Source organism: Anas acuta, chromosome 1 (assembly GCF_963932015.1).
Source record: "Anas acuta chromosome 1, bAnaAcu1.1, whole genome shotgun sequence".
NCBI classification, from domain to species: Eukaryota; Metazoa; Chordata; class Aves; order Anseriformes; family Anatidae; genus Anas; species Anas acuta.
Genome location: NC_088979.1, coordinates 172841063 through 173091081, shown reverse-complemented (window position 1 = coordinate 173091081; position 250019 = coordinate 172841063). Strand labels below are relative to the sequence as shown.

General features: G+C 39.2%; 3 protein-coding genes across 3 annotated transcripts; 1 reads left to right on the top strand and 2 right to left on the bottom strand.

Annotated features, from left to right (window-relative positions):
- Nucleotides 1-6483: 6483 nt before the first annotated feature.
- On the bottom strand, nucleotides 6484-153309 carry NELL2 (neural EGFL like 2). The gene is made up of 20 exons (XM_068669366.1): nucleotides 152827-153309; nucleotides 152605-152733; nucleotides 131016-131166; nucleotides 117057-117230; nucleotides 116867-116963; nucleotides 112441-112513; nucleotides 112184-112266; nucleotides 110998-111126; nucleotides 109614-109716; nucleotides 88367-88458; nucleotides 85392-85494; nucleotides 82735-82863; nucleotides 68808-68933; nucleotides 46019-46141; nucleotides 43802-43897; nucleotides 22448-22588; nucleotides 13573-13766; nucleotides 12463-12639; nucleotides 10119-10343; nucleotides 6484-7312 (listed from the first exon to the last, which is right to left on the bottom strand). The coding sequence occupies exons 1-20, from the start codon at nucleotides 152879-152881 to the stop codon at nucleotides 7262-7264; spliced, it is 2451 nt and encodes an 816-aa protein (XP_068525467.1). The 5' UTR covers nucleotides 152882-153309; the 3' UTR covers nucleotides 6484-7261.
- Nucleotides 153310-195671: 42362 nt separating this feature from the next.
- Nucleotides 195672-200424, top strand: LOC137849611 (prolactin-like). The gene is made up of 5 exons (XM_068669365.1): nucleotides 195672-195797; nucleotides 195890-196065; nucleotides 196144-196251; nucleotides 197565-197744; nucleotides 199447-200424. Exons 1-5 carry the CDS (start codon nucleotides 195767-195769, stop codon nucleotides 199639-199641), a joined length of 690 nt encoding a protein of 229 aa, XP_068525466.1. The 5' UTR covers nucleotides 195672-195766; the 3' UTR covers nucleotides 199642-200424.
- Nucleotides 200425-205738: 5314 nt separating this feature from the next.
- On the bottom strand, nucleotides 205739-227036 carry DBX2 (developing brain homeobox 2). The gene is made up of 4 exons (XM_068669364.1): nucleotides 226361-227036; nucleotides 214247-214342; nucleotides 209540-209727; nucleotides 205739-207264 (listed from the first exon to the last, which is right to left on the bottom strand). The coding sequence occupies exons 1-4, from the start codon at nucleotides 226695-226697 to the stop codon at nucleotides 206947-206949; spliced, it is 939 nt and encodes a 312-aa protein (XP_068525465.1). The 5' UTR covers nucleotides 226698-227036; the 3' UTR covers nucleotides 205739-206946.
- Between the last annotated feature and the right edge of the window lie 22983 nt (nucleotides 227037-250019).

The following is a 250019-nucleotide window of genomic DNA, read 5'->3' as shown; positions in this document are numbered from 1 at the left end:
GATCTTGCTCTCACTACACCTGGAGAAAAAAAAAATATTACCTAATTCACTTGAAGCCATTCTGTATATTTCTTTTTGTACATGAAAAGCATTTTGGTTACAGTGAAATCTATGCCTCTCTACATTACAATAAATGTCCCCGTGTCTAAGTTTTGATTCACACCCTGCAGGAAATGGCTGTAGTTGACCTTGTATTGATTGATTGCTCAGAAAACCAAGTTTATACTTGTAAACTGGATTAATGTAAAAATGCAGGAACACAAGAACACAATAAAACACAGAAATTATTTCAAATACTAAATCAAACAGAAGTTCAGCTTCACCTTTATGTGCACTGAGCCAAATTCAGCTCTCTGTAGGAAGAAAGGTCAGCTTCTGCTGGCCAGGTGCACATGAGGATGTATTTCATGTATGAACCATAAATTCTAACAGCTCAAAAAAGCCAAATGCAACAGCTGAGAAGCTTTATGTTCAAGTGGATATTACCCATAGGAAGCAATTCAAATACATAAAGCATACAAAAAAAATCATTTGAAAGATGCATGAATGATGTAAACTTGCTATATAAGAAATAAAAAGATCACTCAAATGGGCTGTATAAAAGTCTGAATATCTATAGCTTTGCTGGGAATTGATGAAGCATTTCACATTTTGGTGTAAGGTGATTGAGGGATTTAGACCTGAGAAGATGAAATTGGCCTTCTGGGCTGCAGATTTTAGAAGTTGCTTCCATTAGAAAAGTAAAAAGGAAAGAAACTTGATTTGCTATAATCCTTATTCAGGAGGAAAAAAGAAAAAAAAAAAAAAAAAAGATAATTAGGATTTCAGCAACAACTTTCTCGGTCTGGCTCAAGTCCCAAAGCAATAGGAAATACGGATGAGTCTGAATTGTCAAAAGTGGGGCTAAAGTAAGAATTTGACTCCAAATATGTCCCAACTCAGTGACATTAATCACACAGCTCCATACGAACACATAAAAATGCACAGTGGGAATATATAATTTTAATTTTGTAAAGGAATGGCTAATACTGTCTGAAACCTCTAAAGTAATGTGAGTGATCTCCAGCACAAGAATTGATGAATTCAATGCAAGAAAGCTTTAAAACATGACAAAATAAAATGATTGGTCCTGGAGCCATCAGTGCTGTGTTGAGACAGACCAGCACTGAAAATGATCTACCAGGTACCCATCCTTGTGCCCACAAAGAAGAGGAAGAAGCTGTCTATAATTTTCTGAGTAAAACAGAAAGCAGGGTGCAATGTAGTTACAGAACCCAGTGTGTTGCCCTTTCTCCACCCTGTTTCCAGCCAGAGGAAGCAAACTCCATAGCTCTGTGGTGAAAGAGTTAACTTGCAGTGACAAGCTGTGCTGTGCTGGAGGGCAGGAGCTGCGAGAGCACCAGGGATGGGTCCAGGTTCGACCTGTGGTTCTGCTGAGTTGTGCTGGTTTGGGTGGGATCACAGGCTCTGTGGGTGACAGCTCTCCTTCCTTTGAAGGTAGCATCAGATGAGCAGCCTCTCAAGTTTACCAGGGGAAGAAACTGAATTATTTCTTCCTCTCCTGCTGAGTTTTTCACAGGAGCATCGGGGACCATCAAAAATAATTGTTACCCAGAGGAAACTTAAAATGGCAAAACAGGCTAATTAAAAAAGGATCTTTTAAGCAGTAACTACATCACCCCCTCACATTGCCACTGGCAATGTCTGCAAGGCCAAATTTTCACACTGCCTCCATTAGCTGGGCTTTGATATCCATTCGTCGCCAGCCCAGCCACGCTAGGCAGAGGGAGAGGGGATGCTTGGTCTAAGACCATGAAGTTGTATCCATAAGTGTAGCCCAAAAAAAATCCTGTAGAGAAAAAGCTTTGCTCTCAGGTGTCCAAGGTAATTTCTACCTACCTGTATAGCCACAGAACACCAATGCTGGGGAATGACTACAGTTTGAGGTGTGTTTGTGAGCACATATGTGAGCCCATAGCCAGTGGGGATGAGGCAAGCAAAGGATTTTTGTATTGGAAATCAAATAAAGAGCTTGGTATCTTGATTCTTCCTTGGGGAAAGATAAATATTTTTTTTTTAAAAAAAGGGCAAAAAATCAGGCAATAAGAACTATTGTGTGAAGAAGGCAGACCTCAGCTTTCCTATTCCTTGGGCTGCATGTGTTGGAGTGATAGGGGCACTCCTGGAGGGGTCCCAATCCTATTCCTGCACTACTTTGGGTTGGAGTGCTGCTCCCCCGGCTGCTCCTCTGCCCTGGGGGCCAGTGCCTGCAGCCACCCTGGGGGCAGGAGGCACCCACTGCAGTGAAGCTCCAGGGCCAGTCCCAACCCTGGGAAAAAAATAAAAATAACTAACTAAATAAAAAACTGTAGGTGTTGTGATGGTCCTAAAAAAAATAATTTTTTGCATTTTTACTAATGTTTCTAAAAAAATAAACAGGAAAGGGCTGTGGCACACTGAGCCAGATGAAATATTCAAAAGCAGCATCAGCTGCAGAGCTTCTCATAAGAAATAAGGTAGCCATGCAAAAAGCTGTATCCTATCCTCCTTCTTGCTCAGATTGGTGGTCATTAAAAGCAGGGAGAGGACTGAGTTAGCATTGGTGGGATTGCTGGTTGTTTTTCTGTTTTATTCCTCACTCCCCCAAATGAAATTGCACTCCCTCCCTACCATGAAATTGCACTTGAGTCAGTATTTCATTTCTGCTGGTTTTTAGATGGATGTTCTAGCTGTGCTGATGTAGTTCTAGTTATTTTGGTTTTCAAATATGACTCAGTCCTTAAACAATTTTATTTTACAGTTCCAAGTGATGCTGCTGATACATAAATGACATCCTGGGAGCTACATTTGAAGTCTAAAATAGCAAAATGAGATTACTGATGAAAACAGATTTTACAGATGAAGCATAGTAATTGAGTTTGGCTCTTTTATGGATGAAACATTATGTGATCAATAGATTATTATGGTTTGTAGTAGTTAAAGTTTCATGTTATAGAAGTATTCCATGAACAGAATGGTAGAATAAAGGGTGCAAACCTCCTGTTATATTAAACAATGTCTGTTTGGCATCTTACAGACTGTGTAAGCTCTGGCAATAAGAAAATACTGGTTAATGCAGACCTAGAAGTGTAATTGCTTTTAAAATGTGATTTATATATATATATATATACACATACATATCTGTACATACTGTTTTGTTTTCCACCAGAGGAAAAAAAAAAAAAGTGAAATAGAGCCATGCTAGTGGTTTTTCACATGGCTGATGAACAGGACAGGAATTAAGCAACATGGTCTTTTTCCTTTCAGGCCCTCCTTTAAACTCTTCTTCTAAGTCAGAAATCCAGCTGTGCTCTTTTTCTTTCCTCCCAGGGCAGAGACTTGGCCATAGTGCCAAAACAACAAGAAGTATTAAATTTTTAATTAGAAACTAAAATAGCAACTGAAGAGCTAGCAGGGCCCGTGAGCACACAGAACATGGTGCTGGCTGCTGCTCTGGCTTGGGCAGAAGCAGCAGCTGTTGCAGGACCTCTCCAGTGCTCCAGAGCCTCTTCACCACAGGTTGTGCACTCAGGAGATGCCAGAGCTGTTCTGGTCTTCCTATTCGTATTCCTCTGAAACATTTTCTTAAACAGTAGGCAAAAGTTATCGGATGATTTTTAACTTAAATTATTAACTGGTTTGGGGACAAGTTAAACTGCATTTGCCTGTAAGTTAGTTTCAGCATTAAAAAATAACTAGCTGAGCCCTACTTTAAAGCTACTGCTATTTTTGGCTGAGAAACTGGGGGAGGACGCATGAGCCGTGATGCACAGAGACTTGTGCACTTTGGGGGAAGCCCACGAGTGCTGTCTGGACAGCACATCCTGCCCTGTGGCTGAGCACATCACCAGAGCGTGGACAGAAGTGACCCACTCAAGGTGAGAAGCACCATGCCCACAGAGAGGGCTGGGGCAGGAGCTGTCCCATATGTATCTGCAGCATTTGAAGAGCCCAGCATTTGAAACCAGCTGCTATTGCTGCTCTATCACAGTGGGAGCTGAGGTCTGGGCTCTGCAGCTCACAGCCTCGTGCTTATCTGAGGTGCCCAGGGTGAATCTGCTACACCCAACATGTTCTGTGGAAAGCCGATGCTGGCACTGAATGAGGGCAGCTTTACAGCACTCTCTGTGTAAATACCCACTTTTAGATGTCCTTGTAAAGAGTGCAGAAAATGTGCAGCACCACAGCCAGCTTCCTTTTCAGCAGTTTACAGCATCGCTGCTTTTTGTCAACTTGTTTCGCCACAGCATTGAATTCAGTATTGGAACTGAAGACATTTCAGCGTTTATATCTGTAGGTCTATTAACTTAGGGCAATTACTCTGCAGAGAGGTGACAATTCCTTTATGGAAGTTATTGAATTCTAGTACTGCAAACAGTGCATCCATAATGAAAGGCCACTAAGAGAGCACAATGCACCTGCTTTGCTCAAAAACATAGAAATATAATAATAATTATATTTTATGGACTATATTGTCTGACAGACAATTTAGGCCTGGAAATTAGACATCAATTTTTAATAATACTTAAATTTACTTTTCAAGAAAAATGAAAAACATGTACTACTAATTAGTGGCTTGATTGAACAGGGGGGAGATGGGGAAGGGGGGTTGAATGTGAATGAAAACGAAGGTCACTGAGATGTCTCATTGGACTTAGTTGACCTTTAGAAGAACTCCCAACTGATGAGTAACCTTGAACATTGATAAATTAGATAATATTCACTCAGCCCATTCCCATTTTTTTATTTAGCAGAGAATTCCAGCTTTGTTCAGCAGTATAACTTCAGCTCTTCACATACATGTGGCACTGACTGTCTCTCCAAGGATTCGATTCAAGGTTTAGCTATTATGTTATGTCTCAATTCTTGGCTTTTTAGCCTGTTTCTTTTTGTATTGTACCATGCTTCATGAACCTGCAATAGCAGAAAGATCCTACAACACTCAAGGCATAGCAGGTAACAAAAGGAAAGAGATTCTTGTTTTCCATCTACACACCTTTTTGTTTTGAATAAAAGCTAGGATTACTGTGCCTTCCAAGGAGTGAGAAAAAAAATTGAGAGATTTTTTCTTCTAGTTCTCATAGCTGCTACAGGTCTAAATTTGATTTCTGGGGATGCACTAAAGCAGAACAAGGGCAGGAGCACTCACCTCACATATAACTTACCTATTCACTGGTCCAAAATGGGGATTCTTACAGCTGTGCTGTAGATAACTGCCCTGCATATCTACAGCCTCTGACAGAGCCTCAGGATTTTGTGCTTGAAAAATATTCACTCGTTTTTGTATATTAAAAAAAGAAAAAAAAAAAAAAAAAGCTTGTTTTTATGTATTTCCCATACCTATCTTATACCTTTTCTTTAATGAAAGTGAAGTGCAATTTCTAAACAGTTATACCCTCTGTTATACCTCCTCTCAGAAATAGAGCATGCAGGCATGCAGCTGCCACTGAAATCAACTGGAGATGTGCCTCTGTGGCTGAGGGCAAAACATGACCTCTTAACAATTACTAGCAGGCAAGAAAACAGTGTAGAGAAAGCAGCCTCTTTTTCAAGGAGCTAACATTGTGCTCAAAAAGCATTGATTATAGCTTGCCAGGAATAGGACAAAACAGTAAATCCCTTGAGTACCTGTTATTTATGGACAGTGTGAAGAAAAAGGTTTATTTGGTCTGAAAAATCTTCATAGCTTTAATGGTCCAATGTAGACTATCAATCAAATTTTGCATTTTTTTTTCAAGTTTTTAGTTTCTTGTTTTTCTTTGTATTATTTGCACTCAGTGGCCTGGCATCTCTTGTATTCCCTGCTCCAGAAACATGAATTATTTGATACACACCAGGACAGATGGGAATACCTACAAGATATTTGCATTCCTTATATATTCAGCCTTTTCAACCCTTAATTTGTAAACACTGTTTTTTTCTTTATTTCTCTCCCAGAGTAACACAGCTTTGGTCATGCAGCCTCTTTTATTTATTGTCCCAACAGTACAGTAATGAAAATAGGGCTTGCGTATTGGAGTGATCCCTGTGAATTATGGCAGTTTACACTAACAACTGAAACAGCTGTGGAGCTTATGGAGAGACAAACCAGCTCAGAGCAGAGTGGGAATCTAGAGAACAGCCCCTTAAATGTGAACAGATGCAGGTCAGACAAATGGTCTGTACCCACTCTGGGTGGCAGCATCCCACTGGCACATGGGGCAGGAGGGCACATGAATTACTCTGTTCAATCCATTGCAATGGCTCGCATGTGTGAAGTTACGAACAAAGATAAGAAGTTATAAGGTTGTGCTGGGCAGAGACTCCCACACACAGAGGAACTAGAGAGGAGCTCCTCTCTATATGCATTGCCCAGCTGCCCAGGCATGCCGACAAAGGAGGAGGAATAACAACACACATGAAAAAATGACACCCCTGAAAAGGAAAAATGACACAAACAGAAACTTAAGGTAAGAGAAATATTTATTTAAATTTGCACAATAACGAGCTTATACTGAACAAATTCAATCAAGAAATAATAGTAAGTGCAGTAAAACAAGAAAATATTGATGACTTTTCCCATCAGAAAACATTAAGAAGCCATGCCTGTGCATCACGATTTTTGTTTTTAGGGTTTTTTGTGTTTGTTTTTTTTTTTGTATGTTTTTTTTGTTTGTTTTGTTTTTACAATAGCTTGTATCTTTTTTTTTTTTTTTTTCAGCGCATATACTGTACATATCACATCTTAGCTGCTATGTTCTTTATTCCTGAAGGCTTCATCCTTTTACATCTGCTATATTCTGCAGTGAGCAATCAAACACATTTGTGCAGAACCAATAACAATTAAGTAAAAATCTCTTCATCTGGTCAAGTGCTGGACTCTCAAAGCTTTGGAAGACCCTGTAAGAGCTCCTAGCTGTGTTAGGATCTTGACATCGTTATGTACAGCATTACAATGTGTCACTTTACACTAACCTAATATTCTGCATAATGATGTCAGACAGACAAATAGCCGGAACATTTGGGCCTGACCTCATACAAAGGTTTACACATCTGAGCTTGTCTTGAGTCTCACAAATTTCACTCTGATTCAGGTAACTGAATCACATTTCTGCACTTCAGATGGACAAAAACAATCCAATTTTAGTTTAAATTTTATACAATTTTTGGTCTAAAGATTATTTTTTTTTTTGAAGGAAAATTCTTTAACCAGAAACTGCTTTGTGAGAGATGGTTGTTGGTGTCACAGTTCCTGAAGGCACTGTGGATCCACTGAGCAACAGACATGGCCGTTCTAAAGGAAGGAAGAACAAAGAAAATTGAAACAATTAACATTTTTTTATAAGCTTGGTCAATTTAACAAACTCAACCATTTAAAAACTCACATCAGATTTTAAGACGTAGATCTGTAAAATACATGTGTACAAATTTTGATAGCATTCATGAAATTGTCATTGTGTCCTGTTGCCTAAGGGTATCGGCTATGATAATTCTTCTAATTGCTTGTTTTTCTGTGGTCTATATCCCATAGCTACAACAGTCAGACTGAAAGGAGCTGGGATCACTGGAATAGTCCTGTCATAAAGGTATAGGGCATTTGCCCAAATACACAAAGCTGTTGAACAAGACAGGGCACTTGGGAGTTTTATTTAGATTACACAGAAGAGACTCTGGGTTTTATTTAGCATTGAATGCTTCAAGTTAATTAATCCGAGGTGCAGCACCAGCAAATGTTAATGCATAAAGTTTTTCCTGATAGTCGAGACATTTTTCCAAAAATATTAGCAATTAAAGGAACAGATTACTTTTGGACATGATTAAATTATGAAGAAAATATTTTCTACATTTTGGCTACTTCTTTTCTTCAGACTGATTCTTATAAGGCAAATAAAATTTATATTATTTTTAGATTACTCCAAATACATTTAGTTGACTAAACTGCCAACACTAATTAAAGACCAAGGTCTGAATCATTCAAACATTTTCCTTCACTCCTTCTGTTACAGAAGGTTAGACAATCTTACTGTTCACCTTCTTTACTTGTGATTTGACATGGTTTTGTGGCTAAGTCAGCTTCAGCTGATGCCCGCTTTCTGAATTCTTAGAGGATTTATGTAAACCTATTTTGCTATAGCTTGGTTAGAGAGGCTTAGCCTCGAGCTTTGACCTTCCGTGTCATGCTCTGCAAGGAAAGAGTGGGGTGACACAGGGTGAATGCAAGAACTATACAAATTGGGCATAGCATTAACCTGATCTGCAGGAGCGGGCTGCTTGCACGCAGAACTACAATACAAAAATGCTGCCAATATGAACAGATAGTTTATTTCAAAAAGAAAACTGCTCTGGAAAGTGAATTGAATAAGATTTTGCTTGCTGAAGGTCGAAGTGCTACATCTTCATTGTCAAGCAGATTCTCACCTGAGCTGCTTTAAATCTATGGGTTTGGCAGAGTATCTGTTTAAGTCTTCTATATATTCATAATGCAGCAATAGATTTTATATATCTGCTTACACTGAGTAGAAATTACTTTGTGCTTAAGATTTGGTCTTTGTTGAGCCTCAAGAGAAAAGGGCAGATGGAAGCAGCACACTGCTGGCCATCAGCAGAATTGATCGCTTCCGCATTGCCATTGATTAGTGTTACAACAATGAGAAAGCATTTCCCATCACTGAATCTCAGCTGTGGTTTAGAGAAGAATTGCACAAAACAATTTGTTTTACAGATAGGAAAAATGAGGCACAGAAACCTCAGCAACCCGCCCAAGCCCAAATTAGCTGGACACAGGAATGTGATTCTTCATAGCCTCTCTTACTCCTTTTTTTATTATTATTATTTTTATTTTCTCCAAAAGTATCTCCTAGCATTGCAGTTGGTGTATGCTGCCAGCTGTGGACCCCACTAAAAATAGTTTGTGCACATAAGCCCGTTGCAACATCTTTTGAGCAGCGTCTGGGTTTCAAACCATTAGCCACTCTGTCGGATCAGTGTTTCCTCCTAACCACTGACCCGTTCTTACATTAAGACAAGTGCTCGTGGTTACTTGGCACGTAACTCTTCCGTAGTAAAAGAACTATGCCTTGACAACAGCAACTGTTGTTGCACACAGTATTATGTCAGAAAAGTGGTGGAAGAAGGTGTCGGTTGTCAGCTTCTGTTCAACAATCAGTTACTCCCCAACTTTCCCGGGAAGAGATGTTGAAGTTAGTTTATTTTTATGTGCACTTTTCTAAATAGTTAATGGTACCAAGTTCTAGAGTTTGGGAAGTCTCTTCCTTGGGAAAGACACGGGATAAAGACCAAAATGAACAGTGAATTTCAGTAAAAATTAAAGATATATGGATGAATCCTCCTGTCTCTTTCCGCTTGACTACTGTGGGATCACTCTGTCATTCTTCAATATAGGTACAATTCACCTTACAGGGCTTATTTTGAATGGAAAAACCTATTTTAACCTCCTTTTCTCTCACATCTTTAAAAAGAGATATAAGAATTCACATAAGCCCATAGCCATAAAATTTTTATCCTCAGACAATGTTTTTCTTTGACTACAAAAACTATAAAATGTTCTTTATGTCATGTTGATTCCACATTTAATTTTAAAGCAAAAAAAAAAAGCCACATAATGAGGTAACTAGTCCTATTATTCTCAAAGCAATTATTACTCTCAAAGAACAAATCAATCAGTTATGATAACTCTATAGTATCACACACAACACATTTCTTGTGTGAAGTCTAGCCTTACATACCTATTTGTTACTGTACATGTACGTATTTCCAAGATAGCATGGATCTATACCATAAGAACTGCAATCAAACTTGAACTGAGGTGTTATGATGGAAAAGCCAAGCCCCTTAACTTGTTCACAGCACACTGCAGCACAGGCTGTTGCCCTACATCTGACCTGCTAGCCTGTCAAACCATCATTCCAGCACATGCAAGAGTGAAGATACCAAAACTGAACACTTATACTGTAATCTCCACTGCTTTAAAACAAGTGTTGACATCACCTAGCCACTGACCAGGCTCAATGCATTAATATTTATTTGTCATGAAACAAGCTGAGTAAGAGACATCTCAGCTTAATCTTTAAGCTCTTTACCTTGCACTGGCAGAGTGTGCACTCTGTGCCATGCTTAATCCAAGAAGACCCAGTGAAGCGAACGACATTGGTTTCATCCAGGCAGGTTTTAGTGATGTCGTTGCGAATGGTGTCTGCCTGGCAGGGGTCAGCAACACAGCGTGGGCAGCACTCATTCTCAGGGAGGACACTGAATTCACAGTCCACTTCTGGGCATGGCAAGGGCCAACAGTCAACTTCACCTTGCTGTTCAAAAACATTACAAGAAGAGAAGATTGTTAGCTATTAGTTCTGTTTCACAGCCCATTTCTCTGACTCAGCATTATGTCTCTTACCCGGCTAATTGTTTCCATCTGTCCCTGCTCAGAAGTCAACACAGAGAACACTGGCATTCATTACCAGTGGGAGATGTAGCAAGTTGGTTGCTTTCTTCTGCTTGCTATTGAGAAAGTGCATTACATTTAATGTCTTTCAATATACTCTGCACCAAGCTGCTGCTGAAACTTCTCCGTGAACTTTGTGAAATACAGAATATGGATCTGTTCTTGTGAAGTCCTACTTCTGTGAATGGCAGAAGCCATAACAGGTCTACACTACAAAACTGCTTTGAAATCTCTGTTTCTCTAGTTCTTACTTCTACTCACATTGCTGGTTTGCTGTATAATCTCTCAACTGTTCAGCTCTGGGTGAACTAGAGTTTATCTTTTCCACAGTTACAAATGCATTAGCTTAGTTAAGGGTGTCAAGCAACCCAACTTAGCAAGAACATCACAGCATTTTCATTGAAAGGACCTCTAAACACTTACCATCTCTTTTGGATGTTATGATCAGATTACCTGGTTTCCAAACTTAACCACTCTTTCTGCATGTCACATGATGGGTTTGGTACAGTCACAGTATGAAAAGATCATAAGATAGACTATTGTTGGGCCAGAATGTTGGTAGGAGAAGTTACTGCATTCCTCTACACAAATCTAAAGATGCCTCATTATTCACTTCATTTCCTAGAAGTTGGGGCTAACTTCTATTCAGCTCAGGTCAAAGGCCAAAGTTGCAGATCTATCAGTCAAAGGGAACAGTTCACCGAAGTCACTAATGCACATTTGCTTTGGAACTGGTCTACCTCTGCTCCAGAGGGTGTGTATTTGTGTGTGTGTGAAGATAATGGCATGTGGCCCAAGGAATGAAGTGTAGTCACAAAAACTGTATCTAATGCTTTGAGAATTATGAGTTCAATACCAGAGCTGAAAAAAATCCCCAGCATTTTGCCATAGCTCCAATTTTACACCTCTTGTTGCAGAAATTATTGTGAAGTTACACTTTCACAAAATTCTTATCTGGGTCAATTTTCCTCTCTTTTTGAATCGCATGATGGTAACAATGAAAGCAATCTTAAAACCAGTTACTGATCTTGATATTTCAATTAGTTTTTTTGTAGCAATGGACAGTACAAGGAGTAGACAATATGTAGTCACCTAAAAAATCACCATGACAACAGAAAGAAAGCAGGCTTCAGTTATGGGAGTAGCATCTTGAATAAAGAATAGGCACCCATTGAGATCCTAAACTGTAGTTTGTTTTGCTTTGTTTTGTTTTTAAGACTTTTAATGAAACACCTGGGAATCTATTTCATTGGATTTTAGCAGTAGCAACATGGAAAGCAGTGTCTACAGAAATTGCTTTCTGGCTGTAATTCATGACACCCTGACAAGGGAAAGCTGCTAGATGGACTACACTTTACATTTGGAGATAACCTGTGATAAAAGCTAGTTGCTTTTATCTTGGGATTGCTTCTGTCATAGAAACTTCCTGAGCACCATTACGCAGCACAGGTTTCCTAAGACTCTGAAATACCCACCCAGGAAAAAGATAAAAAGCTTTAAAAGATTTTTGTTCAAACCTCATTTCACTATTTCGAAGAATGCATCAAGTCTTATTAAATTTTCTGTTACTGGAAATGTCTGAGTGAATAAACACATTTCAGTCTATCAACATATTTGAAATTATCAACTGTGATAATGAATACATATTTACATAAATACATATCCTTATGCAGCCTCATCGGTCCCTGAATGAGTGATCACGTGAGTGTTACTATGTAGGTGTCACATACAAATGACCTCCACTCTTTGCTAAAACAATTTTCGTGATTAAATAATTTCTATTATGTCTATTGTGTCCAAATGCATTTTTGACTGGGACTTGATAAGACTAACAAATATCCATGAAAACCAGATTTTGATTATACACATACTCCAGAGGGAACTAAATGGATGCTAATACATGAAAATGAACTATTCACAGATCAGAACATCTCATATCCTTTTTTTCCTCCTGTCTATTCTGCTGTAATCAGGAGCCTTACCAAACAGCGACACTGCTGACAGTTTTGTATCCAGGAGTCACCGCTGTTGTAGGAAAGCTCCCCACTCTGATGTAAACATTGGCTGCTGAGCCTTGGGTCACATTCAGGACAGCAAAATAGGTCTACAGTGGGATTTTCACAGTCACAGACCATTCGCCGGCACATCACATATCCATTCTGTTGTTGGAAGACAGACATAGAGTAATGGCAGAAATCTGCATGACTCCTACAGTTCTTGTACCAAAATTTGATTTGTTGGCATGATGCTAAGCCACTGCCAGCTTGTGATTTTTTCCATGATACCATAACTTTGTCAAAATACAATTCAAAGAGGCAGAAACTACAATACACACTTAGTAACCACCATAAACTGTTGTCTTTTATAAAACCTTCAGATTTACAGCAACTTTCAGACAGCTCTTACATAAGTTGATGAAACTCAATGGCGTCGTTACTAAGGGTCAAATTTTAACGGATTGCACTAAGTTTTATCATTCTCATATGGATGCTACTTGAGTCCTCTGCTAAACTTCCAGCTCTTTTTTGCAACTATTTGCATAAAGATTATGATAGCTGGTATGAAATTAAACTTGTGCCAATGCAACTTAAGCTTCTGAAACACTCAGGACTTTGTCAATAGTGTATTAGTTCTTCATCAGCAGCATTTAGCTTGGGATCAGGCTTCCCACAACAAACATTTGAGAAAGCTAAGCTGAATTACTTTGCAGAGACAGAATCTACCTCTGTTTATAGCCACCTGCTAGAGATACTGGCGTTAGTTACCAATACTAACACCAGTATCTGCCTAGGCAGTTTCTTTGTGTGAAAATGCCATTACTCCCACCCAGAAAACATAGGTGGCATCTCTGCTAGCCAAGTGGTACTCTTCCCTTTCTGCCAGGAGTATATAATAAACCTCATGTGGAAATTCTGCTTGTACAGGTTGGAAAGAGAAGCTCACCCCAAAACTCTACAAAATGCCATTTTTGTGTAGCACCACATACACAGATGAAAAGGCAGCCAAAAGAGGAATTTTACTTGAATCACAATGTTCTTTCCTTCATCCCTACCAAAATCTTTGCTGTAGCAGATAGTTTTATTTCTACTGACCTGGCATGAGCAGACAGAGCATCTGTCATTCTCCAGCACCCAAATCTGACCATTGTGTTTGATTTTGTCTTCATGGATACAGTCTCCTGTGCAGTTTTTGCCATGCGGACATCGACAGTCATACCCACCATCCAAGTTAAAGCAAATAGTGTCATTGGCACAGCTATGCCTTCCAGTTCCACATTCATCAATGTCTGCAAAAAACATGCCATGTAATACTTTTAGACCACATTCAATTAACAAAAATGTTCTTGTGGCAGCCAGTATAAATGATTCGTGGCCATTAAAGCCTTCAGCTGAAAATTAATTTGCTCTTCACCAGAACAGGGAAAAATAACTTACAAGTTCACAAAAATATTTTTCAAGTCACATCAGCTTTAGAAACATCATATTTGGAGTTTTCTTATACATCTTCCTGAAATAATACTATTGAGAAAGGTAGTTAGAATAAAGCAATCACAGGAAACATAAGAATAAAAATAATACGTGACTCCCTGAAGAGAAATAGTTTGTAGGAACCATTCAGAAGACATTTTCAATTAAACAAGTAAAGCTGCAGAAAGTTGTTTTCAAAACCTTTTGTTGGCTCTGTCTAGCACATTTGAGTTCACTTGCCAAAAAGTCAACGTGAAAGGTGTTGTCTGACCTGTAAGGTCATTTAAATAAGCATTGCATCATTTATTAGAGTGTACAAACTAGAATATTTAATTATTCAAGTTGCAGCAACATCTACAGCCTTTGTACCCAGCACAGAAAATAAAGAAAAAATTAGTGTCTTCAGTGAATAAAGGTAAATTAGTTAAAAATAATTATGTTGCAAAGAATTCAAGAGTACTTTTAGAGGCCTACTTCATCATTATACATATACACAATTATTTTGCAAAGGCAAACTGGCAGCACAAAGTGCTTTATACTTGAATATTCTTTATTTAGCTTTTTCAGCTGCTCATCTGGAGAAAAGTTATCTGAAAAAAAAGTTGGCTTTGAAAAGGAAAGAAGTAAGCAGCTAGATGTGATAAAATGTAGAAAAAAATACAAGATCAAAGACTAGATTTATGGCAATTGTAAATATCAATACAGTGGGTTCAAGTCTACATACAAGTCTGGCCCAAGCTCTTAGAGTTCATTAAAAAGTAGTATAGTGACATTTAACTGTCCAACAGATCACTACAAGATAAAATAAGCAATATGATCATATTCAGCACATATCTCTCAACATCAGCATAAAATCTTAATAAAACACTCAGCTTTGGATTCAAGAATGGAAATGAAACCTTCAATTCACCTTAAGCACATTCAGTTTAAAGCAAAATAACTCAATTATTTCAATTCCATGTGTGACTCCAGTCAAACAAAAGTAAACAAGTTGCTAACATGAATATGAATTGGTATGAAAAACAGCAGGGAAATTATTAGAATTCCATTGTATAAATAAGCAGCATTGTGGGTTTCCTTCAAGTATACTGTGTAATGGTGGGTCCATTTGAAAAAAATGTATTACAAAATTACTAGGGCTTCTGAGAAAGATGAGGAAAATCTCATTTGAGAAGAACTAAAAAGTAATGGATTGTTCTTCTCTGAAAGAATATCAGCAAGAAAAACATAACCAAAAAATAATGAATACTCCAGAGAAGACTTATTGAGAGTTTTTGTTGACCACACTTGCCTAATAGACAAGAAATGGGACAGAAGATGAAACAGGAAAACAACAAATTCAAGTCTCAGGAAATATTTTTTTCCATGCGATATATAAACAAACTATGACACTCGCTGCCACAGAATGTTGTTAAAAGGGAAAAAAGATGCATCAGATAATCCAGCATGGGCAAATCATCTCAGTTCTCCACATCTCCTACCTCACTGTCTGAAGCATCTGGAGCTGGTCATTGTTGCAACAGGGTAGAAGGCAACTGAGATCATGAACCTGGTCTGAGTGTGGCTCTTTGCATGGACACGAACAGTTGAAACATCACAGGCACCTCAGACAGGGAAACCCATCCCAACAGTAAGGATACGTAATCACTGGAACAGAGAGCTGTGCAGAGAGTGTGCAGGCTCCAGCCTTGAAGGTTTTTAGACAAGTGGCTAACAGGAATTGTCTGAGTAACACTGATCTGGGCAGAGCAGAGGGATGGAAGAACTGTACTCTCCTTCCTCTCTTTTCACTTAAATCCATACTGACAGTAATATGATCTGGGAATTGAAAATTAAGAACTCCACACACACAACCTAATTGGTTTTAAGTTATTCAATGAAGAGAACAAACACAGATCCTATCTAAATATAATGATTAGCAGCAGGATTCTCTTTACCATTGAAGCCATTTTTAATAAACAACTTCCAGACACTTGTGTTCATTTGTTTAAAACACTCTTCTGTACAAAGCTTTGTCACAGCAAGTGTCATAAATGAATAATATCACTTTCCAACAACCTGGTCACTTAACTGAAAGCAGACATATTTAATGAGATACTTGGGCAAAGTTCAGCTGTTATGTAAATAAAAAACATTTACTTTAAACGACAAACAGTAACCCTATAAACACTAAGTCTGCATTTGGCACTATAAGTGCAAGTGCCTTTCACAAACTGCCTATGAGGAAAGAGCTTCTGGGGTTTGTTTTTCAACATGTTAATGGTTAGTGCACTGTTACTGAAAATAATTGAGCTTTCGTCATTGACTCTGATATTAAGCAGAGCTTATCCAACATTGAGCACTTGCAAAAAATCCCAACCTTGTTTTTCGGTTGTTTGATTCATGAAAATAAATGTTCTGGATAAGGCAGTTTAAATATCCCAGGTCAAAGCAGAAGCTGTTTAGGTTTTGATTCTAACCTAATCATAAACATCAATGTGTTTACAACATGTCAAGAGAAACATAAACTTGCATGCATGAAATTCTCATCTGGATTATTTATCCACATCAAACTTCAGTCATTATCTGCAAAAGACTTGCATACAAAGCATCCACACTAAGCAAAACTTTGTTCAGTTTTTTTTCCAAATTCCACAGCCATATGGACAGGGTACATTGGCCCCTGCATCTTGTGTGTCTGAAAAGGGGTAAGGGGAGGACACAGGGTGTTTATTTGCCAGTATATCCAGCTACAGATTATGCTGTTATCTTTCCCATGTTATGTTTTTCTTTAAAAACAACAACAACAGCAACAAAGCATATCAATTCACTTCAGGCTATTTACAACACACTACTTAGGAATCCAGCAGCTTGTTTGCTACAACATTAAAACATTAAATCTCGAAAGACTTGGAGGTTTGCCTTAGAAAAGAAAACAAACTCCAATTATAGCTAGCTATCTTGTGCTCAGTTGAGGACCAGTTCTTATTTATCTAATTTGCAGCAGCTTTGATCTGGCACACTTTTAAGGATTTTCCTTTTCTCATTTTCCCTGAGTACAACTTAATATTGCAACGACAAAGGAGTACCATGGATGGAGCAGTAGTGACAAACATTAGAGAGCTAGGAGTTAATTGTATCACAAGTAATTTCATGCCTAAACAGGAGAAATACTGGACTAAAGCTAGACATAATGGTGGCAGTACCTGGAATGCCTAAACTACATTCATAGTATTTGAGAGACTGCAAAGGCAAAAAACTATATAAAAACAGGAATCTCAATTGCCCACCAGGTTGTGAGCCAAGATTGTATTTAACAGATTTCCTGACTGTTGCTTGGAACAGACAGTCAAAGACTCCCACAGAGAGAAAGCAACATTTGACTTGGCCATGAGCAGTGTGCAGCCTCTGATTCAAGATGTCACTGCTGAACAATTACTCCGTATTGATGACACATGGTGACTACAATGTATGCAAGTTCAACATGCTTAAAGTAATTTAAAAGGCTGCAAAAATTCTCTGTGGTAGTACTTAGTTTCAAAGGGGGTGTGTTATATTCAAATGATGATGAATTAAAGATGAATTAAATCTTTATAAAATGTTTTCAGATAGAAAGAAGATTGTTTTAAGACACTATATTATAGATTCAGAATAAACATTTACCATACTAATTAAGAGACTTCAAAGTGGGATACAGTTGATATAATGCACTACTTTCATTTGAAAACTTTTGATGAGCTCTTTTGCATAACACATGCTATTAAAGGAACTATCTGCCTTGGAATAAAAGGGGTCATCCACTCACAGATTTATAGTGGGTTAATTAGTAAGTAATAAAAAGCAACAATAAATGGTCAAGTTGTCATAATGGATTGATATACCAGTAAAGTTCCCTAGGAATGTGTGCCAGAACATGTGCTGTGTTGTACTTAAAAGTCATCTGGAGCACTAGATAAAGTATAAGATGAAAAAAGTTGTTGTTAAGCAAGTATTAAAAACAAAAATTTTCAGTGAAATATAGAAGTATTTAATGATACTGACTGAGTAAGCAATAATATGGCAGATGAAATTCAGTTGTAAGGCACATGGAAAAGTACGCATTCAAAAGTCAAACCCATTTTTTAGATCTATTATGGAAAGTGATCTTGGAGTTACTATGTCAGGGTCTAAAAGTGACAGCCCAATACTCTTTTGAACAAAAACAGCAAAAACGTTATTGATAACAACAGGTGAGAAGATTTGCAGTACACTCACAAGGAACATGAATTTGTGAAGGCACTATTAGAAGAAAAAAAAAAAAGTGTGTATATCCTTGCTAGATAGTGACAAAGGGCTAAGAGACGTGCTCTGATGCAACTGATGGAAAGCTATAACTTTCCCTCCTCTGATGAGTTATCTAGATTTACATGCATGACATTCACGTAAAGCCAAAAAAGGTCTCCCCCAGGCATGGCTTCCTAACAGAATCACTTGAATCAGTTAGTGTTGTTCATGTAAAGAAAAGATGAACACCTCAATTATTGATAAATATGTTGTTGAAAGATGGTTTGGGATGGTGGATAGTTTCTTTGCTCTGAAAAAACTGAAGATTCTCAATTACCTTAGCTTTGACAACCTTCTCAGCAGGGTAGCTGTACAAGGATACCTGGATACTTTTTGCTTAAGGCGAAACAGGAAGGAGTATATTTGATTTGGAGCCCAAGCTCTTCTGAGCAGAAAGTCTGGTTTCTGCTCTTGTCTATCCCAAATAAATCTATTAACTGATGTAACCATTCTTCAAAGAGCAAGTGAATTATGAATAATTTATTTGTGACTTCATGCAAGCCAGCTGTCAGAGTGCTTAGCAGATGTGGAAGATGAAGAGCCGAGACTTCAGATGCCAGTAAACCCAGATTCATAGAAATGTTGCTACCTGATACAGTAAACATGTTCAAGTCACTGTCTCATAAAATGTACAGTCTGTGCTTCTTTTTTATTAGCCCTCTAATAAAACATCAGAAACTCTGCCAATTTTGTACACTGCCCACACTTCAGAATATTTAAATACTAATGTGTCTCCAAGTCTGCCTTCTCTCCAGTGTTGTTTATGTTGCATTCCTAAATTCAAAAATGAAGCCTTAATGCCTATAGCTCTGTTTAAGATAGAAGGATAAAAAGTCAATTCATAGCTTTAATTGTTGACCTTCTGTGACCATAAAGATGAAAGGATTTCCATGGAGCTTTGTGAGTGCTAGTAAGATTATCTGCTGAAGATTAATGATTCTTTATTTCCTGCCTCCTTAAGTGCTATCAGTAACAAAGCTTCTGTTAAACATGACAAGCTCTGTAGAAATACCTGAGTGTGGACTCTAAACTGACAGTGGTTTTTCAACTATGAGAAAACTCATGTATTAATTAATACACTGGATGGACCGTGAGATGAATTCAGACATCCTGACAGTCAGCAATTCCTCTGCCTTCCAGATTCAGAGATTTAGGTACAGAATTGACCAGTTTGGACTTTGTTCATTGGTTAAGAACAGAGAGCATCCTTGTAGCCTCATTATTCTCGGTAGTGAGAAAAAATCACAGGGAGCCCTAGCCCTCTGTGTTGTCAGGCAGCCTGTGCTATCACATGGGGAAGGAAGTGATTCTACTTCTTGAAGCAGGACAGCAGTGGTACTAAAGAATGTTACAAGACATTTCAAAATTGTAAACTGTAAGTTCACATACAGGTAAACTCTTGCAACAAAAGAGATGCTTTTTGAATTGGCTGGGGCGTTCTGGATTGATGCTTTCCAACCTGTTCATTTGCACCTGTCTCGTTTAAAGAATCTGATACCTGTGGAGAGTGAAGATATTTTTCTCTTATATGCTGTATCAACAACAGCTGGTACCTGCCAGATACTCTTGGCAAGTCCAATGGGAGTTCATTAATTAGGTGAGCTACTCTTCTGACATGGGAGTATGCAAAATGTCCAAGAGCCAATGAGATATAACCTCCACTACTTCTCATACAAACCAATACAGCCTCTCTCTTCAACTGATCTTGAAAGCTTTTAGACATTGCATTGTAAATGTTAACTGGGCCTGAATGTTCTTATTTTAGGATTTTGCCTTCAGTGGTTTCAGTTTTTGAATGCAATGAAGCTTGAGGCTGTGATATCTACTATCTCAGCCAAGTTCTCGTCTATGAAATGGTTCTTGAGAGACAACTGCCAGAGCACCAATATGGCTGAGTAAAGAAACTATAAAGAAAAGCTGTTAGGGGATGAAGAGGAAGGTACCAGGTAATATACTATGCTGAATTCTCTATTTACATATATATATAAAATTCAAGACTTCACAAACCCATGCAATTCTCAAAGACTAAACAGCTGATCTTTCACTGCTTTTCTGGAAATAAGATGGTGAACAACATAATTCTATGTCCAAGGGAAAAGCAGCAAGTGCTACTGAGGTTGAAGCCCTACAGCTGCATTTTCTATCACTTCAGTGTTGTTACAGTAAGCACCTGAAAGGCCATCCACCAACAGCTCAGTCTAATCACCTCTAACACAGGGGATACTGAAGAAGTGACATAAGAAATGGTCAGACTGCCTTTAAACCCAGTAGGGGTAACTCTCACAGTGGAAAGATCTGACAAGGGAGAAACCAATTGCTTTTGCACTGCTGTACTCTACTGCTGAAAGTTCAACTTTCCAAACCGTTTTTCTGTTTGAGAGATAATGTCACAGTCTTCAATACTATAAAAAGTGATGCAGTGAGACTAATAAAATATCCAGTTTTCCTACCTATCTCCAAATATTCCAAAATTTGGAGCTGCAATTGATCAAACGGAAAGTGTTCCCACTGATTGTGACCAAAGTTATCAGCAATGAAGATATTTTCCTGGCATCTGTGAATTAATTCTAATTATGCTATACTCTGCATATGTTTAATATGTGCTGCTGAAACTTTGTAGAAAATGCCAAAGCATGCTAATAACTGATACTTTTGCATACATGTGGCAGTCTCCATATTTCTTTTTCCTTGTTTTTTCCTTTCCTTACAAATTGTTGCTTAATCATTCCATGTTTGCATACATCTTAACAGAGGTATTGTTAAAAGCATCATACCTTTAGTTTCATTTTACATCTCAGATTTCTTGACACAGCACTTGCCAAACCTGAAGGTTCAGCCCACAAGACAAATACTATATTGATGTTGAAGATAAAACCTGGGGTATTGAGAACATTTCCATAAATGCCTGGACAGGGTACCTGTGCCATGAGTGACAAAAGGTGACGTTGCAATCAGAAGCATCACAACTTTTCATTGCCATTGTCACAACTTCGTCAGAAGTCTTTGCACCTTCCTGTCCTAACACCTGGCCAGCTAACACTGACATTTAGTTAGTTCTTGACAAAGAAAGCTGAACTTATGAAAGCAGTGGCTGATTCAAATCACTGGATTCTCCTGAGAATACAGGCTTTCAGCTGTGGTGAAAATGTGTTGAAATAAAGTATTGATGATGGGGATACCGAAAAGGTCATTCTCACTCCTGGAGAACTGTCTGTGTGTCTGCCTTAGTGAAATTAATTCAATTCTTTCCCTTTGGGGCTAATGCAGCCCACCAATGTGAGTTTAAACAGTAAGACGGGAAAGCTTACACAGTGTGAGCACTGAATATTTAAGCATTTAGAGACAGCAGGGAGAAAAACTCCTAATTTTGCCATAAGTAGTCTATGGCAAAACAGGTAGGTTTGTTCTCTTACTTAAGATCAGCAGCTCTTAAAAGAGGAAGAACATTTTATACTAAGAGATATGCATTTGAAAATAACTGTGTACTCACTAACCTGCTGTTCTCTCTAGCATCATTCATTAACAAAAAAACCTTTCCCATCTACTTGTCACCCTCTCATTTCCTGCGCCCTGTGTTTTGCCCCATCCCCAAGTCCACTGAACTTCACAGTTTGTGAGGTTGTCCTTCAAATAACAACTTTCTAAAAGTAGTTGTTGGTCTGTGCACAGAGAAGGATCCCAGTATTAACCTGAATGTGGGTAAGAGTGTTAGGGCTGCAAAATCATTCTTTGCAACAGTAAATATTTTCATCACAGGTTATTTCAGTGTAAGAGGAATGAAGTGGAAAAACTGGGGTCTAGATTCAGGCTCATTTATACACATAAAGAACCTGACATATAAACAGATTACTGTGGAGTGACAGATTACAGTGCTTACTATCAGCCTGTGGGAAATCACTAATGCACAGAAGCAGATGCCAGGCCAGTGAGACTCTTTTAAGCACAGTGCCTGACTGCATATTATCTTAGCAAGTCATAGAAATAGCCATTAATGCTGCACATAGAAATTAGAAATATTCATACTTTATTTTCTTTTGCCTTTTGCTTACGATGCTTATTTAGACAATGATTTCTTCGGTCAAGGTTTAACTTTCATTGATAACAGTGCCCAAGACAATACTTGTCCACAACGGCTTGAGATACTAGACACCACTGTAATGCAAGCTATAACACTACCCCACCTTTCTTAGATACTGACCTTCACAGGATTCCCCACTTGGTGAAAACATCCCATTGTCGTGGTAGCCATCTCTACACTCACAGTGGTACCACCCAGGCAGGTTAATGCAGTTAGCTCGGCTGTCGCACTGAACAAAGCCATCTGAGCATTCGTCAATGTCTGGTTCAAAAGAACAAAAAAGGAAAGAAAATTCACACAGAAGAAATTAACACATCCATTTGATGGAAAAACAATCTCTCTTTTATTTCTGGGTTTCACAGAAGTGTTCTGATTATTGCCACTTGAATTTTTACTTATTTATTGTAAAATTTTAAATCATTTCCATAACAGTTTTTGGCTAACACTTTTGGCCTTGCTACCTGGAGTTCTGCTGATTTCAGTTTACTGTTTACATATTAGCAACTCAATTTTTCACAGTACATGCTAGGTAGTCTGTCTTCTGTGTAAGTTGCCCACAGCATGAAGGAAGGAATTGGATCCCACTTCAAATAAGATGTTAACCTTTTGGGTATAAGCTGCTTGATAAAACTTTTTTTTCTCTCTTTTATTTTATTTTATTTTATTTTATTTTATTTTATTTTATTTTATTTTATTTTATTTTATTTTATTTTATTTTATTTTATTTGTTTATTTTTATTTTCTGGTGCCATATCAAACATTAAATGTTTGCTGTGGTCCTTGGTAACACTGATATTAGGTCAGTAGGACTTCCCTGTCTCATGGAGTTCCTGCTGACTTACATCATCATGCTGCTGACTCTCAGCATAACTGACTGTAGTTCACTTCTCTCACAATCAAAAAGAGCAGCTGGGATTCCAAACCAAAGCTTAGATCCTGAAGATGAAATACAACGCTTTCTCCTTCTCCTGATAATTTCTTTGGGATGCCAATTTCTTTAAAGAAGCACTTCTACTAACTAAACATTACAGTAATGACCCGCAGTAGAATGAATTTCTGGACGCACTCACTAGATCCAGTATCCTCAAAGGCATGTCTTGCAGATACCTGAACTCACGGATTTAGTAAAGTAGAGAACTTTGCCACAGGTTCATTTCTAGTGCCTTCAGTTAAGCAGTAAGCCATATTAATGAGTAGGTTCCAGAACATGAGTTCTGTTAACAGGTAGGGAATTTCAGGGAGCATGTAGTCAGACAGGGATAAAAATGGGTTCTTTATTATCAGATTTATCACATTATCACTGTTTCATATAAAGGGTAGCATACCTAATGGAACAGCAGGTTGACTGAGATGTGCCCATGGAACAGGCACAGAGGGAGACAAAATACGCACACAAACTTCCTTCCGAAACAAAAAGCTTTGAATATTGAATAAACCCTCAATGTACTCGCCGTGCTGGCCGAGGTACAAATTTAGCCAGGAATCTGAGAACTGATAAAATGAATTGAATTAAGACTCAAACTCTCAGAAATACCTCAGCAGTTGATCTAGTATCCTCTGGGATGTGACTACAGAGGAGAGATGTGATGTGACCACTGAGCTATATGTAATGTATGTCAAAATACTGCCCACAGTCCTTCTCAGCTTTGTGTACCATAAATTAAGTCCTAAATCTCAATTGGTTTAAAACACAGAATTTTCAACTCCATGGTGACGGGCAGTATAATCATGTAAGTGCTCCTGCTGCAGGACTGGGAAATGCCAAACCTTTGCAACCTTCAGCTGCTCAGTGTGTCTCTCTCTAAATCAGTATAAACTCTGGTCTTTTTCTTGTGAGCAGCCAGGAGCCAGTGGGACTTCAGAAGTGCTTGAGAGATCAGAGGAAGATCGATGGAAATTATGTTGCTGTAGTGAAAAAAGGTTGGTTTGCAGTCTGTGCCTTCTCTACAGGTATTCACTCATGTACCCACAGATTGCTTAAGAAAAGTGAAAGGAAAAGAAAGGAGGACTGCAATCTAGAAGATCCCTTACCATTGGGGTGCATTCAGTCTGGGAGACAGCTTACCTGCCTGGACATAACCTATGTTATCATCCTATAGGTTTGGGATCATCTGCTCAGTACAAGAAAACTTGCTGGGGGTGGTCAGAGCCACAGGCCCAAGAGAATCGATGAAGCATGTGATTGCTTCTTAATGTTACTTAATATCACACATTAAGAAACCAGATAGCATATGTCTTCTTTTGGAAAATGGAATTTATTTCATTATGATGAGGTGGAGGAAAGAGTGTCCTATAGTTCATAGGAACAGATATTAATTAAAGAAAGCCTGTGTTCCTCTCTTCAGGACAATTTATTTGTGAATCTGTAACTTTTATAATTATGTGCACAGTATTGCAGGCACAGGCTGAATGCATTCTACTGAATTCACTTACTGATTATTCAGGAAAAACAAGTCTTGAATGTCACATCAGTATTGGTAAACTGACAACAAGAGTGTGTTTTTGTATTTATTTGCAAACTAGCTGACAAACCCATATCACAAGAAATAGTGCTTGAAATGAAAAGCTTTTACAAATGCCAATAAACAAAGAAATACACCCTTCTGGTTTGTTATGGCAGCATGCAAAGTTGAGTGGAGTTATGAAGGAGTGGCTACCATAAAAAGCATAGATGGAAGCACACTGTTGGTCTTTAAGAAATGTCGTATTCTTGACAGTTTGTTTGCCTGAAATCATTCCATTGGAACTATTGCTGCATGGACAGTGAAAAATTCATTATTCCTTACATGATTTTGCAGCAAAGAGAGTAAATAATAAATAAATAAATTCTCACACCAACTTTGTAGGCAAATGATATTATACAGCATGTGTTGGTGGGTTTCAGAACATAAATGTTCTTTATGCACAACATTTTTCATTAAATCTCTCAACTAATGTTCATTATTAATTCTATCAGACTTTCTCTGTAATAGGACAAAACTCTGTTAGAGTCACAATTCTGTTAAGAAATCACAGCAGAGACATATTTTGCGGAGCCAAAGCAATGATTTCATGGAAAATTTTCTTGACATTTGGATGAAAGGATTTCTATTTTCAAATGGGCATAGCATGGCTCAGGAAGTGCTGCAAAAGTCTCTACAACTGAAATGATCTTATTAGTATGGAAAAAGCAGCTAGAAATAATTTTTCTCTGTCCTATGGTGAAACGTTCTCCGATGAATCATCTTGCAGCTGCTCAGTCAGAGGTGTGAGCTGACAACAGGAAAAAAAAACTGATTGAAGTTTTGCTTGGCCAGTGGCTATGGTATATCAGTGGGCTATACGGAACATTAACAGCACTAATGAAGTTCTGTTTGATGCTGTACTAGAAAGGCATAGAAAATGAAATACTGTTCTATAGAAAGAAGTTACTGAAAGGACTTTATATTTTCACTTCTGAAAAAAAAAAGTACAAGGAGAGGAAGGATGTCATTTTTTCACTGCATCTGTAAGCAGACAGACAAAATAGACATCTTATTTTGAGTTTGTAAGTTCCCTTCTTCAACTAATTGTAAAACAGAGTGTCATTTGTGTCATGATCTAGAGCTAATGGTCTAATCCAAGCCCTGAATTTATGGAAGAACTCCCACTGACTATCACAGAGGCAGCATTTTCTCTATTTTTCTCTTTTCCTTTTCAAACAGGTTGCACAATTGCACATACCAAATCTGACACCCCACTCATGTGAGGCATCAGATTTGGAACAGGCAGTAACACTAAGACTGGTCGTTTCCACCAGAAACCTTCACCCTAGTCCAGAGAGCAGCTACATGGCAACACCCCATTCTGGCCATGTTCACACCTAAGGACACTTGCAAGGCAGCAGATTTGTGGTTCACCTCTTGAACTGTCTGGAGAACACACATGTATGAGACTGACTGAGCTCAGAAAACATCAGAAACACAGGGAATCTCTACCTGATGTAGTTCATGAATGTACTCACAGCAATACTGTACGTACCATACTGCCATAAAACAGGGTAACTGATTATTACACACTTATGTTGCACGTGATTTGGTTTTCAAATATTCAGTATCCTGTACGTTTTTCTGAAACTGAAATCAGTCAGCCTGGTTTTGTCAATATTTTGTCACCCAACTTTCAACAGGGGAAAAAAAACAGCTTTTTTTTTTTTTTTTTTTTTTTTTTTTCCCAAACTGAAGCCCCACTTTGAAAAACAGTGTCTGGCGTTTTGGAAGTAAGTACTGTGTACAGCTAGCTCTCCTTGACACGAAAAAAAATGCTCTTCCAAATCACCTCCTTTATACCTCATAATCACTCATTTCCTGAACTGTAGCAACAGTTTCAGCTATTACACCCTTGCTCTTGGGGAGACTAAGAAAACCCTGCTCCCTGAAGAGTAAAATAAGATCATTAGCAAATTATCCACTGGTACAGTAAGGAAAAAAAAAAAAAGAAGAAAAGCTAGCAGTCTGATGAATATTATTAGAGAATTTCTGTATAATAAAAGCTTTGAAGATAGAAAGTGGTATAAAATTGCCAATTTGAAAGATAGTAGTACTCTTTCATCCAGCAATAGGACCAAGCTCTCTAATGTGGTCAAGCTGCACTCAACAAAGAGCCATGTGTGATGAGAGGCGGGGTATGGCTATACCATTTTGCATTACTCACTTCAGGACTGAAATATTAATCACCAAATCCTCCTCTCAGAATAGTCATCATGCCACCATCAAACACAGAGTTAGAGACATAGAGCACAGTTTAGTCCAAAAATTTTTTATTTCATAAACTTCTTTATACAGGTCAATGCAAACCAAAGCCTCAGCAGCCTCTTCATGTCACGAAGGAAACACCACAGATTGGAAGCTGTGAATATGTATAAATTAATTATTTCCATCTTGGAAGTTTTTCTGGGACAGTATAGCACATGGCACTCAGCTAAGACAGCCAATTAATAGACTCACAATTACAGTAATCTGTCCCAGTGTTATTTTTTTTATTTTAACTAGATGTATTTATAAAGATAAATGAGCAGCCAGCAACTTTTGTAATATTCAGTCACTACTGGCTTAGGCTACCCTGAGATCTCATTTCAAATGCAACAGCCTTTCGAGCCTAATGCTAACCTCCAGAGCCACCCACATCCTATCCCCACAAAAAGTATAAATAAAATGCATACACTGAAAGAAAAATTATGTCAGAAACAGATCGCCAAATAAGTTGTTTAGGGTACTATTAAGCTGTTTAAAAAAAAAAAAAAGAAGTCTTCAATGTTTTTTTTTTGTTTGTTTGTTTTTGTTTTTCCTGAGTACATTTGGAACAGTCAGACTTTGATATGTCTTTGCATTTTTCAATGCATTTTCAAGGGTTTTATGTCTGACTCGAGTGTAAGAGACCATGTCCCAGCTATTCAGACTTATGCTCAGATAACAGTATGCCTGGTAACATTAGGATGTCTGGGATATCTGATTTTAGTAAATATGTATGCAGTGGGGAAAAGGCCTTACTGAGTAAGACAAAATAAAAGTTCACTGTACTGCATAATGTATCTGCTGTCAAAACTCAGTAGCTGTGAAAGGATTCATCACCTCTATGGCAAGTTTCAGAGTCCCATATTTAAGACGAGAAATGCTTGTGTTGGTTTTCATTTTATAGCAAGTTTCTAATATGGTAATACTTGAGAAGACCCTGTTGTTCAATCAGACATTTGATTTGAAATCTTAAAAACAAAAACAAAAAACAAAACAAAACAAAACAACAACAAAAAAAAAAACAGGTCCCAGTGGAGAAATATAAGAGCTTGAAACTAGTTCAATATACTGGAGCTATCTTGTTAAAATATCAGCTTTCGGGATTTCCATCCTGCTACATTCCCATACACTGCATGCAGTGCATGTATCTGTATATCAGACAGAAGATATTTTTTTTAAAGTGAGAATGAAGCCTAGACTGCTATAATAAGTAGTTGAAGAAGATACGAGTTATGTCGGAAAAGCAGTTATTTTAGAATGCCTATTAAATACATTCTGTAAAGTCTGATCAGATCCTTTCTTGAAATATTACTGATGGTTCCCAAAAGGAACTCTTTCCTTTATTAATGGATGTTCTAGAGCCTGATTTTGCTTACAAGCTCACTCTGATTTTTTCAACTTCCAGCAACTCTTTAAAGATATCATATTATAGTATGAATACTAGGACATGCTTTCCATTTTATGGGCTCTCACATCAAAGCTTCCACTAAACTATAGAATATTCTTGACTTTAACCATATTAGCATCCCAGCATTTTATTCAGTTATAGATTCAAATCATGAAGAGCCAGACTACTGTTGGCCTTACTGCTGGGGCATAGCAAAGAGTAGAGTCACCTACAATTTTATCTTAGAATAGCATAATTCCATGAGTAAAAGGTCTTGATATAGTATTAGAAATATCAGTTATCTCGGATAAAGCCTTCAAAGAACAGTGAAGACTACGGTCTTTCCTCTTCCTACTCCTCTGTATAATGATTTAGGCCAATGCAGGAAGAAATGCATTTTAAATGCCTTTGAAGTTGCTACTCTTCTTTATGTCTCTACTTCACCCAGACTCTTGCAGAAATTCTGTCTGAGTCACCTTAACACCATAATCTGCCTCAAAGGGCTGAAAACTAGAGTTGGAGTTATAATCGTCACATTAAAAATTGCTTCAACAGGTTGAGTCAATGCTGCATACATGTTCTTCCCTCTAAATTTCCAACTGTCATGTTGCATGAAAAAATAACTGTCGTTGAAACAGATTTTTTAATTTTTTTTTTAAATCCCATCAAGAGCATGATTGCATTTTTTAAAGTACCCTGTCCATGGAAAACTAATTTAGTTCCATTAATGAAAAGGAAGCAAAATGTGATTGAGGATGTAATACGGAATTATAGTTCATTAATTCTTCAAGTATGTAATTTTCCAGACTCCTGATCCCCCATTGATTTCTGCACACCCCCATAGGTCTTGCTAAATGCCAGCAAAAAGAAATTCAATTGTGTTGTTATTTCATGTGTGGCAGTGGCGGTGCTCCAAAATTAGATAGAAACATTATGAAAGGGAATTTTCCACTGACTGCTTCACCATGCAGCCCTGTTAACAATTCTTTGTTGTCAAGAATTGATCAATCACAGACCCCACAGATAACTGAAACTATGACAGTTCTTCATTATGTACCCAATATCATCTAAAGATGTGACATTTGTAACAATTGAAGATGATAATTCAGAACACCTAATTAGCCATGATGAACTAGGTGCATGCATGAATAGCAAAAAATATATATAAAAAAAAAAAGAGGAATATATTTTTCAATGAGATTCTGTGAAACAGGTTGAGCCAATCCCCAGTAGAAATTTAAACTAATTGAGAGGTACTGGTTTTCTTTTAGACACTGACAAAGGTGTGGTTTTGCTTTCACTTTGTCCATAATTCTCAGGACAGCACCTCATCTTTACCCTAATACACACTTCCATTTCCCTATTAGCCCTATATTGAAAAAGTAATTATTTTCTTCAAGATAGAAAAAGCACTTCTGTACCTTGAAATACACTGACAAAACCACTTTAGATGCATACTGGTGTTTGGAAGTGATGTAACTCCATCTGCCCATGTTAGGAACAGGACTAACACAGTAGTAATACTCCCTATCTCCCTAAGCATGTCAGTTACTGGACAACAGCAGTGGAGTCCTAAACAAAAATGCTAGCTCATTTCATCTGAAAAATAAAATTAAAAAAAAAAAAAAAAAAAAAGCCAGAAAGAAAAGGAAGAAGAAGAAGAAGAAGATTTATATTGTCCAGATGTTATCTCTTTTTCTAATGAGCAGGAAGGAAGGCTTTGCTTGCAGAATGCACTGATTGAAGATCTTGAGTTTTCTCAAGTGAGGAATAAACTCAGTCATAACTGCGAGTTGTAAGAAAGGCTTCTACATATTTGAACCATGGATTCTACCGGTATATTCTCAGCTATGTTTGGGTTCAACTTTGCAAAAAGCTGTTTCATTTCAGTTCTGGTACAAATTACAATAAATTTCCAATGATTCAGTTCAAAGGTTATTTCAGGAGAACAAACAAAAAAACTCACAAAACAACTCAGTTTTGGCTAGTGTCTCATCTGACACCCTGATCTGAGCTTAGTCTTCTATTTTAAGCCTCCTATCCTTTAAAAAAGTGCATAATTTAAAAACATTCTTACCTACATCTTCTTACCAGCAACTTGTCACCATGACTCTTGTATATATACATGTATATATCATCCATATAGCCCTGACCTGGAAGTGTTGAAGGACAGGTTGGATGGGGATTTGAGCAACCTGGTCTAGTGGGAGGTGGACCTGTCCACAACAAGGTTAGAACTGGGTGGTCCCTTCTAACCCAAACCATTCTGTGATTCTATGACTACAGATTTACAGTGCTGCTCTTAAAGTGTCAAATGATGTAGCAACTGCACACAACTGCTGAATCACAGAAGGAAAAAAAAAAAAAAAAGAGAGAGAGAGAGAAAAATAATTTTTTAAAAAAGCTATATTCTTTGCTTGGGCTATAAACATATCATTGGCATATATCTGCAGAGACTGCACACTCCCTCATGCTGACAGTAAGAGGAAGGGCTCCACAGGGATATAGTGCAATGATTGGCAGTGTTATAGATTTTAATTCCACTAATAGTTGAATGTCTCATAATTCATAAAAGAGAGACCCTACAGTGAGTTATGAAGGTCATCCTTATTTCTCTTGTATAACAGAAGGAAATTCTATTATAGTGCTGCCCAGCTGCACTATTCACATTCTATTTATAGCACACCGTCTTTTAAGAACCTAACTGAAATTTTAGTTTTCATGTTTTGTAAAGGAGATTCTTTCCCATAGCAAGTAATAGCTAAGTAGTGGATGCATTTCAATGTTTTTAATAAAGAACAAAATTTCCCATCTCCTCCAATCTCTTTTGTAGCACCCTCCTTTCCTGGTTTCTCTCTCTCTCTCTCTTTTTTTTTTTTTTTTTTTTTTAAGCTGCTACATATAGGATTGTAGTGTTTCAACAAGCTAAAGAAAATATAAAGATAACTACTAGCTGACTCTTCAGCAGAGAAGATGAAGATGTCTTTTGCTATTCAAAACTGACAAGGACTCTGAGGGAAGAAAGAAATAATACACACCCAAGAAAGCGTGTCAGGCAAGGAAAATGAAGGAAGAAAGAGACAGAAGGAAAGAGCAGTAAAGCACATTAAACTACAAAACAGAAAGGGTGAGGTAAGAAGGTTTCATGCCTAAATCCAGAATACTCACCAAACTCAATATTGGGTATTTTTGTTTAATTTCTGCCAAAGATGTACTCTGTGAATAAATCTAAGCAAAAATGTGAAGCAAAGCAAAACTTTCCAAGCTTCTACAGTCACCAGCCATTGTCTCACTGCTCATTTTTGAGCCGATTTTTCATATGTGAGAAAAATTCAGGTGATAACTGGGATTAGGGTGACCTCCCTTCCAGACACTGCAGCAAAGCAAAAAGCATTTCATTTGCAGAACCCTGGCTTTCCTGTTGGCTTGCTGCAGATCTCATTTGTTTATTCTCACAGACAACTTTTAAACCTTCTTCTGCAATTTAATGAGCTAGCAGTTTTAGAATATGTCCTCTTTGAAAGTCAAAAGAAAAGTATTTTCTCAGGTTTTATGAATTCGCTTCACTTCCCCTTCTGAAAAATACAATATAAAAAACACCATTTCTTCCATCAGATACTGACATATCTGAGCAGAGGAGCAGAAATAAAATCATCTATGTCTTCTCTGGATTTTTGCCACTGCCTTCTTTTACAAACCTTGTCACCTACTCATTTTTTCCCACATCTTAATTTCCACGTCTGTAAAACGAGGAGAAGGTGCTTATACCAGCACTCTAATTTTTTTTTTTTTTATTGTACATAAAGGACTCTGGGTGAAAAGTTTTAAGTAACAGTGCTGATTCTGTTATAATTCTTGCATGGTTTGGGGAACAGGAGCTACCAAAGAGGCCAACTTGTCCTGGGGGGAAGCAAGAGGAGGAGCACTGAGCTGTAGAGACAAAAGCTGCATCCCCTGCCCTTACTCCCTCACCTACTTTACTGAGTACCATAGACATATCATAGAAGTCACAAGAGCACTCACTGATAGTTATTTGTCTTGCAATTTTTTAAAACAGAGCTCACCATGTAGACCACAAGTGTTCTTGTTTGTGTGTGTGTGTGTGGTTTTTTTTTGTTTGTTTGCTTGATTTTGTTTTTGTTTGTTTTGTTTTGTAATAATGTAATATTCCCACGTACAGTTCTGCTGAACTCTAAGGATCTTTAATTTTTCTGCAAATTTGAAAGAGTGATTGAACACAGTGCTGGTGCCATAGCGGTTAGACTTCATATTACTATATATGTTCAGAAGAGATATTTAGAGAGGGAAGAGCAGGAAGCTATTTTTTACACCAGCACATTGAATTTCAGAATTTCTTAAATACAGCTCATCAGTACCATATATCCCTTGTTTGTAACCCATCTGCTAAGCTGCATATGTCTGTTTTTCTGTAGCCTGAATTAGCATTTGGAGCATTGTTAAAATAGAGCATTCCTTGCAGGAAGGCTCATTCTTCAGGGGTTAGCTGAACACCTCTCTACTACAGTTTCTGAGACTGCCAATCATGTTTCCTTTTTTTTTTTTTTTGTTTAGAACTTCCTTGTAACAATAAATTCGAAGACTTGGTATTTATTGGCACATGGTTAGCTGAATTTTGATGGAATTATTAATTATAATAATAATTCAACTGACGCTCATTAATCCTTTAACAGATTTTTATTGGTATTATGAAATATGAAGTATGATTTCTCTTCCTAGGGACAGTCCTTTCTGAATCTAGAGTTACTCTTAGGCTGTAAACATTACATGCCCAAGATTTATTAAGCTTTTTAAGAATAAAATCCTGCAAATCCATTAATTTTTTTCCCTGAGGGAGAAAAAAAAAAAAAAAAAGCATGCAGAGTCTCTTCAAGCAGAGTCTCAGCAGAAACTCTGTTCAAGCATTTCTTGTTCTCTCTGAAAAGGGATCTTTTTGAATTCTTTGGGGTCAGGGGCAAAAAAAGAGAAACTTTAGCTGGTTTACATTCTTTATATGCCTCATTAGAGAAATCTCTGACAAGTAAAAGGGGTCAGAGACTTGATGGTAACCCAGACAACCCACATTTATAACCTATTATCTATCAGATTGTTACTCATACTTTGCATAGTTTACAGTTTATTGACTTGCCAACTGACAAAGATTCCCCACAAATTTGGGGTCCTCCTCTTACAGGATGTAAGTGTCTGTGAACTTTCATCTTGTGCCTGGATGAATTTTACCCCCTTCCTTCAGCCTTCACCTCTTCATTTCAGTACTTTTGTTTTAGAGGGAGTGAGGGACATGCCCTTTGCCACCTACAAGCCCTGTGAGCAAAGCTGCTGCTGCATCATGCATTCCACAGGATGCTCTCTCTCCTGCTTCCACTGGACTTCAGTAAAAAGAAGGAGATGCCAAACAGAAGAGAGGTAGAGTTACGAAAGAGTTGATGTCTTTGCCTCTACTTAGTTCTGCCAGTGTTTGGTCTCCTCAGTCTGCTTATGTTTAGAAGAGCAACTGATGCCCAATTAAAAAAGCAGAGATTTCAGTATTTGCCTCTTTAGTGCTCAGTGTTTCTTAAGATGTAATATATCAAATGCTTTGCATGACTTTAAGTTAGGCAAAGTCAAAATATTTTTCATGAACACATCTAACTAGATTAGAAAACTGCATCGCACTTGAGATCCTTATGTGGGTATTACCTTTTTTTGAAATTATCTCTATCTCAAATTTTATTAAACCATGGTACATCCGCTGCTTCATAAAAGTACAAGCATCAGTAGCAACTTGTTTTATTTTTATGCATGTTGGACTGGACACCTATTCACCTAAAATACTAATTAGTTGTGGGGGAAGCAGATGATTTATGAATAATGCTATGAACATATTGTATGTTATAGTTCCTTCAGCTAGACTCTAACTTAATGGGATTCTTGCTAACCCAAGGCCTGACTTCAGAAATCTATTAAAGCATAAGCAATTCAACAACATGTTTCACAGCCCTTTTTTTCTTAGTCTTGATCAGAGCTACCATGGTTGAATGGTCTTGACCATCAATGGCACAGAATCAGTTTTGGATAAGCCCAAATGGACATTTCAGAATGATTCAGCACAACCTGCTATTGTTGTTATTTCATAGAAATAAACAAGAAAAACTGGCTCACATGCAAAGATGACAGACCAGACATGCAGTTCATTAAAAGCACATAACAGTGTATGTCAAGAGAACTACATCAATTCATATCAGTTGAATACCAGGCCTAGTTTTTATGAGATGAAAGTGTGAGAAAGGAGATCAGTTAGGAAAACAGTTATTTTTATCAGGTTAGCCTAGAAACTAAAAGAGATGAGGAGCAGGGCAAAAAAATAAGACAAAATAGTCATTCATTTTGAATTTCTGGAAGATGGTTTAAAAAGATAACTTTCTACACTTTTAATAAAATACTTTCAGATGATTACAGAAAGCTACAACTAAAGAAAACAAACCATTTCATCAGAAGAACTCTATGGGACTTTCAGTACCAGCTTTTCAGTAATACCCATATACTTTCAATCTGTCAGCACAGAACCACCTCCACCTCCCGCCCTGTCAGCTATCGAGGCCATAATTTGCTTTCTTTCTTTGTTTCACTAGAGGCATCATATGAACAAAGCTCATGACCAGAAGAGATGCTCTAAAGATGATAGGTCCTACCCTCGTGATGTTATGTTATCATGATGATATCACAGGGTGTAGGGAAAAAATATAGGAGCCAAAAGTTTCTTTGCATTCTCTGTTCCAGAACAGCCAAAGGATATTTTTCTAAGACTTTCTAGGAATTTCAGATTTGACAGAGAACACATTAGGCCTGTCTGTCTGGAACAGTTACCCTGTATTAGTGAGGATATTTCTCCCTGTTAATCACCAGACACAAGTAGGTCACTACATTATGCTCTAACCAATACATCAGAAAACTGTACTAACAAAACAATGCAAAAGGTTGGCAAGTAAGCAACATGGAGGTTCAAATTCATAGGATTACTGTTCTCACAAACTGAAAGCAAGACATTTGAAACTGAAGCAAGACAAAAGAAAAAAGACAATGAATCAATGTACTTTTCAAGTACTGGAAAGACAGGATCACCACCAAGGTTCTGGGTTAGATAGTTCACGGGGGCACAGCTCAGTATTTGAATCATTGCCCTTAGGCACTATTTGCCTACAGAAGTTCAGGAGGTGAAGTTTAATAGCTTTCACCCTGAGCAACAGAAAAATTACCTTAAGCTAACCATGCAACTTACTGTGGCGATTTTAGCCTACTCCCTGCTAGTGCTTGTTCAAATCTCAAAAGTCATCTCATATTTTGAAAATATTAAAAAAAAAAAAGCAACTACAAGAAAAGGAGATATATGATGACTGAAATACCAGTATGCCTTTTTAAGAAAATAACTCATAGTCATTTCTTGCTAACTTATCTTTGTGTTACCAAAGATTATATATGAAGATTCTTTTTATTCACATTGCATAATTGTAGTTCAGTGACAGGAATGCAAAATATGAAGGATATATCTCTAAATTCAGTATTAGGCTTCTGTATCAAGGTATTGGAAATTATCATAGTAACTTTTTTTTTTTTTTTAATGTCGAATTAGCTGTTATATTGAAAAAAAAGATACAGAAATTGATGATATAGGATACTTCCCATATCTGCTTCTCCTACAGTAAGTGAGCATTTAAAATGGAATAATACAGTGTAAGATTTAGCACCACTGAACACACTAGTTATACACATTACCTTGATAAACCAAGGATAGCTCAGAGAACATTATTCTTGCTTCTGTAATCAGTAACTCATATGCAAATAAACCATCTTTGAGAAGACCAAGACCGTGAGGCAGACCACTCATTACCCAGCCTGTGCAAGCTGGGTAATGACCTTATGTAACAAAGATGCAAGTTATAAAGGAAGATATTTCGGCATCCTCAGCAAAATCATTTCATTATTTTTAGCAGCTGGGTCCTGTCTCTTTCTGCTGAAATGGAGACTACAGAAAATATTAATTAAATGCAGGTGCATGCAGTAATTCAGAAGAGTTTTTACTTCAGAGTCAGCTCCTGCAAATAGAGAGTACAGTTAGATATTTGCTGTTGCAAGCCTAAGTTAAACCAATTAAAGAGGATACTGAGAATCCCATGTCTAAAGCTACATTTGAGCTATGGCTAGAAAGACCAAATTTCCCAACTCAATATGCCACATGCCCAAATTTCCATAGGGCAGGATGCCAGCAGATGTACCAAGAAAATGGGGAGTACAACAGATAACACAAGGATGAGAAATAGCAGTGACTGCCCAGGGCTAGGGAATGCACACTGCTAAGTCCAGCAATGTGGGGGACACAACTGCAGCATCCCTCCTCACTCACCTCCTCCTACAGCAAGGGGAGGGTCTGGGTTTTGTGGGGACCTGCCACTACCTCCTCAGCACAGCTGTGGTGCCAGTAGCAGCATGCAGCCCAGCATGCAAGCTGGATCTCAGCTGCTTGCAAGCCACAATTTGGATTCTTTGCATTTTGTCCTGGGTAATTTTTATTTTTATTTTTATTTTTTTTTGTTTGTTTTGGTTTGCATCAAAGGAACAATTTTAAATAGCTTATGAACTTTGAAAATGACTTAACTTGAAATGTTAGACTTGATTGACTCTAAAAGCCCTGACTTTCAGAAGATGATGAATTCACCATTCACTGCCCAGTGGGATCTGTTAAAATGTTTTACATCACAAATCAGGCTTAAGTGCTATTTGCTTTAAAAAAGTTTTATCCAGGTTCAGTAGATTAACTCAACATTTTCCTATTTCTGTGAGTCAAAGTCAGCACTTTAATGTTACTAAAGCACTGCCCACTGAAAGTATCCTCTAAGATATGGTCTTAAACCTGGCAGTCTTCCCAAAAAATGGAAGCCTGAATTCTCTGGCAAGCAAGCCAGGCAGGATGTGAAAACCAATGAACTGGGGAAGGCATCACCTCTTGCTATAGCTCTCACTCCGGACAGTCTACTTCTGCACTATCTTCATATTCACTCACCACTTTTATCTTGCTCCCCTCTTTTGCAAACCATCTGCTTTCTCTGGCTAGACTACAAACTGTTTAAAGGTACTCTTATTACTTTAGGTTTATGCAGAATCTTGCACACTTGCACTGTAAATTTGAGCCTTTTAACATTCTTGTTGTAAACTACAATCCTATGCTCAGTAATTTCCATTTTTATTTTAAAAATAAAACAGTGAAAAGCAGATTCCTTAGTTGTGAAAGTTTTGAGTACGATACTTCAGAGGTTACAGACAGTTTCTGTTAGACTAGGGCCAAGAATTTTTAAGAGTTGTGCCAAAAGTAATTCCAGTTCTTTTAGAATTGGTTCAATGCTCTGTGGGCTTCAAATGCCATTTGTGTCACAGTTTTAGCTTCAGAGCCTACCTGGCCACAAGCTTATTGTAGTTGGTTAGCTGAACACCAATAATGAAGGGCTTAAATGGAAACAATTATCTTAGGATGATGAAAGTACTTAAAAACTATTTTTTTTTTTTCAAAATTGGTAACGTTAACAAGTTTTGTGGTTACTTTGACAATGCCTTCTATTCCAATACTAGTAAAACTATTTTCCCAACAAGGGTACCAGAATTATAAGAATTTCTCAAGCTTTCTTTGAAACAGGAATAATAATAGTATTCAATAATCTGAAGCCTGCTATTATTATGGCCAGTGCACATGAACAAATTCATTTGGATTTGTTGAAAAGAGCAACAGTCACACATGCTAATTATTTAGCTTATACAGAAAGTGGCACAAAACTCTAGAGAGATCTGATCTGTAACAACTGTTTTGCCAAATCACTTGTCTGAGTCGTATTTTAGTATTTTGAACTACAAACGTTAAAGGTAAAGCCATGAATACTTTTGCTACATCAGTCTTTTTGTTTCTCCATGAAATATTAACAACACTTTTTGTATTTTTGTTTGAGCTTTCCATATAGGAAAAAAATACAAAGAGCCAAGTAATATATTTTTCCTTATATCCGGCTACCTCTGGTAAGAGACCTGATAAAAGACAGTGAGCTCATATATCTCATGCTGACCATTTTTTTCATAAATCCACTTCTATATTTAACTACACTGCCAGTAAAAATACCGGGCTAGTATCAGTAATAATATAGGGCTGAATAAATGTAGAGTCTGTAGGTTAAACTTTTTCTCAACAGATCCTTTCAAACACAACAGCTTTGTATGCCAGTTTATTTTCAGCAGTTTGCCATGGCATAATAGCAGGGGGATATCATAGAATCATTTAGGTTGGAAAAGACCTCTAAGATATGATTCCTTTGATAACCAAAGTTTCTTATCAGGAAATGAAAGTTACAGCCAATCATCCATAAAGAAGCCATATACTTCCAACCAACTTGTTACAAAAACTATATCAAAACACTACTATAGTAGTGAAACTCTGTTATTTGATCTCCTCCATAAATAAAAGCAGTCCAGGGGAATACTCAAAGTACAAAATGAGTGTGGGAACTCAAAAGAGAAGCTGACAAACAGCAAGAATGCAGTAATCTTAGACACATGGACTAGCATATATGCATATATAGTAGGAGAACAAACTCACTGTTAAAGTTCTATCATCAAATTAAAGGGGAGTTACCATAACATCAAGGCAACCTAACAAAGTTATCCTATAACTTTCTGAAATAAAGCAGTTTTCAAACACAGTTTAAGACAGCATTTAAAAATGTCTACTGAAGAATTCATAATTTTGCAATCAAACAAGACAGCGTTGTCAGGTGTTTTGAAGAAGTTTAACTGGCACAAATATTTTCAGATTCCCTTGGTGGTCTCAGCTGCAGAAGACAGTGCTCTACCAGGTTAACTACTGCTGTGCCTTGTACAACTTGAAAATCTTTTAACACATATACAAGCCAACAAATGCACTCCCAGAATTAATTATGCCTCAAACTACTTCCTTTGGGAAGAGAAATGGAATTTTTTTCCCAGGTCTCATTTTTATGTTCTATTACCAATTTAAAAAAAAAAAAAAAAGTGCTGGAGGTCAGTGTATCTGCACACAATTCTTACATCTGCTTCCTTGTCCTACTGATCCATTTCAACAGGGCATAGGCCACGATTAATCTAAAATGCTTGCAGGAAAAATTCTAAAGCCTTGCAGCAGCTGTGTTAACTGTAAGGCACTTCACAGTGAATACCTCATCTCACACAAATAATATCTAACAGTACTAGCTGATCCTCATTCTTATGTTACTGAGGGAGCAGTGGTTCCTACTAACACCTTAGAAGCACCCACTCAGAAGCAAAATATTCTCTGAAATGCAATGTCCATTACAGCACCTAGTTACAGAAAGCTTTGCTTCTCTTTGCCAAAGCTGCATTGTGTTTAGGAATCTGACATACCCTTTCCATGGCAGGTGACAGGTGAAAAGAATTACAGCTATGCCTCTAAAGACAAACAGGCTTCTGGTTACTAAACTGCAGAAACTGGGAAGGCCGCTTGGTGTCCTGGGCGAATGGGCTTGCCCTAAGACCACATTTCAATTTCAGGATAATTTTGTCAGAAGATTTCTGACCTCTCCCATCAGAAGCAGGCTGTCTGCTTCTTACTCACTGGTGCCCAGTCACTGCCCCTGCTTCTCTCCACTCTTTTGGAAGGCTCAGAGGAGCTGTGAGTCTCATCCCTCCAGGCCTGACTGAATTTCCATCTTGTACCTTTTAGCTTCCATGCCTACAGCTATAGCCAGTTCATCAGCTATTCACCCTAGCTGATTCAAAAGGGTCTGATCTCTTATTGCAAGCTATTCCCAACTGCAGCTTTGACAGACGAATGGTGAAATAGTGTAACTCCCCAGCCAACAGCAAGGGCACCAAGGGAGCAGGCCAGGTCTTTGATAAATGGTAGAGAGCCTCATTAAAGACTTAGGGGAATGCTCTAGATACCAGCAATCCCAGCCATTTCAGCTGTGGTTTCTCCCTGTTCTGGGTCAATGGCGTGTCCTACAACACACAAGTCTGGCCCCATAAGCAAGACCTGAGCAGGGGCAGCATCTTTCAGGCTTACAGCGACAATATATGTGCAGAGCTGGTGTTTGGAATGGACATGGAAAAGGGTGAGGCACTCAACCAAGACGAACAAGAGCCAGCAATGTGCCCTTGTGGAAAAGAAGACCAAAGGCCTCCTTGGCTGTATTAGGAAGAGCATTGCCAGCAGATCAAGGGGGTGATCCTTCCCCACTATTTCATGCTGTCAAGGTCATATCTGGAGAGCTGGGTCCAGTACTGAGCTCCCCGGCACAAAAGAGATATAGACATACTGTACAAAATCCTGTGAAGAGTCTTGAAGATTATTGAGGGAGCAGAGCATCTGTCATATGAAGAGAGGCTGATAGAACTAGTATGGTCAGCCTGGAGAAAAAACGTCTGAGGGGGATCTTATTGATACATCATGGTGCTGGGGTAGCCAGACATTTCTCAGTTATGTGCAGGGAAATGACTTGGGGAGGGTGGACATAAATTGTAATACAAGAAATCACATTTAAACATAACAAAAATTAAACTTTTATTTATTTGTCTGTTTGTTTATTGTGAGGGTGACTGAACACTGGAATTGGTTGCCCAGAGAGGCAACCCTGAAGATACTCATTATCCAACTGGACAAACCCAGGAGAAATTCACTCCATTTGACCCTGCTTTGAGCAAGTGGATTGGACATGGTCATCTCCAGAGACTCCTCCCAACCTCAACCTCACCACAGTTCTGAGAAATTAGTTAAACAGCTACTAATCAATCTTTTACAGAAGGGTGGAGTAAGAATTGGTGACTGTATTTTTTAGGTTATTGCTGCAGTGTGGATTTGATATCCTATTAATTGCTTCATGAGTTCAGCAGCTGATGATAATTTTTATAACACTACATGTTTTAGGTGAAAAATGCCAAGAATCTTCAATAAGCAGTTTTTAAATATGTGTGGCATAAACCAAAATAAGTAGTATGTGATTTAAAAATAGAGATGGCATCATTATATCAATCCTCCTCCCTACTTGTATGTGACTGCAACTAAAGATGTCTGCCTGAAAAAAAAAAATTATAACACTTTTGGAGATAAAGTGACTGTTCAAAAAGGGAAGCTTCCAGCATAAATTATTCGTAATGTGAATGTCTTGATCACTTCAAGCTTAACAAGAACTACCTTCATGAAACTCTGCCACATTCACTGGAAGTAGGCATGTGCTATCTGAAACTCAGGTTTTCCTTTATGGCTGCATGCTTCTAAGCACGCAGTCTCAGAATGAACAGGGTATCTCTTCCATTTGTCACACTGAAGGTATTTCAGACTATGTATGTTTCAAAGCCACGTGCAATTTGACTATAATCCCATTCCTGGACATTAATATCCAAATAAAGTGACCAAGCTTGTACCCTTTGGCTGACCACTTGCACGATTTATTTCAACAGTAAGAACAAATATGATGCCCGCTGGACCTCCACCAGGGGAGAGGGGCTTCTCTTTGTAAAACTGGACTACAAAACTGGTTTGGTGCTGCCAAACTGCCTCCATATCATAGCAACAGTATCACTAGCTCTCATATATCAGGTCAAAACTAGCATACTAATCGTATGTTAAATATTGAGATCAGGTGTTCAGAGCATACATGTATAGGACAATGCTTCTTGAGGCATTCTGCTATGCTGCCTGCCCTCCTGTAAGGTTGCTGTAGGGCAGGAAGGCCAGCAGTCTGGCTGCCCTTGAAGAGCAATCGAGCCTGACTGCGCTGAAGCTAACTCTAGGCCAGTATCTGAACTTTCTGATTTGGGAACAGACTGTACTTGGGCTCTCCTCTAAAGAAGGAATCAGAGACAGGACTTCCAGGCAACAATTCAGACAAGGAAGCTCACCCTTTGATAGTGGCTATTCATTTTGCCTATACAGACTAAAACAAAGATGTTTCTAGTCTACATATTTCAGATAGATATAAAAAAGCTGGAAAAGATGAATATGGGCCTTGAAATTATACATATTATGTTTAGTTGATATCAGCAGAATGCAGCAAGGAGCATGTGAGACAAATATTACTAAAACAAAGTAACTGTTTTAATACTTCAGCATTATCTTAGCACATAAACTGTTCCAAAGAAAACACAATGGTTACACTGAAGAGACCTTGACATCCTGCACTACACTATTTTCAGTCTGTGAAAGACTGAGAAATACCCGAAATCTTGCCATTTTGACATTTTTCTAGAAATAGATCAACAGTCAGAATACTGCTTTTCACACAGCACCCCTCTTGCGCTCTGTGGTAATATATGTCCAGCTACAGCAGAACGAAAACAATCTCATTTCTCACCTCTCAAATGGACCAGATAATACAGAATTCAGATCAGTCTGTGTTTTTCATTAAACTGGACATGTTTACAAGTCAGATGAAAGCAATACTTGCTCAAATGACCTCCTTTCCTCTGCTTGGAAGATTTATTGAAGGCAATATAGAATGGCAACAATAGTCAATCATAGGTGGCAGACTGCCCTTTTATTAGGCATACTGAAGCCAATTAATCTAAGCGAACTTTCTCTCTTTACCTCCTGAGGGCACGTACTGTTAGAATGCGTTTTAAAATTCTGCAGCAATAAATAAAGGTGCTGAAACTATTCATTTGAACTTTGAGAAATTATTTACAGGGACTCAAGATACTAAGTATTAACACTGTACTCTGCTGGGCAAAGTGCCTCCTGCTGTAATTTGACTAGATCCAAGATTTAAAAAATAAAGCTCTAAAACAAGGTTTTATTTGTACAGCCATCATCAGGGACAGCAAGAAGAGAAAGGAATGCCTCAAGAGGAGGTAAAAGCAGCAGGAAATCTGCCTTACAATGAGTAAAGAATGCTGAGTTAATCAAAGTCTTCACATAAAGTTGCAAGGGAAGGTGGGCTAGCAAAGGAGGGACACGTTTACAGCAGAGAAGTAATCAGTTATTGGGACTTAAATCAGAAATGTCAAATTATCTGCCATTTATAGGAGATACTAAAGATCATTTGAGGTGAAAAGCAAGTCTATAATATTCTTATTAATTATGAAACATCAAAACCCAAGACATCTTAATTCATGTTCTCATTTTTGCAGTCCATGTGTTTCTAATTAGAACTGCTGTAATGAGTTCACTTGGGAGGCATATAGGAAAAGTGAGTAACTTTTGAGCAGCAGCTTCCTCTTTTAGGGCACACAGTTAAAACTCCCCTTCATTCTTGGATTACCTCAAGCATCCTTCTTGCATTACCTTCACCATAAATTCAATAATAATCTTACCAGTTTCACAGCTGGGGCCAGTGAAGCCTTGTGGGCAGGCACACACATTGGAAGCAATACAGGCTCCTCCATTCCTGCACCCATCTTTGCAAAATGCTGAAATAATAAAAGCATAGAAATTAACAAAGCTACACTCAGTATCTATGCAGGTGTCCACAGGGCTCTGGCAGACAGACAAAATGCAGTCCCTGCAGCACCCAGCACAGAGGCTTCTTTCTCCTAAGGACAGAGGTCACTAAGGGATGTTTTATAGCCCCCCTGCCTCACTGGCCAGATGGGCTGACAAGCTACAGAAGGAGATTAGTGTAAATCATCTGAAGACAACAGCCCACATACATACTTCTTCCCATGCACTGGGAATCAGTGAAGGGCAGCATATTCCCTTGGAACAGACTTCGTAGGGCAGTGTTGTTCTTCTGTGCTTCCCAAGTAAATGCCTGAGCACAACAGGCACAAATGAGCACTAAATCAGCTGGCTACCCTCTTCCTTGATTCAGAGACTAGATTGAAACAATAAAAATAGCAATTTCTCTCAAGAGATTGTGAAGAACTCAAAAACATTTACCATTTACAGTTTGAAGTCAATCCCTGGATTTGTTTGTTGGCACACTGCAATCTGAGAAGCTGTGCTCGTGTATTTAGGCATTTCAGCTTTCTCCAGATTTAGTTATAAATATGTGCATGCATTAAAGAAACTCCTCTGCTCACAGAGAAATGCAACTAGTTCTGATGCAAACCACAGCAGCTGTTTAATTGCTGATTGTATCTGCAATACAGAATGAGCAATGCTCTGGTCACAAGAACCTACAGAGAACCGAGGTAAGAGGAGGTGGACGACAATTATCACTAAGCTCTCCAAACTGTGAAAATCTGGGCACACTGTGCTTGCCTTGCATCTGTGACCAGCCACGGGATGAGGTCTTAAACCTCATCTGAGAGTGGCCGTAGGTGTTATTAATTTGAGCTTTCCAGGTCTCAGTTCTGAGGCACCAGTCTGGTGGTGTGAGACCCCAGCATTGGGACATCTAAGCCTCCTGGTGCAAACAACCCAGAGCAGCAAGCACAGCACATGAAAAGCTGCCAAACCCCCAGAGACAAGAAGCACGTCCAGCTCCCTCTGAAGGACACAACCTAGCATCCAAGCTAGGGTTACAGAGAATGGGATACATAGGTTGTGAGCCTTCTCTTGAACCCTGCTTTTAATAGCAAAAAGGAGGGGAAGGATGCACTTCTACAGTGGGGCCAGGTAGCCCCTGAAATATTAGATCTGCATTCAGTGCCAAAATAGGGTTATGCATCTGGTCTTTGTCACCTTTTTGTAAACTGATAGACCTTCAACTGTGAGCTGCACAGGCTGAGCAGCAGCTGTGGGTTTGAACTTTCCCCAGCTAACTTGCTTTTCCAATTCCCCAGAGGAGGGAACACAGCATAAAAGGGGGCATTTGCTCTCTCTACCCATATGTTTCACTGGATGCAGGCATGAAGGTGTTTTACAAACTGCTCATTTATGTGAGGAATATTTAGAAGAGTCACACTGTGACTCAGGTGAAGGAAAAACTAGTGCTAAGATCATCAGTAGGCCTAGCAATCGGATGGTTGCTTAGTCATGATAAATCAGCAGCACAATTGCATCATTATCAATGTTAACCGAGGCCCCTTAGCGTCTGACACCTAAGACATCACACGGATTAGTGCAATTTCAAGGAACACTGGGTATGCTGTTGCTGCAGTTAGACCACCTCTCGTGTCTGGCCAGCTCCTCTACAACTGCACTACTTTTCTTGTTGGACATCCTGTGCTAGGAGTCTGAGGACTTCCAAGGATTTGGGTCCAAGTATCATCTCCTCTCATGTGAGATGCAACAGAAATAAAAGAAGCATTTCATCTCTGGAAAACCATTTTCCTAAAGCAGTAATATGACTTCTAATGTTTACCAGGGAGCGGGAGTGCTAGGAAACATAGCACCACCTCATCTGTGGCAAAGGTTTTGTGCAAACATGTCTACCACTTTTCTCATTTGAAATAAAAAGACACAGCAAACCAAATAATTTTCACTTCACCCAAGCAATATATCAAGTGTGAACATTGTAGGTCTCAATGCCCGGCCTACCATTTTGTCTGTCTTCTTCAAGGTATACAAACAGATATGCATTAATCATGACAAAGCACCTCACCCAGTTCAAGGAAAGCTGAACCCCCAGGATTTCAGCAGCTTACCTTTACACACGGTACCATTTCCTGTGTAACCCAGCTTGCAGACACAGTTGTGCCCACCCACAGTGTTGAAACAGAGAGCATTTTCATCGCAGTTGTGCTGGTTTGTTATACATTCGTCATGCTCTGAAAAGTGAAACAAGAATGGGACACTTTTGAAGCTTCACACCACAAAAAAAATGAAAGCTTTTTAGTAAGAGATTAACACAGTAGTAGTTAGTGATGACACAGCTATGTGCACATGTAACAATGGGATAAGCAGAGTACACAGTTTTAAGACATGCAACTGTGCAAGGGCTGTGTTGGAGCATAACTCCACTTTCATTAATGGGAAGCAATCATCAATACATTTTCCATGTGGGCTACAAGATTCTTGTAAATATTTGCCAAAGAGATGGCTAACATACTGCAAATCCATATGCTAGTTCTAATGTATAATTTATTCACACAGGCTTATCCTATGCAGGATTCATAGGGTTTCCTGCAGAAAGCTGACTAATGGTGTGTGTCACGTGCTCCAAGCTGCAAAAAATATGGTTAGCAGAAAGATGGACTTCAAAACGTAGCCTTTTTTTTTCTTTTGCTTCAGTGCATTCAAAGCTCTTTATTTTGGATGAGCTAACCTAGTAACCTAGGAACAAAGGTCTGACTGCTCCTTAGAGTAAGGAACTTTGGTCATGGTGTGCTCTGAGATAGAAATCCTCAGTCTGGTGACACTCTGGGAAAATATCCCTTTGGGGAATAAATTCAAAATATGGACAATACGATTTTGTGTAAACTTGAAATGTACCATTTAGCCTGAAACAAACAAGTGTTTGGCAAGCATTTCCACTGGTGAATGTTTTAATGTCTTAGTTTGTGATTTGTTTTAAATGGAAAATGCAATTTCAAAATGAGGTGCTCTAAAGTGTCATTTCCATATGTCACGTGAAATGCTCTAGTATATTCAAAATGCTTTTTTTTTTTTTTTTTTTTTTAATTAACAGCTTTCATCTAAGCATAAATAACTTCAGACCCCCTGAAATTTTCTGTTCAGGAAAACTGGCTGTTTGGGGAACATACAGGTACGTAACTTGAGTCAGCACACATGGGCCAACCTGCATGTGAGGTTTCCATAGCCATCATTCTGCACAGGCTTTAGAAAAAAATTTTAGTGCAGCTTATGGCAGTTCTGGATGTCTGACACAGGTCTTAAATCTGGAATTGGATGCTCTTTCTTCCCTAGTCTTGGCTGTTACACTGCTCTGAATCTTCCCCTTTATAAATAAAAGCTGAAGTCTGCACACACCCCACAGGGTTGTCAAGAAAATTAATTTGTTAACATTTGCAAATCACTATGGAAGAGTTCAACTTGCTATTTCAATACTGGCCATAAACCACAGGAGTATAAAACTGGCAGAATGGCACATCCCTAGCTTATAACTAGATATAAATTGTCTTGTAGCAATGGTGAGTACCTGTTGTTTAAAAGAGGGAAAAATCACCAAAATTAAAATATATTATTTTAAACACTGCACAGGTTTGTTATGGTATTTTTGTTGTTTTGTGGTAGTTGTTGTTTGTGGGTTTTGTTTGTTTTGTTATTGTTGTTCCATTTATTTCTTTCTTTGTTTTGTTTTATTAAACCAACCATTTCTCCCTCTTCTAGACAGGGTCTTGCACATCTCATACCGTTACCAACACTCTCATCAGCCCTCAGCATGGAGGCCCTGGCACTTACTAGGCCAAGTCCCTTACTGGATGCAGCCAAGCACAGGCTGCAGGCCTCTGCCCTGAAGCATGAGATTTAATTACTTTGCTCTCAGCATGAATATCTAAAACTGTTATTGTTCACCAAATGATCCGGCACCTCAAAATCCAGTTACAATATTTGACTCCAACCTCCCACCACACTAAAATCTCTCATGCTGGCTGAAGCAGTATGTATGCTAGATCAGGCCACAAAATAAAAGAAAGGGAAGTCATGACTATTCAAATGAGGTTAAAAGTGTTTTCCATACCATAATAATATTCTGGCTTTCTAAGTTTGTGTTAATATTATGATATTATTTAAATATAGTGTGCTATTTAATAACATGTATATGTATACAAATATATATCATTTTCTCATTTTTAAAGGTTTTATATACCATACAACAGGAAAATATGGAAATCTGAGAAACATTATGCACTCAGCAGGCCAAAATATCTTGCAAAGCCATTATCTTCATATCTCAGGAGGCAGGGTACATACAGCAATACATCACTGGTAAACTCAGCTCAAATCACTGCGTTTGGCAAATTAAATATCATGCTCAATGAGAAAGTGCTACCATCGACCCCATGCCTTGGGGATGCAGCAGCATCCCCAGCATGCACAACAGCTCTTTACTATGGGTAAGAGCTTATTAGAGAAAAGCAGCTGGAGGCAGACTGACACCCAGAGGAGCAGCTGTAAGGGCATACCCAAGTGCAGCTCTGAAAGCCCACAAGAGACCCAAAGGCAGGGGGAAGCTGTGGCTGCCTTGCCAAGTGAACTTTCTGTCGGTGTTCCAGTACAGATATGGATAACTCCATCTTGCAGTGCTGGGGGTTTAAAGACCATTTGCACAGATGTATGACCTTTGTAGGAAAAGGAATACTCATCCTTAAATGCACCTTCCAAACATTTACTCTCCAGGCTAAGAAAACCTACTGAGTCTTTTAAGATGGACTTGCTTAAAGCATACATTACCAATAAAATTAATGGTCCATTAGCTAAATAAGAAAGCTTGGATTCAAAGATAACATGCTTGGTTTCCTACTTTTGCTGTAAGAAACTCCAGTACTTCATATCCTCCTGTAAGAAAGCTTTTGTAGGATGTCTGCTGACATTTCGGGAAGAGGATCCAGTTCTCAGCCACAGAAATAGACGTGTGGTCTCTTTTGATACAGTTTGGGTTATGTGTTCAATCTTGAGGTCTATTTTTCTTTTAAACAAAATACTAGCATTTAACAACTAACAAAAAAAGCATGGTCCTGATAAATGATTTTTGGATTGAAGATTACATGTCACTAGTTAGGGGGAAAATGCCCCAGAGTAACAGGAAAATTTGTGATTCTATTAAAGGAACAGACAGTTTAAAATTATATGAATAACAAAAAAAAATCAGGAAAAAAGAATCTGGGTGTTCTACCTTCCACCTAGATGTTGGCTTGGGTTCGATAACACAGTTTAAACCATTTAAACATAGTATTTCATATTCCTTCCATACTTCTTCATACTTGCTTAATATACATGTATATTGAGTGGCACCTCAGAGAGCAATGAGGCTGCACTGCATGATTGTCTCTGATACGGACTGATGGTTAAAATACAGAGGAAAAATTCCTGCACATAGAGCTTCTTAAGACATTCACTCTTCTAATGTATGGCACACCATCCACAGCAGTTTTGACAAGACCATCAGAAACAGCTTTGGCCAGAATTCTCTATTAATAACAAGGTATGACTCTCCAGCTTTATTAAAAGTATAAATACTTGATTGTAATAAAAAGGGTGGTGCTCTGTTGATAATTCTTTATTAATTCAAGTCCATCACTTTTTTATATATATATATATATATATATATATTATTTTTTTTTTTACTGAAACAACATCCAGGAAGTTATCTTAAATAGAGAGGACATTGAGGAAACTGAGTTCAGAAATCTCAAATGCCAATCCATGAACTGTAGAAGATAGAACTGTGCATTACAAAGAAGCTAAAAAACAATTCCTAAAATAATCATTTGAAGAGAACTGTGAATATGGATTCTTCTACTTTTTGAATTTCAAAAATAAATAGAATCATTATTTGCATTATTTAGAAATGTCAGTATTTCCCAGGTATATTTCTTATGCTCTAAGAAGAAGCAGTGAGGCCATTTATTTCAAGCATCTTTGGAGATTATGTGAAACACATTTAACAAATGTCCCATACTTATTTCAGTGCACATCATAATGATGACGGGGACAGGACCGTATAACAGTATTACAGAGGAAAGGAAATAAAAATTACTTTTCCAGAGAGATTTAAATGATCAACACACCCAAATTTACATAAACGTTCAATAAAGACCAAAAGCACTAGTTTCAGTGATTATTTCTAAAGCTGTATTATCTAATATATCCAAAATCCATTTTGTACTGGCTAGAAATCTATGCTCAACGGTGCTAAAATTCATAACATTTCTGTTCTGAGAATCAACTTAAGTTTTAAATGCAGTATTTATATTGACTAAATTATGTCTAAAATGAGCTCTTTCTAGATACAAAATATTTTTCAGCTCCATCATTTGTTATGCTCCACAGTAATAATAACAACACTAAATGCACATGAAAGCTCCATTAAAAAAAACATAGAATGTTCATTATGACACAGACAATTAGAGTTGCAAAAAATATTTAACAATATAATTAATTCAATTATGTGCATTTGATTGTGCATCAAACACGTTACACACACACACACGTACATACATATATGTACAGAAAGTAAAGGTGATGTGTTTTATTTCACAATACTATGTGGTTTGCTGTACAAAAACTTTATAAGATTATTGAGGGCGAATAACAGCATTCTCAGGAGATAGTACAGACCCATTAGACCTTATTATGTACAACAGAGCAATGGCAACTGGGGGAGGGGGGGGTCCGTTTTACTAATTTTATTACCCGTGCAGAGATTTTTGCAGAACTCAGTAAAAGTTAACACACTGTCTATGAGTTGTGTCACCTATCTCCTCCTCCTCTCATTTTCCTAGTTCTGTGCAACATCAGCCTCTATTCTTCCTACCGTGTATTTCATTATTAAAAATAAACAGAAGATCTATATAGCATTTCACACTTGTGTACTGCAAGCCCCTACCAACTTCGCAATATTTATCTTGTGCATCCAAATTCTGCAAACATCTGAGAAAAAAAAATAAAGAACAAATAGAATCCAATCTGACAGCAAAAACGAATTTTGACTGAGCTGCATCACTTACTTATGGGTAAAGAATATTATGCTGTCAGTTTTCCCAAACCATTCATTACTAACATTGGAAAGTAAGAGATCACTTTTGAGGCACAGAAGTGCATAAAATTTCTGAATTCTTGAGCTCCAGTTACTTTTTGTCACCTGTCTTACTCCCATTGATTCAATATAAATCTATAGATAGAAGTGTGATGACCAGCTAACAATCTGATGTGGCAGTGACAGTGACAAGAGATAAGAGATGCTTGAATTATCAATACTTAACACATTTAAATGCCCACTTACAGTTTATCTTAATTACAAGCTTCTTTTCCTCATATAGTTCATGTACAAGACAAAAATTAGTATTAATTATATAGGCAGTTTGGAAGACTTATTCCATTAAGATCATTAGAGAAATGACAGATGGTTAATTTCTTTAAAGAGTTCGTGTTAGATAGTTTAAACTCTAATTAGCAGGGTTACTTGTCTCCGTATATGCACACTATTTTCAAGGAGCAAATGCTGTAAAATTATTGATGATTGTGCTACCATTTCTCTATATTTAAGTTACATTTTTGTATTGATACTACCCAATTCAAATATTCCCCAGTTCATTTTTCTACATGTACTCCCTAATTCAAATGCAAAGTGGAATCCATGCTTTAATCACTCCTGGTTGCCATCACAGTCTATACCCTTATTTAACACTGAAGTCATTAATCATTAATTAATGACCACCAGCAGCTGTACTGTGTTCAAAGCTGAAGCTGGGGATATGAAAATCCAGGTCGCCCTACAATAGTCTATTCATTGCTAATCTTGTTAATTGATTGATTTTCACCTTCATCCACTCCCATATTTCCATCCTGTTCTTGGTCCTCATTTTCTAATTCTCTCTTCAGAAAGAAAACAGCTCTTTTTATAAACCTATGTCAAGAACTTTCCTATTTTTTCCCCCTCAATTATGTTTATAATAAAAATAGATCTGGGATGTGCATGTTCTATTTTCAAGGTCTGTTTAGAGACAATCCTGCTTTCTGAAATGCTGTTTCTGTCTGTAATTACTTAGTCCATTGTTGTTCTTCAGGGAGAACAGCTGCCATCATCTCATCCAGATGTCTACTTCTCTCTTTTATATATTAGCTTATTCACTTATTCTCTATTTGGTGTTAAGATGATAAAAAGGGAAAGCAAGAAAACTATAACAAAAGCTTAGGAAGAAAGTCAAACTGAGGATACTGGCAAAATCCAGTGTTCCTTTTCTTATTCATTATAAGAAAGCTCTGGGACTGCATACTATTTATACAGTAAAGGGGAACCTACATTATTGGCCATTATTGGCAAAGGATTAAAAGTAGCTGCAAAACACTGGAAGAGAGGGTAAAAGCATGGACCCACACTCCTTGCTTCTCTCTGTGAGGTGAGGAGTGCTTTGGAGAAAGCTCTGAGTATGCTGTGCCTCTGAGGAGACTGGAGACAGGCAGGGATGGAACTGGCATTTTGGTGTTGCACACGTACAGCTTGAATTCTTTCAGTTTAAGCGAAGTCAGACCTTTCCTATTCCAGTTTAATAACCATAACTGTGGGACACCGATTTACCTAAAAACAGTTCTGCATCAAGGTCCCAAATACTGATGATTCTGGAGGCTTATCACAACTGAAAGGATTAGCCAAACTATACTGTGTTGCTGAATTTGTTTTGCACGCTCCTGTGACTGTGTGAATAATTTATTATATATTTAGCTACCATTATATTCTTTAAAAAAAAAATAGAGAAATACTGCATATTTACATGCAAATATAACTTCAAAAAATATGTGACATTCTAATCCTATTAAACATTAGTTGTTTTTTTTGAAAACATATTTTAAGACAAAATTCAATTTTACATATTATTTCACAACAGACTCATCTAGCAAAACTATTTCACACACCAAATCCTGCAAGAGGCATATATGTGTTTTTTTTTATTCTTCCACTTGGACTTTAAGACTTTCTTCTTTACAGAATATTATCAAATTGATCTTTGAATAAAATCTCTTCTTTAGATTTTGGTTATTCCTGTTCTGGGTATTCCTCCTAGACTGACAAAATGTTTTAACTCCAACAGCAATAAATGCTGTAACTCCAAACTCTGTAAGTCCAATAGTATTTTTTATGGCTTTAAGAGGGGTATACATTTCCTCCAGAATTTAACTTGAAAAGCCCAACACACAGCTTGAACATTGACCAGTCCTTCCTTCCTGTGATATCTGTTCATCACAAAATCAGTGCTAAAATCTCCTTGAACACAGGGAAGACAAAGATATTCTCAGTCCCAGCCACAGTAGGTAAGCTGATGGCTAAAATACATATTTTCAGGCAGGACTACCATTACTTTCTCCGTAGCTCTTGAACAAATTGTTTAAATCTTTTTAAAACCACTTATGTTTCTTCGACCTCAGAATGTGTATTATAATCATGATTTCCAGTTTCATGGAACAAGATATATTTTTGCAAAATACCCACATTCTCATGGAGGGTTCTATTGTACAATTAATCAGTATTACTTCACATGACATCTTATAATTTTTTACACTTTTCAACCAGTCAGGCAGAGGAAATATATTGAAGAATATTTAGTATGACAGCTAAAGTAAAGTAAGCTTTAATTTATTTCCAGTTTCCTCCATGTCTGCCATTTTCTGTATTCTTCCTTGAACAGAAAATGTTAAGGGAAGGATTTTCTAAAGCACTTAGCATAGGCCTGTTTCCCCTAAAGGAAAATCTGTAACTCCCACTGATTTCAATGGTAGGACTGTAATGCAAATGCAGAATAACTGAAAATCCCACTTTAAGAGATTTTAGTCTAGACATAAGGTCTGTGACCTTGTCAGAGACTTCTTTTTTTGCAAAAGATTCAAACTGATCTCTTAATATATTGTCTCTTATCATTGACATTTAAAAATAAGGTTTCTATGTTTAAAAGAGATTTCATCGTTTATTTTTTCTCTCTTTATTTATTTATTAGATGTGTTATTTGGTCCTAGGTAGTTTTTTGTTTGTTTGTTTGTTTTTGTTTTTAATTTCAACTTCTATTGTGCACTAAATCTCCCAGGTACTTATGATAAACCGATGCTTTCAAAATCTTCTATTATATTGTCAAAAGTGACAATGATAGCGAATTCTGCATCTACAGTAGTGCTCCCTATTTTATTGCTAGTAGAACAGCCAGACTGGACCTGTAAATATCCTACTCAGACAAGTGAAAAATATTTATTTTACTTCTCCTAATGACAACACTTTTAATTTACTGTTCCCTTACTAAAAGTAAGGAATGCTATACAAGTCTGCCACAAGCAACAGATACTTGTATTGGATACTTGGCCTCCATCCTATACATATTTCTGCTACACAAAGAAAGCAGGAAGTGGCTGGCTCTCAGACTGCTGCTGAAACTCATAACTTGCTACCTCTTCTCAGATTACTCTGGTTAACAATCCGTCTCTACAATCAGAGGGCTCCACAAAAACACCTCTGAACAAAACATTTTTTTTTCAGCATGGAGATGACGGAAGGATGGATATACCACAGGACAGAAGAAAGGTGTCTAAAACCAATCAAGCACTGTCCAAAGTTGGTCTGATAAACTAAAACTTTAGTAGGAACTCTCTGGAGACATCTACTCTTTTTGGGACATCACCATGACCAGAATTTGTCAACAGATTTTGCAGGGGGATCATAGGGAATTTACAGTTACAATATAGCTATTATTGTGGACAGTGCTTGTGAGGTGAAGAAAATGGAACACACTACAGTAGTGGATGAGTTGCTGCTGTTGCATTGCTCCTGATTTATTTATTTTTTTCCTCAGGAATCTCAAGCAACTTATCTAACCATAAATATAAGGGAAACAAAATGTTTTTGTTTTTGTTTTCCTGTCCTCTTATACAGCAGAGTGATTTCTTAATGCATGAGGTACTTCACCTTATTTCCCTGGAGGTACTGTGGCACAAGCACTCGGATGACTCACTGGATGTCAAGCAGGACAGTGCTATTTTTGATAAGGTAACTGTAGTGTTTGTGGCTCTCAATGGGGAGAGTAAACCTTCCTTCAGTGTTGTTCGCCTAATTGAGGAAAGGGTTCTCTACTTGAAAACAGGGACAAAAATGTGCTATAACAGTGGTATAGCAGAACGATACTGATGCTTTGCTCTCAGGTCAGCCTTGACACTGTCTCTAGTGATGCTCCTGATTTTCCCTAAGGCAGATCCTTCTTGGTAGTTTACAGAGACACACCAAAACAGTGTAACAAATGCATCATCACAACCACTGCACCTAAGTTGCTTTCCCTGGAAACAAATTGGTTGCTAGTGCCAACCAGCCTTACAGATCATTATTTCTGTATTTTTTATATATTTATAAATATTTGCATGGGCACATGTTAACAAAATTTATGTATCTGAAAAATTCTGCCATCAAATCTGCTATCATATTTAAGAACACCATTAATTGCTTTAATAAGCAGAAACAAGGTGACATCTTCATTGCTGTTTCGGTCTAAAGTATCCAAAATATGAATTAAAAATCAAACCACAGAGTTAAGGAAAAAAGCAAGCCTTGACATGACATTTAATTTTCCTAATACTACAGTCATCCTACCTCCTTTACATATTTCCCATTTGAACAAGTTAGAATTAAAGTTGAGATTCTGTGAACAACTTCAAACTAATGTGAAACCCACTCCCTGAAAGGTGCACTAAGCTAATAGTACACCTTGGCTACTCATAGCAGACTGGAATGTGCAGACAAAAATCAACCACATTCTCTACTTACTTCCCAAACATTAAAATAATGTATACAGAAGTTAAGTTGAATTTTACATTTCCACCTTCAAAGAACTAGGAACAAAGTACTCAACTGTTCTACACCCCAAACTTATGCAAAACACCAAAAAATATTTAAAAGGTATTATTCTTGATGGATGTCCTACCATTTCAGAAATCAGTCCTCTTCTGAAAAGAACTGACCATTTTATGCCCACTCTGAAAAGTGTGAAGTGTTCATTTTTTTTATTTTTTTTTAAATGCACCAACACTGAAAGATTCGATAGTTTTCCAAACCCCGAACATCAAAGTTAACACTGTGTGACAGCTGATATGTTCCAAAGTCATCATATTTAGTGGTCTGTAACAGGGTAAATGACACAATTACTTGCTGTAATTACCATTGCTGACAATATATTTTCCCTGATGATTGGTCTATGTGACTCAGAGCTGCTTATCTTTGTCAGTCCAGTCCAAATCTCCATTTCCATGTGACTTGGACATTAACTTAGCAGGTATTTACAAATTAGTTCCAATATCTGCCAAGACAGATATTTGGGATAGTATAAATTCATCATTTATTGCATGGTTAGGCAGTCCACCACTTTATAACATCATTTTACATTTGAAAATAAGCATGCATAATGAAATATTGTTTCCCATTTAAATCAAATGGTCATTTCTTTTATTAATATTTTGGAAGGGAAACATGCTGAAACAAGTAAACAAAACAAAGTAATAAAATGCCAATAAGTACATTGAGATTTTCACAAAACTCTCATTCCCAAAGCAAAGCATGATTTCAAATTAAAAATAAAATAAAATAAAATAAAATAAAATAAAATAAAATAAAATAAAATAAAATAAAATAAAATAAAATAAAATAAAATAAAATAAAATAAAATAAAATAAAATAAAATAAAATAAATAAAATAAAATAAAATAAAATAAAATAAAATAAAATAAGATACTTAATTCTCATTGCCTTCCCACCTTCCCATAATGATTTTAAGGAATACCTACAGAAGACGTTGGTGACTTTTTACTTAAAGCACTGTGAGTTACAGGCTTACCAAACTAGCTGACTGCAAGTGTTTCCCTGGAATACCATACACTTTTAAAATATAAAATAGATGCAATTCCCTTTTTTTGTTTGTTTGTTTTCCTAATCATATTATGATGATGTGTAAAAATAATGGCATATAAGGACAGTAGGAAACAGAAGCAGGCTTTTTGAGATGGTTTGGAAGCTTGTCAGAAAAAAAAAAAAAAATCTACTCCTACAAAAACTCCTACAAAATCTCCAGGTTGGACAGATTCCTATTTGATTCCTAAGCTTGTTGACAGAGCTCTCAGTTCTCAAGAGAAACATCAAGATTTTCAATATTTTTTTTTGCTGATTTGATGGGGGTGGCAACAATTTTTGCACATCCACCTGTATAAATCTTATAGGGCATTGACTTCAGGAAAGCTGGTTAACATTTCTGAAATAATTTCTGGTTTAAGTTTTCTAGTTTTCCAGTTCATACTTAAAGATGCCTCAAACCACTAGTATAATAATAATAATAATAATAATAATAATAATAATAATAATAATAATAATAATAATAATAATAAAGACATGATAAGAATAATTCTGTATATTGAGAATGCCCTCTGAAATAATATCAAGAACCTTTTAGAGATGCATTGTTTTAAAAACAGTGCCTCACAATATGGATCTACAAAAAAAAAGTAAAATTTCACCCAAGAACCTTAGTATTATGTTGTACAGGAGCACAGCATAAACAGCGATGCTCCCTTTTGTATTAGCATGGCTTTTCAAATTAATTGTAATGATTTGGCCAGTCTTCTTCAGGGCAGTGCCAGAGCAAAACCCTGAGGATGGGTCCCAATGTATTTTCTTAGTAAGTAGTATTTGTTCCTTCTTGTTGGCCTACTCTTTCTGACTGCTGCAGGGAGGTTCTGCCATTACCTCTTTGCTCATTTGGGTGGACTGGCAAACACAGAGCAAATTCTGGAACTGAAACAAGCTTAGACAGAAAAAGAAGAGCAGAAAAAACATCAATTTAGCTTTCATGGTACGCCTTCGTGCAGGAACAGCTATCGTCTGGCTGCAAATTTCTATGTGCAACAAAAGTAATATGCAGAACTAAAAATATAAGCCTTTCTTTGGGATTACACAGAAGAACACTGACACCAGATGAGTCAGTGAAGTGAATAAACCCAACATGTTTACTTTGTGCACCAAGACATTTCAGGGTTGATTTCAGCATAATTCTGATTGCAAAGAAGGACTAGCAAGTACACAGCTCGTGCTGTGGTTGAGAAGTTTGTACCACATAGGCTTCTACTCAAACACATAGCTGAAAGAACCAGAAAGGCTATTTCTAAATTCTTTTGGCTGTAGCAGTGAACTTCTAATTTGAAGAAGTTTGATGCAGCAAAGTAGATCTGTTCTCGTAAGTCAAAAATCATCAGTCTAAGAGACTGATAAAAGTGAGTATCATTGATAAAAAATTATCCCAGCGACAAACTTAAGCAGGGTTTGTAACAGATGATGACAAATACTAAGTCACAGTGACTTCCAGTGTTGACTGATAGTATAAAACATGAGTTAAGGAAATGGTTTGCCATTTAGCATAGAGCAGACTGATCTTTGAAAGATTACATGAAATAATATAGGACACATAAGTTGGAGTTGCTGACTACTGGACATGCCATTTAGCATGCAGTGAAAATTAAATTATAAAGAATTAAGTTTCCATGCTCACAGGTTATCTGAACTGAAATAATTCAGGGATTCCTTCCTCTCCACATAGGAAGTTTCCATATTCTATTAAAAGAAAAAAAACTTTCAGATACAATATTAAAAAATAAAAAATGTTATGTCTCCTTTTATAAGCCTTGACAGACAATTACCCCCCTGCCTTTTCTAACAACTGTGTTACCTTAAGGTCAGAAATACTTTTCAACAATGGAAAGCCAACAGACCAACACGTCCAGCAGTAGTCATATACTGCCAGATGTGTCTAATACCCTCAAAACATGGTGTAATTTGTATCATTGCCATAGTGTCTTTGATTTTTATTGTGAATTTATAGAAAAATGCTGACATCAATATAGCATGACCACATAACCTTAAATAATTCCAGTGTTCCTTTTTAAAAGCTGTCTTGCTTCATACAAGAGCTCCCAGCTCTCACTGACCTTGGCTAGAGTTCCTCTGAGAGCAGGCTAAGCTCTCCCAGCATGAGATGATCACCAGCTGGCTCAGACATGATAGATATGAGCTATCTAACTTCCTTGACTTATGGCTCACTCCATGAGACAGCAGCAGGTTCCCATCCCCTGAGACAAAAAGATCTTTGCAACTTCAAAGAAACTATCCTCAAGGTTACCTACCATGTTCCCTTATCTTTCACAGTCTGTGATCATCCATAGAAAGATGGATAATTTCTGTAAAAGAATTAATCATCCAATACTGAAAATCACACATTCATGTATTTGTCAAGTGAATACATTTGCTTTTAACAACCCACACTGTATTCTACCAAAGACCCTTTAAAATGTGTTGGGTTTTGATCAGCAAAGAAATCAATCCTGCTGTAATTGCACAGCCAGATTAACAGTTGTTATGAACTGGATTGGTAACCAAGGAGGAAATGGGACTCTTCTCTTTTTTTTTTAAAAAAAAAAATCTTCTTTTTTAAAAAAATAAATAAATAAAAGTCTGGTTCCAGATTAAAACAGCCTCTAAACTAAGTTGTCAATGATAACTTGATCCAATCCAAATAAAGCATAAGTGAGTTCCTTTGTATATGATACAGCAGATATATAAAAATTACTTGTGTTGTTATCTAAGTAATGCAGTAGCATAGCAACAAGCTCTGTCTGAATGATCATTCCTCTATTAGCTTTGTGAGTTATCTTACAGCTAGAAAGCGGATATTGTACAACACAGGAGAGAATTTATCCTGAAAGAGGATTGAGAGGTTGAGGATTGTAGGCTGACATGCTATAAAGCAGAATGTAAACTGTGCCAAGTAAAGGAAATCAGAATCAAATGGGTTTTGAGTTGGAACTGCCTTGTGCTTACAAGCTAGCTGCCAGGGCATTTATTACTAACAGCAACCATGACAGTATAGCTAGACACCATCACCACAGTGGGTTTTGGATTACACTGTTTGATAATGCATGTGTGTTCATGCTTCTTTTATTCATATAATTGGGAGATAGGTGTGTGTGTGGTGGGAAAATCACCGAAATTGGAGATAGAAGAGACAGATGGTTCATCTTGCCTACATCATTATAAATCCAGAGCTCCTAATCACATTTTCTCTGGTGGTTTGCTGACTAAAATATTTCCTTACTCAAGCCACTGAATGTCACTACATTGATGTTATAACAAGCCCCTGTCAGTATTATTGCTCTATCCCTTGCATCGTACTGTATAATTATTCTTAGCCTTGATTTAAGTAGAGTCAATGAGCTCGGCTGTAGTGCTGGAGAACTTGAGGAAAACTTGAAATATTGCTGTTCATATCAAAATGAGTCAAGAGAAAAAAAACAGGAAGAAATTACCTTTTAATTTCACAATGCCTTATATTACTAGATTTTCAAATAAAAATGTTGGTATGCTATATTACTAATCTGAGGTCACAGATTTTTTCTGAAGCTTCTTCGCAGCAGTGAGAGGTAAAGTGTATACAGCAGTGCTGAATAAAGTTGCATCTTGTAGGCGTATTTAGTCACTTATTAAAATGTGGCCTCATTTACCAATGTACTAAGCACTATCAGCTCTCATTATCTCTGCGATGACTTGTGGATGCTCTTGTGTGTCTGAAAAAGTAGGTCAATTTTATACTGTTAATTAACAAGAGATGAGTGTGCAGCTTTAAACACAGAAGCTGGATGACTTAATTCAAGTCTGGATTACATCAGTCTTATAGTTGCATTCATCCCTGGCAATTATACCAATCTTAGAAGAAGGGGTTGCAGGTGCTAAAACATAGCCCACATTCCTCATATGTAAACTAGATTTTATTTTTCATTGTAACTAAGGAGAAGCATTCCTTTCAGTCTCCCAGAACTGATTTGTGGTTACGGAAATGTACAGCAAGAATAAAAATAACTAGAAATACATGATATTGTAAAATACCCACGCTTCACAACTAATTGGAGTTTATCTCCTACCAACACATACTGTTACAAATCCATTTCCAGCCACACAACAGAATCCTTTGTGGACATTTTCATGAATATCTGGAAGAAAAGTTTTGGCAGTCCAACAAAACATTTTCTCAAGTATCCCTGCATTGCTCCTGCTGTATAATACAGGAAAAGGTGTGATTTCTCTCACAGTTGATGTCCCAAGCAATCGATGGAGGCAGATGCAAGTTTATGAGCTTCAGTTTCTAGATTCCAAGAGGAATCATTTATCTGAAGTGTGTCAGAGTACCAAGGTAAAAAATAAATAAATAAAAATAGCACGTGACTGTATTTGCTCCTCAGAAAAAGCTGTATTTTGCAAGAAGCAGAAACTGAGCAGACAGCCAAACCTCTACCAAGTTAGGAATCTGAATGATAATGTTTGACCTGAGTTATTTCAACAAAATCACAGGCCCTTGTTGGTTTTAACAGAGGGAGCATCTGCACTCAAGTGATAACGATGGATACCATTAGCATTGTAAAGACCCTATCTCCATTTTCTCATAAGCGTTTTCAGAAGACTTACATTGTAACATAACATTAATGCAAAAAAGAAAGCAAGACACAACCTTTGTACACTATACAAAAACAAACAAACAAACAAACAAACAAACAAACAAAAAAAAACAAAAAAACAGTCTTGTTTATTTCTTGCCTAAAAGGATATTGAAAACTGGGCATTTGCACATATAAAGCACATTTTGTATGAGAAGTACAAAACTAATACAGAGACTTCAAAAAAGAAGGGTAGAAGAGAAGCCTCTAAAGGTAACTCCCATTTCTGCTGAGGACTATAACGATCTTTAATATTTGTGTTCAAAAGCTGTGGAAGAAGTTTGGCAGTTCTGAAAGAAAACATCTCCCACCTGCTGGAGATCATCATTAGCTTGGCATCTCCTGACCCAGAGCATGGAGACAGGAGAATTCCTGAGATGTTTCTTGAAAAAACTCTTTGAGACACACATACACACGTTCAAAAACCCCACCATGTATCACTGCTTAGCAAAATACTAAACCAACAGGTATCTTTCCTAAGTGGTGACATCACCAGAGCTGCTGTGTAACCTGCAGAAAATCTCTCCCTCTCCAAAGCAGGCAGCGTCAATCTCTGGGAGCAGTAAGGACTATGTCTCCTTACCAACCTTACTAATGAAACACAACTGTGCATCAAAAACATTCCTAGTGACATAAAATATTAACTTCCCTACAACTTCAAAAGACTATCCACTGGCATTGACTGTAAGCCAGGCAAATACGCTGTTTTTTATAAGACACAGCTATCTACAAGAATGGATCCAAACAGGAGGGCTTAGGAGGGGCACAGGTTTTATTACTGCAAGCAAAGCAAATGTAAAATAAATCACAACGGTGTGGCCAGTCAGAAAGCTGGAGTGACAAAACAGTAATGGCTGCATGGGGAAAAGTAGCATGAAATAGGTGAGATAGTATTAGATGCATGAGCACTGAGCAGCCTAAATGTGACAGTCCCTTGTCTATGTATTATGACCTGGGGCCTTTGCTTCAAAGACATCTCACAGTATCATTAAAGAGCAGAGTACGTGGGTGAGATATAACAACTAATGTGATAAAATGATGCACAGTGGTACAGGCCCTTCCCTCCCACTTTCCCCTTCATTATGGACACCCCTCAAGTAATCATTTGTTAGTATTATCGTTACCAGGATTCCTACTTTTTGCACATCATTATGCAGCTAAATGTGTAGCTTTCTCCTTAAACTTTTCCCATATGTCAAGTCAATCTCCTCAGACCCTTAATTATTTTAATGCTGTTCTTGGAATTTCTTCCAATTTGTAACAGATTTGTGCTGCCAGTATTCCAAAGAATTAACATTTCAGGTGTCACTCAACTTGCTACCACCATGCTTCCTGGCAATTTATGCAATTATTAAATTTCATTTTACAGAGAGAGGCTACTGAAAAAAAAATGCTGCTGGATACATTGACAGCACTTTGTGAAAAAAAAAAAAAAAAAAAGTTAGAAAAAGCCCTGAGAGACATAAATGACTTAAGTAACTTAAGTATGCTGGGGAGGGGGGGGGGGGGCGGGAAGCTCAGCTAGCAAGGTCCAGCTGGATACAACCTAGTTAAAGTCCAGTAAGTCCAATACATGTCCATTGCCTCTAGTAGATCCTCTCTGTCATTTATCACCTTACCCAGACCGCACAAACAGAGATATTTATTGAGGATACAGTTTTACGATCTTCATGTCTCTGGCCTGAAATCCACAGGGAGCCCTAATACCTCCCTCACTGGTAGCTCTAAGCTCAAGGCACAGGACAGCCCTTGAGGTTTCTCTTGGAGAGCAGCCCCCAGCTGCACCCCTTCCACTGGAATCACTTCCCCACTTTCCAGCCAGCATGAAAAAGAGAGAGAAAAAAAGAGAGTAGGTGGCCCATGAAACTGCACAGAAATGAGGCTTTAAAAATTGTCTTGAGCTTGGAAAATTCCTTCTCTGGGCCATGGGATGCATCTTTCTCTACCTCAGTATGATCTAAGGAGGATGCTGCACTAAATCCCACAGAGTGTTCTTTCTTCTGCTCCATTTTGATGTGTTATTTAGGGGGAGTGGTCCCAAGACACTTTAGTTTCTTTAAGAAACTAAAGACTTCTGTTGGGACAAAATATGATTAATCATCCCCTGTGGACAGCATGTGAACTCCTCACTGTCAGAAACAAAGTGTGAAAAAAAAGAGAGCTTTCATCTCTGGTTTCCTAACTTCTCCCTATTCTATGCTACTATTCTAATAATAATAATATATTAAAAAAAAAATGCAGGAAAGGTTACATATTATGCTGCTCAGAGCTCTGCTACCAGGTGCAGATTACACTGCAATCTGAAACACTGCCGGTGGCAATAGCTGCATCCTTATTTCTAGAAGGAAAACTTTATTTTCTGCAGCCAAGAAAACAGCCTGTGCCTTTTCATAATCCCAGACAGAGTAAGGATGTAAGTATTACTATTCCAGAAAAATATGATGGTATTTAGATTTAATCATCTACAACAGTGATGGTGCCACATACTGCTACACATACAAAACTATCCCAGCAGAGAGTCATGCCATTTTCTGCCTGCCTTTCCCCAGTGCAACACCATAACACTTCAGGTCCTGTGAAGCAAAGTGGATGGGGAATGAGGCAATATGAAAGTAAAGAAAGCATGGTAGCTCGGGGCATATTTTTTATGCCTTTAATTTGCAGTTTGTGCACCCATTTGGCACATGGGTGCAGCTTAGGACTCATCTCCCCTTCTCATAGCTATGATTGATTTCTGACCATAAAATCAGTCATGAACAACAGATTTCTGTGTAAATATGGTTGTGACTAACACAATCTAACCCTGCAAAATTTGCTTCCAAGATGAATACAAATAACAAAATCTGAAATTGATGTCTTCATTACATCCTTTGTTGTGAAAATCAAAATGTAATTCAGATCTATTGTAAAACTTGCAATAAACATGCCATGAAGAAAGAGACTAGAGCTGCTTTGGAAATAACTATTTGCTGTCTAAATCAGTCTTTTGTGCAGAGAGTTCTGTCAGAGGTAGATACTGCAGATTTCTTTTCAAATGTCTCATGCAGGAGAAAAATCATTAAATGCCACTGATTTTATGTCTCTCTTCTATTTTGATCAATGACTGGCAAATTACATATGTGCATGTGTGTATCAGAATGAAACAATAAGGCACTATGTTAGTCTGCTAGCAAACTGCATGGGCACCATTCACATTATAAACTGCCTAATCAAGGTTCATCTATAATTTTTCAACATCTCCTTTCTGTGCTTCAGCTATCCTGTGCAAACAATGACATATTAATGCCAAGCTGCAGAACATTTTCTTCCTACTTAGTAATGTTCCCAAGGATGTGCTAGCATATCTTTTAGCCCAGCTTGAAGAAAGTCAGCTATTTCATACACAGCTACAGTTCCACAACTGGATTTGATTACACGGCATTACAAGGAACAGTGTGACTTGAAATATATTTCAAAAATTTAACATTTAGTAACACACAGAGCCAGATGTCATTTGTTTGCCCTATTCTTATTATTCCTGAACTGGATTAAAAATCTGCCTCTTCAGTTTCATCTTTTTTCAGTCAAGAAGTTAAACCCAGAATTTCCAACAAGGCAAACAGGTACTTGCAAAAAACTTCAAATTCCGTGGAAGACAAAAGATGTCTGAATGACTAAATTTAGTTGCATATTGGCAAAAGCCGAAGTGTATCAGACCCTCTGTACACGAGCACTGTTACATGTACATTTGAACAGAATTGCATACTGTTCAACCACACCAACTTCAGTCCTGGAGCATGGGCTCTTGGTAGTTTTTGTAGTATGCTTGCAGTGCCAAGGAGCCCCTAAGATTCTCAGGATTGCCTTTGCAAACAAGGGATGTCTGTGAGGCATCTACTTTATGGTTCTCTCAAGTAGCTGGCAACACACATCGTTATAACACCCTTCCACAGCAGTTGATAGTTGATGCTATCAAAGCTGAAGCTTTCAGCTATCTCAAGGAAAAAAGGAAGGAGCAATGCAGAAGTTATATCCTACAATACTCACCTTCTGCATTGATTACATAAACAGAGACTACCTGATGGCATGAAAATGAAGATATTTTACATATTAGTGTTTGAATTTGTTTCGAAATACCATTCCTTTACCACTTTTCTGTTTTGCCGGATGTAAACATCAGGTGTTTGTATAAACTATGGAATACATCAGTTATTTAGTGCAGCTTCTACAATAACCTGATTATTAGAGCAAAAAACAAATACGGAAAACCTAGGAAAATCTCTTAAGGATAGTGCACAGCCCTTTTTTTTTTTTTTCCAGGTTGCCTGGAACACAGGTTGAGATCCATAACATTGGTTCTCTAAACAAAACCTATTTGGAAAATGCTTTTCTTTCTCAAGTCCTAAATGTCATTTGTTTAGTTGGATGATATTATGGCTCCACTTAAATTATAAATGAAAACAAACAAACAAGTGGAAAAAAAAAAAAAAAGAGTAAAGTATAATGAGATTTTCTTTAAAATACCACAATATGTTGCAAGAGAAAACACTGGTTATGAAAAGTCAGTTATACCAAAACACGACTGCCCAGACCAAAGTTTTTGTCAAAGTTTTTTGACAGTAAAACACTACCATTATCACCATCAAATCCTTCCCATTATTATTTTGCACTGATTTATTAACATGCAGTGTCCTGTAAATGCACTCAGTGTTTTTGCTATAAGAGCTTTTGCTGGTTCTCATAACACAGTCAGTGTCTTCAGGAAAGACAATTTTAAGCAAACTGGTAATTTAAGACTTTTACAGACTTCATGTCAAAGCCACAGCAGCATACCTTCACTACTTTTGTTCACTTTACCTCAGATTTATATTTGGGAAAATGGGTGCATATGAAAGCCTCATAAATCAGGAGCTTTGATAGGTGGCAAAACCATTAAAGAGAAAAGAATATGCTGACAGGTGGAAAAACTATAGCGATCTCATGTGCAAATACATACACTTGCAATTTGCTTTAATACAGTGCTGTAATGTAAATGCTCTCAGTGTCACTCATATAGACTCAAACAAGTACAGAATGCCATTTACTGATCAAGCCAAATGACTTAAAAGTCTCCTGGTTTTCACTAACTTTTTTAAAACAATTGACCTTCCACTCTCTAGTCATTTGGTGGATATGCCATTCAAGTCTCATGACTCTACCTAATTCACTAAGTGGCTAACATCTCCACTGGAGGTGCTTGCCATAATTGTGGAACCAGAAGGAAATACATTTGTTTTGACATATAGACTTAATTATGTTAGGTTGCCATTAGTGGAAATTCTACCACTCAGCAGTCATTGCATCCTCATAGTTGCCACTCAGTATCCAAAATCTACTCTAATTTAACTCCAGGAAAACTCTAGTTTCTGCATCACAGTGAGTGGCATTGCTCAGACATACACAAAGTCACTGCACAACTTAAGCTTCATCCGGCTTAGAGAGCCTTAAGGCTTGAAATTTTACAAAACTATTTCACCCACTACTTCACTTCCTTTTGCATTAGCTTTTCCCTGTATGGTCAGGGAAAAGGTGAAAGAGAAATCATTCATCTTGTTATTCATGAGGGTGATTCCAGTAGAAATTGTTAATTACAAATGAGGAGCCAAACTCAACTTGGAATGGGAGATCTGTAATGGATTTCTAGCAAGTTTTACCAGTTGGATTGTCCAGAGCTTCTGGACTACACTGAATTTCATGACAGCCCATTTCAGCAAATAAGAGGAATGCAGCATGCGGAACATTGAGAAAGACCTTTACTGTATTTATAGGTACCAAATGCCCCGGTGAACTTCTTTAGGATGGTTCACCATTTGTAGAGTTCTATGAGAATGGCAAATTAGGGGTAAAAAAATATCATGGTGATTTGATTAAACTCAGTCCTATAATAATCTGAACATTCCCGTTCAACAGGTGGTGAAACAATTGTTTTACTCAACTGAGTGTGGAAAACATGAGGGAGTGACCAGAAACACACTGGCTGTTTCAGGAAAGACTTGCTGCAAGCATCCTATACCTTGATCACTCAAGAACGGGGCTTAATGAAGTAAAAATAATGCTTACCGGTGTATGTAAGAGCAATGCCAAGTACAGGTAGCACAGTATGCACAAAAATAACACATATATGATTTCAAATCTATGTCCCTGTGTGCTGTGCATGCTTGGGCAAACCAGTTACGCTAGATTATGAGGAAGCTGTTTCTGTACCAAAACATACTACTGATGCCAATCGTAACAAAACAGAAAGGACAGGATTAAATAAAATTAAAAATGAATTTCACACTGCTGGCTCCATCATTCTGAATAGTCTCATACACTTTTATAGATGATGTTGGTGTTAGTTACAAAGCATGAGCTCCAAGAAAGTTTTACTGAACAAATATAACCTTTTATAAAAAGAGATGATGCATTCCCCTGTGCACACAAAATAGCAGTACTGTTTTGTTCACATACATTTTTCTTCACTGAGAGAACGTGCCACATCTTTGAATCATATTTGCTTTATCTGCCTAGTAGGAAAAAAACATTCCTCCCAGGAACAATTACAGTCAGACTGGTTCTGATACAGAAGACTATTTTAAACGTTCCATTTTCATTCCATAACCCTAAAGTACCTTGAAATAAAAGGAGACTAGAACAACGGAAAGCCACTGTGAACCCAGCACTCCCACTGGAGATTCCAGTGCCAGCAGAAGAGGAAGGGAGGATGCAGAGGTAAGACAGATGGTGTGGTCCAGCAGCACAAAGCAGGCTGAGCCTTTGCTCTATGAACACACAGCATTCAACTGGGGAACCTCCCTAATGCCAGGGCATTTAAAACAAGTGAACACCCATATCTAATAACATATTTAACTCCATCAGAAGTTTGTAGAAATGTCATTAGACTCCAAGTGGAGTTGTACTGGTATGCCACATGGAAACCAAGAACCCCGTAGCACTGTTTTTGGTCTCTTGTTTTTCCCTTCAGCCTCCTCCCCTCACCTTTTCAGCATCCAAGCTCATGCAGACCTACGAGACAATCCATTCTGCTTTACAATTTCAGGCAAACAATGGAACTTATACAAGATCTGTAAAAATATTGTAGCTTTACTGCACTGCATCCTTCTAATTATTTCAGTGTTTATTCTGTTTAGGTTTCATGTAGACATTTTGTGAACCTAAAAAAGATTAACTTTAGAGGAATCATATCAGTGTTCCTCAGTGCTATTACCCTGTTATTTCCTTTCACAAATATACCTCTCTTACCTGTGCATGAATAATCATCAATGCGTATATATCCTGTTTTGCAGATGCACATAAAGGATCCTGGTGTATTTACGCACATGGTGTTCTCCCGACAGTAGTGCTGTCCTTCAGCACACTCATCAATATCTGTGAACAAGACAAAGAGGATGATGAGTCAAATTCAGACTTGTTCCTCAGAATACCTCCATACACCACTATCCACTTCTGGCAATACTGGATTAGACTAAACTGTTTCTTAAACAGCAATGCATTTTGGAAAGTTTTTGGCTTTCTCCTTTCAAACAACTGCTTGAAGTGTTCAAACAACAGGAGCAGCATGAGCTTTCTGTGAGCAGCTGTTAGTGGAGTTACAAAGAAGATTACAGTGGCTTAGATCTTTCCTAAATCCTTTTGAAGTGCCTATGCTGTTATTCCTACTATTTAAAGAACAACAACAACAAAATAACTGGGGGACCAAACAGCAGACCAACTGGCTCAGTATTGCAATATCATCCATCATTGTATCATTACAGTCACTGTAGTCACCGGTATATGAGCACACTACTGAATGCGTTCCATATGTCTTTGATCTAACAGGTGCTGTTCTCTGGGAAGAACCTGTAAAGAGCACAGCAAGTTCTGAAAAGACACTAGAGCTTATTAGAAATATATGTCATAACCACAAAGCAATAACTTTTTTGTATATTTTTATATATAAATATATACCTGTGTGTGTCTGTGCATATATACATTACATTTTTATATATAAATACATATGCGTGTGTGTCTGTGCATATATATATTCACAGATACACACACTGTATCTGAAAGGAACCTGAAAGAATCTGGTTTATATAAAGACCTGCTCTAAAAGAAAGAAAATTGCAACTTGATAAAATACTTGTTGGGGTGGAATACCTGCTGCAGTATTAAGTCACAGAGTAAACTCCAGACATAAATCACTGTAGGCATGGACTTTAAAAACTGATTGGTTTTGGTACTCACTTTGGTTGCAAAATTAGGCCTGTTTCTTGTAGCAGGCTATATTTAAATGGTAAGACCAAGGAAGCACCACAAATAACAAAACAACTTCTGCACACTGTTAATATGTGGTAAAGAAGAAAGGCTATATTAATTTGGAAGCGATTAGTAGCATGCTGTTCCCGTAATAGCAATGATAAAGAAAGCATTACTGAGACACTCTGTACGTGTAGTATATTGTCATGCAATGTGCCATTGAACCTTGCTAGAAAAGCATGTTACAAATCAAAAGGGTGGATTGTTGATTTTTTTTTTCCTGCTCATCAGTTTTGATTTTTCCCCTGTTTTCAATGATGTTTCCAGCTTTCTGAGTTGAAAATAAAATCTCCTGATGGAGAACAGTGCTGTGTTCCAGAGTTTGATGATAGTTCAAAACAATAGTTAGGATATATAAACTCAAATTGGGGTTGACTTCTTAAATGTCAACACTATTAACTCCTGTACTTTACTCCATTTTAGATCATATGCTTACCTCCCAATTCTTCCTCCTCTTTCCAGCTTTTTTAAATTAATAGGTACTTTCCTACTCACTGACTGCTTTTCCCTATACACTTCCACAGGAAATTTTCAGTACAAAACAATGTGATACATTGACTGCTAGTGATCCTGTAGTCATTTTCCAGTTTGATTTAGTTTTGGAAAAAAAATCTATTTTTCCCCAATTTGTTAGAACCCAGTTTTTCTGCCCAGTGCAACCGTCCCTAAGATACTGCTGGAGAAGCTGCGGGCAGTTTGTTAAAAAACACTAAGTTCTCAACTCTAAATGCTCAGTGGGGTGAGCACAACCTATTTTTCACAAATTCTGTTCCTGAGGGAAGTTCTAATAAACTTCATCTGTTTTCCTTCCCTTCCTTTCCCTGCAAGCTCTGCAGGCATGGAAAAAATCATATCTATATATACTGGTAATGTTTTGTAAAAGCACTTGTCATTTTCATATACATACGTAAATACAAAAAAAAAAAGTATATTTACAGTGAGCACATTGAGCATACTAAAGCAACACATTTTATTCAAATCATCAAAGAAAGCACAAAAAGAAAAAAGTGAGGCTATCCCAAGACTATCACAGAAGCGGCTGTTTTGCACAGAAAGTGGGAAATGGCACAAAACCTCTTGAAGTACAGATGTTTTGCAGAAACACAAACGTGGAGTTCACAAAACCAGTCAGCAGCTACAGCATATGTCTTGGCCGCCCCTACAAAAGATGCAACTTGTGTCTTTCCTATCCTAGTTCCCAACTCTATATTAAATTAATGGTGTTGATTTATGTTTAAGTAATAACATCAGTCTTCGAGTAATTAGAGGCCTTATGTTCTTGGAGTCAACAGACTGCCTATGAGCCAGCTTTGGCACCCTCAGAAAATTCTACTTAAAGATCCAAAGCCTCAAAAACATTAAATAGGATTTTCTATGAACTATATTAATGATTGCTTTGGCAGGTAAAAAGCCACAGGAGACCAAAAATGCTAATGGTTCTAACCTTCTAATTTGGAAGTGTTGTAAATGAAAGATTTCATTTTGCCAACATCACACATATTGAAGTTTTGCAAAATGTTTTATTTATAATTGCCTTTATTTCAAAACCTTGCTTGTTCAGTTGTTATAACAACAAAATGATCACGTTAACTTCAGATTGAAGTGTTTCATTCGAACGAACCTGATTTCTTTCTCAAACTGATTTTAAAAGCTCACCAGAAAGCAAAACTCTTTCCCACACAGCTCTCTAGAATGCCTATGCAGAATGCGAAGAAAATGAAGTGATTATTACTTCCACTATTACATTACTATTTTGCATTGGCACCAAAAGACCCTAAGTATTAACTCCATTGCTTCACATCAAGACACATAATTGATGAATGTTGCTTTTACAAACCGTTTGCAATGTTAGCACTAAATTACATTAAGATAATTGATAAAAAAGGGATAGTGTCAGACAAATCACTGGTTGCAAAGAAAGTGACCACACACATTAAAAAAAAAAAAAAAAAAAGGCAAAACAAAACAACAACAACAACAAAACATGTAATTCCATTCCCCCTTTTCCCCCTTTTGCCTACTATATGCAAGCTTTGTATACATTAGGTTAAGGTATACAGACCAAGAAAGACTGAACTGGGGCAGGGAAAAAGCTCAGCAGCTGTTCTCTTTTAAAACTACCAAAATAAAAGTCTTTTCATCCTGCTTAGTGGTTGAAACGCTGCTTTAGTCTTTTATTCACCTTTAGACTCAAATGCACTAATACAACAGTAAACCTGATGTATTTCCATATCTATGAAAGCCTACAACATTTATCTTAATTTTCCCTTGCCAAAAAGCCTTGTTAGCATATTAATGCACATTAATGTCTCACTGTTTAGTCAATAAGATCCTGAAGTCAGTCAGCTCAATAGGATGAATGCGCCACTCCACTGGTTCTAAACATCCAACGATAAAGACCTGTGTGCTTTAAGTCTGTGATGTGATACTGAGCCACCAGCTGGGATGTACTGACAACAATGTAGTCATGGAGATCATCAATCTGCTCGATTCCCAGTGGAGCAGATAAAAGAGGAATCTCTGGGAAAATTGGTTAGCGCAGAAGTATTTGGAATCTGCACTTCAATGATTTATTTATAGTTGCAAAAACATCAAAACTGAAGAAAGTGCCTTTCTTTAGCCCTCCAAGAGCTCTAACAAAATTTATACAAAAATATATAACCCAGGAAAAGTTTCCTCATCTCCCTCACTCTTGTGTCCGAATGAATTTGCTTCCCCATAATGAAATTCCCGGTTATGTTTTACAGTCCCGTTAATAAGAAGAGAACTTGACCTGTAACATATATATCATTGCTGACCAAAGCTAACAAACAAAGTCTCTCCTTAGGCCTCGCTATCCATCATTGCCCTTATCCACCACAAAAGCCTGCCAGAACAAATGAGGCTGGTGCTAAGTCAGTAAATCTGGGCTGGAAAGTAAAGAAAGAAAGCTGCTTCCAGAAGTGAGGATGCTTTATAGATAGCATCTTGCCTGCAGCCATTTTCTTTAAAACTCAATGGTTATCTGGCATAAATGATCTCCCCGTTCACACTTACAGAGACATATGGTTGACAGAGAGATGCTCTTGCAGGATTTTTGCAATGGATAATATTAAGTATATCTAGGAGGAGAGCAAACAGGAGTATTAAAAGTTGTATTTCTAAAAAAAAAAAAAAAAAAAAAAAAAAATAAACTTTCATAAGTGCATCAAAAATTACTCTGAACTCAAGAGCAGAGTAGATTCCACTTAGAATTAAGAAGAGGAAAAAAAAAAAAAAAAGACAATACTTTTTTGTTGTTGTTGTTAATGAAGGTTCCATTTTGACAGCCCATAAATACAAAGCTCCACATTCACCTGCAGAGCAGGGCAATGGCTTTCCACCTCTCCCACACAAATTCATCAGCAAACTTGCATGCCAACATGAAGGCTCCAATGTTAAGTGCGAGAGCATCATTTATGCACCCACCATCCCTGTGAGTCTCAGGCCTCAGAGCCTTCTGACCTCTCTCTCTCTCCCCGTTCCTTCCCTCCCCCCCCCCTTTTTTTTTATCACTACTGACCTAACTTTCAAAGAAATAGTCGAGCTGGGAAAAGTTATGACTTTCTTATCTGTTCCCTGATGTAGGAAAAGGGCTTCAGATCATTGCTCATTAAGGAAGGACAAAAGAGGAGAATGAACAGAGACCAATCACAGCAACTGCTACCAGGGAAAATAGGTGGATTCAAAATCAACACTATCTGTCTTGCAACCTTCTCATGACCACAAAGGACAAAATGTTCTGTCATTTTTCTTTCTCTTTGCCTTCCTTCCACTGACAGTGTTCTTTTCCCCACCTTCTATCTCTGGCATCAAGCTTTCCCTACTGTTTCCCCCCCTCACCCATCTTTGACCTGTCTGAGTAACTATAGTCCTGTCTCCAGGCTTTGCTCATGTCGTCTCTCACCTGATCTGCAGCCCATTTCTCACCAGCTTAAATGAGAAAGGATAGACTCTTCCTCTATAGGTTTAAAGCAAGCTCCCTCCAGCTCACCCACTTGTATTTGTTTTTTTCCTTTCACCACCAAATGTACTGACTCATCCTCAAATACTTCCAACTTGCTTAAGTTTCAAAATCCCCAGTCCCTTGCTCTAATAAAAATGTTCTTAGTAGAGTCTTTCCCACTTTCCCCAGCTGTACTTCCAAGCTCCTATTCTCTCCAGGCTCCCTTCACTCTCAGCTACAATCTGGTTCCTATATACTTTGAATTCTTTGCTTTTCACAATGCTATGCTCCCTATGCTGCTGTCCAAGAGGACAAAACACCTCAGGGCTCTGGCACAGCCTTTGCTCTACCTCCTTCCACAACTCTTCCTAGGCTCTCCATCAGCAGGCAAACCTTTGGTTTAACCACCACTGTTTCTCCAGCGAGTCAAACCAATTGCTGTGCTTTTGTTTCGCTTTGCTCTCCCAAATCTGGTGCAGCAGATTTTCCAACTGACGTATTCCACTTCAGTCAGATTGTGCATTTTCTCTCAATCTCCCACATTATTTATCCCAGCTTACTCACCACTATAGTTGTCATCACTCATACCTCTTGAAGATCATCTTTGACTCTTCTCCTCATAGACTTAGGCCTGTGCCTGACCACTTTTGGTACCAATAGACAACAGAAGACTAGCTCCAAGAGCAAAATTACTCAGTGCTCACGTGTGCTGTCTACCTCTGCTGGTTCTTTTTCCATTTGCCTGTTTGTTTTTCGTTATTTTTTTATTATTTTTTTTTTCCTCTAGAGTTGTTCTTCTCCCCCAAGCACTTTTTAGAAGCACTAAAACCTAAGGAATCACAATATAATTAATCTTGTGAATCAACTGCAAGAACATAACCCACGTATTGGGTTCAAACAGATTTAAAAAAAAAAAAAAAACACCTTCCACATATGGTGCTCCCAGCAAAGAGCCTGGGCTGCTGCTAACTTACTGTAGCAATGCATAGGGAGGGTAAGAGCTGAACATTAGAGGAAATGGGCAGCTACTTGTGTCTATTGATTTTTATTGAATTATTAATGGACTTTAAGAGAAATCGAGTGAGTTGGATTATAAGTGTTAGCACTGTTGTAATTGAACTAATAAGAGGTTGTTATAGCTTGACTAGACTGCTAAAACATCAATTAGGCTAAAAATAAATTCCAATTATTGGATCCTCATATAAGCTGTGTTCTTTTCTTGCCCACAATTAAATTGCTTACATAACACTTCCACACATTGTACCTATCTTGGTGTCACTCCCGTCACATTATTTTACATCTCCAATCTTTGCTTAAGTTCATGATTTCTCTGCCCATCTCCTGCAACCCGAGTGAGCTATTAGGACAGAAAACATGCTTAAAATAAAGGTAAAGTCACTCAAGGTCTAGATTGTTTGACAGAAGCTCTAGATAGCTTTGGAAGGACACAATAAACATTACATTTCAGAAATATCATTTTCAACAGTACATAGAGCTGTTTTTCTTTCAATTTGCCCTAGTTTTTGGAAGGGAAGACAGACTGTTGAGATAAAACTGTCCTTGTTAAACATGCAGTAGGAGATATTGTTCAAGAGCTACCGGTGCAAGTGAGACTCTTGGAAGAAAATGAAATCTTCATCTTAGCCTCATGAAAACATTGCTGGACTCCACAGACATTATGCAGTTTGAAAATATAAATCACAGGAAATTTTTGAAAACAAATACTGTCTGCCATCATGTAATGTTTTACTTGGCAAACTGCATCTTCTTACTATTTAATATCTTATAATTAATTCATATGGTAGTGTATACATGATAAAACAAGTAATTATATATAGCTCTCTGTCAGGCATGAAAGCATCCCAGGGGGCTCTCCTTAGGCACCAAATAACTAGTCTGATGTAGCTGCACACTGAGAATAAAAAAGATGTTGTATATGATTAATTAGTGAATTCCAAAAATTAGAACAACTTACTGAAACTACGGTTCGTGATCCATTCCCCCCTTCAGCAGTACATTGAGTTTGAAATAGGTTTTAAATTTGAATTGCAAAATAAACTTTGCTTTTTTTCTGAAATTATGACAGTATCTCATCATTTTCAACTGTGAATTTCAAGATTTTAACAATACTTGCCACAGTTAAGGTTTTTGTTTTCCTCTACTTAAAAATGAGAATAAGAAAGAAAAGTGATAAATTTTTTATACAGAAACTACAAATATATATCAGTTTATGCCACATGTGTATATTTTAAAACTCCTTGTCGGAAGATAGACGCAGGCATATAGGATACTATCTGTGGTAAGGGACCGTGTGGGTGGGTTAGACTGCATTTGGGATTTGGGTAGGATCTAAAGTACGTAACATATTCCCACAAGCTATTCAGTAAAATACTGCCTGTTCTACAGAAATAAGCGGAGATATCAAAACTCATCTCTCTCAAACGATGCCTCATAAGTTAGAGTATCATGGCACATATAATCACTGTGACTGTTATTGCTCTGCATGCTTTATGAAAGAATCTGTATTTTAAAATCACTTTGGTTTAATGCCTAGCATTTCTGTGCATTTGTTACAGCTCTTGGGGATCCAGCCTCCATGGATTCAAAGATATATTGCACATTTAGACTAAGGTTTGAAAAGTTAGGTAAGCAATGGCTCTGAGTACTCTTCAGCACAGAAGCAGCATCTAATTCTCTCAGTAGACACCTCCCAGCTACTAATGAAAGTTGGAGATAGAAGTAAACAAGAACAAGATTAAAGTTTTAGTTTCTTTTCTCTTTTGCTTAGATTGCAGATTTAAACATTTTATATTAAAACATTAACCTTAATTTCTCTTCTAAAGACAAAATGCAACATTTTCTTTTATTGCAGGTAGAAAAAGGTTGTCTGAAGTAAAAGAAAAGCCTGTCATTAGCAAGCACTGGTAGTGCAAAGAATTTAATAGAGTTTCCATGAGTCTCTCTTTATATGATTTGTTTCAGTTTGTTTGTTTGTTTAAGTCAATAACATTTCTATCAGACCTGGTTATGGGTAGAATTGGTCTGAATATCCTTCCCATATATAAGTAAATAAAATCAAATAACACTGAATCACATCCTGCAATCTGTAAATGTACAAACTCTACCATTGTTACAGGCAGTGATACTACTTGTACCCAAGTACCACACTTTTTGTACTGGTGTCAGGCATACTTCTGGTACATGTTAAGTTAGGAATATATTTTATTATCTTCCTGCATAAGAGCCATGGCATACAAGATGGACTCAGCCTACCCTAAGCCACACTGAAACATTAAAAGTGTCAGTGAATATTCTTCAGATATAGATTTCTCAGTATCATAATGGTAGAAATTAGACATTTTGTGCTTTTGCTAAGAAAAAGATATTAATAATTGATAATATATTAACTGTTTAATACTAGTATTTAATATTTAATGTGTAATATAATTAAGTTTAATTACTTTTTAATAGATATTTGAAAATAACATTCTGCTTCCCTGGAATGAAAGCTTTTCTATCTGCTTTATTAGTTTTCCAACACAACCCAAAATGACAAGGTAATAATTCAAACACAGACAGTTAATGCAGATAGGAATCTTTATTTCTTAACTATATGTGATACTATTGCTGCAGCTCACTTACAAAAAAGAATTTACATAAGAAGAGAGAAGCTCTGGAAGTCTTCTCACTTTAACAAAACTGACAGTACTGCACAGCTCCTAAGTAGGACTCTCACCTAAAGAACATTGTGCATCCTGTAGAGACAGCAAGACTAGCAAATAGCAGAGTATTAGTTAATCAAAAGATTTAAAATAATATATTTAAATACTCAGGGGTTTATCTCAATTTCAGATGTCTTTATCTGATTTACTTATATTCTTCTCAATATTACACTCTTTAAGGAGCAAATGTGTCATTGATTACTGCAGTTAGCCAATATGATACCAGGTATATTTTATTGTAATTTGATCATTACTTCTCATTTTTGTAAGATTTCTTCTCTTAACTGCAATCTGTAGAAATCAGACTCAATCTGAAAACTACCTTATTTTTGTAGTCTGGTTAGCCAGTAGATAAAAACAACAAAAAACAGTAATCTGCCTATTATGTACATGATGATGTGCAACAGTTTTGTTGTTACATTGTTTGTTTGTTTGTTTGAATGTATTTTTGGTGTTTCTTTGTGGTTTGTTTGTTTGTTTGTTTTTGAATAATATACTAGCATTTTTACACAAACATGTGGATAAATGTAAGCTTCCATTAGTAAATCTTTCCAAGCAGAGTGAGAACATACAACTCTAAACTAAGAGAAACCTGATGACGTCCAACCAAGTGTTGCTTCCAAACTACTTTGGACATCTACTCTAGAAGGAGAGGATTCATCCTCTAAGACTGTTTATTTCCTTCATCCGAGGATTATTCAAATCCAGACAGCTTATTCAAATGTGGATCTCTACACTGAATACCGTGTTCCCTAGAGGGAAAATCATCAGTGAAACTCATGTAATACTCAAATGTAAACAGTCACTCAGTCTTTGCTCTCATCTCAGCTGCTGCACTTGAAACTGGGACAAATATGGCAACAGAAGAGAAACTAGGAGAGTTATTGAGGGAAAGAGGTAAATCGGAAGAAAAATGGAAAATGGTTCACACAGTTATGTTTAATAATATTAAACGCTTCCAAATATTGTTAGGATAAGTTAGCTATGTTGCATACTGCACAACTAGAACAACTAAATTCCCAAATACCAGAAAATAAATGTTATGGCTCACACAACCGTATTGTGGATTTGGAATGTGTGGAGAGTTGACCCAGGTTAGCAATCAAGCATCTACCAGCCACTCATTCCCCCTCCTCCAGCAGGCTGGTGGAGAGAATCAGAAGAGCAAAACCAATAAAAAAATAAGTTTAATAAGTGAAAAGAAAAAAAAAATAAGGCGGGGGGAGGGGGGGGAGGGAGAAAGAAGTCATGCAAAGGCGATAACTTACCACTTCCTATGAGCAGACTGATACCCATTCAATCTCTAAGCAACAGCTACCTTAGAAAGGCTATTCCCCAGCTTTTATTGCCAAGCATGACATTATATGGATTTAAGGGATATCCCTTTGGTCAGTTGGGGTCAGCTGTCCTGGATGTGTTCCCTCCCACCCTTTTGCCCACCGCAGCCTACTCGCTGTGCAGGAAGTGAGATATAGAGAAGGCACTATTCAGCAACAGCCAAAACATTGGTGTGTTATCAACAGTGCTTTAGTAACAAATCTAAAACACAGCACCCTAAGAGCTGTAATGAAGAAAATTAACTCCATCCCAGCCAGACCCAAGACATGATGTAAAATGGCCTCTGCATCAGGCAAAATCCTCTGGATAAATAATGAAATAACCTGAGCAGATCATGCTCAGTCACAATGCTTACAAAAGACCACTGCATTCTCCTGTCTTCTTACTTGAGCCTACCAGCAGACTATTTGCATACCATCTTATTTCAGTAGATGCCTAGTCTTGCTGTCTGGGTGCATTTAACTCTTCTAGATGCATCAATGTATCCTGATAGCCAAAAGTCACAAACTTTATCCTTAAAAACTTCATCAGAAGTCCACCACCACAAATGTAATGGGCACTGAACACTCTTTGAAATATATCCTGGAGGGTGATTGTCAGTTTCAGAGGACTTCAGGTGTTGCAGTGGGAATAACTAATTATACGTCATCAGAACATCTGTTTTTGTAAAATGTTGATGTTCAGTAGGCTATATGCCAAGGATGCTATATTGAAAAGCACCTACATCTGAACACAGCATAATCCATAACCAACCTATCAGTAAAGTATCTCAAACTGCTTAATGACCTGAGGCAGAAAGTGGATTTCAGAATACTTGTAATAAGGCTTAGGGCAGGTAAATGAAGAAATCCCACCTCTTAAAATATTGCTTTTAACAGTCCTCCAAAGGAAAGTTAAATGTGACATAAATCTTAACAAATATTATTGTTATAAAACAGAAAGGTATCTACCATAACAGTATCTAGAGACATCACTTAGCTTTGGAAAAGCATCAGTTCTTTCTAGGACAGAAGCCAAACTTTTCCATCATTCAGATGAAATGTATGCAGTTTTTTAAGACCCATACTGAAACCAGCTTTGAATATTTTTATTTTTGTTATTCTACCTTACAGAGAAATTCTACCAATGGGAGCATTGTTATTTCTGTCTATTCTTTGAATTTTACAGTGCTCAGGAATAAATTACGATTGGTGAAGTTTCTAATGCAGAATAAATGACATCCGATTTTGCAGTATATTTTGCTTGTTAAGTGAGAACATAGAAACGGCTATCATACCCATAGGCTATAGCCGTTACAAAATGCCCTCTCTGAAAAGCTTTGTGTTAGCTTGACATTTCTTCACTTTGTATTGTTAGTAATTAAAGCCACAATAATGTCACTGTGAGGAATGGGTCTGTGCTGAGAAAGAGCTTGGGACCATTTGAGCCATTCAGGATGAGGGACAGGACTCTGAAAAGACTTGGAATTATATTATTGCTAATGTGCCCTTTGTTACTACATTGCTTAATATTAAGACAGAGCTTCCTTCCAGAAGAAAAAATTCAGTATTCAAAGAGGTATTTGGGCTGGAAAAAGGGATACAATAGTAAAAGCACATCTCTGAAAAAAAAAAAAAAAAAAAAAAAACACAGGTATTTCAGTCTCCTTTGTCCCCTGCCCCCCACTTCCACAAAACAAAATAAAAGGTTCATATCTGTGACCTTAGTTCCCCTCTGTCAGCATATGACCTCTACACCCAGTCCAAGAAGGCCAGTCAAGTCCAGTTCTCAACCCATGTGCAAAAGGTGCATAGTTCAAGCACAGGGCTTCAGCCATGGCACATAACAGGCAGCACAGCCATGCTGTTCTGACTGCAGATTGAGCTTCATCCTTGCCTACAAGAACTTCATCTGGCACGGACCCAGTCTCATGAGCTTTGCTCACATGGGTATATCTTCCCAATGGGACTTAACTATCTTCAGTGTGAGTGTTACTGGATCAGGTCCTAAATCATACACATTTTTAGGAGGTCATTTTCTGCATCCATACATATTAATACAGTGATTATTTTAATGTAAATAACATACCCCAACCTTCTATTCACTTTAGCAAGTTTTTTGAAAGTGCAGAGGTAGACTGATAATTTCCGCACAGAAACAATATCATTTGCCCATATGGAAGCACTCAAACCAAGAAATCTCAAAAAATCATCATTCCTAAAATCATCATGCCTAATTCAGGTATTGCACAGATTGGTAAATCCTCTTATAATATGGATGCACCAATCTCGCATATGATAAACTACCATGTCTTCATCTAAACATTTCACCAACAGTGATATCAAGAAGCTTCCTATTTTTAACTTATTACATGCCTGGCAAATTCTACTCATAGCAACAGACTCTAATTTGAGTGATATGGAGATCACTAAAAGCATAACTTGTTTTTCTGCTTTCCAGTCAGCAGAGTAAGAATACAGCTGCGGGGGGCGGGGGGGAGGAATCTTAAAGCACATGATTTCACTCTAATTCCACAGTTTCAGTGACCAGTGACTCCCTCAGAATGGTAGTGGCTGATGAAATCTCCTTGAAATTCAGTTCTGCAGCCTAAGCCTCTGCATAGTCTCCAAGGGCTGTGTGGCAAAAAGTGGCTGATGCTGCAAACCAAGCTATACAACTGGTCCTGATGTCAGATGTCTTCTGGGACAGGATGAGGGGCAAGGGATTTGTTTCTCTATGACTTAGTTCTAATTCTTTTAACAGATTTCCATCAAATGGCTTACCATAAACGTTAAGCAGAGATGTATGAGAAGCTGAATTAATCACACACTCCTTTCCTGAAAACAGACAGGAGTTCTCACATCTAAATTTACAGATGAGCAATACCACCAAGGCTAATGCAGCTACTAATTCAAGTGAGCTGCAGGCATTAACTTTTGCAGAGTTCAGCCAAAGAAACTGTCTTAAAATGCCTCAATCCATCCCACTTAATTGAACATCACCAGAGAGCAATCCAGGTATTAGGTGGGACTACAGAGGACCTTAGACTCTACTCACATATGCTTAATTTTCAATTCAGCCGGCTAAATCTCAACCAAACTGCTCATTAGTCAAAGACCGTGCTACTGGCAACACTTAAGCTTTATTGTAAGAATGACTTGATAGCAAACTGGTATTTTGTATGTGATACCAGTGTTTGGGGCTTGCAGAATCAGGGGTTTCACAAGAAAGAGCAATAGTTAGCGCAAAAGCAGATCATGCAGAGGACTATGACTTCTGCTGCAACAGTGAGGATGTTTTTTCTTTCACAGGATTACAAGAGAATTTAAAACTACAAATTTTAGAAGCATCACTTCTTATTAAGTAGTTTGTTGCTCCCTGATACCAAAAGAGTCACTCAAATTATAAATCATCACTCAGTATGACTAGCTAGTGTGTAATTAATACTAGTATCTAGTGTATTGTATTTACTTACTTCCTGGGTTGAGAGAATAGGAACAAACAGTGGTGAAAAGAGAAACTATCATACTGAAATGCCATTTAGATGGTTGACATTCAGGTTGGCTGAATATCTGGATATTATGAAAATAAAGGAAAACTTTCCTATGGAAGTATGTTTCTAATTCCAGACCTCAACCATAGCAACTTGCAACTTTTACACTGACCAGAATATAAAAATAATAAATAAATAAATAAATAAATAAATAAATAACACCTTAACTGGAGAGATAATTATTTTAGCTGATTAATATGCTGCATATCTAATTTATTCCATTTAATAGGCACATCACTTTGACTACTCATGAATTAATACATTCTTTCTGCAGTAAATAATACAGTGGAGCTAAGCATCTTCACAAGGTGTTACCTTCACAGTAGGCGTTGTCCTCTCGAAGGGCTCTGAAGCCATCTCGGCAGCTACAGACAGCTCTGTCATCCAGGTTTCGGCAGACAGAATGCTCCATGCAGTTGTGTCCTTCGGTACAAAAGTCGTGGCCTGTTCAGAAACAAATGTGACTGAGGGTTAAGAAGAATCCAGGGATTATAAAACACCCCTGTCAAAGACAGGCCTATCTTTTTTCATTTAGGTCAAAGAATACCTTTCTATTGTTCATGAGATTCTGAAAAATAAATTGTACCAAGCATGCAGCAGATGAAAGGAGTAGTAAAGGCCACGAGAACAGACTGTCTCTAGGTCTTCGATTCAATTGCAGGTTATGGCATTGATCTGAAGGCAGCTGGGTAGGGTGTAGGTGGCTTGCTTAAATCCCCTTACAGTCTCCTTGTCATTGTTAAGTACTTTTACAGAACATCTCTTAATTATGTGTATATATATATATATATATATATATTTATTTATTTATTTATTTATGGTCAGACATTTGTAAAAGAGCTCAGTAGCTTTGTAGCTTTGACATTCAGTAGTTCATTTACTAATGGCATTAGCCCAATCCGTGTTTTTTTTTTCAGCACTTTTTATTCCCAAGTGTATTTGCAATCTTTCCCCATTTAACTAGAAGTCTTTGATTACCATTGACTTGTTTTGCTTTTTTCTTTCCCTTATCTTTTCCTTTCAAGCTCTACTGACTGAACACTCTTCCCTGATTGCCTCTGTCTTTCTATTTCAGAGAAACTTATTTTTAAATTCTCACCTTTTAGCCTTTCTTATTTTCTTGTATTCCTATTTTTGCCTTTCCATTTTTCCTGAGTGTGACTGCTTTTGACTGTACCTTAATTATGAGTATCAATATGTGTATGTTCTCATGAAATCTAATGTTGCTGAACATCATTAACTCAGACTTTATTATATGGAATCTAATCTGGTTGTAGTAACTGACTTGAAGCATCCAGACTTCCATATCTATTAAGGTGTGAAGTTTGTCCTCTTCACTATTTTCTCAGCAATTTAATTTGCTCTGTAACTGAAACATCAGAGTTGGTCAAGCAGCAGTACTTCACTGGTCTTTTCCAATAATTATTTCTTGTTTCAAAATCCCCCATAGGAGAAGTGGACAACATAGCTCAGGCTCAGGGGACCAGGATTTCTGTAACAGCAACAACTCCAGAAAGCAAGCTGGAATTTTCCTGAAACACTGGCCTGTTACGATATATCAAACATGTATTTGTTAGCAGTAAGGATTATTCTTATCATCACTCCATCTGACTTCTGCTTCATATTTTGATGTAGAATTGCTTCTATGCCTAAATTATATGAGTAAGGCAGAAATGCAAATGGCAGAATCTGCCTGGAGGTCAGATCAAAGGTGTGTTTTGCACTTGGGCAGTTCACAAACAGCATGAATCAACAGAAACAAAGCAAAAAAGGACAACAGAAAGAAGAGCACATAAAGGCAGAAGGTTGTAGTACTTTGATCCAGTGATATGGTCATCATGATGCAAACATCACAGACCTACTATGATATCAGAGGCAGGTGACTTTCCTTCTGTCTTTCCTGCTATGGATAAAGAGATTTGACTAGTATATTATTATTTTACTAATTTTGTGCTTATTTTACATACATATTATAATTATATTATAATTTACCATAACTACCATAATGCTGTTATCTAACAGGACATGGAGAAGCAAAAAGCTCTACACTTTTACTAGCATTAGAGGCTCTTCAGTACTCATTGATGATGGCAAAAGACTGTGCATCAAGAGCAAGCTCTGGCCATGGTGATATATACTCTTTGCCCTTTTGTTGCCTTCCTCATTGAAGCCTGAGTTAATGACAAGGCAATAGTCTTATTTGGGGATTTCCTGGCCTGGATTGGTTTGTATCAGACTTTGGCATTACATAACTAAGAATGTAAATCTTATCAAGGATGTGGATGATGGTTTTTGTTTGTTTGGTTTTTGTTTGTTTGTTTTCCTTAAGATTCTTAACACTCATGTGTCAGCTGTATAATGCTGCTGAATGCATGCAGCAGCTTCCTGTTTAAAGAATAAAATATATAGCTCATAAGGGGCTATACTAGCATGCTTCAGGCAGGATTGAAAATGTTCAGAAAGCACTAATCTGACATATAGTAAAACTTTCTAGCTCTCCTTGGCACAGAAGCACAGAATTATTTTCTCTGCAACCCCAAACAGGTAAACAACGCATGCCAGCCTCAGAACAATTGCACAGCACACACTGTTCTCCAAAACAGACAACTCAAAGCACCTCAGAAAGATGCTGGGGAACACAGACATTTTTCCAATCTCATTTTGTTTTGACACTAGATGGGGTGAAGGATAGAAAGTCACTAATTACGCATATGGTTTCTTTGACTTTTCACCCACTTTTGGCTAGAATGAAACACAGAAGAGCCAGCAAACATCTTTCACAGGATTTAAAATATTAGACATTTTACAAATAATTTTCAGATGTCATGATGCAGATATTATCCATTTAGCTTCACAAAATCTGCTGTGATTATAATGTACAGGAATGCCCTATTCAGAAAGATCACAAAGTCATGTAATCTATAAGAATACAAAACTACACTGAGCTTATATATATCCTACTATTATCTTACCTTTACAGATTTTGCAGCAACTGTGAGACAAGGGGATCTGTTGAGATTCTGGGCAGTTTAAAGTCATACAACTGTCTTTTGGAATACGCTGCATTTTGTGGTCCTGTCAAATCGAGGCAATCAGTTAATATTGTGGGAGAATAAAGATAAATGATAACTTTAGTTGGATTTAGCATTATAATGTACAAACAAAAAATGCCTATGCCAAATTCCAGGTACCTTTGAAAACTATTTGAAAGGACAGCACAGCACAATAAAAGCATCAGGAACTACTCTATGTGAAAACCTTCCCAAGCAAGCAAAAATGAGGAACCAGACCTTAGCTGTCAAGCTACATGCCTCAAAAGTTCATCTTAAAACTATGCCTCAAAGAGTAACAATTATTTCTCAGAAATTGAGGCTGCAGATTCCAGAATCAAGGGTCCTCCTTGTGAATACTCTAAGGAAGGAAGAAAGAAGGAAATAGGTACTGATTCCCTATTAGGAACAAAGCACTTCCCAGTTAGATGTTTATCAGCATTTGGAAATGTCCAATGCCAAGATGGTATCTGAAACTCTTCAGGCATTAGTGCAGGTCACACACAGGCACTGTAGTATGACCACAGGGAAATGCCTACCTTGGCAATCAGGCTACCACAGAAATAGCACCTTCAGCCTCCCTCAGGCCCTAAATAATGTGTTCTGAAGTGCTCTGGTCTTCTCATGGCAAAGACAGAAATCATAGCAAACAACATGTTCCTTAGAGGCATCTGCCATAAGATCAGCAATCTGGTTAAAATATGAGCTCGCTGAACTCAGGACCCTATATTTCTACATGCAAGAAAACTGCCTAAAATCATGCATATGCTATTACATGTATTATTGTATGGTTTAGCATTTGATTTTAAATCATCGTTGAACAGAAAATACAAAGATGAAATCAAAATTGCCAATCAAATTTTACATTAAACATTCGTGGCACAGAACCTGAAAACACACTAAATCAAACCAGCTGCTGACGCATACTGTACACCAGAACAAACAGAAAACAACAATCCTTCAAAATGAAGAAAATAACCTTTGATAGAAATAATATCAGGGTAGTCTGGATTACATTTTATTCTTTTGCAGACTCTAACTTGGAAGAGAATGTTTCTTCCACTTGTTTTGCAATATTTAAACAGAAAAGAGCCTATCTATAGCAGATAGAACTGTCGTTTATAATGTTTAAAATTATGTGTTAACTTGAAAGAAGAAATTTTCTACGTTGCCTTGTTAACTTCAGCATAAGTCTTCAAGAATGAAATCTGTGCTAGTGCCATTCTTATCAAGTCTTTATTGAGTTGGGTTACTAATTATATCCCTTTATGGGAACTCTGGTGGTATTAGAATAGGGCCAACCTATGAATTCCTGGCTGACACACATTTTGCAATATGGGGATTTTCTGCTCTGAAAAATGGTTCACAAGCCTGCTCATCAGAACCAATATGTACTTCAGACCTTGAAAAAAAAGAAAATTTGAATCAAAGTTGCTGCATAACATTTCTACCAGGAAAAGCAGGCATCCCACTTGCAAACAAGTATCATCAACAAAATGCAGACTAGCATGGGCAACAGAGGCATTTTGTTCATAGAGCACCTGACAGCTGCAAGAAACACAAGGCAACATCATGTAAGTTTTGACGGCTGTGAGTTAATCACAGAATTCATGTCCCAGTTGCCATGTTGAAAATACAAGTACACAGGCCTGAAAACCATATGACTGATCCATCAGTTTTCAGAATTATTTTTGGCCATCTTCTCCTTTCCTTTTGCAATAGATTTCAAAGTACCTACTCAGGGAATTAAGTTCAAACAGATGAAAATCAATGGGAGAAAGACGAGGTTTACCAGTTGTACTTGGTAAAACACACTTTTTCACAACAGCATCTGAAATTTCCCGAAAACAATCCCATAGACAGCTCAGAGCCCCCTCCCTCCAGGAGGCAGGCAAGGCACAAGAGGCTCCAGAGTGCCAAAGGGGAAGACTTTAAGCAGGAACGAGAGCAGAGCACTGGCTCTGAAGCCAATGCAAACCTGCCATACATTTCTGACCTTTGTAGCTAAAAAGGATTTCATACCAGTTATTGAGTCTAGCAGTCTGGATTTCCTGCAGCCCCACAGAGTTTGTACAGTGTTAAGCATGGCTGTTAAATCCTCAAACCTGTGCTGCAGCTGCAGCTTCACAGAAGATATCCCCCATTCCTCTGCACTGGAAACACATGCTCAGTTTTCTCAGATCTGCACCACAGCATGTGGTTTCCTATCTGGAGGTATTTCCACGCCATCCCTGCACCCTGGCAGGCAAACTGGGGTCCACTGCAGCCATCTGGGTAACACTCAACCTGCAGCCATGCCCTGGGGCACATTTTGCCCTTAAAGTGCATTTGTGGCCTCAAGAGCATCTCTCTGTTCATGCAGCAGGATGAGACCAGCAGTATTGGGCACATTCTGCTTACAAATAAAACTACAACCCTTTCCAATTTCAAACACTAGAAAGACAACCAGACATCTGATGTGCCCCCCTCCTTTCTTTCTTTTTCATCATTTTTTCCACTAAAAATTATTCTGGAGTCCAAATTATGTTCCCATCATGTTTGTGCGTCACTTGTACCTGGGCTTACAAATATGAACAATAGCACTGCGCACATGTAAATAGAAACATAATGTAGCCTGGTGGGGTTTGTTACTGGTGATGCTGAGGATATGTAAGGAGGAAGGAATGCAGCTCAATTGATAAGCTGTGTAATCAAGGCTGCAGCTATGCAAAGCAAATATATTTGCAAAATATTATGCGGAACTCAGTAAGACAAAACAAACACAGGATGCCTTAGATGCCTTTTCTGTTGCCATTTCCTAGTGTAGACCTGTCTCTATTTCAACAGCTTCATTCAGTAGGACTTTGATATTTCTAACATGCAAGAATTTTTTTTTTTTCCATCAACAATATTCTTACCTTGCACTCAAACAGAACACAGTCCCCTGAGCTTGAATACACAGTTTCTCTTTGTCCTTCAAAGTAGGTTCTGCCTTCAAATATGCACACCGCTTCAGGAGAAAAAAAAAATACCACAATGATTTTCTAAGAAAGTATTAGTACTCTTCATAGAACTGACGCACTGTTTTACAGATAACTGCATTTTAAAACTTAAAAATTGAGTCAGCTGCAATAATATCCTAAACACACTTGCAGGAGTCTGGATATCACAGGGGAAAAAAATCAGAGGAGAAAAAGATGAAAGAACCACAAAAGTGTATAAATAGAAGGTGAAGGATGGTGAAGTTGATGATGGAGTACTGATAGCAGCTGAGAGGGCAGAAGAGATGCATCACAGGTCACGACAAGGAAGATGTGGCTGCCTGCCTTGGCAGGAAAGAAGCACAGAAACACAGCTGGGACCAGAAGCAATGCAGCTGAGGGAAGCCATGCTAAGCAGCCCTATTAAAAGCTCAGAGGTGAAAAGAATAGAGATGTGAGAGCAGCACGAGTGACGTTAACAGATAACCAATGTCTTGAAGAGGAATGTTGTACGAGAAAGGGCAATCACTGAAGCAACATATTTACTATTTGTTATCACAGCTTTTGGATGTTTCCCCACCCCACACAGGTCTTTCAAACTTACATATTTGTAACTTGATTATTCCAGCTATTTACCATTACTTCTACTCTATATTAGCATATATTAATTTTATTGCACAGGAATAGACCTTCAATGATTTTTTTTTTTTTTTTTTTGGTAGAAGTAGGATCAAACCTCCATAGGTCAAACCTACCCCCACCAGTTGTTTGCTACACCATGATCTGGCAACCTGCCACTCCTACACCCCAGCAATACTAAGAGTTCCAGTAGCGTGCTGACACAGCTCACATCACACTTCTCATCAAAGTTCCTATTTGGTGTTTAAGGGTTGTGTAAAATGCCCTCAAAGCAAACAACCTCCCTGTTTTTTAAAAAGGGTCTATTATTGCAATTACTTTATGCAAAGTGTAAAGGCTAAGTAATACAACTGCTAGGTACAGAAAATCCGATGTCTGTCTCTACTGCTTAAGGCACAGTCAAGGCTCATCAGGTAAGCATAGTCATGAAATAACAGGAGTAGGCTATTGCTTTAAAGTTCTGGGTTACCTGTTTGAAGCCTAATTTGCTAATTGTTCATTTGGAGATGTAAGTTAATTGTACTACAATTCACAGACTTTTTTCATTCACAGACTGATTTATCTATTTTGTTTAGATAAATCTATGCTGATTTATCTATTCTGTTTAACAAATTTGTAGACAATGTTAAAATCTCTGAAAGGACAAGAGTTTTTATTGCATAACCTACATTAATTACCATTACTGCTGTTAATTTCTACTTTATTTTATATTATTTTATTTTATTTTATTACTTGCAGCTCCGTGATTTTGCAAGTTTCTTATTACATTGTCAGCATTTAAAAAGCCAAGTCTTGGAACTGATACTGAAAAAGAAGTGATAGACATAGTGACAAAAAAAAAAAAAAAGTGTTTTTTTTCCTTCCAAATTTCAAAATATTAGTTTTAATATCTTGTATAAAATAAAGTATCTTGTGTGAAATAAGCCAACACAACCCTTTCAAGGATTAATATCACAGTAAGCTCAACACTCCAGATCTCATGAATGGCAGAGTTTGCAGTCAGACTTAGTAAGGGTCTTTAATAAAGGGCTAACCAAATGAGAAGGTTTGCACAGTATCCACAAAGAGAGGTCACAAAATGTTTAGAAAGCTCAATACAATGATACAATGCCTCTTTCCTCTGCTAAGAAGGAGAAGGAAAAAAAAAATAAATAACACTACTCAAGCTCCTCTAGAAGGAAGGAATACATGAAAAAAAAATAAAATCCACATAAATCTTTACAGGGGACTAGCAGATCTTGAATCCAGACAGGAGAAAGCAATCATCCAGTCATATATATATTGACCTCCTATATATTACAGGCCATGACACTAAGCTGAAATACTCATATATTAAGCCCTTTCCCTTGCCCCACACTTTTCAGGCTTTCAAGAACAACTACACATGACAAGAAAAAAAAAAAAAAGTATTGCAATGCCTGAGGACCAGACAATGGCAATGGACTGATAACTCATCCTTACACTTCCAACAGGCAGCCTATGCCTATTTGTAGTAAAGACAAAAGATATCAAGATCACAGCCATTCTGTCACGGAAGAAAACTCTCTCCTGAAGCCAGAATACTCATAGCATATTAATGAGACCACTGAGGCATATTTTTTTAATTTATTTATTTATTTTAAAAAAGGAAGTATCTATACTACCTCAAATCACAGTCCACTGAATCCCATCACTTTATTTTCTAAGTTTCTCTGAAGAACCAGAGGTTTGCCCTGTTGATAAAGTACATAGAAAAACTGCCTGAACACATCCAGCCTACTGCAACATCAGGAAGTCATTTCTTCATTCCACCATTAGCCCTCTGAAGCTTCAGAATGTTAAATTATCATAACATAGCACTACAGTATCACAAACACATGCTGAAAGTAAGAAAAGCAACTCTTTTCCATAAAGCCTTGAAAGAAACAAACAAACAAACAGAAAGATGATGAACAGAGACTCACAAATCCTAGGGCTGTGAGAAATTGCTCTGTCCAGACAGACTCTCTTGAGTCTCATACACAAGTGGAAGATTGTTTCTCAAAGGCTTGAAAGTCATTGCAGTGTGTATGTTAAAGACACATGTTTGTGTAGGTCTCAGAAAGTCCAAGCAATGTTAACATCCCCACATCCACTCCTTGATATGCCACCATAACTCCTGACCACCAAGCAGCTAGAAAATTATACCTGATTAATTGAATTTCCCTAGACAAGACTTCTAACTATTGGAATTTACTGTGGCTTTGTCAGCAAGGCTATAGATCCTCCAGGTATCAGCAATCTGCCTACACAAAGTGATCAAACTATGCTTAAGATGAGAAAAAAAAATAAACACGTGATAACTAAAGTGAAATTAAAATAATAAGAATAAACTGAATAATCTGAATACAAGCTTAACATGTCTTCTTATGGACTGCAATTTATTAAGACTACAGTCCAAAGGGACGTTTCTTCTTGAAGTCAACAAAATCAACTGTATTTCAATTATTTATTTCCTGATCATTTTCTGTAAAACCTGAAGGATTCCACCATCATTAGACAATTCCTGCCATTAAGAATCTGAAAGAACAAGGTCAGACCCAGAAGCTCTTAATCAGAGCACCAGCACTTATTTCTTCTCTTTTCACATGTGCTAATCTAGATCAAATAAGCTGACAAAAAACACATGGGCACTTCATCTACACCAGCACCAGCTCAATGTTTAACACAACAGATACCAGTGGTTTTAGTAATGGTCTAAGTTTGCCAGTGCACACTGTCTTGTCTTCTCCAGACCCCTCATAAATGGGGTCTGGAGAAAAAACCCTTCTCTTTTCTAGTCCTCTTTTCTACTGCTGGCCACAGAGGAGACATCCTAACAGATAGAAAAGAGCAGATTTTTGTCAAGCTACTTGAACATTTCTAGGAACTTTACATTCAGGTTGTCCACAGAGCACACTTGGAAAGATTTCTAGTAAAATAAAGGTACTAATCTTCTTATCCCCTGCTTTTCTGCTAAGATAGACCTACATTCAGAACACCTTTATTTTCCAGCCTCCTGCCAGCAATTGACACAGCCAGTACATATCCCATGATGCTGGCACTTCATGTCTTTATTTTCCTTCAGAAATAAAGATATTTCAACAACATGAACATCTGGACTAGAACAGTGTAATTGGAAAGTCCGGTGAAGATTTAATTTCTGCTTGGCTAGATGCTTCCCAAGATACTGTGATTAGTTTGTGATTGGTATCTCTCTGGGGAAACATAACATGTTTCATCTTCCTAATTCCTTTAGTCCAACAGATTGACTCATAGTCAAAAATTACCTGATGATTAGTTGTTCCACAACTTCATAGTTATTGCCTATGCAGGATTTCTCTACAGCTGGATCACATAAACCATTTCCTCCCACACTCAAACTTCCATATCCCCCTAAAACATACCTAAAACAGTGTATATTATTCAAAGCTTATTTTTCTAAGAAGGTGAAACAGGAAGTCTACAAAACCTGCTAGGAAGTTTGACTACTCTTGATCTACTGGTATTCATAGGGTGATCAAATATTAAAACAATAGGTATCAGCACAGGGTCTAAAAAATTATTAGGAAGGTCTGCTTATATATCCATGACTAATTTGTGCAGATGTAGTAGTAATAATACAACTATTCCCTGTAGTATCATTTAACAGATTGTGCTAACACAACATCTTCTTCATATTCATCCAGCAAAAGGAATCTTTCAGGACCCCAGTGGTTGTTGTGTTCGCTCTATGAATTACCAACGCTCTGTCAAGCCACCACTTTTCCTTCACCATCCTTTTTTCTTCCTATCGTCCTCCAAATGTGACTTTCCCTCTGCATTTATGTGTCCTTAAAAAGTCTACACAGAATCCACAACCCAGCTAATTGTCACCTTCTGTTGACTGATTTCACAGTATGTCATTTGTACATTTTCTCACTTATGTGTATATCACCTTTGATACCTAGATTGTTCATGCCTTCCTCTGAGGAATGCCTGTACACTTCCTTGTGCTTAGCTGATTTTGATTCAGACTTAACACCAAGTGAAAGCAGAAGGTTTGGAACACTGGTGAACTCCTCAAACTACTTTATTTTCTTGTATTCATAATCGGCTAACAAGTAGCAGATATAACTTGAAGTTCTGTGAAATGCATCAGTAGTTATGAATGTACACCTTAATTCTGGTAACAAATTCCATGTTTCTGCAACTTTGTCCACATACGTTGGTTTGTCAAACAAACAAACAAAACAATAGCAAAACAATAGCATTTCATTCATTGAATTTTCCAGCCTCCTCCTTGGAATCTCCCTGATTACATTCTCTAATGTTCAGAGATCAAGGCTGAGACATTGTTTTAGTATCATTAATCATATTTTGCAAACCTCTGTGTGGTATGCACATAGAGATAATGCTCACCTGCCACAAATTCTCTCTCTCAATTACCATGCCATTGTGAGGCATATTCTCACCCCTTTCTCATTTATTTTTGCAGGGATTCAGGTGTTACTTTTTTGTTTTGTTTTGTTTTGTTTATTTCCTGGATAGCACAAGTTTCTCTGTAACTGCAGTCAGTAATATGACTTCTTTCATTTCATGCCATCCCCCTCAACAATTCAAAGTGATTTCAGATTTCAAGCTGGAGAAAATTATTGCTAAATTTTTTAATCAATCATTGTTGAAAATATATATGAATATGCTTCAGCTTCCTCCTTAAAAATAAAATAAAATAAAATAATAAAATAAAATAAAATAAATAAAATAATTAATTTTGTAATGATAAAGAATCAATTACTATCCATATCTTGTTTATTGTTAGCCAGAAATGTTGGATGTCTCTATTGTACTGAGAACAAAAAGAAAAACAATAGAGAAGATGCTTTACTTACTACTAATACTGTAAGTGCATTAGGTACCATAAGCAACACTCTTCAGCTTCAGGCTGCAGGATCAAAATACTTGGAAATGTATGTTTTAATCACACATTCAGAGAGACCAGCTGCAGTGTCCTCATATTTACTGACCCTAGGTTTGCTTTCCTCTTTCCTCTAGTCAGCATCCACAATACTATTAGCATTTTAACAAATAATAATTAAGATAAAATTAGAAACTCTGTTCACATCTACAGGGGGGGGAAAAATTACTAATTTAGACTATTTTAGAGAATGTATCTATACACAGTGAATCTGGATGCTGTGTTTGATGTCAGCTTCTCTCTATGATGGCATTATTGCTACTGATACTTAAACTTGGTTAAATATGGCAGCCAAAATATTTATACTGACAGACATGCACAACTTTGGCTTTAGAGCAATGAACCATATTCTGTTTGTCAAACAGAACTGGAATATTTTGGATTCTAAACATAGGATTTTGAAAACTTGGACTTAACTAATGCAATCATAATGTCCATCGCTTTGCCAAATTAACTGTGTTGGCCACCCAGTACTCAAAACAACTTTCTCAGCAAAATGTCAAGCAATAAAATCAAATGCCAAGACAAAAGTGCTAGAGGGTGTCAAGAGACAAAAAGCAAATAAAGTTCCCATTAATTATATTATATGACTATTGTATTACAATTACATTAAAGGTTTATAAATAGCACAACAGTCTGCAAGACCGAAAGAATTCCTATGCAAACACTGCATGCCCACTTAATCCTCTTTAAAGTGGGATTAGACGTGTTTTGATGGACTCCTTTTGTCAGCTGTTCTTAAAAGCAGTTACATAGTTGTGTCTTAGTTAAAGGTTCAAGTAGATATTACATCAGGTCCTGACAGTGACTAATGACAGGGAAGTTTCTGCTTCAGTTCCACCTTCTCTCAGTGGGTATTGCTAGAGGCTAACTATAAAGGGTGCTTTTCTGAAGAACTGTGCTTGTAGGAAAATGGTGCAGTGCAGAAAAATAAGCAGACACCTACCTAAAACACCTTCTACTTCATCACATGTTTACTCTCACAAGTACAACCATCAGAAAGCCTCAAGTCACAGGGATCCATATGTAAGATAAAGTGTGGTGAATTGATCAGGACTGCGTTGAGAATTTCTGAAAGCAGTAAGGATCTGCTGAGGGCCTCCACATATTCTAGTCACTGTTACAAATCCATGAGAGGTAAATGGTTGCCACCATCAGCATTAATTTAACATTATAAAAAGCAGGTTGTATTCTCCATTTCTATGTTTTAAGTTCAGACCACCAATGAACATGAGGAAGGCAGCTACTCCTGCAACAGTACTTATATGGGGCAACTGTTATCTGGTTTCACAGAGAATTCAAATAGAGGGGAAGAGGGAGGAATTAAGCATGCTATTCATTGGGATACTACCCACATTTTTTCCCCAGATTTACCATGGAAAAGTAGAGTGTGCCAATGATATGTAATTCTTTAAGTATCTTTGCTGGGGTGATGGCCTTAAGGCCACAGATGATTGTTAGATACACAGTAAAAGGCAAGTTCCTCTGAAAGGCAAGACTTTCAGAGATTTTACAATTTGTTTCATCTAAAAGCACTTAAAAAAAATAAAAAATCCTACAAAAACAGCAAAACTACTCAGTTTGCCAAGAAATTGTAAATCTTGTGAAGTTTGGACCAGATGAACTCCAAAGGATCCTTCCAACCTAAACCATTCTGTAATTCTGGGAAAAGAACTTGAAAGTGACATTTCCATGCACTCAAGAAGCCATTGAAGTTACAAAAAACTTCTGCATCAAAAATGCAGTTACTTCCAAAGATTTTTTGTTTTTATTTTGGATCAAAATCTTGCCCCAACATTATTTAATCACCCACAGAATACACCCATATCTGAGTGACTACCAGGAACACTACAGATGCCCCCATTCCCAGCCAGACTCTCCTTTGCCCAGACAACTTCTTCAGACACATACAATTTTGCACTGTGAATTTGCTGCACATGCCTCTGTGGACAAGGCACAACATCCCATGACCTGACTTCATCTAGTTCCATTAGCTTTGCCTATTTTGCTATGTTTACTTTCCTCCTAAATCCAAGCACTTTCACTTCCACTCCAAATGGCAGCCCTTTGCTAAATTGGATATTACTGTAAGAGACAAGTAAGCCTTATTTGCACAATTGCACAGGCTAGTCTAATGTGTTTAGAAGTTCCCAGGAATGGATTAGTACACAGATGGAGTACCATATCTATAGCTGTTGTTAGATCTCAGTTCTTTCAGAGCACCTGTATAGAAGCAACTAGGTCCATGAAGGAACTGAGCAGAATTTCACACTCTCACCTCCTCCTTTACCTATTTTCATTCCTGCATAAGGAACCTGCCCATCCTCCCAGTCCTCTTCTAAGACCCATCATCCTTCCTCCCTCACTTGAGCTGAAATTACAGGATTAGTTGGCATAATCACAAACACCCCAGAGAACTCTACTTAATGTTCCTAAGCTAAGTCCTTAGCATTAGTTTGGCAAAAGGTTTTTTAAAAAGATAGCAAGGTAAACACATTTTTTGAAATCTTGATTAAATTTAGTTATGCAAATCACCTTCCAAATTTGTTATATACTCTCTCTCAACATTCATTATCAAATAGCATTTAATCAAAAACTAATCTAAAAAAATCAGGTGCTACCAATAGAGTTGGAAATCTTCAAAACATAATTTTAAATATAAACCTATGTACGCCTAATATCATGCCCCTGCTTCTGAAGGCTGCTAGGAGTTACTATTATCCATTGTGCATTCCCAAACAATAGGGTCAAAAGTCAGTGTCAACTGTCAAAAGTCAGTTCATGACTTGAAATATTTAAAAATGTAAAAGCAGCTGAGCAGATGCTCACAGATTCTGCTGTGTCATAGCTAATTTCTCCACAGTGCAGCTGTTGATGCTTTGACCCAGTTACTGGAAAACATTAAACTGGTGTTCACAGAAATTGATAATGTGACTATTCCTTTTTAGTATAGAAGTGCATCAATGAAAGCCTCAGAGTGGCTGATTTCACCAACAGAAAGGGGAAGGGGGAAAGGAAAAAAAACGGATGTATATTAACACTCCTGTTGCCTCTGGCAGACCTTTCCAGACATCAGACTCAAAATTTGCATGCTCGTGCAATCACCTATTTTTGTCTATATGGGGCAACAGAGCATGTCAGCTTCTAAGAGAGCTGTTATACTTCCATCTCAATGACACATCAGCCAACTCATGCTGTTGTGTTTTTTCCTTTTTCTTTGTCTACCATTACCTTTCTATGGAAAATAAGAGTCAAAATGAACAGTTTAAGAAAATATTTCATTTTCAATTGTAGCCTATTATCATCAAATCTGCAAAAGGTTCTGCAGATTCAATGCCACAGAAAAGAAATAGTTTCGTCTTTAAATGAATAGGCTCATCTTTTTCATTACCAAGAATATAAGAAATTACTGGAATGGGTCGAATAACATTAAGAGAACATACTTTATGAACTTTATGGATTTTTTTCTCAGTATTTTTCATTTTTTCACGTTCTTGAAAACCCTAGAGAAAAATACCAGTTTCTATTGAATAATTCTTGAATTTGTTACCAAGAGATTATTAGGAAAGACCTTAATTTTATTAGATGCAGAGATCTAGTTCAGATATTTAGTTTAATCAAACAGGAACAGTGGAATTATGATGATCAAACTTGACAGATAAAAAATTTGGAGTGGTACCCTAGGAAAAACAAGTGCCACCTTTCCTGCGGAACAATACAGTTTTGTCAAAGGGAACTTTATCAGGACTTAGAAAATGAATTTACCTTCACCCCCCACTGCCTGTGATCACATCAGCTCAACATATGGGGAATACTTCAGTATTTCATGGAAAATGTGAAGAGCATATAATAATGTTGGTAATGTATTTTCAAGATACAAGATAACCTTATTATACATGTAATACTGAATTATATCAAAAAGTCAAATTAGCATCTTAATTCTCTTCCCTCTAAGTTTTAATCATTCTAGTAGCTAAACTAATGGGACCAAATATCTTGAGAGGGGATACAAACAAACAAATAGTCTTCATATCTTGAACCAGTAACTCAGTATGTGCATTTCCTGCAGGACATAATCCCAAATATGAAAACAAGACATCACCCATAGTCACAAAAGCTCCATGTCAGAGCTCATGAATGTCTAACCAGAAAGGCACAGACACACCTGAGAGAGAAGTCTGACAGGAGAATGAACCATTTCTTCTATTTTTCCACTATTTTTCCCACATCTGTCTTTATATTGTACACTTCAGTTTTCAAACTCTGCTGAACAGTAGATTGTCTTTTGTGTGTACAGTAACTAAACTAATGGCGCATCATACAGAAGGGTTTTAAAGGGTCTTAATACAAATAATCAGTGCAATCTCAGTACAATATCAAGTACAACTACTTAAATAAACTTGCTTACTGCATCTACTTACAAGTAGATGGTATGCTAAGAACTGCACTCTAAAAGGCCAAATGCAGTTTGTTTTGCAACATGACCTTCAAGCTTTTGAGAAAAAGAAAAAAAGAAAAAAAAAAAAGCTGTCATCCTCCAAGGGAGAGAGCTTCTTGTGTTCCACAAAATATTTTATTTTGGTGACTTTCTTAGGACTGTTTTTAACAGATCATAAGACTTTTCCACATATGTTTTAAAGAGGTTAGACTTCAAAACATGGAATTTTATTGGAAAGAATGAAGGACAGGTCTCTTGCTGTCTAAGATCAGTTGTCAGCAAGAAGGAAAAATGTTTGAGACTTGCTTTAAACAGCAGCTGGTAAATATACTAATAAATAGGTTTCCAGATGATGAAAGAGTGTTGCAAAGTACATACAGACTATTTTTCAGAGAACAACAGAAGCCAAGGCAAAGATTTTTAATTTGTTTGTTCACACTGTAAGAAATCAACCTGTTCCTTACATTGAGTTTTCATGGAGCTCAAGATGTCACTTTGGAAACAGGAGCAAAAATGTAACTGTCTGAAATGGGTGAACTGGAAAGACGTTTGAATTGTTGCATGAAAACAAGGACATGATTCTTTTATTTATTTCTATGTCTATTTTAAATTTCTATTTTTAAAATGTACTTATTACTTTCCACATTTCTTCAGAGCAACTCTGCAATGCAAAATGAGTATGTGGTATTATGTGCTTCTGCAATACCACCAACTCTATACACACAAAGCAGCAAAAGATCATATACAAGGTTTAAGCACTTTGAAGTGATATTCTACTACTGTTAAACAGCATCTTTGAGAACTTTGCAACATCCATTTACATGACTGTTACCTTTTCTATGCTCTACTCACATGTGATTTCTCATTTTGGTGTCTTGAGAACCTATTAAGCTTCTAGATATAGTATGATGAAAACATCTACAAAACAAACACCCTCTTCTCAAGACTTCAAAATTGGCCTAGAGAGGACACTGCATTTTAGTGAATATATATAAAAACAAATGAGACAGTGTAAGGAAATACCTGAATTTGTAGCTCTTTGTTAAAATACTGATAAATGGAGAATTATGCCATTTTATCTTTCCTACCTCCAAAGTATTTCAAAAATTCACCTACTAGAAATAAAAGGTATGTGCCCGTTTTCCACATGAGTTCAAAACTATCTTCCGTGCTTTCGGGATAGCAAACTATGAATCTGATAATTGAAACCAAGTGTTTTCTGCACCAATTTACTACATCAAACAATAATGTCACTTTACCATTCTAACACAACTGTATATAAGTACTGGATATCAGAAACAAGCAGGATAAAAATGCTGTTCTCTACCATGATACCTTAGAACAATACAAAACTGCATACCTAATAGTATCTTCAAATTATATTCATGATGTCATGATGTCATAATTTTAAGGGATTTTAACTAAATGTCACCAATAACAATATATTGAAATCTGGAAACCAATCAATACTGTGTTTGAAAAGTGAGTCTAAAGAAACTTTTTTCCAAAAGCAACAAGGGAAGTATCAGAACTTTTGTTAAAAAACAAACAAACAAACAAACAAAAATAATAACTGCAACAATTATTAGGAAAAAATACTATTCATAAGACTTATTCTGGTCAACTACCTTCCTAAACAAACGGGAAGAGCTTTTATTTTAATTGAAATATGCTACCAAAAAAAAATACTAAAAACACTCTCTATATTGACAAGAAGACATGTCAAGTACTGTAGATATATCCCTGGGCCAAGTGAAGAAAGCAAATTGCAGAAATACTTCTAAAAAAGAGGATTGCAAAGACTTTTGAAGGGAACAGATGAGGAGAGCATGAGAAAGGACAGTTACACCATAGATTTCAATTTTGAAGTTATGTCTCACATTAGCAAAAGTTGCCATTATTTGAAACAGAAAATATTTTATGAGCTGACAAATGTAGAAACAGTGATCAATAACAGCCTGGAGGTCTCTACACCACAATTCAGATATCTGCAAGTGACGGCTAAGAAAGGTAAACCAAACAATAGAAAGATAAATTCACTACACGTTTCCACTGAAAGACGTTCAGATTTCTACAGTCAGAGAAAGACTGAAAGCCACTGGTTTAAATCGTTATCCTTATAAAGAGACAAATAAAGGGTAACAGTATACATCATTTCATATTAAGCTCACTGAATCAATGTCATTCATATTTTACTATCTCTTTCTTAAACTGCCAGGGAATCAAGATCACATTTTTGAGTGTTTTGTGGTGGTTTTTATTTTCCAAATTTTATTTATTGATTTTCAGCCTCCACAACCTTCCCATTTTCTTAATTTCATGTGACCGAAGCACAGTCAGAAAACTGTACATGCTCCTTCTTTTACACTCCCATGGCTCCTTGCAGTGTCTTCTCTAGGCCAAATTTTCACCTAGATGCCCCTTGACAATATGGCAAACCTGTTATTAATACCAGCATGTCCAGTGCAAACTGGTCTTGCAAAAATGCACATCTCAACAAGTCCTAAATCATTTTTTAATTTGTTTGTTTGGGGGGAGGAGGAGGAGTCTGCTCTAGCTGACTCCATTAAGTGCTTTCTGACTCCCACTTGCTACTTTTCTGTGACTTCTTCCTAAATTTGCAGTTTGGAGGTGTTTAACTAAAGCCAAATTCTACCAAATTCAGAAAACATGCCCATTAAAGATCAGTGTTACTAGTACTACAGACATTTGCAGAGCAAAAGTTCCAGGCAGAACCCAGGACATCAGCTACAAGCTTCTGATTTGGCAATGGGCTCCTGATTATGAGACATATATAAATACACGCATCTGATGATGCAGTGACGTTAGCTTACTACTGTTAAGAAAAAACATACTGAAATTAATGTATAGCCACATGAACACCCACATAACCTAGGTGATTTTTGTAATTATAAATAGAACCAGATTTTGTGTTTATTTATTTTACAACACCCAACTAATCAAATTCTGTTGAAATCAGCATTATTGAAGTTGCGTAGTGACATACTATAAGACTGGAACATCTGTCCACTTCCAGCTGTCTGAAAACAAAAATATTCATATCTAACATATGTTAATGTATTATTTGCACTGGAAATAAAATAAAGTAGCAATACACTAAACAGTTTTTATATTTTGTGAATTCGCTGGTAAGAACGTAATAAAAAAGAAATGGAAATGAATAGGTTCCTTTCCCTGACAGCCACGAATAGAATAGGTTGTAAGCAGAATAGGAGAAAGCAGAAGATGGCCTACAGCAAAATTTCCAATGTAAAAAAAATATTACTAATTCTCTACTGATAAAATTACCAATATTACGTTCCCAATTTCTCCTTTAGTGTAGACTGTTATACAATCTACATACGTAATGTATTTTAATGTATAAGATTTTTTTAAACACTTTATAATTCCTTCCTCAGGCACACAGTAGGACCAAAACAGAGTTACGTTCCCATTAACCGGAATTCTCCTCATACATTGATACCTTGCCTCCAGAGCTATAGTCTTCCAGTTGAGTTCCATAATACATGGGGTCCATAATAGTTAAAAAGCAACCAGCCTAGGAGGGAGCTGCACTGTGGTGCACTAAAAGTCTGACTGAGGCATAATGCACTGAATCCCCTAATTCTCTTCAGCTAGCACAGAACAATGCAACTCAAAGGGCATAGGGAAGGAGGAAAGCAAAGGTAGACATAAAATACTCTGTGGAGTACAACTCCTGCAATCTGTATTTTAATTTACGCAGTACAACGGACACACTTGAAGGGTTTCCCTTTTGATGTAGGCATATTGCCCAGCTTACAAGTTCTGCCCAAAAAGCTCATAACAATTATGGCATTGGAAATTTAACTGATGTAAGCCAAATATATTGCTATGGTATATGAGTAGTTTGAAAATTGCTGTAGCTTGACCATGAAAGATATATCAGTCTAAGCAGCTAGAGTCACAGGTCCTGTCACACCTTTAGAGACTGCCCTTGCCGGTGCCTTTAGCTGGCTTCTAGTTCAGCACAAAAAAAGCATCCAAAACATTTTTGGAATGTCTCAGTGTTAAGCTTCCTGAGATCTTAAACTTCCTGGAGAAGAGAAGGCTCTGGAGAGATCTTCTCAGTGCGTATAAATGCTTGATGGGAAGGAATGAAGAAGAGGGAGCCAGACGCAGCAGTGCCCACTGACAGGACAGGAGTCAGTGTGAACAAAGTAAAATACATTAAATCTGATCTGAACAGAAGAAAGCACTTTTTTTTTTTTTTTAATATATATATATACATATATGTGTGTATATATATATATATATATATATTACTGTGAAGGTCACTGAGCACTGACACAGGTTGTCTGGAGAGGTTGTGGAGGTACTCAAAACCTAACTGAACACAGCCCTGGACATCCTGCTCTAGGCAACCTGGCTTGAGCAGGGGAGATGGACCGGGTGTTCTCAGAAGATGCCTTCCAACCTCTACCACTCTGTGAGGTTCTGAGCTTTATAGTTCTGATAGTATGCTGGATTCACAGGTCTAATTATTCACATTCACCAGTTATGCTCTTCCACTATACCTTTGCAAATCTAAAATAGCTCCACTGATTTTACTGACCTACATGAATGCAAGGATACGTTTTTTCCCCTCAAAAATAGTTTGTGCTATTTCTAAATAAATAAAAATACCACCTTTCTTTTTCAGACATGGATTTGCTAAAGTAATAGAATGGTAAACAAGCAGTAAAGTACACTGTGGTTCATCTCTGTAGTACAAGCTTGTATATTATGCTTTTTATCTGTCATTTAATGTGATACTATCTTCGTATGTATTTAAAGACCTGAGGGAAAAAAAAAAAAAAAAAAAAAAAAAGTTGATGGAAATAATTTCAGCATAGAAAATCCAGAAAACAGAGGCTGTTCCACTACAGTGTTAAATAACACTCAGACATTCTGCCTGCTGACTACAAGAGGTTATAATAAATGCCATGGTTCTAGGAAATAATCCAGTGACAGCTATCTTCCAGACACCTTTTAGTAGCATTCTGAAAGTAGTCTAATTTATTTCATTTTTCACATATTAAAAAAATAATCTCAGAATAACAGAATTTCTGCTCTACTTGCATTTGTATCTTTAAAAAGCCACACAAATATTTATCATCAAAGAGCAACTAATCCTTTGCATTAGCGAGAATTTCTTCACCTTTGTGTTCTAAAACACGCATTTAAAAAAAAATGGTAAATGAATAATCATTGCTTCACTGTTGAAGAAAAAGATTTGAGCCTACATAGGCAGTTTTGCATGAACTAAGAAATCTCCTTCTTCTTTTCTCCTTTATAAGTTGCCTGTTCTGTCCCCCTGAGGTCTCCTGCTCCCCTGCATTACTGGCACGCTTGCCTTGCCCCAGCTGGCCTGCTGGAGCTGGGCTTTGATTTCCAGACTACCTTTTCCTCTGATTTCCTGCAAGGACTAGATGACGTGTTCAATAGGCATAGATGTAATTCAGCACATGAGTGCACACTAATCATGTCATTTAACCACATCATGCCACATTAAATGCAAAAAGAGCTCCTATGGCATGTGGGAGGCAGAGTCTGAGGCTGGTGTGCTGAGCTGCCACTGGCAGCTAAAGCAAGGTGGTGCCACTCCTTCAGCCCTGAAAAAAGTGCCAATTTTGTGAAAAGATTAAACTTAGTAAGCAACACAGCTCAGTATTAAGTACATAATACTTCAATCCGCCTGAACAAATATTAATGAATTTGCGAAGAAGCTTAATCAACATTCCTTAATTTTCTAGGTACAAATTTTGCACCATTGCTGACGGTCAATTGCTCTGCATATGAGAACCAGATGGAATTCTACAGTTCCTTCTCTGTGTTAGTAAGCCAGGCATGCTGGAGCTTGCAAAAACAGTGTATAGCTTTGCAGAAAAAAATCAAAGCATCATGAAGAGAAAAAGGGGAAATCCCCTTAATTGTGACTATAAAATTAAAAGTTTCTGTAAGCTAGCAAAATAGATCAATGCATCAGAAACCCATTCATTTTACAAAAGAAAACATTTGCATATTTGTATTTTAATCATTTTATTCAAAACCCGTTTCTGAGTCACAATAACCTCCTGATATATGCTCTTTCCATGCTTGCTAGCAACAGAAGTGGCAGCTGATCCGACACAGTTCTATGCTTCTTACATCTGCTTAAAACACTTGTGCTAGGGTGCAGAATTTGCTACAATGCACCAAACACATCAAATGTCCTGCTTCAGAAAAAAACAAGCACATGGAAAGTCACAGCCTGTAGATTTAATATAATGGCTTAGACTTTAGCCCCCACTAAAACCTGTTGCAATAGATTTAAATAGTTTGGGATTAGATCTGTGTCTGCAATGTCATGAGAAGGACAGTGATAAGAATAGACCTATTTTCTTCCTGGAGATCAGTCTTTGGTGATAGAAATTATTACTGTGCCAGACAGTGGTACAAAAATCACTTCTGGGCTTAAGAAGAAGAAAGTCAGCTAGTTTGTTAAAAATACACTCGCTTCATTAAAAAAAAATACATATATAACAGTTATTGGAAGTGATGCCTTAGTGTTAATACACTAACTAATAGGAAAGTTACCAAAAAAAAGATTTGCTGACCAAGTACCAATTGTCTCAGCTACTAAGACATTGTCAGTCCTTTCGTGATTCACTTAAAATAAATGAACTTGTCCTTGTACATTTTAAGCCAAGTCCATGGACGATACTTCACAGAGTCAGTAGGGGAGCTTAATTTCTCCCTGTTTTGTATCAGTGCCTATCAACACACAATGCATTTTTCTCTGCAGAGTAAAAAAAAAAAAAAAAAAAAAAAAAAAACAGATATGAAGATCTCTTGCGCATACCTTCTCAGATAGGCTTAAAATTGCACTTGGAAAAAGAAAGTAGCCTCTACTTTCCAGCTCCAACAACTTCCCCATAGGAAGCTCCCACTGATCTAAGAGGCATACTTCAGTAGGTTGACCAAATTCTGTGTTGAATAGCTTGTCTGTAGCTGAAACATACACCCGGCACATTGGCCAATTCATGTGCCTGGGAAGATTGTAGCTGCTTTTAGCCCATTAAGGACAACAGAAAATACAGTGATAACTCATATGCGCTGTCATCCCTATTGATATCAGCATTGACCATGTCCTCACCCAGCAACTTCCAGCTTTCTCTTCAGTCTCTGGTCTCCTTCTCTACACTGCTAGGCAAAGCAGTTCTCTTTCTTAATGAATGGCTGGACTATTTTAGCCGAAACTGTTAGAATTATTTTACTTTGAGGCTATAATTTCAGTATGTGGGATTTCACAGAATCACAGAATCACAGAATTTCTAGGTTGGAAGAGACCTCAAGATCATCAAGTCCAACCTCTGACCTAACACTAACAGCCCCCACTAAACCATATCCCTAAGCTCTACATCTAAACATCTTCTATAAGACTTCCATGGATGGTGACTCCACCACTTCCCTGGGCAGCCTGTTCCAATGTCTAACAACCCAGAACAAGTTATTTGAGTGTTCTCAAGCAAAGATATGCAGTTTGGTCAGAAGGTGCATGTCTGGTTTTATGATGTTTTAGCATACAAGAAGAATCAAAGTCAAAGCTATAATTATTTTTCTACCACATTCCATAATACCTGTTCTTCCCTGAACTAAATATTTAAGAAAAAAAATGCGGTCAGTTGTGCTGAAATTCTTGAAGTGTTGAAAATATCATCAAACAAGGCACAACATCGCTGCACTGCCCAGTTCTTAAATGCTGAGCTGGGCTGAAATTCATTTCCAAGTGCTTGGCAGTGTGACTTGCTCTCACCAGTCTCTTAGCATAACTGCTTAATGTCAGCTCCAGGCTTAAAAATTCAGCATTTTCCATTCCTATGTGACACAGCTGATACTCGTTGCAGTAACTGATGGAAGGATTAATCTCACAGTTCTAGCTACCTGCAAGTTTGGTATCTAATCTAATTGCCTGGCCTGCCTATGTATAAGGCCTCCTGTGGGAAGAAACATGCACCTCCACAAGGCAATTCATCTTATCTATTCCTGCCACCTCTAAGCACCAAGCACCCTCTGGATATGCCAGTCCCTTTCACTGGCTATTGAGAGAGCCTAACAGATGATGATGTCCATACTAGTAAATGAAACATGAGAGGTAAATGAAATAGTAAGTGCCAACAGGCTCAAACACTGGTGCATAATCCTCCACACAGTTTGAGTGTTAGCACAACTCATGGCAGCCCCTTGGCCTGTACCAGCCAGCAATCTTTGATGCAATGCCAGACACGGTTTGGGGGACAGGATTGATGAGGAATCATTCCCAGTCAGCCATCTGGAGGCAGACACTGTTTTAGGGGAGGGGCAAGAGAGCTTGGCCATGTATTTTGTGAGCCACAAATGGCACCTAACCCCAGGACCACAGGACTGTGCCCTATTTCATGTAGTAACATATGTAAAGCCACTTCAGACTGGAATACCAAATTCTATGTGTCTAAAGACATGTTGAATTAATCCATTCTGAATTCCTCAAAACAAAACATAAAAGCTGTGAAGCCTACCTGTTCGTCACTCTGAATGTCTTAAGCACTGTATATTTTCACTCTTTATGCCAGCTGTCATTACATCAAACCGTGCTCTTTTCATTTTTTCTGGCTTTGTAATCACATAAGCAGAAGAAATAAAGAAGGATGGAAAGAACTCAGCCCTGAGACACAACACCAAGGCTGCCACAGCTACCACTGCCTGGACAGTTTTACCCTCCCAAGAGGCTGACAGAAACACTCCATCATCTGGTGTGAGGTACCACAAATAGCAGGAAGAAATAGCCATATATGTTGCGTCTCACAAAAATAAATAAATAAATAAATACTAAAACTCGGTGTAAGAAATGGGTATGGGCCTCAATTTTTCTCAGCATTTATGATTGATTGTCCAGTAGTAAGGACAGTGGCTCCTTGAGTAACAAACCCTAATTAGCTGCTCTCCCAATTATAAGCCATCTGTGTTTGGTTAGATGCCATCACCTAGACAGATGCTACATCCCCTGATACAGTTCTAAGAACTGAGAACAAGAGAACAAAAACATTATTTTCAGAAGTTATCTAAACGGAGGAACTCAACTTTGATCCCTTGAGCGAGAGTTGTAGTCACTGAGCACACTGACCATGATCTGCTCAGAATTTGAGCTGAAGACACCAAGAGGGCAGGATATGGCTGGAAAACCTCTAACTCAGTGAGTACTTCACATTTCCACCAAACCAGCTTGGAGAATAAATGAGGGTCCTGCAGCCACCACTGCATCTAACTTCCACTCTTTACACTTTCAATGGAATATAGCTATCTTGTCAATGGGACTCCAGTTTAAACCCTCAGTATTTTGGTTCCCAGGAACTGTCCACTTAAAATATTGTGGGTTTTTGATTTCATTCTGTTTGTTGATTAATTTGTTTTGGTTTTTGGTTGTTTTTGGGGTTGTTTGTTTTTAAGGCATTTTAAATAAACTAGGTGAAAATAGTTTTGAAATAGATTCAAATAGACAAAACAGACAAGTTTTCAAAACAAGTTTGTCTTTTTTTTTTTTTTTTTTTGTAGCTTGTCAAGAGTTATATGTTGCATGTTCATTATCAATTAGGTACTGGCATCAGATGAACAGTATTGGAAGCTAAAAAGCTTTGACAACATTAAGAACATCAAACAGGCAATACCAGAGTAAACTTCCAAGTGTGGTGTACCAGAGCTGTACCTTAACTGCAAGTGGAAGCATTAATGCTGTATGACAAGTTCTATGTCCACGTGCCCATTCACATTTCTTGACCTTCACAAAGACTCCCAGTAAAAATAAAAAATTCATAAGAACTCCTGAGATGTGAGTGCTTCCCCGTTAACATCTGGATAGACAATTCCCTACTAAATTTGCAAGCAGTGCATTACAAAAACATACTTCAGAAGATCAGGTTTTCAATTTCAAACTTTGCCAGCATGGTCAAAGATTCAAATAGAGGTTTGAACTCCACTCATCTCTCATCCCTGAATTACCAATTCCCTGAGCCAACTAATATGCATGGAAATGTTGTGTAGTTGACTAAAAATAAATTAAAAAAAAAAAAAAAAAGTATTTGAATTCTCATTTTCCCTCAATTAGAATTAATCTACTTGAGTAAGTTAATAAGGTTTCATAAAATGGGATGGTTTGTGTAACTTCTAACACAATTAAATATTAATAAACTCCTGTGGGAGCAAGATCAGTGGATTACAAAACATCTTCCTGAATTTTATCATAAAACATGGCATTTCAAGCAGTTACACGTATCTCTATACTCTCTAAGAAGTTTTATACAGCAGAAGAGTGATGAAACTATATGGAAACATCTCAACATTTATATAATAAAGAAATGTATGCATCTTCTGCTCAGTTTCAAGAATGGATTCCACCACAGCCATCACATATTTACACATCCATAATCAATATGAAATATTATATACAATCCATCTAGATACTGATTAACCTAAAATTCCCCTTCTTTAACCCTATTTGCAACAAAGCCAAAATGTTATAAAACCAAAAGCTAATCACCTGTATTAAATAACAATATTAAATTACCTGTATCCCATTTCCTGTATAATTGTCTGACCTTTTGTAAAAGAACCTTGCTAGGGGACCGTTTTTTTCTGGTCTCTGGAGTCTAGTGCAAGTTTTCTCTTTCTTAATTAAAGAACAAGAATCGTAAATCTGAATCTCCATTTCTGGTACTACAACATATGGTTGAAAGTACAGTCTTGAGATTGTGTTAGAAACACTGGTCTAAGCAAATGCGAGGCAATTCTCAAATTTCTAGCAGTTTGGTATAAAAGATAACCTATAGGAAGTCTGCGGAAAGTTTTAAGATTTTTTTAAAAAACACTGATAAGAAATATCTGTGTGTTCAGAAGAAAAAAAAAAAAAGGCATAACTAAAATAAAATAGTCACAACTGAAGAATGAAAAATTTCTGGTTATCAGAAATATTTCAGGGAAGACTAAATTCCCCTATTCCATTCCTCTACCCAAATACTTCATTCCCTGACCAGTTATTTCAATGACGTGTTTACAGAAAAGTTCATTTTCTTTCCAGATTTCATAATATTCATTAAAGGAAGCCCCAGAGTAAAACTTACATTGACATTCTTTGCAGCACTTGCCATCCACATATGTCAGGGCAGAATTAATCGGGCAATCAGAGAGAGGGCAAATCAAAGCTTCACACTGCACAGTACCATTCTAGAAGAATAAAAGGTGCTTAACTGGTAGTTATATTTAGCAAGAACAGAGATGTTCTCATACACAAGAACTTAAAATTTATTTTTAAATGCAATGAACTCTCTGACAGTACCCAAAAAGCCATTTTAGCATGGTTCTTTTAATAACTACAGGAACAGAAACTATACCTTCAGATTATCGTGCATACAACCTTTCAGACATGTATGATGTATTCTTTCAGATGTCAATGATCAAAGACTTTTTTTAGAGGCAAATCTATTTGGAGGTAAAACATTCTGCCAATCAGCAGCAAATTGACATAATAGTGTGAAATAAGAACCTCACAGAATACTCTACCTTCTGATTTTTATATGAGAGACAATACATTTCTAAAAGGTAATAATACTGTAGCGGCAAGAAAAAACTGAGACAAAAATATGTAATGCATGTAACACTAAATTCAAAGCATTTTAGACAGCTATCAGCCAGGTCTGATAGTATGGACTAAACTTTCTTTTCTTCAACCACAAAATCTTAAAAACAAAATTAATATCACTGCAAAAATATAAAGATCAAAGTCATATTAAGCTTAAGTAGAACCATTTAGGAAATTAGAGACAGCAGCAAATCAATCTAAGGTGCAGTACAGACAACAGCCTTTCCATCAATTACTAATGGCCTTTGGACTAGGCATTTAATGAGTCCAAATGGAATTAATGAGTTTTAAATGACTGGACAATAATAAAGATGCTATGATTTGGTGCTTGAAAGGATACTTGCATTCAGTTTTGGAGTTCTGATACCTTTGGGAATCTTCTATCCATTTAAATTCTTTTCTTGTTTGTGATATAATAGAGCATGCATATGACCCTGACATTTTAATCTTTATTGCTTTTGGAGATGTAACCAAAGGCAACTAAAGGGAATCAGACACAAGGGATCTATTAAATCATTTGCTAAGAAAAAGGCTGTGTTTATAGTGATAAAAACAGGTAATTAATTATCCAGAGAAACTGTTTTCAACTCAGTGCAGGGGAATAATGTGATAGCTAAGTGTATTGCATAGGATCTGCCTATACTGGCATGAAATCCAGGAGAGCTACACATGCCACCACTGCTGCAACAATAGGAAAATACATTTATTAATACTATCCCCTAAATTTAGAACAATATATTTTTCTCACATTTTGTTGCTACTACTTAGCACACATTTATAAACACCCCTTACTATTTTGCCCCAATAAACCCACAATCAGAGGAAACATCAAAGTTCCTGGGTCTCTGTTCAAACTGTAGCCATACCATGCAAGTGCAGTTCTTACAACCGTCTGTCCAGGATTCAAACTCTCTGTATGTCATGCCTTTTATTGTGCAGGTCCTTTCACAGTAGCACTGATCCAACTTGTTCATCCTCTGCTCAGCTTGGGACAACTGTATTTGAAGTTCACAAAAAGTTTGAAATTTATAAGTGATCACTATGTTAGCATAAACATGATTGAAACTGTCCCCCTTACTGTCAAGCATGCATGAAAATTCATTCGAAGATAATGACTTTTGTTAAATACAAAATGATTAAACCACCAGTCATTCAGACATGGAAATAAAGAAGCAAGAAACAATGCATTTAATCTTTTGATTGTAACATCAGGGACATCATGACAGAAAGTGAATAGGTCATGACAGAAAGCGAATAGATGAGTATGACCCCTGATCTTCGTATGCGTGAAGTAACCAAGAATCTTGCTCTACATACATCTCCAGATACCAGGCTATGCACAAAAGATCTGAATCTGAGTGAAGAGGCCACATTGGATATAAAGCTCAAAACCAACATTGGCAATTGTTCTTCCACTTCAGCTAACTCATTTTTACCATTTGTGTATCAAATTAGCCAGGTAACAGCATTCCTGCAGACATCTAAAGACCTGTCATTTAAAAGCAGAAGACTAGTCTATGTTCACTGGAAGATGTGAATGTTTTTAGTGTTATCTTCTGTAAAAAAAAAAAAATAATAATAATAATAATAACAAGAAGAAAATACTGCTTGGGGTTCTCCATTCCCTATTTTGCGAAGATTTTGTCTGAGCACTCCGTCAGCTCAGGTTTAGAAAAGTCTTGGACCAATAAATCTTGCTGCAATAACCCATATAAGCACGGTAACCTATTTCAGACCAGTTTTATGGACTTGTTAGCCTCATAGATAGAGCCTGAATATGTATGATTTCTTTCCCTGTTCAGGGATTTGGATTCTGTTTACTATTACAATATATTATTCTATAAAAATATTAAAAAACAAGAAAGCTCTCTGAACTGTGAATTTGTATGCATAGATAGTAGGCACAGATATATAAATGCAAACATATATAAACACAACATGCATGGGTGTTCTGCACACACCCACATACACATCCACACAGATACACAATCTAAAAAAACAGCAATTAAAGGTCCTCAGTTCTCCCATGCCATGCCTTTTAGTAAATATTACCTTTGCTGATGTTTTGGCTAAAATGTCTTGCAGTTCCATAATTTTCTGCACAAGTCCATGGAAATCATTACAAGTTGGGCATGCTAGAATAACAAGATATGTATACTAGTAACAAGACCATTTATTTACAGTTGGTTTAATCACATCAAAGTTGACAACCAATATACTGAAACTCAAGGATTTAAGAAAGCTTGTAGGACGGAAAATAGGTACAAAGCATACCTTTTATTCTATGGTATAAGAATTAAGAGACTTACTGCGATTAAGATCTGGGCATTGAGAAATAAATCCTTGAGGCATGACAAGTAATTGCACATCTTGCATTATGCCCTATGTGTAAGTGGAGAGAAAAAACGAAAGGATGTATTATTTTTACCTGTCAAATTATGTTTTCCATTTACCATGTAAAACATTAAAGCCCACACAGAAAAAATGCCTGATAAAAACAATATTTATGAATACATAGCTTCTTTTCTGGACCCAATGCAGCGATAGAAGAATAAAGAGAAAACAAAATAGATAGATGTACATGTACAGGCATAGTGAATCATTTTTAAAGACATAATATTAACTGTCAAGATATAATTATGTGGCAAGAGTTTGGTTGTTTTGAATTCATTGTTATTTTTAGTTAGCCATTGCAAAAAAGCTTGAAAATGACCTTTAAACGTAATTTGAAAAAAAGTTGCACTTTCAGTTATTTTGAAACTCTCTTAAATAAAATTCAAATTTTTCACTAAGCTATGACTGTCAAAAAGAATAGCAGATTAAAGAAAACTTGAGTCAGGAAAAACACATTCATGCAAACCTTTTATGATTTTGGTGTGGATCTTTTCATGAACACACAGAGTGTCAAGAACCTACATATCTGTTATACAGCTGCAGAGTAACATGTTGGCAAGAATTTGGGAGAACGGGAAGCTTAGCATGAAATTCAAATATGCCATCTGGAAAGGCCTCATTTCACCCAGAAGAAATCACATGCTTACAGGCAGAATTTACATGCATCCTTAGTCATTAAGATATAATTAGCAGCCACTTTGCTGCTTTCCAAAAGCAAAGGCCAAATAGCCATCCTATCATATACACTCCAGATGTCCCTTTCATCTATGATTCCCTCCCTGCATGTCCAAAATTCCTTCTTAGAAGTAAAAGCAGAATAATTTCAACATGCTTCAGCATGTTTATGAAGTGAATGTTTCAAGACACAAAGAGTACAATGCAAACTAAATGCAAAAAGCCACATTTCATGTGTGTACACAGGGCATCCACTACAGATGTCACAAAGTCCAAGCAAGAGAATTTTGACCTCAAGTGAATGAATCAGGGTGGTTTAGACACCTAAGTGACCTATGGAGAAGAGCAGGTGTCCCTGAAGAGTAACTGAGAAGTGTCATGGCTACCCTTCTCCCTTAACAATAACGCTACTATCTATGACAACTGGATGCTCCCCCATCCTGTGCAAAGAGCTGCAGTGATTAGTTAATAGTTGAAAAATAGGTGGGTATGCCTGAGACAGGACTCCACGTCAGGACCTCCCTCAGCAAGTGTTCTGGAATCAGGATCAAAGACCTCTTTGAAGAGAACATTGAAAAGCTCACAATATTTGATTCTCCTCCCTTCCTTCCTCAGCATCACCAAATTCAAATTTGTGTCAACCCAAGTTACAGCATTTTCATGAAAAGGAAGAATCGCAGGGTCCAATCCTTTCAGGTTGTAAAGAGCTTAAAGCAGATCTTTCATTGAACACATGGGCAAGTATTCAAATCACTTAGCTATTAATCAACAGTAAAGCCCCTGCAACTATTTGGGGAGATATATTCACCACACATCAGCTGTGCTGTGAGCTGGACTCTGCCACTTGACAGGAATTTGGGTTATTTCTCATCTCCCCTGCATAACAACCAGGAGCTGTGACACCTCACCTGCCTGGGCTGCCAAATCAGGAGTTCCTGACTGTACATGAAAGGCTATTCACAGGCTCCAAAAGAAGCTATTGGTTCAAATTAAAGTACTTCTGGATATTAGGTGTTGGAGACTTTACACAACACCAGAAATTAGATGGCCAGAATTGCACTCTCAGACTTAAGACCTTAAAATGAAATGGGTACAAATATACCCCAGTGTGAGTATGCCTACAGACACATTGTTTCAGTGGAGCAATATTAGGTCCAAAATCAGAGATAGACAAAGAAAATCATTTCAATGAGTGGCTAATGATTTTGGGTGGTTTGATCCTTCTGGACAACTCATTTAAGACCCACTCAAAGCAGCCTGATTTTCAGAAACAACTAAACAAATGGATGTCAGAAAATCAGATGAGTGGAAGTTGTCACACACAGTATCTAAAAACACAGGCTCTCCAAAACACTAAGAATCACTGAAAGTACTCATCCTCTAGAGTGATGTGTCTTCTGTACAACAATGTCACATTTGCAGATGTAGTTCAATCATTTGTACTCTATTGTGATGGAGAAATTACTTCACACAGTATATTTTTGGCTAAATCAATGTTCTTTTAACAGCTATCAGTTTCTGTATTTCTGCCAAACTGGTTTGTCTTTGTAACTGAGACAAATTTTTCCATATATCTTGGTCCATTTTATCCTTCTTGAAAATTAACAAATGAACAAACAAAAAATACAGTCCACTACTGGAGTATTTATTTTTCAACACCAAATGAGCTTCTTCATGGTCACAATGAGTTGGCAAAAAGAATATAATCAAGTCAAGAAGTGAGAAGGTACAAATAAACAAAAGGAATATTATATATATAAATAATAAATACATAGAATAAATGAAGTATGTCTGAGATCAGTTTAGGCAACTTGTTAATATTTTATGATTTTATTCTTGGATTCAACTGTTGCTGATTTTTTTTAAAACCAGAAATATAATCTTGCTGCTTGTTTAGCAGGTATCCTCTTTTGTTTTAGAAGAAAAAGAAACACATATTGAATAGAAAAATAAAAACATAGTTATGCTTCAGTTTTCAAACATGAGTGCCCCACCCGATCTCCATATCTTACACTAAACAAAGACATAGTTTAGCATTTAAGTATAGCAAATGGTATTACAACACCCAAAAACTTATTTTAGCACAAAACTACAGAACTTGCTGTGACAACAGTAGTCAAGTCAGAGTGTTTCATGATGGGGAAAAAAAAAGAAAAAGATTTAGCAGGCCATATTTAACAAAGTGATTAGGTCTGTGACCAACATTATCAATTCCACTTTGCAGCTCGAGTAAAAAGATTCCCACAGGGAGGGAAATGGGACTGAAGTATTCTACAGGGATGCCATCATTTGCTAAAGCAGTATCCAAGAGGACTAAAGCCAAATGACAGAAAGTGTCTGTGACCGATGAATGCTACCTGATGGACTAAGAGGAATCAAAATTTACACTCCAGTGGAAACACAGCATTCACTTCTTCATTCTTGCTATACACCAGGTGGTTGATATATACGTATATATTAATATGTGTACATATATGTATATAGAAAAATGGAGAAAGAGTAAGCAAAAAAACATGATCAAGTATTTTTCCTCTGAGGGAAAAGGCATTCTCTTCATTAATGGTTGTCATCTCACTTATTTCTGAACCTAGAGGATACTGTGGTGAAACCTAAATCACGAAGAGATTGGAGTTCCCTAGACCTTAGTGTTCTCTGACAAAAAATACACAGTTATGAAACAGACAATAACATGAATTTCCTGGAATTCCGTTTCTCTTGGCCATTTACCTTTTCCTGTCTTAAACTGTTTTACAACACACCATGGCACTAAAAACTGTGTTAAAACTGCAGAACCACAGAATGGCTGAGGTCAGGAGGAACTTCTTGAGATAACCAACACCATGGCTCACGCAGGGCCACCTATAGCAGGCTGCCCAGGAACATGTGCAAGCAGCTTTTGAATACCTCCATCGTGGACTCACTCTGACTACCTTCTTGTTACAAGTGTTTTCTTATGTTCAGATGGAATTTCAGATTTTTCAGTTTTTGTCCATTGCTTCTTGGCCTGTCATTGGGCACTACTGAGAAGTGTCTGGATCCTTCATCTTCATCTCCTCCCTCCAACCATCAGATGTTTGTACACTTTGATGAGGTCCCTCCCTAAGCCTCCTCTTCTCCAGGCTGAACAGTCCCATCTCTCTCACCCTCTCTTCACAGGAGAGATGCTCCAGTCTCTTCATCTTTCTGGCCCTTTGCTGGACTCTCTCCAGTAGCTCCATGTCTTTCTTGTACTGGGGAGCCCAGAACAGGACACAGTATGAATTCATACTGTACAGAAACTTGTTTTTAACCTACTAAAACAAACTGACAAACCTGATGACAATTTGATCAATGCAGCTTTACTTCTGCTGAGTCTTTCCAGCAGATGACCAGCCACAAGTAAAACTCCTTCTCATCTCTGGTCTGCAAGGTATACCTTTTTGTGTACCACTCAAGCCCGCCTAGAGAAGTAGCATGGCAAACATGCTGTCATATACCACCTGCATGCCTGTGTGCCAGTAAATCAATTAATCTCAACTGAACCATATCACAAGTCTCACCTGAAATACTATTCATATCACAGAGTATTTACACTATTTTATCTGCTTCAAGGAAGCAGAACTGAATACATTTTTATCTAAGTTCTCTCTTTTTTTTTTTTTTTTTTTCCTTTCAGGGAATGCATACCTTAAAATAACCATGTGCATTATTCCTCTGTCCTAGCCAAAATGTTGTACCCAAAGGTAAGTCCATGAAGGGCTTCTCCACAACTCTTTCATAAATTCTGAAAAAAAAAATGTCCCAAGTTATCATTTCATTTACTGAAAGTTAGAATGTTCCAGAAGTGACAACTTACAAAACAACACTCGTTACTTACTTATTGCAGTCCACGTGTAAAATCAAGTGAGAAGCACTGATTGCTAAGGAAAGCCTGTGCCACTTATCATCTGCCAGGATGTACGGGAATACTTCTGTGTGGGAGCGATGACTGCCTGAGCGATAATGCAACCTGATTTCATTTCGATGACCACTGCTTTCCAGTTCCAGGTACCTGTACCATAAATGCATCATTGTGAACCATTCTTAGCAGCACATTAACATTTTACATCACATAACTTCTCAGTATCATGCAGAAACTATTTAAAAGAGGGAGAAAGACTGAGAAGAGATAGAAAGATGAAAGGAGACATTTTACGGGTTTGCACTGAATCCTCCTCAATAATATATAAGAGCAGGTTCTATCTTTCATGTAAGTAGAAAGATGCCAAGCTAAATATTTTTTCTTCTAGCAATGCTACTTTACATAGCATGACCTGATTGGAAATATAATTATCCTATTCTGAATAACTGCATTATATCCTGAAAGCACGGTAAGGATACCCTGAAGACATGAATACACAAAAAACAACACCAAGTTCTGTGATAGGACATTATTAACCATTACCAACCAGAGAAGTAAGCAAGAACTGAGACAGGACACTGCTTTGTTTGCTTTTGGATACATCGTTAACATCTCTTCATTCTTCATAATGAAATTTCTCAAAAGAAATTCAGAGTCAAGAAGTGCTAACTTTTAAAAATGAATATATGCACAGACATTGTTAAATATGTATGTATTTGTGTTGTGTATGCATGTATATGTGTGTAAGTAAATGTATGCACAGAGTTAAAAAAAACAGCATTGCGTTTCCCCAAAGTGTCTCATATGCCAGATTTGCAGATTGTGAACACTTGCTTTGCTGCTGAGACTGCTGCAGATCTATTTAAAGAGCACTATATAAGCAAACTCTCTATGTAGTCAGGCCTATTTCTTATACATTGGACCTCTTGTGGGAACAAGTTTGACAAATCATTTCTAAATACTAACTTTCTCATTTTACAGTACTCCCCTAACATACTTTTAAAACAAGAGGAAAAAAGAAAAACAGCAACGAAGATTCTCTAATGCGTATATGCAACCAATAGCTAAAGAATAACAAAAATAACCATATGTAGTAAGATTCAGAAAAAGAAGGAGAATGGGCAATTAATTTTTGCATATTTTTACCACTACTTCTGCAGACAGGCATGGCAATGATTTGTTAATATGTGTGTGCATGTGGATTACAGCATAGTTTCTTTTAACTGGCCATCCATATTAAAGAAAAGATGAGAAAATTTTAGTTTTCAAAAGAGGATATGAGGAGACCAAATCAAAACCATCTTGTATAATCATCATCCCTAGGAGGAGGTTGGGCTCACTGCACATCTCTCCTTCCTTCAGGATGTTTCCCAGTGAAATATGCCTAGCAACAGCACAAAACTGGCAAAGGGTAATTTTAACTTCACCCCCAATATTAACATAGCAGTTAACTAAAGTCAGCAGTAAATTTTATAATCTACAAACATTTACCTCAGGGCCCCCCAAAAAATTTGTACTGACAAGAAGTATAAGCTAATTGAAAGTCTGGATGGAAAAAAAATGGGCAATAGTGGCAGAGCATCAGTCAACTTAATAACCTCCTTCATGACTCAAGCTTCAAGGATAACAAAAAGGTCAATCTCAACCTAACAAAGAAGGGGAACATTATGGAACTGGACTCCTCCAGGCAATTTTAAATGTCTCCACCCAGCTGGAGATATAATTTGGAAACAAAAAAGGCATGAATATGCTGAAACGTTATCTCCTGGTACAGCCAACAGCTAACTCCTACTCTCTTCTAAGTCAATAGCTAAGTGATCCCAGCACGCAGAAGTGCAGGCAGGAAGGTAACAAAGCAGAGATACATTCTGTACAAAAGGTGTTAAATGGATATTTGTGTTGTCCCTTACACAGACAAGATGATGAGATCCCTGAGAAGGAAACACAAATTTCCCAATAAAACAGACATTGCTGTAAAATTTCAGGAATTGAGAAAGAATTGCTGAGTGATTATGTTGACCTCCTATGCTACTGCAACAGCAAGGAAAACTTCATATACAAAGCTGTGCAAAAATTCTGTGATCAACTCATTGTTTAGAGATCCACAGGCAATCTCTTTTGTTCTTCCATTTGGTAAACTGTAACAAATACCTCTACCTTATGAAGGCTTGATGATAGTTAGATAATATGTGCATCAAAATTAAAAAGAAAATAATAGCCATTAGGAGAATTATAATTTATGGTTACTAATAATCTGTAGAAGCAGCAGGAAAACACAATTAGAAAAGCAAATGCAATGACAGCCAAAACAATATTCCCTTCAGCTTGACTAACATCATGACACAGAAACACAGGGAACTGAATGTTAATCATTTTCCCTTCACTATTTTATTTATTTATTTATTTTGCAAAATATTGTGCTTGATATTCCACTTTTCTGTATTTGTTTAACTGCTGGGTCTTAAATAGATCTGGCTCCGTTTAGCAGACTTCACAGCATAGAATGCAGCCTAGTTTCCTAAATGATTTACTTCCCAAGGAAACAATAACTGCATCATACTGCAGGCTTTTCCTAAGAACCTCATTACGGAAAAGATTTAGGGGAACCCCATCAGCTGAATTACTGGTTCTTTGCCTACACCAGCCCAGCCCACTTATCTTAGGGGGAGCATCTGCCAAAAACTTCACCATACTAATGTCACTTCTGCTTCTCCCAATAGCTCCAAGGTGTCCTTCCACATTGGGAAAGGCAAAGAGCTCTTTGAGTAAAAAAAATAAACCACAGTGATAAACACCATACAGCAGGAGAACCTGCTTCTCCCTTCACTACTGCCCACAATCTCTGGTTGTTTGATCAATACCAGCCTATTTAATGTTAACCCCCCCAAAACCACACACACTTCAGGTCAAACGGATTTAATTTAGCAGGGGGATGATACGTGCTTAGGGTTACTATGTCTGACATACAAAGAAGAAAATGCTAACCTGAAAAAGGTTGTTACAACTCTGCACATCGCTCTGTGCATGCACAATCATTTCAAAGGCACCAGCCAGGAACACAGTAAGACCAGCCAGTCTGTGTGGAAACCTGCCAGACAGCAATCCCTTATGTACCAACTAAGGTTGAGCCCATTTTCATAAGAGGAAGAAATTTGTCTCAAATACCCCAGAGAAAGCTGATAAAGAAAACAGTGATGCTTTCTTGGCTGCCCTGCACTGATCTGTTATAAGTGCTGCATGCAGATCCCAACACCACAGTTCGTGAGTAGATCACGTTGAGCACAGAGATGCCCCAGCCCTCCCTGGTGAAGGGCATGTGGTCTGCAGGAGACTGCATGTGTTGTACTCTTCAAACTGTAGCCCAGGAGCACCGGGGCAGGCTGAGGAAGTACAAGTCAGACTGTGCAGCCAAAACCTGGAGATTTAGGATGTGAAACGACAGGGTATATGGGGTACGTAATATCAGTCCTTGAGAAGAGGGAAGAATGTCCCTTCTAGCTGATGGGCAATGTTGGTAGCTCCAGGTCTTTGATGGCTCACTCCCCCATTTGGCATCCTGGCTCACACAGCACATACACACTGCAGCTGCCCACTCTTACTCCAGGCAATTAATAAAAAACAACTTCAGTTCAGAGCATCTAGACAAATATTTTAGAAGCTAAAGGCTATCGTTGTCTGTTGTTTATGAATTTATTACAGGTATTACGGGGTATTTTTGTGTGTGTGTGTGTGTTTTTTGGTTTGGTTTGTGTTTGTTTGTTTTTTTTTAACAACTTTTAATTTTCACAGTTACGGATATAGTCATTTTTCATGACTTAGATCTTTGATACAAAAGTTCTGGTTCATCAGTTATGTATAATTACATAAACAAATAAAAGATCCTACTCAGTAGATCCAATCCATTGCAAACTACGGTTAAAACAGCATTAAGTAATTCCACTGGCTGTAGATTATGAAGTTGTAAAAGCAATCCATGAACAGCCACCTCATTCAGAAATGCATTATTTGTTATTTTCCATCGTGTGGTAACTGGGCATTTAGGAGCATGCAACACATTTTTCTATTTGGAAGTTAATACTTCCAAGTGCTCTAAAATATTAACTAGGAGTTTTTACTGCTTGATGCATCCCTTAGAACAATACCACACCAAAATATCCTCAGATGAACTGTAAATACCAAGTGTCACCCACACTAGAGCTGTAAAACATACTCCCCATCTCTCACTTATATTACTGTTTGGCATTACTGTTTTTGTCCTTATCCCTATCTAGAGCTCTACCTAGTCATGAGACAAAACTGTCAGTTTAGCCAAAGAACAATAAGTAAAAAAACTGGTCTTCGCTTTTTCTGGATAATTTTGCAGCACTTAATGCAAATGAACAGCAAGCAGGAAAGACGCCAATGTAGTTTCTGTACCTTTTATTTGCTGAATACATTTTAGCAGCTGGACAAGAATTTTCTGTTTTCTGTTATTTTTATTAAAAAAAAAAAAAAATCCATTAAAACCAAATATTTTGTTACAAATGTTTTAGTAGAAAGGCTTGTGGGGTCCAGGATTAAATCCGCGTTACAAGAGAGAGCTAATCTCAGGCTCTCTGGAAAATTTCCTGAAATGCTCTACAGTGCCACAGTTATGACATATTTGAAAGCAGAGATCCCAAGTGAAGACAGGCCTAGATCAGAAGAGGTTATTTCCCACGTCCAAATGGAGCACACAAACAGCTGGACAGTAAAACCAGTCTCCCAGGTTGACCTGGTAAGGCTATTTCATTCCATACATCAGCCAAAAAGAATAAGTCAGGTACAACAACCTAACCTTAGTAAATTGATCTCAAGCTCTACAGTTATACTAATAAATAGACCCAGCAAAGCCTGTTCCTTGGCCCTGAAGACAAATATTAACAGTGGTGCTCTAACACAGTACGCATCCTTATGGGCACTCTCCTATTTTTCGCTTGAAATAGTGTGTTGTTTTTTTTCTATTTTGTCATTTGGGAATAGTCCCTGACCAATACTGTTCCACAAAACCTGCCCTGGCACTGTCTTTAAAAGTGATAATTGCAGAAGACAAAAGCATGCCAAGTAGGATGCCAACAGTTACACAGAATGGACAATATCAGGCCAGTGCTCCAGCAGCCAGTGCTGGGTGCTGCACTAGGGTCATAACAACCCCATGCCCTGGGGGCATAGGTCCTGGGTACTACATTGTTGTGCTGGACAGCTATAGGGGACAGCTGGGTAGCAGGGAGATGCATTCCTCAAATGTAGGGGAGACCAAGCCCCATGCTGGGATTTGCATTGAAGAACACCCTCTACATTGGGAGGTTACATGTGAAATCAGACAGGAGACCAAAGACTGGAAGATCAGAGACAGCATTCACACACTCTCATCTGCACAAACACTCCTGGCTACTGACAGCACTTCTCTGGACAGAAAGAAGCCACAGCACAAGGTAGCAGCTAGAAGAGTGAGTTTCAGTGTCATGATGTGAAGGAGAAGGCTGGGAAATAAATGCAGGTGAGGCTGCTCAAGCCCTTTTTTTCACCCCTGCTGCCTCAGTGCCTGTACCTACCTAAATACATGTCAATGAGATCTTGTTTCTATCAGCACACTGCAGTGCCTTATCTGACTTCAGTGGGGCTGCTGTGGTACGGAAGCCTTTGCTGGCTTTGAAGGTAAGAACTTGTCTCTCATCTGAGAGGTATTTCTGCCCACTCCCGAATACCAAACTCATGCCCCTAAAGAAGGGAAACAAAATCTTGCCTTCGCCACTTAAAAGGTCTGCATAGCTTTTGCTCAGATTAGCGCTATGATCCAAGAAGTCATCACAGGGGCAAAATATCATGGACTCTCTAATGCCGATGACAAGCCAATGTGCCTTGGGAGGGTCCCTGCAGCACTTGCAGAACTAAGCAGAAGCTAGAAGCAGGGGCCTGAGGTCACAGCAAGCTCCCCAAAGGACTGAGAGGAGCTATTCTACCAGAAACTGCTGGCTTGGCATCACAAAAATTAAGAGCTGGTGTTACAGCACATTGTCTGTGCTGTCAGAGTTTGAGTTGCGAATATGAATCAAAGCAAATGCCAAAATAGGAACTACTTTTTAAAACAGAATTCTTGGCTTTGAGTAATTGCTCTTATTCCTCCCATCTACCTCAATTACCCCACTTATCAATATTACTACTTCCCATACTGTTTTCACTATCACATATTAATGTTAACCTTGCCTTTCTGAAGCTTCTTTTCCTAACAGAAACCAAGAAGGGAAGAAACTCTGTCAGATCAAAATGGAACAAACCATCCCTCTCACTCCCTTTCTCCATGGACAGTGAGAAGACTGTGAAAACAATAAACAAATTTCCAATACATACTACTAAAAGCAAAAGCCAGTTTCAACCTAACTCCTCCCCTTTCCTACACTGACAGAATACAAATTTCTTTGTTATTTATTTGTTAATAAAAACTCTTTCAAACAACAGCAAAAGAATGATGATATCTGTCAAAACTCACATTTCAACTGTTTCAGTGGTGTTTTCAGTGTCATAGGCAGAGACAAATCTTTTGTCTCTTGTTCAAGTAGATGTGTCACTAATCTGAATTCAAACTACTGGATTCAGGCTCATATGAGCATTTTGTAATAAGTTCTCACCAAATTAGACTGGATTTGTTGGCACTGTAATGATTTACATCAGCAGACAGGCTGACCTCACTTGATGTGATAAAAGTTACAGGAAGGTGTGTTTTAAGTGTTCATTCACTACTTAGAAGAATTCACAAGCTAATCACTACTTTTCCACTTTTCCCTCTTTTTTTTTTTTCCTGACAGAAAGTATAAGCTGTACTGAAGAAAAAAAAAAAAAATATATATATATATATATATAATAGTGACAAGGCATCAATCAATTCAGTAACATCCCTTGTAACCAACACTTAAAGAAACAGGCCTTTCCCAATTTTGTACGGAAATTAAAACTCGGTATAACACAAAACAACTGCTTTACAGATATTTCCATCCAGCCATCCACTCAAGGATAGAAGTTAATCTCCCAAACAAAAAGAAATATGGAATCTATCTCTTTGGGGTAGAGAAAAGAATCTGGCCAAACTCTCACTAGCAACATAAGGAATCTCTTATCTCTCAGAATCTTCTTGAGTACTATAATATAGAATGAACAAAAGAAATACCTTCTTCTGACACCTTTGATGAGACATGAAAACTTCATCAAAAGAAAAGAAGACTGACACTAGAGGAGTTTTACATCACTAGAAGAAGTCAATTCAAAAGACATTGATTGTTATTAACAGATTTGAAAGGTTTGCAATTATTATCAGAATAGTAAGAAACAGCAACTAAGATTTACTACCAAAAAAAAAAAAAAATTACAACCTTTCATGCTTCCAGCAAAAAACTAGTATTTCAGCACAGAATTTAAAAAGCAGAAATAAAATAGTACTTCTTTTGGTGCAAGGAATAGCCACATACAGCTTTAATGTTTGAAACTGAATCTCATGTTACTTAATGTTTATTCTGCAAGTTATTGATGGGGAAGAACAAAGCACCCCTAAACAAAACCAGTGTAGATCTACAGTATTGGTTTAAGTGGTGAACATTGAAAGTTTTACTCAGTGTAATGTGTTTACAGCATTATTTTTTTTCTGATGTCAGAAAGAGACTTAATACTGTGATCCAGAAATACAGACACTCGTATATCAAAGGCAGGGAACATACAGTTCCAGAACTATTCTAGTAAGATGGTCAAATGATGCAGCAAAATTCATGTATCAGGAGTTCACCTCTGGCAACCTATCTCGTAAATCCATAACAGAGAGAAATTGTCACAGATAATTGTCACAATAAGGTACTGAAAGAGGTCTAACACTACTGTACAGTGTAGCACATTTGATGGCAGATAATCACTAGACACCAATAGCTGTGAAAATAAATGCTATATAAGGCAGAAATCAAATAAAATAGTAGAGAAATACAATTAAGTTTAGGAAATGCCTGTCCACAATATTCTACCGATTTTGGTGCTTTGTTTCAGGTTACAAACAAATGATTTAATCCTTTAGGGGCCCTAATATGCAGTACCTCCAGAGATTTGGATATAACATCAGTTGTGTAAAGGCATCTAACCATGAAGGGAGGAAAAAGCCTTATTACATTGCTCCACTGTTGCCAATTAAATGAAAATATACGATGGAATAGAGAGGTCTAACATATATTAAAGCCCTGTCACAGATTAAAGTTATCTCTCTGTTGATTCTTTCATCAAGAAGAAGCTGAGATGAATTCAGAAGTGAAGTGAGGAGGCTCATAGAGCTTAAACTGAAGGCTGAAAGCAAGCACACAGCAATCAGTGTTTAACAGTACTTCCACTCAGACTTCAGGCATCACTTCATTAACAGCTTTCAAAATATTTACCCTGTTATTGGTAAGTACAATCCATTTACACAGGGCACTCTATGTATTCAAGGTGATCTTCTCAAGTCAAGTGAACATTCATAACTTCTATTTTTCAGATATATGTCATACACAAATGTGCCCAGAAATATGTCTTTAGCTGCCTGAAACTCAGCTGAACAATCACAGATGTGCAATTTGATACATTGGGTTTAAGTGACAAGGTTTTGGGAGTGAGGGACTCTAGGGGTAGCCTCTGTGAGAGGAATCCAGAAGCTGCCCCATGTTCTATAAGGGCCCTGCTCTGGCCAGAGCCAAGCCAATAAGTGATGTTGTTTGTGCCTCTGTGAGAGCAGATTTAAGAAAGATTTAAAAAAAAAAAATGCTGTGAAACAGCAGCTGGGAGAGCCAAGAGTGAGAACCAGCCCTGCAGCCTCACAGGTCAGTGCAGCAGGAGGGCAGGAGGTGCTCCAGGCACGCAGCAGCAGTTCCCCTGCGGCCTATGGAGAGGCCCCTGGTGGAGCAGGCTGTCCCCCTGCAGCCCATGGGTCCCACATGGAGCAGATCTCCACGCTGCAGCCCATGGAGGAGCCCTTTTCATTGTACTTTCTCCCCCTTTGAGGAGAAGGAGTGAGAGAACAATTATGGTGGAGCTCAGCTGCCCAGCTGGGTAAAACCACCGCATTTGGATTCACTGACACCATACAAATTTTCTTGAAACTTTAATTTCCAAGCTGCACCCAAAACATACCACCACCTGAACCCTTTACTTGCTGTGAACAGTGCGGAGAAAAAGCTATCTTTGTGGAAGAACATGAGCAAATTAAAAATTAAAAATTAATAGTTGAGATAAAGTTTCAGATTCTTTCACTCTGAGAACAGTTTAGAAAGATTTGAATACATTGAATATTAGAGAGAACATAATGATAATAAAAGCAGAAAGACAGTCTTGATATTCAACTAGGAAATTAAAAAATAAGAGCACTTAATAAAGTAGAACAAGATGACTGTGTCTGTATAAAATCCTTTAGAGAACTGCTGTTTGTGGTGGCAACAACAGTCCAGCCCCACCCAAACACCCAAGCCTTGCCCAATTTATATAGAGAACTCCTGCATCTATCTGATACCCCAGAGACAGCATTTACCACATGAAGTTAGAGGGAAAGCTTCAGGAGGATGATCCTATCAACTTCTTGAGACTTAAAGTCTTAAGTATCTGAGTGACCATAACTCAGTGGAAGTACTCATTTTTTACGTTTTTCAAAAGGGAGCCAGCGAAAAGGAACCAAAACCAATAGAGAACTAGGCAAAACATACTGAATCAGGTAAATTTTTTCAGGTGTGTTACTTTAAAGAACATTATGAAATCTAAAAAGTAACTTTAATTTGCAACTGTAATTTGTCCTCAATTACTGTAAATTAGCATATGTGTACTGAAGTGCCTAGACCCATGCAAACAGAGGATGAGTTTTCACTCTGTTTTCAAAAGCATGTAAAATATTTCCCAAGCCACTGAATATTAAATGGACATACTTTATTCCAAGTTTTAAGCAAATATTTTTTTTCTTTTACCCTAGAAATTAGAACTAACAGGTGTTATGAAACCTGTGTAAATAAAAAAAAAAAAAAAAAACATAAGAAAACCTACTTGTGTGATGACTGATTATATCCATCAGTTATTGTTGTCTCCAGCATTTCTCACCACAATTCCCTCTTGGCAGAAAAGCAAGAACTAGCACTGACTCTTGTAAATTAAGAATATAGCCAGGTATGACTGTCCCATAACGCAGCAGTTCAATACCAGCACAACTTTTTTTTGACTTCAGAGGAACTACACAAGACTAAAGCTGATGCAATGGAGTGGAGTAGCAGTTTTGTGTTGCTATTTCTCCTTCCAACATGGTAACGTAATGACTGTTGTGACAGAGAGAGCTCACAAAAAGTTGTATAAAAATTAAAGCCTTGTTATAGACAAGTCCCTCGTCAGAAATGGGCAATATCTGAGATGGAAATCTGGCACTGAAGAAACAGTTAGCTGATGTAAAGCATATAAGTGCTTTCTTTCAACTCCTACATTCCCCTATCTTCATTGTCATTCATCATAAAATAAAATGAAAGCCTTAAGAGATACTGCAAGGGACTGCAAGATGATAGACTAATTCCAGTATTATCAACACCAAACTAAGCCAACCGCCAGGTCAGTACAATTAAATGAAGCAAACACTATTATGACACACAGACAATACCTATTCTGTACATCCTTTAGATGTAGGATACAGACCAGATTGGAAAGTGTTTATTAAAAGCTTAAGGGCACAAGGGCACAATAGCCACAAGTTCTTTCTGGTCATACTCTCATTGAGACTAATATTACATCTGCTGGAGGCAAATGTTTTCCCTGATTGCAATAGGCATTAAATTAGGCCTAGCATTTTTTAAAAGAGATTCAAGTTTCTTTTTCACTAGATTACCTGATATTCTCCCAAAGAAAGTGATGAAATATTCACATGTAGATTTTTTATTTATCTACTTCACCCAAAGTTGGTCCGATGAGTGATTCTACTGGCCTAAGTAATCTAGAAGGCTTTTATCCAAAGGCTTATAAGGAGACCCCAAAACAAACAAAGCATACATCCTTGTATACCTTCTGTGCACACGCACTCGGTATCACTTAAGATGCAACAAGATGGAGAAGGTTCACTGGCTACAGTGGTGACAGGAGATATTTTTTTTTTTCAGCAAGGCATGAACTAATATCATAACTTTTCATGATGATGTAACAACATTAGAATCAGGGTACTAAACGTTTCCATAGTTAAGAGCAAAAAGGCCTCAAAAATGCCTAGCAATACATATGCAGTTAAAATATCTACACATAGTGCAGACCGTATTTCAGCCAGAAACCTTGAAAAACACAAACTTTTTGCCTTTCATTGCGCTTAGACATTTGAAGTCCTGAGATGGAAATAAACAGAAGGAAAAGACAGAAACGTAACAGCAAAACCTGAAAGTATTGAAGGGTTGAGAGAAATTTCATGAAAAAGTATGTTGTCAATATATCATAAAAAGATCTAATCACCCATCCCTAAAAATATGCCAGTATAAAATAATTAGATTTTCAGAGTCCTGCTTGTTAGCCTTTTATAACCATATTTTATACGGGTATAAGCAGATGACATGGTTGAACAAGATGCAAATCAGATAAGAAGCTTTATGTTTTGTGGCCATATGACCTACATGTCAGCACAGCTTTAACCTTTACTTTTCTTTGCTATGGATAGATAGAAGCAATTTAGTGTGTTCTTACTCCCATAAGACCAGTGGTGGATCTATTTGTCCACTCTTACTCACTTAAAGGACTAATTTTCTCAAACAATACCTCAAATTCTTCTTCAACCCCTTGATAAAAGTTCATTGCACATTTTTTGTACCTTACTATCACAATCTTTGTGTTTGTGAAGTAGCACAGTTTTCTCCCAGTTGGCCACCCTCCAAGTGAACGTCAAGTTTGGCTCGGTTATACACTACACATTTTTTCAATCTTCTCTTTCTTCATGCCATTCCTGAGGGCAGGAAAATTTCATAGCAATCGTTGCTTCCTTTCCGACAGGTCATGGTTATTCTCTTTCCCCAACTCTGAGAGCTTCACATCTCTTTGCCCACCTCTGCAGCTCCTTTAGGAGGAGCAGGGCAGCTTGCCTGCAGTCACTGAGGACTGGCCTTTGTCTGTCCCAAAACCCAGACCAAAAATCTCTCATCCAGTACACTGTGAACTGAAATCTTCCCTTGTTGCACTTGAGATCTGGTTTAGCACCAGAAGCAATTTCTCACTACTCCTGGAGCACCCTAAAGAAGAAGGATGGCAGAAACAAAGTCCCCTTTTGTTGATATGATAGAATGAAATCTGAGTGGTGGAACATGTACACTGTCTTTTACCCCTGTCCAGGCACACAGTTTGGAGCCCATAAACTACAACAAATAAAAGGCAAGAATTTTCCTTACAGCAACATGCATTTTCTGGGTGGCAATCTGAATCCATAACTCATCAACAACACTGAGTACCAGTCACAGCTAAAAGTCACTTGCTTCCTCTCAGAAGGACAATTGTTACTCACTTTTCCAAATTCATCTAGAGTTTCACATGGGAGAAATCATTTCCCACCTCTGTGGCTATTTTGACACATAAAAGTTTCATCTCTCATTTTGGAATTTCAACTCTAGTTGTGTTGGTCCTTTCAGCAGCACAACCAACCCACGCTCTTCCTACAAATGTAGAAACAAGCTTAGTTAGGGCACAGCTGGCCCTGCAGACTGGCTTCCTAATTTGTGCCAGAATAAACTTGTCCATCTGGGAAGATTTCCACCTATGGTGGTACAATCTGAATTAGAAACTCAATATTCACAGCTGCCCAGTTCTGCCCATTGCACACTGCTCGCTCTTGCAGATGACACATAGGTAACAATTAATAGAGAAGCCACTTGGCATTTTGATGTAACATCAAAAAACATCATGCAGGAGGTATTCAAACAGCCCCTTGCAATATTAAAGATGTTTTTATAAGCTTGGCATAATGACCCTTAGGAGTATTTTCCTTTTTATTTCTACCACTCCCTCCTCCCTTTTTTTTTAAACAGGTGATTTGCAGAAAATGGGGCCTCTGGGAAATAGAATACGATTGGACCACCTTCCAGCACTAAATAATTGATGTCACACCTGCTAATGAAAACTTGCACACTTTTGTAAAAGCAACAGGTATTTTGCTTTGCTTGAACATCCATCTTTACCTTATATTTTTTCTACATTACAGTGAGACTGATAAGAAAGAATTAGTGGGATTATACACAGAAAAAAAAAAAATAAAAAGAACTGTGAACCTAAAGCAGATGTCTGTTGTTGGTACTGATGACTGCTTAGAAAGCACACATTTTAAAACTCCTTTTTACTCTGTCACAGAATCATAGGGAGGTTATTTTTATTAGCCATTACTCAGACAGAAATATAAAGAATATCTTATTCCTCTAGCAGTTGTTATCCTCTCAAAGAAACAATCCTCAAATGCTCAGTGTCATTTACTTTAGTTATTTAAGGCTGACAGCGTTCTGAGTTAAGTGCTCTGCCATTCGTTGTAGGTGTAAGCCTATAACTGGAGGATCTTTTTCTCTACCCACAGTGTTAAAAACTAACTGGTGAAGAAGCAAATGTATAAGGGCAGGCTCTGCAAATCAGTGTGGCTCTACAGATGTGACAGCTTCACACCAACTGTAAGGACCAGATGCTCAGCTGTGACCAGCAAGAGAGAAATGGCTTTTCATGCCCTTAGTGGCAAGAGACATTTGAAGAGTGACAGCTGCTTCACTCTCCCTTGGCAGATTTGGACTTGTGAATTTTTATGCATCCTCACAATATGCTTACCCATACACCATATATACTTGCAGATGACCCGTTACACAATATTCACATAATTTATGTTCAATTTTTGACTGCATGAATACATATACTTTCATCAGCTTGCATACAGCAAGTGGTACTTACCTGTGATCTAAATGATGAATAGAGAGAATAACCCCTGAATTTAAATGGGCTTGTTTTAAGGTCACCAGGATTGTGAATTCATATTTATTTCTCAACTTCTGAAAAAATATTTCAGCTGTTTCTGGAGATGCCTTTACACTTCTTGAAGTATCTAAAAGAAAATATAGAAAAACACTCAGTATGAAATATTACATTACTTTACAAACTCAAATGAAAGAGTTTACAAAATAACAAACTACATCTGAGTAGCACAATGAAGAGAGAGGCAAAAACACAGATAAGAGTTTAAAACACTAACTGTTACATGAAGTGAGAGCCATTGCAACAAAAGAAACTTGTTTTCTAGGACACTTATTCTATTCCGGGGTGGGGGCATAGTTGTTTTGTTGTTTTGTTGTTTGCGTTTTTCTGTGGGTTTTTGTTTGTTTATTTGTTTGTTTTAAGACAGGGTCATGACTTTTACTCTCTCTATGGATGGCCAGATGGTACCTTTAATATCTTGTCCGAAATATGGACTCATTAGGAGACAAGCACAGACAGATAGCACTGGATATGAGGCTAATCTGCGAAGCATGACCTGAGCTTCTTTTTTATAACTTCTACAAAAATGTTATATTTAATAGCTATGCAGAAGTATTATTTTTTTAATTAAAAAAAAAAAAATCTCATTAGGGACAATCTACTCAGTTTTAAGTAATAGTTACAAATGAACTTAAAACCTCACCATTTTTCAAAATATAGTCTTGCTAATTAATCATTATATACTCCAGTTGTGCAGCATGTTGCTTCTGCTTCTTCTTGTACAGGATGTCACAAACATTTGTTAGAGTAATTGCACACACACACAAAAGATTTTCTTTTAAAAGCCCACACATAATCTGAAGACTGAAGGAATGCTTCTGCTGAATTCACATAGTTCTATGCAAACTCACACATAGAAAATAAAAAGGCTCAACCTTAAGCCCCCTGGAGAGATAATTTACAAAATAAGATGTTAAAATGCTGGAAAAACAATTCCCAGGGTTTTTCATAATACATTATACAAGGAAAAAAAACCTTAATATATGTTTTTAATGCATAAAATCAATTCATTAGAGTGTGTAATCAACTGTGCAAAAACTAAATCAATTCACAAGCTTCTTGTCATTACAATTTAAACATCCTGCTCTAAGTCGGGGCACTAATTCAGGGACAGAAACAGCAGAAGAGCTAACTGCAGCAGAAATGCTGATTTTCTGTTGGCAGCACTGAAGATGAGCACCGGTTTATACTGCTGTTCTAAGAAAGTGGTTTACATTGCGAGGGGTAACTATAAAAATACTACTGTGTATTAACAGCAAACATTTTAATGTGCTTTGTGAAACGAGAGTATTTTAATATGTTTAAGAAATATAACAATCTGCACAACCCATAAGTCCTAACCGAACTCCTGTACAGTGAGCTGAATTTAACTCATTTTTTCTTCACAAAGGGGAATTAAAAAAAAAAAAAAAAAAAAAAAAAAAAAAAAGGAAAGGAAAGAATAATCTTTGAAAGTTCCTATCTTTGCTACTGTGTATTGCATAACTCTCTCACTGAAGCAGACATCCATGGTATTTTAATGGAACTCTTAATAAATCATAAAGCAACTCAAATACAATTACATCAAAGCATTCATTTTTAGCCAAGGGACACTAACAGAGTGGAATGACATAGGTTTGCATGCTGGAAGATAGTTTAACTGCATTAACTATTTCCAGCAATATAAACAATCTATTCCCAGCAGGCAGAGCAGAGGAAGGACACAATGAACATATTCTCTAATCACGATCACAAGCTTCTCATGCACTGCAGCTCTTATCAGCAGCTTTCCTATCAAGATACAGAAGAATACAGTAGAATGAAAATATGAAACCTACATAGAAGCCTACAGAGCCAAATTCCTAGGTATAAAGCACATCCTCTAGCCAAGCTGGCAATTGGGGGAGTTGGGTTTCTCATCTTCAAAAACCCAGATTATATCCTTTTCTTTTTCAGGTTCATTATCAAACACAGTCTGGTCTGGGGCCTACAAACACGTTACATGTTAACAGTCAAACTAGAATAATTTAATTTTGACTAGTGACAGAAGATGTGACCAGGAATAATAAAACCATATTTTTGTGTTTGTGCACATAGTCAAGAGGCTCTGCCCTGAGGAGCAGAGCTCACCTGCCTGAAGGGCTTGCAGTCTCAGAAGTCTCTGTCAGGATGAGCAGTGCAATTTAAAGTCAATAACAGTGGCAGAACAAAATCCAAAATGAGCTGGGACCACTGGAATGTGTGAAACCTTCTTGCTGACATCTTAATCACTGTTACTGCACTGTAACAATGCAATGTTGTCCTGCCAACAACTCATATTTCTTTTAAACTTCCTTGCTGGAGATATTTTGCTCAATTTCAGATGACGGCTGAAACCAAGCCTATAGAGTATACCCCATGAAAACCCACTATTTTTTCAGCCACATTAAGTCAGGCTGATTCCCCTTCACCTACAACATTGCAAGCCTTACTAAGAGGAATGGGAAGGGTGGCAGAAAATGGCTATGAAGATGATTTCTATATCATCACCTCCCTATCAGTTAGAGCTGATAAAGCACCCATCCACATGGACATGACAGTGAGGAAGCTGCACAGGGCCTTCCTTCAACAGCTTTTGTGTCTGGTCACATAAGTCATACTCTAATTTAGAAAGTGAGCAAACAGGAATCTACAGAGGCATTAAGGTACTGATTAGATATGATCAGTTTCAGTGGTTGTGTATCAGAGCTGGACACAAAACATTTATGGTTTTCCATTGCAGTAGGAGATATATGAGTTTGATGGGAAGACAGAGAGAAAGGAAGAAAATTCCCTGACTGTTCTCATTCTGCTCCCACTGTATTCCAACTCATTTCTGTCAGTTTTCCTTCAAGACAATTAAGTTGTAATGCAAGGGAAGATAAGAAATGCAGAACTATTACCTTTTTCCAAGAATCTGGATTTTCCCTGTGTGATTTGGAATCATAGAAGGTGCTAAGGTGCCTCTCTGCCCCAGTTACACTCTGTTTTATCCCTACGCATCATTCCTAGTTTTAACTTCTATCACACCCTACCAAGTGCAAGTCTTGAATGCTCTATGCTGGAAGTTGAACATGGCCCACAGGACTATGCTTGTTTAACAAAAATACAATCCATAACCTTTAAATTATAAATAAATATTATTTTCCACCAAGTCCAAACGACATTCTCAGTGGCAATGGTTGAAAGAAAGTATATGTATAATACAGGTACCGTTACACAAGGCCAGTTCCATTTGCACATAAATGATTATCTCTCTCCCATACATGCACTTTATTCTAGTTGAAGTTACTGGGAATGCAAACACTTTGCTACAGACAGCCTGTGATAGGGCAAGAAAACAAAACCTAGCAGCCACATGGAGCAGTCCACAGCTTCCCCATCCCACACTGAGAGGCATGGGAAAAGCAGAGCTGCCTCTACACAGGCAAGAGAGGAATCTTTTTTTAATGTCTACTCTTGTCACCCCTGTGAATCATTACCCTATCATTAGTCTGGACAACAGTCTATTCTTTTATTTCTATAAAACGATAGCACACTATACTGTAAAAAAGGCTTTATACTATAAAACCCGGGCACACTATACTTACACTATACTTTCTCCATGGCCTTAGCCTACCTTCTCAGAAAAAGATAAAAGCATCAAGACTTGATCAGATCATGCTGAAAGCCTATATATTAAGATTACCTGATACAGTATTAAATTGCCAAAACACATGGCCGTTCAGTCTTGGTACTGCAAATAGTTCATACTTACTGTACCAGTTACACAGCTTTTTGAATTATTCCTACTCTGATGAAGTACAGCACCTTTTGCTCAGTGCAAGCACCAGGTGGATTTCTTAAAATAAAAAGACTGGTGAAAGGTCCTTGATCCATCTTTTTACACTAACACAACAGTGCAAATCCCTCATTCCAATTACCTTTGAACACTAGCAGTAGTTGCTTGATAGATCACCAGCTGTGTTCAATAAATACTGATTCAGGATTGTTCTTGACATTTGGCTTCTGGAAATCATTTTAAGATTGAAGGAAAATACTTTACTGGAACTGGACTTCTTCCATAATAGCTTAGAAAATCAAACTGGTATATTTCAGTTAATAGTTTGTGGTTTCTCAAGAGTTACATAAAAACCTCATATTGTGAGCATTTTTAACATACCAAAACAATATCCTAAATCTTTTGATATTAGAGTGAAAAAAAAAAAAAGAAAAAAAAAAAAAAGGTAAAAACTATTAACTTGAATAAGAAATATTTCTCTAGCCATGTTACTTTTGTATCATTTTTGCATTCCTAGAATATTGCATATGATTAGTTTGACTACACCATAACAACTCACAAATCCATAGCATTAGCACTCTATTTTTAATTTCTAGAAGAGTGAGTGAAATGAAAGAAACAAAAATCCAATCTCCAAGCATAACACATTGAATTCGTTGGTAAATTTAAAACTTATAGCATGAAAATGCCTTTAGATGGAATAATAATGTTCATTTGGTAACATGCAGAGTTGATGTGAGACATGATTTAGCAAAACTGAAAACAACAAAATAAACTGGGAAAGAAGGCTAGGGGAAGGGAGAATTAATATGCAACATGCACATACCATGGTAGGCAATAATAATGATTTACAAAGTCAGCAGAACTGATCACCTGAGAATTAATTAGAGTTAATTCGGCTAAGTTTGCACACAGTAATTGAGGAGAGTTTACAGTCCTAGGAAGGATGCAGACAAACAGTAGGAGGTGGTTGGTCTTCATCTGGGACAGCTAGTTGTGAGGTGATCAGCTGGCCACAGGCACAGAAAAACATATCCTTTAAGATCTAGCATTGCAAAGCAGTCTGAATGCTCAGTGAAGGAAACCACTGACCATAAGACCTGCAGGAACTCTGCCATTCAAAGAAGCTTCATAACTGCCTCTGCTCAGCATTTGCAACAGCAGTCTCATCTAGGAGGACACATTCTCCCTCTCACAGAGGATCTGTACTAAGAGCTTTTGCAAACAGTGGAGCCATACACTCCTGGAGGTGTTAAGCTTATACACTGTCATTTCAGTCATGCTCATGAGATAACTGCCCCATCCCTGGAGGTGTTCAAGGCCAGGCTGGATGGGCGACTTGGTCTGGTGGGAGGTGTGCCTGCCCATGGCAGGGAGGTTGGAATTAGATGATCTTTAAGATCCCTTCCAAACCAAGCAATTCTATGTTAATTACTACAATATATCCAAGACAATAAGTCTAACTTTCAACAGTACTTGCTCCATAGTCCAAAGGCACTACCACCACTCTAAACGGATGCAGCAGAAAGAGGTGGAAGCCTTTAATTACTTCTCCTCACCCCTGTGGTGACAACTGCATTCATGCGAATGCATGGGGAACCAGACCGGGCAACTGATCCAGCTACAACTAAATAATTTCCCCCTACTACTTAAAAGAGGTGTTGGAAGCAACCAGGAGGTAAGCAAGAAAACTTCCACACACACCTCCAGCAGCATAACAAATTGCATAGTAAAAAGTCTACATTCAAGTATGGTTTAGGACCAGCCATTCATTACAGGTGTTTTCCAGCCCACATTAAAAACAGTTATTAAATGGAATGGATAACTTGTCTTAGCAAAGGGTGGGCTCTTCAGTTTCTGGAGTGCATCTAAAACTAAACATACAGGATGAACTGAATTATAAAACCAACTCCTGCAGAAGAGCCTTTGAAGGAGGCTTTCTAATTAATGGAGCTCCACAGTTTGCTTCATGTGCACATAATCAGCTTTTAATAGCTGCATCTATAAATCAATTCTGCATCTGACTGTAGGTTTGCTGAACTACCCAAATTTAATTCTAGTGGTTTGTAAGAAAATGGAGAAGTGCTGCAGGCTAAAAACACTATCAAAATATAATAAAGCTAGCTCAATTTTGTTTCATTTTCCAACACTAGTTGGGATCAGTGTCACAAGCATAAATTCACATTCTGTCACTTCTCCTTATTAAATTTTTGGGCTAATCTTTTACTTAACTAGAGATTTCACAAAGCCTACAAAGGGCAACAATATCTCGGATTGTTTACCTTACACTGTTCTTTATTTAAGTAACCAATGCAGACTAAGTTATTCTCAGCAAACTAGGCAGAATGCGAAACTGGTCCCAAAGCAGAATCTTTACAAGGTTGAAAGGGTACAGCAGTTTTTTAAGTGGAGCACAGGGCATCCAAATTTATGAGCTGCATTCCTATAACAATGACTGTAATGAAAACTGAAGATAGAAAGAAGTAAAGCAATGTTTATTAGACCAAAACCCCACATACTATGTTATAGTTTAGATACTTCAGTGGGAATGTTGATTGGGTTAGCTTTTTTTTTTTTTAATACATGCCTGACTCTTTATTTGAACTGATAAGACATTTTGAGCTACCTTTCATAGAATCATAGAGTCATTTATGTTGGAAAAGACCCTTAAGAACAACACAATTTTCCTACATGCTTGTTCATTCCTCCCTCCTGATAGGTTCCTGTGCATTTCAGAGAGAATAGCAAAATAGGAGCAGCTGCAGTCTTCCAAAACCACATGAACCTGATTTGGTTTCTGCCAAGCCCTAAGAAGGAGCTCTGTGGGAGTTTGGGATGAGGTGCTGTATTCCTGTCCCAGCTTTGAAAGACTAAAAGACAGGGGGTGAGCAATGACCCCATAAGACTCCCACTGGGGCCATTCCCAAAGGAAGTGTATGGCACTGCCAGATTGCCAGGTCTGAGTGAACACAATGACTATGGTCAAATCATAAGTCAGGATCCAACCAGGTATATAGAGAGAGACCTTTAACACCTGGGTGCTCCCTATAAACTGGGTGCAACCTAGTCGCAACAGCACAAAAACTCATGAATGGAGAGGGAGCAAGGACTCCGGTAAATGTCCCAGGCTGAATGATCAGGGATCTTTCAGGGAATGATCTTGGGATACCCCACAGACTGCATCTGCCTGTACAGTTAAGGCACCACCACAGTTGATTACCATCTATGTGTCTTCCTTCTTATCTCCATTACAGAGATGGCTCGGCACACAGAGAGGTAGGAAGAACTGCAATGGATGGCAAGGAGAAACAGAGGAGTAAAAAATGTGCTTAAACAAAGCAATTGACACAAAAACTCACTTGAAGGGAAATCATTACTTCAAATTAAAAAAAAAAAAAAAAAAAAAAAAGGAGTTTTGTTCTTGCAGCATTTAGAGAGGTTTCCACTGCTTTTGCTTCATAGCTGTCTCTATTCTGAATGTCAGCCACAGCTTTGGTGAGCCACCCAGCAAGGGCTTTCCTCCAACTTCACACAGGAAGACCTATGGTATATATGCAAAGTCCCACAAGTCACAACGGAGTGTGAAGAGACTTAGAAGGGCCTGTTTCTGAGCACACTTATTTTTCTCTCAATTATACTGACTGTTCATACTGATACCCTCAAACAACATTGATCACATCACTTCTGGTCAAAACTCTGGCCCATCTACAAGCTATATATTTGTGTGTTTAAAGCCTTTTTGGCACAGCTGAGAACACAAATCCAATGCAGGAAAAGATGGGGAATAAGGTGCTGAGAGCCTGGGCATATATGCTTGAATACAGCTGCAATGTTTCTGATCTGAAATAACCAAACCATTATTGAGCTTGTGTAATTGGGAGTTGTTCGTGCATTTACATAAGTAATCATGATTTCATTCAAAGAGCTTTGTTTGTAATGTTTTGTTCTCCATGGTCAAAGTCCCAAGGCAATTTTTGCTTGGTTTGTTAAGCTTGTTTGGTTTTGGTTTTGCTTTTTTAAAGCTAAAGGAACAATAAAAATCAACAAATGCAAATGCATTTGCAAAATGCAATGAAAACGGAACATATTTTACATGGGAGAAAACCCTCTACCAGATATGATAGATTGGGACAACTGGCTGGCCAAAAGCCCTCAATCATTCTTGCTAGCTCCGGGCACTGATGTGGAAGTGTCTTTATGAAAGAGTTTGCAAATACAAGAGTGTCCAGGGCAAACTATGGCTGTAGTATATCATGCATTCACTGTAAATTGACAATAATACCACCAAAAATCTTTTTCTGTCTAGGACCATTCTGCAGAAGAGACTATTCAATGTAAATTTGAAAGTGATTATACTAGGGATTAAGCCTCTGAATGTATAAACTAGCTACTTCCAGATACCAAGGGAAGTCAAACAAAGCTGAATCTTTCTATAATGCTGAGCTTACCTTCCCACAGCCTGACTGACTTCCCCTGCTGTAACAGCCTCCTTGTACACCCTTGTGCATCTACAAAACAGTTGTTCAGGTGCTACGCATTGAAAAGCAATCAAACATAGCCAAACCCCTGAGATAATCTTGGGATTTGAGCTATGAATCAATTCTTCATGGTACACACATACCTAACTGGATCATACTGCATGGAATAGGGAAGGTGGATCTTTCCTTCCACCAAGCCACCTACTACACAAGCAGAATCCACCTGCTTCTGTGAAGTTGTCACATTAACAGTGCAGCTGCAAGGATGATTCCCCAGCTTGATAATAACCACAGAAATGTTGTTTCAATGGCAGCTAGTCTCAGAGTGCCAGTAGCACAATGCAGACAACCACAGCACCTTTGCTTGGTTAGCAGATCCTTTCAACACAACAAAATAAATGCAGAGGGATCCAGTGGCTAAATTTACACCACTACAAAAATCCATTTGAGCAGCAGGACAACATATCAAAGTTCTCTTTTGATCTCGGGCTTAATTTACCAGATCACAATGCTAGTGCAATTAGATGTCTCTTACCCTCCTTTTGGCTATGGCTCCTTTGGAAAAAATAAAATAAAAAATCACCCAGATTACAAGTTTGAGCAATTTGCTATAAGGCAAAGTAGCACAGCTGCAAGTCAGGTGCACTCTTCCAGAAATATGTAGGGTACATGTCTGGGGGTTTCATGACTTGGAGACTCAGTAGGCAAAATATAAATAGGTAAATAAATACAGTAAAAGTTCTAGACAGAATCTTCAACAGCATATTTTTCAAGCCTTTTGCAATGGATGAGAAACCTAACTGTAGAACAACCTGAATTTAAATGTATACAGCTCCAGATAATAAATCTGTATTCTTAGCAGTAGACTGAAACAACTGAATTGCTTAGAAAAACAATACAGATCCTACCATGCTAGATTGTTACTAAAACAATTCCCATCAAAGTGCCAAAGAATATGTGAATGTGCACTTCTGAAAGGAATATAAGTAATGTGTGCATCAACACAGGGGGAAGCAACATACATGTACAAAAGCATTATCAGGAATTTTTAAATGCATATATGATACAGAAAACCACTGTTCCCTGCTCACAAGCAATACTATCTCCTTCACTGTAACTATGTCATCATGCAAAGTGTTATCACCAAGAGAGAGGGTGCTATTCAGTGGGGACCTATTACATGATAACTAAGTGACAAAGACGAAAGATAGCTTCTGCTAATCATGGAAATTCTACTCATAGGAAAAATAAAATGTGTGTTGTATAGTATGTTCTGCCCCAGGTGTTTATTATTGTAATGTTTTCTGGTGACTTAGAGTTTCTAGGTTATCAACTATAAGATGCAATAGCTTTTTGATTACTAGTTTTCCCTAGTCTATATTCCATCACTATTATCAATTTGTCTTTAAATTCTTGAAGACTCTTTGTATTTGCTCGCTTGTAGGTAATACTTTTAATGATGTTGTTTAGGTTTTTCAGGTCCAATACCTCTATAAAAACTATTGTGTTTGAAGAACACAGAAGTAGTGTAAAGTGGGATTTATGTCTGGTTCTTAAAACAGGTTGCAGCTACATTTAAAAGGCGGCAGTTCGTATAGCTTTATAAATATACATGTATATATACATGAACACACTCATGCCCCTTTAGGCACAATGCGGTTTTCTAGAAGGTTTGAGAATACCTTGAAACCTGTGGAGAAAATGAAGCCTGTCTTGTTTTCCTTGCTGCTGCCATCTGTGGCATATGCACCTAGTTATGCTTGGCTGCATACTGTCATATGAGCACGCTGTGTCAAACTGACCCAACAACAAACAAAAATATCACACCACACAATGAGTTAACACTGAGACACAGACGGAAGAGCACAAGAAAAATAATGTATCGTCTTCCAGCCCTACTGGTGCTATAATAAAGGCATGATACACATGAAAACTGCTAAAAGACTGGATTTATCTCCACTCCCTAGTCATATAGCACAGGCAGAATTTTAAAAGTTATGCAGGTGATGCCATGGAGGAAGGGACAGGAGGAGGAAGCAGGCTTGTTAGCCTTTTCCAACTGAAAAAGGAGATGAAGAAAGGTAAACAAAGTCAAATCAATCAAAAACAATAAAATACAAACCAACAGCAATAACAGACCACAGAAGCAGATTACGCTGGATGTAGATCAAGCTGGATTATGTGACCTACCCTCCTCCCAGAAGCTATGACATAATTCAGGCTCCTCAAATGTATCATATCATAGCAGGGAACTGGGTCACACACTGACTGACTGCAAAAGGCCAGCACCTTCCAGAGCACCCGTGGATTAGGATCATGCTGGGCACTCATACATCCTCTGAGCAGCACCCCCCCAGCTCTCCTCCCTTGGCTCTCACTGTGCCAGTGTCAGCAAGGCCTAATCACGGCCTCCAGCCCTCTCACTCCCTCTCAAAAGCTCCTTTTCCTTGACCTCTCTGCTGCTCCTGAGGACCCACCACATGCAGCCTATGTGTCACAAGAGCATTTAGGTTGGAAGGGACCTCCTGAAATCATCTAGCCCAACCCCAAGCATGTGCAGATGCCCTGGAAGGTTTAGCTTTTTTTCTGTATTAAGAATCTAATGGTTTCTCCCTCCTTGCAACAGCTGGGAGTGCTCATCCAAGCTTTCCCTAACCTCTGGCTTTCTGGGGTGTAATTGCTTTTGTAGTCACTTTAGGATTCATTGCCTTTGGCTCACCAAACATCTAAGTGTCAAGGATGAATTATTTTCATACAAGGCAATGGTAAGCTTAAGAAAGCATTAATGCGAGATCAATCTTTATTCCCAGATGAACACAATGATGTGATCTACATGAAAGACCGACTACTGACACGGAAGAATGGTCAACAGTCAGCAACTTAGGGAAATCCAAAAACCCAGACCTTCGTCTCAGTAACAAAGCCAGCAAGGCATCCAAGGCAGGGGAAGGGAGGCCACCAGTGGAAAAAAAAAATATCTCAAACATGCCCGATGTATCTAACAACACTGATGTTAGCCCCAGGCCTCTGGCAGTGGCCTGAGCAAACAGCAGTAGGAAGAGAAGGAAGGAGATTGATCATAAGGACAATTCAGGTTCCAGCAGAAAAAAGGGGGAAGTGCAAGTGGGCAAGGGGGCCACAGATGAGGGGAGGAGAAGAACACCCAAGCCCCCAACCTCACTGGCATTCTCAGAAAAATTACTACTAACCTAATAACTGTTTTGATGCCAGGAGAAGAAAAGGATTAGAAGGCTTAGAAGGACTCGGGACTATGGATACCAAGGAATACCATACACACCGCTCAGCTATGAGCAGGGCAGACAAACAGAAATACATGAGAGATTCAGGCTACAGTTCTCAGAAGTCCCAAGGAAGCCAAGGAGGCTCAAAGTTCGTCTGAACTTCTGCAATAATTTTCCTTTTAAATCAGGTATTAATGGAATCTGATGGATGTGCTAGCCCCAGTGAATCAGGTACATGTTTTACCCACATGCACAATTTATAAGCTTGGATGAGTTAAAATCACAAATGCTTCCAAATACTGATTTCCTCACTCTTGTTGGCTTGTTTCATCCAAGTAACATTAAAATATACTCAAGTGCACCAAAATATAGTTTTAGGGAGAAATCAAAGGCACCAGCTTGATTTTAATGCGTATTAGGCATTGGATACCCCATTGTATCTTAAAATCTGTCCATCAACATCCCAGATTTACAGAGTTCAGAAAAATTTACAGGGTAATCCACTCTGCCCTTGGCATATGAATTGGAAGTAACAAAATGACTACAACATAGCTAATTGCTCTTTCCTTGACCTCTTTGAATACTAAATAAGTCTTTCATTCTAAACCTCTGGGAATCTTCTAATAGCAGACACTTATCATACAACACTTCTGTCATTGCTTGGACAAGCTGTATGTTTTCAGTTTGTTCAAAATTTTTCTTTGTAAGCCAGTCCTTTTTACTGTATAACTCAAGGTTATCTCACCTTGAATGGGTGCTGAACAAAGCTAGGGACAGTTGTAAGCTAAAGGGAATGAGCCAGTGTGACAGGAAATTTTCTGAGTATCTTTGGAACAGCCATGGCCCAATACAGGAATGCATGTTTAGGGAGGTATTAAAGCACAGATTACTGACCTCCAAACCACAAAAGTTCCTTTGGAACGTTTCTGGATCATTATTCAGCTGTGTTTATAGACTACTAGTCTTTAGAGACTACTAGACTTCCAGCCATGGGGTCAAAGCTAGCCCATCTCTTCCCAGTGACTCTTTTCAAAGAAAAAACAACGTGGACATTACCATCCTCTAATTATCCTTACACAAGCATTTGTGCTGATGAAACTGTCTAAATGTTCCTCTAACAAAGAGAACAACTCTAAAAGTGGAGGTCTTTTTCTTATTATGCTCCCTCTATGTTTTTAGAGAAGGAAATTGCCACTTAAATTCCACTAAAAGAGTTCTCAGTTATGGATCACTAGCAATATTGATTGTAATGGTTCCTTTGGAAACATTACAGTCTATCGTAGCAATGTTGTTGCTGCTGCAAATATGTTAATCAGCTGAAACCCTTTTGAACACTGTCTTCAGAATTCTCTCTCAGTCATCTCATCCTTTTATACCATGCCCACTGCTTTAGCACCTTCCAGCGGCACACAGAGATGTGAGTGGCATCTCCCAAGACAGCACAACACAAAAGTCAGTTTTCTAAGCTCTTATTTCTCCCTGAAGTCATCAGAATAACATACACAAAAAGTATGCACCAAGAAGAGAAAAATAAACAAAAAAATGCTTAACATAAATACTGAAAAAAAAAAAAAATGCTGTTAAATTCTTGCATGTTGAAAATGACTACAGCATTCTTTTTCCACCTAAACATGGCTTAAAAAAAAAAGCGGGGGGAGGGGAGAGGAAGGGAATCTCCCTGATTGAGATTGTAAAAATATTTTTGCAACATAATTAATTTTTTTAATTCCAGTGCCAGCTACCTGAAATAACCGAATAAACATTCATAAGGGGTATTTATCATGGAAAACAAAGCACAACCAGGAAAATAAATAAATAAATAAATACTGTAGTGCCCTTTCTTATCACATTTCTTCTCAGAATTTCCCAAGAATATATCTTTTGGGTAACACAGAAATGGATAAATCAGTATTTTTTTTTTTAACACCAAGAAAAACATAGAGAGTTTTAGCCAAAACAGATGGAGGAAAAAAAAAAAAAAAAGTGGAAAATAATTTTCACCCCCTAATTCTTTCCCCTCACACTCAGCTCTGCCTTAGAAGTTAAGGTGGGAGAACATAGCTGCTTTGTGGGTATGCGCCTTGGCGTGCAGCCAAACAAGACACTATATGGGGAACTGAAGAGTAACTACATGGAAGCACGGCTTCCCATGATAGCTATATATAATCTCCTGCTCTCATCCACTGGTTTTAAATAACTTACGAGCTGAGCTGTGTGCCTCCCCAAAGATGCACTAGAAGCAGGGAAGTTAACCATTCACAGAGGTATTTTTTTCAAGGCTGCACCCACATGAGATGGAGAGCACAGAGTAGCTGAACTCAAGCCATAGGTGGACTGCAGGAAAACTAATTCCCAGATTTTATAAGGGAACAGCTTGGTTGTGTCAAAATGAGGGGAGGGAGCAGACTATGAGACTGATCGACATGAAGGAATGTATAGGAAATGCTTCTCTCCTCTCCGAAACCTCACTAGAGAATGAACTGTGCAGCAGCAGGGCAACAAATAAAAAATAAAAATAACTTTAACTTAGCTACTTCATGACTACAGAAGTGACACAGCAAGGTAGTTACATAAGGGCAGCAAAACCTCATTCTCCCACGTCACTGCCCCTTGCTAACACAATCCTCCTCCAGCAGTATGGAAAGATATCCTTAACAGCAGCCCATAGGCCTCTGCCCCTGCTCTCATGACACACGTGTTTTGAGGTGCTGGGGTTTCTACCACATGCAAGACAGATACCATCATGTTGTCAGCATCACCTCTGTCACCAGCTACACCCTGCTGCACTGCAGGAGGGGCTGCCTGGTAAAGGCTTGGCCTGGTGGGGACGTAGCCATGGAGGAAACTCCCCTACTCCTCTGACCATCCTCCCCTTCTCTGGGAGGAGAAGGCTCTGCCCCACAGCAGCACAGGGATGCCCTCTTTTTCCTTCAGTATATGCCCCAGAGCTGCACACCAGGCTCATCTTCTGCTTTCAAACACACTCAGTGCCCTAAGATGGCACTAGCTTCAACAAGGGGTTTGTTCTTGTTATATTAGAAGAGGCCTGACTGTACATGCATGTGTGTAGATGACTGAACATGCATGTGCAGTTCTACTAGTTATTAATCAGCATGAATTGTTCTGAGCAATACTGAGCTTCTAAACGGAGCGTAGTAATTTGAATTAACCTGAGCAACCAGACTGTCATAGAAAATACAAAGTTTTAGACAATGAACACTGTCCAAATAGGAATCGGAGCCCCAAAGCCCTCAAGTGGTTGCAGATATTAGAAACAACATGGCTGTGAAAAGCACCAGAAAGCATGGCAAAATAGGACATTCACTCATATGGAGTCAAACCCTCACAGATGAATAAACGCAGGCACTCATCTGCTTGCAAAGGTTGAAGTAGCAGAGGTGGGAGGCTTTCGATGTCTCATTAAGCCCATGCAAATCATGCTGTCTGGCACCATCTCCCCATGGGATCTGGGCAGACAAGACATGGTGCCTGTTTCAGCTAGTACATGTTTCTCTTTCCAAGCTGTAGTTTCTTCTAGAATCTATGCTCTTCAGAAGGTACCAGACCAAAACCCACCCAAAGTCCATACCAAGATACATAGCACAAGATCTGAGTGTATATATATATATATTAAAAAAAAAAAAAAAAGGCTATGGAAGGAATATCTAATTTCTGCATATTTCATTTCCCTCTCCCCAAACAGCCCCCCGTAGAAAAACAAAGAATACAGGGAAAAAAAAAAAAAAAGTTTTATATAGAATATCTTTTCTTGCAATGAACAATGACATCATTTTTAGAGCCATAGTTAAAGTAGCTTTACTGCTCTGCACTCAGACCTTTACAACACTTTTTATTCCCAGTATACATTCTCAGTGACATTATTTACTTAAAACTTTCAGCATTAAAACAGTTACAGCCCCTGAGTGCTACAGGCTGTTTTCTGTCAATTCTTAACAAAATTTTGTATCAACTATGCATTACTGACTATGCATAGGGATTGCAAGCTCCTCTCTAGAAACATGACTGTGGAGTATATCAGGTCTCCGTTCATAACCTATTTCTCTGCTCCAGCCCATGCTGTATTATTATTACAAGCACCAGTCACATGTCAACCCCACTGAAGTTTTGTTCTTCCAATAATTCTCTCACCTTCTGTTTTACAGATAAACCAGCTTGGCAGTACCTAGAGTGCAGTGACAGCGGGTGTATTTATGATTACTCAGCAGTAAAGAAAGCGTATGGCAATGCAGTGGCTAAGTACATGGCAGTTCTGCATAAGCGTGGTACTAAGGGCCACGGTTTAGTGATGAGACTCAGTAGATTAGGTTGATGGCTAGTGCTGATGACCCTGAAGGTCTTTTCCAACCTAAATGACTCTGTGATTCTCCATGTGTGGTAACTCAGCATGGTTCGGGATGTGTATTGCATACAGGATTTTCACATACTGCATCCTCCTTTTTCTGGGGCAGGCTCTTCCAGCAGCAAACAGCTCCTTTTGCTAATATTGCTGAGAGGAAGAGGCTACTGAGCATTCAACTCTTACTTCTGGAGCAAGAGGGTGTCTTGCAGTCCCCGCTCTGTAGCCTTGCTCTTCAGGGCTCTCCTCCAGCACCGATCCCAGCTCCACAGCAGCACAGATCACCCTGGCAGTGCCATATTGCAATAGTTCCTGCTTGTACAGCAGCAACGAGGGGCAGAGGTGACCCAATCATGTGCAAAAGGGCAGGGGTGAGAAAGCACATCCAGTTGTTCCAGCTATGCCAAAATCCAAATGCAGCTGTGGCTACTAAGTTGTCCTAGAACACTTGCTTACGCTAAATATTTCTATCATTGAAAGAAAGTCTAGTACTTGCTAAAACAAAAAGGAATTATTTCAGTCTATCCAAATTAAGGGGTAAGGGGCTTTCTTTGTCTCTTTGAAATATTCTGGGAATTTTAGTTACGTATAGATGATTTTCATTCTGGAAGGTCCCACACTTTAAGGATTTGACGACTGAAAGAGAAACCAGATTGCTCCAAGACAGAAAAGCTGCAGACAGGTATTCGCTCTGCAGTCAGCCCTGCCAGTTGGCAACATTAACATTCCCTTCCCCAGCTCTGTTCCTGCTCCTCTGAGAGCTGATTTGGGTCTCTAGGACAGCTGGAGAAAGACTTTTTTTTTTTTTTTAACAGGAATCTCTATTCCATGTTACTGCAGTCAGCCCAGTTAGCTCCTGAAACTGGCCAACTTTGCCATCAGCAGATTAAGGGATGCTCATATGATCCCTTGCATTGGAAAAGTTGTGGGGACAGTAACCCCTAGCTCCTGAACACTGACAAGCAGCTGGAAACAGTAATATTTTCAGCACACTCAGCTGGAACTAGAAGAGAGCATCTGTCCATGGTTCCAGTGGCAGGTGGCAAGGAAAAAAGCATGTGTGAAGTGCATAGCTAACCTAAATCCTATTTCTGTAATGACAGAAAGTTTACTCGCCTCTAGTTCTGAAGCTTTATTTTTAGCTCCTTTAGTAACATTCAGAGATGACACCATAGGCCAAAAAAAAAAAAAAATTGTACTTTCCAGAGAGAGAAGATGTGTGTATACAGTTCTATTTCATATTTTGCTCACATTTTTAAATAGTAGGCCAGTGATCCAATCACACAGCAATGAACTACTTACACCAAGAGGTGTATTTTAGGGTTCTTCTCCTCCTTCTCTCCCCACAGTCTGTGCCAACAAGACCCAGTTCAAAAAACAGTGGCACTAAGTCCTTTTCATTGCATCACACAGACGTTTAAAGTTATTTCTTTGATGTTTTAAAGCATATCACTCCCCTCCCCCCCATAACCTACAATACAGTTGAATGTATTACAAGAATAGTTGAATGCTGCTTATAAACACATAAATTACATATCCTAACCAGTAAAGAAAAAAACACAGTCTGAGCAAGTTCCATGTCATGTATTCAGATATGCAAGCTGCCACATTTTTGACAGTCATGCCCTTTTTATGTTTTCCTTAAATAAATGTTCCTGTCTGTAATCACCCAACTGCAGTGTTCTGACCACCCTTTATTCTCCTCTTTGAGGAACACATATACCTTTTCATGGATATATACGTTTCTTACACATCACTTAGCTCTCATTTTCACTCTTTGTGCCCCTTTTCACTTGATTTACTATGTACCTTCCACCACTCTCCACTACTGCTGGAGATGACTGAAAGATGTCTCCATTAGTGCATTGGACAACAATAGTTTGATGTGCAACATTGAATTACAGCAGTTCAGGTGGGACCCAGAAACACTATCAAAATATTATATAAGATATAATAACAATACAGAGCCTAAGGGAGGAGAGAAGGTGCCAAAGTCTCTGCTTAGAGGACTGCCAGGAGGAAACAAAGTTACTCTGGCAGCCTTTAGATTCTCACATCCGAAAACATTTTCCATTGTTAGTTGAAATGCCTGGCTTCATTGGGCCTTACATGTGCTTGAAGTGAAGCCTATGCTCAGGAAACCTACTGAAGTCAGGTATGTATGACATACCCAAACCTCTCAACACTATCCAGCCTCTATTGGTGATACCTCTGTCTGCCTCATCAAGTGCTCACATGCTCAAGTGGTCTTGCAGCAATATGATTTGCATATTTGCATAGGAAAATGGCAACATTTACCTCAATCCCCACTTATCACCTCAAATAGTATTGATGTCATTTACAAAGAAAGTTGTAAAAATGACAATTAGGATTTCTCCAAAAGGATTTCAAAGCCTTCTACAAACACGTTAATTATACTCCAATCCACTCATTTGCTTTGGGCTTTACCTTAAATGTCATCCCCATTTTTCAAAGGGATAACTAAGGTATTGAAAACTTCACTGTAATACATAAACAGGCACCAACAGAGAAGTTTGTGGTGTAGATCTCTGACTTCTGTGCTCTGACCAGAAAAGAAATAATTTTCCTCTCAACATATTTTGACTTCATAATAGCTGCTTTTGGCTAGGAAGTGTTGGCAGATGTTCATATATAGCAACACTAACATTTTTTTTGAAGACTTCCTCCTGTTTTCTATTCATAATTCCATCTTCCCACGAGCTACACTGGAACATTTTACAACTACTTTGTAAATCACTTTCCTACAGAAAAATAAAGTCCCTGCAGCTATACAGGGACAGATTGCATTGGCATTCAGGTGCTACCAAGCCACTACAACCAAGCAACATCAGAAACCTAAAAAGCTTTAAAATCATGACTAAGCATTTAATCCTGATGAAGCCAGTGGGAAGAGTTCTGTTTCATAAGTCTTATGCTTTCTACAGGGTGTGTATAGCAAGAGATCAGACTGATACATGAAAGGAAAGTCCAAGTGAACAAAAATTGCAAATGGTTTGAATTGCTTCTAAATCAGTAACTGTTAAGGAGGAATCTAACTGCTCTTGAATAGATGGTAACAGAAAAAAACAATGCATGGCAGCTGTATACTGTGTTATATGATCTAGAGATATAAATTCCTTTAAAAATCTCTTACAGAAAGGAGAATTTATCAGTGTAGCCAATTAGATGATAAAAACCCCTTGTATTGTAAATCAATGCTGCATTCAATTAAGCAATAAAAGCTGTCTTTTCACCTAAAAACAGAAGAGAGACCATTCTGCTTTAGCTGTATGTACAATTTCCCCACCATATAATCCCTATATGCCTGTTCAGTTCAACCTCCACTTTCATAATTTCTTTCTAAAATAAAGAACAGTGTTTGGGCTTTTTGTATATTTTAAGCATATATAAAGTAAGGCTTTACACCAGTCTATCGAAAAGACAACACACTAAAATGACAAGAATGTATGTTGTGCAATAGACTATTCATCTTCTGAAGAAATCAGAAGGACAAGGACCAGAAGTTAAAGCTTTGAGAGTAAGTTCATAGATTTAAAGTCATGTTTCCTTCCCCCAAATTATTTGGGTTTAGGACTACAGCTTTCGTATAAGTAAGGAAAAACACACAGGCAAAAAAAAACAAATCTGAAGCCAGCAAGAATATGTATTTCAAATTCAGACACTGTAAATACATACATTAAGATGCATGCGCTGCAGCAATGCTCCCATGGTGTTAGCGCTAAGAACAGAACAAAAATGACTATGTGGACCAGTGGCCTGACTGAGTAGGGCAATGTCATCTGTATTTCTAAAAGCAAGTTAGAAAAAATGACACTGCCTGCCCACTAAGGAGTCCATTTCCTATAAGAAAATCAGGAGTTTTATGTAGTAACAAGAGAAGTATACTCAATCCTTCAGGGCACTGAAGGATGCCGACTTAACCACTATGTAGACCCAAGTGTTTATGTCTGTTTCAGTCCCGATTCCTTTAAACAAAATACAAGGTTGGCATGAGAAAAAAAAAAAAAAAAAAACTTTTGTCTGCTTCTGTTACAGCTAAATTAGCAGCCTACTTGGGAACTGCATATTCACATAGTTACAAAGCAAGAGGGAATAACTTGAAAGATTCTTTAGTAACCCAGCAATCTTTTTGTCCCAACACTGGGGAAAGTACATAATAGAGTTATGCTTACAAACCCCTAATGCTATTAAAGTTGAAGTCATAGGGAGGTCTCACTCCTCACCTTCACACTGCATCGTAACACAGAGGGACCTCATCTCTGAGCCAACTGTACCTTAAGCACCTCAAGAATCCAGCTATTTTACTAGGAAGCATGCAGCCCTACAAACATGTGTTTGTATATAAAGCCATACAAAAATGTGTTGTCATTCCCCACAGTCACCCTCTCACAGAAGGCTGTTCTGAAGCTGCAAGCCCACCCCTGACATTTAATAAAAGCAGCGTGTGTCAGTGCTTCAGAGCGCACAGCGTGCACGTCTTCACATTAGTGTCCATAGTGACACACGCTGGCTGTACCAGGGAAGGACACCGCTATAGAGATCACCTCAAAAAAAGCCCCTGGCAACTATTAGCTTCTAATAAATTATCTCATTAAAGCAACCATGAAAAAGAAGTTCCCTTTCCAGATCTCATCTCCCTTAAATTATAACTCCTCTGCATGGGAAACAGCTTCCTGCCTGTTGCACCAGAAATTCTTTCAGACCAGAGCTGGCTTCTTGTCATGCCAGGAGTTTCAACAACCAAGTCCCTCTATCTGAAAACTATGGGCTGCTGCAGAGATTTCCTCTTGCTCCACCAGATGTTGAGCTATATTCCCTTGCTCTTCTCTAGTCAGGTTTCTGAAGAGCATTTCATCATCTTCCATGTGCTTTTAAAGGCTATTTTTAAGCTTTTTTTTTTTTTTTTTCAGATGAAGAAGAAATTTTTCCTGAAAATGTTCAGGACTCCAGCTTCACTTAAGATATCGGTACATTATTAAAGCATAACTCAAAAATACACTGAAGATGAGCAAGTGTAGGCGACGCAACCTGTGCCAACAAATTCAGCTGTCCTTTGAGAATTATTTTATAGATCTGTGTGACTCACAATATTAGAAAGTCTAAGTATCTTGAAATAAGTGTATCTGTATTTTTGAGAAGTGGAACAAGACTACCTTTTCTTTTTTAAAAAATTTATTTATTTATTTAGGAATAGAAAAAAAAAAAATCACAGGCACTCTGAAAAGCCCAAACTCAGCCTTTGTTTCTCGCAGCGGGCATGGCACCGGAGCTCACAAAGGCCACTTTCATCAGTAAAAAGCGGTATTTTTCACCATCTGCCTCGCTCCTCTGGGGCACTCCGGCTGCAGCATTTTGCCGGATTCACGGGAAACTTTGAGCGAGCGTTGCCTTGGCAGGACCGGGGGCATGTTCGGCGGTTCCCAAGTAGAGCCGAGGAGTGGGTGGTGCTGTTATTCATCACCGCACCCCACGGCTCGCACAAGCAGCCATCTGCCATCCCCGGTCCTGCTGTACTTTAATTAAGCGTCTACCAGACGAAGGATTAAAAAAGGGGGGACTGAAAGGAGGAAAAGCGGGCTGTAGGGGAAGGAGGAAGAGGAGGGGGTGCTGGGGGAGCCGCTCGGGGCCGTACCTGGGAAGAGGAAGGCTTTGCTCCCGTTGTGCAGCCCCGGCACCTGCCGCACGCCCGCCGCCGAGCCCGGCAGCCGCAGCTCGGCCAGCACGTCGATCTGCAGCGAGGGGTCCACGCCAAAGCCTGCAACTGCCCCACAAAAAGTGCCGTTAACCCCGCCGCAACTTTCCGCACCCCCCCCCTTTCCCTCCGTGCCCCTTCCCCCGGACCCCCGCACCTTACCTGGCCCCAGGCAGAGCAGAAGGCAGAGCGTGCCGAAGCCGCTGCCGGACTCCATGGCACAGCGCAGCGCTCAGTCCATAGCCCACCCCCCCTTTCCAAAAAAAAAAAAAAAGAATAAAAAATACTAATAAAAAAGGCTCCGGGGAGGGGGGCAGAGGCTGGCTGCCTCCCCGCCTCTCACCGGGAGGAGCGGACCCCCCGCCGCCCCGCAGCGCGCATCACGGCGGCCGGCCGGAGCACACAAAGGCGGTGGCGGGGGGGCCGGGCCGGGCAGCGCAGCCCCCCCCGCTTCTCCTCCCCTCTCCTCCGGGTGGGCTTCCGACCACCGGGGCGGGGAGGCAGCTTCAGGTCGTGCCCCACAGCCTCCCCTTCCCTCCCGGCTGGGGATGCTCCCGCTGCTCCTGCAGCAGCCTCCTCCCGGCGAGCCCCCCCCGGGAGCACCGCTCCGCTCCCCGCCGTCCAGCGGGAGCACGGAGGCCGGCGGGAGGGGCCGCCGGTTTATGGCGAGGCCGCGGGAGCCGCCCACCGCCCACCGCCCACCGCCGGGCCGGGCCGGGCCGGGGGCGGCGCCGCCTCGCCCGCAGGGAGCCGCCGGAGCCCCCGGGATGCAGGGGGGCGGCAGGCAGCCCTCTGGGTTCCCCCTTTCCCCTTGATTTGTTGTCGCCCCCTCCCCTCCCGCCGGAGTCATCCCGAGACGGGAGAAAGCCGGGGCTGATCCCGGGAAAATAAAGTCGGGGGTGAAACGGGGAGAAAGAGGGACTTTGAGCGCTGGGGTGCCGGCCGCCCCGTCCTGAAGGACGGCTTGGCATCACCTCCCTGCAAGCCGGCAGCTCGCCCTCCCCCGGCAAGCGGCGTTTCTGAGCCTCACTGGGTGTAACGGGGGCCCAGGGCAGCCTCGGGCTTACCTTCCCCTTCGTAAGGGCTCCTGATGCTCCATGCTAACGCCCTGCTGCCCGTTGGCCGCGTTCTGCAGAACAAGGAATCGATTTTTTTTTAATTTTTGCCAGCTTTGCATACACGCCAGTAAGACCCTGATTTATACGTGATTTCCTGTGGCGTCTGTTGGCCTCCCCCCAAATTCATCTCTTGTGGTCTTTACAAATAATAAAATCTTTAGAAATGATCCTTACAAATCTTTCTGAATACTAATTCCAAGGACTAAGAGAGGTGTTTTCCTCCATATTCTTTTTTTTTTTTTTTTTCATCACCGTGGGAGGCAATGGTGAATCTCCTTTCTGGGCCAGATTAACCAACTCAGATCCTAAGCAACATGAAAAGCAAACACCTTCTCTCCTAGAAGAAAAAATAAATACATAAGAGAGAGGATTGTCTAAAGATGAGGGCAGAAGAATGAACTCCATCCCTCAAGCCAAGCCCACAGCCGGGGCATTGGGCACAGCTCCGGTGTGTCCTCTCTCCTGTGCCACCCTTGGAGAGCTCCAGGTTTCCCCTCCAGGTGGTGGAGGCAGTAGAGGAGGTGGTGATGTCCTGGCCAGGCAAACCCCTCTGCTACACCAACACATCTTCTCTGGTCCCTTGGCAAAGTCACACCATGCCCCTGAACTCATGTAATCCACTAGCTGAACAAGCAGGCTGGGGGAAGAAGGGTTTTGCTGTGGGAGTTAATGGACAACGACCACACACCAGTGATTGTTTTCATGCTATTTCAATCACATTGGTTACAGATAACTGAACCAGAAGCAATTAATTTAAGAAAAGGATTCAAAATCTAGAGCAATAATGGTGCATAATGAACCTCACAGGCAGCTGAGTCAGATGTGGAAGCGAACAAAACAAGAGGGGCAAACACCTACATTTAATTCTTGTGTATGCAGGCAGTCACCAACAATTTCCATCAGCTGGAGCTGCCACAGAGGCATAAGAGTGTAAATCAGGTGGAGCCCGCCCCTGTGATAACCCATTTCTCTCTCAAGAGATCCCCAGGGAGTGGCCACTCATCGTTGTGTCACATACATGAAAAATCACTCAAATTGCCATCCAACCTGCTTTGTCTGCTCCCCATTCTCTACATGGAGCCCAGGGCAGACATTATAGACATACACAGAGGTGTGTTTGTGTGTGAGATGTCAGTAGTGACATAATTCAGCTAACCAACAACTCAGTGAACAGCAGAAAGAGACTTTCTACCAACAGGAGAAACATGATATTGATGATTAGGTCTTTCAAATATGTAGCTAAAACTTTAGTTGGCTCTTCCTTTTGATGAAAACCTTTTTTTTTAGCCATGAGATCTACATATACGTCACATCGAGGCTCACTGTAATCTATCCCATGCATAGCAAAGGGTGACAGACCTAAGAAAATGGTAGAGCATCTACATAAGAATAATGTAGTGGTGAAAGCACAATAATCCAGAGCATTCTATATTAAGGCAGGTCTCTCACCAAAGCAGTCTATTCCAGATATTAACCTGTAAGGCTCTCAGCAGGTTTCAAGGCTCTCCAGAACCTAGATGTCTTTGACATATCTCCTTCCTTCCTTCCTTCCTTCCTTCCTTCCTTCCTTCCTTCCTTCCTTCCTTCCTTCCTTCCTTCCTTCCTTCCTTCCTTCCTTCCTTCCTTCCTTCCTTCCTTCCTTCCTTCCTTCCTTCCTTCCTTCCTTCCTTCCTTTGGGAACACATGTGGGAGCACACTGTGTAACACAAGTTCTGTAATACAGCTGGCTTATAGAAGTCTTCTGGGCATAAATGTTCCAACTGCAGTGAGATTTTCATGTGAAATGGGTATCATGGTGTTGACTCCTTCCCACCAAAACCCCTACTAGATCTAAAAAAAAAAAAAAAAAAAAAGTAGGTCTTCTGACTAATGGCTGATATTCACAACAATTTTTATGACAAACGGAAAGTTAAGGCATGTGTTGCAAGTCCCAAATTCATGAATGATTTCATTGCAAAGGGAATCTCATATTAATTATACTAATATTAATTATATGCTAATAAACTGAAGGAAGTTAGGCTCTTAAAGTGTGCCGATGACAATCCTGCCCTGGGAAAACATTACCTCTCTTACTGCAGCTTATCTGGGTCTATTTATTTTTAAAGAAAAACATGAATATTTTATTCACAGTAGCTTTAGCCCTGCATTCCTATGCCGGAACCTGGAGAGTCCATGTGAATTTAAGAAATACATAAAGAATTGTCACTGACCTACTTACACAACACTGATGCAACTTCTTTCTCAGAGTATAGAAAACAAACTTCCTTATACTGCAAAACACACAGTTGTTTACTCGATGTTATAATACTTTAATGCCGCATTTATATGGAAGAAAAAAAATATTTGTAAAACATGATGTTACATAATTAATACTTTTTGAAGTGGAACGAGGAGAAATAGTCTGTTGTCATAGAGAAGCAGATTTTTAATTGGAGTAAATTTGATATTGCTGGGGATGAGGGGTTTTATTAGCTACCAACAGGGAAAACAGGCAAATTACTCTGCAGCAGTTCTTCTTGACACCCTTCAATGGGGACTTGTATCTGCACCGTTACATCATTACGATCCAGATTTTTCTTCAATGAAAGCTATTGCGTGCAAAATCCATCCAGTTGTGTGGTGCCTGAAGTACCAGGATGTACCAAGGTGAGACCACTAAACTCATCTGCACTTGTTTTCTAAATGGGGACTTCAGCAGTGAGGAGCAAACCTCGGGTGCTGCTCTGCAATAGACCTCAGGTGTTTATTCGATTTTTTTTCTTGCCAGCCTCCTGACCTGTGAACTTCTCCTGCGGCACTCTCTCCCTCCAACCTATACAGACATCCATGTGTTAGTACCTATAAATCGGGAAATTTACTTCTGCTACATCCTCAGCCTCCTCAGAGCTCCCTCCTTGCAGTCTTTTCTTCCTGATTCCCCAAGTGCTCTCTGCCCTTTAGCAGCTTTCTCTTGCACACATGCTCCCCCTCCTTCTCCCTCCCTCAGACACAGATGTGTATGCATGTACACCCCTTTGCTCATCTTCTTTTTGCAGTTTGCCAGTCTCACAGCCTCTGCCAGCTCAGAAGTGGTGTCTGTATCCATGTCCTGCACGATGCAGGTTTCCCATCTCAAAAATGCACTCTGTGTTTCTGACCAGGGAAGCCATGGAGAACTTGGGATTTAAATACAGCACTTGGCTGAGGCCCAGCAGAGATTGTCAAACTGAGTAAGCTGCATGCTCGACCATGACAGCACCAGCCCCGGTAAAAAGCCCTGGCAATCTTCTCAAACATGCATCGGCCGAAGATACATCACTGATTTTAGTTACAGTCATGAATGTTTCATACCAATTTGATATTGCCCTGCTTGTAATTTCAAAAATTGCTCACCATCAGGAAATAGAGCTGTGAAACAAAGGATCTTGCTATTTAAGGAACACGCTTTACACCTCTTAAAGTTTCATCTCTTCACGTTTTTTTATGCCATCTTCACTCAAGTATATTTCATGTCTTGCACCTGACATTTCAGCATTGGCAATGTGAAAGGTGCAGTCAGAAGTGGAAAAGCAGCACATGGAAAGAGTGGTGGCAATTACAAGGTTAGAGCTAAGGCTGTGTGCATCTGAGCCCAGGAAGAGAAACGGAGGCCAATTGTATTTATGAGGGGCAGAGATGAAAGTATTTTTCAGAAGTTTTCCCAAAGATTCTTGTTTCATTCAGGGGCAAGAAAAAAGGCTGGAAGTGCAGGCTGCATTCTCTTTTTCCCAGTTTTGAACCTTGATCTTCAGAGTTGTAAGGTGCACACATTAACCTTCCTTGCTAGAGCTTTGTTTCTTATACTAGCTTTATTTTTTTCCTCCAACAGGGTGCACATCCTTTTGATGTGAGGTAGAAGTGATAGACTGCCCTGCTGGCAGCCTTCACACATTATGATGCCTAAAAATGTCTTCTTGGAGAAAATGTCAGCTAGGAGTTCTGGCATGGTATTTGGTGTGTGGAACCGTAATGAGGATAAGAGGATAGTTCATGATCAGGCTTTAATTATCTCAGTTCTGCCAGTCTGGGTCACAATAACAATTAGGCAAGACTAGAGTTAAATTACTTTGACCTAAGTGTGCTCTGTGCTTTGATCCTCTTGCCATCTGAAATATTACCCCCTATTAAAAATGTATCTGCATATCCACCACAAGTGTTTATGATAACAAAGCTGGCATGCAAAGACCTTAATTTGCTATGTTCCTTTTTTGCAGTACAGGAGAAATCTGCACAGTCCTCGCTGGAGCCAGGCACTGGCTGGAGTGAGAGTCAGTAAAAGAGGCTCAGTGCAATTTTTTGTTCTCCTTCCACAATGTGATGTAACGTGGTAAATCCATCTGCAAGTACCAGACTGGAGAGAGGATTTCTGGCGGTAGAAGACTCCCTCCTGTAGAAAATAAAGGGAAAACAAAATCCAGTAGCTGAGCATCAAATCAAAGCAAATCCTCATTTGACAGCAGACGCTGCTAAGGATCCATACCCCATCCCCAGATCCCACTCCCTCAGGAAGAATGGCAGAAACCTGTGGTGAAAGGCTCTGCTTTCCTACCATGCTCACAAGCTGCCGTATCAACATATTCCCCAAATCCAACACAGACAATTTCAAATGTCTGGTGTGCCGTGAGTGGGGACAGAACATTAATACTTGTCATATACTCATTTCATTCAGCAGAACAAAGCCAGATATTGGTTCTTGCATTGTAGAGAGAGGGAGGAAATGTTTAAAATGTGCTTGTGACCTCAAAGGTACATGTGTAACAGTTTCTAGTATAGTCTAATTACTTCTGCAGTATCAGGAGAGAAAGTATCACAGGATTTCTTACACTGCCTGACAAAAAATAGATTTTCAAAACTCATCTGTACAGTCTTCATACCCAAAGGCATATTTATTGGAAAAACTGGAATAGCTTCAATGATTCTCTCAGTCTATCAGATAATTAAGAAGGCCTTTAAGTAGTGTAGCATTGTGTGGCAGCACTAACACATCTTGAACTCCAATTCTTAAATGACCTTGGGTTTCTACTGCCTGGAGTAAAAAATGTAGAGGAAAGGGTCTGGGTGGTGAGGGGCCCAGCTAGGCTTTAGTGCAGGCATTTAAGCAGTATTTGCTTCCCCTGCTGGGACATTTGTACAGATTTGGTAGCCCAGATGTTGTGGTGTTGGGATGTGCTGGGTGATATTTGGACCCAAGGCATGGCAAAGTCTGGGCATTTCCAAACCCTGTCCGCTTTACAGACTATACATGCCCAGCGCTGGTCTCACCAGCTCTTCCTGCAGAGGAAGGGAGAGGTCCTGTCATGCATCAGCATAAAGAAGGTATACACATGCTTCCTTGGGTTAGTCCTACAGATATGGGAAAAACAAACAAACAAACAAACAAACAAACAAACACTCAAATCCTAATACCTAGAACCAACTGGCTGGTAATACAATAAATCAGCAATTCTAGAGTGTAAATGTATATGATGCATTTTAAAATGTGTGTGATTTATCTTTTTTTTTTTTTTTTTTTTTTTTTAAGCCACAAGGTTTAAAAAATCTCCATCAGCTAAATTATTACTGAACATGATACTAAATAAGGTCCATTATTCATCATTGCCTTTTTTTTTTTTTTTTTTTTTTAACAAACAAAAGAAAGAGGAAGACTTGGGCTCACATTTCTTGAAAATTAGCATTTACAGACAAATTCTGACTTGTTTTAGATACCACTCTTTGTCCCCCTAATAGTAAAATTGCACTTAGGAGGACCAGGTCTGAGTGCCTGCTTCATCTGATTACAGCGTATGTTTTGTTCTGGTTTATCTCTATTGCTAGTGAGCACCCAACTCTTGAGTTATTTCTAGCAGAAGATTATTTCACCATAAAATGCTTGATTAGTCCTAATCTAAGTGGTCTGTTTTTCAAAAGTGTGAGCACTAGACATTTCACATGAACATCACTTGTAGTTCTATTCATTGCTTATTCAAGCACATGTGAAGCCAGAGATCCCATATTTTAACATACCTGCTTGGCTATGGGACTGTTAATGGGGACAGGTGACTCTCAGCAGCTTCAGTACCTAAACTTTAATGGAAAAACAAAGCTAGAAGCTGGGAATTTCTTACAATCTTGACTTTAAATTCTAATAGTGCAATGCTGAGAAATAAATTAAATATCCAATTACATCAGTGGTTTTTTTCTTGGATGGGGAGCAGGATTCAGAAGCCAGGCATGGTAAATCACAGGTGTGTAAGTAACAGAAAGGCACAGAGATACAGGAGGGTAGGGTTAGTGATGGCTGAGAAAACAGTACCAAGTTGGGAAGAAATGAAGTGACTGTGAATAAGTAACTTTGCTTGGAAATACATACCAATCTTTTTTTTTTTTTTTTTTGTGGAAAAGGTAGGACTTAAAGTGTGCCACTTAAAATGCTGGTAGGAAATCCAGTTGTGTAGGAGGAACTGACTGGAACAACCCTGCTAGCACATGAATTTTAGGTTGTGGAGAAACAAATTCAGCACTGCAATCACTCCACATACCTGTGGATCAAAATGATTAAGCATGAAGAAATAATATGTCTCATAGAGTTCACTAGCTTAGTGACAACATGGTTTGGTTCAGAAAGGGTGGTTCCAAACACAATAATTAAGATGAGAATAATTACGATACCCCTATTTACATGAGTATTTCCCTTGTAGCTGGTAGAATTGCAAGTATGGATAAATAGAATCACATTCTGGCTTAGTAATTCAAGGTATATGCAAGATATTAGCATTTAAAGCTGATTTTTTCTTCCAGGAAAAAAAAAAAAAAGGGGGAAAAAATGATCTATAACCTTAGGATGGAAACTATTTATAACCTGTGCTTTAGCAGATCTCCACAGTTCAGAACAAAGAAAAAATGGAAGGCACAGGATAATTAAAGTTCAAGAATTAATTTTGTTCCTCAAAGTGTCTTTCAGGAATGGATACTTATTTAAAGCAACACAAATCAAATGGAACATTTGGCAGGCAAGATGCAGCTCACACAGTAAGAGGAAGCTCAGAAAGTACACAACAGTCAAACACAACCACAAATAATAAGAAATGATACATACAGGAAGATGAGTATTACGGGTGTACTAGAGCTGCTAAGTGTAAAGGAAAAAAACACAGAGTGAGAAAAGATTGCAGTGAAGGTAAATGATTTATTTGAGTGTCAGAAAGAGGAGATGGGGGTGAATCTTTACTCTGAAATTACATGTAACAATGTTAAAGCACTGTTGGATGAAAAATATTAAAAATACCACTGGTACAACTCTAGAAATATATGTTCCAATAATTCACAGTACCAAATGGAATTCATCAGAGATTCTGAGGAAATCCTAAGAATGAAGCACAATTCCAGCCTACCATAATTTATCATTAGCGATACGTAATTCATCATTAAAACAGCCACTCTGATGGATAGCTGGAAAATGGCCAGCACTGTAGCAATCTTTAAAATAGCTCTTAAGGCTGACCCCAGGAACTGAAAACTAGAGAATCTCAATTCATTAATGGGGAAAATAGTTGAGAAAATCTTTTAAGATAGTTATAAAACATCTACAGGTGATACGTAGGAGGGAAAGGAAAAAAAAAAGAGATGAATAAATTGCAAGTCAGCAAAGATAAATTGATATAAGAGAGAATGAACCAAGCTTTCCTAACTGGTTCAAATGTTACAAAGAGTTAACAAAACATTGAATAAAAGAGAAACAGGCAATATATGTTTACAGAGACATTTGATAACATCATTCACATGAGGCTTTTAAGGAAACTCAGTAACCCAGGGGTAGGAGATAAGTTCTTTGTTACAGGTTAAACGGAGAGAAAAGGATGGGGATGAATGGCAGATGATTGCGATGGAAAGGTGGCAAGGGTGTGATGCCCCGGGGACTGTACCGGAGCATCACCGCTAGGATTAATTTCACTCTTTCTCTGGCTCCATCCATTTATTAATGACCAGGAATAGAGGGAATACAATGAGATGGCAAAACTGCTGACAGCACAAAGCTGTTAAATTAGATAAAATGAAGGTGTCTGTAAATAACTCTTGGGACTTGTTGCAAAGCTAGCAACAGGAAAGGAAATGATGTTCGGCATAAGCAACTGCAGAGATAAGGCTATAAAACAAACTGCTTAAACTGCTTATGCTCGTTAATGGGCTCTGAACGAATTATGGAAGAACCCTTCTGGCTTGCATTTGTGAGGGGAAAGTTTCTACATTTTGGTGTTTATTTACGAGGAGATGTATTATTTTAAAATAGCAGAAAGCACGAAGTGTCTTCTGTTCATGTATTTAAATCGCCGGAGCTTCATTTTATCTGAATCCTTCATAATCTCCAAGCAGTGCTGGATTCACACGGTGACATACCACCGCTGTGAAGGGCAGTGTCTGCCTCTCTCCTAATATCTGAGAAATCTTGGCAAGCAGATGGCTCTGAGCAGCGGGGCCAGCTAGGCAGTCTGTCACAGCCCCATTCCTTCACCCAGTCTCAGAGCCAGAGGACTCCTGCTGTGGGAGCTTTTATATTTCTTCATAAAAAAGACCGACAACACTCTAAAGATAGCCTCTGCTTACACAGGGCGAGCCAAACCGTGCGCAGAGGAAAATGAACAGCCTGTCCTCATTGCAAGACAGTTGTTTTTTTTTTACAGATTACAGTGCTGGTGGGAGGGGTTTGGCTGAAAATTCATGTTGGCCAACCCACTGAAGCATTTGACTTCCTTCTTCTGACCCCAGACAGGTCCCAAAAACATGAAAGGAAGAAGGAAGAGGAGGGAAATGCAAGCCTGGTGTGCATGTGAGGCCAGGGGTGCAGCAAAGAGATTACACTGAGCTGGATGGCCTTTTTTCCTTGTGTCGATGTAAATGAGGATTAACTCAGCAAAGCCCAACAGAGACCTCAGCGACAGGGTTGTGAGAGAAGAGCATCTGGATGGTAACCTTGTGGGGACCCAATTCCACAACGTGGATGCTGCTGGCATCTCCAGCACACCTGCTGGCATCTCCAGCACTCCTGCTCAGCCCCATGGGTCAGTTCAGCCCTGAGCAGGTGAAAAGGACCCAGCTGATGAGTACAGGCTGATGTCTCAGGACTACAAGAGGCTCTGCATGCTTGTCCTTACTGTCTTACTTCAGCCAGCCTCTGATGAATCAAAGGAAGGTAAACATTCCTTTTTCCCCTATAATGAAGCTATACATCAGTGGAAAAGGGAATTCACTCCTCTCCTGTTCAGGTGACTGGAATATCCCTTCGAGGACAGGATTAACTCAATAAGGGCAATCAATGTAAATGCAGAGCAGCAAATCCTCTAAGTGCAGGGAAGCTTCTGGGGAGGGAGGGGAGCAAAGGGCACACGGCATGGAAACAGTAATCACTGCTGCCCTGTCCGACCTTTCCCAACTCTACACACTTGCCTTTCTCTGCATTTGTGATTTAAGTGTCCTTTGAACACAGGTGAGCAGAAATGCATATGGTCTGAGCCCCAGACCCTTCACCCTGCTACGAATTCCTGTCTCTGCTGCAGATTCCCACTAGGTCCATGAGGGAATGTCATCCGCTGTTTGCTCAGACATACAGCAGGGGGTGGGGAGGGAGGGGAGGAGGCATGGCCATCCTATTGTCAGTTAATTCATCCCTCCTTCCTCCAGTTCATGAACTCCCTTCCTATAGCCAAAGTTCCGGTGATTAGTCTTCAAGGGCATGATTTTGCACTTTGGATTATTAAATTTCATGCTGTTTCTATTCTGCTGTTCCACAAGGTCATCTGATTTTTCCTGCATAATAATCAGGCCTTCCTTGGTCTGTATTAGCCGTACGTACGTACCAGCTTTGTGTCATTCCCAGATATTGTATGTGCACCTCTAGCTCTTGCACCAAGGTCAGTAAGGGAAGCACCCAGCCAGCCTGGGCCCATAGCTGCCCACACCAGGACCACAGCTATTACCCTGCTCGTGTAGTCCAGCAACCTCCTCTGCTCTACAATATCAGAATTAATCCCCTGTCATCTTTTGCTGAAACATTATTTCCTGTAAGGCACACCCTGTCTCAACACTTTCCTTAAATCTGGATAGATTCCATCCCACGTTTTTGCTTTTTCCTAATTTAAAATCACATATTTGCTTTTTCATCCTTATTTATTCTCTAAAATCTTTTCTATGTTTCATACAGAACCAAATGCAACTGAGCTGTGATTACCTACATATCTCTTCTCCACTCTTTTTTTTTTTTTTTTACTTTTGCTCATGCTATGAGACAGCATATTTCTCCCTGAGGATAGAGGAGGAGAGGTGCCAGCAGAGGACAAGTACTGTGCCAGCACCTTCTGGGGAGAAGAGGAGCTACTGAGCAAGTGAGGTGTCAGGATGGAGAGCAGTAATGTTCATCGGTGGGCCAAGTCCTACTTTTTTTCCACTAAATCTTAAATAGGTTTAACAAGCACGCATGTTCAGTAGTATTGGAGGCATTTCTTTCAAAGACCTTGAGAGACTCTCAATGAAGGGAAATGAGCATTCAGAAAATCTCCCTGCACTGGCAAGGGCTCCACGCAGGTCCGGGCTGTCCTTGCAGCTCTTCCAAAACAACTCAGTGCTGGCTTACTGGGAGTGGGTGCCCGTGAAAGGTAGGAGTGAAGGCCAGCCTGTGCCAGGAGCAGGGTGAGTACAGAGAGCAAAGAGGATTGCTGAGCAGTGAGGAGAGGCTCATCTCTAAAATAAAGAGCAGGAGCAATGCACAGGGCCCGTCTCCTGCACCTACTGCAGCTGTACTGTTCTCTATGGAGCAGGGAAGTGCATCTCCCCAGCAGACCCATTTGCCCCATTTCGTGCACCAGCCTGCAGCCAGCAAGCACTACTCACCTCACGGACATCCAGCAGTGGGGGAAATGTGGTCAGGGTCACGGCCAGTAAATCACCTGAAGCATCTGCTCCCCTCATGGAAGGTTGCTCAGGTCTCCCCTCTCAACATGTTTAAGCCCTATGATGAAATTTCTGTTTGCTTAAGGCCTAGCTCACAGCCTGGGAGTGGGGAAGTGTGACTCGCTGGCTGCCCAGGTCAGGACCCACTTTCACAGATTTCCGAGTGGGCGATCAAGCTTCAGTTTTTCACTAAAAACAGCAAGAAACTGTCTGAGGCCTTTCGAGCTGCCAAGCAGTGCTGGGTGGAAGGGCTGTATGAGAGCTACATTCACTGCCCTACAGTCCTAAGATGCTGGGAACTGGATTGGTGTAGCCAAACCTGGGTTAACCTTCCATTTCCATCTGTCAGTCAGCAGTTGTCTCCATGTTCTCATTTTATTTCAGAAGATACAGTATCTCCTGCTATTTATTTTGGCTTTCTTCCAGTGGTGCAGCTCAGTGAGGCTTTTGAACATATTCTGTTTATCTCTGCCTTTTATGACCTTAAAGACACAGATCTCTTAATGGTCAGTTCCTTTCCCATTAGTAGCAGGTTTCTTCTCACTCTTAAACACTTTCTGTGGAGTGTTTACTTTTTGCCAGGTGGGTCAAGATACCTTTCCTACCATTTTCCCCTTGCACCTGGAATATATAGACAATCCATGAAGTAACACATTCTGACTAAAATTATATCCTAGCCTCCTTCACCTTAAAATTCTTGAGCTCCTCACTCCATCAAGCCTTGCTTCATGCACATACCCAAATGGCCATAGTGAATCTAAAACCTCAGTTACTGACCAATTTTAATTGATTTTAATCCGCTGATCTTAGACGATCTTTGTCAGCCAGTTTCCTCTGTAACTCTGTAAGGATCTGTGTGGAAAGCAGGATTATCTCTGGATGATGTAGTGACCCTAAAGCAGAAAATGCAGATCTCCACATCCACGAATACCAGGATTTTGCAATTGCTGGTAGCATAACTTTCTGATCTATATATACAAGTTAAAAACTCCTGTGAACTCTACCAACACATAATTCTTCCATCATCTCACAAAGATCTCCACCCGTATCCACAGCTGAGCCTGGGGAGATCCACAACAGATGGCTCTGACAGAAACATATTTTCTACTTTGTGCCTTCTGTTCATCAGAAAGCTTCTGTTCCTGTACCTTTTATTCCCACCATAAAGCCCTGCATGACTTGCTAACACCTTTTCTTGCCCTTCATGATTAAGCAATTTCCCCATAAAAGCCTAAAATGGAGAAATTTTCACGGCTATCTCAGCAGCACTCATATTTTACTTTGAGTCTTGGGACGTTTGCTGTTTTTCTGAAGGACACAGCAAGCAGGAAGCAACTGTGTGAGACTATCGGCTTTCATTAAGGAAAAATTAAAAGGAAAAAAGAAACATGTTTGTTATTCATGTTCATAGATAAAAGCCAAAAAATATGACTCAGATGCACCTAAACACTCTGAAGCTTAAAAGAAAATGAGGAGATACCTGAAATGATTTTTTTTTTTAATCACAATATAAGGGATGTCAAGAGTTTTGGAGTCTGAGACATGGTTTTTGAGCTCTGAGTCTGGTGGTAACACTGTGCTAAATACAGAGAGAAGTGGAGGCTGCGCCAGCCTGATGCCTGTGTGCTCTGGGAAAGGAAGGGGGAACCCACGCACAAAACAGACTTGAAGAGTTACAGTTCTTACATTAAAACTGCACATGTCCTGCTGCCAGGGCCCCTGGGAACCATAAGGTGAAGCAGATTTCATAACCTGAAAGTTACCTTCTCAAGCAGCTAGAAAAAAGGTACAGAACATAGTTTCATCTGCAATGGACTTATTACAGATGCAGTGATGTAGAAAATTGTTTAATCACCTACTATGTGGTCCGTAAGTAGGGAATGTTTACCATACTGTTAAGATACTTTGGATAAGCGACAAGAACCATGTCATCCTGCTGCAATGGTCCAATCCACAAAGCAACTACATAGTAGAAGAAAAAAAACCCTTCCTCCCTTAATCTCAAAACTCTCTGTGATACACTATATTTGGAGCCAGTAAAGGCAATGAAAAACCAGTGTTCATTTTTGAGTATATTAAGTAACTCTGTGTAAAATCCATTAGAAAAAGACACATTAGCATACGGTAGGTGTTACAAGAGGCACATGTGAACTTCTGACAATTAAATGAACTACACAATTAGATCTTTAAAACCTTGGCAACTAAGAAGGAGCTCATCCAAACACATAGCAGTAACAGCCCTCATTTAATTTCTGACTGAATTTTGGAAAGTACTTTCTCTCCTTTCTTCCTTGCTTTTTTATGTTGTCTTTCCCATCCTTGGATGTTAATAATACATTTGTGCAGTTTTTTTAGCTAGATGTGGAGACCATGTGGATGCCATTTCATCTTACTGTTCACAAGGTTATCGTAAATAAAGCAACACAGAACATTAACAAGGAGCAGAATAACATGTAATGCAATTGTGAAGATTTCACACCACTGTTATTCATCTTCTGTGACCATTTAATAGAGGAGGTGTCTGAAAGGACAGATGGGAATTGAAAGCAATGCACTTGGAAGAAAATGGAGATTACAACTATTCCTCCAATAATTTGAAACTGATTCTCAAGCTTCTTCAAAAATAAATGCAGAGCTCAAGGTCAGAAAATGTATTACTTAGAATCAACTGTTAGAATGCAGAACAACCCCACAGCAGATTTTGCTGTCTGCAGATATCCTACATATGTCTTCATCAGTAGTGGAGTATCCAGGTTACTGCAAGTGTCTTGGAGTACTGGGCTGAAGAAGTTTATTGATTGCGATGTACAAGTAGCTGCACAATGGTAGCTAAACTGCAAATATCCTGTCCACTACACACTGGGTCACATGTACCACTGCTGATGGATTCTTTGGGTCTTTCATGCTGTTTTGTAATCCAAGTCTATAAGTGCTGGCCCACAATACAGTGGGGAAGTGTTTCCATGACAATAAGCATCACTTCTTTCCCTCCCTTCCACTCCTACTTCTTCCTCCCTCCTTCTGGCTTGCATTCATGATAGATTGCTCTGCAAAAAATCAGTAGCACATTGAAGATGCTTTTGGATACTAGCCCATGTGACATGATATCTCTGCTCTCCGTGTGTCACGATATGGGAAAGCAACCATGGAGGACCTCTAGTCCTCTTAGAGAAGGTAGCCAAGGTGAAATTACTGTAATGGGTGAGCTCAGAAAAGTGCGGAATGATCTAGCTCTCCCCTCAGAATTACCCACAATTCAATATCATTCAGAATATCATTTTTGAACAGCTTACTATATGGCCTTGCTTCCTTCGGGATCATTATTGCATTCTGTTTTTAGGCGAGAAACTTGTCTTTTGGATGGCTCAGCATATTTCTGTCTTGTACTCATCTGTCATCTGTGGTTTTGACCAGCAGTAGTCTCTTTCATACATTTCTTGCAGCTCTATGGGAAGCAGATGGCAGATCTGAAGATTCAGCTGCCCCAAATTGTATCATGTCCTGTGGGAGAGGGATAGACTGAGAGAATAGATGGAGATAGAGAGGATTTGCATTCCCACTGCTGTTGCTTGTAGGAAGCTAGCAGCAGCCTCCCTGGCAGAGGGGCTCCCTGGCAGTGAGACATCCTGACACCGAATGTGGAGATGGGGACAGGCAGCAGCAGCTTTTCTGGCACTGCTTCTGCCTCTTTAACTAGAGGCAGCGCTGCACAGTGACTAGATGTGTAAAGGAAAGGCAAAAGTCGGGGGAGGCATTTGGCCAGTGTAAATCTCTTCTTGTACACGATGGGCCAGCTGCTGACCTCCCCACCTCCTCCCTCCTCTGCCCAAGCTGTTTCTGATGGCAAGGGAGGTGCAGAGGCGGCAGCAACGTGGGAGACCTGGCACTGTGGCTCCAGCAGGGTGAGACAGGGAGGGAGAGAGAGCATGAGGAGATTCAACATGCACTGTGCCCCTTTCATCGAGGAGAGGAAGGCAGACACCATATGGGCTGTTTAAAGAAAGTGGACAACCACTGCTTTGGTATTACACAAAGCAACCTGATGAGATGCCAGGACTCTCTGCCAGACCTTGGCCCAGAGTTTCTTTCTCCCCCATTTTTGCCTTCCATCATGCAGTAGCTACCTTTCCTATTTTGACTTAGGGTCTTTAAAGGTGGAAAGTGAAAGGTGGCCAGATGTAATGACAGGCACATCACTTCTTTCTGCACTGCTGTTCAAGACAGCATGTTGGGCCAGGGGCCTGCTGGGCTACCTAAGGGCAAGAAGACCACTGGATTAGAAAAAGACACATACAGCTCAGGGTCCAGATAAATGTTAATTTATAATATAAAGACCCAAAACGTTGAGGTCTTGATTATCACAGGCTGCTACAGGTGCATTTATTTATTTATTTATTTATTCTAATCCCAACTTTCTCCTGTGTAGTTCCAGGACCCATTTCCTGCACTCAGGAAGATGAGCAAGCAAAGGATATAGGTGAACTCCAGTTGTGGGTTGGGTTTCTGACACTAGCTGGTGTGCAGCCATTTCCCAATGTAATGATCATATTCATTCACCTCCAAGATGAGCTTTAAAACTGCAGCCTTGATCTCAGTATTTCATCAGACTAGCTCTACAAGTATTGCCTTTCCAAACATGGACCAGTGAGAGACATCTAGAGAAGAGCCAAACCTCTAGAACAGGCACATAAAAGTCAAGAAAGTGAGCCTCAGTGGGTACTGAGCAGAACTGGTAATCCAGTGCCAAGGAGAACAAGAATACCTCAAAACTGAATCAGGTTTAGAGACTATGCCTAACTCACTCATTTCTTACAACTTTACTAAACAGCTCACACTGTAAGACAAAAATCAAGTTGCTCTCCTAGAAAATAGTGGGAGTGAAGAGCAGAACCCTAGTGTCATTCTGCATAGCACTTACAGTGAAGAAAGGTGTCACTGAAATAAATATGGAGCCATATCCTGCTAGTCTTATTTATTTTGGGAGTCTCAGGAAAGTTAATGGTTCATGTGAATAAATGAGAAAGATTTAGCTTGAGGTGACAGGAGGTAAGCCCTCAAGCAATGGGAGAGTGGCAGTGATACTGCCCAAGATTAGAAATCTAATGTTCTCCCTAGATTAATCTAAATAGGGAAGACTGAAACTGTGTAGTGTTCAGCCTACTGTACAGCAATCCATCATTAAAAATAGAAGAGGCGGAGAAGAAAAATAAGATGAGAAAGAAGTAAGATTTCTCTGCAGAGAAGTTTCTAAAAGGTATATTTCTCAAAAAAAAAAAAAAAAAAAAGTCTGTAAGGATTTCATTTGCATATTTAATCATTGCTTTTTAAAGATCTTTCCTTTTTTTTTTTTCAAATTTCAATGCATAAGGAATTTATTAGTAAAATGACATTTTGTATTGAGTTTGAATACATTATAGCTTTGATGATAACCCTTACACAACAAGAAAGCTTTTTGGGGGTGTACTCATTTAAAATTAATATACATACATTCTGCGCGGCTAAATGTTTAATTTGCTACAAGGACTGCTACCATTTTTATTTCTTGTAAAAAGTCTTTAGAACTGTGCAGACACACCATGGTCACCTTTGTTAATCCTTTCATACATAAACAGTCTTGTTTCTTGTACATTTTTAAAAGAGATTTGGTCTTGCACTATAAATGTTTGGGGGAAGAGATGTAATCTCACAAGGATTTCAACTCACTGATTCACACCAGTACTTTTTAAATACCTGTGAAAATCTGTAAGGAGACCCATGATTGTTCTGTAATCAGTACACCAGATTACAAGCACCACATTTAGGGATGTTGTGTCACAAAGGGCAAGGAAACAAGTTTTAGATACCTTATGGCACCTTTACATGGAACAACTGAGCCACCTTGTAGTCTGTCAGGTTCATTTCATGTGTGCACAGTGTAAATTACACTTTTTCCTTTTGCTATCTATTCCCTATAGTCACGGTAAGAACAGCTTGCACCAAAACTGTCAGTTTTATAGCAAAAATCTGTCAACATGCAATGCATATTCTGTGCAAAAATGTCAGGGTGCATTTTCCTGATGTGCATGTCATGCATCATTTTCATCAATCTTTTATTTTTAGGAGAGCAGGAAAAAAGCTCTTTTTTCCTTCACAGAAAAAAAAAAAAAAAAAAAAAAAAAAAAAAAAATTAGTTAACATTCTACATGATTTCTATTTTCTTCAGGAAAGCAGAGTTTTGTTTCATCTTCAACTATATATTCTACACGCTGTACACTTGTTTCTAAAAATACTGAGAAAACCACATCACAGTATCTCCCAAATGTCCAGAGTTTTGCATCTTAGATCTTCTGTCTGACAGCTAAGTGTCTATACAATTATCCACTGTTTGTGTCCACTTTCTACCTGCTTAGGTTTCTAAGTCATACAAATGCGGCATGTGAGAAAAGAGAGTAAGTATGTGCCTTGGAAAATTACCCCAAACTGATTAAAAATCTGTGGGTAATGTTAGTATTTTTGTGCAAGCTTATCCTGTGTAAATTTATAATGTTTCATATCAGATTGTAGTCACTGCATTCAGTTGGGTGATAGGTAGGAGAGTGCTGCAACGACACATCTTGGAACTTTAAATAGGTTGGCTGGTACTTCATTTGTATGAATATGGGGTGAATAGGTTGCACATAAAGACAAGTTGGTGACAGAACTTATTCTTCCCCAGAAGGAAGGAATATTTCTCCCACTGCAATTGATAAAAAGCATATTGTATGTTGATATCAGTTCTCATACAGCTTGAATTCCTATTGATAAGAGTAAAGCAGGTATGGATTTATTGGATGGGGAGAAGGGAAAGTTCGGAGGGGCTGTAACCACCCTACTTCACCCTCAGCATGACCTATTACAGTATATATATCCTTCATCCCAGGGCTCAAGATCTGGTGACAAGACATAGCCCCTCTGTCTGCACTTGATTGGATTGATTGTCTGCACTTTATCTTCCTTTGGAAGAGAGCATCTAATTTTCTTCAGTTTTCTCTTGTCACAGAAAAGTTGATAGTGTTAATAGACTTGTTAATACAGACCACCATTAAGAATTCAATGAGAAATTGTCCAAGATAAACTGTTTCATGGTTCTTGAAGAAAATATTTCAAGAACATCTGAGATCTGAACACTCTAGAGAATTAAGATCCTACTGCTTAGACAGACAACGATCTCAAAGAGATGGTACAGGAAACTGTACTATTGTTCAGCAGAACTACAGAAATTAGAAATAAAGTAGGAATTGAGTTCTTCTTGAAAAAAAAGTCTCCTCAGTCTTCTACCATACAGTCCAGGAAAGAAAGACAGATAGGTAAGATTTATTTCACCTCACTTGAGAAAACTGTAATACAAATGCTTGCTTCCACTTCTAGGGGTTGATTCAGCTGACCCACTTCAGATGTCATCTTTGGGGTGAGACTAATAATATGACAGAATATGATATTAATATCATTTTTCTCTCAAAAGGAAGTCTAGACAACCAGCTCAGATATGGATGGGGACCAATTCATCACCAGGCAGAGCACGTATTTCGCAACATTAAAAATGTTAGAAATTTGATCCAAGCTCTACCACCAGCTTTGCCTTATGCAGTGATATCTGCACTCGCCAGAGATACATGGGTCTATTCTCAAAGACTTAGTCATTTTAAAGGACTTAAATGCAGCTTTTATCAAGTACGTTATTGTCTCAGGAAGTGTTATTTCCTTAAACTAAGATCAGTAAGCAGTATAATACCATTTCATTTCAAAGTATCAACTTCTCTTCTGTCTCTTGAGTTCTGGTTTAGCCCCATAATCTGGACGGTCACTTCTGCAACCCACTTACTTTTTTGAAACCATTCTCTCTGTCTTACCATGAAATCTCCAAAGCTTTCAAGGCAAGCTGAAGGATTAAAGTCCCTTGAAGCGTGAGAGAAGATAAAGTGAAACGAGATTTCTCTTACTAGATAGTGATGATTTCCAAAAGCTCTACTTTCCCAAATAAATCCTCTTAGAAACAAAACAGAAATCATAACTGACAAAGAATGTATCCACACTATGACAGAGATGAGATGGTAGGACATTTAGATGAACTCAAGGCAACACTAACCTGGCTACACAGAGCATCAGTAGCTACATACATGTAGCCCAGTAAAGAATTTGAAAAAGATGAATCCTGAGTATAATTCTGGTATATCCACGTTGCACTTTGACAGGTTATCTAGAGACTTCACTTCTATCTAACCCAACCTGCTAAAGCCTCATGCAGAGCCTGCAGCTTCTCTTAGCCCTAGGCTGTGATTTCACTGAGGGTCCTTTAAGTACATAGACCAATGCAATGGGGAGGTTGTGCACCGTACCGCTGATGGGGGAAGTTGGTTAAAGTTTCTTTTAATCTGACTTAAAAACCACCTCCCACAAACTGTTTGCTTTTCTGGAGGCTGCATAACATATGTTCACCTTGGAAAGAGGTTGCTGCAGCAGAGAGAGCAGCTTCTCCACCAGCCCTTCAGGCTCACACCCACGAGTCCCTGCTTTTTGCCACTCTCCTTGCTCTCTTCCTCCACACTGGCTATTTTTATACCACTGAAAATATCAGCTGTGAACTAACTAAGCCCATTTTCAGATGATCTCCTTTCCCACAGAAATGGTAATAGATACTGAACCCAAACACTTGCAATTCATTCAGTTAAGGACTCTCAGCTGCAATGGTGAAATGCTCCAAATGATAAATCACATTGTCACTGAATCCATGTCATAATTTCTAATACGCTATTTGAATTCTTTTCCTTCTGGTGTATTTACATTGGTTGAATTGTATTCTTGCAGCTGCCTTTTCCTTCTGTGATCGTTTCTATTTTTTGTTTGTTTGTTTGTTTTTGGTGGATTTCCCAATTTATCCTGAGCAAAGAAGGGGAAAGACAGCAGTCAAACAAAAGAAACAGTGAAGTTGTGCAGAAATAATAAATGAAATGGTCACTTGTGTTTTCTCTGGCTTTCAGCTTTTGCCTGAAGTCATTCCAATGGCTAACCCTGAGCCTAGTTTTGCTCATGCTGCACTGATGCAAGGGGCAAGTCTGTAGATTTTGTTATTTCTAGTGTGTTTTGTTGTTGTTGTTGTTGATGTTGCATTTTTTTGCTCTTTCTTCCTTCCTTCCTTTCTTCCTTCGTTTCTTCCTTTCTTTCTTCCCTAACAAACATCAGCCAAAGCAAAACAGAGTCAATATGTGTTTCTCCGTTATCTTTATGCTGGTGAACACCCTGCTCTTTACAACTCCCCCTCCTTTAAAAAAAAAGCTGTGTGTATAAATCGCTGGATTCCCAAGTATTGTATAATCAGCAAGGACTTTGTGACTGCATTTTCTGGGGTTTTATTAGCAGGGGAGCCCACAGCCAATGCTGCAGCAATGTAATTACTCTCATTCGGGGAGTAAAGATGCCATTCCTCTGAATTTAATTGGCTAAGCTGAATTAATGACCTTCCTGGACCTAATCAAAAACAATGCAAAGAAATATTAAAGCAAGAATTATCCATTTCCTGCAAAATCTGTCCAAATAATGCAAACACAGTCATTAATTGCTGGAGCCATTTTATGACTGGGAACACAATAAAACATTCTTGTAATTTCAGAAACATTTACTCACTGTCTCTGCATGTTTATATCATTGTACCCCTGGTAAAAAGTTCTGCTAGCGCAGAAGGCACTCACAGTTGAAAGAAGCAATAACAACCTGACTCAGGTCACTGAGCGTGAATTTTCAGCCTCCAGTCATAATAATCTTGTTTAATGCAGGTTTAGGGCTATAGGAGTTATCATTTTGAAAACAGAGATTGACAAGAAACAAAATGGAACAAGAGTTTTCAGGCACCCCCTAATGTGCGTGACACAGAGCCCAGATTGGGTTTGTGCTTCGTGGGTTCATACCAGTTTACAGCATGGTCTGGCTGGTAAAGGAGAAGACAAAAGACCCCTGATTTTCAAGGGTAATAACATCACATGCATGGGGGTGGTCTGGGCCCTAGTGCACTTACCATTATTGCTTGGTGAATATTTATTAGAAGAATAGGAGAAGAAAAGTCATTAGGGAAAACAAATGTACATAATTTAAATCAAATGCTCTTCTCTGTGGGTGTTTTCATGCACAATAAGCAGATATTTTCAAAGCTCAGTAAGTTTTCTGCATATGACAGTTCTTTATACCTGCTCAGACTCAATCCTCTGCACATAATATATATAACTGTGTATTGCTGAGAAAATCGTGGAGTAATCTTAGGAGTGGTGTCTTTTGGATGCCTAGATGTTGATTCAAGTGTTTGACAAGGAATTTGGCATTGGCTGGGGGGCGTGAGGTTCTGCCAAGCATAGTGAGCATGTTCACACCTCACACACACTGCTCTGTGTATCTTACAAGCCCTTTAGAAGGAAAAGTCAGGAGGTGGGGAGAACACACAGGTAACACTGTCTTGGAGTGACCTGTAGCTGCTAATATTTCAGGAACAGAGAAGTCAGAGAACTTGTAGAGAGTGAAGAAGCTGCAGAGAGAGCTATGAAGATGAGGGAAGGAAATGATATGAGTGACTTTTGGGTCAGACTCCATGGGCTTGGGAACAATTTTTCCCTTTTCTGTCATGGAGGACATGTGCACTCATGTTTCCAGTTCTGGTAGGGGCTGCACTGTGTTTTGTGCAGTGAGATAGACAAAAAATGGGGCCATGGGGGACTTTTGATGCCCCAGCCAAAACATAAGGCAGATTGTGGAGATTATTGTAAGAAGGAGTGCTATAAAAAGAGCTTCTGCTCTGAAAGCCAGTTCTTAAACATCTCAGATCCAGTGGGTATTTTCGTCTTTAAGCTTTTATGATTATCAACTTTGTCTATGCTGTGAGGACCCTACTGCGCCTCCCCCCCCCCCCATCTCGCAGGATATATGTGAAGACCAGTTTGCATGAATTCTCATATGATAATTAAAGCATATATGGAAATTAGTAATTGCTGTTCAAGAAAGGTTTAGAGTGTGCAGGAAATCAGGCATTAGACATCATCTGTGTGTAAAGATTTCTTCCTTCTCTAAGAATTCCCTCTCTAACCTGAGAAACCTTTTCTTTGGAGTCCAATATTTATGTTCTTGTATTAAAAAATAAATGGGGGGGAAGGGGGGGAGAGAGTGTATGTTGACAATAATATGTCAATATTATGCAACAAAAGTCTGCACATTAGAATACTAGTTACAAGTTTCAGGAGACGTGTACAAGTAGACTTAAGATGTTTGCAGAGGTGTTTGTTGTTAATATTAAGGTTCCCTTTAAAATATAGAGGTATGTGGTATGGGTTAGGGGTATGTGACCTTCATTGACCATTTTCTCCAGATTTGCTTCTGAGTGGTTGCTTTTCCTATCCTTATCCTAGTTTGATTTCTTCTCCAGCCCATCACTACCAAATGTAAAAGTTTTTGCTCTTTCTGTAGCACTTCCTAATTTGCTCCCAAGATTCTTTGTCACAGTCTATTATTTCCTATTTGCTGTAATCATTTTAGTTTGTGGGTTTTTTTTCAGAAGGAATTGTTTTTCCACATCTCATTTCAAATTCTCTTTCCAGAAGAGTCCATTCCTCGCTTCAATTCTGTTCCAGTCTGTCTGTTCCTGCAAGTCTCAGTCGTCACATTAGAGTCATCTAAAAGTTTCACCATGTCCTCACCCAGCAACTTCCAGCTTTCTCTTCAGTCTCTGGTCTCCTTCTCTACACTGCTAGGCAAAGCAGTTCTCTTTCTTAATGAATGGCTGGACTATTTTAGCCGAAACTGTTAGAATTATTTTACTTTGAGGCTATAATTTCAGTATGTGGGATTTCAAACAAAACAGACTTTAGTTTAATCATAAAAATTAGTTAAAGTGTTCTTTTTAAAATTGGGCAGGCTTAGTGGTATGTAGTGCTAAAGGCCCTGTATATGACACCAGATATACTAAAAAGTCAGATTACTGAAGCAATGTAATTATAAAAGTGATATACTGTATTGGATTCATAATACCTAAAACTGTAATTCCAAGTTATGCAACAGAAAATTTCATGGTCAAGCATTAATTTTCTTTTGCTACAACATGTAGTTTTATTTCATGCTTCATTAACAAGTGTAGGTGTTTTTGACACTAACTCATCTCTTTCCAACTTGATCTCATGCATTCATGGTCTTCCTCATACAGTACAAACCAGGAAGATAAGGTGACTATTCAGAAAAAGAAGAAGTCAGAATTTTTAGTTTCTACTTACAAATATACCCTCACAAAACTGGCAGTTTCTTTAAGGCAGCAGTGGTGAGCCAACAACTAACTGACCAACTCAGCTTGTCTCCCTTCCATAACCCTCATCCTTCCAGACCCTCATTGGATTCTGAACTGCTTTATTAATTACAGAGGATGTTCTAGACTGAGGTCTTTGATGTGCATGTTATAGTAGCTCCTATTAACCTCACTTACACCTGTCCTAACTGTTGATAGTAATTCAGCTATGTTAAAATATATATATATCTGTTTATAACATTTTCTATTGCCAGAGAAGTGTGGTGTTGTTAGACCAAAATGATTAGTTGAAGTTTCCTAAGAGGGAAAAATGCCCAAATTAGCAAGCACCTAAACAAGGATAGTGTATAATATTGAATTAGTTAAATAAATCCATGAAAAAAATACTTTGTCTAGCACAAGATTGCCAACTCACACACAAGTTTATTGTTACAATGATAGTGCATTTGATTGCAGTGTTAGCAGTATCACAAGAGTAGCTGGAAGAAATATTTTTATCAAGTAAATTTTGTAATAGTACAGAAGTAGAAGCAGTCCCTCATTTAAAGCATTTATGTTCAAAATAGGTGAGATATCCATATGAGAAAGTAGGAGTGAATTATAATTCTGCTTTCAGAGATGAGGACAGAGACACTGAGGGAAAATCTGTTCTCCCTGTTCGTCTCTGCATCTCCTTGACTCCAAGGTCACGCAGAAGCACAGCAGCGAGCACAACTGCACTCCGCTCCTCCTGAGTGCCAAGCCCAGGCTTTAACCACATCCTACCTAAAGCAGCTTTTGCAAGTCAATGCAAAATATGAAAATGAGACATTTTGGCATATCCTATTATACTTAATTAGACACATTTGTGTCTCCCTAATTGCCTTTATTATGTGCTGATTATATACTGATGGCAGGTATTATATTTGAAATCCTTAACAACATAGCCATTTTTTTGTTAACCTTTTCAAACCATCTTTGAATGTGTAAAAAAAGAATAGAAAACTCATCCATGGAGCTTTCCAAATCATACAGGTTACCACAACATGATAAAAGAAGCACTTGGAGGAATGAACTGTGATCCTTGGCTCACCTTACTTTCTTACCTTGCCATCTTTGATTCATCCTCTCAACTGGGATTTCTTGGAGCTGGGATTCTTTGTTTCTTCACAGAATTTTCCCCAGGTGGTAACTAGATGGAAACTTCTCGACCATTGAGAAAAGAAAAATAAAAGCCAGTTAATTTTCTTGCATTTAATTTTTCTCTTGCAGTTAATTTTACACTGAGGAAGGGAGGCTGGGGAAGCTAGTGAAGTGCCAAACTTCAAGCTAGAAAGTGGTTCTTGTTTCCACAAAACTCTTAGGCACACTATAAGACCCAGCCTTCTTCCTGGCAGCAGAACACTGTATTTAGGTACACCCAAAAGAAATCTGCTATAATAAGACTTTTAAATATTGTAGCATTCTGGGATGCATACATAGTGTCCCAACTCAAAATCCCTCTTTACTTTGCAAATCTATTAAATGGAACTGGCTTAATGTGCCCAATAATTAAAAAGTAATTGTACTTGTTCAGGTATGTAGGGAATTATTTTCACTACAGCTGTGAAGAACAGCAGTTAAAACATCTCTTATGCTCTTTTCTCCTGACTCCAACAGCTGTTTACAAACAGTCTCTTCAAAGCCTGGTTTTGTGCGGATATTCCAAAAGGTTCTAACTTGAAAAATAGTTTGCCAGCATCCCTTGCTAATATCTAAAGGCTTGTAGTGCCATCGTGTGGCAGAAAGTCCACTTAAAATTGCCAACAGGCTACCGCTTGTAGCTATTAGGGAATTGAAATAAAATGTCCTAAGAATTACACAGATGAGCTGATTTAAGGTGTAACTATCTTATACTGCAGGATTTATAAAAAGGGGAACAAGGTAATAATTCTATTACTTTTCATTACATTTCCATGAAGGGTTTCCCAAGTGTTCCCAAGTGCTTAGAGGTGAAAGAACTTCTTAAGATGGGGATTTTTTTTTTTTTGGGGGGGAGGGAAGTTCTGCTTTTTTTTTTTTTTTAATAATAAAAAAAAAAGCCTCTTTCCCTTCCTTTCTCTTCCTCTCCCTTCCTGTCCCGTACCCTCCCCTTCTGTCCCCTTTTCCTTTTCCATTTGAAGAAGAAGCAACATGAGGAATGAAATGCAATGCTCTTCAGTCTTCACCTCAGCAAACAAAAAAGTCTCAACATTAATGAAAGAAGGGTTTTCTTGGGAGGCTGAGTATTTTTTTCATTCTGGGTTATACTGTACTTTTACTGATCCTCAGTTAACTATCCACATATGTCTTTCCAGGCAGGAAGCGTAAATTTGCAATGAAGCAGTGCATAAAGCCATGACCCTTTCCCAATAGCCATTTTGTTTAACTGCTATAGCTACGCCTGAATCTCAATTTCCTCTTTACCTTTCTGTCTTTAAAAATGTATTATCACTAACATCCTAGACATGTAGGTCACATTTCCTAAGAGCCCTGACCAGGACCCCTGCATTGATATCTGAATAAAAAGCAGAGTGCTGACATTTTGCTCCTTGATTGCAAACACAAATGTTGCCTGTGACCACAATGCAGAGTTAGATATCAAAATGTTATTTCTTCTGCCATTTTGCTGAAGTGAAATATGAACACTGACCTGTTTACAAATTTTTTCCTCTAAAAATGTTTCACACAATTTACAGCTTATACTAATATTGTCTACAAACATTTTAAGGCATACAGGTTAATAATATAGGTTATATTCCTTATTACAAACTGCTAAGGAACCCAAACATGCACAAGTCCATGTGATCTGATGAGATACACCCGTGGGTCCTGAGGGAACTGGTAGATGTCATTGCCAAACCACTGTCCATAATATTTGGAAAGTCATGGCAGTCTAGTGACATTACCACTGACTGGAAGAAGGGAAACATAACCCTCATTTTTAAAAAGGGAAAAAAGGAAGACCCAGGGAACTGCAGGCCAGTCAGTCTCACTTCTGTGCCTGGCAAAATCATGGAGCAGATCCTCCTCCAATGCTAAGGCACAGAGAAAATAAGGAGGTAATTGGTAACAGTCTGCATGGCTTCACTAAGGGCAGATTGTGCCTGAGAAATTTGGAGGCTGTCTACGATGGGGTTACAGCACTGGTAGATAAGGAAAAAGCAATTGACGTCATCTAACTGGACTTGTGCAACGCACCTGACACTGTCCCCCATGATATCCTTGTCTCTAAGTTGGAGACATGGATTTGGTGGATGGATCACTCGGTGGGTAAGGAACTGGCTGGATGGTCACTCAAAGAGTTGCGGTCAATGTCTCAATGTCCAAGGTGGTGTTCCTCAGGGGTCAACACTGGGGCTTTTAACACTGGGGCTTTTAACACTTTTAATACTGGGGCTTTTTAAGTTGTTTAATATATTTTTCGGTAACATGGACAGTGGAACCAAGTGCACCCTCAGCAAGCTTGACGATGACGCTAAGCTGTGTGGTGCAGTTGACACATTGGAGGGAAGGGATACCATCTGGAGGGACCATGACAGGCTTGAGAGGTGGGCCTGTGCAAACCTCATGAGGCTCAACAGGGCCAAGAGCAAGTTCCTGCACCTGGGTCAGGACAATCCTAAGTACAAATACAGGCTGGGTGGAGAATGAATTGAAAGCAGCCCTTATGAGAAGGACCTGGGGGTGTTAGGGGATGAGAAGCTCAACATGAACTGGCAATGTGAGCTTGCAGCCCAGAAAGCCAACCATGTCCTGGGCTGCATCAAAAGCAGCATGGCCAGCAGGGCGAGGGAAGTGATTGTCTCCCAGTACTCTTCTTTCGTGATACCCTACCTGGAGTGCTGAGTTCAGTTCTGGGGTCCCCAGCACAAGGACATGGAAGTATTAGAACAAGTCCAGAGGAGGTCCTCAAAGATGATCAAGGGGCTAGAGCACCTCTGCTATGAGGACAAGCTGAGAGAGTTGGGGTTATTCAGCCTGAAAAAATAAAAGGCTCTGGGGAGACCTTACAGTGGCCTTCTGGTACCTAAAGGAGGCCTACAAGAAAGCTGGAGGGGGGATCTTTGTCAGGCAGTTTCATAGAACAAGGAGTAATGGTTTTAAACTAAAAGAGGGTAGCTTTAGATCAGATATTAGGGAAAAAAATCTTCACTATGAGAGCAGTGAGGTACTGGAAGAGGTTTCACAGAGAAACTGTGAGTATTCCATCCCTGGAAGTGTTCAAGGCCAGGCTGGATGGGGCTTTGGCAACCTGGTCTAATGGGAGATATCCCTGCCCATGTCAGGGTTGTTGAAATTAGATTATCTTCAAGGTCCCTTACAAACCAAACCATTCTATGATTCTATGATTTTATTCTTTTCTTTCTAACTGGAAGCTGCCACATTTGTTTGGTTTTTATTTATCCCTCCCAGAAGGAATGAAAAAAATATCTTTCTTTTATTTGTTGAATTCCATGTAAGTTCAGTTAATTTTACACTTGTATTATGTATAAATTTCATCAACACAGATGACCTACTGGCTTCAGCAAGCCAAAAAATAATAATAATAAAAAAAATCATTATCTATCCATCTCTAATACTTGTACCGCCCTCTGTGACCCACTCTGTTCGTAAGTGAACCAGCCCTGCACTTTTCTTCTCCATTTGCTCTCTCTTAATAGCACTCTTTTCTCCAGCCCAGACCAGAAATATCCTCACAAATTGATGGAATGGCTCCATTTTCCTGCCTTGGGCTTCCATTGATTAATGTGCCCTCTGTTCCCTTCCCAGAGAACATGCTGAGGAAAACTGACTGTGCTCCAGTCCCATGTCAGGGCATCCTCCTTTGCTAAATGGTGCCACAGGACAGACAAACACACCATTCCTGAGGGCTGGTCATACTTTCTTATCCCCCCTTCTCACTCCCACTACAGTTTTCTGTATCGCTGTTATTGTTCTTCCTGACACTGCTTTTAATCAACTTCAGCACCACTGTATCCATGAAGGTGCTCAGTACTAACACCAGATTCACCAACAATACCTTGTCATCACCTTCAATCTTGCCATCCTGGTCCTTCTGATTTTCAAATTAAGTGTAAAATGATATGCCACCACTTTTTGTCCCAGAAGTAAGAACTGACTGGGGCATGGATAATAGGAGGCTGCTACTTAGCTGCTATCTAGCATCTAGCTATTACTCTGTGGAAGAAGTACTGCTGCTGTAACCACCTCTGCTCAGATGACTGATCTCCGCCTTAATTTTCTCTCTTTAGAAGTGTTACAGAGTATTTATCTGCAAACCAGAGAAAGTAATTCTAATCTGCAAGACAGAATTATCCAACTTTGGGGGGGGTAAGTGGAGTTGTTGGAAGGCCAGCAGCTCTAAGGAATCACAGCCCCCCAGAGATTGGTGGTGCTGGCTGCCACCAGTTAAAAGTGCTGCCTGGTCCAACTGCACAACAGCCTATACCAGCTCCAAAGGGAAAAATGCATCTTTTGAGCCTTGTGCTGACAATACTGCTTTGAGAGCAAACAAAGTGTGTTCAACCAAGGGGTGGAAGTGTTGAAAGCTGAATTTTCATCAGAGGATTGTTTTTCATTTGGAACAAGGATATTCCCCAGAACGACATTTGAAAATACTGAATGCAGGCACTGTCTACGTCTTTGCTAACTTAGTTTTTACTGGGGAATCAGTATGGTATACAGAATGCTAGAGTGCATCAAATAAACAATAAAAAACTGAACGGTAAAGGCAACACACATAATGGGCAACAGATATGAAGCATATCTTCTTTGGGGAAAAAATCTAGCTGCAACAAGATAAGCCACTAATTCTATACCATCTTCAGATTTATTGTGTATAACTGGCATGAGTTTGTTGGCCTTTGTTAGTCTTTAATTCAAATCAACTTCACTTTGTCAAGCAACTGACAAATATGACAGATTACAACAAAAACAGTAAGGCCAGCATCCAACGTCAAAGGATGACTAAAAATTAATTAAGTGTAAAACTAAAATTCCCTGTTGCATAACTAGGGGCTACTGCTGCAAGTCAAAATTAAGGTGAATTTACAGAGCATTGGAGAAACCCCCACGCTATGACCTCCTTCTCCTCAAGATAGATTAAACCCAAGTAAAGGTCATCTTTATTTAACCTTGCATTATGAAGTGACTCATTCGAGGCCTCCTAATCACTAAAAATCATGATAAGGACACAAGTCAAAAATTAGTTCCACATGTGTTCATGCTTGAAGCATACTTTAATGACTTGAATTGTATGAGTCAAATATTTGCTAATGGGCAAAGACAAAATATTAACTTGTTAAACAATAGTCTGAGCTTCTCAGACAATATTTGCACTTTACCTAAAAACCAAAGAGATCATTTTCAAAGATCCCAGCTCCAGCTCTCATTGACTCCCCTATCTCAGTCCAATAAATGTCAGACTACTTGTGCTTGACAATGGGATTCCAAAACACAGCTCTTTCCCATTATAGGATATGCAATACACAGTACAGACAAAATAGTAAATCAACATATTCACTGGTAGGATAGACCTCACTAATATTCATTCAGGTTAATATTACTTCACATCTCTGGTATCAGAAATAGTCATTACTTCAAATGAAGAACTTTAAAATCTTGCCTGGAGCTATTAGCTTTATATTAGCTCTGGATGGGAATAAGAATCCCAAGTACAAAGTAAAATCTCAACTATCAGTATTTAATTTCAGCTGCCACCTCCTAAAATATCAGAGCTGATTCTGCAGAGCCTCCTTGCTCCTGCTGGTCCTTCACAATACCACACTGGGCCTGGATTCTCCCCAGTTGCAGAAGGACTTATCTCGATCTACCCCTTAAGATTTCAGGCTTCTATTTTAAAAGGTATTCATGTGTAACTTTGAGTAGTCCTACAGCTGTCAGACTGATCAGTCCAACTAGCATACATTTATAAGTCACACATATGCTTTCATATTCTGCAGAGCTGATGTCTATATATCCTTTTTTTTTTTCTTTGACAATTTTTCTCTCCTAAAGACATATTCTGCCACTGACAAAGAAACAGGCAACCATAATATTTTAGTTGCATTATTTCAGACTTGTCTATACTGCTATTCAAGCACATAGTTCAGCTCAGTGCGGCTCTTTAGTCTCGCACCGTGCCTTGTACACTGCTTATATACATTTCCACAATAGACCTGACAGTGGGAGATAGAGAGGAAAGTATTAAGAGAGAAGAATGATGAAATAGCTATAGTTCAATATCTATACACATTTAAAATAACAGGGCTGTTCTTGCTAAGCTTTGGATTTGTAGCAAGATGATTAATGGCTCTGTTTAAATCAGAGGTGGTGTGACAATGTACTTCCCTGTAGAAGTCTCTTGGTATTTGGTTCAGCAATTCTAAACCAAACACATTCTTGGCAATTAAGTTTCACTGTCAACATGTTCTGACTGTAGCTTAAAGAAATGAGCAGTTGCTAATGAGTCTGCCTGTAATATTTCCTTTAGGGTTCACATGTTCATTCACTACAAAGTCTAGGACAACATTTCACTGATAGGAACTGTCAGTTCTTAAAAACCATTGACAGCTAGTGACACACAATTATAACTTATTTCTCAATGGCACATACACTTTTCCATCTGATCTTGTGATGGATTGCTCATTTTTGTACAAACATGAATTGAAATACCTGCACACTTAAGAACACCTACGCAACTTTGACAACACATCCACTGGACAAGTATGAGAAAAGCATAGTCTTGGGGCTTTTTTCCTCTTTTTTCTTCATATATATTCTCCAACTGACATTAAAAAAAATATATATTTTTTTTAAAAAATCGATACTATTAATGGTCTACTTGTCAAGAAAATGTAAATCAGAAGGGATGGGAACACAAAACTTTCTGTGGCCTATCTCAGAGCTCAGGAAAACTCTGCTCACCCTTCTCACTTGCTGAGTGACACACCACCTTGTGCAGTGAGCTTGAAATGATGAAAGTTTTGCTCCCCACACTGGGGATCCTTCTCCTTTCACTAGGTTATCTAGCCCTCAAATTCTTTTCCTTTTTATTTCTCCCGCTCCTTTCAGGCTTCAGATTTTCCTTTGACATTGCAGGGAAAAGCAATTAGAACATTTTTACAGAAAAGTCCTTTAGTTCCTCCCAGCTGGCCTTAAGTTTTTTGAAATAGTTTACTTTCACCTTCTCGGATTTTCTCTTAGCCCATGCCAATTTATTCTAGACCATTTTTCCACTTTTTTTCCTCCTTCAGTACCATATTTTCTACCTTGTCAGATACCCAATAAGAAAAGAGCTGGATGTTACTTGGATAAAAGCTATAGAAGAGCCAGCCACCTATATGCCTTTGACAAACTTATGAACCCTTCAGAAAGGGATGCAGATGAACCGAGTTGTCAGACCCTATAACACACAATGACACAAGATTGGTTAGGCTTGGAGTCTTATAACAACATGACATTAATCAGAAATAGAAATTATTATACTCCATAGCAGGTATTTCCCTGGTCACATTGCCTCTGCTCATGTCCTCCTTACTTGGGTATTGCAGTTGGGGACATCAGCCTGAACAGAAGCACAAGTCAGGAGAGGAAAAGTTCTCCTTTGTGCCAGTGTTGCATTTGGCTGTGGGATGCTGGGAGCTGCAATTCCCTTTTCTTCTGGCAGTCTCTAAGGCGCCTGCTTGCAGGTGGAACAACTTGTGCTTGGCAGCTGAAATGGGCTAAGAGGCAATAGGACGTGTGTTATACAAATCAGGGACAGCAGCAGGCTTTTTCTAGGTGAGAACTCTTCCCACCAGCTGTGATTTACACTCTTGTCACTTGAATTAGCACTGGCTCCTGACAGGACCATGCACACCGATATGCAGAAGGCTGTGGCACTGTTGGAGCATGACAAGCACCAGAGGGTGACCAGTACTAAAGAAAAAGCAGTGTTTGGCTTCCAGCTCCCATTAAATTCAGCAGCAGCAAGAAACGAGCATCAAAGGCAGCTCTCAAGGGCTGTGGAGGTCTTGGCAAGTGACACACTGGGCACAGCAGCACCATGGCACAGTCCAGGGCAACCTAGCAGAATCAGGTTGGCCTCTGCACCCTGTCCCCACCAAGGCACAGCCACCCATCAGCTCTTCTCTCCTCCATCTCTTCCTCAGGCAGTTGCTGCATGTCCTGATGGAAAGAAAGAAAAGGGGCCACATACCCAATCATTTGTACTTCTTCACACAAAGGTCATTTACATCAGGCATGCAGAGGAAAGCAATTTTTACCTTGTGTGACTGCTTCTCCTCTTTGGAAGGATATTCTGACCACCTACATTAAACAACTCCTTTTCTGGGAATACAGAGGACAACTGGAAAACACTGAAATGAAGCATTAACTTACGTTACAGCAACTTGGTATTTAATGATTTCCTTTGGCATGTGTTCAATGTAAACATATGAACATGATAATATAATATACGTATACAATTACTCATTCCAATTTGTTCTATTATAAGTATGTCATATTTCATCCTTGTCAACTGAAACACACAACAGGACCAGTGAATTCTTAGAATTTGGTGGTAGGCCGATATTTTCCAAGGAGATTTCACAGAGACACGTGAAAGACAAACACACATTCCATGTGACAGTAAACAAATTTAGAGAGAGCAGCCTCTATAAATAATCTATGTTCATCATCTTACATAAGAAAGTGGAAGGTTAGCCACTTCTTCCAATCTATTAAATGGTTTGCAGCACTTTGGTAGGAAAACCTGCAGGCTTTCTCACAATCGTTATGCTGTCATGTGGCTGCAGTCAGGGAATAACTGAAGCCCATAAGCATGTGAGTATAAATGGAATACAAGTCAGTGATTTGGAAAGAAAACAAAACAAAACAAAAAAAAACTCTAGAAAAACAACATTAGGAGAACAAGAGGGAGCAATTTTTTCCTGAATAATTTGTTGCTTTATACAATATTTATTAAAAGAGTGTAATTTGGAATTTTTACAAATCACAGAACAGAAACATCGGAAGGATGAGCACCAGCAATGCTTCAGTAAGGAGCACCAGTCTGTTCAGGGGAAGATTCCTGAGGTTAGGACACAGGAACCAAGAGGCAGGGATTTTATTCCTAGCCAGGAAGACTCTTTGCACAACCTTGGATAAGTCACTTTTTCTTTCAGTGTTTCTTCCATTAGCAAATAATTGAAAAATGTCTCCTAACACTTATGTGGGATGTTGAATATTGTGATTATGCTCTGCAAAAAAAAGGTCCAATTCTCTGCCTTCTCCTGGCCCCTATGTTCTGCTGATGTGGTGAGCAGGGAGGAGAAAAGCCTTTGAGGGAAGAGAACAGAAATTCTTCAGCAGAGATCATGAATAGGACAGCTGGAAGTAATAAGCCATCCAGCACAGGTGTCCTGTATGTTTCATGACAGGGAATACTAGGGGTATTGCCAGTCCAGGAAAGACACATATTGGGGAAAATGGGAAAGACTGTCCAGTCATATATGCAAGTATAAACTCCTGCATAGTCTACCCACATTGAGAAATAGTTTAAAAAAAAAAAAAAAGTAAATGTTCATAGAATCATAGAATCATAGAATCATAGAATCACAGAATGGTTTGGGCTGGAAGGGACCTTAAAGATCACCCAGCTCCAACCCCCTGCCATGGGCAGGGACACCTCCCACCAGATCAGGTTGCCCAAAGCCCCATCCAGCCTAGCCTTGAGCACCTCCAGGGATGGGGTATCCACAGCTTCTCTGGGCAACCTGTTTTCTACTTAGTTATAATTCTGCAGGCATGATGGGGCTAGTGTCCTGCTAGCTAACTTGCAACCCTCCTTGGAATTAATGAACTGGAAAACTGGAGAAGAAATAGTTTCCACACCATGTTTCTGTTCTGCCCACACTCACATGCTAGCATCACAGTGGTGTCAAATAACAAATTATCTCTCATGGAAGCAACTGAGAAAATCCTCAGCCACCTTCCCTTAAACAAAGGAAAAGCAGGGAAGTTGTCATGACTGAAGAACATCTTGGATAGACAGCTTTCAAAGATCAACTGCATATTAAAAATATCTTTTCCTCTTTTTTTTCTGTTCATTTTTATAGTAATCTACTCACTGCTTATCACAGGGAGGCTGCATACTTTCCTCTTTCCTGATTCCTTATAATTTGTAAATCCTTGTTTGTTGTTTTCTGTTGGTTTGTTTGTTTGTTTGTTTGTTTTGTTTTGTTCATTTATACATTGAAATTATTAATATTTGGGACTAGTGAAGTTTTGTTGATTTTCTGAAGGACTTTAGCCTGAATCGTTGTGTCTGATTCCAAATAAAGGAAAAGTGTGGGGCCTGGGGGGGAAGTCATTTTGTTTATGTTCCAGAAATATCTGACATTTGCCTAGCAGAATTCCAGTACTCTCCTTCCACATTCCTCTTTTGAAGTAGAAATTTGGCAAATGTTTTCATATCTGGGATAGGTATTTTTTTTACCCCCCCCCCTCACATGGCCAAACTGTAACCTTCTGGAAAAAGGAAAACACTTTTTTTTTTTTTAATGTAATGTAATGTAATGTAATGTAACGTAATGTATTGTATCTTGTTTTTTAATGTAATGTATCTGCAAACTTTCCAACAGATTTCACCTGTATTCTGTATCTTCCATCGCAAAGATGATAAAGCCACTATGGGCCATGTAGATCTTGACCATGACAAATATCTCATCTGGTGTGCCTCTGTTTTCCTGTTGTGCTCCGAAACCCTGGAAGAGGGATTTGCCTGATTCAGATACTGAGAGAATATGTACCAGTCCTGTACAGAGCAGCTTGGGAAGCACAGTCTGTGAGATGGAGGAATTTGTCCATACAGGAGCCTTGAATTTGTCCTTCCAAACTTCAGGTACATCCTATGAGGCTTCAGGTCTGAGGTGCCTAGGACTTCACTGTAGATGTTCTCATGTTACAGGCAGTAGAGAATTGGCTTAAACCTGAGCAGGTGAGGAGGGCTTGCCACTGCCCATTGACTGGCTAGGGAAAAACTGACTATTTTGGAGTTAGAAGCCAGTCAGTCTGGGGAAATCTGACTATAAGAAATAGGAATGGGGCAGAAGTCTGGTGCAAGAAGGGGAATGATGATTCGAGGTTAGTGAAGACAGGTTATGGGACAAATATGAGGATTTAAAGCTATGTTTGATGTAAAAGGCTGCTGGAAGAGGTAGGAAGAAAGGATGCAACAGCTCAAATAAGGTATCTCAAATCAAAAAGGCAGGGGAGAACTGGTGAATATATCCAGATAATAGGTATACCTGGTGAAGGGAACATTTCCCAGTGTCTGTGTCTCAGTACCAAAAAGACAAGGCTGAAATGGAGTTCAGGTGTATCCAGCTACAGCACAGACACCTTTACAACTTGAGATGGAACAAAATGTTCCCAGGTCCTACCCTTAAATGTTCTCTTGGAGTCATCAAATATCCTTATCCTTTTCCCAAAAATGGGTGACAACTTACCACTGCCATCACATTCTTAGCTTAAAAAGTCTGATAACTGATTACAGGCTTCCAAGCAGAGTTGAGTGATTCCAGCTCAGTATTTCTTCTCCTACAGTAGGAAAATGAATCTTGGGATTAGCACAGCTGGAACCTGAACAAAATATTTTTATATTTGAATTCAGTCAAGGTAGTACTTATATAAGAAGTTTATCATAATCTGATGTGAGGCTATTCCTCACGAACTAATTATGCCTTTTGCATTTCAAACTGACTATCCAAATGGGTAAATAATTTCACTGTGCCTCTTCAGTTATCTGTAAAATGGGTATGACAGCACACCCTCACCACAGGAATAAACTGTGATAATAAATGAGTGAATGTTTGTGACCAGACAAAAAAATCAACAGTGATAGAGAGAATCCAGGAGGAAAAGGATTATGTATTCAGAACGGGTTTGAAAAGTGTGCAGTAAATAAGGCATGGGAGCACACAAAGAACAACAAAGAAAACCAAAACTGAATAGCTGCTTATTCAGCTGAATACAGTATACTGAACCAAGCAGAAACCCTGTGAAAAAAAAAATATATATCATTCAGTAGTATCATCAAAGGCTATTATTCTTGTATTTACTAGGAATATGAAGGAAGATCCCATAGCATATTGGGTATCTTCAAACACAGTGAGGTGCATTTTATAATAACAAATTTATAATATTTGATGCCATGAAAATAAAGTAGCAGGAATTACAATTTACAATTACAAATTGACAAATTTTGACTCATATATTTATATCATTTTCCTCATGAGTACTACTATAACAAAACAAAGCTTGAGATCTTGCCACGTACTTTATACTATAAAATATTATTATGCCATTGGGAAAAACACAGCCTGGCAACATCAACACTAGGATCATAGACTCATAGAATGGTTTGGGTTGGAAGGAACCTTAAAGACCACCCAGTTCCAACCCCCCTGACACGGGCAGAGACACCTTCCACTAGACCAGGTTGCTCTTTCCTCATTCACCAATGCTGTAAGATTGTAGCCAGATGTTAAATGAACTGCAGTTAACTTATATCCATACTATACTCACCAAAAAAGTGGAACTTTGGTATCTCTGACATGCTTCTCTTCTGCAATGATATTTTCAATACGGTGGCAGATGGGAAGTCACAATTTAAATGAAGCATCACTTCAAATCAGTGGACAGCCTTGCAAAAAAAAAAAAAATGTACATGAAATAATGCTGTTCTCTTTTTTCCTGCTTCAGTAAACTCTCTAAATTATTTGATTTCATAAAACAAAGGATATAGCATATATTTTTTCCATATGGGTATTCTACAACTAACCTGTCAGCTACAGTTCATTTTGAACAGTGCACGATTATAAATAATACAGTCTCAGGACCTGAACCCAGTCTCTGTGACACCAGTATGAAACAAAAGTAAATGAAATCATCAAAGTTAATGGAGCTATACCAGTATGGTGGTCTAACTCAGTGGTCGAAGAATTCAGCCTAAGCCAACTACAGATTTTGTTGGGTGCTTGGACATCTCCTTGAGATTGTCTCTAATGTATGATGAAGATATCTCTATTTCCTTAAAATTCTTCACCCCAGGATAATGACTTGCTTGATTTTTTTCTCTAAATAATTCCTGATCATGACCCAAATAATGCATTTTTTTTTATGCACATACAAATTTTGTGTATAATTTTATCTTTATGTTCAAAAAAGATTGCTCCAAATATAAGTCCATCTCTTTGAAAATGCAATATACCTCTTTACTGTGCAGCATTCCTGCTCCACCTGATGTGTCAAGCACATGCTCCATCAGCTCCTGGTCTGCATTTGCAAACACAGAATGAGATTCCTCTGCCCTGACTTAGTCTAGACTCACCACCCTAAGCTCCCCTGACAATCAACAGGCAAAAACAAGCACCACCAGAGATTGGTGCTGGGCACTTACTTCCCTATGAACATCAGAAATTGCTCACTTCTAAATGCAAAATGCCTGAAATCAGAGGAGAGAAACCCTATCCTATCCTGAATGAAAGGAAGAGAATTTCATTACATGTTCTGAACATACAGGATTTATTATTGTCTCTTTACTATTTTGTAAATGAATTATGACAAGATCATCAAGAAGTCTGTTCCATAAAGGCTCTCTCAGCAGGAGAACCAGTAAAAGATATTGTGAAATTCAAGAGAAGAAAAGACAGGAGGGTGACAGTTTGAGGAAGATGACAATGGTGAGCTGGTTCTGAGATTTGACTCTTTAGAAAGACAAAGAGATAAATAAAAGCAGGCTCAGTGACTATCAAAATTGAGAAATAGGACATAAAAGAGCAAAAAAAGAGAAAGAAATCTAGTTTATGAAAGGAAAAATTTCTCAGTGAGTGAAGAGATAATAAAAGAGATGTTAAAAGTGAGAACAGAAAAGCCAAACACCTCTGCATGAATTGGTAAAAGCAGATAGTGAGGAAAACTGAATAGTAAATCATCTCTGTTCTCCAAAAGACAAACTCCAATATTGTAGCAACCACTCAGTTTTGTAGTAACACCTTTTGGCCTTGGGACACTAATGACAAAAGTGATGGCATTGACTCCAGGCTTCCATTTTCCCATCCTGAAGAGCAGTAGCAGAATATACAGAAACTTTTGTGGACTTTCTCTGAAGAGTTTAAGGAAAACAACCGGTCTCATCCAGCTTGTCAACACTATGCAGGTGTATGTATATATGCTCAATCAGTTGCACATGTCTCCTAGACAAGACTTCTGCAGAGCACCCAGTCCAGCAAAGAATAGGGTAACTGGCAGGAGTCTGTATAAAGGTTAGCCAGGGAAATGGAGTTGCAGTACCTTAAAGACAGTATTCCCTTGTAGACCGTATACAATGAGAAGATTCATCTATTTCTAACCCAAACGCTGGTCATCCTTTATCAGTAGTAACAGTTAACTGTTTCTCCTTCACTTATTATATATGCCAAAGCCTGTTCCACAGACTGTTAACTAACAAGCCAGTGACCTTTTACAACCTGGACTGGGAAGCACAAGTGTTAATGACAAAGATCAGCAGGGCAGTGCTACACATGAAATGGACACAACACTTTTGATACATATTTGTATAGTCTTCAGCATATTTTTACAACCACCTAAGCAAATTGCACATCTTCTGGAAATGTTTCTGGAAACACAAAACATTGGGTATGTTTAGAAATCTTTCCCATGACTCTAGCTATACTTGCAGAAGAAATATACCTTTTTCTTTACAGAACTAGTAAAATCATAGATATGTGATCCAGCTTTCAGAAAATGGATGACTGCTTCTGTAGGTAGTTAGTAGGCAGTGAGCTCTTTTTTGTATTTCACTTCTAAGATCTAGGTTACATCGTTTTCATATTGTTTTGTTCAAGAGCTCAAATTATTAACTTTCAGAGTGAAAGAGTATGACTTGCCCCTTGTTATTCTGTGAGATGTGCTTGTTGCTATGGTATAGGAAAAGGGAAAAGCAAAAGAGGACAGTATTTGGTTGAAACATTTTTATTTCATACTTTACTCGTTCCTGACTTAAAGTTGGGAGTGATTTTGAGTATCTAATGAGCTCCAGCTGATTTTGCACTATAAAACTGCAGCAGGCTGGAAATGGGGAGAGGTCAGATGTTGCCCACTGACCCTCCTGTCTACAGCAGCATGGAGCTTACTGCTGACTTTCTGAAAATCGTCGAAAAGTCTGTGAGAAAGGTTAAATAGTGATGGAGACTCCACAGTGTTCCTGAGCAATCTGTTCCACTCCTTAACTCTCCTAACCATTAAACATTTCTTTATAATCTCTAATTTAAATCTCCCCTATTGCAGTTTAATCCCATTATATGTTGTAGCCATAATGAGTGTGGTGAATAATTGATTGCCTTCCTCTTTGCTGCTGCTTTCTATATATCTGAAAACTGTATCTCACTTTGTCTTTCCCTGCTAGAGAGCTAACAACCCCAGTTTCTCCAGTCTTTCCTTGTAGGCTATGTTTTTTGTTTTTTCAGCCTTTGATCATTCTTGTTTTTCTCCTCTGAGCTCCTTCCAACTGGCTCATATCTTTCTTGAAATGCGATGTCCAACACTGAACACAGTATTCTAGCTGAGGCCCCACAAATGTAAGGTATGGCAGAAGAATTATTTTGCATGTCTCACAGACAGCGTTTCAAAGCACATGCTCCAGACTGCAAAACAAATGAATAAATAAACAACACAAAGCAACAGTAAGATACTACAGACTTAGGTTCAGCTTGTTATTTCTTACAAGTCTTTCTGTTTGGGCACTCACTTGTTCTTGTCTAAGTAGAGTAACTGTGTTTTTCTTTCCTGAACTGTACCCTACCTGTATGCTAAAGTCCAAAATTTTCTTAACATTTTAAGAAATCTTGCCTAGGATAAAATATGCATATGCCAGGATTTCTCCAAGGCAAGAAAAACAAAATAAAATGTCTAATGGCCAATAAAAACAAGCCATTGATACAAGTGCTTACCACGAGCATGCTACCAATGTTCTTCAGACCCTGCTTTTTGCATGATTACTCATTTTTTGATAGTTACCCAATCCTAACATTGCAAGCTTTCATCTGAACCACAAGCCAGAAGTATTTTATCAGCTATCAAATAGCTCAGAGCTATTGCCAATGTATTTTGAATGATTTCCATTAAGAATCAGCCCAGCAGCTTTAACTACTAAAATTAACGGCATTGTTTTAATCATTAGAGATAAAGCAGAGGTAAGAGAATGAGAACAATCTCAACTGATTGTTAAGTACATTTTAATGAACTGCTTTAAAAACTAATTTAAGAAAATCACAAAAAAAAAAAAAAAAAGAGGGATAAAATGTATATTATGGATCCACAGTGCTAGCAGCCATTAGAAGTGACTTTGGGGAATTTTGGAGATGTGAGTTTGAGTTGGGTTCAGCTGTATGTTGGTGTGAATGGGTGGCTAAACTGTATGGCTGATAGAGACTGATGAGAATGTGGACTAGCCCAATAGTGAGATTTCTGATATTTGCTTATATTCAGTTAAGAAGAACGCAAATTGTTTTCAATGCACATCATGGCAAGATATGCCCCTGGAAGGACGTATGATTTGTGGGTGCCTCTCAGAGAGAAATAACGTTCCTTTGAGATGTCTGCATGAATAAATGTGATGTAGACTGTCTAAGTGTTTGAATATTATTTCTCATGTGTCTTCTTTTCAACTTTCCATTGGTCAAATGGAAGTATCTTTTTACTCACTTAATTTTTTTTCTTGTTAACAAAGAATCAGATGGAAACATGGGAAACAGAACCCAAGCAGAACACAAGAAGGCAAAAGGGGGTCCCTACTCAGAGTGACTTTGCTGACATTTTAGTTCTCAGCACTAAAATTGCATGTCAAATGTAAAAAATTAATTACATGTCAAGTAATTCTCATTTCCAAGCAGACCACTCTCTTTGATGTGTCCAAACTTCAGCAGCGAGGGCAGAGCAGACTCTAACAGCCAGCAATCATGGCCGTTCCCTGGCCACCCTCACCTGCAGGCAGAGGGATTGCCTGATTCCAGCTCTGCCAGACCCAAACCCAATCCCTGTGGATTCCCAAGCGGTGGGGGGTCAAAACCTGGGTTCTCCTCTTCGTCAGCTCGAAGCAGCCCTTAGTTTGACATGTCAGCAGCCTGGTGATGAGCACCCTGCCTCTCCTCATGTCTCACAGGGTTGCTCAGGATCTCACTGCCAGAAATTAAAAGACACCAAACGGGTCCATAGGTTTTGCACATCTTTGGGGAGCTTGACCCGAGTGGTTTGCTGTCTTTATCCCTCATCCTCTCAGCCCTATGAGGCACCACCGGCTGTCCTCAGGCATGCTCTCTGCAACAGGCACGCTTGCACCAGCATGAACCCCCGTTACCCCTGACAAGAGCCAGTTTTCCCCTGTCTCAGCCCTCACCTCACCCCCTCGGTGCCCTGACGGTGCGGATCCCAACCCCACCAGCAGGACCCCGTTCCCCCATACCCCCGCTCAGCCGTGAGGAGCCCGGGACCCCCCATTTCCGACGGCACCCGTGTGCTGCAGGGCCGGGGGCAGTCCGTGGGGGCGGGCAGCCGTCGGTGCCAGCCCTCGGTGGGCAGCCGGGGCCGCTCTGTGAGAGGGGAGGAGCCCCCCCAGCAGCCCCCCGCCCCCGCCGCGCACACCCCACTCGCCCTATATAGGGGACGGGGGGCAGCGCCGCGCCGAGAGGCGCCGGGCACGGGGATCCGCAGCGGTATGGCCCTCGCCAGGGCGGCGGGGCAGGCAGGTGAGGACGGGGACAGGGAATCGGGAATAGGGGCAGGGACGGGACCCAACGGGAACCCTCAACGGGACCTCGACGCCCCCCGCTCTCCGCAGGTCCCGGCGCGGCGCTGGCGCTGCTGTGGCTGCTGGTCCGTGCGGCGGCCCCGCCGGCCGTGTGCGCCCCGGGGGACAGCGGCTGCCTCCGGCTCTCCGTGGCAGACCTCTTCGACAGGGTGATCCGGCACTCGGGCAGGATCCACAGCCTCTCCACGGCGCTCTGCGCCGAGCTGGTGGGTGCCGGGACGGCTTTTGGGAGGGTGGGAAGGAAGGGTATAGGGCTCTCTTCAGGGTTTCCTCCCCCCCCGCAGGAAAACCGCTTTCCTGCCCGTGACAACGAGCTGGGGAAGCCCGCACGGAGGTGCCCCACGGCCGGGATGCTGACCCCCAACGGCAAAGAGTACGCCCAAAAAATCCCGGTAAGGACGGGCTGCGGTGGCGGGGCGGGAGGGGGCGGCCCCTAGGGCGGTCCCTCGATCCCCTGTGTCCGTTCCCAGCCCCGGTTCCCCGGTCCCGTGTCTCCCCGGTCCCTTGTGTCCGTGTCCCCCTCCCTCCCCATCGGAGCCTCCGTCACCCTGCGGCTGGGTGCTCGCCCCCCCGGGGCCGGCGGGCAACTGGCAACGAAGTTTGCAGCCCCTGGTGCTTCCCCGACACCTCGTCTTGAGGGGTCTGACCCCAAACAGGTGCCTGTCACCGCGGTCCCTGCCCCGTTGGGCTGTGAGCCGTGTGGTGTATCCGCATGTCTGCCTGCGGGAGCGCATCTTTGTGGGTCAGAAGAGAGGGGCTTGAGACAAGCGACTGACAGGCAGACACCCCTTTGACATATATGTCTTAATTGTGGCTCTGTGAAATAGAAAGTTAGGAAACTGTGAGAGTGATATGTATTGGATTAATCAAAGTGTAAAAAGCGATCAGGAGAAAGGTGCCACAGTCACTATCTCTGAATCGGTAGGTATGGAGAAAGCAGCAAACTGTTCTAGGCATCATTCTTAGTTCAGAGAAAGTCAGGAAGTTTCCTTAGACAGAAAAAGTCTGGAAAGCCGGGGATCCAACGGCGGGAGAGACTTTTGCCTCTAGGAGGAGACAGAGGGAGAGGAATGTCAGCGTCTGGCTCTGTGCTGAGGTGAGGAGCTAACCCCAGACGTTCAGCAGCTCACCCTGAAGGGCAATGCGAAATGAAGTGCTGCCTGGTTTAGGAAGCCTGAAGCGTTTAACCTCGCTTCTGAGCTGAGGCTGCAAGGGTCGGATGGCCATCTAGCTCCTGTTAGACAGGCAACTGTCCTGAGTACCAGGCCCTTTTCTTGGAAGCATGTCAGCAGTGAACCTTGAAGTGACATGGCTATGACCCATGTGAGGTGTGAGGCAACACCTGCACTCCCATACCAGCCATCCAAAATGTCTGGATGAGGCCCCTTGGGCTCTTGAGACATCCAGGAGTTCCTGAAACGTTCTCAGTCCCAGGTAATTTGGGCAGCGCGCCACCATTTTGCTAATGCTGTGCTCCAGAGCACATGGGTCTAAAAAAGCTGAAAAGAAGACAAACAGAACTTTTGTGTTTCTTATATCTACGCAAATAACCAGAGACAGAGTAGCCCCTTACGTGCAGAATATTTCCAAACTACAGAGTTGAGCACAAAACTCTTAACCCTGCAGAGATTTCACTGTGAGCCTGTCTGCATTCAGATCAGCTGCTGCAAACTAAGAGAAATTCTTTATTGTTTCACCTTGCAAGAGAGAAGAACTAACTAACGTGATACTGAAACTTTTGCACGCCTGGAAAGAACCGCTTTCCCACTTTAACCAGCACATGGAGCACCATCAAGAGTTACCTGATGACAGCCTTAGTAAAGCTAAGCAGATTAGCAAGATGGTTCATGAGCTGGAGACTGGGATTGAGAAAGTTACAGAAAAGGTAAGGTTTCGAATGGAACTTTTGTTCATACCAGGTATGTTGCAAAAGTGATTTAAGGGGCTTCTGTTCAAATTGCATGAGCCCTCTTCATTGCCTCATGTTCCCTGAGTGATCACAAAATGCCATACTAATGAAACAGGCAGACTTTGTTATATAGATCCTGCAATTTTTCAGCCAAAGGATGTGACTTCGTTCATGCAGTGACAGGTACGTAGATGACATAATAAACATTCAAATATGTAGATCACCATTTTATTGATATGCAACATGTGAAAGTTAGAGATAAGGACAAAGAACAGAACTACTGACAGCTTCAAATACGACCTAGTAATGCCTTTACTTTCCTAGGAGAGTAAAGGAGGTGTGGGCAGACCGCCACAAATAGTTAGATTATTGTTTTCAGGTTTATTCTGATTCACATTCTAACTAATTCAACTGCAGTCTGCTGCAAAGAGCTCCTTCCCAAGGGAACAATTGCTAAGGCAGGTTCTGCAAGACAACAAGACAAGTTCTTCAAGACAACAATGACATAGGTTAACTCAGATGCCACTCACAAAACCATTTTAAACTTCTATTCCAAATTCTGGTGACTAGGATGTGAATTATTGCATGTAATTTTTCATTAGTTCCATTTCAGTCTTTTCTGGACTAGCGAGAAGTCAAAATCTTTGTATAAAAATCTTTGCATTAAAATCTTTGCATTCATATCTAAAGTCATTTGGAGTCATTTAGGGTAGACAAATATAGGTTATGTGTCCAATCTCTGAAATGGCTACACTTGTCAAGGTGCCTACACTTGTCCAGGTGCCTATTTAAACTAAAAAGCAAATAATAAACTAGCATCCTACATTCATAAGTCACTGTTGTCTTTATGAGCACAGATGGGGAGCATAAGTTTTAAAATGATAAAGAGCTCATCAGTATACTAGGAGGAATTGCACCCCACTCTATAATGCAGCCTTGATTAGGTTGACAAAGCAAGCCAACAAATTCTGAGCTAGGTACACACTTCTGGTATACTTGCCTGATTTTAATTTCCTAGAACAACTTTGGGCAAATTACTGAAAGGGAAGGCTCTGAAGTTTGGTGGAGTGTGCCCTTTTTGACCTCTTATGGACCATGGACACACCACACTGTAGACAGAATTTAAACAAATCAAGCAACTGACACAAATGCACCCCAATATTTTGCGATTCTTTGATTTACTTTTTTTTTTTTTTTAAGACACTAATTCTAACCTTGGTTCTTATTGTGAAGGAAGGTACTACCTCTGAGAGGTGATAACAGTCACCATATTTCACCAGCTTAAACAGCACTATCAAATGTTCACATCAGAAGCTTCCCCTGACAAACTAACTAAAATTAATGTCTACAAGTCTGGAGGCTGATTTGCTGCATTCCTTCAAGAGGAAACAACCAAGCAGTGGTTTCTACTTCAATTCAGATTCTGTAATTCTTATAGTCCTTGTGTTACTGGTGTATCAGATCATTTCAGGCTAGTCTTTTGGTGTGGGCACTTAGGAATAAACAGGCAGTGTTATTTCTCTGTTAGGAGCTTTACACCTATCTTCAATATATACAAGAAAAGCAAGAGTAGAACACCCTAACATACTTGATACTTGGCCTAACTTGTGCACTAGTATTTTAAAGATTTGTTTATATGCAGCTGCTTCTTGTACTTCCTTTCCTGTTTCCAAAACAGATGCAGTCAATGGGCATCATCAGCAATTCCTTACATGGAATGGCATCATCTGAAGCTGCTGGCTTCTCCAGTACTAATGAAGCAAACATGATGAGCGACTCTGACTTTATTCACTGTTTCAAGAGAGACTCCAACAAAGTACAATGCTACTTAAAAATTCTGAAGTGTAGGATTATGCCAGAAAACAGTTGTTGAGTTGTGATCTCTTGGCAAGGAGTTTTCAGCATGTTGTTTACAAGGATGGGAAAATATAATTTATTTACAGTAATTTCACTAGGGAAGTGGTTTGGAAATTCTTTGGCAGCTACTTGAGTCTGTTAACCTATGCAGCTGGAATATTAAATAAAGCATCGTGTGTGATGTTGGTAAACGCACCAGCTAAAACGGAGTACTCCAGCAGTAGCTGAAGCCATGTCTTTGACACAGTTTAGACATATGCATGGTCACAAGTGAAAGTCAGTTTGTTAGGCCTTGGTACAAAGACATCTAAATATTCCAAGTTTCCATACAGACAGTAATGCTCAAGTCTGGTCTAAATGCCATTTCAGCGTGAGGGCTTGGTACAGCTGATGGAGCAGTGAACCTGTTTCCCATTGCATGTCCTGACCCAGTGCATGGATTTTACTGTAATAATGACAAACTCCACAGCGAGTAAAAATCTGAAAGCCATTAGAAATTTTGCAGTCATCACAATTTCCTATCAGTGGGGAGGTTGCTTACTGCTGTTCCTAGAACAAAACTTCTCAGCATTTGGATCCTAAATGAGGCATTTGAATAGGCATTTATAATCACTGTGGATTTATCTTTTAACATTCCTGACTACTTCATCCCTGAATGCTCTTTTCTAGCCTCCTCTGATCTTGATGGTTGTTGACAGCTGCTGGAGCTCAGGCTGCCAAGAATGGAGATTAAAATGCTGATGATTGTTTCATACTGATGCTGGATTTGGTCTTGAGACACTCAGAGAACAGGAAAACATTTCAAAGGAACATTTATGCAGAGCAGAGGTAGAACCTTTTCAGGTGCATTTCACTCACTGTTGATACTCAGATACCAATGTACTTTCTCAGCTAGATGCTGTGAGCGCTCACAATTTGTTTCTGGTCCCTGTTGTGCCACAGACACCAGAAGTGCAGTGTTTTACAAGGTGCCTGCTCCAAAGAAGTTACTAGCTGCGATTCCTTAGGCAGGAAGGTGCCACAAACACATAGCAAAAGATCAGCACTTGAAGTTCTGGAAAAAAAACACATATCCAGATAGTCAGAATAAAGAAAGGGTTCTGCAAGGAAGCAACACCACCAAAGGAGCAGAAGTGACAGGCCAGAGGGACGATGGCACCACCCCTCCAGCTGCCGCAGGCCAAGGCCTCCTTTCCCTGCCCTCTGAGCTATTGCCCAAGCTGAAGGCCCCAGTACCAAGTGTCCTTTCCTGTTCCCTGGGCACCATTTGTCCTCCTGACGGACGTTTAGGAGGCCCACAGGACCAGCAGCAGGCCCCAGGCCTTGGAGGAGCCTGAGGGAGGGCATGGAAAGGAGGCAAAAAGGGCAGGGTGAGGCTGGGGGTGGCGGTGTGGTGCCTGGCACCTGGCATTGCTTCATCCACAGAGAATGGCCATGCCCTGGAGCCTAGATGCAGTGTGGTCTCTGGATTTGGGGTACTTCTGTAGAGGGAGGTGCAGTGGTGTCATGCCCAAGCCCCAGGGCTGTGCACACTACAACCTCCAAAAAGAGGAGGCTTCTTGGTTTCCAGTGTGAGCTGTGAGGTGATTTGGTGAGGACTAGGAAAATTAACTGCACGTGCTACTAGGTACTTCCATAGCTGGGAGTTATGCCAGTGGCTACAGTTTATTGCCAGGTGGAAAACATTTTACAAATGAAGCAGAGCCTAAAAATGACGATAAGACATAGGGAAAAAAAATATAGAATTGATCTTCTCTGGATGATACACATTAACTTTCAGCTACCTCACACCTCACTCAAATATTGACATGCAAATAAAAAAGGACTTGGAGAATCTGAAGAATTCCTTAAATGTTAGGTGTTGATCTAAAGCTGGGTGTTTGTGTGCTTGGGTGAGCACTGGAGGCTCACTATCGAGGGAGCAACAAGGCAACAGCCTTGTGATGATGTCCCCATCCACTACGCCCAGCTTCATCACTTGCAATTGCAGCCAGTACCACCAGGAAAACAAGCTGCTGTGGGAGCTGCAGATAACTGAGGTGCAAGCCTGCATTGGGAGCATCTCAGCACCAGGTTGACCTACCTCAGCTTGTTTTACCCAGCAACAGTCTCCAAGCACATAATGTGGAAGCATGGTTATTGAAGACTTCAGTAGTCAATGGCAACTTGGTCCACTTAGGCTGTGAACCTGTCTCTGCAGGGGCCTTTTGGTCTCTCATGGCTCACAATGAACTCTGAAGTTAATTGGGCGCTAATTTCTCTCCAGGCCTTTCTTTGGGCTGTGGCTTTGCAGCTAACTTGCTTTCAATTGGTTTGTCTTCCTTTCTAGTCTGTGAAGATCATAATGGTCTTGTTGGTAGAGGGTGCTGAAGCAAGGGAAGGCACTTAATTTATGTCAGGCTTTTGACTGTGGGACATATATTCATCGGGGGAGCTGTGCAGCTACAGTGATGGCAACTGGTATTTAAAACCCAGTACTAGTAAATCACAGTGGATAAAACAAATGTGATGTATCAGGGCAGCTGAGGAGTGACACTTGACCACTGTATTGTTGTTCTGACACTGAAGGTAGTAATGCAGTTTTGTTCCTTAAAGCAGACCTGCTCTGCTAAGCAGACCAACACAATCCCATTTGGCAGGGAACCAATAAAAACAAGACAACTTTTCAAAAACTATTTTCTACAGTAAATGGGTACAACCCCAGACTAAGTGCTGGCACAGGTGTGGCCAGCAAATCCAGCTTTTAGCGGAATTACCTGAAGCCCACAGAGGGCTTGCCTCTCAATTACAAAATCCAGCAGCAGTTCAAATGCAATCAAATGGGATTGCAGCTGTGCCTGAGGTAGACTGGCATCATCCACCACTCATTTGTGATTTCTCTTACAAAAAGAGACCAAGAGCCGTAAGTGGAAATTGGTACCTCCTTGTGAGGTACCAGAGAAGTTCCTCTGAGTGCCTGACCCCAAGAGCAGATTTTCAAGAGCTGCGTTCAGACCCACCTGCAGAATCTCCAACAGGTGGGTGAGAAAAGCCCCTCCTGTTCCTCAGCATGCTCCATGGTTGTTGCGTTAAAGGGGTGTAGCTGATTAACCGTTACAGGCCCGGTCGGATTCAGGGTACTGAACCAGTCAGACATTCACCAAAAACACGTTAACCGTCTGGGGGTCCCGTCAGACATTCACCAAAAACGCATTAACCGTCTGGGGGTCTGGTTAGATTCAGAACACTGAACTATCACAGATAACCACCCTCACCCTAGTTGCTGCACTTAATGAGAGCTATCACAATGCAATCAAGTGTGTTTATTACAGCAACAGATGATCAGGTTCTTTTGGATTGCCTGCGATAGTGACTATCTGCAAAAGCAAGCTAGTATGCATGAAATACACAGGTGTTATAGGTGTTACAGATGTTATAGGTGTTACGGATGTTACAGGTGTTATAGACGTTACAGGTGCGCAGCCTAGAAATAAATATGTTAAAAGGATTAAAGACTCTATAGAGATTTATAAGCAAGTATTCAGATCTCACCCAAAGGCGTCCCAATGGGGGGGGAAGAGAGGCTCAGCCCGTCGACTGATCCCAGGAGTCAAGAGGTCCTAAGGATGTTGGATTTCCTTGGGATGATATCTCCCCTGACAGTGGTATCTTCCCTAACATCCCCCTCTCTCTTGGGCCAATTTATATTATTTTCTGTCTTTTAGGTGGAGCTTGAGTGGCTCTAGTCAAGCATATCTTAGTTATGATTGGTGTAAAGTTTTCCCGTCTCTGTTTAAAGTAATAGGCTCCAAGAAATTCAGAGCGCATGCTCAGTGAGGGGTGGTCGCACCTTGGAGGTGAGTAGCTTTTGGGATGGAGGTGTGTTTTGGTATTATAATGATATTATAATGAGCCAAAAGTACACTAGGGTACAGCATTTGTCAAAATATGACAGGTCTTTGGCTTAGGGTGGCAAAAAGTGCAGCTTTGTGCACAAGAACAATCGAGGCCCCACCTGATCACAGAGCCTAGCCGTGGTGTCTCCACTCCACTCCATGCTCCGTGGTGTTCCTTAGAGCTAGCACACCAAGTTTCCCCAGCACGATAGCATCTAAGGTTGGGAGCCTAGGGAACGCTCTGGTAATGCAGTTATGCCCTACCCTGAAAGCCTCTTCAAAGCTGTACCTTTTCCTTAAAAATGTGAATGTTAGTTTTATTTTCCTAGTTACTTCAGGCATTTACACCACAATGGATCCCAACAAACATCCTTCACAACACTCACATCACAGGAAATACCCGATATCCCAAAACCATGCCACAAACCCACCCACCAGGTCTTATCTTTGAAGTCGAAGTGGTATGTTCCTGGGTTTGGCTGTGAGACGCCATCAGTATCTGTTACATCACTATAATACCAAGCCAGATGTATTCTGCACCATGCATGCCTGCAATGTGCCTGTTGTGAAGTACTTCAAACACCCACTGGGGATTTTATGTGGAATGGGTGTTCTCTTTGTTCTTTTAGAAATAGTGTTTATCTGAAGAAAACATATGCATATTACTCAGTCCTTCACGCAACAAGACTGGCGCTGTAAGTCTCTCAGATTCCCTGTGTTCACAGGGAGTGCTATTCCTCATTTACCAGGATTTTGTGGGATGGACTGAAGGGAAACTTCCTTAAATGGCTTAAAAAGAGGAATCAAGGTCCTATATGTTACGGGCTAAATCCACTTCAACTAACTGAACCAGACTCTTACATACAATTCAAAATTCACAGGTATATTTCTTGGGTTTTGAGGACAGCTTGATAAGCATTTACAAGAATAGTTTATCTGGCATATAGAAACTTTATTCTAGCTGTGGAATAAGAATTCTACAAAGAGGTGTTAGAGATCTGGAGGGCCGTAAAGTGGTGTAAGTTTTAGTAGCTATGGTGAAACCAGAACTTGCTCAATTGAAAACACGTATGACATTCCAACTGTGAAACCAATTCTGCATGAGCCGTGCTTGATCTTTGCCTCAGTGAGATGTTCTTCACATGCGATCTGCTTAGCACATCACCTTGGAGCTGTGACAGTACTTCCCAGCCAGTGCTTGCAACATCATCAGCTGAAAGAATTTCACAGGGAGCGCTCTGGATCCTGTCTCCCCTGTCCATAAGGCAGTCGCCTTAAACACTGACACTCGATTGACTCGTGGGAAGAGAATATGAGCAGCTGTGAAGACTCCATTCCCCTGAAAGGTGAGATGGGAAAACCTGAAATTGCCCCCGCCACACACCAATTTCCCCCACTATGGGAAGCACAGCTACCTCCACTTGATCATTTGATGTCAATTTGGAAATATCACTAGTCAGTGCCATTCATAAGACTCTCACCTACTAACACTTGTCGGGAACTACTCAAACAGGGCAGGACACCATGATTTCCACAGGAGGACTGGAAGGCAAATTCATCCCCATGAGTCCATCCATCAGTCCATCCATTTCTAAAGGTTTCAGGTGGAGTATGTGTGAGTTTCTAGGATTTCTATTGCAAGAGAGGAATAAACTTCTGGCATTACTGAATGGCCTATCCCATGGCATACTAAATGGGTCCAAGTGCCCTCCGAGGGCAAGTATCTAGGCAGCTTATGTTAATGAGGGTTTGGAAGTAGAGGGTGAGATGACTTCTAATTTTTTTGGAGTTTTGTTTTTTCTTTAACCAGGACTGCACAGCTGAGCACTTGGAGGGCACGCCACGCCCAAAAGTGGGATACAAAACTCACCTGATCATACATGTGGTTTAATGATACAAGCTTTGTCATGGCAATCTTAAGGTTTTTAGCTGTAAATGTAACTAAACTTCACCTCTCAGATACTCCAACGTAACAACAGGACCCCTAGATCACCCTCCCCAGGTAAAACATTAAATATCAATTGTATGGTTTCTTTTTTTTTTTCTGGAAGATATACAATACAGTTCTAAACCTTTGGAGCTCAAAGGCAAGAATAATTACAGACGTTCATGGTGTGCATGATGAGAAAAGCCAGCCTAGATTATCATAATCATCTCCTTTGGCTATAAAATGTATCAATCTGACAGAAATGAAATAGTCCTTATAAAGTCAAAACGTTCTCCAAAATGTTCTGCCTGTAGGCTATAATACCTTTAGTTTTTATTCTCGACAAATACATTCATAAACGTATGATTAAAAAAAATCTGCCCTCATTTTGAGCTATAAAGCCTTGCAAGTGAACAAAAATCAATCCTTGAATTCACAGGGTGATTACCTTAATGTGGATAAAGCAAACAAATCATTTCAAGTAAAGCAGTTTTAATGATATTTTTTTCAGGCTTCTTGTATTACACAGAATGCTGTCCTGTCTTTGATACATATGTATACTTATGTGTACTTGTTGGCACCAGTTTAAAGATGAGTAAGTCAGGAATGAGATTACTACAGCATGCCATCTCTTTAGGTACTTCACTGAGGGAGGCTCTAGTGGCAGTTTTTTCCAGTTATAGCACTGCTGCTTAGTCCGTTTGGGCTGTAATTCTGCATATTGCCATCACAGTTTTGAAATACAGTACAGATTACAAGAGATTGCACTTACAGTCTGACAAAAGCCACTGAAATTGAATTGAAAATGCTGTAAGTTTCATCCACGGGATAAAATAAAGGAGTTAGTGAATTGCTTTTCCCAGTATGCATTCAAATCAAATCATTTTAAACACAGTCCATTTATTGTGTGGGTTGGTTGGTTGTCTTTTAGTATTGCATACTTTACTATGGCTACCAGCTGATGTGTGCCTGTGCTAGTTGGAACTAGCTGGATACTGATATAGGTGAGGACAGATGGAGGAAACATACTAAAAATTACATACTAGACATTTGTCTGATATGAACCTATTGTGTCATTTAATCAATTTCAAAAAGAACCCAAAGCAACTTACTATCTTCAGGGAACCAGAATTATGCACAAACGAAATTACTTGGTCTGAATGCAGTGAGAGATAGAAGAGATCATCTATCAGTGTGTTTTAATGAATATCTATATACAGTGCAGATGTATAAATCAGAGCCAAACTTCAGCGTCATGCTCTTCACTTCGTCTTACTTGCCATCAGTTCCTATTCCACTTTTAAGGTCAGTAAAAGACTGGAAAAGACACAAGAAAAGGTTGAGTATTGAAAAGTATTTCTTAAATCATTAGTTGTTCGTCATTTTAATGGTGTTAGACTTTAGCAAATTTATGAGGCATAAACTAGTTAGCTTTACAGTGTCCAAATATTGTTAGTCTTAGAAGACCTCTTATTTGAAGCCTGTATTCTCCACTCGATTTACAAACTGCCCCTATATTTTAAGCTGATGATGTAACTGCCTTATTTGCAGTGTCTTGGTCAGGATACAAATACAGTGGGCTCTGCGACGAATTTGCTCTTGGAGGTGGTTGTGTACTAGCCAGTCTTTCAGAATTTCCTGGAGACTTCTCCTTCCACCTTGGACTTGCCTGCTCCTGAGACACTTCCCACACAGAGGGGCATGGGGAGGTAAAATTCATGGTGGATTGTGAGAGGTAGTTCTCCTGAAGACCTTCTTGGAGGCACCTGTTTGAAAGCACTTCTTTTTCTTTGGAGTTTCGCCACTTCATCCTTCGATTCTGAAACCAAATTTTCACCTGTTGGCAAGTTAATGAGAGTTTATTAGCATTCATTTCATTAAGTAACATTGCCCTTATAAGTTTTTTTCCTTCCATCCCCTTAGTTTCACATTACCTCCCTATTTAATGTTATAGCATATCCAGTCAAACTGACTGATTGACATTAACTGAGGATTTTCCCCATTCCTATTTATTACAGCTTGGCCAAATACTCTCTGTGAATTTCCCCACCTCAAGCAGGGGATTTTTAGCTTGTACTGAATAGATGACAGCTCAGTGCTAGGGACAGGGCAATTTCTTATAGCACCATCTTTCTAGACTGATAAGGATTCTCAGAGTAAATTAGCATTGTCATTAACAACTAAGTGGTAGTATTGGCAATGTGAAACTTCCTTCTCAAAAGAGGCACCAAGAGCTAAGACTGTCCCATTCACAAACATAGCTTGGCCATATAGCTTCAAAATGTGTGTTATATGACACAGAAGTTAGGATTAAAGACATTTTGTCTAACTACAGTTTTCCAGGAGTTACCTAGAATCATGTGCTTTTGAGACAAAATTTCAAAAACTTTGATTCACAAAGCTTGGGCATTCAAAATGCACTCGTGAAATACTGGGAAGAGTTTAGGAAAATACACACCTGGGAACTGTTACACTAAGAGAAGAAATGGGTGTGTGTAGGGGGGGAACCAAGCAGATTATTCAGGTTATATTCTTTCTTAAATATTTGCATGAAGTTTCTTCTAGAATATACAAGGGAGTATACTTCCAAAGGTCTGAGAATCATCACCTTAGCTGGCAAGTATTGGTACTCCAGTACAACCAGTCAGAACCAGAAGAACTAACATTCATGGAACTACTCTTCCTTTTATGAGAAAAAAGACATGGGTATCATCTGGCCTATCATTATCATAAAATTATTTTCTTGTAATGATAGCTGTTATCTAACTCCATTATTTTTTATTCCCCATTGCTCTCTTGAATATCAAGAACATGGAAGAAAAGATCAACAAAAATAGTTGTAATATTAGGAATTTGATTATGTTCTAGGAAATTTTTAGGCAGCTCACTGGTGAGTGCAATTGCACATTTTCATTGAAATGAAATTGTTTATCCTGCAGAGATTGCAGCTTCATTCATGCTCTGCTTCTTTTTTGTTTATAGTTGGCGTGCTTGAGACGGAGTCGGTCATTCAGGTTGCAAGGAACCACAAGATTTAACCTACAATGCAAAGTAAAGCCAACTGCAAAGTTAGATTAAATTGTTCAGGGCCTTGTCAAGTTCTGAAGACCTCCAAGATAAAAATGATGAGAGCCATCATCATTCCCAGGCTTTTCTGCTCACCAGAGAGCTTCTGCCATATGTATCTTAGGCACTTTCACTACTGCTGGATGCAAAGAAATAAAATTGTACTGTCACTCTCACTCTCTTTCAGGTGTACTCTGGAGACCTGTGTCTACTTTATCATCTTCAGAATCCCACCCCTGCCAGTGGCTACAATGCTGATTTTCTGCTCTAAAACCCTCACAAACATCATTCTACAGTTTCTTTCAGGTTTTGCGCTCTTCAAGCCAAGCACTTTTTTTTTTTTTTATTTTTTTTAAATGTTCAGGTAAACTCTGAAGTCCTACAGTAGGATATGCAGAGTCATGTGTGGAAGCAAAACAAAACATGAAATGTGAATTAGTAAGCTAAAAGGCTTACTATTTCACTTTATTAGAAATGTGAATTGGAGCCTTTTGTAAGTCCACTATGCAGAGTTTTTCTTCTAGAGTTTCTCTGAACTCTGAAGAGTTCTTTCCTTTTGCAGCTAAGTTTGTTCTGCAGGGCAGTTTCCCCTGTCTCTCAGGACAGAATGGTTTCTGAGCAAGTGCTGTTGATTGCATTGTTACTAGCTGTATATCTGTGGGTGTAAAGAGTGCTCAGAGGAATACGGGAAGGCTCCATGCTGTGTTTTTGTTTTTTTTTTTTATCTGGCAGCAAGATGCAGCACAGTTCCTTACACCAAAGCTGCATCAAACAGCAAAATGGGCATTGGAAATGAAATGCAGCAGTCACATTTCTCTCATTTGTGTGAAAATAGAGCGATCAACTTTTGATTGTACTCCTTCAGGAAATAAACCAGGAACTTGGTCAAGCATTCTTTGGTTAAAAGTGCCATTGATTTACTGAGGTCTTTGCTCAGGGCAGGAGCTCAGGGCTGGCCCTACGCTGTTCAATTTTCCTCCTTCAAAACCATTTTAAAGATTTTTCTTCAAAGCACAAAAAGTTATGGGTGTTCTGTCATTCCTTACCTGAGACTCCTTTAGACCCAGGTTAATGGCCAGTTTCTTCCTGTCTGTTTTACTGATATACTTCTGCTTCTGAAACATTTTCTCCAAAGCTTTCCTCTGGTCTTCAGAAAAGACAGCTCTTCGTAATATACCTCTCCGGGCTTTGGAGTTAGACTCCTGGGTCAGAAGAGGCAGGACACTTTCCTCTCCTAGTGGAAATAGATGTGAATTTCACACAGTATCTAACACAGATTAGAAAAATATTAAGTGCTGTTCATTATAATGCTAGCAGACTACTGTGCCACTTTTGATTTGTTGGTGTTATAAGCGTGTCGTAATGCTTCAGTCGTGTTCATTAAGGGTGAAATTCTCACTTGGATCTAGAGGTGTTGTCAGTGGTCAAAAGTCTCCTTTTGACATGGTAAAAAGTAAATCAGATGAGTTCATACAGGAATATTAACACAGGGCCCATGCTACTGTAAAATCCAAGTACAGTCGGAGAAACTTCTCTGCTTTCCTTTGCACATTATCATTACTGAGTAACCTGCAGTAAGTTTTCCTAGAAGTTTATTTTCTCCTTATGTGAGATGCAGAACCAGATAAAAAGCGGTCTGTATCACTGACTCAAAGAAACTAAATAGGCTTTCTTAAGTTTTGTTTACCAATGAAAGGCTTTCAGAGTGAAGTATTTCTCAGAAAATCTACGGCCATTCACTTGCTTTTCTAGAAATGACAGCAATTTCTTTACTACAGATCTGGGGGGTACTTGGACTTATTCCTGTCAGTCTGGTTGCTAATCCTTTGACATCCCATAGGATAAATCTTCATGCCCAGTAAAGCCCAAAGCCCTTGTGCTTTGCCATACTCCCTCTCCTATAGAAGGATGTGGAGTAATGGGAGAGGTCCTGGTGAGGCTCGGTATGCCTCCAGCAGTCCCAGCTTCCCCAAATGCCCCCAAACCCAGGGAGCAGTACCAGAGGCTAGCTGAACAGGGCCAAGCATCAGACGTGATAATTGCACGGGACACTTACAAGCAGTCCAGGAAAGAGTTGCCCTTTGATTCAGAAACCCATGCTGTGACTGTAAAGCCAAGGACACCTATGATCTTTCTGTGAGAGGGCAGACACAAAGGTGGCTTTGGTTTATATTATGTGCAATTTGGACTCTAAAGGTACAAGCTGTCCTGTTGATGACACCTCCCCACATACACACCAAGATTGCTGTCCCAGTTTAAGGTTACAGCAGCTGCAAAGGGATGTTGCAGCTCAATTTCTGACAAGCATTTCCATGTCAAAAGCCAATTGCAAAATTATCATCTAAAGTATATTTCCTAAAACATTGTACCCTTCTTTCATGAAAAAAAGTCTATTTTAGTCAACTGTATAGGCAGTGGGGCAGAATTGAATACATTTGTTCAATAAATATAGTGCTCTTGAAAATACTGATCAAATCCAGATGCAGCTTTCACAAGCTGTTCCTTGGGGCTAAACCACCTTTCAACTTGGGTTTATTATACATAAATACACATGGGCATGTGTATCTTTAAACACTCTCGGAGAAACAAACACATGTACACCGAGGGTATTGTACAACTGTGTATGGATGACAGTGAGGAATTAGAGTGTCTATGTTTGTCTTGTAAAGTTGACTAGGTACTTTTGTGGTGTGTGTTTGACTGGTTTGATATTACGTTACACACATTACCCCTGTATCTTGCCTCCCACTGTGACCAGCAGAGGAAGAATATTAGAAGCTAAGCAAATATACAATGCTCTTTCCCCAAAATACATTGCCACTGTCAAGCACTACTGTTTAGGCACCACTGCATTTAATATTTTCTACTAGACATGCCTCGCTTGAATTTTTCTACATCTTAAAACCCCATCTTTATATTTGTCCCCTATTTTGAGCCGTGTCAAAAAAGTAATTATTTTGATTTAAAATGTTACTGTATAAAAAATGGATACAAATGTATTTCAATTTTCGAAATGATATTTGGGACCTGATACAAAAATCATACCCTACTGGTTACTGTCCTGATATTTATCACCCAGTGACACAGTCAGACTCCCTGCAAACCAAAATAAACTATCTGCAGCACAAACGTCAAAATGTCACAGTGGAGGTTTCTGTAAAGGGCGAGCTGGGTTCGTATTTCCCCAAGGAGTGCATAGCCCTGCATGCCCCCCCCCCCCCAAGACCTCATCCTGCTCACAAAGCTGGGGGCAAACACAAGCCCTTCTTCCTCAGTCGTGATTTCTGTCCTTCTTGCTGGAGTTTGCAGAATTCAGGTACCTTTTTTCAGAGAGCCTCCCAGTAGTTTCTGATGAATCATCAGCAATTCTCGAGTCTACTGGGAGGTACAGTCTGGTGGTGGAGGAGCTGCTACTTTCTCTCATCCTTACCACAGGATGAGAGATACCAGTGAGGGAAGAAGCTTAACAGGGCTGGTCCGTGACACCCAGGCGGAGTTCCACAATGGAGTTGTCAGCCAGGGACCCAGGATGCCAGATTATGTGACCCCTTAAAATTTGTCTTGCCTGGCTGGTTGTTAACAGTCAATCAGCAAAGAAACAACCTCCTGCCAGAGCACTGAGGCGCCAATTAATTCCTACAGAGGCAGTATGTAGGGTACAGCTTAACACCTGCATTAGGCTAATGTAATAGTGAGGAGTGATTTGGCAGATTCCATGAAGACTAAGGCACAGTATGCGACTGATTTTAAAAGCCCAACTGAGCAAAATTAAATCATGAGCACAACACTCATAAGCAGCAATAAACAACCACTGGGTCATCATTGGGTCAAAAATGATGATCCCCACTCATGTTTGGGATAATGAATACTCATCTTCAATTGTCTAGCCTAGATGATTTTGTAAGAATGCCCCATGTTACAAAATGCATTCTGACTCTGCTCTCAAAAATTACAGTTCAGTTGGTGGGTTAAAAGATTTTTAGTATGTGGGGATAGGCAGTTGTTCACTCACTGCAATAATTCTCTAGAACGAAGCAAGTCAGTTTGCAACCTGTTGCACTGAACATGCATCAAAAGGTTTAGTGCTCTTTTGACATAAATGCAAATCTGTTACCAACTATTTCCTATGTTGCTGGTTTGATTTTTGTTTTTGTTTTGTGTGTGTGTGTTTTTAAGTCTCTCCTTTGTGTCCTAATATATAGTGATAAATGTCCCCTTAATCTGTGGAACAATCTTCATTTGCCTTCATGGCAGAGACCACCTTGAAGGAGCAAGTAAAAGCTTTAGTCATGGTTTCCATTTTTTCATTTGAACTCAATACATTCTAGTTAAATGGACAATTAATAGGTCACTTCCAAAATAGTAGTGTATCACTCCTGGTTAATAAACAATCCCCACAGTTGATAATGGGCCTATGTATTCAGCAAGTCCCTGTATACACTCAGCTCATCCACTAAATCCCTTTTCAGGTAGACAGGGTTATATGGGAAGATGAGCTAGAATGAGTCTATAAAAGTCAGTTTCATTCACTGCTTTATTTTTCAGTCAAGTGCTTTAAATGGTGTCCAGAAAATCTCTTGGAATGTGAGACAGGAGAAAAGACTGGCACATAGAGTATTGCTTTATGGCCATACAAAAGGGCAACTGACCCTTGCCCAGGCCTTTTCAATGTGAAATGGTTCCTAAAGTTCATCTGCACAGTGAAAAATTGTGGTGAGGTCGCGTGTGGATGAGTAAAGTGAAAGTGGTGATTGGTCATGGTGCTGTCAGCCATTGTGGGAGAGCCGGGGCCATGTAAAACGCTCTGTGGGAAAGTGTCAGCCCCCTAAAGAGGTGCTCAGAAACTTGCAGCTCATTAAACTGCCAGCATTTGCTGCCTCACTTGTCAAGAATCATTCAACTTAGCAACTGCCCTTCTGAAACGTTCATAAAACACATGCACGTAGCCAGGAAGGGTTTGAATGCAACTGTGATAAAAAGTATATGCTATAGCACGCATGAACTCTAATTTCCATTTGGATTTGACAAAGGATTTGTGCTTTTTCTCCATTTTGAAGGCTGAGGAAATGCCTCTTCTGTTTGTGCTCCTGAGCATAAACATGTAAAATCAGAATATATATTCTTACACCATGGCATGCAAACTTCACAGTCAAGGTTACATTTAGATTTGGATTAAATGGAAAGGCATTCCAGGTCTTAATCCTGGGTGTAAAGTGCATACTGTCCAAAATTCTCTTCAAAATGTGTCTTCACATTTTTGCATTATAATTTTAAAAAGAAAAAAAAAAAATTAAACATGTGCATGCATTTGAATGCTACAACAAGAATGACTGTTTTATATAAATAATGCTAGAGCTTCCCGAATCATAATTTAACCCTAACAGACATCAAAATGCAACATTCATTTAATGATCTTTCAGCTCTTTTCTTTTCTTATTTGCAAATGTTTATTGACACAGATTTTAAAAAGAGTTACTGATTTTTAAAGAATCTTTTCTACCAAACTGAAAACAAGGAGATTTCCTAGGTTAGCGCTGTCTGGGGGTCTCAATGCCATTAGAAATCTCTCACAATTGCTCAGTGTACTTAAGTTTGATAAATCTTTGGAAACCTTCTGAATAGGATTGCTGTGATTTTACTAAGGAATTAGCTGCTGCCATTGCATCACCAATTAGTTTTCCAGAACACATTAAATCCTGCTGCTTTGGTTTACAGAATAACTCAAGCATTACTGATGAAGCATAAAAACTTACTTGGAAAAGCAGTGGGGGATGCAGGGTGCTGACAGGACCCACCGCAGCATGCTGAGTAGAATGGCGGGGCTCGGAGAAAAAAGTGTTTGGAAAGAGCTGCAGAGAAAGCATAGATCTAATTGATTATCCATTGAGCTTAGGTGATATTCATAACAACAGTCCTCCAAAAAGTCAGTGTGTAAAGTCCTGCCCCACAAGCTCTTTTTCCTTTTTTGGATGGTGATATTTTTAAGGCAAACAATGATAAGCCAAGTAATTGCTCTTTAATTTTAACAAGGCTAGTTTATTTAAACTATCTATTTTATTTGGTTCATTTAAATATAATATGGAAAACACAATTTATTTATTATAAGAATGAAACTCTGAAGATGTGAGATTTACTTCTGTAATTGCTATAATTATGTGTGTTTTTTTTCTAAATATTAGGATTGAACATGTTGTTTAAATAATGCATTGTCAAATTAATTAGTATAATATATTTGAGAAAGTTACTTCAAATAACTCTAGTTGGCACAATACCTGAAAAAAAAAAATCTAAAAATGAATCCTGACTGTTCTGCTTGTACTCAAGTGCTGTTATTAGTACTCAAACCAATAATGACTTCCATAACTGAGGAACCTTTATGAATAAAATATTTAAAATGTAATGATATGATCCAGGCACTGACTACAGAACATGATTCTGCTATCCTGATGTTGAATTCAACCTTGCTGGGAAAGTGCTCTAAATCTAAATAAACCACTTGCTGAAGGAGGCGCTGCTTAATACAATAAAATTGCTAAACGACCCCATAAAATTAGGTAATATCTGGTAACATTTCTAAAGATTTTTTGAACCAATAAATCAGAAGTCTCTCTATGTTAAAAAAAAGTTATCATAAATCTTTAAAAATTCTTCCTCATCAAATAATTCCTTACATTTTTTTCTATAAGGCTCATGGTTTTTTTCATTAATCTTAATTATTTTTTAATTTCTCTCATTATTAGTCAACTATGAAATGTGGATTTTTTTTCTCTTGAAAATAGATACATCATGCTTGCTAGAATTGTATGCGATCGGCATCTATGTCACTTCCCTGTCTTGGTTTAGGCTGAAAATAAACAGCTCTACACTCTGCACTGCAGTTTGTCTAAGTCTCCATAATTAATCAGATTAATTACAACAAATCAATAATCGGGAAGAAAGATAAATAAATGTATATAAGCAGAGTTATTTTTCAAAGTTTTTTTCCAACTGAAATGAAAAAGAAAGATGACACAAAATTAGGTTCCTGAATACATACTAAGGCATCTTAGTAAGTTTCCTGATGTTCAGATCTGCTGCCTTCCAAAGCAATAAGATATTGCTGTAGAAGCCTAAATCTGAATATTTTGAAAATATTCACCTCTTTTTATCTGAATTCATACACAATAGGTGAAAGTTTCTTTAAATTTACAGGTGTTTTATTACTGCAGCTTATCACCAACACTTTGCTGATTGTAATGAAATATAAATATACTCCAAGAGGAACTAATTGCCTATATTTGAGTGCATGCTTGCAAAACGTTTATGAAAAGGAATGATTTATGCCAGACATTAGTATTCTAAAGCTTCTCTTTCACACAAGACCAGCAAATACGGCACTGTGTCCTAAGGAGCATTAAGGAGTCAAGAAAATGCAGCTAAATTTTATCTGTCTTATGTATCCATGAGGCTTCAATGCAGCTGGAGCAGTACGGAAGTTGGAAAGGGTTTGACTGTAACTGAAGAAGCACAGAGATGGAGAAGGAAAAGACCTACCAGACAATCTCCACCATCCTCCTGAACACGAGAGCTTGTTCTTCAAAACACTTTTTATCTGCTGCTAATGTTTTATCTACTACACTTTGGAAACTCCCAAAGGAGGCTTTTCCTCCCTTTCTTGGCAGCCACATCCTTTGTGCCATTATCAAGCTTCCCTTACAGTAAGGTAGAATTCTTTCTGAAATTTCACTTCTAAAAATAAAACTTACCATACAAAAAGTACCACACTCAATTTCTTTGCTTCCCTTACACACGTATCAAATATTCCTTGACTGCTGTAATGCCCTATTCCCCTTAATCATAGCTTGAGCATCTTATTCTTGGAATACGATTTTTGTCATGTTGGCCTGTCCCTGATTTTCCCTCTTATGGTTTCTCAATTCTCTCCCGTTCCATGTTCTTTTTTGATTATATGGTACTCATCGTGATGTGGGATACATCCAGGTGGTTTTCTCCATTCACTAAATTTCTTGACAAATAAGCACAAAGGCCAAGAAATGGATCGGTGTCAAAACTTAAAACACACATTTTGCTTAAGAAAACCTCAAACTAGCCACACACTTCCATGAATATTGTTGGCAATGATTTAGTGCACTAGCACAGCACAATAATGCAAACAGGAGACATCTCCAAGATCTGCTCAAGTCAATGAAAATCATCCTTCTCGGCCTTTTTGCTTAATTCACTCAACTGTTTTTTTTCTGCCTGCATGGCACATACCCCTCCAAGGGAGAACATTTATTTAAGTAATAAGATGCAGATACCTTATATGAAGGTACCTCTGAACCAAGTGGTTCATGAGACTGTTCCTCAAGATAGGTTTATTCTAGATCCTATGGAATAACCAATAGCATTATGTCTCTCTAAACCATACAACCCATTGTGCATGTCCAGTTTATAAACTTCTTTAATGTGCTCCAACTACACTGATGAGTTAGTGAACTCTAGGTTGGGTCTATCAACCCGTATCTTCAGATCATGTCTACTGAGGCAGCTGCACTCAAAGAAAAGTGTAGGAGTTAGGCAGAGTTGCATCAGTAAAGAAACTGGCACAACACAGGGATACTCGACTCCACCGTGGGAGCCCTGTGTTAATGCCTCACCGTAGCACATAGGGAAAGTATTGTCTATGTTTCCACCTTCTGGTCACATATATCATGGCCACTCTACCACTGTTTGTTGTTTGAGCAATCTAAAGCAAACATTGTTTGCTGTTCACACAAGGCTGAAAATTGGGGATATGTCAGAATATTAGTTCTGAATTTATTGACCAGAATGAAGTGTACAGTAACAAAAAAGTAGCTTTCACTTCAAGCCACATGGACTAAACATGGGCTAAATCCTAGTAATTCATATCCAAGATACCTAATTCTTCTTCTTGGCATTCCCATTTCATAAAAACAGACACTGTAGAGAACTAAGCATTTCACAAGAGTGAGACTTTACAGGTTTAGCTTCACAGATGCATGAAAATGAAACATCAGAGTACGGCATAAATGCCTTTTGGCACTCCAAAAATTGTACTATATGCTTTAAAAGAAAATTTATTGGATCATAAATTTAAAAGGATGAAATACCTAAAATGAAATCAGTAATTTCTTTTTCTATTTTCACACAAGGTAAGTTCTTTTGACACTGTTGCTGCATGCAAAATTTTGGTAATAATGCTCATTTACATTCAGCTGTGTGAATTCAAAGCCTTTTCCCAACAGATAATAAAATGATACTAAACATGCAAATGAAACTCGAGATCATCCGGTGCTAAAACTCAGAGATTAGTTCAGACAGTGACATTTTAAAACATACTGCCCACTCTGAAGATATTCTAAATTGAAAAACCTTGCCATCCAAAAGCCGTGCCAGTAATGGGCTTGAAGGTTTTCCTTCTAACTACACAGCATTTTGACAGGAAGGTTCCCGAGTCTAATCCAGTTGAAATGGATATGTAATTTTAAAACAGCATATTATTAAAGACATTGTTTGCTTTTCCTAATCCTACCATTGTGAAATGACTTGGGAAATAGCGTAGGCCAGTAGCCAGGAGGCAAATGACAAATGGTTATTGAGGAAGAGCAAACCTTTAGTAAACTTCAGATATTACCTACACAGGCCTCCTTCACTGCACATGTTGCTTGTTGTAGTGTGTTTTTTATAGCTCACTGATAAAAATGTTGTATAGTCTTGTGACAAGAGCAGAAACACCTCCGAAGAGTTACTCAGAGAGCAGCAGAAAGCCAGCTAACATGCAACAGCAAGCACGGGAATAAAGACAGAGTTCAAGCTGTGTGAACACAGCCCTTACGTTCTCTGGGTATTGCTAAGCCCTCGCGAACTGCTCTCCCCATTGATGCCCAGGCTCCAGCCCTGGCAGGAAAATAAAAAATATCATTAAAATTATCTCATTTAATCTGAGAAACCTGGATGAAGCGGGTACAAGTCAACTGCAATTTCCCACGTACATCCATTCTTGGCAATGACTAAAGCAGGCTCCAGCACAGCTGCAGGAAAGCTGCATGTCTTGAGGAGTTGTCCCTGCATGTCCCTGCAACCAGTCCAGCAGCAGCTGTGCCAGGCTGGTGGTCCAGCTGAGCCACATGGCACCATTTCTGCTCCTGAACCACAAGCCATGGGCCTCGGGGTGAACCACAGCTCAGACTTATGCAGTTACTGTGTTCAGCGTGGTGCTTCAGCAGCAATTGTGCACCCCTAAGCATTTCCCAGCTGGTGGGGAGCCCCTGGCCAAGAGAAGGAAGCAATGGCTGCTGCCATCTCCCACCAAAGGCAGTCACCACCACAAGGACGTGGCAAAACTGACTGCGAGAACTTGTGGTACAGCATCCCTCAGAGCTGGCTTTCCTGCACTCCTAACATCACTGTCTATTTGTTTGCATTCATTCTTGTAAAACAGCAGCATGAATGCTCTGGTCCAGCCCAAAGGGCACACCAGAGTGACATACACAGACCAGTTTTAAAACCACAGCAAACTTTCACAGAAATGGTTTTGTAGTTCCAAAAATATATTCTGAAATCCTGTACAAGCAGCCAATGCAAGAAGCAGGCTTGCATTTTTATAATGGGTCTCAATTGGGCTTTCAAAAATTATCAGAGTAGTTACTCCAGAAAAGCTATGTCATCTAAAAGGGCTTCAAATATGCTAACAGCATGATTATCTACATCTACGGCAACGTTGTGGATGTTGGAGCCTGCCAAAGATTAGCTCAGATCACATGAATCATGGTCAGTTTTCAGAGGCACCATCTGCATGTCCTTTTATCAGGGCATGCCTTGCTGCACGTGTATGCTTGGTTTGTTTCTCTGCCTGAGGAAACTTGGGTGCCTCAGGCTGGCGACAATGCATGGTCACACTCTGGTGTACACTTCAGCACTGGGACAATCCAAAGCAGCATCCAAACCCCACACCACTTGCCAAAGACTACATGGCTCTCCTGTGTCAGCAAGAAAGGCTGCTTCCATCTCCACCACACCTTGTACCTATTGAGAAGGATGGGGACCTGGAAAGCTGTAGGTTTACCAGCTTTGCCTCCTACTCTGTCCTTCTCCTTCAAGACACCCATGTGCTAGGATGTTCCCAGCACTTTTTGCTTGACAGTTCTTGTAAAAAAAATCTTTTCTCACTCTCAGTTAAATATTTTAAGGGCATTACTGTCACTTCTCTGTCAAAAAGTTTGGCGTGCTGTCTAAGCTCCTTGTCTCCTGAATAGTCTCCTGAATAGTCAATAAGAAGAGATAATCAGCTCTATATAATGACTCATCACCTTAAAATAGCTGCCTAAGAAGGTAAGTTGTGTCATCCTCTGGAGGTGTCTCTGTATTGACTATGGATTAGACAAGGTATTCAGACAACTAGATTAGACAAGACACCTATTTTTTTTAAGCAGCTGAAGTAAGATGGCATTCTCACTATCCTTCATGGGTAACGTCAAAAGAACACAAATTCCCTGCATAGCCATAAAGAGGCAGGAAAAATGATAAATTTCAGCCATAAAGACACTAAAATTATTTTATTTGCTTTAGTTCAGAAACTACTGTTGCAACCCTACTTCCAAATCTTACCATTGGCCAAAATGCACCATTTCTTCCAGCAGTATGCACTGAGTAGCTACAAATTCCTACCTGAACCAGTCTTTACTTGCTGCATTATTGCCAGTTCCAAGCAGCCCAAAGTCTCCAGATTGGCTAGATGTTGATAGAATGAAAAAATAACAAGTGGTGAATTCTGCATTTTTTTTAACACATGAGGCTTTTTAGTCCTTTTACATTTGTACAAGGAAATATCTCTTCAAGTTGAAATCCAAGATATTCATATAGTCACAAGATTCCAGAAGCAGGGGCTTTAGCAAAGGCCACCAAATTGTCCAAGATCCACGTGGATGAGATAAACTCGTCAGCAGACATACAAAATACCTCAACAGAATTATGGGCTATATAACTTCAGAAAAAGGCAGCCTCCCACGGGAAATTTTTGTGAGCTTTTCAGCACAAAGCAAAGGCTACTTGTTCTCCAACATGATGACTTACTTCAGTGAAACACAGACTAGGTTACTGAAAATATTTACGTGCCTAACTTTATAAGGATTTGGGTCTACAGATCTGATATTTGAAAGAGCCTCCTATTGCTTTATGTACCTGAACTTGCTTTCACATTATAAAGATTACATTCTGAATTCTGTTGGGTTATGACTGACACAAAAGTATCACTTAGAAAAATTAGAGTAGGGGTTGGTGTGCACAGCTGAATTAAGCAAGATATTCTGTCGAAGACCTTTGCTGGGCAATGGAGGCTGGGAATTTGCCTTCCAAAATGATGGGAAACTTATGAATGCAAAATAGCATAGCACAATGAAGCCTGAAATCTGCACTCATGCAGAGAACTTGCCTGATGAGATTAATCTTTATCACTTCCATCTGCTTTCTATAAGCATGGAGAATATGCTATGAGATTTCAGAAGACTTCATGCTGCAGCATAAAGTGCATTTTACAGAAAGAAGTTTGCTAACTGTAGGCATGATTAATTCCACAGTTTCCCCTCAGTAAATTGCTTTTCTACAGACCTCCACCATTGCTCTTCCTAGTGCTGCTCTGAGATCTTTTGGCCATGCTTAAACCTCACTAAGGACCAAATTCTGGAGCCTCTTCCTTTCTCAGAGGCAGCACACCCTGTGCCACCAGAGGAGATGGTACTGCCCAGTGCTGACACTGCTGGCCTGGAAGCAGGAAAAGATGCTACATTGGGGGAAATCAGTTTATGATTTCTGATACAGAAACTTCTCTGTCTCCGATCTCCAATCCTGTTGGAGACTTGATTGTTAAAACAATGAAGGAATCTCAATGCTCCTGGCAGTTAGGACATAAAAGAACATGCCAAATAGATCTCTCCACCCCACGGGAACCCCAACAAAACAGAAATCTTGAGACCTGTTAGTCAACAACTTGTTGACTAAGTGAAGATGCAAAGTTCCAGCAGCTAGTGCAAACTGCGAAGGAGCAGAGTTCTGCCTTTACTTTTAGTGAAAGTTACAGCATTATGTGCTGCTCAAGGACACAGTCTGACAGCCGGCTGGCTTTACATCAGTAGTTAATAAGCATTTTTTCACTGGGGACATCCAACATAAAGGAAAAAATCACTTAATTTCAGTAATTTAATTATCTCCTGGTTGTCACAAGAGATTCTACTAAAAGCTGGAAGTAAAGTATGTTGGTTAATACAAGCATTGCAGGAAACAATTACTGTCATCACACCGAGGGAGAAAATTGACACTGGTCTAAAGAGTCAGCCAGCAGAGGAAGACTTGGTTTCACTTCCCTGCAATGCTCTCAGTTTTCTGTTTTACCTTCGGCAAGCTGTTTCCTTTTGCTCCAGCTCCTCCTCTAAGCAGCAGAGGTCTCTCCTATCTCACCAGCATGTTGCGATGCTAAATGCATTAAAATATAAAGTACTCAGAAGTTAGAGAAACAGAAGCCATATCCGTATCGTAGAATGGATCTTTATTACTATACCTCCAGTTTATGTTCATATTTGCTCCAATTCCTTTCTTTTGTGTTATATGTAACGTACCATATTCTATTCTGTATTCTGATGCTTTAGGAAAAAAATCCTGTAAGATGAATTTTTCAGCAAGTTTTGCAATGGAAGTATCTCACTGCTATGTTTGTTTTATTTGTTTCATTGTGCTTTTCAGTTTCTTTTCTCTGTTAATCTATCAAAACACCAACATTAAAGCAAAAAGATGGATTCTTGCCATGTATGTACTAGTAAGAATATTCAAGATGTAAAGCAATTACTGTTATTTTCCCTCCAGGGCAAATTACTTGAGAAGAGCAGGGATTTTCAGAAAATAATTTCAGGTAGCAAGGTAACTGGGTACTTCCCACTGAGGTCACTGTGACCTGGTGCCAACCAGTACTTGGGGAAACTGAGTCATGAGGGAAGATGTGAAATGGACCTCTTTGAAGGCTGTGCTACGGCAGGCCGCATCTCATCATCCTCCAGGTAATTTTCCTATGTCAGAAAATGCTGGAGAAAACTGTCAAGTCTTTTAATTTATTCAGATGGTGATGACAGCATTGGAGTACAAGGAGAAGTACAAATCCGAGATCAGCAAGCAGAAATTGAGGACCTCTTCCCTACCTAGAGTCCATTAGTTTGCTCAGAAGCTTTATTTTAGGTGTCCCTCACCCTTTCACTGTCAGAGTAAGTATAAACTGCATAGCTGTAACACATTTCACTGGGAAGTGTTGCTTTACGACAGTGCAATTTTTAAGTGTTTCTACCCAGGAACAACACGCTCCAGGTGTCCAGAGCTTAAAAAGCAGAACCAGATTCTGGTTTGGTTTATATAGTCATGGCTGCAAGGCCGCAGTGCAGAAGGCAGAAGCACAAAGCAGAAGCTCAAAGCAGAGACACAATTTCACCTCTATTTTATCAAGGAAAAAGATCCTGAAAGGGAAGAAGCAGGCCCACAGCACACGGGTTAGGAGAAATTCAGTTCATCTGGATAGAAACAGAGTGCTTAACACATCTGCTAAAGCTGGTGGGCCCAGTTTAGCCTTCCATCACCAACACTGGGGCTTCAGAGCAAGGAGCAAGAAAGCCTGCAGGAATTTGAACATGGCATAAGCCAACACACCATTGCAGAAGACATGCGAGTTTTACATCTAACAACACTTCCTTCTGCTTTTGATTTCTAAATTCTAGATGCTTGTTCATGTGGTTGTACTGTTAAGTCAAAATAATCAAAATTTTAAAAACTTGTAATTTGATTACATTTCACCTGTAAATATCATTAGAATGCTGGAAAGTGATTTCAATATTGACAGAGAGCATAAAGATATTTCTTTTCAAGATTTCTTTCACTCATTAGAAGATGTATCTTATGGTGGAATACTTTATGTGTATTTGTTCAGTTTTTCCTTTAGGATACTTTTGGAGGAGTACTCCAAATACATAACCAGATAAACACTTGGATGATAAAACTAAAACAGTTTAAACCTATAAATAATACATATGGAAAATTGCTGATAAAACTCTGGGGCTAAAGAGTTACAGAGGGAAAGGCTGGCATGACCAGACATCACAGATCGAGTCCCACCCAGCCTGTCTCTGCTTCACACATGGACTAGAGTTTTCCAGCTGACAGAAAAAATGCCAATTTTTCATTCTTTAGCATTTTTACAGATTGTTGAAAGGCATTTGAAAACGAAGTGCTTTGTTCATGTCTTTCCTTGATAGGTGCTGTGGATACTTGTTGGTTTTGGAACTGTGAAATGGCTCCGTTTATTCAGTTCGGTCCCTGTTGTGATTTCATATGCTTTGCTTTCTGAAGACTTTTGTGGCCTCACCAGAATTTTGGAATACATGAGCAATACAGATTACTTATCCTGCTAGTTGTGATGCTTTTCAGTTTTCTTTTCTGCAGGTATTTTTTTTTCTTTAAAAAACTTTGTATTATGCACAGCTAGTTTGCTGGAGCATTTTTAGTCTCTACACAATATGTAAAGACTTACTAGTTCAGAAAGATTAAAAACAAATTTGATTTACTATGTTCCGAAGTCTTACTAAAGACTCAGACCATGATTTTCCAAAAAATCATGTAGTTTAGGGAGTCTAAACAGGGATGCATTTATTCCTCTGAAAAACCTACAAATATCAGTGCATATTCACAAAAATCCATCAATTTGAAAACTTTGCCTGGTACAAATTCCTTACTTAAAACACCTAATCTGACAAAGTCATTTGCCCTATCATAGCGTAATCAGGAACTGCAGCCTGACCATGCCTTACTCAGAAATGCCAGCATCCAGCATGTGAACAGTTCCCCTAGAGTATGCCTATGCTAAAGAGACTCCTTAGAAAGCATGAAATCTGGCTCAGCAGAATAGTTCTGATCTAACTTGTAAGAGTCCAGAATCCTAAGAGCACTCATCACTTTAAGACACATAAGTCAGATCAGCATCTATATATTCCTGCTATATATACACCTTTGTTGTGCGTCTTCTGCATTAACAGGAAACTTTTTCTGAGTGCATAATGCATGAGGAAACGTAGGATTTCTCACTGCCCAAATGTTAGGGCCTGGTGCTTGAGCCCAGAGTCTCCTCTGAACTCCCTGGGAGTTGTGGGATCACAAGAAATGTAGGATCAGACCCCACCCAGATCGCTAGGAAGACCTGACCTTGCAATGCTTTGCTAAATTCATGGGTACCACTATAGGCTGATGAAAGAAAAGTAATTCTGAAAGCAAACGCTTGAAAAACTCTGCACTCAGTCACTCCTGTTATACTTGGAAAAAGTTTACCTGTAGTGATGAGTGCTGGGAAATCTGCTGTATCCCTTTTTATGTGTGCTTTGTGCATAGAAAAGCAGCATTTTCTCTAGAACTTAAAAAAAAAAAAAAAAAAAAAAAAAAAAAAAAAAAAAAAAAAGATATATGCACCTAATTCCAGAAAGATTACATTTATCCTGGATCCTGACCTGGTCTACACTTGGCTAATATAATCATGTACTTAAATAACTGAAGTGCTTAAGATACACTTACATCAGTGAGGTCTGGAACATTTAGAAATGTTAACGTACGTTGATTTGAGTCTCTCCTGCCTTACCTTAAAATACATTATGACAAATACCCCAAAAACTGCTTGGGATTTTGCAGAACAGTTTGTAGGATTTAATTAAAGTAAAATTACACTTGGAAAAAAAAAATAATAATTGTGGTTCTAAAACGAGCCTTTTGGTTTCACATCTTAAAGCCTTAGCTCAATAACTATGCTTCTGTTTGCCTTATTTTCATATTAAGAACCTTTAAAACTGAATGATCATATAGAAAAATTCTGAAAACACTACAGAAGGCTGATAAATGATAACAGAAAGGCAAAATACACATGGTGAGTCTACTGCTGAATTTTATGAATTAAAAGTTAATTCAACTTCAGATAGTTCTGTGACTGACAGAAATGCTCATTCCTAAAAATGCTTCAAAACACTGTTTTTATTCAAACTAAATATATGTAGGACGTTAAGAGATAAAACTTGTTTTGTAAAAAATGTTTCGAGGCGACTCTCTGGGCTGACAGGAGGCCTGCCCGGTGGCCAAGCCGTGGGCAGAGCGGGCTGCCAGAGAATGGGCGAAACCGGCAGGAGTGGCAAATTCTGCATGTGGGTCCGTCACCTAGTAAAAAGCACTCTCTTTCATTTTTACACCGAATCGAATCGCTAATTACAGGTTGTTTATGGAGCTGTAAAGGTATTTTTTGAGATTTTTTTTGGTTTCGGGAGGGGGGTTGATTGGTTGGGGTTTGGGGGAGGTTGGTTATTTTCGGGGGGCAGAGTGCATACTGCCCCTTCTGGTTTTGTCAAAACTTATAGAAAATTGCCTGCTTCTCTTGATTTAATTTCCAATTTCCGAGGAAAACCTCGCACCCCCTCCCCTGCTCCCCCCGGGCCGGGGCTGAGGGGCGCGCTGAGGAGCGCTCCGGCTCCGCTGCCCCCGCAGCCTCTCAGACCGCGGGCGGGCTCCCGAATCGCCTCAGCCTCCCAGGCAGCCACCAGCCCTGCAAGAACCGCGATGAGCAGCGATTAACAGCGCTCCTCAGCAGCCCAGCGCCCTGCCTCGCTTACTACGCCCGCAGGTGCGCGGGCCCGCCAAGTTTAAAGCCGCCGTCGGCAGAGGCAGCCCCGTGGCGAGGCGAGAGCCGCCGCCGGGCTCCGGGCAGCGCTCCCCGCTCCCCCCCACCGAGGTTTTTGGCCGCGGAGCCGCCCCCGGAGCTCTCCCCGCAGCTCCCCGGAGCCCCGCGGGCAGGGGCCGGCGCTCACCTGTGGCCGCCGGCGGGAAGACGCCGCCTCTGTCCGCCGCCGGAGCCCGCGCTGGCAGGCGGCCGCCGTCCGCCGCCGAGGGGTTAAGCACTTGAAAAGCCCACCGTGTCGGGAAGGGACCCCCCGAGGGGCTGATTTGTTCCGCCGCGGGGCACAGCTTGAGGGGGACGGGGCTGGCGGGGAGGGGACGGAGCTGGGCAGGGCTCTGCGGCGCCCCGGCCCGCAGCAAGTTCTCGATGAGGAAACTTTTGCCCAGGTTGCCGAAGCCCGGCGCCGCCGGCAGGTTGAGGAGAGCCGAGGAGCCCACCAGGTCCCAGTACAGGGCGCTGGGCAGCATAGCGAGGGCTGCCCGCCCCAGCCCAGCCCAGCCCGGCCGCCGCGGCCCCTCACCGGGCCGGGACGGGGCTGCGGGCTGTGGGGGCCGGGAGGGCTGAGGGGAGCGGAGCGCCGGCTGGAGGCACGCCGCGCCTCTCCGCCGGGCTGGAAGGTGTGTCCAAGCGCATTCATTATGTCAGCCGGGCTGGGGAGTGAGTGATGGACGCGGCCAACAATGCCGCCTCGCCCCGCAGCCCCCCGGGGACGGGGGCTGGGCGGGGAGCGGAGCGCTGGCTGCCCCCTGCTACCCGCCCGCCGCCATGTCGGGAGCCCGGGGGCGCCCCTCAGGGTGCCCCGACATGGCGGCGGGCCCGCGCCTCAGGGCCGGGCGGGCTACACCTGCGCTGAGGGGAGGGGAGGGAAGGGGAGCGGGGCCCCGGCCTCCGGCGGGGGAAGGTGGCCGCGGTGCTGACCGGCGAGGTCACGCCGACCTAATGATCTCATGAGGTAATAGGAAGATAGTCATTAGCTCACTCCCTCTGGGCATTTTTACTTGCCTTTCTTTTTTTTAACCCCCCCCCCCTCCTTTCCCCCTCCCAGCCCCCACTGGATTTTTAACATTTGTCTCAATAAATCTGATTAAGATCAGCGTGGTGCTGTTAATCATGTTTTCGAGAAGATGTGGGGCGATGCTTTCTGTAGGCATAAACACTCCTTGGCAGCGGTGGCTATGTTTCTACTCGTGTATATTCTTTTTATTTATTTTCTTAAAAAACACATAACACAGCAGAAATGCATCACTTTTCCCGTTAAAATACACAGAAAGCTAAAACTGGATGCTCTTCCCAAGCACCTGGAAGTGTCTCCTTGTTTTGCAGAGAAATCCTTTTCTTTCAAGCAGGTGCTGACCAGTCTCAGGAGTATTCCCTGCAAAATCCTCTGGAGCAGGTGTGTCCCTTATTACCGTAGGGATAATCCCCAGCTGTGGCCTTGGACATTGTAACAAGGTAGTTATAGGTACAAACAGCTGGAGAAGTAGAATCATTCGTGTCTTGAGACAGCAGGTTGGAAGGGTGGTTCAACTTCTTTGGTATTAGATAATATCTTGGGAGATGTGAGTTAATCACTCAAGCCAAACTTTCCTTTGCATCCTTGGGGAGCAAACTCCTGCCAGAGTTTGGGCACTTTCTCCACTGGCACCACAGTGGTGTGCATCTGTGGTGCACAGGAATCAAAGAAGGTAAGGTTGCTTCACAGTGGGGACTCTCGTAGTCCAAACTTCTGTCTTCAGCAGTGGCTGTAAGCGTGAGGAACAATAAGAACAAAATGAACATCGCCAATAGTTTCCCCCTCGTGTACTCCCATTCTGTAAATGTTCTCAGCTCAAGGGATTTCCCAATGTATAAGCACTTGTATTTGCAGATCATCTGAAGGTCTTCATCTTTGTAAACTCAAGATGTTAATGCAAGTATTTTACCTGTCTGCATTTTGTGGCTGGAGTTGTGTCTTGCCATAGAAAAGGACAGAATGTAGCCCAGTGGAGCCAAGAGTGTACCAGAAGCTACTATGTATCATTGTAATATGAAGATGCAGGAATCTATATGTACTGTGTTTCTAAGGGAAAGAAGCAAACTCTCCCAGGAGAGCACCTGCTTTTGAGCATTGCAAGTAGCTGCCTCTCTAATTTACCCCTCATAAATTTATTCACACTTGAGGATTTCTTCTGTCTTTCCTTTCACTGACTAAATTCTCACAGAGTTCCCAAGGGTCTGAGACACTGAAAACCATAATTCAATACTCAGGAAAATGAAGTTAGTCCACCCAGCTGTGCTGCACGAATAAAAGGTATTCACCAAGCCAAAGATGGTTGTTGAAGACAGCCTTGGGGTTTGGATTCCTCCAAAGCCCTTTCTTATGCCAAAGTGGCTACTATTGTGCTGATGTGTTAATTTCAGCTGTGTAGGTCAGTAAAGTATGATTATCAAGTCTCACGTTTCTGTGAAATATAAGCCCAACATATGTAGCATTTTGGCAACTGCTATGCTTTGTGGAAGGGAGTGACAAATTGCCACACAACGGGTTAACAATTCATGTCAGGTTTTGCCTGTAGTTCCAGGGTTCAACACATCACACACAACCCATTGCAGTGAGTTTAAGAAGTTTCTGTCTCTCCCATCTTCATCTATCAGTGACCTCTCACTTGTATTCTGGCTCTGCAGTGAATGGGATCAGGGAACTCACATAGGTTTTAAACAAGACAGTAAGAAAAGATTGTTTTCAAGAGATTCCCAGGGGAGAGCTAAAACCAGTTGAGAGAGCTTGAGTAAGGATGGTAGTGTACAACTGGCCAAATGAACTCATTATACCAGGGCAGCCCCTGAGTACTTTGTCCCTGGGACAGAGTTCTGTAGCTTTGCTGAACAGCAGTTAGGAAATTCTGTTTATCCTCTGGGCATGTGATAACCAGGTACAGTCAGGCCCAAGACCTGTTACCTGTCCAAAGCTGGAGAAAACCATCCAAGAAAATAGAGATTCCTCATTCAGATCTGGAGAACAAAACAATTTGAGTGCAAAAACAAGTGGCATCCCTAAACCCAGATCATTTTCCCTAGTGAATGCAGCCTGGAAATGTGTGACAAAGAGATTCTGAGCCAGGGAGCTGGAAAGTCATTGCATCTGTGTTACCTGGATACATACAGCAAGTAGAGATGGTATTCCCATTTCTTTTCATTCGGTTCTGCAAACTTGGAAGCTATTTAGACTATTTGAATTTCACCAATCTATTAATTTAGCTTTGTCTTATCCAGATTTAAGGAGAAAAGAAGTTTGCCTTAACTGGATAGCCTTGTTTGCTTTTGGGTGTTTGGAAAACATTACGATACCCTTCTTAGGTTGCAGAGCTTAAAGAAGGGTATATGAACATACATCAAATGCCCTGCACTGTTAGGCTTCCCAACTGGCAGCCCAGTGTACAGTCTTGCTGCCAAGGCAGTTTATTTAACATATCAAGTATAAAATCTGTGCAACCAAATCAAAGTCTCCCCCATGATTCTTTTTCTACATCAGCTCTGCCCCTTCTCAAATGGCATTTCCATCCTTGGACTGGGGGATTTTTTCCTTGCAGCTCCTTCCCAGTAGCAAGCCGTGTTAAATTGAGTCCTGCTTTTAGTTCATTCTTTTCTTATAAACCTTCCCATTGCTTAACTGGGTGCATATATATTAGCTGTCACATGCTTCTTTTGAAAATTTCCAGTAGTTTCTTACTAGCTTGTTCACATTTGTCTTACTTTTTTACTTCTAAAACTGCCAAATATATGGCTAGTCAATAAGCTGCAGCAGTCAACTACAAAATCCAAACAAGAAACAATTCTTTATTCATTTACTTATTTTACGCTTTACCAGATTCAATCAACATCTACAATATTTGCGAGATTTACATACATTTAATTTTCCTGCAAGCCATTTTTAACAAGAAAAACCTTCTTGGCTGAGACAGCTGCTGAAGGCTTAAGCTGCCAAGGTGTAGGTCCACATGCCAGTAAGTTACTCCAAGGTACTCAAAGGATCATGGGGATGATCTTTTTATTTTACTGCATAGACTGTGTTGGAAACCAGTAGCATAGGTAGCTCAGAAGATGTACTTTCCAGGACCCTGTGACAGCAGCAGCTGAAAAGACCTGTAATTCAAAAGAAACATACAAAAAGGGAAAAAGTCCTACCTAGACTGGAGTAATTTCACACTGTGCTGTTTCTGACTATGAGGCATCTCCAGTCAGCATAGTTAAAATATCAAAAACTGATTTAAGAAGTGAAATAAGTCATTGAAATGCTCTTTACATTCGATTCAGTTCAGATACACAGAAGCTCTAGCACACCTGCCGCTTCTAGGCATGAAGACCTCACATGGTGTGAGCCGTCTGCCTCCGCACTTACAAACAACGTTCCTCTTGGGCAGCCTGAGGTACTGTGTGGCTGCCATTTTATGCCATACAGCCAAGAACAGGGATCTTGGTACAGAAACAGACGCGTGCTTGCAGGAGACAGAGATGAGGTCATTTCATACAGGTCTTTTCTAATGCTCTCTTTGCTTCGCCGTGCTAAAGGCAACTCTACACAGTCGTAATTTTACTGGATTCTGTGTATGACACTTTAGAGACATCTACTTTAAATCAGTTATTGATGATTTCCAACTTTGCTTTTCCAGAAAAAAAAATAATGCCATACCCTCTCTACTTTACTGCTCCTAAGCTTTGGTGTGGCATATTCAAGCCAGAAGGATAGAGCATGACACTTGCTTCTTGGGACTGATCCTCAAATTCTCACTAAATGCCCTGGGTTTAGGCATCATGCTGTGCTTTGAATAACATCATGTGCTTCTAAATAACAAAATGTGCTTCTAATTACATAGTTATTCTAAGTGAGATGCATTTTCCATACCCTTGGAAATCGGTGTCTTGTATTGTTTTGTCTAACCTGAGCATGGTAGACAACTGTGCAAAGGTTGTGCTGTTAGGCACTCTTTAATACAACATTAGCCAAAAAATATAATTAAAACTTTGGTATTTGCATTCTGCAAAATAATACCAAACTTCCCATGCACAGGCTAGGCAGTGCCATCAATGCAGAGCTGCAACAGGCTTTTGGCCAGTTCATGCTCTGAATTTCCCCTCCCTACTCAAAAATCACTCCCTTGACATATTAGTGATAATGGTACATGGCGAGGCTGGGTGTCCTGGCCTAGGAAAGCCACTCACTATCATGTTATGCCAACCTGGGTGCAAATCGTTCTGGGTAGCTCCAGCCCTGAGAAACCACAGTGCTGAGAACAGCAGTGGGATATTAGTGCAAGTACTCAGCAAACTAGGGGTAAAGATCCTGCTCTGCAAGAGGGATTTAAGTTTTGACCTTGAGTTGATTTCTAAACAAACTAAACTGTTCTGGCTTCCACCTGTTGCTCTTTGTACCATCAAATTTAGGATGAAATTCAAGCACAAAGTATAGCATCTGCATGATGTGAAGCATTAACCTGGTATAAGCTGACTTCTTAAGCACATCTTAGACCAAAAAAATTTTGCAGTGGCTTGCACTGTGCAGATTTTTGCCGGATGAGTGTTACCTGCACTGCTTTATGGTGAGCTCTCCCACATGCAGCCCAGGGTAACCTTTGGCATCTCTTCCCAGAAAAGGGCAGGGTCTGGAGGGAGAGGAAAATTGTATTTGCACGCTCTGGTCCTGTCACAGGTCACTATTTTTTCCATCTGTCTTAGAATATTTGCACTGGGAGACAGAAAACAGTAGAAAAACCATGCTGCTGTCTGGCTCTGAGTGCAACAATGAGGGGCAGCCTAGAAGAGAGCCTGGGTGGGCTTGTGTTTGATACAGGCTTCCGCTCAAGCTGCCCACACAAGCCACTTGCAAGCCTCCCAAAGCTCGCAAGAGACGGCTGCCTTTTGAGGGAGGAGCAAAACTGGCACCCAGCCCACAACATGAGGAGATTCGGGGCACCCTGCATTGCCCATTTTCATTTCCAAGAAAGCAGTTCTCCTTGACACTTACTTCTCTTCCTACCTCCTGCTGTTCTTTGTTGATTTTTTGTTGTTGTTTTTTTAAAGTCCCGACATCCTGAAAGCAATATAAACTTTGCCAGGTTAGTCAGGCTTTTGAGAAGCCTAGATTTAGCTAAAGCATTTCACAGCACTCCCAGCTGAACTTAACTGTTCACCAGGAAACTCTGCTGTGCTTAGGAATCACCATCGTCCTTAGCAAACACAGATGGAATTAGCATTCTTGCAATCCAGTTCCATAAAAAGCTTCGAGAGCTCAGTTTCAAATGACTGAAGTCATTTCCGTCAAATCTGCCTTGGCATTAGATCTCAGCAAGCTGCAAAAAAATACACAGAAGTGAAATGCTGAAGTGTGAAAAGGAACTGATTGCTGTCAAGTTATGTTGCAGATGTGCACAAATTCGTCCTGCAGCATGCACCCGGACTTCCATGCATGATTTTAACACATGCTAAGATCTAGCTCTGTGGATGTGGCTGAAACTTTCTAAAACCTTGCTTCTCTTTGCAGAAACCACACTTGGAAAACTTCGGTCCTAAAGGATTTTACTTGGAAATTTCATTTTCGTGGTTTGGATATTTATTTATTTTTTCCCTCTGTGACATAACAGGAGTAAAGTGGAGGATGTGAAAGAGCTTATACAACAGAAATTGTAATTAATGTTTGATTAGTCATTAGCAGTCACTCCTGCTCCCAGTCTGATACAAAGGATTCAGGAGACAGTATATAAAACATACAGTGGGTTTTTGGCAGATGACTTATGTTGCTAAGAATAAATCATATTTACAACTCTGCTGATGTGAAATACAGAGCTTATCCAATAGTCTGTCCAGCATCATCTTCTATACCTTGGTATGATTTACTGTCCACACAGCAGTGTTGATGCCTCACAAATCTGATGATATGAAAAGCAGAGGAAGGTGTTTTCTGAATGTCTTGAGTATTTCACACAGCTTCTATTGTGCACCTCTGTCATCTTGGGAAAATGGTGCTGTTAGAGACTTGCATAATTGTTTTAGGGAATGCTTTTCAGTATTGGCTTAACCAGCTGAAATCCACACAGTGCTCAAAAGTACCAGCTATCTCTGTTGTCAGACCAATGCCATCCTCTCAGAGATCATAGTTTCAGGTTGTATTGTTAGCAAAAGACAAAATTATTAAATGTCCTTCTAAAATGTATGGGTTTAAGTAGTTTAAAGAGGGTAAGAAAGTCACCATTTTATTTAGCTCTTGCCAGGAGGCTTCCTCTGCCCATTCTCTCCATGGCCAGTGTTCCCCCAGTTTCTTGTTTTACTGCGGCTGCTCCAGTTTCCAAAGCTTGAACATCTTCAGGTCAGAGAAAGATACAGTGTGCTGCTCCACTGCTTCAGCACAGGTGAATGTTTCAAAGTAACTTGGACAGATGGACAGGCTTCTCTTCCTGTGTTTTAATTGATGTACTTGATTCTCTACCGTGCCTAAAAGGGCTCTACGACGAGATGCAGACAGATAATGCCATTAAAAGAGACGTCAGATACCATCATATTAGGATGTTTCTGATAATGTAAGATAGCATAAGAGGTCTGCATCCTCTTCATTCTTACTTTGAAAAGAACAAATGCAGTGTTTTGGTGTTTGGTTTTGTGTTGGATTTTTGTTTGTTTGTTTGTTTTGTTTTGTTGTGTTTTTTTTTTTTTTAACTTTGTTGCTTAAACCTTAGAAATAATTATTATCCCCAAAGTGGCAGAGAATTAATGTGTAACATTTACCCACTTAGTTTCATTAACATTATATTTTTTTTTTTAGGTTTGTATCATAGTGAAGGGGAGCACATGGACATTGGTTAGTGCACTCAGAGGTGTTTTAACCTCTGAGGTGAAGGTTCACAATTTGGTTAGGTCCCAAATGGCTGGCGTGGATGACTCTGGCACTTCCTAGCTGCAGTGTTAGGTAGCATAATGAAATTTCAAGGTGAAGAAAAACACAAATAGCTTCTGCAGTTGTGAAAGACATAAAATCTTGACAGACAGCCGGGTCTCAACCCGACATTTACAATACAATTATGTGGTCCATTAGTCAAGCAAATGGCTCACTCAGGTACCATTGCATAACTGGACTGGTTCCCTGTGGCAGTTTTTCTTTACCACTCACCATCATAACATTAAGGAGATTTATCTTATTATTTTTTTCAGTGAGAGAAGCAAGCTTGTTACCAGCATAACAAAAGAGAAAAGATACGTAAACTCAGAGCAAAGAGCAAAAAGAACAATACGCTCTGAGCTGGACTCACTTTGCAAATGGTGTACAATAAACAGAGGTTTGCCCGCATTTTGCTTAGTAATAAACAATTAAATACAATAGCATTCGTTGTTGAATGTAGCTATTCATTTATCCATCTTTTCTCTTTCTGCAAGCGGAATGACTGCAATCCATTTTCAAAAGAAGAATGGTGCAATTGCCAGTTTGATATTAGTAATTGAGCAGTTTGCCAGCACAATTCAGGGACCATCTTTTGTGTAAATCTAACCAAGGTGTCACTGAAGAAAATAGCAGTATTTCAGCACCAGATTCTTGAAAGGTTCGAGCCTACCTGACCCAGCTAGCTGAAAGGTTGCGTGCCACACTGATCATGGTAGCTGAGCACCACTAAAGTCAAGATGACTGTTCCTATTCGTTGGGCTTTTGGAGAACTGGGCCTTATAATTTCTGAAGGAAATCTTACTATTTAGCTACGAGCATTTTGCTGCGTTGGGGCAATTTTTCTCTTCACAAAGGAACCTTTCATTATCCAGGTAAACAATAGCAGATTGAAGCAATCCCCCAAATATCCTGCTTCTTGGGAAACAAGCATAAATGCTTCACAAACAATTTAGGGGGTGGGGAGAGAAGAAAAGGGCTGCGAAGCTGCATGCGTGGGTTATGGTCCAGCAGGAGAGTAAGTGGGGAGTCTTGCAGAGCAGCTGACGCCTGCACAAAGCTTTTATTGCTGCGAGCAATGTAGAGACCAGGCAGCCTGACCAAGCACACTGACCCAAAAGAAAACAGGATTTCTTCAGGCAAAGATAATATGGCTCCAATATACCTATTTTCTCCCCTTTTCTTCCGTGGGGCAAACTGACAGGGTGAGGGAAGGATCTTGCTAAATAATTTCCAGAAAGATATTTTGCATTTCAGTAGTGGTTTCCAGGAAAGGCTGCTTTATGTGTTACGAACTCTTTTTGTTGTTGTGTTTTACTTTATTTTTCCCAGACATAACTCTATGATATACATAGGGCACCATGCCATATATATCTCATCTTTCCTGCACATCTTCTATGGATCTACAAAATTCCCCTGCTTTTCACATGAAGAGTAATCCAGTAAAAATCAGTAAAAGTGGGATTGGAAAAATCTTTCAGGACTAAATATTCCTTTATTTAAAATTAAGTAGCTTTATTTCTGGAGCTTTTTTAATGAAGTAGAGCTTTCACAGAAAACCATAAAATTCCTCCGGATTTTTTTTATTCACCAGACTATACGGAAAAAAAAAAAATGATTTTGGTTGTTACTCGTAGGAATAACAGCAAAGATGTATTTACTTGTGTATACCAACTTCTCACCAACAGTGCTCCTCTCCTCCGTTGTTTCCAGAGCCTCAGATACCTGAATGTTCAAGCACTTATCTATATGAATTCAGTCTTGTCTCATGTGAATGTCTGCCAGGCAGGAACTGGGCTGTCAGCTTCATCCCATCAAAAAGACTTTCAGTGCCATGAGCTGAAGGCAGGTTCCAATTGTTAAGTCATTCTGGCCTGGGCTGAATTTAAAGGCAGGCTCCTGTAGCTAACGGAAGTTGCTGCAGGCAACGGCTCGGCAAAAGGCACTAAAATCATATGTCTAATACTTATTCTTTTGACTCAATTACCCATTTACGCTTTATTTTTATATCCAGTGGAACCTGAGGGCAGCAAATGCTGCATAGGGGGAACAAATCCTGTGTAATAGTTCTTGTTTTGGTACATTCAGTTAGTAGTGATTTATTAAGGGCTGCTGAATAAGCCTGATTAAAATGCATAAACAGTTCTGAACAGTAAACAACCATGTCTAAGGATGAAAAAATGGGACCCACATGCTGTGCATGGAAATTGCCCTTAACAACATGGCCTATTGTTGAACAGATAGGAAGCCAAAGGTTGCTTGTAATCAAATTTGAAGTTTCCCATCACTTATAAAAGCAACACTTCCTTGTGTAAACGTTTCAATTTGTTGTTGTTAAAAACTGCTTCCTGACTTAATCCCTACAGGAACCCACAATTTCTTTGACTGTCAGGTAGGAAGACAATTTCAGATAAAATAACTCGGATTTAAGCAAAGTAAGATAAATATGCTTAGCCCAGGCGTTCCTGCAGCAGTAAAATCTACATAGTTTGTTAACATTAATTAGAAAAAATGACCAGTTGCATCAATTTAAAGTTAATCTCTCCTGAATATTTCATCCGTTCTTGCAGTTAAATTAATGCAAAATTGCAGAGAGGTAAAAAAGCACAGTTACAGCAGTACTAGCCCACTAGCTTCGAATAGCAACTAGAAGTTCCCTGCAGATTATTGATTTTTCCCTCAATTGGCACAGTTAATTAATTACATAAATTTGCATACTAAATATCTGATCTAATGCACACTAAAAAATTGTAGCCTTTCCATTAATGTCAAGGGGCTTTGACTTGTGCTTAGAGAAGACACAGGGACATTTCAAAAAAAAAAAAAAAAAGTAAGTTTTAATTACTTTGACAAATATAGCTTCATTTTGCTGAGACACTTCAGAGCCACGAAACCTCCAGCCCTACCTGAATTACAAATGCCATTACATTTCCCTCTGCACACAACGGGAGCTTTGCCATAGGCTTCCAGGGAGCCACAAATTCACCCATTTCTCTTGAAGTCTCTGAACAAAGTGACATCTCTCCAACGTTGTTAAAACTTTTCTTTTTTCTTTTTTCTTTTTCTTTTTTTTTTTTTTTTTTTTCCTATAACAAATAGGAACAAACTGTCTTTAATTGCATCTTCATGTATAAAACATGACTCTATTATCTACGGTCTTTGTAAGGTCCTACAGACTTGGAGGTCCCTAACAACTGGAGAAAGGCAAATGTTGTGCCCATCCTCCAGAAAAGGCCAAAAGGACAAGCTGGGGAACTGCAAGATCTAAAGAAAGATCATGAGATTCAGTGAGGGTAGGTGCCCAGCACTGTCCCAGGGGAGACCCATGCAGCAGTCCCAGGGGGGGACTGGCTGGAGAACAGCCCTGAAGTGACAGGCCTCGGGGTCTGGTGGGCCTCCTGGGCTGTATTGTCAGAAACACAGCCTTTGGGCCAAGGAAAGGAGTTACTTCTCATTTCTCAGCACTAAATACTGCATCCAGTTTGGGGCACACCAGTGCACAAAAGGTTGGCAGACTCTGTGAGCCCAGCAGAGCCCCAAGCTGGCTGGGGGCTGGGCACTTGCCCTGTGAGGAGAAGCTGAAGGACTGCACTTGATCAGCCTGGAGAAGAGGCAGCTTCATGAGGGACCCAAGTGCAGCCCCCAGCACCTGTGTGGAGGTTAGCAAGAGTTAGGTTCTTCACCACACAGCATTGTAAGAGAACAAGGGACAGTGGCCATAACTTGAAATGAGAGGTTCAGACTGCATATAAGGGAACACTTTTTGCCTATGAAGACAGACAGGCAATGGAAGAGGCTGCCAAGAGAGAACGTGCAGTCTCCATCCTTGCAGGTGTTGAAGACCCAACTGGATAAAGCTCTGAGCAACCTGGACTGAGCCCTGGAGTGTCCCTGCTCTGAGCAGGAGGTTGGACTGAAGAATTCATGAGGTACTTCCCAGCCTGAGATATCCAATGAGCCTATTCTGTGATTCTGGAAAAATGTATTAACAACATGTCTATGTAAACTATGATGCAAGATCAAAACCATTTTTAATAACACGATTGGGAATATTCCATGTAATAGGTTTGCAATGTATATTGAACCCTGGGAGAGAATTGCCTGAGCTTGGAGGGTGTGGTGAAGAAAGACTATTTCTAGATCTTTGTGGAGACCCTCTACAGCCCTAACTTTGGGGGTAAGACTGCAATCCACAAAGCCTCAAGTTCTTCTGTATTTAAGCACCTTTTGGGTAAAGATTTTGGGAACCTATTTTTGAAGATATTCTTTGCTAGACCAAAATACAATTTATTTATTTTTTTATTTAAGTTAACACAATCTGTGACACTTAAACTGAGCCCAGTGAAGAATAGGAGGTGTGTGGGCAGGAGAGAAGACATTAGGAAAAGCTTCTTTCTGTGACCCATGGGTGAGTCCTCATATCTTCCTGTGGGATCTCTTCCAGGTTTTGTGCTAGCTGGCCCAAGGCTACCTAGCCATATTCTTAGCTAAAGCATCAAAATGGGTATTGTCTTAGCCACCGAATGTATTTTGTCTCTGAGAGGCCCTAGCAATTGTATCTAATCTTAAGGTTCTCCGTCCATTGTACACTCAGATTCTGAGAAACAAACCAGGCCCTGCCAGACACGCAGGCAAAGCCAAAACCTACATGTGGCTCCCAAAAAACACAACATGGGATGGGCACAGGGATGCAATGGGGGGTGACTGTGGACAAGGGCTGTGGGACAACTCAGAGAGAAAAGGGCATTTAACTCTTGAAGATACGGGTTTTGTACTTTTCCAAAGCTGGCAAGAAGTCTGGTAGGTCATGCCTGTAGACAATGGGGCCTGTGTCCATACTTAAAAGGTTGTGTCTGATAAGGATCTGGTTGAAAACATATTGTTAAAATTTCAGAGGATTTCTGTTAAAAAAAACTCATAATGGCTCGAATGAGTATAGTCAGCATGGGGGTACTCAGTGTCTTTGGAAATTAACTTTTTTATAGTTAATGAACCAGAGTCAATATTTTTCATCCTAACCGCATAGTTAGACATGTTTTTTAAAGTCAAATCTAAAAATGAAAATTCTACATAGTCTTTGCTTTGGATCTTACCCAATTTGGGCATTTGACTTAGAAAATTCCTAAGTGACAATTTGTTAAAAGATCATCATCTATTTTAGGAATATTTCTTTTGAAATCAGAATAGTTTCATTGTCTTTTTGTATTGGTGACATGGAATTTTATTTCATTCCCGACGTGGAACTTTATTTCAAGCATGTGTTATTCCATTTAAAGTTTCACTAGAAATCACTATTATGCCTTAAATATTCCAAAACCAATGAGATTCATAGGAACATGGGGTACAAAGCTGTGTGCAGAAAACTGTGCTGTGACAAAAATATCAGGTTGTATGTAAAAAATCCTGGTTTTCTTCTTTTAATACCTTACAGTTTGGCTTGAAAATATTTCTTTTTCTGTAGATTAGAAGATCCTCAGATTTTATTATTACCTGCCCTCAATGCCTTTTGCATTCTTCAATTGTCTGCTTTTAATGTGATGCCAAATTAGCATACAAAGCTGTAGATACTCATTTACATTTTGCTCTCCAAGCAAACAGCAAACAAAGAAGTTATTTACTTTCCAAACTTTCACAAGTATCAAGCAATGTATTTGAGTTGCTGCTATTACTCTTAAAAACTTTTCTGATTATTTTCACAGAAATGGGAGAATAAGATTTGACAATAAATGTGATGTAAGATTCATTATTTTAAAATATCTCACTTTTCCAAGATTTTCAACCATTTATTTTCTTTCTCTTCAGTAAATCCAGCCTTTTCATTTTTTCTCTGCTTTGCACAAATACATATCTTTTATGGAGTGTTTATATATTACTGGGAAAAAATCTGTACCTAGTTATAATTCTTATGACTTTCTTCAATTTATATCTACTTAATACTGCTCTCTTATTTCATTTAAAGAACCATTTTTCCCCTGTGTAAAATGTCACCATCAATACCCCATTTGATGATGTTACATATCAATCTTTTATGTGATGCTCAATCAAAAAGCCTCTTTGTAGTCAACTTAGGATGTCTTGTACTTCACACCTGTCAGTTTTCATTGTCTTTCCCGTGAAGAAGTTAATCACATTAGTAAAACACAATTTTCCCTTTATATTTCCATGATGTCAAGTGTGTGCCTGTTCATATGTTTCTCAGTTATCTTTCTGAATAATTACTTGAAAGAAAGTGTGGAGGTGGGTTGGTTTGTGAGGGGTTTTGTGTTTTGTTTTGTTTGTTTGTTTGGTTTGTTGGTTGGTTGGTTAGTTTTTGGTTTTGTTTGTTTGTTGTTATTGGTTAGTTAGGTTTTGTTGCTGTTGCTGTTTTTTAATGTAGCAATTCATACCTGGGTATTAGGGAAGAAATTAGGGAAGAAGTTAACTGAGACTCAGAGCCAACAGGGAGAAAGTATTTAGGAGACATCCTAATGCTACAAAGAGAATTGCCAGGGCATGTTTACTGTGTGTTACTTAACTTGTCACTGTTTGTCAGTCTGTCCTGTGCATACAAACTCTGATTCTGCTTTGCCCATCTATAAGCACATCACATTGCCCACTAACCCCTATTTAACCCCTGTTTTCAGCTCATTGAAATAGAAGTCAAAAGGATGTGATCCATTACTTAATTAAGGTAGATTGCAATCTAGCCAGGTGTGTGCATAGCACCTACCCCTGTATACAATTACTTTGTCTATTCTTTCTTCCATATGTGCTCACGTGATTTAAGCGTTTGTTGGTTTTTTGTTTGTTTGTTTTGTTTTGTTTTCCTCTGCAAAAGAATGAACAACATCTCAATGGTACCGACTTTTCATTGTTAAAGACAGTACAGTGTGTCAAACACTTTCTGACAATATATTTTGGTTGGAAAATACTTGTTTTAAAAAACTAAAATAATTTTTATCTATGAATTCCTTAACAAAACTGAAAACTTATGTTTTGTTACTACAGACACTCAGTTTTAATGTTAAAATCTGCTATAAATATATAATGTAATTACTCTCATCAAAATGGAACACTTCAGTAAAATCATCTGCATGTTTCAGAGGCAACATTCACCTGAAATTTCACTTTGTAGGAAATGATAATATTCCAAGTTATTATTCTAGTTGGGAATGCAATTTTCAAAAGGTCAGAGCTGATCATGAAATAGATTACTTGCAGGGTTTATGGATAGGTGATTTTCTGCCTGTCCTCATGTCAACCTCAGTTGGAGGGCCATTTTTTATTCTCTCAAACTACTTGAAATATAATACTGATGATCAACACAACAGGATCTTCTCTTTGACGATTGCAGGCAATAGCTCATCCACAGCTGACAATGTGGAGTTTTTCTTACTATTGTGTCTAACTTACAAAATCAACTTTCTGTTTTGATTCAAAGCCCGGTCAACTCTTTGCTTTTTTTTTTTTTTTTTTTTTTTTTTTTTTTTCCTAAATATCAAAACCATGCCCATATTTCAGCATACTTTTAAAACTCTACTTGAAGAGACATTCTTAATATCTTAGCATCATCTGCCCTTGTTAGAGCCCCTGCTCAACCTCTTGCAGCTTGCGCAATAAATCTCTCTTTCTTTTCAGATCTGATGCAATCATCCTTTTCTTTGGTTTTAGCTAAACCCACCTTTATGATTTTTTTTGCCATTTGATACCACTTTAGAAAGCCTGCTACTTTCACATCATCATGCTTTCAATGCCCATCTCATGTCTTTGATTACTAAATGTTTTTCTACCACTGTATGGAATTTTGTTTGTTTTCACATATGATCTTTTTTTGGTTCTGGGCATATGGTTTATTTTTATAGATGCAACACTGGAAAGCCCAAATTTATTTTGTGTCTGTCTAGTTGTCCTGATTACTGTTGTAATACTATACTTAATATATTATGTTTATATTACTAGTGGTAATATAATCGAAAAGTCTAGTGATACATGGTCCATTGTGAAAGAGCTGTATATGTAGATATAAAAATTGGTATAAGTTTTATTTATCCCTAGGTACTTTGTGACTATAGAGTGCTAACACTTAGAAACCTTTATTTGTATTTCAGGTAAGTCTGAAGAAAACTTTGAAGTTCAGCAGTGCTCTCAGATAGAGCAAAGACTCTGGAAACACAGCAGTAAAGGTCCTGTGCTGTACGACTTGAATACCATTATTGCCAAATTTGTTGCAGCTTCTTCTGTCTCACCAAGGACTCATCCCTGGATATCTGGGAGTTAAATTCTGGTGGACACACCAACACCCACAGCAAAGATATAGCTTATTCCAAGTTATGTTTTCATCTAAAAATTCTACTCTGAAAAATGTTGATAAAGTAATGCCTAGCCTCTGCATTTTCAAGAATGCCAATAAATCCATACAGGAAACATTAAAATCATCAATGACCTACTGGTGATTTTTATGCTATGTTTTATCTAACAAGCCTTCAAGCCATGTAATTTTGCTGCTAAAGAGCAATAAATTTTAGTGGACTCATTTCAATTAACTGCTGACCTAACTTTTTCCTTGTACTGTAATTAAAAAGCAATGGCGGCTGAAAGAACAGTTTCTGCATTTGTTTGTTTGCACCACTTCTGAGAGAACAAAATGAAAATCTGAGGTTATTGATGTGATAGCTTGAGGAGCCTTCCTGTTTACAGTGGTTTGACCATGCCTCTGATTAAATATATTTCAAGGCTAAAGGCCAAAATCCTACTCCACAACCTGACATTCACTGCAGAAATGGCAGTGTCTGTTTAAAGTGCTGCTCACCACCATGTTCTGCATCCCAAGTGCAAAGATGCCAAAATAGATTGTGTACGTGCACTGCATCTTCTCTAATCCAAGTATCAGCAATATCTTATTAATCTGCTGTGTAAATCTGTGCAGCATAAACTCAGTGCTCCAATGACAGCATGAGTCTTCACATCAGCCATTTTGGACACACTGCTGTTTGGGGTTGGGTTGCAATTGCTGTTAACTGGTCTGCATTTTGTTCCTTGGCCCTCCTGCTTGGCTAAGGTACAGTGAATCCATAGGTGGCTATCATCTTCAAAAATTCCTCTTTGTATTAATTGTGACTCAGAGGACTTATGGTTTCTTCTCTTCTCTGCCACCTCACCTAAATGTACCCTTCTCAACATCTCTCTTCACTCTTTTAATTGCCTTTGAATAAGGCACGTAATTTTTCTTTTGGCCTGTAATTTTCTTCCCCCTGTAATTCCGTTCAAAATTATATAAGCTCTTTGGCTTAGCAAACTTAAACTGAGATGAAACATTTGGGGGCAGGAGCTAGGGAATCCTGGGAGCTGTCATCTATGAGAGAAGGCGATTGTATGGAGATGGCATAGTAGCTAAAAAGTAACTAAACAGTGGCTAGAGAATCCCATGAGTTTGGTTTACAATGACTCTCAAGCAGGTTTTTGTATGTTAGACAATAATGACAAATAAATCACACCTGGTTTGCCAGGCAGGGTTCACTGACCAAGAATTAACTATGAACATATCTATCAGCAAATGTACAGCATTCCTGAATTCTGCTGGTGACCCAAACACATTTTGACAGACCTGAAGGGGTATGATATATCCTTAGCATGCTATTTCGTTTGTATTTATTTTACATTGCATCCACTGATCAGGCCAAATTCACTCACATACTGTTGTTTTTTTTTTTAGAGCAGGAAAACTCTGCACTGACCAACAAAACTAGTTTTGCTCACAGTGAAGATACACAGGTATAATGCAGGGCTGCTTCTATTCTGCCAATTTATTAAAACAAAATAACAAATACTTATATGTTTCTCCACTGATTTCATAGCATAATGTATGTCAACGTAAGGGAATAGGAGGAATACCACACCTAGATGCTAGTCCTGTACAAACAATAATTTCCTTACTTGAGCTTCCCACACCTGGCCAACAATGAAGGTGTAGTTACCTTAATGTCAGTTGCCCTTATTTAGATCAAAACCTTGCACCGCGAATGTGGGAAATCATCAGGAATCCATATAGGTTCTCCTAATGGAAAGATGCCTTACTGTGAAATATTAAAAAGAATCTTTGCCAGACTAAATTATCTACACAACTTTCTTGTTTCCCTGAAAAATAAAAAGCCCTTAGGGTTTGATCTAAAGTGGATCCCTTTGGTTTGCCAATCTGGTATAACTATCTTTAAAGAAAATGTGGAAATTCCAAGAATGATACTAAAGATTGCCACCCAGCAAGCTGCCTGCCACTGCCCAAGGCAATGAGCACCAGCTTTCAAAGAATACACAAGAAAAATCATTTCAAAACATGGTTGACTCACAACCTACATTGTTATGCTCAGAGTTATCCTGAATACTGCAAAAACCTTAGCAATCCAGTGTCTTATTCAAAGAGATGTATTATACTGAACCCAAACCTGTGGTGAACTGTGTTATCATCCAATAATGGTACATGGGACCTTTACCAAAGATGCTGACACGTTGTAGAGACAGGTAGACAGACAGACTGACTTTGGCCCAAGAAGAACAAACTTGTTTTGTTAGTGGCAAGAGAGCAGTTCTTTATTTTTACCCCATTTAGGGTCAGACTCTGTCAGTCTTATGCATCTTTTGTAGTGCCTTACTCCTTTAGTATCTCAACCAAAATCCAGGAGAAAAGGAGCACAATGAAGGCAGGTAAACAGAGCAGAACCTGGCCCTTGGTCAATAAGGGATTTGTGGAGCTGCCTTTTAAAAATGTCCTGTGAATGACTGTTTGCTTGCCCTGAAATGGCAAACAACGACAGCCTCCTAATGCTGCTATAGCACTTGGTAAGTGTGATCCTACCCAGTGGGTTTCAGTTTGTCTCAAATATACTGTCCCGAGTGAAACTGGAATTTCAAGGATGCAAAGTTAAAAGATGCTGGCAAATGAATCCCTCCTACAAAGACTGAAATGCTGGATTACAAATGAGCGATCCCTTTAGTTAGCCTGCTAAATTGGTGTGCAGGCCTGGAAAAAGAGAACAATGAGCACCTCCTGACACCAGGCTGTTTGTCTGGTGAGTATCCCTCAGTGCAAATGTTGGTACTGTGTGAGTATTTTTTGTGTTTCTATAAAGTCCTAATGAGCTCCTTGGGTGAGAGTGAAACCCTTTGCTTTTTCACACTGTGCTCAAGACCCTTAAACTTCATGGGGTCAGGCCTAAAGAAAGGGTAATGGACCATGAGGTCCAGCTTAATAGACCCGATATTAACACAGCAGCAAGAATGTCACCAAATGCAAAGTTTAGGGCAGGCCATGAATGAAGTATTTGTTACACTTAAATAATATACAAAGATTATAACAGAGTAGTAGCACTATATCAATGTCATCATGCGAGACTTTGAAAATCCCCCATGTATGAAATAACTTTGCAATGCATCCTTGTATTGTAATCACCATAATTTGCCTACATGCCCTAAATGATAAATTATATTAATGTGTGTTAAACATCATATCTAGCCAATAATATTCATCAGGATTTCTTGTTAATCTTGGGCTTTGAAAAACCTACGTGTAGAAACATCTCTAATCTATCAGATCAAGTAAGAGAATATTTGCATATGAGAAGCAAACAGCTCATGCGTTCACTGGCTGAGATTCCAGTACTGGCAGATCAGTTCTTGACAATTTTATTGGAAAGTGAGTGAGATTTCTCACTTCTAGTAGCCCTGAAATGCTTATTTGTGCAAATGAGGTTTAATCTGATTAATGAAGCTAATTGATAACTCATGCTAAATTACGTGGGGCCTGAACTTTCTTGACTCTAGCATTCATTTTAATATGAAACAATTAAATAACATGCTCTAATGAAAGCTCTAATGAAAGCGAAAGGATAAATACAGGTGTTTAGAAACACCAGGGATCAGCAGTTCAGAGATTTATTTAATATTTATTCAACTTCTTTTCATAGTCATGCATTTGTAAGCCCAGAACTGCTTATCACTATATTTGAATAACCCTATATTAAAATTTATTTGTAGATAAGGACGTTTTATTATTGTCTCCGCTTTGTCTTGTTAGAAGAAGTAAAATGCGGATATAAACGGTGATTTGGTGAGCTTTCTGAAAGTGGCAAAAAGGCATTTCTGGACAAAAAAATGTTTTTCATTGGGCAGTAATATTTAATTTGACAAATAATAATAATAATAATAATTTGACTGCAGAGCAGATGCAAATTCCCGAAGTGTCAGCATGATGCTTGTCAGCATGTACTTCTACTGCTTGCAGGTGATGGGAAGGAAGTGTGGCCCCAAGCTGCCCAAGGACTCCGGAGGGACAGGTTGGTCTCTTCTGCTGATGAGCAAGTGAAAATAATTGAGCAGCATTGTCTGTGTTTCTGCTGCATAGCAATTTCAAACAGGTTGTCTAAAACACAGATATTTTTTTCTTTCTGAGGATAATTAAAGGTTGACGGAGAACAGGTCCTCTTCTGGGGGCATTTTTCTTCTCACTGGGATTTCACGTAGAAATACACACACACACAGCTGAGCTCTCCCTGAGGTGACCAGGGTGGTGGTGAGGTGGTGCTGAGCTGGGCTGGCCCAATGTCCCAGGGTGGCAGTAGAAATCGCACAAAAGAGTGGCTATTTCCCAGGGGGACTGAGGTGGAAACTTTTCTGTCTAGCACAAAAACTGGCATTGCACAGAGCCCACAGCAGCTGTTTCTAAGGACAAGTGGTGAAACTGTCCTCATTTCTGGGTCTCTCAGGCCTGGACAGCAAACTTGGCTGTGCCGTGGAGGAGGAGGCCATGAAAAGCCAAGAGACAGATTGCTTCACAGACATCTCATGACTGCTAGAGGAAGAGGGTGAACCAAGGTAATTGCCAGAGCACCCAAAGGGGGTTAATGTTATTGACCTTACTATTTGCTGCCTCTGACAGAAGTACTCTGTGCTCATGCTCTATTTTTGAAAGTTAGTGATTCAATGTTTCATTTAATCGTTAATCATTAAAACATCATAAAACATAATAGTATTTTAAATATCAACCATTAATCTTAAATTATTTTTTAAAATCTGTTCTTTTGTGTTTTAAATCTTTGAGCTCAGTGTTCATGAATAGAGGAGAAAAGCTCATTGAACTCAGGTATTCTAATTTAATTTTCTAGACTTTGGTGCTGCTGCACTTTCTAATACCAGCACCACTGGTGAATTGCCTCAAAAACACTTCCACAAAAGCTATAGCTAAGAAGAAGAGGCTCTGCTAGACTGCTATGCTGGACAGAAATGCAGTTCTAGTGCAGGAATAAAACTTGGGGTAACGTCTGCATGACTTAGGAGCTTAAATTTTATCATTACTGAGTGAAATAAAAGTAACATTTTCAGAACAGATTCCCTGACTTAGGACTCTGTTCCATTTTTTAATTTTAATTAGCTGACTCAAGCAATTAAAAAGTCAACCTCCTTCATCTGTCAACAAGGGCAGCGCTCAGAGAGCCAGAATAGTAGGCACGTTTTTCCCACTGCAATGTGAACAAAGTACCCAGCAACCATCAGATCACAAGAACAGTGACTTTCAGGTTTATCATCTGAGGTTACTCCCTAGCATCCACAGTTGGTGAACATATGTTGCAGCCATGAAAGAAAGCAACACCTCTGCAGGATTTGAATCTTCTTATTGAAAATTATGAAGCCAGCAATTCAAAATTAATTAAAATCTGAAGGAAACTATTTTAACTTTAGGAAAATGAGCTACAATGAAACAATCCAACCATGAATCAAGCTTAATGAAAATCAAAATAATTACCGTATACATAAAATGTTATGAAATCACAAATTACTTTGACCACTGGGTGAAATCATCAGGGAAACATTGTGTGCATTGAATCATTAATTTATTTAACAAAAACTAAGAGGAATACTTGAAACCTGCTCTCTCAGTTCTTGAACAAGTGGTATATGAGATAATGCACAAAATATGGATGCCCTATAAAAAGAGGTAAGTAAGGGATAGGCTTTTCTGTTGTTTTTGTTTGTTTGTTTGGTTTGGTTTGGTTTGGTTTGTTTGTTTTGTTTGTTTGTGGGTTGTTTTTTTTGTTTGTTTGTTTGTTTTTCCCACTAGTTAGGCCTAGAGAGCTTCCTGCTCATCACTGAAGTTTTCTAGATCACTTTTCAGGTGTGATTTCAAGTAACAGCTTTGAGATGCACTGATTGATTGGGAACACGTGCTCTCATTTTTGACGGTCTGGATCAGACTGCATGTCTCATGATGTCTAGTGCAGATGGTGTAGTAGTTATGGGAAGAGATAACATCTTCAGGTTTTGTGGTCTTTGGAATATGATGGTTAGAGCTGTGATCAGCCGATTTCATCTCTGATTGATGTTTCATACCATGCAGTTTAATCATGAGGCTCCTCAGCCTAGCATGGTATGCAACTTCGTGCTGTTCATTTAAAAGACATTGAATAAAAGACATGAATAAAATATATTGGTGCTTTCCAGAGAAAACCATGGGTCTGAGGTTCTCTAACTCAGTAAGAAAGTGTAATCCACACTCAGAGGCTCATACTCAACTGTATATCACTCTAGCATGCAGGACACTTGTGCTAAAAATACAGAAATCACGAACTTGAAAAGAGGTGGCTCTGGTGATTGTTTTGTCCATCTCCCAACATCTCTGTGAGGAATAAAAACTTGCCATAAGGAATAAGAACAGTGTGTGCGTGTGTGTGTGTGTGTGAGTGTGTGTGTGTGTAAAATATACAACATATTTAGAAAAAAAAATAACCTTGCAAAATATAGACATCTGAAGTTTATATTGTTAAGTTTCATTCCAGCCTATATCTTTCTACATAAATATAAGGGCTTGGCATATTTGTCTATGCAAGTTTTGAATAAGAACTAGTCATTTTGAAAATCTATTGTATTCTGCTAGGCTCTGAAGCGCAGGAGTATAAACACACACATAGTGTCTTGTGGAATGGAAGCAGAACATCCCATTTGTAGGCAAGCGATACACTTTTATAATGTTTTTTCTCTTTCAGGACCTGTATAACTTCTGAATTATATTTTAACATTTATACTTCTACTGTTATTAATAAAAGTCTCCTAGCCAGATGCTGTTCTATCTTCCTTTCATGTAAATCCAAAAACCAAAGTTTACCTGGGTTTACACTGATACAAATGAATGAGAGAGATGCTCAGTTGCAAACTGAGAAGTTGGAGCGTGCTTTAGAGAACATACATTACTGTGTATCTTAGATCTTGAAGTCTCTTGTCTATACATTGTGAATATTAATCCCAGGATGTATTATTTCATGTATCACTCATCTTTTAACTGAACTTTTTCTCACTCCTAGCAGTCAAAGAAGCACTGTAACTGCTCACGGGGCCAGAACAGATCTTATTCGAGGTGATATATCTTAGTCCTGGGGAGGTAGGGAACAGAAAAGGGATGCAAAAGCCAGAAGCACACAGAATTCTGACTTTGTTGGAAGCCTTCCTCGGGAATGATGTAGTGTCTAATGCAGGTCCTCGTATTAATACACTTAGATTAATAACATATGCCATTTTACAATAGTCTGACAGCAAACACAGTACAATCCTCTACCTGAAAAGATGAGAGAAGCAAAATACAGCGATAACCCATTATCCTGTTACATTCTTTTGCAATGACAGAGCTCAGCAAATGCATTTCCAGTAATAGCCTTTGCACAAGGCGGTGCACTAATGCCAGCAGACAAGTCAGCTGGCAAACAACCATTTGGGGTTGCGGCCAGCCTCGTCACCCAACTGCCACTGCAATCCTGGTCTGCATCTGCTGGTTGGAGAAGAGTGGGCCCTGTGAGGCTGACTCAGCTCACTTGAAACACAACTCAAAATAGTCAGAGACACAAGTGTGACCCCTAAAGGCTTGCATCTG

Coding starts and splice junctions, on each gene's coding strand:
- NELL2 (XM_068669366.1), bottom strand. CDS start 152,881: ATGGAGTCCGGCAGCGGCTTCGGCACGCTCTGCCTTCTGCTCTGCCTG. Junction 109,717..110,997: donor GTAAGAACTGCACTTGCATG/GTATGGCTACAG, acceptor TTATTCTTCTAG/AATGGTACTGTGCAGTGTGA. Junction 88,459..109,613: donor GTGCTGCAAAGAATGTCAAT/GTAAGTTTTACT, acceptor TTTCTCCTGAAG/CGGTGTGCATATTTGAAGGC.
- LOC137849611 (XM_068669365.1), top strand. CDS start 195,767: ATGGCCCTCGCCAGGGCGGCGGGGCAGGCAG. Junction 195,798..195,889: donor CAGGGCGGCGGGGCAGGCAG/GTGAGGACGGGG, acceptor CGCTCTCCGCAG/GTCCCGGCGCGGCGCTGGCG. Junction 196,066..196,143: donor CGGCGCTCTGCGCCGAGCTG/GTGGGTGCCGGG, acceptor CCCCCCCCGCAG/GAAAACCGCTTTCCTGCCCG.
- DBX2 (XM_068669364.1), bottom strand. CDS start 226,697: ATGCTGCCCAGCGCCCTGTACTGGGACCTGGTGGGCTCCTCGGCTCTC. Junction 209,728..214,246: donor ATCCCCCACTGCTTTTCCAA/GTAAGTTTTTAT, acceptor TATTTCCACTAG/GAGAGGAAAGTGTCCTGCCT. Junction 207,265..209,539: donor TGGGTCTAAAGGAGTCTCAG/GTAAGGAATGAC, acceptor ACTTGCCAACAG/GTGAAAATTTGGTTTCAGAA.